The sequence below is a fragment of the Pleurodeles waltl genome, chromosome 2_1, assembly GCF_031143425.1.
Source record: "Pleurodeles waltl isolate 20211129_DDA chromosome 2_1, aPleWal1.hap1.20221129, whole genome shotgun sequence".
Classification (NCBI taxonomy): Eukaryota; Metazoa; Chordata; class Amphibia; order Caudata; family Salamandridae; genus Pleurodeles; species Pleurodeles waltl.
In genome coordinates, this window is record NC_090438.1 from 678,458,680 (window position 1) to 678,747,037 (window position 288,358).

Here is a 288,358-nt window from a genome sequence, read left to right on the forward strand (position 1 = left end):
CCCCAGATCTGCGCACTGTGCAGAATCTCTTTAAGATGCGCTTTCATTCCGGTAGACCTCATGTGCTCAAATTCTTTAGAATCAAAGTCTAGTCTGTAGCTTCTTTTCAAATGTTTAGTATTCTCAATGTCTATATTGTATTTATCTGCCAGGTTCGCCAACCACCGATGCACCTTGCCCACTTCTTTAGTGATTTTGGGGCACAGGTACCTCAATTCTGCTTCGGTGTATGGCTCTAATCGGTTTACCCCCATTGTCCCTTCCACTACTTCTGCAGCTTCTACTCCCAGTCACACAAAATGTAGGTATTCTTCCCTTTCTGGCTTCTCTGCAGTTACTGCAGTATTTTGTGAAGCATAGGTCTTTTTTAACCACTCTTTAAATTGTTGCACAGAAAAACCTTGCAGTGAAATATTCCCTGCATGCATCATTGGCGACTGTGATGAGTTCGTACTTATTGTCTGTGGGGTCAACACACCTAACCCTGCTTACCTCATTGCCTCCAAAGGTGCTTCGATCGAACTAAGGTCTAACAAGGACCTGGGTCCTTCAGCTGATTGCTCTCTTGGTGCCATTAATTGGGGAGTGCCTATGGACCCTCCTCTTATTGCCTCTTGGGTCATCACTCCCTGATCACACATACCAGGCTTACCCTGTGCATACAGTGGTACTTGGGGACCAACTGTAATTGGTAGTGATATGGCAGCTGGTGTCTGACCTGGTCCCAAACCCCATTGAGCAGTGACTCCCAGAGCTTGACTCACTGTAGCTGGTGCAGGTACAAACGGAGGTCCTGCCGCTGGACTATAACACGGAATCAGCGGTTGCTGCGGCTGGGGCAGCAACTGCGGAGTTGGCTCAATCTGCACTAACCTTGATTTTGTGTATATCGGGTCAGGCAGCACCATCAGACTCGTAGTAGTCTCTAGTACTGAGACTTCTGGATAAATCCTCTGTATCTGTGGTGGAGGTTGCAACTGTATCTGCATGTCTGGCGCAGTGGGTACACTGACACCATTCTGTATCAATCCCGTATCACTAGTCTGCCCTGTATTTGTAACTTCCTTACCCTGCCTCTGGTTCCCAGGACCCGCACTAGTGCTCGGGGCACTGTCATCTATTGCATAAGGTGGCGGGCGATCATGCAGCAACTGGTTAAGAAACTCTTCATCGTCCGAGTCATCTTCATCTATCCAAGACCTCTTAGTCTCCTTTGGCTTACTAGAACCCTTATCTGTTTTACAAGTGGCTTTCTTTCCCTGCGTCTCATCTTCCTGTGTTATTGCTGGAAACAATTTGAGTCCGTCAATTATTCCCCTTCTCCACATTTTGCCCTTGTTGTCCCATCTAGCCTCGGCTAAAGTCTTCTCTGCCTTTTTCATCCTCCTCTCAAATTTTTGCTGTCTTTGTCGTATGGCCATTAAATCCCAGAGTGCTAATGCCTCATACTGAGCTGGTCTCGGAGGTGGTTCCTGCACACTTCACATCCACCTCACATTTTCTAAAATTCTTGTATTGAACGTTCCGTGCTCTGGAAATGCCAAACATCCCTCCTTCTCTGTTAATTTGCGCCACTGCTTCATCCATAGGCAAGGCGCGACTCCCTTTTCCTCCATTACTATGTAAGCTGGAGTACCCTCAGGCGGTGTAGGCTCCCCCTCACTCACCAAAATGTATGCGTCTCCTTTCAGAGCGCTCCTCAAAGCTTTAAAAAATTCATTTTGACGTCTTTTACTTTTGTTTTGAATCTAATCAGAAAGTGACTTTAATTCCCAGGACACTCTTCACCCACCTTTCTCAACCTATTGCCTCTCACGGACGGCTGTCAATCCGTGCGCGGACCCTCTCGGCAACTGACCTATCCCAGCGCAGCACCACTGACGTCACACTCACACACTGCAGCTGACACAGTCTTGCGGCTTGTCCTCCTCACACTGGATTCACACCAAACTAATGCAATATATTGTGAGCACCTTTAACAACATCAACAACTCAAATTTGCTGATTTACTACAGGAAGGGTATACAACCGCTTCAGAACTTTACAGAGATTTCACCTGAAGCCTCGGCCGCTACTCTCTCCTCCTCAAGTTCCCGCATACACAAGCAGAATTCAACCCGCAAATCCTACTCTCGACTTGTCAATGGTTTGTTCTATTGCACTATAGAACTTGCCAAATCTCCATTGAAGGTTTCACACACACAATTTGACTCAAACTCGACTTGTCGACCACGCCCGATTGACCTATTAAACCACACAAATTACAACATAAACCCAAGTGTCTCCTACACTTGCCAATATACTCCGGAGTCTTAGACTACGCCGGGTCCGTACATTACCAACCAACCACGTGGATAATTTTCGAGCACAAAGCGCCACACTCATATGAAGTATGCCGACTTCCCTACTCTCATACTGTGGAGTACGCCCACTCCTACTAAAACAACATTACCTGGCCTAAACACGCACAACTTCACAAATCACCTGCAAAATGCATAAGCTGAGCAAGCGCAAATTCTATACCACACATGCTAAAACGCCGAGAACATTCCCAACTCACTTAGGCAGGCTCCGAGATCCCGGAAAAGTCATGGGGAATTTAGAAACGCACCATACCTCTAATTTGCATTATCTCAGAAAAAACAATTTAAACAATAATTCTCCGTCCTCAGGCCCTAAAGGGCCTAAACCGTAGCTCTGCTACCAGAACTGCTAATGCGTCCCCTTGTGATAAATTATTGCACATTGGGACTCGTTTTAGGCCAATGAATCTTATGACCCTGTTGAGAGACACCTTAGGACGAGACAGCTAACCAACATGTCAATTAATACGCCAATAATGTCATCAATATTTACCACAATAACGCATTTCACTTTAGTCAAAGACATTAATCAAACTCAAGACACCACCATGACCTTGCAGTCATGAATAACCACACCAATTTAGTATGAATTTAGTGATATTTATTCCCTATTGGTTACAATACTACTAGCAAATTTATTAGTCTCAAAACCAAGAAACATAATAACATAGTCACAATATGGCAACTCTGATAAGATTTCATCAAGGCAAGAATCACAAACATTAGAATATAGCAAGGCGTGAACATAAGCTATCCTTAGCAAGGTATATCAGCGCATTGTTCAACAAACCATAGATTCAGTCATTTGTCAGTTTGCGTCAGTTTTAGTGAACCCTTCACGTAAACCTAATTAGCATTATAATGTTGGGCTTCATGAAAAACAATTTTGTAACACCAATTTGGAAAACATCTAACTATGGCTAAAAAAAAAAGCAGTTGGTACCTAGAAAGGAAAAGCAAACAGACAATCACAATTTCATTGCTATATAGTTACCCTCCAAGTTTGGTGAGCAATCAAGCTCTGTCTTCATCTTCAGGACATCAGTTGAATCGCCATCAGGAATTCAGCTCACGGTAAGGGGGCACTTCCCTCATTAGGAGGTAAAGTGTAAACGGGTAATCTAAGGACAAGGATGGTTCTAAGTAAAATCGGCAAAGTCATTAGACAAAGTGACAAAGTCTCTGGATCATATCAAATCGCATCAGCATCTCCCTAACTAACTAACTCATTTCTGTGTGTCAAGGGGTTTTATCCCTTTTTCATTGTACGTTCCCCTAAAATCTAATTGGTCAAGGAGTTGCACCCCCTTATCTATAACCAATTAAAATCACATGAAGTCATTGATTTTGTCACCCCACAACATTTCCCACGTATTTTATTGGTGCTTATGATTGACGTCTTTAGCAGGTGGTGTGTCCGGTATGATTTCATCGTCTTGGGGTTCTTTGCACATCTTCGGTCAGTGGCTCCATTGTCCTTACCGGTTTAGGCGACCTTGTTAATCTACACTGTCGCAATTGGTTAGAAATGTTACTATAGGCAGGGTGAATTTCATGAGAACGGATCCACTACAGTTACATTCAGCTTCTAACTTTTGAAAAAACAAGAGTTCATGTACTTTAGCAAGTCAGCATACTGCACGATAGAAAAATACATTTAATATGAGAGCGAGGCAGCTAGGCCTCGACTCATGCTGACTAAGGCCTACTGCTTTATTAGCAACATCTAATACATTTAACCTTTCAACATTAATGTAAAATCACAATTTTAATAAACATTTCACTATTATTAGTCAGTTTCGTTAGCCCCCATATATATTGACGGCCACTCCCCTTGGTCACATTTCAAGTGCACGTGTTAGCAAAACATGTTAGTACAGTTTCTATGCGGCATCATTTACATTAGTTCATAAACATTTCATGTTAATTGTTGATTATATGAGCTACGCTCTCTCACTTTCAATGTAAACTAAAAAATATCAACTGCAAAAATATAGTGGACCAATATGACAACGCTAAATAGGGAAGTATTCTTAATTATTTACACTTAACATTATGGTCACTTTAAAAAATATGACATTTAAAAATATATATGTATCTATTAGAAAAACATAAAAATACATGTTATATTTTAAAGCATAAAATAAAAATATACACTCAACTAAATGTGAAAAATAAAGTTAATTGGAAATTAAATAAAGTAAATAAATAAACAAGACAAAAGGAAATTACTAATAGTAATTAGAAACCACTCACGTTCAAAAAGTATAAAAAATATTTTCAATAACAGTATTAAAATAAAAAATACCATTACTCTAAGAAATACTAATATACAAAGAGGAAGGCGTAGATAACAAAGAGAGTATAGTAGACCTACCCTGGCTAGAGCCTATTCCAGGGAAAGGGTTGCACAAATATATACCCCAAATGTATCTGGGCCCACCTATGTGCCTGCATATGACACACCACCAATAAAACAGTAATGTCAGAAAAGGGACTATACTATTCAAATGTTGGAACACAAACAGCTGGAGGCAACAACTACCCATGCAAAATACTTCTAAAAGTTGCAGAAAAAAACACAATAATCAACCTTCTCATACATACACAAAATTACACACAAAATGATGGTCAAGCACATGGGAAGTGAAGTAGCTGAAACAAATAAAAATGTATGGCTGCATGAGCCTGGACTCCTGGAGCTGAACCGACACCTGCCATCAACAGGCACATGCAGATAAAAAATAACCTACACTAATAAAAGCCCATCTTCAAGCCCTAAAATGATTTTTTTTAAATACCCATAGCACAGCGGGAGCCCAGATCTTAAAAACACATAAAAAATACATCCAAGGCCTATTGCAAACTTAGCCCTAAACAGTAGAACAACAATACAGTAAAAAGACAAATCTAGACAAAATTCACAAATAAGGAAATGGAGGAAATATATATAACAGCAGGCCTTCACATCCACGAAATGTGCATGATACCTTACTCCTACGTGGGCCCTTATTCAAAACTCGGGGACATCCAACTACAACAAGCAGACGAAATGAAAAAAACCCAAAAAGGAATAAAGGCGTGGTGCTTGCCCTCCTTTAAACAGCAAACATTTTGCAAGAACTTAGTTGAATTTTCCAAAAAAGTTAATATTCCACTGGTGTTGATGCTGCAGACATTGCACACAAAACGAAAGTGATATTTTCCTCTCCAAAATCCAAATCCAAAATAACAAAGGGCAGAACAAAGCAGAAAAGAGACTTCAGGGAAGGAAGAGAACGTTAATACTGTATGTACAGTAGCCTCCCAGTCTCTTCGGGAAATAATTCAGTGACAGCCGTTTAGAGTAAAAGGTCATTTATTAGGACAGGATTGCAATAAGCAACATAACCTTAACTTTTAATCAGAAACCGCAACTTTAATAACGCCCTCCCTTTAACATCTCCTCACTCATCCTTCCCCTCCAAACCCTTGTTTTGTTTCCATTCCCCTACACACTCCCCTTTTCCTTTCATGCCCCATTTGGTTCGTGCGTACCCCCACTCACAGCCTTCAACTGCTTGTTTATTCCCTGAAAGGGTGGCCAAGTCCGCATCTGACTCACCACCCTCCCCCATCTACTGCCCACTCATTCCTGCAACCTGCCCTAACTGACGATCCCCCCTTCCCCTCTAACGCTTAACTCTAACTTCCATCCTCTCCCATCTCTCTTCTTTTTGGCAGGTGGGTGGGAGGCCAAACCAAATGCGCGATGGGCTGCGCAGAAAGAGGCCGGTCCCTCCAACCACACCCCTTTTATCCCCACCCTCTAAGCCCACCCCCACTTACCTGGGGACCAATCCTGTCCGGTTCGCCGTCACTTCTCCTTCCCGAAAGAGCCCGTGGGGAGGCTAGAGCGGTGCTCTTACTCTCCACGGGCCCCTCCAATGGCAATCCATTGAAAAAAAATTAAAAACATTATTTGAGCGGTCTGTTCAGGTAAAACAATTAAATCAAAATGTTTTTTAGTTTTTCAGTGCTAGCGTTTAGGAGAAGTCCTGCTTGCCTTCAGGTCAATCACATTGCTCCTTTGCTCTAACATTAGGTTTGTTTCACATAAACACACTTCTGTCAATACATAATGTGGAGTTTGGTATTACGTGTAATATTAGTATCGCAAAATGCCAGGGATTATGCCAAATTATGCTGCTGTGATGAAAATTATGCCTTGTTCCCACTTAGTATCCAGGGCTGACAAGGGTGCATCGCTGCTCATTCTGCCAGGGCAACAAATAAGCCTAAATCCATCGATTTAGCTAGACTTTCTGGCTTACTCGCTCCACCACAGTCCCAATTTCTAACTGTTATATTTCTACTTCAGGTACAGCTGGTTCATATCTTTCAAAGTGTATGAATCCACCTGATACAAAGTGCCTGACAGCACCATCACCTGGGATGAATCGTCATAGACGGCAAATCCAGTCCTTGTTTTCCCATATCCCTTCAAGTTGGTTCCTATCATAGGTGCATGGTTTACCAGACACATCTGCGCAGGTATTTATGAATATCAGGGGTTCTCAGAAGGTCTGATCTTGATGATGAATTCACTTGAACCTAAGGAGAAGATAAACAATAAAAGGCTGCACATCTTGAACAATTAACAATGAAATGTATTTGGATGTATGAACTTTGATAGTAAACGTATGATATTTGTGTGCAAGATTGCACCAGTGGGGTTTGGTGATGGAAGTGGAGGAGCTGGGCAACTAATTACTTCTGACCCTGGCAGTTATTTGCCAAACCAAAGAAATGTCCCAACTAAGCAATCTCAAAACTTGTTAGCAATGACATTACTACCATTAAATCAAAATGGCTTCCAAAGCACTCTAATGGTTTGGAAGCAGTAATACTGCATTAAAAATGCAGAAATACCACATAATTACAAAGACAAAATGTAATCATATACCAATGGCTTAAAAAGCTGGCAGCAAAACACAGGTCGAAACATGTTAGAAAATTGTATTTCAGCTAATTAATAACCAGTTACATGTGTAAAATTATACCTTATAAAAACATGGTACAACTGCACTGCCAAACCAAGCATATGTAGTTATCATACCAGGGTATTTTAGTGGATTCAGCATGCCACTCCAAATAAGGACCAATGAACTAAGTCATAACCAAGGGCTTAACATTTCTGTACTGAGTTCTGAATTCTTCTCAGCAGTGCTACCTGCCATAGTCTGTACATCAACTGAGCTCCTTGTTGCAGTGGAGATTACAGGTTACCAGTTACCAATGATTTATGAACATCAGATAAAATAACATGGTGTATATTCCAGCTGATTATAACTGCATATTACAATTGCACTTTAGAACTGCTTATTGACATCAATTAAGTTTTTCTAGGATCCTTATTGAACCAGTAGGATGGATCCTGTCTGACCTGCCCCAGCTGAGCTTACCGCTGCTCCCTAGGCTCCAGGCCACCTTTTACCTACCATTTCCTTCACTGCCCTCCCCACAGACTGGGCAACAGACATGGGGTGGTGGTAAAAGTTTGTAGGTTATTAGCATTCTGCAATGTGATCAATTATGACAAAATGCATCATAATACTAGTTGGTCATCAAACAGACACAGATCATGCAATGCCTACATTCTTCAAACATTAGAAACATCACTCAATGCTGTTAATCAGCAAACAATAAGTCATAAAGCTATAAATTAGCATTTGATCATCTAGCTGTAAACTATCCTTTGACAGCACCATTGTTCTCCTTGTGACAGTTTGTTGTGTCGATACCACAGATCTAGGCTTTCCCTTGCTATCTATCTGCAGCATTGGCAGCTTCCTGTGGCCACGTATGGGCTGCAAGTACTGTATCTGCCCAGCCACTCTCCCATTGGTCACGCTGTTGAGGCTTGGTGTCCCTGCCATGAGAACTTCAAAGGATTACCTATCTGGAATCCTATCCTTATCCTCCACTAGCCTACCAGCCACCCTTCGTGGTTACTTGGTGTAAGCTAAATGGTGCTGACTGAACCACACTGCTGATGGTTTCCTGACCTTTGGTCAATCTCCTGCCTCCAAATTGATCCATCGCCCCCTTTATATGCATCTTACCAGCTTGAGGACCACTGCAATGTTGAGGAGGAACATATCCATACACACCCCTGAGAGGTGGACTCAGTTGTCTACGTAATAGCCCAGCATTTTCAAATTAATCAGTTGTTGTCTGACAAACCTCATGCCCCTGTGGGATTTGCTTATCACTGCATTAAATATCCTCCTTAAATGCTCAACCTCATCATGGTTCTCTGCCTCCTCTAATTCAAACTCTCAGTGATCTCTGACCACAGCACATCTGCAGGTCGCAACATTCTGGCCATTTCCCTCAGACCATTTTTCATTTCTGCCTGCAGCGTTCTTCGCCCTACTCTCCTAGTTCTGTGCCCGCAGCTTGCAATAACTGCATCCATTTCATTCTTAGTTTGCCCAGCCAGACCAAGTTTCTGTTCTTTGGCCATAGCCCTTTATATTGTTTCCTCCCTTTCACTCACTGCTGGGCTTTGAAATGTATGAGTGCCTGACCAGCCAAACTGTCCATTCTGCCAAACATGGCCCTGATAAACAAAGATCAACAACTGCTCCTTAGCAACTGTCTGGCCTAATACAAGTCCTAAAAGGTTTGGACATATTTTTTTTAATTGTAACCTCCCCCAATTCATAAGGCAGTGCAGACGTAGCCCCTGATTTAGAAAGAGTAAGTCCAGAAACACCTTGTGGGGTAACCTGCCTCAACCAGCTTTTTACCTATCACTGCTGTGAATTGTAGTCCTCTCAAAAAGGTTCACTCTAACTGAATGAATAGTGGTAGTTCCACTGGTGGCTTAATCATTACATAGTCCAGCATCAAGCAGACTGTGTAATGTACAGGTGCTGGTGTGCAGTCTATTCCTGACCAATTAGCCTTGGCTTCCTGATTAGTTTTGTATTACCGGAGATCCATATAACTTGTCCATATGTGGAAATTGTGCCTGTGCAGGCATGACTAGCCAACATCATGCTGACCTTGTATGCTCCTTAGCATGCTAAAGGCTGCTCAGACAAGGGTTACTTTGAAGGGGTCACTGCATATCGTTTAAAGTACTAGTTGCATTGCCTTTAGCTTGCCAAAATCAATTCGGAGCCTACTGTCCCTATGTCTGGTTTGTGTACACCCCCATGCCTTTAAAGCCACCCTGCATCTGAAGGTGTTGGTTGGGTCTCGCCCACCATTCAGCTTTGTGAAATATGCCTCAGCTGATAGGTGAAATTGAGACCAGGCTTTACTCTTCTTATTCTGGAAGGCCCATTGAATAAACCTTCCCACCACTATTGCTGATCATTCCCTGATAAGCACTTCTACAGCAGTGACCCACCAGAATACTTGCACGCTTTTACAGGTTCACCGCAGGACCGGCGGGCAGAAACAGCATTTCTGCTCGCTGGCCCTGCGGTGAGAATGGTCTTAAACATTGATTCTGAGCCGGCGGCAATCTGGCAAAGTGGCAGTGCAGCAATTCGGGCAGTGGAAAGCGCTAATGGGCTGTCCATGGGGGCCCCTGCACTGCCCATGCCAAGTGCATGGGCAGTGCAGGGGCTCCCATGGGGCCCCCAGCACCCCCTTTCCACCAGGCTTTGCATGGCAGGGCTACCGCCATGCAAAGGCTGGTGGAAAGGGGACTCGTAATCCCCAGGGCAGCGCTGCCCTGGTGGATTGAGACCACTGAGACCGCCAGGCTGTCAGCTGCTGGTAACCTGGCCATGGTGCCTGTCTGACCGAGGCAGCACTATGACTGCGGCCCAACCGCCACCGCGAGTCTTGTGGTCTTAAGACTGCCAGACTGGTAATGAGGGCCATGGTCGATTTGTCTAAACTGGAGTGGAGTAATTTTGTAGTGTTTTCACTATGTTTTGTTTGAAGTGTTGCACAAATATTTCACACATTGCCTCTTAGGTTAAGCCTGATCTGTGCCAAGCTACCAGAGGGTGAGCACAGGTTATTTATGTGGTGTGTATCTGACTTACCCTGACTAGGATTGTGGCTCCTGCGTGGACAGGGTGCATACCTCTGCCAACCAGAAACCCAATTTCTAACACATTGCATCGTCTATGGACACATATGCGACCGAACATTGGTCATGTGTTATGTCCTCATTGATCGAGGCCCCAACTTATGGTGGCTCAATCAGAAACTTCAGGCTTCTTTCTTTGGCACCACTCCCAGCAGGAAATTCTAAAATGCTTAATAGCGGGCCTGAAAAGGTCCAGAAGCTCGATCCACCTGAACTTTCTCTACCTTCTTTTACTCCACCTTCATATGCTCTGCCACCGATTTCAGATTTGTACTTGTATGTTGTCCTAGTGGTCCATCATATTGAATTATGAACCCTCCCCTCAAACCCTTAGAAAGCAGCTGTGCATCATCTTGATTTTGGTATTTATTGAGCAGCTGGTGAAGTTGGACAGTGTTTATAAGTGTGGGTGCTTTGAACAGGTCCATTTACCCCTCCCACACTGTCTTCCACATTGCTAAACTTACGCTGTTTTTTCTGTGCATAGTACCTGTCCACTGTGAGATTTCCTTTCTTGCATTTGCTTGCTGCTTGTTCGGCCCCACAGTTTTCACTTGCGTGCCTGAACTTACATAAGGGGCCCCATCTTCACACTCCCTTGTCAAACTTCCAGTGTATGCTGCCCCTCCTCTGGCAGGTTTAGCTCCCAAACAGGGTTTTGACTTCCACCCTTGATGGTAGTCCTTCTACTTCGCTTTACTTCCTGATACATGAAAAGGGTATTATTGTTTGTTCATGCCCTCACTTGCTGCTATCATTGTTTAGTGCATCCCATCACATCTTGACCCATTGAATGACAGGCCATGCTTGCGTCTCCTCTCTGAATCCCTCATCATATGTAAGCCAAGTATCTCTCTGATACTTGCTTTGCGGTTGTGAATTTTCTGCTCATGCAGTAATAACACAGGAGTCATTTGCAGTAAGTTCTCCACTACTACGCATGCCAAGTTCCTAAAAGTGTGCAGCCAGTTCTTTATGGTGCGCTCTACCCTAGGCTTGTTCCGTTCATTCCTATCCTCATCTTTTTTCTCATGGGCAACCAGGTCTAGGCCTCTGTACCTGATTTTCAATAGTGAGAACATATCTACAAACTCCTTTCTCCGTATCTTCTCTTTGTCATTGGGCCTAGGCTAGCCAGTTCTGTTTCTTTGGTAAATATATTGTGGGCCACCTGGAAATGCCCAGGCATATGCACAAGCTGGCTTACCAACGACCAGTTCCTGTGCTGCTCTGCCCCCTATGCTGGAGTGGAATCGGATGTTATTGTGTTCTCTGCCCCAGCACTTCCTTGATATGCCAGTGTCGGCTTCTTGCTGACCATTGGTGGTTGTCCCTCGACTGGACTAACCTCCTCTTCTGCTGCATTCCTCTTTCCTTTTTGCTGCTGGCTTTCTTCCCCTGATCACAAGCCCTCTCCCACTTGTGGATTTTTCTGTCTCTGCTCTATAGGTTGTTGCTTGTGCCCTGCCATGCTGGTGGTCTTTCCTACTCCCTGGCTCATGCTAGTGGCCTGTTTTTGTGCCTGTGGGTGTTGCATTTGCTATGGGGCTTGTCACTAATCTTGCATATGTGGCCAGTATATGTGCTGGGTGTGCCTGCTGTGTGTGTATGCCATTTGCCAGTGTGTTCTAGGTGGCACAAGCCAAGGCCCCGAATAATGAGGAACTATGCCATAATCTCTCACCCTAGCCATCAAGCCCTACATTCAGAAAAATTTAGCAATCGTCATTTTAAGACTTAGGCAAGTAGTCCTTCGAGTTCTGGCATTGTATCCCAGCCCTGCTGGTTCTGCACTTTATGTGTGTGTGCTACGACATCTGAACCATAGTTGAGGATATCCTGGGAATCTGCACCACCGTCAGGAGATGCACCATGCTTCATGACTAATTACCATATTTCAACCATTGCCGCTCAGCATTCCCATGCTATGTTGCTCATGTTGCTCACCAGACTCCTGTTGCAGGTTTGTCCGAAGCACACCAGCAGCCCTCCAGGAGGTTCTGCCATTTTGCTTTCAAGTGCTACTTCGGGTACTGGCTCCAGGTCCTCAAAGCCATCGTCTAAGCTGCTGCTGGTCTCGATGGGGGGACATTTTTTTCCCCCTGCATTGCCATCCTGGCTACAGGTGCTAAGGGAGTGAGCTGCAAGTCCGTCTGTGCTTTGGTGTAAAGTCCACTTGTGAAACAAGGTTTCTTGGGTCTCTTGTCCTTGTCCCTTTTGCCCTGCTTGTCACAGATGGTGTGATCTTCTTGCCATGTCCAAGCATTTGGTCCAGGAGCCAGTCTTCTCCATGATCCCCGGTGGCCTTCTGGGCTCTCAGAATGAGAAGCTGAAGCTCCTCATCCTCCTTTATCCCTGTGCAAAGGGCAAGCTCATCTCCTTGCCCACCTTCAGCCTCCTCGTCTTCTGATTCATACCGTGCCAGGTTCTGCTGCTGCCTTTACATAGTGACCTCACTGCTGCTTTTGATGTTGGGCATCATGCCTACTTTTTTTGGTTGTGCTGTTCACCTCCTTTCTGCAGCTTGATTGCCTTGCTTTCAGCTCCTGGCGCTATGTACCACTGGGCCCTCATCCTCCCAGTACTGTGCCTTTGCAATTTATGCTTTTGTTGAGAGCCAAGTCTTTGCTAATTCCCCACATGGTACTAAAGAACTTTAGCAACTGATGTGGCTGTTGTGGGCGGGAATGACTCAGCTGGGTCTGCATTCAGTGTTTCTCACCAGGTCTACATGCGCTGGTGGTGACTCTGCCCTCCCATGCCACCTCCATTCCCCCACCTCGCCTCCTTGGGATGGTCCAGCCAAATTCTAGTCATACAATCAGTCCGCTCAATGTGCAATAGAAGGGAACAGGGAAGAGGAACACAGTGCTTCTACTGCCTCAGCTGTTCCTCCGCTTTGGTTTGAAATGCAGAGGGATATGATGGCTCCACAGTGTACCAGACAGCAGCGACCACCATCGAGGTAAATGGAAACATGGATGCCACTCACCCATGTGTTGGCCCTAGAAGGCCCTGTCCCTCTCATGTTTGATTGGCCCATTCAAACAGGGTCTGATCAATGGCTATGTCACCAACTGCCACTGAGGGGGGAGAGCAGAAGTGGCTTCACACCTGCCCCTCTTCCCACCTCTGCCAATGGGAGCCACCTGCTCCGCAGCCTAGCCCAGCCCGTGGGACATGTTAGCCTTGGTTCCTCCATGGGCCAGCTATGCCTTCCAGCCACTAATTTTTCTCTGTAACGTTTATAGTGCAGTACACAAAAGAACATATGCTTAAACTCAATCTTCTCAAAACCATTAATCATGAACATTAACTGTTCAACTAAAATCTCCTCAAGGCATGCAAAATTTCATCAGCCTTCCCTACTTTAAATTCAGCATTGAAATAGACAGTGGCTGCAGATTCTAGTCCATGGAACTAAGTTGTGTCAGGGCAGCAGAGCTCCCAGAGAAACTGTTTTCAAAATGCCAACAATGGTGTTTCTAGAGCGGGAACACGAGGGGACCCATGACCTCATTTTATTTCTCTTGCAGCCTCCCCTGGGCCCTACCACCATAGCTGTTGAATGTGAACAGAGGTTGCACAGAAAAACAGACATTGCAACTTGCACACACATTAATTTATTCAAATACTTTCTACTGCAAAACACTGGTGTGTAAACCGTTTCAATCAAAGTCTGACTTTGTATTTGCATCTATATCAATATAGAAATTGAAACATTTGTGCAAAAAGGGAAGTTCCCACACCTCATGGATGTAACTATCTCCTAGCATTTCATATCTGCCTACTGGAATACATTTCAAGCAGGATGTAAATTGCAGTGTTGAAATAGGCAGTATAATAAACCTGTGTATTAACCATTCAGCAGATGGTATTACAGCCACAGTAAAAGGCAACTTTTTAATTTATCGATGTTTATCAAAACCTAAGTTACTTCATTCTTAGACATTACTTGTTGCTGTTTCATAAAATAAAATTTTAAAAATATGTCCTTTTCACTAACATGTTGCCTGGGAACGAGACTTGATTTCAATGTTTATAGTGTCCAACCCAACTACATAATAGATCTTAGCTGACTTTGTTCATGTTGTAAGAATGACATGTCGCTTTGCACAATGTCTATTGCAGAAGAAATGATGTTGTTTAAAGGGTATATGCGGTCCGACAAGTGTTGATCCCATTATCTACAATGGCTAATGCTTTCTGTAAATTTTCCTGATCCATTTGCCTTGACCCGGCTGCAACTTCTTGTTAGGAAGGTTTCCATATTTCATTAAAGACTGCATATAAGAAGCGCTTTTTACGCTGTCTTCTGGGGCCTAACAGGAAATCCTGCAAATCTGTGTTCTTAGACAGGAGATTGAGGTGTTTTTTAACAGGATATAGTGAGGAACTTTTTAACCATTGCTGGCATAATTTCCCTACACTGTATGTTGTTACTATACCGCAGTGTTCTGATGACACATAGCTAGGGACTGGTCTATTTGTTCTACAAAACCCTGTGGAGTTTATAAAACATTCATGACAATACTGGCCACAATAGCCACCCACCAGGACATGAAAGTGATGTGTTAAATGTTCCACTTTGGACCCTTTCTTTGAGCTGATCTTCAGTTGCATTAATGTATTTAAAAGGGGCAGGGATACTGGGAGCATTCAAGTCCTTAATTTTTGTCAAGCGTAAACAACTGTATAGTTTCAATTAAAAATATAATTAGGACAGGTATCAGGCATACTGTAAATATAGCTTCAGTTTCCCTTATTTGCCAATGTTATTTCCCCAAACACTTTTTAAGCCAATCGACTTCAGCCAGTATTCATATCCTTCTATAGCCATGCGGGCAACAAAGTAATCAGAAAAAATCATTTTGGTATCACTGCCAATTTAAAATCATGCAACTCCTGCATTTTTAACATTGTGCCCAGTAAAATATGCAAACTTTTCAGAATATGTTTTGGAACTCCCCACTGGCGGAGTTGGACAGTGTTCCCATTGTGTGTAATTAAAAATAGTATGTGGGGTACTTGCTCTATGAATATAATGATGTCCATAATAATTATTGCAGAACAAATCTCCATAATTTTCTTCCAATTGATAAACATCCTCACTTTCAAATACAGTAAAATATTCTAATTTGAACATCATAGCATCAACTGTTTTTACATCCCAATCATCAGAAACAACTCCAGGTATTATTACATTGTTCAAGACAGTTTAAATACATATGGAATTTGAGTAACCTCCGTCGGACCATTTATATCAAAGGGTTCTTTATCCCAAACAATCCCATCAAGAATTGGTATGGCTGAAATGTTCAGTAGGGGCATGTCTATGCATACCTTATGAGAGGAAAAATGTGGTTTTAGGACCTCATCTACCAGTTCAACTGTAGAGCGTTCAGGAAGGTAATGACCATGTATTAGTAAGAAAAAGATGATGACAAACCCAATCCAAAAAAGAAAGGCAAGTACAGTCAATAAGAGCTTAGAAGCTCTTGACAGTTCTGTTGCAGAAGGGGCAGATGATTCTATAAAAGTGTAATTGACGTTGAAAGTATTCAGAAGCAGTTCATGCAAAAACTGGAGCTATGTTTGGAAGAGGAGAGCTGGTTCAGAGTAGACTATTCCATCAGTTTGTGTAGAATTTGAGTACAATCGCTCAATATTGTTGTTTGTCACATAAGAACTTATTCGGACCAATGAGAGATCATTTTCCACCCTCCCCATGCTCGAAAAGTGTTGGTATTGCTGTAGAGGAAAATTCTGGTTTGTAGTGAGAGGGATTCGGGTACTACCCAGGAAGGAGTCCTCTAGGTCTGCTGTGCAGGATTGACCATATGGTGTAGCTTGAAATTGTCGATGGACACAATGTGACTTTCTTTAGAGGCAGATAGTGGTGGTAGAATACCAGTTATGGTACTGTGTTGTTAGAAAGTGGGTCTCTGGTTTGCAGTCAGTTTGCACTCTGTCCAAGCAGGGACCCTCACTCTAGTAAAGGTAAAAGAGTTACACTCCTAAGACAACCCCTGCTTATCCCCTTGGTAGCTTGGCACAAGCAGCCAGGCTTATCTTAAAGGCAATGTGTAAATCACTTGTACCAACACACAAAGTAATACAGTGAAAACATTACAGAATGAATATAACATCAGTTGAAATAGCCAATATTTATCTTATCTAAATCAAACAAGACCAAAACAACAAAAATCAAACATACACAAGCAAAGTTATGGCTAAAAGAGTCTTAATTCATAGAAATCAACGGAAGCGTTGTTTTTACCCACAGTACCTGTTTTGCATCAAAAAGTAAAGCTGCACGGGTGAGCGTGCTTTGGAAATGTCAGCGATGCATCAGTGCCTTACTCGCAAATGAGGCTGTGTGTTGTTTTTTCTCCAGTCGTTGTCTTTCTCTCCTGTAGAAGAGCGATGTGCAAGTTTTAGGACAGGCAACCTCAGGTCTCTGCTGGTTCATGATGATTTTGACTCATCGAAGAAGCGTGCAAAATTACGCTGCACAGTTGTGAAGAGCCGTGCTGCATAGGTGATGCGTTGATTTTGGCAGCCTCACACAAGTGTTGCGACAATTTCTCAGCCGCGATGCAGGAGGTGTGTCAATTTTTCAGCTGCTTAGCAGTTGCATCAATTTTTCTACTGCACTGCTTCTGTGCATGGATTTCAGTCTTGGCTCCACCAACATCTCCTTTCAAGGGCCCAGGGACTGGTTTGGCCACCACTTGGCAGGGTAGGAGTCTCAGCAAGAGGGTCCAGGTGCTGGCAAAGGAAGTCTTTGATGGCCCTGAGACTTCAGAACTGGGGGCATGCTCAGTCCAAGACCTTGGAGACATTTCACAAGCAGGAAAACACAGCAAAGTTCAACTTTGTACTATTTCCCCTAGGATGATATGGAGAAGAATAATACCTAAAAAAGCAATGATGTTCCTTAATGCCCTTGAGGAGAAAGCAGGGCCCTGGTCCGAGTGGAAAGCCGCAACTGCATATGTGCCGATAAAGACATGCAAATCTTTAATAACAGTTCGATCGTCAGCTGAGCGTTGTGGCCATACCCATTGAAATCGGGAGCATGAGTCAACAGGGACTAAGATTTATTTGTATGCACCATCAGGTGTATGATCCAGGTAAACACATTGTCGAGATGTTTTGAAAATTAGGAGGGTTGGCTGGTAATTGACATTTGATGGTGGACACTTTTATTTGCTGACAGATGTCACAGCAAAGGACATACTGCTTGGTCTGCTTGTATAGACCTGGCCACCCGTAGTGTGCTTGTAACAGTTAAATAGTATCCGCCACACCAGCATGGGCAGAATCAACTCCTTCATGCATTCCTTTGATCAACTCTGGTCTTTGATCTGGGTTGGGTATCACACGATCACCTACCCGCTGGTATTGTTACCAGGGCAGTATTGAGGCTAGATATGCAGTAGGAATATTTGGCAGGATATGTCTTTGGTATGGGCATGCCTTCAGCCAAAGCTTTCACTGGAGTCAGTGTTTCATCATCCAACTTCGTCCATGAATGAGTTACTGCAGCAACAGAAGCCATGGCTACTGCTGACTTGGCTGCTTAATCAGCCAAAGTATTGCCAATAACATGCATTCCAACACAATGATGTCCCAATGTATGTACTGCATGGACTTTGGGTAGCGTTTCCTTCAGATCCGCTACTTTCCCCCACAGAAGTCAGTGTTTGATAGTGTTGCCCTTTGAACCTGTGAGCCCATTCTGGCTCCAGTAATGCAGATATTCCTTAAATGACTGAACCCAATAGTATGAATCACAGATGATTAATTGTTCTGCATCTGTGAGTTCCATTGCCATCACTAGAGCCTTAAACTCTCTTAACTGTGCACAGCAGTCCTCTAAGGTTTGTGTGTAAGCGTGTTGTGGATGGAATTCATCATCTTTCATGTAGCCACCCATGACAGCACAAGCGGCGGAGTAGTGATGTTTAGTGCCTTCTGGCTGGGTTGAGCCATCAGTGTACATAATTATTTGATATTGTTCAATAGGCAATGTGTTTGCAGGAGCAAGGTATTCAAGTTCATACTGTAACGATTCTTGAGTATGTAATTTTGGGTCAAATTACATGGTCAACATCTGTGACCGTCCGAGACGTCGTCCATTAAATCCAACATGGATGTAGTGCCTTAGCATTAGGAATGCTGGCTTTGGTAACGCCCTCAAGGGCTGAGATAAGAGATATGACAATAATGCGTTTTCCCCTGGGCCAGGGTTCTCTCTTTAATGACAGCCATCTGAACAGCAGTCAGTACTGTGGGAGCAAACCGTTGTTCAAATGTGAAATACAGATGTGATTTGTATGCAATCATGAGGGTTTCACCCTCATTGAACATTATATTGATGAAACTAGTGGCACCAGCGATTACTCTGATGACCAAATGAGTTTTATTGTCCCTTGCATTTAAGTGTTTAGATGCAAGCATGTCTTATTGCAATGCTCTGAGATTGTATTTGTTCGACTGTCCAATATTTGCTTGAAAAGTCATATAATGGTTTGATGAGCTGTGCATTATCTGGAATTTATGTTCTGGCAAAGTTTAAAAAGCCCAACAGTGAGTGGAGCTTTTTGATAGTGTTGGTGGTTGTAGTTGTGCACATATTTCTAACAATTGGTGAGGTAGCCTCTTGTCTACCTCTGATAATTTTTATCCCAAACATAGGGCACTAAGGAAGGCTTTTTTTTTTTTTTTTTTAATTAAATTTGTAGCCTAATTCAGCAAATCCCACAGCAATGCAGGCCACTCGTCTTACATGTTGCACGAGATCATCATCCATAAGGTAGATGGCATCTACGTAGGACAATGCCTCAGGGTCAATGTTGTGTAAAATTGAAGTAAGATGAGCTGAAAACAATCCTGGACTGTTTTGTACCCTTCTGGGAGTCACCAACATTTTATGTGAGCCTGTAGAGTTGAAACTTGTTAAATCCCTACATTCAGGTGCTATCATTTTGCAGAAAAACCCATTGGAAATATCCAGGGTTGTTTGCTGTACTATGTGCATTTTGTATGGCAAATGTGCATGTATGACTATTTAAATGTCTATAGTCTAAGACTATTCAATATGAATGGTCTGGTTTGGCTACCGGGAACAATGAGTTGTTTGTTGGTGAGATACATGGTTCAATTACACCCTGGTACTCTAGCTGTGTGAGGATTACCCTCACAGGTGCTCTAACTTCATGCTTTATTGGGTTTTGGGGTTCAGTTTGGGGTTAGGATCTAATTGGTATCATATGGTAGGGGGAATTTTTATCCCACCCAACATGGTTGCAATTTAGCACGGGTACCTGTGCCTTCCCCCAATCAATGGCATAAGCTTCCCTGATTTCACTGGGAGCAAGGTGTGAGAAACAGGGTTCAATTACCCCCCCCCCCATATGGGAGATTATAGACAAATTTTGGTGGCCAATCCTTTTTGGCCAGTAAGATATCATAAACAGTAATGATTCAATCCCAAAAGATGGCGTCTACTGTAAGCTTCTAATTGTATTTTTAGTTTATACACCCTATCGGTTGTGGAGACGCGCATGTCTGCAGTTTCAACTTGTAAGAAGTCATCAGTTGCTTTCATCTCCATATGCTCTTGAAGATTCAGGAGAACTATTGTGACCTCTGCTGTGCTGTCTAGCTGTGACCACTTCCTGTTCTTCAGTAAAGCTCTCATCCTGAGTGGTATTTCGTATAGCAATCATTGCAAACATTTTCTATTGTAATTGTTTTTTTTGTTGGGGAAGCTTCTCTTCTTTCTTAACAGAAACTTCTGATGAGCGTTGTGAGTCCTTTCTCGGTTTCACATACTCATTTCGCTGCTCTGATCACCCATCTTTCTCACTGCGTGTATCCGGTGAGTCCTGAAAGGAACAAGATTGGCATGGATCAGTATATTTATATCTATCAGGCGTTTTTATGTTATCTCTTTTTCTAAGATTATAGCAATTTTGAGGTGTCTCTGAATGCAGAGATTCTCCCCTTTCTTTTTCAGGTGTTTATTTTTGTTTATCAAAGCATTTTTTAGAAGCCTCAGGTGCTTGCTTCGTGGAATCCTTACTGGATTTACCTTGTAATTGTGGTTTAATAGGTGTGGCCCCCAGACTATCTTGACCATTACTAGAGTAGGTCTCCGTGATAATCTTTGTCAGCTCGCTTTCTTGATCCTGTACAGGAACATCCCACAGCCCCATAAACAAAACTAGTACAACTGCTTCCCCTTTAAGATTAATTGAAGATTCTGTGGCAAAATTGCCCATTAATTGCATCCCCAGGTCCAGGGCTCAGGCATCACCATACTCTTCTTGAATTTATTTTAACACCTCCGGAAGATTGGCAAGTGTTGGTGTACCGTGTGCAGTAGTATGGAGTGTGGCAAATACTGTGTCCCATATATTGCAGTTATCTACTGTGGGAACTATCCCAAATGGCAAGCACATAGTGAGTATTCTATGTTTATCCTGAGGTCCTGTATGGGGAAAAACTGCTTCCAGCACATTTATTTTTTAAGCTAACCAAAATGGAGTCTCCTCCTGTTTGGCGGGTACATAACCCATGATCGAATGTACAGTCACAGGGTTAAGCTGTAGGCAAGTGCACTTGAATGCCAAACCCCTACTACTCATAGACAGCTCAGTGTGCAGTCTGTGCTTAGAGCCCACTCCCTGTCGAGATCCAAGCTACATTAGGTGAACAAACTCCTACTACACACAGTCAACACTCAGGCCTAGATTTATACTTTTTGACGACAAACTGCGCTAAAAAGTATAGCGTCAGATTGCGCCATTTCTCATTTTCACATACTCAGTTCTCTGCGCTGACCGCCCACCTTTCTGCAGGAGGAACACTATCTGGGGATCAGGGAGGAACTCAAGTCCATCAACACCACCCTGGTCACCATTGTAGGGGTGCTTCACGACCTTGTCAACACCAGGAGGGACACTGTGGCACACCAAGGGGTCCCTGACAATAGCCTGGATGATGAACAGCCCACCACCTCCACCGGCACTAGTGGATAGGAGGCGCCACCACAGGACCACGACACCAGCACCCCACCCCCTGCAGATGGAGAGCCACCCCGCAAACAGTCCCTGAGATCCAGGAACAAGACAGAGAATATTGCCAAGACCTCTGCCAGGAAATTAGACCCCCTTGAATGTCATCCTTCTGTCCCACTTTGTCACCCTGTCCATCCTTCAAATGCCCTTGCTCCACTTCCTATGCCCCTTTGGACAATGCACCTGTGAAACAAATAGACTGGACTCTGCCATGGACATTCCTCCACCATCACCCCTGACCATTTTACAACCCCCTACACTTATTTGCACAAAAATAAACACACATCAATCACGAAACATTCTGGAGTCAGTATGTGCTTTCACAAATGTGTAACTGCAATACCTATGGAATATAGCAATGTCAATTTAAATGTCAACATACCGATGTAACACAGCTCTAGTCAATGAGAAAATATAGCAGAGGTCACAAAGTGTGACCCACATCTCTTAAATGGAAAGGCAAAGTGACAAGTCAGGGTCCATGCCTTGGGTGAAAATGGCAGACTAATGATAGGTCAAACAATAGTATGAGATGTGGGAGGCAGTGATATCTTCTTACCTGTGTCTCACTGGAAGTATTGCTGGATAAAATTGTTTCTGTTGTCGATATCCTCTTCTTCTGCCTCCTCTTCTTCACTGTCCACAGGCTCCACAGCTGCCACAAGACCTCCAGCCGGTCCATCCTCCTGCAGAAAAGGCACCTGTTGTCGCAAAGCCAGGTTGTGCAGCATACAGCAGGCCACGATAATCTGGCACACCTTCTTTGATGAGTAGTAGAGAGAACCACCTGTCATATGGAGGCACCGGAACCTGGCCTTCAGGAGGCCGAAGGTTCTTTCTATAATCCTCCTAGTTCGCACATGTGCCTCATTGTAGCGTTCCTCTGCCCTTGTCCTGGGATTTCTCACTGGGGTCCGTAGCCATGACAGGTTTGGGTAACCAGAGTCACCTGAAAATATTGAGGGACAACCCCAGACCCAGACAACTATTCACAGGGTATAGGGTCCTTGTCCTCACCTATTAGCCACACACTGTGCCTCTGGAGTTGCCCCATCACATAAGGGATGTTGCTATCCCTCAGAATGTAAGCGTCATGCACTGAGCCAGGAAACTTGGCATTCACATGGGAGATGTACTGGTCGGCCAAACACACCATCTAAACATTCATTGAATGGTAGCTCTTCTGGTTTCTGTACACCTGTTCACTCCTGCAGGGGGGGGGGTACCAAGGCCACATGTGTTCCATCAATGGCACCTATGATGTTGGGGATATGTCCCAGGGCATAGAAGTCACCTTTTACTGTAGGCAAATCCTCCACCTGAGAGAAAACGATGTAGCTGCGCATGTGTTTCAGCAGGGCAGACAACACTCTGGACAACACATTCGAGAACATTGGCTGGGACATCCCTGTTGCAATGGCCTCTGTTGTTTGAAAAGACCCACTTGCCAGGAAATGGAGTCCTGACAGGACCTGCACTAGAGGAGGGATCCCTGTGGGATGGCAGATAGCTGACATCAGGTCTGGCTCCAACTGGGCACACAGTTCATGTATTGTAGCACAATCAAGTCTGTAGGTGACTCTTACGTGTCTCTCTTCCATTGTCGACAGGTCCACCAGGGGTCTGTACACCGGAGGATGCCGCCATCTCATCACCTGCCCCAGCGGATGTGCCCTGAGGACGAGAACAGCAAGCAGAGAGTCAGCCAAAACTGAGGTATTACAAAATGTCATTTGTACACATTTATTAATCCTCAATGTGCCTGTTACTGTGTGTATGCAAGGCCTAGAGAGGTGTGACGCAGTTATTATTAATGCCATGTGGCACTCTGAAATGGCGGCTGCCTGACCTGTACGGTACGACAAGGTGATATGAGGTAACTGGGCTGGCGTTCAACACCGTCGCGGTAGGCAGTCCAAGACCACTGCGCAATCCTGCATTGGTTAACATTGGACCCTATGGGTCCAAGGAGCCAATGACGATGTACGCCGGCGGTGATGGTACGCACCGCTGCGGACGTGACCACCATTTTCTATCTGTTCACTCACTTGATACCTCACCTTTGACAGAAGAGGACCTACACCGCAAGTGCTGCTGTGACCTGGGTCTGGAAGCGACGATGGCTCATGTGTCTGAGGAAAGGGCCCCTGCCTTCACTTCGGAGGAGTTGGAGAAGTTAGTGGATGGGGTACACCCCCAGTACACGCTACTCTACGGTCCTCCAGACTAACAGGTGAGTACACTGTGAGCATGCTGCATGGGCAATGCCTGTTTGGAGTGGTGTGGATGGAAGATACATGGGGTGTGGGGGACTGAGGCCTGCATGAGCGGACGGTGAGTGTATGTGCGTCAGGGCAAGGGTGGGAACGTGGGCCAATGAGTATGACGGTGCGGACGGGTGAAGATTATCCTTTTCCCCTGTACTATTCCTATAGGTCAGCACCCACCAGAAGAAGGATATTTGGCGTGCCATCGCCAAGGACGTCCGGACCCTGGGGGTCCACCACAGACCGAGCACCCACTGCCGGAAAAGATAGGAGGACATTCGCCGCTGGAGCAAGAAGACGGTGGAGGCCCAGCTGGGGATGGCCTCCCAACATGGGAGGGGTGCCTGTCGGACCATGACCCCCTTGATTTTCCAGATCCGGGCGGTGGCGTATCCGGAGTTGGATTGGCACTTGAGGGCATCACAGCAGCCACAAGGGGGTGAGTACAGTCACAATCATCTGACTCTGCACGCATTATGAGGTGTCTGGGTAGGGGAGGCGGCCAGTGGGTTCCCCTAGGCCAGGGCGAGCTTGGTAGGCAAGGTCCCTTATGAGGCATGCTCAGTGGCACCCCAACCCCACTAGTGGTTAGTGCCATCTACACCTAGTCAGGATCCTGTGACTTCCATGTGTGCATCAAGCGGGCATAGGCCTTGTACCCCATGGCCCTCTGAATAATCTAGGAACTATAAGTGCATGGTGTAGTGCTGAGGTCTGCTGTGTCTGTAGTGTCCGTCAACGGTAGTGGTGTTGCATGCACTGAACATGTCTTTCTTCTGTCTCCCCACCTTTTTTGTGGTCTCCCTGTTCTTGTGTGCAGTAGCATCATCAAGCGGAGGAGCATTGGCACCGGAGAAGGAGGGAGCTGCATCCCACTTAGCTGTGGAGTGCGAAACAACGGAGTCTGACGCCACCAGTGGGACGGAGGGCGAGGGGAGCTCCACGGCGGGGACAGGAGGTGACAGCAGTGACAGCGACTCGTCCTCTGATGGGAGCTCCCTTGCGGTGGCGGGCCCCTCTGTGCCCCCCGCATCAACAGGTACAGCTGCCAACCCCCCTACCAGCACTGCTCTCCCAGCAGCCCCACAGCATGTGTCCAGTGCCTGCTCACCCAGAAGGGTGGGCATCTTCACCCCAGTCACTTCAGGCCCTGCCCCAGTCAGCCCTGCTGCCCTCAGTGAGGAGGCTATTGACCTCCAGAGATCCCTCACTGTTGGGCAGTCTACCATTCTGAATGCCATCCAGGGTGTTGAGAGGTATTTGCAACAAACAAATGCATACCTGGAGGCCATTCATTCTGGGCAGGCAGCCCAACAGACAGCATTTCAGGCTCTGGCCTCAGCACTGATGGCAGCCATTGTCCCTGTGTCCAGCCTCCCCCTCCAACTTTCTCCGCCCAGACCCAATCCCCTGTACCTCAGCCTATCCCTAGCACACCATCAGACCAGCATGCACACACCTTAACACCAAGGGTGGCTCAGGCAAACATAAGCACCACACTCACACAAGCACTATGCCCATGCACACACTGCCTCCACTGTGTCCCCCTCCTCCACATCTCCCTCCTCCCTTCCAGTCTCGTCTCCACTCACACCTGCATGTACTACATCTTCAGCCACTACCTCCATCACCAGCACGCCCATCACCACACACCGCTCACGTGCACTTACCACCCTACTACCATTCGCACGTCCCCTGTGTCCTCTCCCAGTGTGTCTGTGAGCCTTCCTCCCAAAGTACACAAACGCAGGCACACACCCACCCAACAGCCATCCACCTCACAACAGCCTCCCGCCCATGCACCTTCACTCAAATTCAGCAGACGTACACCTCCTACAACCAGTACATCTTCCGCCACTCCCAAATCCCCTCCATTTTCCCATCCCAGTGTGTCTAAAAAACTTTTCATGGCTAATATTGACCTCTTCCCTACACCACCCCCCCGTTCATCTCCTAGGGCCAGGCTTTCCAGGACCCAACCCAGCACCTCAGCCACCACAACTCCAGGCACAGTGGTGCCAGCAACTGCGGGCTATTGGAGTGTGCCAACTATCAGGGCTGCCAGTGTGCCACGGAACGAGGGCAAGGACATTCCGCCACCTGCAAAATCGAAAAAGTTGCCCACATCCCGGAGGGAGAAGCAGAAAACATCTGCCACCAAGGGCTCAGGGAAAACGAAAGGCGATAGTGGCAAGACAGCTGCGCCACCATCCAGGGTGGGGAAGGGCCAGAAACTAAAGGGCAGGTCAGGAGAGGGCATGGTGGCACCGACTTAGGGACCAGTGTCACACCTTCTGTCCACGTCAACGCCAACCTGTACGGCGGAGAAGACCACCACCTGCACCTCCACCAGCACCGCCACCACAGAGCCCGCCGCCAGCACCACTGTCATTGAGCCCACAGCCAGCACCGCCGCCACAGAGTCCGCAGCCAGCACCGCTGCCACAGAGCACGCAGCCAGCACCGCTGCCACAGAGCCCGCAGCCAGCATCGCTGCCACAGAGCCTGCCACCAGCACTGCCGCCACAGAGCCCGCCGCCAGCACCACTGTTATTGAGCCCGCAGCCAGCACCGCCGCCACAGAGCCCACAGCCAGCACCACTGCCAAAGAGCCCGCAGCCAGCACCGCCGCCCCAGAGCCCGCAGCCAGCACTGCTGCCACAGAGCCCGCAGCCAGCACCACCGCCAAAGAGCCCGCAGCCAGCACCGCTGCCACAGACCCCGCAGCCAGCACCGCCACCACAGAGCCCGCAGCCATCACCGCCGTCACAGAGCTCGCAGCCAGCACCGCCGCCACAGAGCGTGACATCCTGACCTAGTGGCACCACCGCAGTGGTCATTCGTCCGATGTGGCACTCTGGGCACCACGTGCCCTCCAGAACCAGTGGAGAGATACATCCACTACCTCTGTTCTTGGCAGGATGAAGCACTCTGGGCACAAAGCCCCCTCCAGAACCAGTGGAGATACACATCCACTCCCTCTGTCCTTGGCAGGATGAAGCACTCTGGGCACAAAGCCCCCTCCAGAACCAGTGGAGAAACACATCCACTACCTCTGTCCTTGGCAGGAAGAAGCACTCTGGGCACAAAACCCCCTCCAGAACCAGTGGAGATGGAAATAGAAAAAGAGAGACAGCCTCCAGATTCAGTTCCAGCCTGTGTTTCCCAATTGAAGATAGGATATTCAGTGTGTGTCTCTGAAAACCTGCACCTTTCTTCTTAATGAGATTTCTTTAAAGGAAGGACCTGCAGTTGGGTGATAAGAGCAAAGATAAGTACATTCCTACTGCGCATTCAACTGTTCAGCCATTCACATTCACCCAATTCTATCGTTCCCCTAACCTGGATCTTTTGAGAGACTAGCCTTTCTCTAAGATAACAATGTTAGCTTAATATCTTCTTTTCTCCAGGACTCAGAGGTTTCCAAGGTTCTCTGGATAACAGTTTAAAAGGTCACAAATATACAAACTACTAATGTCTTTTACAGGAAATGAAAAACTTCTTCTCAAGGTTCAGTTTTCTCAATCACAGTCTCTAGGAATTAGAATGAACACTGAGGTTTGTCTCTAAGTAAAGCGAAGCAAAGAGTTCTTGAATATATATGTACATATATATATTGGTAAGTCTGGAAATCATACAAAAGGATTCCCTACTGCATTTGCTTGAAGTTCTGTTAAGCCAAAACAAATTCTCCTCAGAAATTCGAAAGCCAGTTGTTGGAAGAAGGAATAAATTCAGCTTCTTCAAAAGGGAAAAGTAGCTGGTGTGCACACCATAACAAGAAAAATAATTAATTACTCAAAACGGGAAGAATACTCTATGAAACAAAGCGCCTCAGGAACACTGCTCATTCTCCTCAGCATGACAGTTGAAGTGCATGTCCCCCAGAGAGAATCAGCTGGAGGGAAGCTTCAGCATGAGACTACGGTAGACACATTAGAGCGTTGAACTCACAAGGATTTGCGGCCACCATCTTGAGCAGCAGTTAAAACTGAAGAAACAAGTTCTAAGAACAGCCTCCGAAAGAGCCACCGGGAGGACACTGCTGCAACCAACGTGGGTACAAGGAAAAGGGGAATTGTTTTTGCTAAGGGAAGAACTTAACAACACTGGCAATAGCTTTCCTGACAAGGGGGGGACCATGTGCCCTCCCTCTTGGAGCCAGTTATGCCCCCTGGGACCAGCAACCCCTAGGGCCGGCTCCTGCCATGCTCTGGGGTACCCATCCCAGGGACATAGCTGCTTACTCTGACATGGCAGGAGCTTTGACAGCTCCCATCAAGTCAGAGCAAACAGGAACTCCACTCCAAGGAAGCGAGAGCTGTCAAACTGCTCTCGCTTGCTGGGTGTAGAGTTTTCATCTGTTTCCCTGCCTGCAGAGATGTGGGCAGGGAAACAGATGAAACCATTTCTCTCACCAACAGGGAGCTGCATGTTAACAGCTCCCCGTGTGTGAGAGCAATGCCAGCTCCCTCAGATGCACTCAGACACTCACTCGGATACTCATGCACCCACTTACAGACCCAATCACAGACTAATGTACTCACTCACAGACCCACTCAGACACTCATACACTCACTCACAGACCCACTTAGACACTTATGCTCTCACTCACAGACCCACTCAGATATTCATGCACCCACTCACAGACCCTCTGAGACATTCATGCACCCACTCACAGACCCACTAGGCACATGCACCCACTCACAGACCCAGTCAGAGATTCGTGCACTCACTCACAGACCACAGAGAAACTCATGCACTCACTCACAGATGTGCTCAGAGACTCATGTACCCACTCACAGACCTACTCAAACACTCATTCACCCACTCACAGACCCACCCAGACACTCACACACCCACTCTCAGAACCACAAAGACCCTCATGCACCAACTTACAGACCCCCCACTCAGACACTCATGCACCCATTCAGAGACCCACTCAGACACTCAAGCATCCATTCACAGACCCAGTCAGGCTCTCATGGACACAATCATAGACACACTCAGACAATCATATACCTACTCAGAGACCCATTCAGACAGTCATTCATCAGGGCCAGTCCCTGTGGCTAACCCCTGCCACACATGGTGCGGGGTTGGGTGGTTATAGGGGGTTGGCCACAGGACCTGGCTGCAGGCCATGCCATGTGTCTAGCCCACGCCATGCATGGCCAAAGACTGTGTGTGGCATGGGGATGGGTGGTTGGTTGCAGCCAACCCCCTCCGCAAACAAAGGCCAGGCTTGGTGCGGGGTTGGGTAGTTCTAACAGGTTGGCCACAAGGATTGACATACAGTAATTAAAATTACTATACTAACAAATAGGTATTAACATTGCTATTACCAAGGTCAAATTTACGTAAAAAAAAATCATAATTCACTGAAGAAACCAAAGGTTACAGGGACATTATAGTTAGGAATTAGAATTTTTTTAAAAACATAGTTAAAATCACTTTAAATACCAAAGAGTACAGATATATACTAGTTAGGATCTGAATTTACTTGCACAAAACCATAGAAATTTTGCAGTTTTAGTTATGGTTAGCTCAAGTAATTATAACTTGTGCCCTAAGGTAAATATAACTCATGCACTGTTAATTACCCACAAATTACATCACTCATGACATCTTTGATAACCTCATTGATAAATCAATATACTATTGCAGTAAAATTATTGAGAAGAAAACTGTGCATGGTGGAGGCATGAGTTATAGTTACCTTACGGCACGAGTTATAGTTACTTTTAGCTATCCATAACTATTACTGCTTAACTGCTATGATTTTGTGTATGTAAATTCAGATCCTAAACATAACATCCCTGTAACCTTTGTTTTTTAAGTGAATATCCCCAGTTATCTTTATTCATTCCACAGCAACCACCAATGCCTTTCAACTCTTACGAGTCTTGTTCATGGCTAGTGAGTCCTACAACTATTTCAATTTAAATAGACTCGATCCATACTGCCATCCATGAGGCATTCTGGATCTTGTAGTCAAGCACAAAAAAAAACAATTAAACATTTGCTCAGGAACTTTCTTAAAGAACATAAAAATGTAAACAAGAACTTTCTTAACAAAGAACATAAAAATGTAAACATATGTATAGTGAAGGTACGCCATATTGTGATGTTCATACGCAGTCCCTATACATACTCTCACCATTTAAATAACAGTGTCAGAATTGTTTTATATCATGTGGAGGGGTTGATGGAACATTCTGAAAAACATATTGTGTTGACATTATATTGCACTAGTACACAGTCACTGCAGACAACATACTAAATAGGATAACTGTGTGAGTCTAGATTTAACTACCTCATTGCTCTACATAATGTGGATTATGAGTCTAACACAATTGTACACTAGTCTAAGAATGCAGGGCAGCAACCCGATTGCCGTCATCTTGCAGTAATACATAGACCTCTTTATATTAGCACCTCCAACTCCCCACGCCACTAGTGACCAAACATTATGTTGCTCGAATAAGGAGTGCCAGTGTGCCATAATCCCATTAGTAATTTTGTAGTAGGCTAAGTGCTTGTTTGATCATGTAGGCTAATTATAAAAACCACTGCCCCAAGGGCTGTGAAACAGGGGAAATAGGAGTGTATGTTGAGTATACATATCATCTTCTTTCCACATTTGTTCCCAGAATCAAGATGTTTGCCTGTTATAAATAGGTTGAGTGCAGTGGTCATAATCATACCACCTTTACCCCATAAGGATACTATGCACACTGCAGCAATCTCATTTTATAGGCCCTCATTATGACATTGGCAGTAAATCCCACTTACAGCCACACTGATGGCTGCCAATTTACTGCGGCAGCAGCGGATATCCATTCACCATATTCTGACACACACACACCAATCTGACAGAATTCAGACACAAATCCGCCAGACCAAAGGTCAGTGATAAAGTGGCGGTCTCAAAACCCACACCGTTACGCCAACAGAACAACGCCCATCACATTATGACCCACGAATCACCACGGCGGATATTTTAATGGATGTAAACCATTGGCGGTACATCCCACCCCACTCACAATGGACACCCACATACAAAACAACACCACATTGGACAATTCAAACAACACACACCTGACATCCATACACACACCACACCCACACCACTATAAAACACACACCCACATTACCCACAGCCTTTATGACTACAAAGCATCGCCACCAGAGAGACACCAAGGCCACTAACACAACTAGAGCCACACACTACTCAGACCTATACACCACTCATGCCCTCCACATCACACACCCCAAAACATTACCCATCACACCCTCACCAGCACACCTCACATAACACCCATGGCACCACAAAGACACCCCAGTTTCACAGAGGAGGAGCTAAGGGTCATGGTGGAGGAAATTGTCTGGGTAGAGCCACAGCTATTTGGAGCACAGGTACAGCAGATATCAATAGCCAGGAAGATGGAGCTATGGTGGAGAATCGTGGACAGGGTCAACGCCGTGGGACAGCACCCCAGAACTAGGGATGACATCAGAAAGAGGTGGAACGACCTACGGGGGACCCAAGACACCAGCTCGCTATCCAGAGGACTGGCGGTGGACCCCCACCTCCTCCGCCACAACTCACAGCATGGGAGGAGCAAGTGTTGGCAATAATGCACCCTGAGGTCCTGGCCGGAGTCGGAGGAGGACTGGACTCTGGTAAGTCAACTCTCTACTAATATTACCCCCTACCTGCATGCCATCACAAACCCTCACCCTCACTCCCATCACTCCACTACATCCCACACACTCCAACATCACATCTCACTTATCCCAATGCCAAGCTCTGCATGCTGTACCAAAACATGGACACCCCTCACAGCCCTGCATGGACACTCATAACTAAAGCATGCACACCACAGAGAACTAACAATCCCACCATACACTAACATACACAAGTGAAAGCTGGCAGGGCAAATCCAACCATAGAGGGGAAGCCATGCATGTACAATATATCAGACACATTAACCATAACACATCATTTGCATCCCCACAGGTACCCCAGCCAATGTCACTGGAGAGGAAGTGTCAGCTCTATCCAGTCCCCCAACTGAAGAGGCCCACAGTGATGACAGTAACTCTGGTCTTCAGGATCTGGACGATCTACCTGGCCCATCAGGTACCACTGGACAGCCGGTTACCCAGGCCCAGTCACACACCACTACCGAGCCTCCCCCATCTGGAAACACCACCACAGCACCCACCCAGCATACCCACACCTCTGACCCCAGGACACATCAATCAGCAGTGCATCTACCTCTACAGGGATCCCAGGCCAGACCTCGCACACAAGATAATTAGGGACCTGGGGTCAGTGGCAGTGGGCACACAGTTCAGGGGACAGAGACACAGGCCAACAGGGAAACTGGGAGGACAGGCCCAGGGAACTGACTCTCCAGGAGGCACTCTCCAAGATCCTGGGAGCCTATCAACATTCCCACGACCTCATGGGCCAGATCCTGGACAATGTGCAGGAGAACAGGTGGCTGCAGGAAGACAGTACCAGGGGATCGGGAAGGACTTGCAGGCCATGAACAACATCCTGCTCTTCATTGCAGTGGTGCTGGCAGATACGGCCAGCAATATGAGGGAGGCAGTCTCACACCAGCAGGCCCCTGCCACTAGCCAGACATCTGAACAGCCTTCCACTTCCACTGCCGCTAGTGGCCAGTAGGCCCCGCCACAGGACTCACAGGACACCAGCACCCCTCCCCCTGCAGAAGGTGAACCACCCAGCGAATGTTCCCTGCGACCCAGACAGAAGCCAGGTACACTTGCCAAGACCCCTGCCAGGAAATTAGATTCTCCTGATTGTCACCCTTGTGTCTCACTCAGTCGCCCTGTCCATCTTGAACTGCCATTGCTCCCCTTCCTATGGCCCCTTGGACAATGCACCTGTGCTACAAATAGACTGGAACAATACACTGGACTTTCATCCATCATCACCCCATCCCATTTCACTTTCCCCCTATATGTTAGCACTGCAATAAACACCCTTTTAAATAAATCTATTTGGAGTATGTCATGTATATCAAATATGTATTAATTGAAACAGGTACCAACATTGCTAATTAACTGTACATACGATGAGCATAGATTAATGACCTGTAGTTGGCTGTAGTGATCACACCAGGATTATTTGTCACATCACCAACATCTGCAAAAATGAATTGCCAGAGGGAACAGTAAGTGGGCATAGACGTGGGGAATATCAGCATGCCATTGCCACACAGATTATAACCAAAGTCATTGAAATGTAAAGTTACACTGTCCTACCTGTGTGTCATTGGAAGTATTATTGTATAACAGATGTTCTGTTGTCCTCATCCTCACCCTCTGCCTCCTCAGCCTCACTGTCCACAGGGTCTACGGCTGCCACAGGGGCATCTCCAGTCTCCTCCTCCTGCAGAAAAGGGACATGGCGTCTGAGGGCAAGCTTGTGCAACATGCAGCATGCCACTACTATCTGGCAGACCTTCTTGGGTGAGTTGCACAGGGATCCACCTGTTAAATGGAGGCACCACAACCTGGCCTTCAGGAGGCCAAACGTCCTGTCAGTTGTTCTTCTAGTTCACCCATTTGCCTCATTATAACATTCTGTCCTTGTCCTGGCATTCCTCACAGGGGTCAGCAGCCATGATAGGTTTGGGTAACGAGAGTCACCTGCAAATATTGAGGGACAAGATTAAGCCACACTATCCTATATGGCCCACACCATACCCATACACCAACATCAACTGGGTGGGAACCAGGGCTCACCTATTAGCCACACCCTGTGCCTCTGTAGTTGTGCCATCACCTTTGGGGATGCTTCTATTCCTCAGGAAAAAGGCATCATGCACCGACCCAGGATACTTAGCATTGACGTGGGAGATGTACTGGTCCGCCAAGCACACTATAGGAACATTCATGTAGTGGGAACTCTTATGATTCCTGAACACCTGTTCATTCTGCCATGGCAAATGCAACGTGTGTGCCATCAATCGCACCAATTATGTTGGGGATATGTCCCATTGCATAAAACTCAGACTTCACAGTTGCCAAAACCTCAACCTAGGGGAAAACAATGCAGCTGCACATGTGTTTTATCAGGGCAGACAACACTCTTGTCAGCACTAGTGAGAACATTGTCTGTGACATTCCTGCTGCCAAGCCCACTGTCATTTGGAAAGAACCGGTTGCCAGGAAATGGAGCACAGATAGCACTTGCACAAGATGGGGATCCCATTCGGGTGATGGATAGCAGGTATCAGGTCAGGCTCCAATTGTGGCCCTGTCAAGTCTATAGGTGAGGATAATGTGCCTGTCCTTCAATGTAGCCAAGTCCACCAGGGGTCTGTACACGGGGGTATGTCTCCATCTCTTATTCATCTGCAGCAGTAGGTGTCTAAGAGTGAGGAGGCTATCACAAACTGAACATTGGAGCCACAACAGGAGTTAGCAATCTGTAAAGATGTAATGGGTCAGTGTTATTTGTCCAGTATGTGCCTATTTCTCCTGTGACACAGCATGATTCCATAGGGCTGGCCCCCCCCTGAAAAGGCATCCGCCTGTCCTGTGTGGATAGACAGGTGGAAGTTAGGTCATTCTGCTGATGTTGTGCACCGTGGCGGGTGGGGGGAGGTGGTCGGGAAGCGCCGTGAAACTCCTCATTGGTTAATATTCAGCCCTATGGGTTACAGTGGCCAGTGGTATGCACCGCCACAGACGTGACCGCCATGTTCTATTATATTCCTCACTTGCTACCTGACCTTCCATAGGAGAGGACCTACACTGCATGTGCTGCTGGGACCTGTCTTTGGAACCTACCATGGCCCGTGTGACCAGGGAAAAGGCCCCAGCCTTCACTTCGGAGGAGTTGGAGAGACTGGTTGATGCGGTCCTACCCCAGTACGAACTGCTGTATTGGCCTCCAGACCAACCGGTGAGTACACCGTGGGCACGATGCTTGTGGCATTAATGCATGGAGTTGTGTGTGTGAAGGCCTCATGTAAGGGGGGTGGGTGGATGTCCTCTTTGCGATGTACATGGGCTATGTGTGTGCCAATGGTGATGCAAACGGGTATGGTGGGCCATATGTGTAACTGGATGGACTGTTTGTCTAATGGTGTTTTCCGGTGTGTATTGCCTCTGCAGGCCAGCGGGCATCAAAAAAAGGTTATATGGCGTGCCATCGCTAAGGAGGTGCAGACCCTGGAGGTCTATGGCAGGCAGAGCACCCACTGTCGCTAAGGGTGGGAGGACCTCAGATGCTGGGCACAGAGGACTGTGGAGGCCCAGCTGGGAATGGCCACCCAATGAGGTAGGAGTGCCCGTCGAAGCCTGACCCCCCTGATGGCCTGCATTCTGGTGGTGGCCTATCCAGAGCTGGGTGGGTGCTTGAGGGCATCACAGTAGCCACAAGGGGGTGAGTACAGTGGCTATCATTACAACTTACGCCTTGTAGAGTGGTATCTGTGTGGTGGATGTGTGTCAATGGGTGCCCCTAGGCCAGGCCTGACATAGCAGTGTAGGTCCTCTGGTGGCTAGGGTTCTGAAGGAATAATCCTGCCTATCTGGCTTGTAAGCATCCACTACTGGTCGAGCTGCGTGGGTCCCAGGTGTGCTGCAGTTTGCGGTGTGTGCCCATCATGTTTTGGTGGCTAGCGATATCACTGGAAGTGCAATGCTTACTGCGTAGGCCTATTCCCTGTGTGTGAGGCTACAGTGTACGGAAACGGTGTGATGGTGCAGCCATTGACTCAGTGTATCCTTTGTCTCTCTCTCTCTCACTTTCTTGTTTTGTCATCCTGTCCTTATGTGCATTAGCTGGCGGAGGAGCAGAGGCACCAGCGATGGAGGGAGCTGTATCCCACAGGATCCAGGAGGCAGAATCCACCTATGCTGAGGGCACCAGAGGGACGGAGGGCGAGGGGAGCACCACGGTGGAGACTGGAGGGGGAAATTTAGACACAGATACCTCCTCCGATAGAAGCTCCCTGGTGGTGGCAGAAACTTCTGTGACCACCCCAGCTACTGGTACAGCCGCCTCCCCCGTACCAGCACCACCCTCCCAGTAGCCCCCATTGAGTTGCCCGTACTCGCTCACGCAGGAGGGTGAGCATCTCCTTCGCCCAAGGCACCTCAGGCCCTGCCCCAGTTAGGCCTGCTGCCCTGAGTGAAGAGGCTATTGACCTCCTGATATCCATCTCTGTAGGGCAGTCAACCATTGTTAATGCCATCCAGGGGCTGGCAGCCCAGATGCAACAATCTAATGCATTCCTCAGGGCATTCACACTGGATTGGCGGCCCAACAGAGATCGTGCCAGGCTCTGGCCTCCTCTCTGATGGCAGCTATTGTCCCTGCTTCTACCGTCAGCCTTCAAACTACTACTTCCCAGTCCCATTCTCCTCTACCCCTACCCATCCCAAGCACACAGCCAGATGAGCATGCACACAGGACAACACTCAAGAGTGTCACAGGCAAACACAAGCACCACACTTCATCCCACAAGCACTCATGCAAACACCATACAGTTGCAGACACTACAACATCCACTGCCTCCACTGTCTCCCTCTCCTCCCCCTCCACCACCTCCCTCCTAGTCAAGTCCAATCTCACACCTGCATGCACCACATCAGCATCCACTACCAGCATCACCACACCAAGCACAACACACACCTATCTCTGGCAGATACCTCCAAAACATCCATGCACACGTCCCCTGTGTCCTCCCCTACTGTGTCTATACCCCCTGCCTAAAGTACACAAACTCAAGCACTCAGACACCCAACAGCCATCCAGCTCACAACAGCATACAGCCCATGCACCTGCACCCAAAACCAGCAGACAGACACCTCCAACAACCCCTCCCTCATCCTCCACTCCCATTCCTTCTCCCTCTTCCTGGCCCAATGTCCCTAAGAATCTTTTCCAATCCACCATTGACCTCTTCCCTACCCAACACTTCCCCCTGCACGTCAGGCCAGGCAATCACGAATCCAGCCAATCACCTTAGCCACACAGTCCATGGGCCCAGTTCCATCCGCACCTACTCGTGGTGGAAAGGATTCCGGGCCACATATACTGAAGGGGAAGGAGCCTGCACCAGCAGGCAAGAAGGGCAAGGAGCCTGCACCTGCCACCCGAAAGGGGAAGGAGCCTGCACCAGCAGGCAAGAAGGGCAAGGAGCCTGCACCAGCAGGCAAGAAACACAAGGAGCCTGCACCTACCACCCGAAAGGGCTAGGAGCCTGCACCAGCAGGCAAAAAGGGCCAGTAGTCTGCACCAGCAGCTGTCATGGAGCCCCCACCATCAACCATGGTTGTGCATCCATTGAGGATGCAAGGAGTGTGCAGGAGCCTCCCACCACCACCACCAGCACCACCACAGTGCATCCATCCGAGGGTGCAGGGGATGTGCAGGAGCCTCCCACCACCACCATCACCAGCACCACCACAGTGCATCCATCTGAGGGTGCAGGGGATGTGCAGGAGCCTCCCACCGCCACCACCAGCACCACCACAGTGCATCCATCCAAGGGTGCAGGGGATGTGCAGGAGCCTCCCACCACCAGCACCACCACAGTGCAGTCGTCACTGCCAGCAGACGCAATGTGATCCTGCCTCCATGGGCTGCTGTGCATCATGTCCACTCCAGAACAAGTGGACAAGACACCCACTCGAGAAACTGAGGCCCATCACTCCCCAGGAACAAGCACAGGGCATGTTGCCACCTCCAGAACCAGTGGCAAGTCACCCACCTGAGAGACTGTGGCCCTGCACTCCCCAGAACCAAGCACAGGGCATGTTGCCCCCTCCAGAACCAGTGGGCAAGTCACCCACCTGAGAGACTGTGGCCTTGCACTCCCCAGGACCAAGCACAGGGCATGTTGCCCTCTCCAGAACCAGTGGAGAAGTCACCCACCTGAGAGACTGTGGCCCTGTATTCCCCAGAACCAATCACAGGGCAGGTTGCCCCCTCCAGAACCAATGGGCAAGTCCCCCACCTGAGAAAATGTGGCCTTGCACTCCCCAGGACCAAGGACAGGGCATGTTGCCCCCTCCAGAATCAGTGAGCAAGACACCCACTCAAGAGACTGTGGCCCATCACTCCCCAGGACAAAGCACAGGGCATGTTGCCCCCTCCAGAACCAGTGGTCTTGTTTCCACTCCCGGCTGAAGTGCCCCCCTCCCCCTGAGGTGCCTGCCTATTTGCCAACTGATGCCTCTGCAGTGTTCTCTCCGTATTGATGCAGGTGACAAGTGGGGCCTTGGAATTTGCCCTGTGGCCATGTGGCCCACGCAAACTGAGGACTGGGTATTGTCCCTTTTCTGTGCATTTGTAGATATCTGTAACATTGGCTAAGTTATTTTTATACTGTGTTCATATAATTACACTCACTCTAGTAAATTTGTTTTGTCCTTGCATTTTTCAGCTGATTTAGGGGGATTAACTTGTTTTCTTGTGCATCTGGTTGTGTGTACGGGGTATGTGTATGGGGTGTGTGTGGTGCGTGTGTCACTGTCATTTTCCTCCCTCCCTTCCTTGTGTGCTAGGTGGCTGTACTCACCATCGCCATCTTCGCTGGCGTTGGTGTTCGTGGTGGAGCAGAATGTAGAATATCATTGTAAATACATGCAGTTCTGGTTCCATGGCAGAGTGGTTCTTCCCTGTGTCTCCAATGGTGAGTCCTTTCACTTTTGAGCTCTGTTTCCGCCAGGCTTTTGATGTTGTTGGTACCGCCCCAGAAAAGGAGGTGGTTTGCAGGGTCTTAATATGGTGGGCGGAACTTTGACTTCCACCTGGCTGTAGGTGGCTACCACCCTGGTGGCTGTTGTTTGCGCCCTGGCAGTCGGTGTGGTACATTGGCTGTCTTTCAGAGATCTTTCCACCATGGTCATAATTTGGCTGTAATTACCGTCCGCCTGTTGGCGGTATTATCGCCACTTTATCACCGACCGCCAGGGTTGTAGTGAGGGCCATAGTCTGTTATGTTCAGCCATTTTAATACTTCTAATGTCCCACAGCATCTCCCCCCTATTTTCTTCTCTTTGAATTCACAATATAGTTCTTGTAAGCACTCTCTGTCCACTGTTTTTCTACATTTGTATTCCATTTAAATATTTCTGTTAAATACCATTCCAGCAATGCAGCAGTAAACCAAATCAAATACAAGGAAACTTCAAATAATGTAAACAGAAAACATCAGTAGCTATGAGTATGATTCACATTCTGATTACAGGTGGACATGGAGTTGCTCAACCGTGTTCAGTCCATGAGGTGACTTAGCACGTAGACAGATGCTCTCCAATTGTTGCAATTTGAGAGTTCTATTACACCCACATTCATCTTTAGGGACCTGGGCTATGCAAAGTATCTCATACTTCTCCAATCAGTATGTTTGTTGGTGCAATGTTTAGCAACGGCATAGCTATGATCTCGGTGTTGTATAGCTCTAATATGTTCAATTATTATTTTCTTCAAAGGGCTTTTAGTGCTGTCCACATACCTTAGGGCACCCTCACACTCTATTAGGTAGACAACATAGTAGCTACTACATGTAATCCTTTGCATGATGTTTAGCTCCCTACCTTTGTGGTCTCTGAAGGCCTTAACATTTTTTAGCCACCTTACATGCTTTGGAATTATTACATTTTAAAAATCCCATGTTTTCTTTAACAACCAATTCTGAGATAGTGGTGTTATGTAATGGCTCTTGACAAGCATATCCCTAAGTGACGGTATTATTCTATATGTCACTGGGGGTTTAGGGCCAATCAAATGCGAAATGTCTGCATCACTGTTCAGAATATCCCAGTGTTTGTTAAAAACTCTCACAATCTCTTTACTTTCTTTGTTGTATGTGAGAGCCAATAATGGGTTGTTGCACTCTTGTTGATTCTTGCTGATGAGTTTTCCACCAATGTCTGTTGCCAGGTTCTAGACATGAGCCTTTCTGCCCCTACCTCGATGTGGGCTCTCGGATAACCTCTACAATAGAACCTTCGTCCCACGTCTTCAAACTGTGCTGCCATATCTTTTTCAACCAAACAGTTGCACCTGGTCCGTAAAAATTCCCTAAAGGCAACACTTCTCATTGATGGTTTTGGATAGAAACTAGTTCCATGTATAATGCTGTTTGTTGAGGTTGGCTTCCTGAGCATTGTAGTTTGAATTTGATTGCACTCAATATACAACCGGATGTCCAGGAAATCAATCTGTGTGGCACTGATGTTATACGTGCACTGTAGCCCACAATCATTGTGATTCAAGACATTGAAATACATGATGAACTCAGTTTCATCCCAGATCACAAACAAGTCATCAATGTATTGTAGCCACAATACAGCCCTGGAGAGATGACCCCCATGATTGTCTTGCCAAGCAACCTTCCTCTTCTACCAGCCCGTGGTTAGGTTTCCATAGTTGAGGGAGAAGGAAACCCCCCATTGCAGTTCCATATATTTGTTGATAAATTTGGTGGTTAAACAAGAATATGTTATTTCGGAAGTAAAGTTCGATCATCTCAAAAAGCATTGCAGAATGTCTAGTTTCACTGATATTTCTTTGTCTTAAGATGTGCCCTACTTCCTGGAGGCCCACCTCATGATGAATAGATGTATAGAGTGATACTATGGCAATGGTTACTAAAAAACTGTTTGGTTGCCATCCAATATCAGCAATATCTCAAGAAATCCCTTGTGTCCTTTATGTAGAATGTTATGGTTGTCACAATTGGGCAATGTAAAAATCAACATATCTGGACACATTTTCAAATACTGATCCACAGCCAGAGACAATCAGCCTAACTGGTAGATTGGTGAGCATTTTGTAGATTTTAGGTAGCAAAATGAATGACAGGTATGGTTGGATGTTTATTGCATAAATATTGGTACTTCTCCTCAAAGATTAATGTTTCCTGGCACCAAAGGTTTAATTTAGTATTCAGAATTAGAATTATCTTCTTAATGGTGTTATTGTACAATTTTAGACAACTGCTCTTATCCTGTAGTTGTCTCATTGCTTCATTTAGATAGTCCTTCAGAAGCAGAATTTTCCCACCTTTGCCCACTGGCATGATAATTATGGTGTCCTTGGTAGTGAGTCGGAATGCTTTTCTTTCCATCTGAGTTAAGTTTTCGTTATAGTATGGTTGATGTTTTTGTTTAATTTCTCCAGATCAGCTGATACTAATTCTTACAATAAATACATTTTGGGGGTTATTCTAACTTTGGAGGAGTGTTAATCTGTCCCAAAAGTGACGGTAAAGTGACGGATATACCACCAGCCGTATTACGAGTTCCATAGGATATAATGGACTCGTAATACGGCTGGTGGTAAATCCGTCACTTTTCCGTCACTTTTGGGACGGATTAACACCTCCTCCAAAGTTAGAATAACCCCCTTTGTTGCCAGATGTCAAGATGGGACAGAATTTTGACTTAGGTTTGAAGTGACTTTATGCATGATTGTTAGTTGAAACAGCCAACTGTTCCATCACTTGTGTTGTTGTACACTCATCCTCATTTAAAGTATGCATTTGAGCAAAACATACTTTCACATCTGGAATTTGCTCCGTGGTAAGCTGAGTGTCAGCCGGTAGTCTTGGAGCATCCGTGGGCTTGGACACTTGCATAGCAAAATATTTAGCTGATTTGATTTTCCTGATAAATTTGTGAGTGTCTATTTTGGTTTCCACTCTGTCAAAATGATGTTCTTGGCAGAACGATTAGCCCCTATTCAGTACTGTATGCTCCTACTTTGTTAATATATAATCAGAGAGATTTACCACTAGGTTCTCTTCCATCATATCTGTTCCATTCACTTCCTTTGTCTATTTGTTAGGCTTGTCAGCTCTTGGTGTGATTTCCACTGCCTTTTTGCTTCTGAGCTCATGGTTTTGATCTGAATTTCATTTTTGCTTACTATAGGACTCTGGGCACTCTACCATTGCTGAGCAGTGCCAGAGTGCAAGTGCTTCCTGTGTAAATAGTATTGGTGATGTGTTTCTCCATGATTGGCATATTTGATTTACTAGTAAGTCCCCAGTATAGTGCACTATGTGTGTGTTACGATGCGCACATTATGCACTGTTTGCAATCCTAGCAATTCTCTGCTTTACCGTGAGTGACCCCCTAGGTCTCCCTTCCTTCCATATTGTTTGTGTATTGATCATATTTACAAATATGATCCTGCATGTACACACTTTAATTGGTTGAAGCACTTCTTCAGCTTCGTGCCTGCAACATGTGGGCACAGACTCAACTTCATGCCTCAGCATGTTACCAGGAAATTGACTTACCCCACCCTCTGGTGTCTGGCAATGCACGAGTGCTTCTACTTAAACTGCACTCATAGTTACTCGCATTGCTTGGCTTCAAGTTCCCAACCTACCTGCTCAGCTCCTGTGATCCAGGCTCCTGCTAAGGTCCTGACTCTGCTTCCTTCTTCTGGCTCCTTCAGGCGTTTTTATTTCCAAGTCACTGCCTCCTCTTCCCTCCATCTGCGTTCCAGCCCTCCAGCTTCAGAAACAGTGGCCCAGGTTTCCTGCCAAGAAAAAAAAGAAAGGTGAGTTTACCACCTGCGCCCACACGCTCCTGGAGAACACATGTTAGTGTACAAAGACGGTTTTAACTCCAATGGCATTTTATTCCAAAACTTCATCTGGTGACTTTTAGAATTGCAAATCTCTTGACCAAAATGCCTGAATTATCGTGACAATAGTGCTACTTTCTAATTATCATATTGCAGTCTGTCTATACAGTAATGGACTTGCAGTTACAGTGTCTGAACATTTGTTGACCTCACATGTGGTGAATAAAAGTACCTAATGATGCTGTGACCTATAATTAACAACACACAGACCAAAGTATTGAATACAATATCTGCATAAGGCTGATTATGTGAAATACTCTACTAAGGTTTTCTTATGGTTTCTCTGAGCTGTGCTGATTAACAGTTTAAGTTTACACAGATAACATCTTGGTAAGTGCAGTTGTTGATTATAGTCAGGCATAGTGATCTAACCGTGTTTGTCTTCTCTTTCTCAGGACCTCCAACACCAAAACCTAGATATCACTGCACCAAAATCTGTGCAAGCTGTAGAAGTGCATCAGTCCAGTGTTTATCTTCTCTTCCCACTTCCATCCCTATTCCCTACCCCTCCTCCCTTGGGACTATTCGCTCACACTCTGCGTCCTTCAGTTGTAGATTACTAGTCCATAGGGGTGTGGACTTAATTCTTCACTCCTAGGGAAGCCTGGATTTCAGGTGAGTGGTCCTGACCTTGTCAGTGTGCCCAGGGACTGTAAATCAATTGCTACTGGTGGGCCTGCAGCACTGATTGCGCCACCCAGATGAGTAACCCTGCAAACATGCCCCAAACCTGCCATTGCAGTGCCTGTGTGTGTAGTTTTAAACATCCCTGTCGACCCGACAAGAGCACTCAGTTAACACGGCCAAACCTTCCCTTTTCTTCATGTAACACCCCATAGGCAGGGTGCGGTGTAGGTAAAAGGTAGGACATGTACTGGTGTGTTTTACATGTCCTGATAGTGAAATACTGCTAAATTAATTTTTCACTATTTCAAGGACTATCTCTCCCATGGAGTAACATAGGGATCGCCTTGAAATATCTTTTAAGTATAATTTCCCATTGGGAGCAGATAGAGATGTAGAGTTTGAGGTCTCTGAACTCACAATTTAAAAATACATCTTTTGATGAAGTCAGTTTTTGAATTGTAGGGTTGAAAATGCCACTTTTAGAACATAGAAATATTCTTGTTTAATCATTCTGTGCCTCTGCCTGACTTTGGAGTACATGTTTGGGTGAGGATGACAGTTGGGTTGTTTGTGCATTCACTCTAAATAGTCATACAAAGGGAGTTGAAGTGTGCCCTGCATATCCTGATGGGCCATCACCAGGCTGATGGGTTTTCCTGAGCTAGAGTGGTGGGAGGAGCTGACACTTATACTTGAGTAGGTGTATGCCTGTCCTTACACAAAGCAGTCTCCAAACCCCTGGAGTGTGTCTGACCTTATTGGGCCAGGTCACAGCTCCCCAGCTGCTCTGCAGCCTCTCTGCCTGATCCACCTGCATCACAGATACTGCGCCTTCCTGACAGCCCATCCCCGGATCCTGATTTCTGCTGATATCCCCTTCTTTCCTGCCTGCCATGAGTAACCCACCCCCAGGACAATTAATTCAGGCCGCTGTGCGGCTGCGCAGTGGGCGCATGCAGTGGGCTTGTCACTGGCGCCCATCTGCGCCCATCCATGCCTGAAGCGCACCCAGCACAAGGACCCCTGATCCTCCCACCTTTCACCGCTACACCTCCAAGGAAAGCCAGGCTCTGAATAGAGGACCTTGCAGCAGCAGATGCTTCTCGGCCTCCCCATGTTTGATCAAATTACATTTCATCTGCCAACACTTCTGTTTCTCCTGCAACAAGGATCCTCTGTCACACACCAACCTCCACACCCCACGCGCACAGAAGACAACAACAAACTCTAACCCTCTCCTTTGCTTCCTGCTCAATGCCCACTCATTGGGCAAACATGCCATGGAAATCTGGGACACCATCACTACCCGTGACCCAGATATCCCATTCATCACTGAAACATGGATTAACCCTTTTGCATCCCCCTACAAGATGTTACACTGTGACCCTATCACAAAACTCGACAGGGACATGGCCGTCTTATTCAAGGAATCCATCCAATGCAGCATCTTAAACGATGACAAAATAACCCTCATGGAACACCTTAACTTCAGACTCCAGACCAGCACCGTCACCACAATGAGAGGCACCCTAGTGTGCAGACCCCCGGGCCCATGACCATCCTTCTATAGCTCTAACCTCATCCCCCCACCCTTGCCATCTACTTCCCTCAGAATATTGTACTCAGTGATCTCAACTTCCACCTAGAAGTCCCCAATGGCGTCAACTCCGCCTCCCTCCTAGAGAACCTCAGTGACATCGGCCTCTCACAGCTGGTCATCAAGCCCACTCACTGGGTCTGGCACACACTAGGCACTATCTTCACGTCCAGTGATAGAAATAAATTCACTCACATCCTGAATCTCACCTGGACCGACCACAACATCGTCCATTTCACTCTCCAACTCCCATCACACCCTCTCCAAACCCCTCAGCACCACTTACCAAAGCTGTGGCAAGATAACTGAAAACCTATTGTCACAGGCCCTAGGCATCTTGCAGCCCAAGCATGGAAGTCCTCAACCAGGTCAGACAGAACTTCTTCACCTGGATCACCTTATGTGCCAACAAATTTGCCTCGCTGTAACCAGTAAAAACCAATAATCTCTCCAAGCAAGCAAGATGGTATACTTCAGAGATCAGAAGCGCCCAACTGGGGAAATGATGGCACATAACCAAAGACCCATCCGACAAACCTGCCTACAAGTTAGCCCTCAACAACTACCACAACCACATCAAGGCCACCAAGAGAGCAGCCATCACCACTCATATCAACACTGAAGCCAAGCACACTAAAGAACTATTCAAAATCATCACAGGAATTCACCAACCCTTCAGCCACGGAAACCAACATCCACCCCTCTCAGGAATTCTGCTACTCTGTCTCAAACTACTTCCACAGCAAGATCACAACCATGTACAACAACTTCTACCCCAAACTTGCTAACTCCACACTAGACAACCTCCCTCAATCAGCTACCACAAGCCATGCACTGATCGCTTGGACCCCAGTCACCTTACAGACCACAGCCACCTTCATGGCATCAATACTCTCAGGGACATCTACCAATCCCTACCCCTACTGTCTCCTTAACCTCAGATCCAGCACAATCAGCTCTGCTCTATCAGCATCCTCAACACCTCCACTGCAATCTTCCTGGATAGATGGAAGCACACAGAGGTCAGACCCCTCCTAAACAAGCCCTCCGTCGACCCCAACAACCTCAAAAATCACAGACTAATCTCCCTGATACCTTTCATCACCAAAGTCATCAAAAAAGTCATCAACCAGCAGCTCTCCTAACACCTAGAACAAAACCACCTGCTTGACTACCTGCAATCAGGATTCTGAGCAAACTGCAGCATGGAGATCACACTGATCTCAGCCACAGATGACATCAGAGCCCTCCTCAAAGGAGGAGAAATGGCAGCACTGATCCTGCTGGATCTTCCTGGGCAAAATAGACACCATCTCCTACCTCACGCTCCTCAACAGACTCAATTACATTAGTATTCAACAAGATGCCCTCAAGTGGATAGCCTCTTTTCTCTCAGGCTGCACTCAAAACATCCACCTTCTGCCTTTCACATCTGCACCCAAGACCATCATCTGCGGCGTACCCACATTATCAAATCCCACAGTAATAACATACTTTCCTATGCTGACGACAGCCAATGGGTGCGAGTTCTCGCACAAACCAAAACCATTTTCCTGCTTCAAGCTCAACACCGACAAGACGGAGGACCTGGTCATCAGGCAGAACACCAAGATCTGGGACCACAGCTGGTGGCCGTCAGAACTTGGACCAACTCCAACCTATCGGACCATGCTCACAACCTCAGCATCATCCTAGACAACAAACTGTCCCTAAAGCAACAAGTGACTCAGTCACCTCCTCCTGATTCCACATACTCCGAATACTCCATTGAATGTTTAATTGGCCATGCAAGGAAAATGGCCACACATGCAATGGTCACCAGCCACCTCAACTACAGCAATAAATAGCATGCCTATGCCGGAATCCCTATCCAGCTACTCAATCGCCCACAGACCCTACAGAACACAGCTGCCAGACTAACTCTGAACATACCCAAAAACACCAACAGCACCCCTCACCTCAGGGAGCTCCACTGGCTTCCAGTCCAGGAGAGATGCCAGTTCAAGATCCTCACACTTGCGCACAAGGCACTACACAATCAAGGTCAGACTTAAATCAACCACAGACTGAAATTCCACATCCCCGCAAGACAGCTGAGTTCAACCACTCTCAACCTCGACATACTCCCTGCATCCAGTGCACCCACAGCAGCAGTCACTCCTTCTCCTACATCGCAGCGAAGTCATGGAAAAACCTGCCTCTGCACCTCCCAACAGCTCCCTCCCTGGCGGTATTCAAAGGCAGACTTAAGACATGGCTCTTCGATGAAGACACAACACCCTCATTGCCCAGAGACTCTTAGGGGTGACAGTGTTGTGATTTATAAATAAATGATTGATTTATTGATTTATTGAGTGTGGCTGGGACCAGGACAGGGAAAGGCACTGTCTTGTGTACTACAAAGACTTCTCTTTGAGGTTTGTGTACTTCAAAGATAGACATGTGTATAAATACTGAACCTCTGACACCACATTGTTAGAATTCTTCTGGATTGAGGACATTTGGCCACGAAGAAGAGCTGGATGCTGTAGGAGGGAATGCCGCTCTGCCTATTGCTTTGCTGTGCTGGTCTGCTGCTTCTGTCCTGGGAGGGAAAGGACCGGACTTGGCATTCTACTTCTTGCTTCCAAAGGTTCTCCAGGGGCTTGGAATGAGCTTTCCTCCTGTTAAGAAGTCTCAGGAACATCAAAGACTTCACCTGCCAGTGCCTGGGCTCTCTTGCTGAGAGTCCTGACTTACCAAGTGGTGACAAATCCCATTCCTGAGCCCCTGGAAATGAGCTCTGGTGCCACCAAGAAGTAACTAAGTATATCAACTCCAAAGTCCTGCCACAGCATGAGTCCCAAGTGCGTGACATACATGACACCCAGCTCCGACTCTGCCACAGCACCTGTGGCCATGTGGTGTGATTGTGACACCACAAAATCGATGCCTCACATCTTGACCTGCTGGACTCACCGAACCTGCCTTGTAGTAAGGAACTGATGCCATCAATGCAACATCGCCTCCCCTCCACCCATAAGGAACTGATGCCTCATCTCCACCGCCTAGCAATATGTAACAGATGCCTCACCTCCCCAGTAGCTGTAAGGCCCCAATGCTGCACCAGCTCCAGAGATGCCGCAGGTCCCCAACGTCATGCAATGTCTTTGTTTTCCAAGGTAGTTCACCCATGGTCCATGCCACTCCATGACCAGCCCACACTCCCTCACAAGTGGCGTTGGACTATTGGAAGTAACTCCATCAAGATACCGTGATAGGCCCAGTTGGAGCTATTGTGTTTCTAAGCGCTATACTCAGATTTAATCTTTGAAAATTCATATCTTTACCTGTGTATGTTGGATTTTTGTTGTTTAGTCCTGTTTTACTCAGATAGATATTGGCTATTTTTCTAAACCAGTGTGGAGTGCTTTTGCAGTATTTTCTCTATGCTACTGTGTGTGTACAAATACTTTACCCATTGCCTCTGAGATGTGCCTGGCTGCTCATGCCAAGCTACAAAGGGGGTAAACAGAGGTTATCTTAGCTATGTGGCTCCCTTACCCTGATTAGAATTAGGGCCCCTACTTGGACAGGGTGCAAACCACTGCCAACTAGAGACCCATTTCATAACATTGGTGATCAGCAGTAAGGATAGGACTTGTATTTGTACTTTACTAATTTTGTGATTGGTGTACACTACTTTCATATCGCAGGCCATTACAACCCAACATGCTGGTCTGATTTTTCTCTCTTTGCAACTTTTGAGTTTTATTTTCAATCATGTCTCAGTCTGGTGAGCCATCAGTTGGAGCTGCAGATTTCGTGCTTAAGCAGGAGAGGTTGGAGACCTATTTGGTACCTCAGGTCAAGAAGTTCCTCAAGGAGCTCAAATGTCCTCTCAAAGACTTTACTAAGATGGAGGAGCTACAAAAGGCAGTGAGGGCCTGGTTGGCAGGAAAGGAGGCTGGTGAGCACAAGGAGAAGGAGAATGCTATTGTGGATAGATAGGAGCAGAGCCTGCATAGGGAGTTTGTGAATCAGGATCTGCCTGGGAGGAAGGCACCTTCCAGAGCAAGCAGCAGTGTTTCCTCAACAGGTCTGGCCCCAGAGGAGCTGGGGGACAGGGAGGAGGCTAGAATGCTCCAAATGAAACTGGAGAGCTCATGCTGGGGAATGAAAGAAAGCTCTGGTTGAACTAGGCAGGCTCAAAAGAGAGACAGAGAAAGAGAAAATCACATGGAAGAGAAGAAAATGATTTTAGCTCGAGCTGAGCTTGAAGGAGCTGTACTTAAAAAGCAGGTCCATCAGAGTGCAGTCAGAGGGAAAGGTACATATATGAATGAACAGGGTCCCTGAGAGAGATTGTTGGTCGAGCCTGTGGAATCACTTCTTAGGGGAAGGACAGCTTGTTGGCATTAGATCCAGAAGAAGAGGTACCCAGCCATGAAAGAAGCCCTAACCAGGAGGTATTGTCTCACCCCAGAAAGTTACAGGATGAAGTTTAGGGAGGGGACTAAACTTGATTCTCAAACTTATGTGAAGAATGTTGATTCCTTTTGCAGAGCACTGGATGGTTGGGTGAAGGGCAGCGAGGTAACAGACTATAAGGAACTGTACAATTTGATTGCATGGGAGCACTTGTCTAGTCATTGTTTTCCAGAGCTGCGCCAGCACTTGATTGACAGCAAACTTACTGACCCCAGGAAGCTTGCCAAGGAGGCTCAGCACCAGAGTCCACAAGACGTTGTATGTGGGATACTCAGCCAAGGGTGGGCAGGGTCTCAAACAGAAGAAGGAGGTGGGGGGCAAGGATAAATGTAAGGTGTTCTAAAAAGGGCCCTGAAACTTACCCAGGAGAATCTGGAAGCCAACCAGGGACCTGAAACACTAGTATGACCAAAATAGCACTCTGGTTGAGTTTCAGCCTGGCCAGAAAGTGTGGGTGATGGGCCCGGTAGAGCCCTGTGGTCTCTAAGACATTTGGTCTGGGCCATTTGAGGTGAAAGAGCGCAAGAGTAATGTAACCTATCTGGTGTACATGCAGATCCCTAGGAACCCTTTAAGGGTCCTACATGTGAACGTTTCAAGCCACACTTTGAGAGGTCTGAGTTAACCATGCTGTTGGTCACGGATGATAGGGTCAAAGAGGAAAGTGAACCTCACCCCGACCTCTTGTCTTCCTAAGATCAGGAAGGGTCAGTGGAGGGTGTGAACCTCTCAACTACTCTGACTCTTGAACAGCATAGGGATTGTCACCAGTTACTAGGACAGTTTGCCTCTATATTCTCACTCATCCCTGGAGACACCCAATGGTGTACCCACAATATTGACACTGGGGCAGCCTGCCTGTTAAGCACAAGTGTTTAAAGTGTGGCTGGAAGAGTGAGTGACAGCATCAAAGAGTAAGTCTCTAAGGGGATGGAGTATTCCAACAGTCCTTGGTCCACCGGGTTTCCTCTGTCTTTTTGCTTCTGACCTGGTTTGTATCCTGTGCTGAATGTTGTTTTTTCTGGCTTTCAATCGATCAAATATTTTTAGAGTGTGCTACTCACCCATAGGGTCTCAAGGCGCTGAGGGGTATGCCCTCAAAATTCAGTTGAAGAGCCAGGCCTTGACGTCCTTCCTGAATTGAAGTTGCAATGGTGACTGTCTGAGGTAAAGTGGTAAGATCTTCCAACCTTTTGCTCCCAGGTAGGTGAAAGATCTTCCTCCAGCCGAGGACTTCTTTATGCGGGGTACTTTGGCGAGTGACTGCTGGGAGAAGCAGAGAGGTCTGGAAGGAAAGTACCAGTTGATGCAGTGTTAAGGTAGCTGGATCCCCCCTTGAGGGGTTGTCGGTCAGGGAGATGGTCAGAGGGGAGCTTTAGGACTCTGGGCACTCTACTACTGCTGACCAGTGCTAGAGTGCACGGGCTTCCTGTGTAAATAGTATTGCCGATTGGTTTCTCCATGATTAGCATATTTGATTTACTAGTAAGTCCCTAGTAAAATGCACTATATGTGCCCAGGGCCTGTAAATTAAACGATTCTGGGGGGCCTGCAGCACTGATTGTGCCATCCACATGAGTAGCCCTCCAAACATGTCTCAGGCCTACCATTGCAGTGCCTTTGTGTGCAGTTCTAAACTGCCCTGCCGACCTGGCAAGTGCACCCACTTACCAGGCCTGAACCTTCCCTTTTACTACATGTTTATCACCCCTAAAGTAAGCTCAAGGCAGCCCCTTGGGCAGGTTGTGGTGTACTGAAAAGGTAGGACATGTATCAGTGTGTTTTACATGTCCAGATAGTGAAATACTGCTAAATTTATATTTCACTATTGCAAGACCTATCTCTCCCATAGAATGACACAGGGATTGCGTTGAAATATCTTTTAAGTGTAATTTCCTATTGGGGTTAGATACAGACATGGTGTTTTGGTCTCTGAACTCACAATTTAAAAATACATATTTCGGTGAAGTTGTTTTTTGAATGTAGATTTAAAAATTACACTGAGAAAGTGGACATTTTCTTGCTTAACCAGCCTATGCCTCTGTCTGTCTGTGGAATACATGTCTGGATCAGGATGATAATTGGGCTGATTGTGTATTCACACTACACGGTCACACAAAGGGAGCTGTAGTGTGCCCTGACCATCCTCACGGCCCGTCACCAGGTTGATGGGTCTTCCTGAGCTAGAGTGGTTGGAGGTGTTTACACTTGCACCTGAACAGGGCTGCGCCTGTCCTTACACAAAGCAGTCTCCAACCCCATGGAGTGTGTCTGGGGCCAGGACAGGGAAAGGCAGGGTTTTGTGCACTACAAAGACTTCTCTTTGAAGTTTGCCTAAGTACTGGACCTCTGACACCACATAGTTAGAATCTTTCTGGACTGGGGAAATTCTGCCAGGAAGAAGAGGTGGATGCTGTAGGAGGGACTGCCTCTCTGCTTGTTGCTTTGTTGTGCTGGCCTTCTGCATGCTGCTTCTGTCCTGGGAGTGAAAGGAATGGACTTGGCTTTTCACATCCTGGTTCCAAAGTTTCCCCAAGGGTTTGGATTGAGCTTGTCTCCTGTTAAGAAGTCTCAGGGTCATCAACAACTTCACCTGCCATTGCCTGGGCTCTCTAGCTGAGAGTCCTGACCTGCCAAATCATGCCAAATCCAGGTCTTGGGCTGTTGGAAGTGAGCTCTGGTGCAGCCAGGAAGAAACTAAGCACATTGACTCTGAAGTCTCGCCACAGCGTGAGTTCCGAGCTCCATGTCACTGATGTCCTTGACACCTGACTCCTTCGCAACACCTGTATCCCTCTGGTGTGATACCGCAAAGTCAACACCTTGCATCTTGACTTGCAGGATTCATCGACCCTGTCTTGCTGTAAGAAACCTTCGCCTCACCCCCAGTGCCCCATCACCTCCACTGCGCCCTCAAGGAACCAACAAAACACCTTACCTGCCTAGCAGTAAGGAACCAATGCCTCACTTCCTCGGTAGCAGTAAGGAACCAACACTGCACCCACTCCAGCAATGCCCCAACTCCCTAACTGCATTCAACGTTTTTGTTTCCTCAACATTTTCCAATGTAATGTACCCAGGGACCATGTGACTCTGTGACCGGCTCGCACTCCCTCGCAAGTGGTGTCTGACTTTCGGAAGCGACTCCGTCAAGACGCCATGATAGCCCCAGTTGGAGATATTGTGTTTCTAAGTGCTATACTAAGATTTGATCTTTGAAAATTCATATCTTTACTTGTGTATTATGTATCTGTGTCATCTTGGTCTTGTTTTACTCACATAAATAATGGTTATGTTTATAAACTGGTGTGGAGTACTTTTGTGGTGTTACTGTGTGTGTGTGTATATAGAAATACTTTACCCATTGCCTCTGAGATAAGCCTGACTGCTCATGCCAATCTACAAAGTGGGTGAGCAGGTGTTATCTTAGCTGTGTGGCTCCCATACCCTGACCAGAGTGAGGGTCCCTAATTGGACAACGTGCAAATCACTGCAACTAGAGACCCCATTTCTAACACTGCTCCATAGAGGGTAGTTTATTTTTCCCACACCCTTCTTTGATCTTTCTGTGTTTTGTTCCTTGTTTTTTGGTTGGCCTCTGCCTTGGCTGAGTCCTTGGCCCCTGCCTTTTGAGGTTTGTTGATCCAGATACCTATATTGCATTTCCTCCCACAATGTTGTCTTATTTCTAGGTTCGACTGTCTCTTCGCTTTCACTCAGATCAACATCAGGCTCAATTACTGTCTCCGGTGTAGAAGGAAGATTGATTTTAGACTCTGAAGTATACTGTTTCTTGATGGCTTCAAACCATTATTTTCAAAAGTGTAAACAATACCATTCTTGTAATCCTGCTCATTTTACAGGGCACCTTCTTTCTTAATTTCATAATCTCTTCTTTATTATCCATCCTGTTTAATTTTTCTTCTATCTCTTGTACAGATTTAGTCACTTCCTCAACATCAATTTTTACATATTTAATGAGGATAAGCATCATGTTGCGTGAACATGTCATGTTGTTCTCACCCTGTGATTCCGCATTGTAAAGATGTGCAGCTTCCTTGGCACTATTCCTACCTCTATGTATTTCTTAAGTGTCCAGATTTCCCAACAAAATCTACAATATATACACATCACTTTTGTCAGTACCCCACTCAGAGGGTTATGGGGCAAGCTGGGGTTACTAAGCCCAGTCGTGGGGGTTGAGGCCTTTTACTTCTGATATCCCAGGACCCGACCTACTATTGCTCCTGAGAAATTGGGCCAAGTACCCCTTCAGCACTTGACTGTCAGGAATAGCATGATCTGAGTATTCCAAGACTCGCTTGGGGGGGTGCATACAGAGAAGTGAACACAGGGTCGCACCTCAACATGTGCAGCAGCAGCAATAAATGATTGTTCAACCAAATACTTATTTTTGTGATAAAAGAAGTATTTATGTTTCCTATAACAGCTCAAAGGGAAATATGACATTCACAAACAACTGCACAGTCCCCCTGAGGTCAGGGCTCTAGTGTTCCTTTAGGTGGTTCCTCAGGAACCACTCCATTCTCGCTTCTAGCGAGAGTGGTTATTCCCCATTCACTATAGGCAACACCTGGGGTAAACACCACTAGTAGTCCGAGTCCAATGAGCCCACTCTGACTCTATATTAAAGTCAACAGTGTTCCAGCACTACAGCGCTATCTAGCAAGCAAGTTCCCCTGCCCCAAATCAGTCTTAACCTCACCTGCAGGATAAGAGTGACCGGAGTTCCTGAACATGCCCTTTCCACCGGCACTGGAGCAGCAGCAGCTGATTCAGTTGACTTTCCTTCATTTAGCCTAGGCAGACTGTACTCAGGGGTTGTAGAGTTCCTCACACTTGTCACGCTACTGCAGCAACTGAAGGTTCTTTGCAGCTCCTCCTTGCAGGGTAAGAGCCTAATTATTTTCACACTAAAAGGGATGTGCTAAGATACTGATGCAAATCCTTCATGCCAGTGTAGGTGCACCAGGTATCAACTGCTGGCCTCACATGTTTTGCTGGTCCCAACAACCCCTCTGCAATACAATGTCACAGTATCCTCACTGCACATGGCAATCTTCTCACAGGGGCCTCTCCTGACATGTGTGATCGCCTGTTCCTCAGTGCACATGGGCTCCAGCCCAATCGGTGCATCGATGTATGTGGCTCACTTCATGGCAGCCCTCCTCTGGCATTCGAGGGTCACATACTTCGGCCTGCACATGGGCAATGGACTGATCAGTGCAGCAACAGTGTCCTCACACCTCGCAAAGGGAATCTATTCCACAGGGCTCCCCACTGGACCTTTCTCCTGCCAATGCTCTCCTCTTCCTCACAGTGCGCACTGGTTTTTGCAAACAGGCAGGCAATGATGCTCCAGGCTTCAGGGCAGTTGGACCTGGATCTCCTGGGTGATGACACCTCACCCATCTGGGAGGCTAGCAGGCCTTGACCCCCAGGCACGTCTTCCCTAATAGGGTTTCCAAGAGTATAAGAAGCTCCCCTTCTTAGAGACCATTGGGGGTCTCCCCACTCCTCTGTCCTCTCTTCCTCTTCAAAGCAGTCTGCCACAGCAGGAACAACTCCATATCTGATAGCCCCACACCACAGGCCATAGGAGTGATTAGAGTTCACAACTGGATATCAGTCATAGTGATACTTGTATCAAAAGGTTAGCTCAGAGCCCCCCCTACTTCCCTTTATTCTCATATCAGCCCCATCTTCTTCCTGAGATTAGCTTTTCTTTATCCCTCTCCAGTGTGTCCCACCCAGCTTACAGGAGTGCAGCAATACACAAATCTGTCTGGGGTGATTCCTCCTCCTCTCCTCATATTTCACCATGCATCCCTGGGTCTCCCAAAATGGAACCGAGGGTCCTTCATTCATTGCACCATTTACAGTCATCCATACACCTAGTGCATGCTTACAGCATACACACACACTGGACAGCACTACATCCTTCATGTATTGCACCACTCACAGGTACACATTCACACAGTACTTGCACATAACCAACACACTCTGCCTAGTGCTGCATTACCTCTGTATTGTACCACTCACAGACACACATACACCTAAGCAGATGTCTATACCATACACACACTGCACAACACTGCATCCTTCATGTATTGTACCACTCGCAGGCATACAATCACCCAGTACCTGCATAACATGCATGCACTGCACGGTACTGCATTATCCCTGTATGGTACCATCACTGGTGCATGCAAACCTAGCACATGTAAACCGCACATCTGCTGTGCAGCACAACAGACCAAACCGATGTAGGCCAAGGGTGAGTTAAGGAAACAGCAGTAGAACTTTAAATGGGAGAGCCTGTAGGCCTCACTTCAGTGTCAGGACCTGTTCACTCCCATTGATCACTACACGGTATGCTGCCACCACTACACTTGTGTTACTAAACTCCTGTTGAACCCATCACCATACAGTTTTTTATTCATTGAATTTTTTCCTGGTAGAACACTTTATTGATGTTTGCATCACCCTTGTTCTATAGATTACAGACTGCCCCATTTCTTGGTTAAATCCTGATGAGGGTCTGGTGGCTTAGTGGACTAATGTGTCCACCGTAGGGGTCTGTGTTTGACCTCATGGTCACAGTTTCAAATCCTGGCAGGTCAACTCAGCCTTTCATCCAAGTTCTGTGGTCGATAAAATAAGTACCATTGAGTTGGGTAACTATAAACATCTGTTATTCAGCGCCAAGAGGCCTAAGGGTGAACGTGCGCTTTACAAATACACGTTATGTTATGAAGGTAGTAGCCTTTCACTACTAAAAGGGCCCCTCCAGGCCCAAGAAGACTGCAGGCTGCAATATTTGAGACAGACCTATGTCATGGTGCACCCACATGATATGAATTCACCTATGACATCGGCATTAGGGGTCCAGACAGTGCATATGGGGCACTCAGGGCAAGGGTGCAGGTCTATTAACATGCAAAGGAATTTTCCCTTCCAGCAGCTTCAGCTTTGCACCGTTTAAAATGGTGTAGTGCAGTTTATTTAAACACTATCAGTTTGGAGGAATACTTGAAAAAAAGTAAGTTGCTATTAACATACTAAAGAAAATCACAATATTCAGACCAGCATGCAGAAAGCTAAAACAACTCTGTTTTTCAAAGAAAAGTACCTGATATAGCAATAAATGGACACGTAAACCACATTTTTTTAAAAAATACAGCACAAGTAATGGAGATGAGGGTATTTGCCTGCACAGCCTCTATATTTTGCGCTTGCATTGCTTTATTGGAGCACTTAACTAAAATTTCGGCAAGCCCTGTCATTGTGTGCGCCATCCTCTTTCTTAAAAGAGCAAATTCCTCCCCTATTCCTACCAGCACAATATTTTGTGTTTTTCACATTCCACTATTTGTGTCATCAGAGCTGCTAGCAGCCTGGGGCAGGAGCCGCATTAGCGAGCTGGTCTGACCAGCTCTGACTGGCCTCTTCAAAGGAAAGTGACACACATCTGCAACATTTCCCTGGGAGGGCGGCCATTTCACGACCTCACTGCCGGGCTCGGCTGCTGCGCTGTCAGCTTTGATCAGAGAGCTCCGGGTTCAGCTGGACAGGGCCCTAAACAGAGAAGCTCAGAAAAGAAGCTGGCTGGTGGCCCTAAACTCGCGGAGGAATTGAAAGCAAAAAACACATGCGTATTATTGCAACAATAAAAAAAGTGGATAGCTCCATTGTGAGGCTGTCAATCAAAATATTTGCAAATGAAAGAAAAGGTATGCATCAAATCAGGATTGGGTCACCTAGAGGTGAGAGGGAGAGGATAAATGCATCTTAAGCCCTATCCTCTTCCCTTGTCAATCAGTGCCCACATTGTTGCTCTAGCGGGGCAACAAACGAGCCAATAGAATTTAGTTTTCATAAAGGACTAACTTGAAACTTACATTTTTATCTAAAATTTGGCTTCAAACAGAATATGAAATGTTTCACGCTCCGAGCGTGCATACTCTCCTGTATAATGGCAGGACACAATTGTTGCACGTCGCAAAAACTAAGCAACACAGTTAAAGAGCTGTGTAAATCTGCGGCAACATTTTCAAAAGTTCTCAGGAAGGACGGGAAAAATCATGATGTGTTTCTTAGATTAATGCGAAAAATACAGAGAAGAGTGCATTCAACTGCGTGTACTGTAATTTAACCAATCCTGAATGTTTGGGAATCAGTCAACCAGATCTCTCTTCAATCATCCTTTGTGAATCTTGAGGTCTAATTAATCATCAAGCACACTGTCCTGGTGTGCACCTTGCTATGCCTTACTCAGAGCGCCCAACGCAGAAGGTAGCAGTTAGCCCAATCATGAAAAAATATGTTGTTCTAAGCACAGGCACAAATTTATCTATGCTAGGGAGATTGTTGAAGTAAAACAGGGACTGGTGATTTCATACCGCCAGTCCAACTGGGACTGCAGCATCAAAATAACTTGCTCTTCGGTATGACAGAATCCTACGCCATGGAAGTGTCATATGTACAATCCTGCTCTGCATGGTGTAAGGATCCAAGCTGCGTAAAAAAAAAATATGCATCCGTGTGCACTGTGTCGTAGGGAAATGTGATGCTTCGGCTGCAAAAGTGACGCAGGGTTGGCTAACGGTATGTAAAGTAACGGTAAATGGCCCTGAGTGACGTTCAAGTGCAGAATGCGTCAAAAAAGTATAAAAAGTGACAGATCGCTGGCAGAAAAATGACACACTTTACAGAATGCAGCCATGGAGCGAACAGCAGAAGCATGGAGAAAAACCTCAGTACCAGCCAGGATATCCAGTCAGACTCAAAGAGGAAGAAGAAGAGGAAGTCCTATTTCAGTGAGGAGGAGAATAGCATCTTGATCACTGAGGTGACAGAACACCATCATCAGCTCTTTGTCACCTCTAAATTGACACTATGAAGGAAAGAGGCCATTTGGCAGTCCATAGTGGAGAAAATCAACAGTGTGGGACAAGCGAAGAGGGCTGTCAGCAACTGCAGGAACCCTTGGCATGTTTATAAGCACCGGATGCAGGAGAAACTGGGCAACAACCTGAAGGCAGCAATGGAGACCGGAGGAGAGAGCCCCAGGAGGAGCTAGATGATTTGGAGGAGCAGATGGCAGCTGTCATTCCAGACGAGTTGGTGGCTGGAGTACCAGGACACAACAGTGCAGCACACGATGAACAAACACAGCAACGGGTAAATATTAACAAGGGGCAATGTGGGCCAAAAGGTCATGTTGTGCAGCTATGTCCCAGCGCTCCACTGTGATGTGTGCAGGGCAAATGGCTCAGAAATGTCAGTCACACTGCCCAGTTAGATGTTGAACAGCTCAGTCCTCCGTCATGTTTCTCCATTCCATGTGTGAAGTGCAGGCCCAGTCCAGGTCCACCTTTGTATGCTGGCACGTGTAGTAGAATGCAAGTCACCAGAATTACAAATCGCACAATACAAAGTAAAAAACATGGGGGCCTAATGGCAAGGTAAGTGGGTCAGGGCAGCGCAGCAAGTCACCTTGCTGCGCTACGCTGTGCCACATGGAAAGGGGAGGAATGGGCCATACCTACAAGATGACATGCATTTCTGTCCTCTCCCCCTGTGCTGGCGTACTGTGCTGATGCAAGCATCCTTGCACCATGTTGCAAAGATGCCTGCATCGTGGACAGAATTGCCTCTTTGCAGGAAGAGACACCTTCCTGCAGGAAAACAATCCGGTCAGGCTCTTTCCTTTTTTTCCTTTTTCTTTTGCAGAGTGCAGCACACATAGAAATAGGAAATGGCTAGGAGAAATAAAGTTATTTCTCCTTGTTACACCTTCCCTAGGGAGGCGCACAATTTAGACACATTTCCAGGTTTACAATTCATTCTAGATCTAGGAATGTGTCAAAACCCATTGGTGTTGCACAGGAAAACCCACCAGAAGGCCCATGGAACAGATCATTGATGCATTGACTTTATATCTATGAGGCCATACAAAGGCATGCAGGGTTCAGGGTTACTTTGCGTTGCCTCATAGATATGATTGAGAGACCTGCTCCACCAGAGTTTCATGGAAATTGATGCTGCAGCATTCTAGGCCTTTTGTACATGTTGCCCACAGTGGTTTAGCAGGTTTCAACATGTGTGACTTGGAGGGTTGAATTGCACATGTGCCATGTAGTATGGTACAAGTATGAGGCTAACACGTGCTATGTATGCACTGTCTCATTCACCCAACACAAATATGGCTATATTATCAAAAATATTTTACTGTCATGAGGTTGGTCATGAGATTCAGATGTACTCACCAATCAGTAGGCCATTCCTATATCTTACATTCTGGAAGCATTCATTTATGATGGAATGTCTGAAGGTGTATGCATCATGAGCACTGCCACAGTACTTTGCCAGCACATTGATGAACATCCCCAGAATGGTCCACTATTCCCTGTACGTTGATGGACTATCTGTGCTACAGGTGGGATGTAGCAGCAGGAGGCACCAGTTCACATGACTGCAGTCCAACACATGGAAATCCGGCAATGCCACAGAATCATGCTTGTTCTCAAGTTGTTTCTGCTGTGTTTTGGGGAGGATGAGTATGAGTGGCTCCATGGAGTAGTTGAGCTTGCCAAAGTGCTATGTGTATGTTCCAGTGCTAATGCATTATTTTTATGCCTGGGATGCCTAATCGCAAGAATTTTGATGCATTTTGGACTCTGCACATCATTTGTCAATGATGCGTCACTTTCTCATAAACTTGTAGATGTGGATGTGTCAGTTCTGCGTTGGATTTTAAGGGGGAATGCCTACTTGCATTTGTTTAACCTTACCTGACACAGCCGAATGTGGTGCAGGTAAAAAATGATGCAGGACAGAAATAAGTGACACATTATGTCTAATGTGTCACTTCTAATGTATCACTTTGTAAATATGGAGCACTGAATGAGCCACTGCTGCGTCAAAATAAATGAAGTGGTGCAGCGGCGGTGCAAGCTCCTTCTAAATATGCTCCTGTTTGTTTTTTCCCTCTCTTGCACTCAGTAAATATCTGATGTGTGAAATTAGTGCTGTTATCCAAAAATAAGTGTTGGTACGCCACTCCCACTCACATGAAGCACTGGATAAATACTGGCTTCTGGGGAATGTCAAATGAGCACTTCTTTCTAGGTAGTACAGTTAGTAAACCTCCCTAGACCCTGTTTGCCCCTGCACCCAAGTAGGTAATTAGACATGGACACAAAGACATGGCCACTCCCCCAGGCAAATGAGGGAGAACTCTGTTGAGATTACGCAGGTGCAAAATGTGCGACCTTACAATCAGTACTATGGAAAGAGATGTACAGGTATCTGCTCTCTATTCTGCAGTTAGGCAATGCTATGAGCATTCAAATTACAAAGCACTTCTGTAGTACAGTCTCCATTTCCCTTTCATATATGCACTCCTGTGCACCTCTCTCAGTAGTCCTAATGAGTCCTGCTGTCAGGATAGCTGCACCCTTACAAATCTTTCATCAGATCACCTTCTGCAGGTTGAAATAATGTTTATTACATTTGAGCGCTTAACTTTAACTTATGCGAGAATTACTTGCAACATTATTTGGGATAATCACCTTTGGATATTAAACCTAGTGATTTAACAAATTAACTCTATACAATCATTTTATCAAATATTTTCCTTTTTGTTTGTCGAGCGGAGAATTGCTAACGGTGTTTGAAATTACTCTATTAACTCCAGGAAAAACATATTATTGAGTTTTAATATTTTGAAATAAAAGAGTTTTGTGACTGGTACTCAGGTGAAAGAATATAATTACTATTTACATTAGGATATGAGGATTGCTAGGTAAAGAAAAAAACAGCATTAATTGTCTTGCTTGAAGTAACCCTCGATAATCTGCCATTTGTTTCTTAGGTGGTGTTGTATTATATGATGGGTTTCTAGCAATGACACTACAGGACTTAAGAGGTGGTATACCAATTGTTTTTAATGTTATAACAAGGGTCACTGGAATTATGCAATTATGCAGCTGTGGCTTTTTTGGAGTGTTATGGTTTTTCCACATTTGCCACATAATCCATCATCAACTACAAAACCGTATTTAACTTTTGTAAGGCCATAATATTGCAATAGCAAAACCTCAGAAAAGACATGCACACTGTATCCAATGACCCCTTCCTGCTCAACTGGATCAAAAGATACTAAAAACACAGCAGCAAGTATTGTCATGCGGTGGCGCACTCATCGCAACTGTTGACTGTTCACCTTCCTGTTGCTTATTGTTTTGTTTGGGTGTCTCAGTGGTACTAATCGGGTGAAACTTATGTCCAAAAATTGTTAGCATGTGAAAATGCGTAAATAATGAGGCAATACCACCATAAAATGTGTCGCATTGTGCATCATAATTTGCCTTTTCTTGCTGAATAATTTAGTCGACCCTGCCACATAAATTGGTCCTCCTATACGTTATAATTCCAGGCCCCTGGTTACCGCCTTCCTATTTAGAGAAGTTCTGCAAAACGTGTGCTGAGAAAACAGTAGTAGTGTTGAATGCACATCCTATCTGAACTGTGGAAGACATGGTGTCCCTTTTGACCTGTGACATCAGCTTTTGAAATGATAAAACCCTTTTAAAGTTGGGTTTGTTTGAGGCTGCAGTTGTGCGGTTTCGACAAGTAGGAGACTCTGAAAGGGCTCTGCACCTGGTTATATTACAACCCTATACATAATTTGCCCTCTTTTAGGCATATGAAGTCGAGTTATCGGTGATCAACCATTGATTGTGTCAATTAAATTTTTCCACACCATTTAAGTGATTTTTATAAATATATTGGACATAATTACTTAGTGAAAGGTTGCAGTTTCTTCTATTTTTTAAATGTCATCTTCTCCTTTCTTGATAACAGTGGTCTACAATGTAGTGTCATGAAAATTATTAATGACAGAACCCTTTGGCTCCTTATGCACTCCATAGAACTGTGATGTAAGTGTGAGAGCATGGTGAAGTGAATGCAGGTACAGAATGTGGAGTTTGCGGTTACACACAGATGAATAAATACACAGCTCTGTGTGTGGTGTAGTCATTGGCTGGTACCCAGGCTGGAAAAGTTTTTACAACTGGCGATGTAATAGAGGATTAGTATCCCAAAAGATTAACTGTGCTCTCCCAGAGAGTCTGCCGTGGTCCGAGCAAACTGCTTTTGTGTTCTATGTGTACCTTTGTTGAATTGCAGAATCTACGTTTGGCGTATGTGGAGTCAAAGAGCAACTCCAGCTGCTGTGAAGCATTGAAATAACAAAAGCTTCACTGAGAAGTCTATACATCATTGGCCAACAACCTGCTGAGAAGCGAGAGATAGCACACTACTATGCAACATAAAGCTGAACATAATATGGAGTGATAACTTTAAAGGTGGACACAAACATATACAGAAAAGAAGCACTGCCCTGTTGGATAAGGAACTCTGCCATCGTCAGGCTGCCTGGCGGCGGTAGCCTGGCGGTGGCGGAGTTCCACCTGTGGCGGTCTCCTGTGTGAACAATATATGGCGGTCCAGACCGCCAATCCTTGGTGGTAATTTCCGCTACTGCCAGCATGGCGGTTTGAACCGTGATGTTCATAATGACCCCCTGAGTCTGGATTCCTGATCTCGATGAGAGAGTTGAAAGAGAATTGAAGGCCTGTCATCTATCAACTGCCTGCCAGCGAAAACCACTCAACACATCTTAAGCATGTTAGAGTTGCCAAAGCATGTATGGGAAAGAACTGCTGTTGACTTTTTCAGTCCTCTTAACAATGGACATCGCCTGATGGTGATTGTTGATGAATGCTCCCATTTTCCATTGATAGAAGCTATTTCATCTATCACTTAATAGAGAGTCATTGAGAGATTAGACAGCATCTTTGTGACATGGTGTGTTCCTGCAATCTTAAACTCTGACAATGGCCCACCTTTTAACAATTTAGAATTCAGAGACTTGCTCAGTCATCTTAATGTGAAGCATCAGAAGCGTGCATCTGTTTGGTGATAAGCCAATGGCCTTGTCGAATGTTTCATGAGTACATTGAAAAAAGCTGTTCAGCATTCTGTAATGGAAAAGCTCAACCTTAAAACTGTCTTGAACTCTACCCTGTGAGCTTACCATTCAAGCCCCTCACTTGAACACAGGTGAAAAATGAAGGCCTATGCAGACAAGCAACAACATGCAAAAGATATTGTTTTCTCTAGAGGAAATCAAGGGCTTGTCCTTCAGTTGAGAAAAACATAAGTATGATGCTTCATTCAATGTTGAGCCATTCCATGTCGTAAGCAGCAAAGGATACATGGTGACTGCCTAAAGTCCTGGAAGTCCTTTACGTGAGATTCCTCGCAGTTCCAACATGTGGCTCACCACTCGTCAGATACTGGTGTTAAAGTGGAGACTGGTTCTGAAAGGATCATTGAAAAACCCCTGACTGCTGTTGCTCCTGCATCGTAAACACAGATCATGAACACTACTATTTTCTGTTCCCAGTTTCTGTAGACATGATCAGGACGTGTAATGTCAGAGTGGCAAATGTAGTATCATGTGAGTTACTAATGACGGAACCCTTTTGGCTCCAGATGGACTCTGTAGAACTATGACGTAAATGTTAGAACGTGGTGATGTGAATACTGGTTTGGAATGTGGAGTTTGCAGTTACACGCAGATGAATAAGCATGTGTAATACACAGCTCAATGTGTAGCATAGTCATTGATGGGTACTCAAGCTGGAGAAGACGCTACATACAAGTAACTTCATCTTTTTAACATTTCAGTCTCATGGTTAAATTCCTATCACCAGATGACTTGAGAGTCTGACAGATCACCCACAGCATACCAATCTGACCCATATTTCTCTGCAGAGTCATACTTTAAACATGCATTATTTGCCTTTGTTTTTTTTAAGCTACCAAGTAATAAATGTGTTACGACGTATTATGCCTATTTCACTTACACAGTTCAACGTGATTGATAATGACACTTTCATACATGTTAGAGGCCCAATAAATGGGAATAACTCTGTGCCTTCTGAATTGCAAGTTTGACATAGAAAGTAGTTGCAGTTTCAGTATAATATATATTACTTGAAAGCTGTGAATATTCATGAATGTGTCTAAGAAGTTCAAGGCATCGTACTGTAGATCTTCCCTAGACAATGCTATTGTTCTTTCCATCTAGTAGTCGGTGGCGGCGATAGGAGAAACCACTTATTGAGAGATAGTATAACATGCATGAGACCGCTTTTATTTGCAGACCTAGCTACAGAGGTGATCCAGCTCTGTTCCCGTTCATATGGCCAGGCAGCACATATACAATAAAAATTTTGCTGGGACAAAAACAACAATATTTCTGGTCCAGCTGGCTTGACAGAGTGAGAGGGTATTAGATAAAGGCATCCATTCCTCTTCCTTTATTAAGAATCTCCCCCGCAATTTTTTTATTCCAAGTTCCTTTTTGTTTTTTTGCTAAAGGCTCTCTTTTGTCCTCACCACATTTGTTAGCGCTTAATGTTTGACATCTTGGCACTTAATGGGTATGACTGATGCTTGAAGGAATCAAAACGCTTCACAATATTGATGTTTACTTTTTTGCCCTTAGATATGTGTCTTCAGTTGTTGGATAGGTTCACCAGGATATGAACGGCCACATACGCAAGAGAATTTATAAAACAAAGTCAGTATTGAAGGTGATTGTTTCCTGAATTTTTCATTTGTTAGTCTTCTTCTAAGTTGCCCAGCTTTGGATGCAATAATTTTCTCTCCTGACAAAATCTAACACTGAGGTCGAAATGTATCATGTGCACTAATTATCGCCTATACTGCCCCTTAAATGGGACATAACATGCGGATTTTAGTGCTTACTAAATCAGCATCAGCTTCGCCTGTTATTTACTGGGCGTATTTCCACCACCAGTGAAAGCAGGTTTGACCTGCCGAAATTTACATGGGGAAAATTGCAGGCGTGCGGTAATTGGGATTGTGGTATTTGGGGTAAAAGGATTTCTGCACACACCATAATTTAACAGGCCACTCATACTAAGTTCCTAATTGGTGATCTGGCTGCCAAAGGTGTTCCCTACCTACTGTTAGATTGTCACAACAGGTGCAATTGTATCACTTATACCAACTGATATTCTTGAGCCACTACCCATTGTTTAACATATTTGTCAGGGTTGTCACTTCCAGTTACCACGTCCCAAAGTGATGTACTTTTTTCATAGGGATGTAGAGAATTAAGGAAAGGTGGTAGGCAATGCTCCATCTCCTTTACTACATGCTAGACAACTGCTTGCGTGTAACTTTAGGAGTCATGCATTTTCTTTGAAGGTTAACACTATTTAGCACAATTTCCTTTTGGGATATCTCTCCAGTTCAAATAGTGTGCATAAGAGGAAAGAAAAATATGTCCAAGGTTTATATTGGAAGCTCATGCTCGTGGATCTGGGTGCTTCGTAAATAAATCCAATTAGTCAAGGAAGATTATTAGAGCACACTGCTTTTACACTCTATTGCCCAACCAAAAGTAAATATGCAAATTACTAAAAATATGTGATATATTTCAGCAGTGCCATGCATATTCACAGCCCTTTTCAGGCTAACCCTAACAGGTTTCGCAAATAATATAGGGGCATATTTCCTCTTGCAGCAAAACGTCTTGATGCATCTCGTCAGATGAAAGTGCGAACTTAATGGTGACAAAATCAGCAAATGTTTGAAGCTGTGCATCTGGATTTTCAGTAAAAAAAATCGTTATACAGCCACAGTAGATTGCTAGTCCAAAATGTTTTTACATTCTGCCCAAAATATGAGTACAGGTACTGGCGCGACCTGTCTGGCTTGTCCTGTGTAAAGGACACAATGCAATCCCATGCTGGCCCTGCGGTGCTAGGCGGACCCAACCCTCCAGGGGAACCCCAACCCTACAAGGGTGCCCCATATTCAGTCAAATGCCAGTTAATGTCCCCAAGATACAGGAGACTTTGGAGCACCTCATCACATTCTGCAGGGGAGGGGCATCACTTTCTACCATGCCACTGATCTATATGTAACAAAAAGGGATGAAGGCTATGATTAGGGACATGATCTGTTTTTGTATGCATTGGCTGAGCTACAGAATGTTGAGGATGGTTGCTGTGAGAATGTGATTATAAGAAAGTTGAGTATTAGTATCAAGTGTTAATCACAATCGTTGACAGGGTGAACCACTGAAAAGTTACTATATAAAGTTATGCTTAAACCGCTGGTAGCTTGGCAGAAAGCAAGAAAGCTTATAGGCAATGTGCAAAGTATTCATGGAGCACTCAAACAGTAATGACATGAAAACATTAAACAAGAAAACTCACACTTTAGAAAAGTAGAGTACAGTGAATTTTTTTAAATGACACCAAAATGGCAAAAAATCCCATAAGTAGAAGTGGAGATATTGCGTTCTAAAGACTGAATCAAAAATAGAGCCAAAAACCTCAACTCGCCAACTGCAGTTTTTTTGTCGAGCTAGACCACCTCAAAGTCAAAAGGCAAGGCAGACCTCAATGGAACATGGGTCGAACGCAAGGACCATGCTCAATTACAGTGGAAAATTAACCTCTTGACTTTGAAGCTTTCATGGAGGAAAGTGGTCGCCAACCAGTCATCGGCAGGACAAGCCACAAGCTGGATCCGAAGCGGGCTCGACAATGGTGGGTTGCTAAGTAACAGGTCTTGGTGTGGTCATTGACGAGTTGGAAAAGCTCCTTAATAAATTACCTCAGTGTTATACTATGGGAGAGACAGGCCTGGCAGCAGTGAAAAGCGAATGCAAGTGTTTTTCCCTATCAGGACATGTAAAAATCATGAGTGTATATCTAGGTTTTTAAATGCATTGCTCCCTACTCTACGATCTGCTTAAGTCCTACCCTATGTGTGCGTTATGTTTATTAAAGAGGAAGGTTTTGATCTGGCAAAAGGTTTATTTTGCCAGTCGAAATGACAGTTTAAACAGCACGTGAGCACATGTTCTTAGAGCAAGTGACCATGTAGAACCAAGAGGGTAGCTGCTCAGAATCTGTTTTATAATTGCACTGAGATCAGGAGCGACGCCAGAAAAGCGTACTTCTTACATCATTGTCCAACGGTTATACTGTTACTAACAAGAGAAGAGGGACTTTTGTTGTCATGGTTTTGTTAGGTGAAGCAAGCAAAAGACAATATGGACATCTTGCTTCACAAGTCTTGTTCAGGATAAAAATGGTCTTGCACAATTAGGGACAGCATTTTACTTCATAAGAAACTAGGAGGTTTGCATCTGACAACAATGATGACAAGAGTGCAGAGTACAGAGATAAATGGAACTTCGGGGTCCTCTTTATTTTCTATGGCTCTGTGATCAATGTTTTAAAAAAAGAGAGGTGATTATAAATGGTTATTCATTGTGAAGGGGCTGTTATTTGTAAATATTGAAATTGTGGTGGCATGCCACATGACAGCAAACTTTATTGTAGAGCGTCTGCTGCTGCTATGTTCGAGCTGAATATGTTCTGCGAAATGCATGAGTGCAGTTACCACATGTGATTTATGATATATATATATATATATATATATATATATATATATATATATATATATATATATATATACAGTGCACAATGTTAGTGTATTGAAGAAGAAACATTTTTCGTTTGTGTGATTGTTGAATACAGAAAGAATATGGGAGGTCTTTGAACATAAAAGAAAATGTGATGTTTAATTCTATTTGCTATCTGTGGATAAATATTGTGAGTACATAATCAATTTATTTTTATTGCATTTATTAAAGTTGTATGGAGATTGGTGGCCTGGTGATTATGTGAGTTCCTTGATTACAAAATAGTGTAACTGCAGTCAGTAGGGTGTGTTTTTTTGTTCTCTGATCGAGATGGCTAGGTGGGCAGATATACGACTGCATGCGCACAATGGTGTGTACTATTCACAAGAGGCTGTTGTTCTGGGATGAAGGAAAGTTACCCTGCTGAGTAAGTGGAAGAGCAGGGTCTCCGTTTTGCTGTTATGAATGTGGGAAACAGGAGAACCTTATCGAAGGACACAAAACTATAATGCACTTTTTTATGATGATGCATAGTTTGGGAAAGAGTAGTACATGACATATGAGGTTGCATATGCCCAGCGCCTTGAGACCCTCATCCAGCGTCTTGAGACCCTCACGGGTAAGTAGCAGCGCTTTACAAATACTGATTGATTGATTATATTCCGTGTTGTACAAAAGTGTGACAGAGTAGCACCTGTTGCTAAAGGTTAGGTGGGAAAGTTTAGTACCCAGTGTGATGCATCTTATTGAGTATGACCTGGGGCCTATTGGCACTGTGCATGAATGAAAGCTTTCAACAGGTGTGTTTTACCGGAGGCAGAGTACACTAGTGTGAGGTATCATGTATCAACCTTTTTTATTGTGTTGGTTTCACCTATAGGTGCTCTTGCCCAGCTATCACTTTGCACAAAATGGACGATTTGACTGGTGCGTTGTACTGCAGGTAGAGTACATTGGTCATTGTTTTGTGTTTGCATGTGATTGCATGTACTGGAATCTAACTGATGCTCTCACATGCTTAATAGTGCACCCTGACTTAGGGCTGTAAGGCCTGACAGAGGGGTGACATACCTATATTGCATGCAGTGTTAGTGGACATGGCATTCTTGGTGAGTGCCATGTTGAGTCCGCAACTTTGGATACACCTTGTCGTGTACTTGCAATGGCAGTCTGCATGAGCCTGGTGTGAGGCCTCGCTGAGTAGCACAATTGGTGCTGCAGCTCTGATTGGCCCTCTTCAGTACCCATGCCCTAGGGACCAAGGGTACAGTTTACGGGGGACTTATAAAAGTGGCTGAAGTGCCAAACATAGTACAGTCGTGGGGAAAGAGGTCTGGCCCTGGGAACCTGTTTACCAGGGGCACAGGGCCCTAACAGTTTGAAACCACATCAATTATAGGAAAAAAGTGGAGACTGGCCATGTCAAAAGGGCCCTTTCTCACACTCAGGAATAATATGTTGGAGATGGACCAGTAAAATAACCTTGTATTTAAGTAGTTTTGATAACCAAGTAGTCAAGATTTAGAGTTTGGTGGATGGGTACGCCATCAAAAATGAAGTACCCGTCAGGTGTGGTGATCGGAATGTTGGATAGCTACAATGGGAGTAGAATGTGGATATAGAATGGTCAGGCAAAGAGAATTCTGTGGGCAGCAGTTGCTGCTGGGCAGTTGCTGGAGGATGTCGAGTTGGTGTTGCTCCCTTACGACAAACCTTGTTTTTATTAAATTGAGTTGGAAACAAATTCGTCTTGGTGGCACGTTCTTTTCTTCACAATAGCGAGGAGCGGGAGAGGATCACTGCCACTTTAAAGTCACATAACTTTGTGTCTACTTTGCGTTTCTATTCTGCCGGCAAGCTACATGAACAAAAACTTTTTCGGGAAGGAGAGGAAGGATCGGAGGAGCCGGTTTGCCACGGTAGTGATCATACTTCAGAGAGTACGTTTTGGAAGTACAGGTACGATAAACTTGTGCGTGGAGCTGTGCGCGAGCATTTATTGACACATACAGTGAAGTGCACTTACCGCGTGGAACTGTGCACGAGGCCTCATTGACATGTACAGTGAAGTGCATTCTGGGTGAAAACAAGCCCCAATGCTTACGGACAAAGTGTAAGGTTATGTCTTGGTGGACATCGTTGTTGTTTAGGAGGATTCCTTTTTACAGCTTTGGTTGTACGGAAATCGATAAGGATATTCACTCTGACTTTCCCTTCTATGCTGCGCATTCGGTGATGTCCACACCTTTAATTACTAAAGAATCAGCAATCGTCAGTTGGGTTGTACGGCAATCGGTGCAACCATTTACTTTGACTCTGCGCGTTTGGTGACGTGCACACCCAAAACCCAGAAAATAATTATTTAAAGGGGTAACACGCACTGGCCACATGCACATACTTGGGGCAGTGGAAATTGTGGCTACACATTGAGTTTTATTGATTTACTTTTTATAGTGGGTTAGGTATGTCTAGCATTCAACCACCACCTTTCTTTTTAGCTGAGCATGGAGACCCACCTATTCCATGGGGATTGTGGTTGTATTTGTTTGAGGCATATGTAGAAGTATTAGAGGATGGGGAATGTACACCAGAAAGACATTTGTCCTTCCGAAAGCACAGACTAGGTGCAATAGGTCTTAGAGAATTAAAAAATCTGCTGAGGTTGGACAATTTTTATGAGGAAATGTGTATAAATGTGCTCTCAAACAGCTACAAGAAAAGTATGGTAGAAAAATTAACGTAGTCATGGAAAGATATAAGTTTTACTCAAAAGGGCAAAAAGAAGATTAATCAATTGACCAGTATATGACAGTGTTGAGGGGTCTTGCTGTAATGTGTGCGTTCGAAAACATCACATATGACCAAGTATTAAGGGACTAGCTATTGATGAGTACTAAATTTAAAAAAATGAAGAAAAACCATGGTCTTCCGTTGAATTCTCTTTAAAAAAATGCGATAGAAGTGGCAAGAGATATTGATATTACTGAGAGATATATACAGGCAGCAAGGAATGAAAATAAAGACAATGGTACTGTAACTGCTGTAGGGAGTGAGAAGAGTGGAAAGGAAAAAAAGAATCTTAGGGTTGGTAAAACTAGAGGGCTACTGTGTTTTCGATGCAGAGCTAATACACATTTGGCTAATTCTAAATTGTGCCCTGCCGTTGGAAAGACATGCAATGTGTGTAAGAAGAGAGGACATTTTTCACGTGTGAGTAAAAGTGTGGAAAAAAAAGTAAAATTGTATTGTGGAGGATCTTAATGATGAAGAGCTTGAGTATGGAATGTGTGATGAGGTACTAAGTGTGCAGGGCGAGAACAGCAAAGTGAAGAATGTCCAATTGCCTGAGTGTACATTAAGCATAGATGGAATACAGGTCGAAGCTATAGTGGACTCTTGTGCGTGGTACACCATAATGGGGAGAAGGTTGTTTGACAAACTATGGGCTGGTAGATTGTTAGAGAATACTAATTCAAGCCCATGTAGTTATTCTGGTCATAGAATTTCTATTGTGGGGTCCGTGCAAGCTGAAATTGAATTTGCCAGAAAAATATGTTTCGGAAATGTACTTATAGCAGAAAAAGGAGCTATGATTTTAGGTTGGCTACACATGACTGAACTCGAGTGAGAGTTGACCCTAAAGCTCACCCACTCATGTATGTAGTGAGTGAGGGTAATATTAAAAGTACAAATGGTACATATTCTGTCTTAAGTTTTTAGCAGCGAGTTAGGAACCTTGAACATTTTTAAACATAACATAATCTTAAAAAGAGTGCTATACCTGTGAGTCAAAAATAAGAAATGTTCAGTTGAATTACAGAGGGAAACTAAAAGTAATTTTGCATGATTTATGTGAAAGGGACATTATAGAACCAATTGAAAGTTCTGATTGGGTATCTCGAATTGTAATTTCCTTGAAATCCAATGGCGATCTAATACTTTGTGTGGACTTATGTTCTTTAAAGGATGCTATTTGGGTGGATACCTTCCCGTTACCCAATTCGCAAGAATTAATGTAGTCCATTGGTGATGCTAATGTTTTCTCGACAATTGATTTAGCTATCGCTTATCATCAAATTCTGCTGGATCCGACTCCTAAGCACTGCACAGCCTTCATAACACCTGAAGATGTGTTCCAGTAGATCCGCTGAGTTCCAAAGGGAATTATCTAGAGTATTATCAAATATAACTGGTGTTAAGTTTTTCAGGATGACATATTGATATTTGTGAAGGGTAAAAAGGAACAGAATTGCATATTTAGGGAAGTGCTACAAGCACCTATGGACAATAGATTAACTGTGAAAAAACACAAATGCAACAACATGTGGAATATTTGGGCCTCGTAATTTCAGAGGATGGCATTCGTCAAAAAATTAGCCATTTGAAAGCCACTTGCGATGCTCCAGAACCCAAGTGCAAGGAACAGTTGGTATCCTTCTTAGGGTTGACAGAATTTTACTCACATTTTATGGAAAATTACACATCCAAGGTTGAGAATCTTAGAGCTCTTTTAAGGAAAAATGCAACATTTTGCTGGGGACAGAGACCTACTGAAGAATTTGCAGCACTCAAAAAAGAAATTGTAAATGCCTCATACCTAAGATCATTTGATGAAGATGCAAATTGTATCATTTCTGTGGATGCGAGTGGGTATGGCATTGGTGCTGTCTTATCCCAAACAAGGAATGAGAATGAGTGGGCGGTCACATATCCATCCCGTACTCTAACACAAGCAGAGAGGAACTACTCTGTTATTGAAATGGAATTACTTGTTGCGACTTGGGCTGTGCAACGTTTTAGGATGTATGTGTGGGGTCGAAACCCTAAGATACCCTTGGTAACCATCTTGAGTCCTGGGGGTGGGTGAAATCTTACCCCCCGGTTAGCGATACTTGCCTCAAAACTGTAAATGTACAATTATGAAATGATACACTTGCCAGGGAAACAGAATGGGGTGGTGGATGGATTATCACGGTTGCCTTTGACAAATGAGAATTGTGAGGAAGTAGATGATAATGCGTGAGATGTGGCATTTACGTATGACAATGTGGTATTTTTTGGAAGATCAAGGATGAGTTATCCTGGTGCAATAACATTGTCTTGAGGGGGTGATAAAATAGTACCTCCTTATGGCATACGTGAACTTATTGTCAGGTTAGGACATGAAGGGCATGATGGTATAGCAAGACCCAGAAGGAAAATTAAGAAAAGCTTTTCGTGGCCAGGGGTGGAAAGTATGGGGGACCGTTGGGTGAGGGAATGCAATGCATGCAAGGCAAGTGACAAGTCTGTCAAGCCAATGGTAGTACCTCTGCAGAAGGTCAAATTCCCTGAAGGACTTTGGCAGAAGGTAGCGATTGATTTTATGTGCCCTTTCGCTGCCTTACCATCCAGAGAGGCGTATGCCATTGTCCTTATTATTTATTATTCTAAGTGGCCAGATGTTCGTATAGTTGGCAATGTGATCAGGGATTCCTGAGACTCTAGTAACAGAGAATGGTGTGCAGTTCACATCAAGTAAAATGAAATTGTTCTTGAACAATTACAGTGTGAATCACCTAAAGGTGTCATTATATCATCCAGAGGGAAATGGTCAAGTCGAAAGGTTCAATAGTGCAGTTAAGGAAGCTATACAGTTTGCTCTGATATTTAATCTGTCATGGAAGAAGACTTCTCAGAGTATGTTACTATCTTATAAAATTACGCCCCATTTGGTGAAAGGGAAAACCCCATTTGAGTTATTAAGGAGAAGGAAACAGTCTTCCAAATTAGTTCCATTGTGGTTAAAGAATAAAAAAGGAGCGGGGTTGACCAACAGTGATGATCTAATTAGGGAACGTGTGCTAAAACACAAAGGTCATGTGCTGAGTAGAGTCAATGGAAGGAAAACCATGCCTAAACTCGTTGCAGGGCAGTATGTGCGTGTAAGGAGCCCTGGGTTCATAGAAAAAGGGGCAGCCCATTGGTCAAGTCCTATTAAAATAATGAGGGTATTAGATGGAGCTGTCAAGCTTCAGGATGGTAAGATATATAATGAATGTCATTTGAGTCTGTGTGAAGGAGTCAACATGAGTGAAGACAACGATGAAATTGAGGGGTATTTGCTGGGAAGTGATTCCGAGTTGCAACTGGTTGTGGGTCCTGATATTCATGTTGATATATGTGCTGACTCTTGTCATATGATGCAAACAAGTGTGTTTCGACCACCAATGGGATACCTCTTCGACAAAGTCAAAGGGAAAAGAGATTACCTGGGCATCTCCAAGAATTTGTCATAGTATGTTGAGCAATAGTTATGTAATGTTAATATTATTAATCTGGTTAGATGAAGAAATGTAGCTCCTGCAAAGTGCAAATTGGTATATCGCTATGTAAGATGACATTAGTTTTTTTGTGTCAGTCAGTGTTTTTTTATTTGTTTTGTTTTGGGTGGGAAGATGTGTGATGATCGGAAGGTTGGATAGCTACAATGGCAGTAGAATGTGGGGATGGAATGGTCAGACAAGGAGAATGTTGTGGGTGGCAGTTTCTGGAAGATGTTGAGTTGCCGTTGCTCCCTCACAACGAACCTTATTTTTCCTAAAGTGAGTTGGAAACAAATTAGTCTTGGTGGCACGTTTTTTCTCCACATCAGGCCCTTAGTTTATGTTGAATTTGTCTGTGGGGGTGATATGCTTGGAGAAGTGTTTTCTGTGTACTGTGGTTTGTTTTATGAGTTTCACTTATCAGTTATTTACTTAACACTATTCCATTGTCTCTGGCTGGCAGTGGAGTTTCTGGAAAACATTCATTTTCCTGGAGAATGTTTTGGAAGTTTCTAACCATCCAGCATAGGATTTCTAGCTGTTAATTGTAGATGCATGATTGCCAATTCACCAAATTGCTTGGGTTAGCAGAAGTGACTTCACACGCCATTTGACCTTTACTTTCAATCGCAGAAACATGCTTACACATACAGACACATTCATACATACACACACTCTCACCCATAAGCATGCACACAACATACATTTAAAAGCGTTTTTTATTTACCTCAGGTGCCAGGGAGAGTCCTATTCCAGCTCCACTCTGTAATACACAAATAGTAAATAATATAATTTTATTCACTATTAGTGTAATACAAAATTGCCAGAAAACAAGGAAACTAGATCCTCAACCAATGTCCTTAAGGACGAGTTGCCCCTGTCTCTCTGACACTGATTCTGCCACTTTAAGGCCAGGTATTGCAAAGGCAGTGCCAGGGTTTGCAAGGGGCAAGCCAGAGGACACAGCTGCGACCCCGGTGACCCCTAAATGAAGTCCATATGTAGGAGACCACCACACAATCAAGCTCCTCTTTTTGATTGTTTTGTATGAGTTCATTTGGAGGTTTACATGTCATCATCCCAAATCTTGAGGTTGTAGCCATGATAGATCTCTCCTCAGGACGAGTTATTTGAACTCTTTCTGCTGTGGAAGATGATATCTTGTAGTGCCTTACTTTCCTAATGACATTGCTGTCTTTTGTGTGTTTAGTTTTGAAGAATGTAATGCTTGCATTTCTAGGACGGGCAATAGGCTTATAGCATATTAATGTCTGTATAATTATGTCAATTATGTTGAAAATGGGGGTGTAAAAATTGTCGTTCTTTCTAGTTCACACGTTTAAAGTAGTAGGTTGGATGCAGTAAATTAAAGAATTAATATATATTTTTATTGATCAGTTAATTAAAACTTTCATAATTAAAAACATGAAGATAGCCCCAGAGAGTTAGGTGCAACAATTGCTCTTGGTGAAACATAAAAAAGGATTCCTAGAAGTTTTAAAGTGCATTTTGTGCGAAAAGCAACAACACCAAATTGTATTTTTAAAAAATTGAAATGGTTGATTAAAACCTTTAAATTTAAAATCTGGGTGATTGCCCCCCCCCCTGAAACCTAAGTATATTGTTTCCATTTTTCAAACTTTAGGAGGATTCCTAGTACTTTTAAAATGCTATTCATGCACATAAGGTGACAAAACCATATTTTGTGAAGACAAATTGTAAATATACTTAAAATGATGATGCAATAAATATAACAATAGTATTGTTAATTACCAGTTTTTATTTTTCCAATGATCCACCATTAAGCCCCACCATTTCTGCAATTATACAACATGATGGTATAAATAAACTAAGAGTCATTTTTTAAAAGCTGGTATAAGTTAAATTCATCCACAACAGTAGTATGTTAATAGCACTGTCAATAGTAAAATACCGCTAATAACAGTCTTTGAGGTTTTACGTATTCCCTAGGTGAGGGTAAAAGTCCCCTGATTGCAAATGGAAGTTGCTTTACAAGCTATTCCACATCGTCAGGCCATACTGGGGGTTGTAACGTTGGTAGTTTATTCTCAGCAGAGATCATAAATGTCGTATATCTGATGCTTTAAATTGTATTGTCTCCTTGAAGACAGACTATTAGTGCCTGCCTTCAAGTGTATATACCTTTTCTTATGAAGGGAATCTTTAGTAACCATCTTCGTTCCTCCGCCAATTTTGGACATATGCATGCATTCTCTATAGCAGGCTTTTCTTGTGGGGGAAATTATGTTGGATGATGAAGTCGCCCAGTCTATACCCCACTGGCTCCCTTTTTTTACCCTTAGCTCCCTTGACCTTTTGGCCATTGGCCGCATCTCTCCGTTATACTACTTTTTTTTGGTGTGGTTGGGAGGATGTAAGACCGACCTCAGGAGTACTTACAGTTTTCTTCCTGAATATAATTGGGATGAAGCCGATAAAGGTATTATCTTCACTGATGCAGTCCTATCCTATTTACTGGTGGAGCCTCATGCAGTGTCAATGACTAATTGGAGGGACACGGGGTTCTTGAAGAAGTTAACTGCTACTGCATTGTGATGTAGTGCTCTTTAAAGAGGTGTGGCTTTAGCTCGTTCCTGAGTAGCGTTTGTGAGGCTACGATAGATACAGGATTGTTCTTTCAGATCTTGGGTGCATTGATTGAAAAGGTCTGCGTCTGTCGTCTAGTTTTTTTTTTTTTTTAACATTATTGCCTCCAGTATGATGGTACCAGGCAGTCCTTGTTTCCTTGCCAGTGTGGTCCTTGAGACTGGGGTTGGTGTCCAGGGTGAATCCAAGTAACTTGGTATCATCGCTGACTCAGGTGTGGGTCAGTTTTTGCTTGTTTTTCCTGGCAAAAAACAGCTCCTTGTGGAGCTGAGCTTCAGATCAGTGCTGAACATCCAATTCTGAATGAGGGGCAGGCACTGCTTGTGTAAAATGCCTGGAGCAGAGGACACTTTCAAGTAATATGGCCCTTCCCTAGCAGTGCCCTATGAGTACTAAGACTGTAGCAGTGACCTGTCTCTCTGCTGTACCCCATAGGACCCCAGGAATGTTATCTTCCTCGAGCAGCATATCTTTGATATAGGACTCAGCAGTGTGACCTTTCTACTAGCAGTGCCCTGTCAGTACTGTCACCATAGCACAGTGAGTCTAATGCTCTGCCCCTAGTGCTTCCTCCCAACTGGAAATGGGTAAGCCAGACAAGACTGGAAGCTGGCTCCAGTTAAATATCTAGTCTGGCCCTGCCATTGCCTATGGAACTAGTGACCCTAAATGGAGCTTGACCTATCAACCCAGACTGTGCCTCGATTGCTCGATTGTGCCTAATGTTGTTCTTAAAAGGCAAAAACCACTGAGTACAGGACAGCAAGTGGTAACTAGAATTTTAAGGAAGAATGTGTATTGGACACTCAATTTGTCCAGTTGAAGAGCTGTAACCTGAGCACTGCCTCTCTGGGGTATTCTGAACCTGCTATTAACAGAACAGGGAAATTTCAGGCAAATCACTTTACTTCACACTCTCATTTTCCTTGGCTAATTAACTAATTTGAAAGCGCCATGAAGTTTGTTCATGGGTGCACATTATACAGAAACCAAACTCTTATTTGGCTTAACTGAATTGTGCTTTGCATACATTAGTAGGGCTGGCCATATATACAGTGCTCATGACAAACAGACATTGCATGCTCACTTATGGCATTGTCATCAGGGTATACTGTATGATGTCAGGTAACCAGGCACAGACACTGGCCCTTGCCATGTATGTGCTTTGAATCCAATTTTCTAGCAAATTGTCCTAGGAAAAGCCCCAAACTGAGAATGAATACCACATAGGAATTGCCTGTTACAGTCAAGTTAAGCACCACATGAGCTAAGAGATAAACTGAGATTATTCAAGACAGAACTCTGAAGCTCTATGGGGAGACAGGTGGAAGACTGAAGGGTTTTAGAGCGTTGAGGGTTTAACAACCAAGAAATGACTATCATGATTGGTAGAGAAAATGTATGGGCTACTTTCATGTGAATTATTTCCTTGCATTTACTGTCAATCAAAAAGAAGACAGGTTAAAAAAATCTTGGGCTTACAGTGTTTTTCTTTCACCAGCAATGACGAACGGACTGATACAGCTTGTATGCAGCACTTGTTGCTGGTGGAAACAAAAACACACAAACTGTATCCAAGAGTCCCAGTGGGGTAAAGGAACCATCTGGGTCCTGTACAGGAAGTGGGAGACAGAGGAGGGTTCAGGGAAGTCAACAGCACTGCACTGGCAATCACATCAAGAAGGCAGAAACATTCGTATCACGGAGATTACAGTCCCAGCAGTGGAGTACAGCAGCCGTGATCCTGACTATTTTGGTGCCAGTCACCAATGAAAATGTAAGCGCTACAGAACTGCCAGAAAATGCTGTGGTGCCTGTTTCTAAACGTCAGGGGCACTTCAATAAAGCAATGTTTGAAGGGGTCTCATCCCAACAAACAAAAAATGAAGGACATCTACTATTGCCCACTCTATTTTGACATACATGATTAAAGGTCTTGGGCTGTGCCATGCTGATGATGGTTTTTTCACATATCACAGCACCACTTCTTACTTACCTTTGGGAGAAGCTCCATAAAAAGTGACCTTAACATCCCAAAGCAAATAGTCCACATGGGACTGAGACACTGCATGAAATTGTGTAACTACACGATATTGACTTCATGCATACTTACATCATTCATAATTACATTTTGAAACAGCTGTATCAAAATGTCATCATTATATGAAAAATATTTTTTTATAGAATACATCCATACAATTAGATGTGAAGCTGACCCATTGATTTGTGAGAGCTTCCTTATGTTGTAGCTTTTTAATAAGAATACATTTGCTTTGACATTTCTGGTTTGGCTTCTGCCGTTAAATGTATAGAGTTAAACTTCCAACCATGTTAACTATACTCAGTACAAAGCTCAAGATTGATTGCAAGTATCAGAACATGTAGCACAGTCCCAATTAAAATCGCCAAAACTTCTTAATGCATAGTGCACTCATCACTAAATCACACAAAATCAAGCACTACCCCAAGGTGCCTCACTCAGTGCTATCATGTTTCAAGTCAGCACACTGATGTAAAAAGGCTAACAAATTAAAAAATGCCACCCGCACGTAATTATATGCCTTTTTCCAGGGATGATGGGTGTGCAAGGCTGCATGCACCAGTAGCACTCTAAATAATCACTTATCAGAGGTTAGAGTAACGCAAACTGTTAACGGTTACCGTGTATCTGCACTTCAACTTTTGTTGCACTTTCCTGAACTTCTTCAAGCTCAGACGTTAAGTGTATGAGGTTTAAAAAAATCTGCCAACCATGTGCTGGAAACTCTCTGAGAGAGTGCATTACTGTTGCAGCCGGGCTAAATCTCTTGGGTTGGATATCGTGATCTTGAATACATACACTAGCACCTCGGAGAACCAGTGTCATAATTTACCCGAAGCAGCCTCAGTCAGTATGTCTCTCGAGCAGCATGATCGTCTGAATGACACTGCAGAGTCAAACGGATGGAAGACAGTTCATCGAGGCAACAAGCAGGCAAGAAAAAGTGTGCATGTCTTCTTTTGCCTCTGATTATTTTGCACTGTACCCTCTTGCTAATAATGCATGTTCACTGCTGCCCACGTAAGTAATATGGACTCAAAGTATGTCTATTGTGGGTGCTTTGTCTCTCTGTTTTCCAACCTAATAACCTGGTTCACTGCGATCGGCAGTCGCATTAACTTGATACCTGGTCCCATACTTTGACTCAGATGGCAGAATGCTGGATCCGCCTTTATTCTGTAAACCAGGTATCTTAAAACTAGGGCTGTGCCCTTGTTTCAAGCCATTGTGGAAAATTAAAAGACTCGATGAAAGGCCTGCCAAACGCCAGACACATCATGTGTTGTCATTAAACCATGGAAATATGCATGCCACACAAATTCACACAATGTCTACTAAATGAATGAAAACATTGCAATACAGGACTGAAAAGTATAAAACATTAGATTCTTGCTGCACCTTTCAAAATTATTTCTGACACTTCAGGAATGAAATATGATGTAATGTGGGCATATTCCAATGTATGCAGATTTGAGTTTCAAAGAGGTGCGTGCTTATTGTCATCATACAAATGCGCATGTCTTTGGTGTTGCAGCCCTCCTGGCTAGTTTTGATGGCACACCAGGGTGCCATATACCACAGATTGGGAATCGCTGCTATTTGCATTAGTTTCAGTTTCACTCTATATATCCATATGGTTCCCCCAAGTAACTTTGCAGTTTCAAGAACTTATAAATGTCAGTCTTCATCCATGCATTAAATCTTTTTGAAAACAGTGCCTTCATAACCAGCATGGAGATTTGTTTAACCACAGAGTTCACTGCTTTGTTAAAAGCACCCTGGCTGAAAGATAGCGACCATAGAGCCTTTGTATTGCTGAATTCAAATATCCTTTTGGTTGGCTCTTTTCTACACCAGATACACAGCTGTCCACAGAGGGTTGTTTAGAGTGCCTTCCTGTGCTTTTTTAATTTTATAGCACATTTTTAAACAAGCACCAAAGCTGGCCAAATCTTGTTTGTGCAGACCAAATTCTAGCCTTAATTGCGCTGGTGATATATGGAGCATCAACCAGAACAACTGCTGGTAAATGTTGACAATCAAGTTTTCACAGGTTCCATCTGTCTGCCCCGTAAGGGCTTCAGAACCTTATGCTAGGGTGGGAGCAAGTTTTTCCATGATAGCTTGTGCCAAATTTGAAGGGTTTGACCGTTTAGGATATTCCTTACTGTACTAAATGCAGCTAGCAAGGTATTGCTCTTTTTTATTATAGGCCATTTTTGCACACTAAAATGTGCCTCTTGTATCAAATATTACACACAACTGAACAGGAGTCAGAACCATAAATGCTGTAACCACGCATGCCTAAACAACGCGATCAGAACAACGATCGCGTTGTCACCTCGAATACCTTTACCACGAATGCCTTCCCAGTAAAGGCATGCGTGGTTCCAGAATGTGACTCCCCCACCCCTAAAACAATCGTACCCCCACCCCTAAAAATAATTCTACCACTACACCAACCCCGCCCCTAAAACTTAAACTAACCCCCAAAACTACTGAGACCCTCCACCCCCCTAAAACTTAAAAATACCCAACCCCCCACCCCTGTCTCTCAAACTATCCCGACTCCCCTAAACCCCACCCCTAAAAACAAAAAATACCCCAACCCCCTGCCCCACCCCTAAAAGTACTGCGACCCCCACCCCCTAAAATCTAAACTACCCGACCCCCAACCCCACCCCTAAAAACAAAAAATACCCCATCCCACCAACTCTGCCCCAAAACTACAGCGACCCTCCACCACCCCTAAAACCTAAACTACCCTGACCCCCTCCCCACCCTTAAAAACTAAAAATAACCCAAGCCCCCACCCCTAAAACTACAGTGACCCCCCACCCCTGCCCCTAAAACAGCCCCAGCCCCACTTATCTGATTGCGTCCTCTGACGAAGCCAACTCCCTTCTTCTGTGCCTTATCCACACATGTGCGTTGTTCAGCACATGCATGGTTAAGGCACAGAACAACGAAGTTGTGGTTGGGGATGTTTCCCCACACAAGTATTTGTAGTCCGCTACTGTTTCTAGCGTGTTGTTATTCAAGCTGAATGCTGGCACTGTGGACCTCCCTGTGCTGATAGATACTATTTTCGTTTTTGTAAGGTTGACTTACAGGGCTTATGTTTCTGAAAACTTTGCTCTTTATTAACCTCTGCAGACCTACCTTTGTGTGACTTGACAAAGCAATGTCATCAGCATGCATCATAATCGAAGCATGATGTAAAACTGTATATGGCCATTTTCGTTTGAAGTTGAAACCAGACAAATGTTTGGAGTGAGTAGGAGGGAATTACAAGTTTAATGTGACATGTTTTAAAGCAGTTGTGTTTCGCTTGTCCTAAAAAGGTTGCAGAGGCGCCATCTCATTTTTTTCTGCACTTTAGAGAGGGCAGATGCAAATTCTGCATCAGTAGTAGTTGAGGGTCATTTTAAAGTGTGTAGGTTTCGTTACTGCCTCTGTGGCTTCATCATGTAAGTTTATTAATTCTACCCTTAGGAGGAATTTTTGCATTGAAAGGTTCAGATCAAAATGGCCAAAGTCCAATCAGGAGCTGTAACAATACGGAAGTCTCATGGATGTCAGGAGAGATGAAAGTGATGGGAGCCTCCATTCCTGAGGAATACGATGGCGCTCAGCATCAATACTAAAGCAGCACCAGTGCCACAGGCAGCCCAAACACAGATCAGCAGACATCCAGGTGGTGCCTAAATTCGATGAATGTCTGTGGTTGAGTAAATCTGAGGTAATTTGTAGTCCAAGTATTCTTCTTTAATCCACCAACATATAACACGGGGTCAACACAGCTTTTGATTCAACAACAGTCAACTCTTAACTGCTGCCTCAATGTTCTTCCTTTACCATGGCGGAATCATAGTATCACATAGAATATATGCATAACAAGGTTCCATAATGACACAGGTCACAACACATTTGCCCCATAAACTAAAATGAACAGTGCTTGCTATCTTTACAACTAGGCAATTTGAAGAACAAGGCACAAAATCAAAGAGGATTAAATTGGAATAAAATAAATATTCAAGTTACAAAATGATATGAAAAGATTTAAAACATAGCCAGGAACACCATGGCATGAAATCAAAGGGTTCATAGTAATCAACCTTATAAAAGTAATACATTTCATTAGATTATATTACAAGCACTGAACATACTAAAATGTTCTGTCTCACTTGTGGCTTCCCATTTAAGACTGTACATAATCATTCATGCGCACAGGTCTCTTTATGAGTCAGTGACTGCGGCCAATTCCCCCACTTCTGAGTCCATTGTCTGGCACTGCTCCTCTTTCCTCAATCAGAATATTCTCCTCAAAAGATTCTCTTGAGTTCACATTCTCGTCAACATTCACACTTTTCGCTAAACGTAACATATTCCATACTTCCCCACTACTCAATACCACAATATTTTTCCTCACTTGTATTATACGTTTTAGACCCATGAAGTCGGTCTTACCTTTAGGTGACCAAACATGTTTCTTCACCTAAACCATGTCACCCTCTTTCCAATTGCGTTGCCACACACTATGTCATTATCAAATTGCCTTTTATACTCTTTTTGATACCGTCTGATGGCCTGAGAATCAACAGTATGTAGCTTTTCTTAAAATCCAACCAAGAAGGATTTAACTTGCTGCCAGTCAGTCTCCCCTTTAAACACTGAAAAGGAGAAACTTTGGTGATGGCATTTGGAGCATTGCGATGTGCCCAGAGTTTTTCCCAAAGCACCACCTTTAAAGATGTTTTGTTCTCCAAAGCCATTTGGGCACATGCTTTTACCAGATGGTTCTCGCTTTCCCCTAAGCCATTAGCTTGAGATGAGTATAGAGCAGTGTGATGGTGTGCTATATTAAGATCACATAAGAATTCTTTCATTTCTTCCAAGACAAATTGTACACTATTCTCTATCAAAATAACCTTTGGTATACCCTCACATGCAAAAACATCACAAAGAATTTCTAGTGCATTCTTAGTCGTCACAGAATTTACGCAACTCACTGTGACCCACTTCGATGTATAATCCACCAAAACCAAAACTAATCTTTCTGATGGAGGCAATATTTCAAAGGGACCTACAATATACAAAGCCAATTTTTTCCATGGCTCGGAGGGGATCTCAACAGGAGACATGAGAGCACTCTAACAGTTTTGGTCTTGTCACTTCCAGCATTCTGCAAGCAATCCTTAACCACACTATCAACTGCAAGCAATCCTTTGCCACACTCTCAACCTGTCTATCTACACCTAGCCACCTACAACACTCTCTTACTCTAGATGTTAATAAAGTATTTCACAGATGCCCTTTATGTGGAAGATTCACAATGTTGTTCCACAATCCAACAGGTGGAATCAAAATTCTCCATCCAGGATACACAGTTCCTCCCTGACAGTCCAAGAATGTTATTCTTCATCAAGCAACTTGTGGAAATCTGGCCATCCTGCAATAAGACATGTAATTTAATACTTGTTTCCTTATTTCAGCCTCAATTTCTCATTCAAGTTTATTTATGGTTGTTTCTCTACCCACATAATCTGATGATCTTCTTCCAATGTAGCTTTCCCTTCAACCGGCAACCTGGACAAACAATCAGCAGGTACATTCCTCGCTCCTGACAGGTATTCAACTTGATAATTATATTCAATCAGGCTCTCCATCCACCTCTTGATACGTGGGGTGGTGTTGTCAATGTATTGCACCCTAGTAGTTGGGAGGAGAGGTTTATGGCCTATTCTAGGAACAAACGGTAGGCCCCACAGAAAAAATGTAAATGTTGCACACCAAAGAGTCCCTCTCTATAACTGAGTATCTCTCCTCAGCACCTTTCAAAGAATGAGAGGCACACAGTATCACTCTTTCTTCACCATCCATAACTTGAGATAACACAGCACCCAAATCCTTCATACTTGCATCAGTGGTGAGAATAGTTTTCTGTATGACAACAAAGTGCCTAATGTAGGCATTTTGGCTATGCTTTCGTTGACAACTTTGAATGCTCCCACACAATCATCAGACCAATCAAAACCTGCCCCCTTTTTCAGAAGAAGTCTCTTAGGGTGGATTACACTGGCAAAGTTTGGAATAAACTTGGCATAGGACTCTGCCAGGCCCATAAACAATCTAACTTGGTCTTTGTTGGTGGGAGAGGGTGCATTTAATATGGATTTAACTAAGTCCAACTTGGGACGAATGCCATCCCCTGAAATGGTATGTCCCAAATGCAAGACTGAACTGACTCTAAATTTACACTTTTCATTTTTGAGTGTCAAACCACTTTTTCTTAGCCTTGTCACCACTTGTCTCAGCACAGTATTATAACTCTGTGTGTCCCTTCCGTAGACCAGGATATCGTCCTGAAAGAACATTACAGAGTCAATACCTTTTAACATCACACATATGAAACATGCTGCAGCAGAGGCCAAGCTAAAAGGCATTCTTACAAACGGATATGCCGCTAGTGGTGTCACAAAAGATGTTAAGGCTTTATGTAACTGCACTTGATGATACGCAGCAGATAAATCCATTATACTGAACATATGTGCATCTTTGAGAAGTGCTAACGCCTCAGATATATTGGGTAATGGTTGCAGATCTAGTCAGATACACTGATTGAGATCCCTAAGATCCACACACATTCTTGTCTTGTTACCATTGTCCTTTGGAGCCAAAAACAATAGGGGCTAGCCCCTCCAATGACTCAATCTCCTCAATGGCACCCAAGGACAATAGTTTGCAAGGGTTTTAACATTAACATTAAGGGGGTCATTCTGACCCTGGCGGTCATTGACCGCCAGGGCCAACGACCACGGAAGCACCGCCAACAGGCTGGCGGTGCTTCCAGGCCAATTCTGACCGCGGCGGTAAAGCCGCGGTCAGAAAAGGGAAACCGGTGGTTTCCCGCCGGTTTTCCCCCGGCCAAATGAATCCTCCATGGCGGCGCTGCAAGCAGCGCCGCAATGGGGATTCCGACCCCCTTCCCGCCAGCCTGTTTCACCGCCAGAACCAGGCTGGCGGGAACGGGTGTCATGGGGCCCCCTAACAGGGCCCCATAATGACACTGAAAAGACACTGAAAATCGCGACGGGTGCCACTGCACCCGTCGCACCCCAGCAACTCCGCCGGCTCCATTCGGAGCCGGCTTCATCGTTGCTGGGTCTTTCCCGCTGGGCGGGCGGGCGGCCTTTTGGCGGTCGCCCGCCCGCCCAGCGGGAAAGTCAGAATGACTGCCACGGTCATTTGACCGCGGTGCAGTCTTCTGGTGGCGGTACTTTGGCGGGCGGCCTCCGCCGCCCGCCGAAGTTGGAATGACCCCCTAAATTTGGTACTCTCCTCACCATGTGTACAACAGGCTTGGCTTTTGTTCTTTAAAATAATCTTATGTTGAAAATTCTTCAAGAGGCCCACTTTATTCCTTTTAAAAAAAAATCTGTTTATGAAATTTGTTATATGCAGTGCAGCTATTACAAGCATGATCGTATGAATGCATCAAGTTACAATGTTTTTATTGGGCGCTACTTGCACCCATCTGAGTGTACCAACAGATCAGTTGCATATTCAAACTCAAAATAATTATGAGTTAATATTTCACTATTGATTGTGTTAAGGAGAGGAGAGAGAGAGAAGAGAAAAAAAACAAAAAAAAAAAGTATAGGAAGAGGAAGTCACCTTGGGGAAGCATATGGAGTTTTATTAGCAGCTGGAGTGAGAGGCGGAGCAGGGGGAAGATCAGCCGGGGGGGTAAGAGACTTTAAGTCCTTGATCTTATATTATGGCAGGGGAGAGCAATGTGAAATATGAGAAATCTGTGTATCCCCGTATGTCGTAACTGGGTTGTTTATCCGAGTTTTTGCATGTCTTCAGTGTCTGGGTGAATCATCATGCAGGCATCGCAATGTTATTAGCCTTATTAGGAGATAGACGTGTGATCTGGTTCGATGCTCTGCATGCGGTTCAGGGTGGGCGGGTGTCATCTTTCTCTTTCAGCTGTTCTATGAGGGATTCCCATATTTCTATTCCTTTAATCACCACTCCCCTATCGCATAATGTGTGTAGTGCTTGCGTCTCCACTGTGGCCCATCGCAGTAAGTCTGATGTCCAGTGGCGCAAGCTAGGGGCGCTTGGTGATTTCCATTGTGTTGCAATAAGTCATTTAAATATAATGAACGCCAGGTCTGTGCATCTGTGTTTTTGTTTGCCTTTGCTGCGTCTTTTGCATAGTCCCAGAATGCAGGATTCAGGGGTGGGGGACCGAGGTAACCGGGTGTTAAGTATGTTTGGTGTAGATAATTGAGTTGCGTATACCGGAAGCGAGCATTGCTTGATATCTTGCGTGTGGTTGTGAGTGCCATGGACCATGCTTGTTCACTTATGGGTGTATGTAAGGCCTTTTCCCATTTGGCCTTAGCCTGTGGTTGTGCTACTTCTGGGTTGGGTTGTAAAATCTTATACAGCCAGGAAATACCTGATTGTGTTCCCGAGCCCTCAGTAGTTCATGTAAGACCGGTAACGTTTGTGGTTCTTTGTTACTGTTTCTCCATGCGTTCCATATCAAGCGCACCATATATAATGAATTCCCCACTGCCCAGACTATGGGGGTCGACGACCACGGAAGCACCGCCAACAGGCTGGCGGTGCTTCCTGTGCTATTCCGACCGCGGCTGTAAAGCCGCGGTCACCCAGCTGGGTCCGGCGGTTTCCCGCCGGATTTCCCCCGACTGGGAGAATCCTCCATGGGGATTCTGACCCCCTTCCCGCCAGCCTGTTTCTGGCGGTTTTCACCACCAGAAACAGGATGGCTGGAACGGGTGTCGTGGGGCCCCTGGGGGCCCCTGCACTGCCCATGCCACTGGCATGGGCAGTGGAGGGGCCCCCTAACAGGGCCCCACCATGATTTTCACTGTCTGCTTAGCAGACAGTGAAAATCGCGACGGGCGCACCCCTGCAACTCCGCCCGCTCCATTCGGAGCCGGCTTCATTGTTGCAGGGCCTTTCCCGCTGGGCCGGCGGGCGCTCTCTTGGCGGTCGCCCGCCGGCCCAGCGGGAAAGTCGGAATGGCCTCCGCGGTCTTCTGACCGCGGAGCGGCCAAATGGCGGGGGTCGCCGCCCGCCAAAGTTGGAATGAGGGGCTATGTGTTTCTGCCAGTGTCTCATATGAGAGGAGCTGTCCCTCTGAGAAGACGTCTCCCACTGTTTGGACCCCTTTTGTGATCCAGGTCGACAGGTCTAATCTTCTGCGTAGTTTGTCTGCTCTCGGTATGGCCTGTAGTGGTATTTTGGGTGAGTATAGTGGGGTACATGCTCTTGTATCTACACACCAGCCCCAAATACGTTCAGCTGTTTTTATCAATATGTTACAGTGTTGTGGGGTTATCTCGCAACTGAGAAGCCATTTCAGTACATCAGCGTGCCCTATGCTTGTGCTTAGGGTGCTGTTCTCCGGACCGAGGGGATCTTTCAGCCAGGTCATGACCCAGTGTATTTGCACTGCTGCATAGTATATTTCAAACTGTGGTGCACCCATCCCTCCCCTCTCCAGAGGAAGATAGGTTTTGGCCAAGGCCACTCGATGGAGTTTCCCTCCCCATATCAAGTCGGTCAATAGTCTTGTCAATTGTGCAATGAAAGATTTTGGTAGCACAAGTGGCAGTGCGGCAATATAATATAGCAGTCGAGGAAGGACTATCATCTTGGCCACTGCCACTATGCCCATAGGTGAGAGTGGCAAGGAGCACCAAAAGGGCAGTGAACTTTTTACGGATCTTATCGCCCGTTCTAGATTCCCTTCTTTTAAGTCTGCTTCGTCATGGTATATGTGTACACCCAGATATTTGAAAGTGGTGTTTCTCCACTGTAAGCCATGTGTGGAATTTGTGTTGTCTTTTGGGTCCAATGGCGGTCGCATTGGGAATAGGCATGATTTTGCCCAATTCACATGGAGCCTGGACAGCTCCCCAAAAGAGTTTAGTAATTGTAGTAGGTCTGGTAGGGATTCAGAGTGATTACAAAGAAATATTAATGCGTCGTCCGCGTATAGGGAGACGATGCGATGGCTTTCACCGTCGGGGATACCCCAGTGTGTTGCGTCACTACGCAATCTGGCTGCAAGAGGTTCTATCGCCAGTGCAAAAAGGAGTGGCGATAAGGGGCATCCCTGTCGGGTGCCTCGCCCTATTGTGAACTCCTCAGATATAGTCGCACCTGTCTTGGCTCGTGCCTTTGGGTCAGCATACAGGATGGATATCCAGCGCGTGAACACTTTGCCGAATCCCATTTCCTTTAGCGTGGCCATCAAAAATGGCCATCTCAGTGTGTCGAATGCTTTCTCGACATCTAGAGACGCCGCTGCACTGGAATTGTCCGTACTCGGAGTCTCATCTATTAAACGCAACAGGTTCCTGATATTAATAAAGGTATTGCGTCCTGGTATGAATCCGGATTGGTCTGGGTGAATTAAGGTAGATATTATTGGGAGGAGGTGATTCGCCAGTACCTTCCCTAATATTTTCCAGTCTATGTTCAATAATGATAACGGGCGATATGAGCGGACATCAAGAGGGTCCCTGTCCTTCTTGTGGAGGACAATGATTAATGCCTCGCCTAGAGAGTTAGGTAGTCGTCCTATGGTATATGCTTCCTGTATCATAGATAAATAAGGGGTCAGTGTGTGGGTCGGGAAGGTTTGGTAGTACTCGATTGGGAGTCCATCTCTCCCTGGAGCGTTATTGTGAGCTAGCTGATGCAGGGCTTGTTTTATTTCGTCTATATCTATGGGTTTGTCCAGATCTAATATTTGGTCTGTTGTTAAGCGAGTCACTGGAGAAAGCTTGAAAAAGTCTTTTAACTGTTCGGCCGGTGGGGGAGGACCTGCCTTGTACAAGTTATCGTAATAGTGTCTAAAGGTGTCATTGATCTCTGTCTGTGTATTGACTATTTTACCTGTATCGAGCCGAATGGCATTTATAGGAGCGTGTTTGTGTTCTCCTTTCACCAGCCAAGTTAGCATTCTGCTGGAGCGGTCCCCTTCCATGTGTAGGCGCTTCGTGTAGTGGCGGTAATCGAATTTTCTCAGGCGAGATTCAACTTTGTTCCATTGCTTTTGCAGATTAGATACGTCACTACTAGTATTGCCATGTAGTGCTGCATTGCGTTCTGCTGCGCTTTTGTTCCTCTATATGTCACGTAATTCTGAGGTCAGTGTGCGCTTAACTCTGCTTGCTATTGTCATGCACATGCCTCTCGTTACTATCTTATGTCCGTCCCACTCGGTAGCACGCGTTGACATTGACCCTGTGTTAATTTTAAAGTAGGATTCAATATTATCTGCTAGTTCTTTATGGAAGGAGGGGGTCTTGTAGCAGTATGGGCTGTAGTCGCCATGTGGGGATGCATGTGTGTTGTCTGCCCCATCTTAGTGTGGCTACCAGGGGGCAGTGATCTGATAGGGTCTTAGCCATATAGGAAGCGGATTAGGTGTGTGATCGTATCCGTACTTAGTATTAAATCAATGCGCATGTGTAGTAGATGTACCAGAGAATAGAATGAATACTCTCCAATTGTGGGTTGTAGGTCCCTCCACATATCGTGCAATCTCCTCTCTGAGATCCAGGATTTTAATGTCTGAGATAGTCTCTTGCTATGTGTGGATGGGATCTATCTAATGACACATCTGGAACACCATTGAAGTCTCCGCCCCATATTATGGGTGTTGACAGGTCATGTGATAGCAATTTAAATGTGGCCTTATAGAACTCGCCCTGCCCTGCGTTAGGTGCATAAATGCCGGCTATGGCTAATTGTCTGCCATCTAGTTCGCCGTTCAGGTAGACGTGTCTGCCGCCTGTGTCTATATGCGTATTATTAGCTAGGAATGGGACCCTGGGAGCAATCTAAATTAGAACCCCGTTTGCATAGGTAGACGTTTTGGTGCCATATGTTGTGCCTGACCATTTTTTGTTGATAATGTGCAGCTCGTGTGCGGATAAGTGTGTTTCTTGAAGTATGGCAATATGTATATTGTGCCTTTTGAGGTATGCATATATTCTGCCACTTTTATTTATGTTCGCCATTCCTCTTACGTTCCATGTTATTATGTTATAAGACGTCATTGTTTTTTGTTATTGTGTATTGATCGGGCGCCCTTTGATTAGAGTTCCAGCGTGTCCCAACATCCATCCCCCCGGGTCGCCCTCCGCTATTACCCAGCAGGTGCAGCAGAATCTGTGATGTGGTGGTGACAGAGTTGAGCAAAAAAAGAGAGAAAGAAAAGGAAAGAGAAAACAATTTGCTAATATTAGAATTAACCAGGCACAACTGGTGCCAATTTGAGTAGTATTCCAGTTGAGGTCCATGCGGTAACCCTTTTGGGTTAAGGGGAAGGGCTGGGGTGAAGGTGGAGGCGGCTCACAAGATTGGCCCATTCAGATGTGCGCATTTCCTTTACGCACATTCCTGTTTCTGGGGTAAAGTCACGCTGTCTGCAGTGTGTGATTTGCTATAGTATTGCCGTTCGAGCGTGCCATCAGGCAGAGCCGGTGAATGCATGTAGATCATCAAGTGTGTGCGATCACATTGATTATTGGTCCAGATGAGCTTAAAGTGGCATTCGTTGATGGTCTCGTAGTGTAGCATTCAGAGAGTTTGCGTTGTTTTAATGGTTGTCTTCGTTGTCTTTAGAGGTCATCAGCTGTGCGGGGCGTGAACGTCAGGCCTGGGATCATAGGTGATGAGGGGGGACTGCTGTGGCTTCTCGGTGAGTCTGAGCCTGTCATACTGGTTTTATTGTTAAGCGTTGAGCGTAGAGCCGAGAACATATTAGTGTCTTTTATGGCTTGTATTTGCTAAGCCGCTTGTAATTTAGACGAGCGTGATACAGATCCTAAGCCTGTTCTCCTCTTCCTGCGGGGGCGTTGGGTATGCCAGTCTTTTTGTTCAACCTGTTCTGTGACGGGAGCCACGAATCCTTTTGCATGTAGCCATGTCCACACATCTTCTGAGGTCGGGAAGATGTGGGTCCTATCGCCGTCTACTACACGTAGTCTGGCTGGAAACATGAGGGAGTAGGGTATGTTTTCATCTCGTAGTATTTGTTTGTCTTTGGTAAATGTGGTGCGTTTGCATTGTACTTCCACCATGTAGTCCGGGTAGGCTGTGATTTTCGCGTTCTCTATGTCTATAGGACCCGAGGTCCGGAATTCCCTTAGAATTTGGTCTCTGTCTCTGTAGTTGAGAAACCGTGCTATCAGTGTTCGAGGGGGATCTCCCAGTCGCGGCGGACCTTCCGGTTTCCGGTGAGCCCGCTCCACCGATAGCAGAGACGAAGCGTTTTGTGTTAGTACGGACTCTTTTAGCCAGCGCTCTAGAAATGTTTCTGCATCTGGTAATTCAATTTGTTCCGGGAACCCTGAGAATCTGATGTTGTTTCGGCGCGAGCGGCCCTCTCCATCCTCAGTCCGTTTTTGCAGCATTATTATCTCGGTTTCTTGACGCTGGAGTTGGGCTTTTAGGTCCTTGACGTCAGTGAATCATTTCGATAGTGGCCTCATTAGTGGTAACCCTTTCCACTAGCTTGCGGTGTTCTGCTCTGAGAATATTAACTTCCGTTGTCACCGAGTCTATTTTTGCTTCCAGTGAAGTTTTGGTTTCCAGTCGCGCTTGCAGGACTTTATCGGATTTTATGGAGTGGGTAGCCAGGGTTTCAGTTACTTTGCGTAGGGCAACAGCTCCAGCGTCCATATTCGTCTCTGGTGGTGGGGTCTTAGTGCCTGTCTCAGATTGTCCTCTCGGGGGCTTTGGTTTAACCATGTTTTACTTGTGCCCTTTTTTTTTCCTTTTTTTTTCCCTATTTGTATTTTTATTTGTTGTTTATTGCTTGTCCGCCTAGAAGAGCGGGTTATTTTGCTGTTCGCAGTGTGCAAAGTCTGTAGGTAGGTAGTGAGTGTCTTTCTACTCTCTTAGCCTAGCCGCTGTATGCTATCTTAGTTTATATATGCCTTAGTAGGGTTTCGTGTTACTCGCATACGGCTCCGCGCCCGGGGGCGTATAACAAGGGCCGTTCCAAAGTGTCCGCCAGGACTGAGCCCGTCCAGACTGGTGCTTATGATTAGATCGTTTTCAGGTTTCCATAGTTTGGTATTTCTGGGAGTGTTATTGTAAAATGGGGTGTTTCCTGGTTTTGTGTTCATTCAGACTTCAGCGTAAGTGTCTTTTGCTATGCACTGGGCGTTCGTACTCCCGGTCCGGTGTTTTTACATACTCTGCGTATGTATTGCGGTGCCCTAACTTCCTTCGTAACGGGGTATAGGCCCTCCTACCATGAGCTTGCGCCGTTGGGAACGGTGTGCATGCTCCAGGTGGTTCTTATTACGGGGGGGCCTCGCTGTGTCTCCACGGGACTGGGCTCGATAGTGCCCGCGATCTCCTGCTCCCCGTGGTGGCTGCTTCAAAGAGGGGACGCCCGCGGCCCACCACTTCTGCCGTGGCGATCCTCCTCACCTCTACTAGGTCGTGTGCTCTGTCTCCATGGGCCTCACCTCCGCAGGGCCGGGCCCGATAGCGCCCGCAATCTCTTTCTCCCCGTAGTGGCTATTTCATGGTGGGGTCACCCACCACTCCCTCCACGGCGATCCTCCTCACTTCTTCTGGGCCCGGTGCTCCGTCTCCCTGGGCTTCGCTGTGCTTCCGTGGAGTCGGGCCCGATAGCGCCCGCGATCTCCTTCTCCTTGCGGTGACTATTTCGTGGAGGGGACGCTCGCGGGCCACTACTCCCGCTGCGGCGCTCCTCCTCACCTTTTCTGGGCCTGGTGCTCAGGCTTCGTGAGCTCGCTAGGCCCGATGTCGGAGCGTGCTCTTCTCTGCGGAGCACTTGTGGAGGGGTCCTGACCTCGGGCGCGGCGGCGCAAGGGTCCGTGCAGGCCGTCAGACAGCTCCGTGATGCGGTCTTAGTCCCGCATCCACTCTGCTCCACGGTCGGATCGCTTAGTTGGTGGTCCGCGAGCGGTGGAGGTATTTTTGTTGCGGCTTTACAGGAACATCGGTGTTCCTTGCGTACGTAAGAGGGTGACTGTTCCAGATTTGTTTTTTTAGCGTAAGGAACCGGAGGAATGTAGGATAATTGCGGGCCGTGAGCAGAGCTCTTTTTTAGGCGTCCGCTCTTGCCGCCATCTTGGACACGCCCCGGCCCACTTCATTCCTAAACACATCTTGGAAATCTTGTATAATATCTGAACTTTCACCCACATTGACAATCAAAAGAAATTGTTCTTGAGTATTTGGATTAAGGATAATACCTAAATCTCTTTGGTGCTCCCACCTTAATAGATTGTCTCTATGTTTGGCTACATAAATATTTCCCACTGTCTCTCTCCCCTTAAAATTAATGGTCATAACAGTGTAACCAATTAGGTCGATGCTTATTTCCCCCATTTCCTTGGGGTTTAATATCAGGTGTTATATTTTCTTTGCCATACGTTTTTTCCCAATTCTTGCCAACCACTAGAGTGAAAGGAGATCCTGAATCAGCAAGAACCACAAGTTCTTTTCCTCTAATGTTCATTTTAAATTCAGGAATTTTGACCTGTCCAACATCAAGCTCCCCCTCAATGTTTTAGATATCTTCCAAAGAGGGTGTCACTTGTAGAATAACTTGCTGACTTTCATCCTGTACATTATATACTTCATGCACTTGTTGTTTTTACACATACGGCCATAGTGACCACTTTTTCCACAATTTCTACACACTGAATTTCAGGCAAAACAATTTGGACTATTTGACAAGTGATTAAGGCTTCCAGACTTGAAACATTTAAACTTTGAACCCTTACCCAGGGCATTACCTTTGGTCCATGTGGGTGTTTGATTAGACTTTTATATCAAGCTCCAATGCCTCCTTACCAACATTGGCATTGCTCACCCTCTCCACAATGTTTGGACGTGTAGACCACATTCTTTTGACCCACCCAGAAGTATGTTCCATTCCTTCCACAATGTCTACTGCCACCTTCAAGGTGGGGGTTTTAGCTAACAGATTTTCATGGTGGAATCATGGCATCACATAGAATATCTGCGTGCCATGGTTCCATGATGACATAGGTTACACCAGTTTTGTTACTGCCTCTGTGGATTCATCATGTAAGTTTATTAAGTCTCCCCTTAAGAACAATTTTGTTGTTGAAAGGTTCAGGCTGTTAGTTAGAATACAAAATTCACTTGGATGTCAAGAGAGATGAAAGTGGCGGGAGCCTCCATTCCAGAGGGATAGGATGGCACTCAGCATCAATTATAAAGCAGCACCAGTGCATCAGGCAAGCAAAACACAGATAAGCAGGCATCTAGGTGGGGCCTGGAATTGATGACAATTTGTGGTTATTTCTGCAACTCATTTTTTATGTTGGAGTCTACTGTACAGTTGAAGAATTTTCTTTCTGTTCAGAGCCAGTGACTAGAATGATTCAAGGAAATAAGGAAGTGTTCAGAAATAAAGCTGTTGCTGAAAATCTAATAGCACCATTTCTAGGATCTTGTGTGGTGTTCTGATGTTGTCATCTAGTGAGCCCTGTTTTATTATCTAAAAATACATCAAAACCCTCTCCTATCAGTTTGTTGCGTGGCTCATCATCAGGTCTGCCCCTGAGGGAGGAACTGACATTCACTTGAATCAGAATGTGTACAAGGGGGACCATCATTTGAAGTATATAGGTCATTCAAATAATGTGAAAGACTTTTCTATACTCATGTCATCCCGAGTATGCCTTTAAGTGTATGAACTTAAGATTCCAGGTAAAGCTACACAAGAACCATCTGAGGGAACCCCTTTATTTAAAATTGTGTGAACTATAAGTGTGGTATTAGGATGAAGAGAACATTTGCTCTCTAACAACAGATGTGATTACATATCTGACCCCTAGAGGCCTCCCACGTCCTTCTGCTAGCCTTGAAAATTACCAGACTAGAGTCCTTGCTTTGTTCTGGTGTACCCTGATAGTGCAGGACATAAAGGACAGGAGCACTAGTGCAGCCTAAATATAGTGCCCCACTGTTGTACTGAGTTTCAAATCAATCAGGACATTAATTCATGCCGTAAATTACAGTCCTATGTGCTAGTCCTGCATTACCAACACACACTTGTGCCTTTAGTTAGTAGGTGTGCAAAGGACAGCCAATCCAAATCTTCCAAAGATGTCTGGGACATTCAAACAAATATGTACAGACCATCAGGAGTTGGGTCCGTGCGAAAGCTGACTTAACTGACTTTTTTGTGTCTTTGTTGTGCAGGTGCAGAGATGTGTTGTCCATTTTGACTGACTACAGTTGTTTAGGAGATCAACCAGAACTCTGCCACTTACAAGGAGTCCACAAGGCAAGCATGACGAGGCTGCTTATGCATGGCTTATATATTGAGAAACTTTCCTAGAGACCTTGACGTCTTGTGAGTTTTGCAGTGCTCTGCCATTACTCTGGTGGTTCAGCTAATGAGACTGTATTGCATGCTGAGCTAAAAGAGTGTTTTTTCTCATCTCCTCTCAGCCCAATGGACCAATCTCCAGGCTAGGGGAGGCACAAGAAGGTCTTTGGGTCACACACTCCTCAAAGGAAAAAGCAGCAGGGTAGGGAGAGCACTACATATCAGGATCAGGGTCATGACACATAATGAGTCAGTAAGTGGGATGGAAGCTAAATTACTGTTACATCTGCAGCTGGAAAATGCATAATTTATGTGGTGAGGTAAAATGAAAGCCAATGCTGTAAGGTTTTAAGAATAAGAGAAGAGTACCTTGAAGTCAACTTGATCAGAGACCAGTGAGGGCAGAGTGGCCACGAAATCTGTCGTTCCTATGTTTCAGTCAAAGAGTGAGTAGGCTATGTACAGTTGGAATAACTGAAACATGGTTCAGGGAGGCCCTCACATATTGGGTAGCAGTAGTCCATGAAGGAAAATACAAATATGAAGATGAGGGTAATCTGTTGAAGCAAGGGTAGTATGAGCAATACTCTTTTGAGAAGCCACAGATGGTTGAACTTGGTTTTCATAATGCTGTAGAGCTGTGGGCAGTGAAAGGCAAAAGTCTGAGAAAAAATTCCAGTTGTCAGACTTCATTGATTACAGAAGCATCCACGCTTGGTGGGAATTATATGGCTCAATAGCAGGATCTCTCTCTTACGAGCAGTCAGACAAAATAAGGGCCTGATTTAAGGAAAGTGGAGCTGCCCCCTTTGCATACATTATGCCTGGCACAGGCATGCATTGTGTCACTATGTAAATCTGGTGCAGCACTTTTAGTCTCGGGCCACATTAGTGTAAAAAAAATGATGCTAGTGTGGCACAAGGAGGCAATAGAGGCACTTAAATCAGCCCCTAAATTCTACTGTGTCCTTATTCGAACATCGCCTATAAGTTTGAAATCAGACTGCATTCCCTCAACTTGTTGGAATTACAGAGAATTTTGCATACGTGTTATGTCAGATTAAAGTTGCAGAGGATGCGCACCAGAGGGATAATGTAGACAATGCATATGGACAGTGCGATCCCTTTGGAACTCTGCAAGCAGTGTAGGTTGGGTAAAGATTTAGAAATCTAGTTTGACTTGGAGAACTCTGTTGACCACAAAGGAGACAAACCAATGCAGGGTGGACAATCTTACATCACCGGTCATTCAGGAGGAATGGCAGTTATAGCATGGTCATTTATTTTGAAGGCCACCAAGAGACACATAGCTGGCCGTGACCTAAGTTTATTGTTGCTGTCCAATTAGATGTGGAATCCTCAGTGGGAGTCATTGAGGACGGAGATTGCTCCACTTGGGCCTAGAGCTGACTTTTGTGCACACATCCTGGGATCTTGCTGCATGATGGAGCATGGAGAGCTCTGTGGTTGCAATAAACCTCTAGCTCTGAACAGTGAATCTACAACATTGCAATGATCTTGGCATATTTGAATTGTTGTGGTACGTCCTCCAGTTTCAGAGAAACATTGATGAGTCAATAAATGCTGAGAATTGGTGTGGGGATCCCCATTTTGATTTCAGTTGTGTGAAAGATTTTGCTGAGTGTGGCTGTGTCCTGACAGTTCCTCCATATGAGTCTAAATGGACTTGAGTTACTGAGAGTACTTTTAGGTTGAGGAATGCTCTAATCAGCAGTTGTAAAGCAACACCAGAATACCTGCTGGTTTTCAAATGTGTTTGCTCCACTATCTTTAAATAATGAGCTGCAAGTTAATCTGCCTCTGTTCTTCATGAGCACGGGATCTGTGCATGTTCCATTGCGTATGCTGTGAGCAAGATTGAAAAGAATAGCTGCCGGCTTGATGCCATGACTACTTTTGCATATGCTTATTCCTAAACTTGTGAACAAAAACGTTAATTCATGGATGTGATTCCCACTATGGATCGGTGCTCAAGAACTAGTTGTTAACATGGGACATGTGTGTGTGTTTCACTGGGGGAGAGAAAGAGAACAAATATACTTTTGGTCACTGTATCTGATGTCAGTCGGAAAATTAAATTCCTTGTGGAGTACGCTGAGCTCCAAGATATTGGGTTAAGGTGACACTATGTTGTTTAACCCCCTGGGTCCCTGGGACGAGCTGGTCTCGTCCTGTCACATGGTTCCCATGTGCCTGGGACGAGACCAGCTCGTCCTGCACCCGGCCCATCGTGCTTCCAGTGCGATCTTGGAAGAGAAATGCAAAAGCATTTCTCTTCCGACCAGGAGGCGGGGCGGGAGGGACGTGAAAGGAAAGGAAAGACCTTTCCTTTCATGTCTCTCGAAGCATTTCTGCTGCCCGATCACAATGCGATCGGGCAGCAGAAATGCCTTCTAGACACCAGGGAGTTTGTTTTTTTAATTTCAATAAGGAGAGCGGCCCCTTGGGCAACGGTCGCTCCCTAGGTGGCCATATTATTTTTAGGCCATTTCTGCCCCCTTAGGGGCCGATCGACCTAATATAATTAGGCCATTATGCCCAGGGGGGGGGGGGGGCAGAAAACCCCTAGACACCAGGGATCATTTTTTTTTGTTTATTTTATTTTTTTTATGTGTGGGGAGCGACCCCATAGGCAAGGGTCGCTCCCGGGGGCCAAATTATTTTTAGGCCATTTCTGCCCCCGGGGGCGGGGGGAAGAAACCACTAGACACCAGGGAATACATTTTTTATCAATACTTGCACATCAGAGGAGCAGCCCATTGGGCAAGGGCCGCTCCCCAGGGGGCCAAATTATTTTTAGGCCATTTCTGCCCCCAGGGGTGGCAGAAACCACTAGACACCAGGGATTTTTTTATTTTTATCATACTTACGCATAAGGGGAGTGGCCCCTTGGGCAAGGGCCGCTCCTCAGGGGGCCAAATTATTTTTAGGACATTTCTGCCCCACCTTGGGGCAGATCGGTCTAATATAATTAGGCCGATCTGCCCCCGGGGAGGGCAGAAACCACTAGACACCAGGGAATTTTTATTGTTTTTATACTTACCCATGTGGGAAGCGACCCCTTAGGCAAGGGTCGCTCCCCGGTGGGCCAAATAATTGTTAGGCCATTTCTGTCCCCCCGGGAGGCAGATCAGACTAATATAATTAGGCCTATCTGCCCCCAGGGGGCAGAAACCTCTAGACACCAGGGACATATATATTTTGTTATTTACTTTATGTTTTTATGTATGGGGAGCGACCCTTTAGGCAAGGGTCGCTCCCCTGGGGGGCAAATTGTATTTAGGCCATTTCTGCCCCCGTTGGGAGCATATCGGCCTATTTTTGTTAGGCCAATCTGCCTCCAAGGGGGGCGGAAACCACTGGACAACAGGGATTGGTGTGTGTGTATGTGTGTGTTTTGTTTTGGGACGCTGCCATGTAGAAAAATCCACAAGACCTAAGCTCATCTGAATACTAAACATCTGGTTGATTCCAGAGTGGTGTGCTTCACATGCACCCCACACCATTTTCTTACCCACAATGCACTGAAAACCTACAACTTTGCTGGAAATCACACATGTTTCCCACCTTCCAGAATCTGCAGGAATCCACAAAATTCCTACCACCTAACATTGTCTCATCTATACTGATAAAAATTCTGCTGCACTTGTCAGCCTAAAAATGTTTTTTTTCCAAACTGCCCTTTTGGACCCGCTTTGGTTCCCCCTCAATTTCGACATGTTTTTGTCTCTTCCCTGTCACAGGCACTTGGCCCACCTACACAAGTGAGGTATCATTTTTACCGGGAGACTGAGGGGAATGTTGGGTGTTAGGAAATTTGTCCTGGTGCGATGATCACAGTGGGACAAATGTGATTTATTTAGCTAAATTTGAGGTTTGCTGAGGATTCTGGGTAAGAAAACATTGGGGGATCCACGCAAGTCACACCTCCCTGGACTCCCTCTGGTGTCTAGTTTTCAGAAATGTCTGGATTTGGTAGGTTTCCCTAGATGGCTGATGAGCCCAGGACCAAAAACGCAGGTGCCCCCACCCTGGCAAAAACAGGTAGTATTGTATTTGATAATTGTGATGTGTCCAGATAGTGTTTTGGGGCATTTCCTGTCACGAGCACTAGGCCTACCCACACAAGTGAGGTACCATTTGTATCGGGAGGTGTCAGAAAACGCTGGGTAGAAGGAAATTTGTGGCTCCTCTCAGATTCCAGAACTTTCTGTCACTGAAATGTGAGGAAAAAGTGTTTTTTTGGCCACGTTTTGAGGTTTGCAGAGGATTCTGGGTAACAGAACCTGGTGAGAGCCCCACAAGTCACCCCATCGTGGATTCCCCTAGGTGTCTAGTTTTAAAAAATGCACAGGTTTGCTAGGTTTCCCTTGGTGCCGGCTGAGCTAGAGGCCAAAATCCACAGCTAGGCACTTTGCAAAAAACAGGTTTGTTTTCGTTTGGAAAATTTGATGTGTCCATGTTGTGTTTTGGGCCATTTCCCGTCCCGGGCGCTAGGCCTACCCACACAAGTGAGGTACCATTTTTATTGGTAGACTTGGGGGAGCGCTGGATAGAAGGAAATTTGTGGCTCCTCACAGACTCCAGAGCTTTCTGACACCAAAATGTGAGGAAAAAGTGTTTTCTTGGCCAAATTTTGAGGTTTGCAAAGGATTCTTGGTAACAGAACCTGGTGAGAGCCCCACAAGTCACCCCATCTTGGATTCTCCTAGGTGTCTAGTTTAAAAAAATGTGCAGGCTTGCTAGATTTCCCTAGGTGCTGGCTGAGCTAGAGGCCAAAATCTACAGCTAGGCACTTTGCAAAAAACAGGTCTGTTTTCTTTGGGAAAATGTGATGTCTCCACGCTGTGTTTTGGGGCATTTCCTGTTGCGGGTGCTAGGCCTACCCACACAAGTGAGGTACCATTTTTATCAGGAGACTTGGGGAAACGCTGGGTGGAAAGAAATTTGTGGCTCCTCTCAGATTCCAGAGCTTTCTGGCACCAAAATGTGAGGAAAAGTGTTTTTTTGGCCACATTTTGAGGTTTGCAAAGGATTCTGGATAATAGAACCTGGTGAGAGCCCCACAAGTCACCCCATCTTGGGTTCCCCTAGGTGTTTAGTTTTAAAAAATGAGCAGGTTTGCTAGGTTTTCCTAGGTGCCGACTGAGCTAGAGGCCAAAATCCTCTGCTGGCCACTTTGCAAAAAACAGCTCTGTTTTCTTTGTGAAAATGTAATCTCCAAGGGGGGCGGAAACCACTGGACAACAGGGATTGGTGTGTGTGTATGTGTGTGTTTTGTTTTGGGACGCTGCCATGTAGAAAAATCCACAAGACCTAAGCTCATCTGAATACTAAACATCTGGTTGATTCCAGAGTGGTGTGCTTCACATGCACCCCACACCATTTTCTTACCCACAATGCACTGAAAACCTACAACTTTGCTGGAAATCACACATGTTTCCCACCTTCCAGAATCTGCAGGAATCCACAAAATTCCTACCACCTAACATTGTCTCATCTATACTGATAAAAAGTCTGCTGCACTTGTCAGCCTAAAAATGTTTTTTTTCCAAACTGCCCTTTTGGACCCGCTTTGGTTCCCCCTCAATTTCGACATGTTTTTGTCTCTTCCCTGTCACATTTGTGGCTCCTCTCAGATTTCAGAACTTTCTATAACCGATATGAGAGGAAAAAGTGTTTTTTTGGCCAGATTTTGAGGTTTGCAAACGATTCTGTGTAACAGAACTTGGTGAGAGCCCCACAAATCACCTCATCTTGGATTACCCTAGGTGTCTAGTTTTAAAAAATGCACAGGTTTGGTAGGTTTCCCTAGGTGCCGGCTGAGCTAGAGGCCAAAATCCACAGCTAGGCACTTTGCAAAAGACAGGTCTGTTTTCTTTGGGAAAATGTGATGTGTCCACGTTGTGTTTTGGGGCATTTCCTGTCGCGGTGCTAGGCCTACCCACACAAGTGATGTACCATTTTTATTGGGAGACTTGGGGGAACGCTGGGTGGAAGGAAATTTGTGTCTCCTCTCAGACTCCAGTGCTTTATGGCACCAAAATGTGAGGAAAAGTGTTTTTTGGCCACATTTTGAAGTTTGCAAAGGATTCTGGGTAATAGAACTTGGTGCGAGTTCCACAAGTCACCCCATCTTGGATTCCCCTAAGTGTTTAGTTTTAAAACATGTGCAGGTTTGCTAGGTTTTCCTTGGTGCCAGCTGAGCTAGAGGCCAATATCCTCAGCTGGGAACTTTGCAAAAAACAGGTCTGTTTTCTTTGGGAAATTGTGATGTGTCCACATTGTGCTTTGGGGCATTTCCTGTCACGGGTGCTACACAAACCCACACAAGTGAGGTATCATTTTTACTGAGAGACTTGGGGGAATGCTAGGTGGAAGGAAATTTGTGGCTCCTCTCAGATTCCAGAACTGTCTGTCACTGAAATGTGAGGAAAAAGTGTTTTTTGGCCACATTTTGAAGTTTGCAAAGGATTCTGGGTAATAGAACTTGGTGCGAGTTCCACAAGTCACCCCATCTTGGATTCCCCTAGGTGTCTAGTTTTAAAAAATGTGCAGACACTTTGCAAAAAACAGCTCTGTTTTCTTTGGGAAAATGTGATGTGTCCACTTTGTGTTTTGGGGCATTTCCTGTCACGGGCGCTAGGCCTACCCACACAAGTGAGGTACCATTTTTATCGGGAGACTTGGGTAAACACTGGGTGGAAGGAAATTTGTGGCTACTCTCAGATTCCAGGAATTTCTGTCACCGAAATGTGAGGAAAAGTGTTTTTTTGGCCAAATTTTGAGGTTTGCAGAGGTTTCTGGGTAACAGAACCTGGTGAGAGCCCCACAAGTCACCCCATATTAGATTCCTCTTGGTGTCTAGTTTGAAAAAATGCGCAGGTGTGGTAGGTTGCCATAGGTGCCGGCTGAGCTAGAGGCCAAAATCTACAGCTAGGCACTTTGCAAAAAACATGAGAGATTTCAATGTAAAAATGTGATGTGTCCATGTTGCGTTTCCTGTAGTGGACATTAGGCCTAGCTACGCAAGTGAGGTACCATTTTTATCGGGAGACTTGGGGGAACACAGCAGGCAAAACAAGTGTTATTGCCCCTTGTCTTTCTCTACATTTTTTCCTTTCAAATGTAAGACAGTGTGTAACAAAGACGTCTATTTGAGAAATGGCCTGTAATTCACATGCTAGTATGGGCACCCCGGAATTCAGAGATGTGCAAATAACCACTGCTTCTCAACACCTTATCTTGTGCCCATTTTGGAAATACAAAAGTTTTCTTGATACCTATTTTTCACTCTTCATATTTCAGCAAATGAATTGCTGTATACCCGGTACAGAATGAAAACCCATTGCAAGGTGCAGCTCATTTATTGGTTCTGGGTACCTAGGGTTCTTGATGAACCTACAAGCCCTATATATCCCTGCAACCAGAAGAGTCCAGCGAACGTAACAGTATATTGCTTTCAAAAATCTGACATCGCAGGAAAAAGTTACAGAGTAAAATGTGAAGAAAAATGGCTGTTTTTTTACCTCAATTTCAATATTGTTTCATTTCAGCTGTTATTTTCTGTAGGAAATCCTTGTAGGATCTACGCAAATGACCCCTTGCTGAATTCAGAATTCAGAATTTCATCTACTTTTCAGAAATGTTTAGCTTGCCGGGATTCATACCCATTTCTGTCACTAACTGGAAGGAGGCTGAAAGCACAAAAAATTGTGAAAATAGGGTTTGTCCCAGTAAAATGCCAAAATTATGTTGAAATGTTGCTGTATTTTGGCTAATTTCTTGGTATCCTGTAGGGGAACCCACACACTCTGGGTAGCTCTAGAATTCCTAGGATGCTGGAAAAAAAGGATGCAAATTTGGCATGGGTAGCCTATGTGGACAAAAAGTTATAAGGGCTTAAGCGCGAACTGCCCCAAATAGCTAAAAAAAAAGGCCAGGTACCTGCGGGGGAAAAGGCTTGGCAGCGAAGGGGGTTAAGGCTGCTATGTCTTTTGTGCAAATGTTCAAGATCGTTTTTTTTAAAACTTTCTATACTATAGGCATCTGTGTCTAAGGTATGAGATACTTTGTGTGTGGCATGTCGAGGTGTAAACAATAATGCACCATTAATGTCCATAGTAAAGACTTATGAGTTCCATCTACAGTTCACCAGAGGTGAAAACAGTGAGCATAGTGAGTCTACGTAAAAACCTAAATCTGCAGATGTTTCTCAGGCAACAAAAGGAGTGGAGCGAATATGTGAATGAATTATACTGCATGTCATCAACCCTCAAAATTCAGAACTCGTGGCTAAGAATGGTACTTGAATCAAGAAGACAAAAGACTTCAAAATCAATGAACAATACATTCATGAGATGCTTACCTGCACTCACTCATCGAAAACTAAATGAGTAACCCCATGATTAGAATATTTGTAAAAAAAGGTAGGGAGGCTTGTAAAAGGCAACACCCAAAACATTACCTATAATGTGTTAGACAGAAAAGCTGTCCATAGTTCACATTGAAGTTCAATGATTTCACATTTTCATTGTGAACATACTGGGTACACAATGGATCGTTGTTTCCACTATATCAATTTTAACTGGTTCTAGTCAGGGTCCATTATTTATAACACTGCTGAATTCAGTCTCTCTTACCTTATATTTGAGTACTTGTCACTCTGTCACTAAAATGAACTGTTGATGCGTTAGCATGTTTTTTTTACCGCACATCTAATACCGGTGTCTTGTTTTCTTTGTTGACTGGCTTTTTTGCCATTGCATCTGTAAATATTCATCTTCTAAAATGTGGAAGTCTTTTGCTTGTTTGCATTATTCTCCGCAGTCTTGCAAGATGTTAAAGATCCATAAAGCGTATCATAGTGGTGGTTCGCCAGTTGCGCCAGGCTTCACAAAGCATTATAGCAGATGCAGTTCACTCAGTACACTATAAACCTCATTGCACGTTCTATCAGTCAAGTTCTTGCTCAGCCAATGTGGAAAACTCTTGACTCAAGTGTGCACCCTGAAAATCGACCCCAGAATATCAATGGGGCACAGTATCTGGGACAAAAAAACAGAACTCTACTGGTAAGCCTAGACTTTTTTTTATACCTAGTTTCACATATTGGTCTATGTGGTACATATATGTTCAAGGTACATAGATGTGGAGTTAGGAACATACATTTATACTTCCTTATATGCAATTACCTTTAAATATTTTGTCCCTTGATGTTCTGTCCTCAGTATTCCTATGCCATGGTATTCTGGGGTTGGATATTCAGTAGTACAATCCTTGACACATAATTCATGGATGTTTCCACTCATCAGAAAATAATATTTCTTACTTTTGGGTGTGTTTATATGCTGTTTTAAGTAGCTACTGTGAAACACCCAACAAAACATAGGTGTGTCCATCTGCCTCAGACAACCCATTGAGTTCTGCCCTTCTCGGAGTTATCCCTTTGTCCATTTTGCAAATGTGGGTCATGCACTGAAGAGCTTGCACCACCTCTATTATGGTGTGATCAGTGTAATCAATTAATTTGACTCAAATTTCTATAGTTTCAGCATGCACTCCCTTGCTGAGCAACCGCAGGATTTGTCCTGACATATCTTTCATACCTCTGACGTTCACCAGAGAAGGGTAGTCCTTTATTTAGTGGTACTTACCTGCTACCTTAATTCCTGCAGTGAAACACCTGTGTAAGTGCAGGGCATCCGGCAGGCTCAGACAATCACACAGAGGTTAGGCAAGTCTTACTTTCGAAATTAACACACAGCTAGGCCTAAACTATGGACGGTTCCCATCTCTATTACACTTTCTTTGCACATTAAAATCGCTCACAAGTATGTTAATGATTCAATGTCTACACAGAACGCTCACATTAAAAATGCTAAACAACTGAACTTCTATTTGAACTACGAAGCGCTTTTTTTATCACACAGCCTAAAATATTGTAACTATTTGAACTATTGTAATCAGATGTTTGCACTAGCTCCATATAGCAGACGGATGATTCACAATTCCTTGTAGATAAATGCCCTCTCTACTGTTTTGGTAAAGCAGTCTGACCCTCCTCTGCTCTGCTACAGCACCCCCCCCCCCCAAGTACTGGAGGGAATGGATGGGTTGCCAATGGCTCAAGTTACTTTACCTGCTCTTTGGAACAGCCTCCGAATGAAAACAACTTTAGATTCAGAAATACCTTCATTTTTCTATAACAATGCTCCAATGTGTTGTGTTCTGGCTCACTGGGTGCCAAAAGGCTCCAGGGCAGTATTTATGGGCAAAGCAAGAGCAGATAATGTAGGGTATTAGATTTGATAGAGTGATCACCTCTTCATGTATGATGTTGGCTTGCATGGCATGACGGATTCAGTGGGTGAAGACGGGCACATGTAGTGATCAGCAGTGGGACGGTGCAGCTGATGGCACATTAACGTGCATGACAACCTTTCCTCAATGGCACACTAATAATTTCAGACGTTGACAGCAATAATAGAAATTGTTTAGCTTTTTGATCCAAGGCCACAGTCTTCATGGTGATGATATGGAGAGACCATTTGGTACATTAAAGACGGGGAAAAGTACATGTGATGTTTGATCATTATTGGAGAATAAAACCATTTTCACACTTTGTAGGTTTTACTCTGAATGGTGGGAAAAGTAGTGTTATAGGGAACAATTATACAAACAATGTCCCAAGGATACTCGCGGAGCCAAGGTAGGAATCTCAGGTAACCAAAGAGGAGATCTCAACAATACTGACCAGACAAACAAGAAAGCATGAACATGTATCAAATAAGAATACACAATTCTATATTTATTTAAATATTATAAATATACTCAAAATGCTACCAAACAGATAAATAGCCAAACAGATAAATAGCAATTTAATAGAAATCCACAGTGTAAACCCTGGAAAACCATACTACTTCACTCATACCATTTTAAAGAATGTGAATGACATGGACTAAACTAGATACATAGGACCAACAAATATTTAGTTAGGAAGATTACACATTGGAGCAATAGCTTGCGGGCCACTCGGTCTTGCCAGGGATAACACAAAAAAATGATTCTCCAGTAATGTTGTAATCTACCAACTTACACAAACCCAACAGAGGGGGTCTACACGGTCCGTTATACTCTCTTATTAGTCCAATTTTTTTGTTTGTATGTTCTTCTTTTTTTATATAAGGTGTATGTTTTGGTCTCTCCTTATGTTAGATAAATTAATTATACTTTGCAGAAAATGTCCATGTTGATCCCAGCAAATGTCCTTTTCGTTTGTATTAGTGCCGACGTACGTTTCGGTGCCCAGCGTCCCGTCTAGGGTCGCTCACCTTCTACAGGGCACAAAACCTTAATACATATACAGTAGTTCCAGGGAACAATTCATTAAATACATAATTCTCGCAATGTATCAAGAAAGAATGATACAGAAAATGGCAATAGTCTCCGCCCAACCAGATCACTCTTTTTGCGGATAAATTGCCTAGAAGTACCTTGTGTTCCTAACGATGCACGAACAGAGAGGCCATGTATTACCCACAAAGAGGGCCAATGCAGCCATATCAAAACGTTAAAGCGCTCGGAAGGCAGACTGGCACCACAGCCGGCTATGGAATACTCCCAAGGAGGGAGCTCACCGCGCTCCTCAATGTGGGCAATCCATGGACCGGCAAAGATCTCGTCCGTTCTGAAAACGCAAGCCCATGTTATAGGAGACTGCCAGGCATATCTCCAAACTGATCCTGTTTCAAAGCCAAGGCTGCAGCCTAATAACATCCATGTCTGTGCAGAAGTCCAGCAGAGTCAGTCAGGGGACAAATGAAGGTTGTCTGGCGTGTTTCCGACATACTAACAAACTAAATAGTTCATGTCTAACAAGTCTCACCGCGTGCTGTGTTCTTAATCCTCAATATTAGTTGAGGATGGTGGGATGACCGCCCTCTGCGCAGCCCAGATTACCACATAACATTTAGCAATCAATAACAGAAAGGTGGGCAATGAAAATCATGAAGGATCCTTACTGCCACGTCGCATCACTAGTCCACCTACAGAAGAAAACGTGGGGAAACCTGCGAGCAATTTATTGCACGGTCAATCTTTGACCTTGTTGTGACATCCACAGACAAGATATTGGCTGCAGTGAAAGGAATAACTAACGAGTGAAGACACAGGGTATATCAGAACAATCAAATGCCAATGAGTAGGTGGGAGGCGAGCAGGTTTATGCATACTCATACACAAAAACACACATATACACACACATACGCTCGATCTTTCAATTTTCTGCCACTTGAACAGGAAGGGATACTAGTCCTGCAGTATAGATTTAGCAAACCTGACATTCTGGGCCAGACACAGAATCAGGGTGCCATAGAAACTAAATTGGAAGTAATTCTGGGGTACTCCATCAGGGTCCAGTACTAATGCTTTGGCCATCCTTTAAAAAAGTGAGTACGAAGAAGCAGAAATGTAGTTTCAGGTATTTTTTGGGGTCTGACACCCCCCAGATAATGCATTCTTGGTTAAGTGGTTGGGTCTGGGGGTCCTAGGTCGGGTTTGCTCTCTCTCTCTTTCTATCTCTCTCTCTGTGTTTGTATTTCAGCTGTGTTTATGTAAAGAAGCTATTCATCTTCAACAGTGTAGTGTCATCTCAATTTCCCAATTAAAAGAGGTTTTAACTTGTTTATTTTTGGATCACTATTTTAAATATGTATGGAGACTGATTTACAAAATGAGTAGTAAACCTGCCTGCATAAAAGTACTATGTACGGCAGATTTGATGTTTTTTTATTAATTAACAAACACTGGCAGTAGCAGACTTGGAAAGCTGCACCAGTCAACGGTTTCCAGGCTTAATACTGGCAATGTCTTGTGACATTTGGTAATTTAACATTTTTTAATGTCACTATTTCCAAAATTATAATTGTAAACACAGTACATTTCCTCATTAAGATAGCCACCAAGTCCAGGTGGGAAAGGGTGAAAGAAGAGTTTAGAATGCCCACAAACTCCCAAATTGGCACACATTCACAAACACAAATAAACACTCCTTACATGGGGTTTACTACTTCATTATTGTACACGGTTTCAAATATTCATTAGCAAACTCTAGATGTCGTTTGATACTTAGCAGGCATACATTTTCGGATGTGCCTGTCTGAATTGGGCCCACAATGTAATATATTATGGGGTTGAGGAGAGCAACGTAAATATCCATGTTCCTGTTTCTGTGTTTGTTTTTTGGAATGGTCGAGTGAGTCATGCGAAGGAAGGACAAAAGACACAACAACCTCCTTGTATTTTTATACTTCATGTTGCAAAGCTAGTCTGGGAGTTAAAAGTACCCGTGGAAAACGTTTGAATCCTAAAGTTACTACACGTAGAGAGTGCAGCAAGAGAGATCACCCCTCTCCAGAAAGGTTTGTATTATCCCACCAACACAATTTCACACAAAGTTGGGGCTTAACAAATCATTTGAACATACAATTTTCCAAAAATGTTTTTTGGACAAATGGCAATGTGCCGGAATAAATTAAACAAAAGGTCAGACATCTTCTCTGGCGTTCTGACCATTCATTGGCGGAGTACCCCTTTTTCATCACACCCTTCCACCGTGCCACCAACCACTTAGTTAGTTGAGAAATTTCAGAGTCACACTACCCGAATTTCACACTAAAACACAATCAGAAGGTGTGTCTTCAAATGTTCGCACTCAGTAGCACTACATTGTCCTTAATTCAGGGAGCCATGTTTGATGCATGTACACTTAAATTTAAAAACAAAACACCATGATCTTTAATGCACAATTTCTTCTCGAACACAGTGGTTATTCATTAACTCTTTGCGCTTGCACTCGTGGCTTTACTTACCATTACAAAAACCTACAGGAACAGTGCAAAACAGCACTGAATGATCAACAGCACAACCCTTCCAAGATCAGTGTTTTTTTCACACCACCTATGAGCTTTACGAATGTAAGCTATTATTTATACAAGAACTTTACTGATGCCAGAGTTCATTCAAAGAATCTGACTGAAAAAAGTTTATGAGTCTGATCTAGATCTCGGCAGAGGGGTCACTCCATCGCAAAGTTGATGGATATCCCATCATCTAAATACCATAGAAATCAATGGTATTTAGATTTCGGTGGACGGGATATCCGTCATCATTGTGACGGACTATTTTATCCGCTGAGACCTAAATCAGACCTTTTATTTTTATTTAATATCTGAGTCTTGAGATTTAATTCCAATTAGATTTCTTGATCAGTGAAGTTTACCAACATTTTACTCTGCCCTGTAAATTAAGCTGCCCTCTCTGTCCCTAGCTTCCTTAGTGAGCTTTTGTGAGGTCAGGCACTCATGACAAGCCCCTGTTTTGAGTAACCATCCTTTTTCATCCTCCTCCTGAAACTGTGAGTAGGCTGGATGGAAATACTCGCGCACAAACATCATCCAATTCTGAGTCATGTATTTATGGAGCCTTGCAAATGTCAAGTGTATCTTTACTCTTGTCACAATCTCGTCTATATCCCGACTATCAAAGCATTTTCTCTAATCCATTAGCAATTGTTTCTTTGATATTTTGAAGATATATGCAATCCATCTCTCTTTTGAACTATGTGAATCCATATTAAGATTCCATATCACATTGAAGTAGTGCTCGTTCTGCCTCTTGCCATTAGGCAATTCTCTAAAAATCCCTGCTAAAGGTCACCCTTCCCGAATCCTAGGTCTGAGTGAATCTGAATTAATATGAAGTTCACTAGTCACTTGTACACAGGTGCATTCCAGGATGGGGCCACTAAAAACCTAAAAACCTTGTGTGTTTTGCCTTCTCCTAATATTAAAATACAGAGGGGGTCATTACGACCTCGGCGGTCTTTTCAAAAGACCGCTGAGGCCGCGGGAGACAGGATACCGCCATTGCCGGCGGTATTCCTGGCTCCCTATTATGACATTTCCGCTGAGCAAGCGGACGGTAACAGTGTTACCGTCCGCTGGCCCAGTGAAAATGTCACATCAACATTGCAGCCGGCTCGTAATAGAGCCGGCGGCAATGCTGATGTGCAGCGGGTGCAGTAGCACCCGTCGCGCATTTCGGGCAGTGAAATGTGTGACGGGGCTATGCCTGGGGGCCCCTGCACTGCCCATGCCAAGTGCATGGGCAGTGCAGCGGCCCCCAGGGGCACCCCAAGCCCCCTTACCGCCAGCCTTTCCATGGCGGTGTGTACCACCATGGACAGGCCAGCGGTCGGGGACTCATAATCCCCAGGGCAGCGGTGCTGGCACCGCTGCCCTGGGGATTATGACCGCCAGGTGGAATCCTGGCGGGAAAGTGGAGGGGCCGGCGGTATGACCGTGGCAATTCCGCCACAGTCATAATTGCTGGCGGAACACCGCCAGCCTGTTGGCGGTGTTACCGCCAACATACCGCCGGCCGCCAGGGTCGTAATGACCCCCTGAGTCCTAAGCAGAGCAACAATGCCCTTGGGAGACTCCATCCTCTGCCACAGAATGAACTTGATTTTGTTTCAACTATTCGAAACTTCCTCTTTTACCTCTGTTCCTTTACCAGAGGCCGTTTAATTTGTTGAAATAGACCCTTAGTTGTTATTCAAAACAATGTTACTTTATAGACCATCTCTATTTTTCTAAACTTTTTCGAACGTGGGAAGCAGTATTTCAAGAATACTCTTTTACATACTCGCACAACTTTGGAATTCTTCCTCAAATCGTCTAACTTTCTATATGTAAAATAAGTAAAATTTTAAAGACAGAGAAAAGTAATTTTTATTTGCACTGCTTCTGGATTTTCCCTAAAAAAACATTTTTCCCAGTTTAGATTTTTTCTTGCCTATTCAGCTAGGCAATCAAAAGTAGGTAAAAGAATACTGCAGTTGTACAAGTTTATGTACTCCAAAATGTCTTTATGACTTTCGTACTGAATACTATTGTCCAAGCAAAGGACATAAGTTGCAAAACGCAATAACACCCTGACCCCTCTCCCCTATAGTGCTGAGTGTGACATGTGACCTTGTCAGTGTCATCTTGTCACTAGCTGTGCCAATGCTTACTCCTGAGGGCGGCTTTCTCTGTGCCACCACATCGGTGGTGCAATCTCAAGCCACTTCTATTACAGTGTATTTAGAAGTTACAAACAGAGGTCAAGATAAATATCTTTAGTAGAAATCTAAGCCTCCAAGTTACCTGTCAACACCACCTGTAGTGAGTCACCAGCAAACTGGGCTGTTCGACCACAGGGCTCCCATTACACACTGGGCACGGCCACCCACACTGCTTCTGCTCGAGTATGGAGCAGTAAGGTGCCTGACCCCAGCTGACAGAAGATATCTAAGTATGCAATGCGTGGGAATGATCCTGTCAAACATCATGGTTAATTCTCTCTAACTGCCTTAAACGCACATCTTAAAGCCTTGAGCAGATTTCAATGACTGGCATGGAACACCCAAAGACACCAGGAAAAGTGAAATGTGACCTTAATTCTTCTTGGTGGAAATCGGGTGGATTACACCACACTGAAAGGAACATAGCGACCTATTTTCAGGAAACTGCAAATACATTACGTTTTAGTTTTCAAAAAATGGCGTTCAAGGCTATATACAACGTCAGATTTTCGATTTTAAAAGCAGGATTTACTCTGTAAAACTAGCGAAGAGCTGCTAAATGGCCGTTTTAACCACACTAAAATCGTGGAAACATTGTTCATTCTATTCGACTTTCTTTCACCTGAGAGAGCTTGTGTGCATCAACACAAATGTAGAAAAAGAAAATTGTTTCAGTGGGACTCTTTTAGTTTGTAGTAACTGCGGCTCTAACTCTTTATACCGATCCGCAATCAGCATTTACTTTCCAGAAATAGGTATAGTTCAACATATACAGTATATCAAAAAAGTGCAGACGGCGCAGTGCCCAAGTGTGTGATATTGTGCAATTTTTACAGTGATGCAGATATACAAGCGGGATGCCTATTCAATTTTATAAGTTCTAAAACAGTCCGTTGGTCTGTCACAGATTTCTGTTTCCAATTTCATTATGCACTCGACAATCCCATATACAATTGTTGACGTTTTGACCATGTTTACAATTGCACTAGACAATCCCTTATACAATTGTTGACGTTTTGACCATGTTTACAATTGCACTAGACAATCCCTTATACAATTGTTGACGTTTTGACCATGTTTACAATTGCACTAGACAATCCCTTATACAATTGTTGACGTTTTGACCATGTTTACAATTTACAAGGGCCTCCTCATGACAAGAAATGCTGGCATTTCATCTATCAGGACAAGAGTTTAAAGGTATAAAGAGAGGTCAATTTACAATCACTGACAGACTAACCTGCTCCAAAACAAGAGTCATAAATAAATCGGGATTGTACCTCCTAGCAGTACATCTTGTTTATATGCTGGTGAATCTGGATTCACACTAAAATTAGGCCATTAAAACAAATCAAAATATTTGCGTGCAACTCTCTAAGGTTGTATAATCTGAAGTACAGACTGCATAGGCCATGGTCACTCACATTAATCCACAACAAACCAGTTGGTATTGTTTCGGGCACCTCCACTGTGCTCAGTTTTTTCGTCAAACATTTTACTGCAAACATCACATTGATTAGCAATGATGTTATTCAAGAAGTCATGAGTACCGTATTTTGAGGGGCAACTAGCAGTGGATGGCGAGAGCGCGAGTTAAAGTTACCTTAGGGGATGAGTTAGAGTTACTTGAGACAAGTCTAACTGTAACAGATGAATTTCTATGGTTTTGCACGTTTCAAATATGAGCCTAACTATAACGTTCCTGTAACCTTTGTTTTTTTAAATGATTTCTATGGGTTTTTTAATTGTATTTCCTAACTATAACATACCTTTAACCTTTGGCTTTTTAGTGAATTTCTATGTTTTTTTAATGTAAAGTAATTTTCATTACTGAATGTTAATCCAACCACCACCACACAAGGCATTCGGTCATGTGCTGCGGCGATTGGCCACAGAGCTTGGCCTGTGGCCAGGCCCTGTGTCCTAACGCCATACTGTGTTGCCATATCCCCTTTGGCTGTGCACAGTAGGGGTTCGCCACAGGGCCTGGCCTGAGGCCAGGCTTTGCGGTCAACGCCTACAACCACCCCAAGCTTGCATTGCACAGGGCCTTTGGCTGTGGGCAGCATGTGTTGCCCGCGAGGCCAGGCCTGTGGCCAGATCCTGCAGCTAACCCCTATACCAACCAAACCCTACATGCCCTCCCCAGGCCAATCTCAGCCCTGTGGACCCCATTCCCTGGAGCCCGGCCTAAACATTTAAATTGTTTTAGGGAAAGGGGAGCCATGTGGCCACCCCCTCCCAGGCCGATCTCGGCCCCTTGGATCCCATCCCCTAGGGCGCGGCCTAATTATTTAATTTTTTTGGTGGGGATGGGGTCTGTGCTGCGCCCCTCCCCAGGCCGATATTGGCCCCGGGGACCACATCACCTGGGGCCCGGCCATGTGACCTGGGTTTTTACCCAGGGCACAGAGTCACAATGTTGAGGACTGGGAGTGGAGCCTGAAGGCCCCTATGGTCCCATCTGGCTCCCTACCTCCTATGGGAGCCAGCACTGCTGTCACAGAGAGGGAGCTGCTAAAGCTCCTACTCTGTGAGAGAAATTGTTTCCTCTGTCTCCCTGACTGCTTTTCCTATGGGAATTCACATGGGAAACACAACTTTTTTGACATCCCTTGTTTCTTTGCCCCGCTTGACGGATCACCCCGAAACTTTTCGTGCGCAACAAGAATCACGGGGCACTTAAAAAAAAAAATTGTGAAGATTCATCAAATAGTGCAAAAGATATAGGCATGTCAAAAAACGCTTTTTCAATGGAAACATGGTCGTAACTATAACTACCTACTGTGGACTGCCACAAGGAAATATACATATATATATATATATATATATATATATATATATATATATATATATATACAAACATATACATACACACACACACCACACACACACACACATAGAAAGCGTGATTGCAATGGTAATACCAACAGCTTCAATTTCTACAGGAAAGGACAGGAAAGAATGGAAAATGTAAAAATGGAGAGGGAGAAAGAATAGGGAGGTGGAACAGAGTGGGCGAGGGATTCAGAGAGCATGTTGAATAGGTGATGCTGTAATATGGTCCAATATTGACATCAAGGCGTTTGTAAATAGAATCGGAATTCTGGGATGGCAATTTAGGACCTTATTACACACTATGTATTTTTTTTATACAGTGTGTTTTATTTGGTGGCAGACAGCATAAAATGGTGTTTTTTAAACAGAAAACGTTTTATGAAAGCAGTTAAGTGTATTTTTGGACTACACTATTTGGCTCCCCGTAGGAAAAAATGAGAAACCATTATCTAGTTAAAATGTTTAAATACTCCTTGCTTTGTTGAAAACGCACCCTGTAGAAGGGGGAGCGATATTTGACGCTGCTCTTCAAGATGCAGTTAGCAATAGGCACTGATTGGAATTAAAATGTTCAGATATTTTTAACTTTCATTAATAGAATGTTGTTCTTGAAACCTTAATTCTTAAATGTATTACACCAGTGATCAGCAGACAAGACTAATTGCGTTTATGCCATTTAGATTGCCATACTCATGTGAAACTCCAATGTATGCTCATATCCACTATGGGCTCTCTGTAGTTGCAACCAGAATTCTGTGAAGTCATCCCACTGCTGATATCTCGACCTCAGCAGGGAGTTTTGTGTCTGCTGCAAAGGCATTGATTTTTTAAATTTCCTACTAATGTCTTGCACCTCAAAAGCATTTGTGTATAGAAACTCCATCACCTTCCTCGTCTTTCCATCAGTTTAATTTCCAGGTATGACTACACACATCATGATAAGGTTTGCACCCCTTAATTTTGCCCTATCAAGTCGTGCTGGTCAATCGTTGGATTATGGTAGCTATGTCACCTGTTCTACTGCTATTAAAGAGTCAGTAAACATCCATTGTTAGAGAGCACAGAAGAATACACTTCATGGCCATGTTGTTGTGTTATACAAACCCCGAGAGTTTGTTCCAGACCCTAGGCTATATTCACCATCTGAACTCTAAATTGGTCACTTTCAGGTTTGCCTACACTAATGAGGAGGAGGACTCTTGTGTAAGAAAGGTATGACAAACTAATTATTGAGGAAACCCTAGAAAGGTAGCAGGTAAAACATCACAAGGTAGGATGTCACCTCACACCCAGTCAAAATAAGTAGAGAGATGGCAATGACTGAACAACGGGAGCAGCAAAGAGCACTGATATCCATAAACAGCCTAATGCAAAAGTAAGCAATTAAATATACAACTCTAAACAGCTACCCAGCAGATTTTTACCACAACACACTCGTAGAGGTGAGAACTGAGCACCCTGAAAAGCATGGACAATGGATCAGCAATTACATAGAAAAGAGTGTAGAGCGTGAAAATGTGGATGATTTTTCAACATCTAGAACAATTGAAGACATCTTTTTTAAAGGACCAGTCTTCAACATGTATAAAACCGAGGGCGTTGTAGTTATTCTTATAAATCATATTTACAGTTTATATATAGATAGATAGATAGATAGATAGATAGATAGATAGATAGATAGATAGATAGACAGATAGACAGATAGATAGATAGATAGATAGATAGATAGATAGATAGATAAATAGATAGATTCAATTAAAGCATACAAAACAATCAAAATTCAGCAGTTATAGTTATACTTACAGTTATACTTATGTTAAGAAACTACAACTCATTGCCCAAAGTTATTTTCCGGCACGGGTTATAGTTTCTTCAGATAAGTAAAACTATAAGTATAACTATAACTGCTGAATATCTATTGTTAGTATGGGTAAAACGTCAACCTAACTATAACGTCCCTGTAACCTTTGTTGTTTTTCTATGAATTTTCAAGTTTTTTAATGCACACATTAATATTTCTGTCAGGTTAGGGCCATCCAATCAAGGCCTTACTTTTCTTCCAAGTCTGCGGACGATCCGAGGAAGAGCCGCATCCCTAGACATACAAATTTGGTTTTCATTTAGTAACTAGAAAACTAATGAACTGATTTACAGCAAATCACAAAAAGGGTGCTTTCTTGACCAAGAGCTAGCTTTCTACCAAATTTGGTGTAAATCCAATGAAATGAACATGGAGAAAACATGTTTTGGGACCATCCACTTTTTCTCAGCCACGCTTGACAGATTACCACAAACTTTCCTGGGCTTATATTAGCCCGGGGGACCACTGGGGTGATTTGTCAAAAACGTGTAGGGGGGGGGCTGCACTACCCCCCACACCCTGGGGACCACTACCTCCCCAGGGCAAAATCTTTATTTTAAATCGGGGAGGCCTGTACGGCCTCCCCTACATCCCCAGGGACCACCACATCACTGGGGCTAAATACAGACTTTGTGCAGGGGGCCCATAGGCCCCCCACAGCCCCAGGGACCACCACCTCCCTGGGGCAATTTGCTGTAATGAAGGGGTGGCACGTGCTCCCCATAGCCCCAAGGACCACCACCTCCCCGGGTCTGATAAACAATAATGAAGGGGGTCTGTTGTGGGCCCCGAGCCCCGGGGACCACCACCTCCCCAGGGCAAAGTTAAAGTTTGGGAGCGGTCATGCAGCCCCCTTTGTGGAGTCAATAATGGCCCTGAGGACCACCACCCCCAGGGTCAGCTCCTGTAATATCCTGGGGTCCCCCTCCACACCCCACTGGGACATGGCTGTTTGCTCTGCCTTGGCAGGAGCTTTGACAACTCTCACCAAGTCAAAGCAAACACTGTGCTTCCAGTGGGAAACAGCTGTCAAAGTGCTCTCACCCACTGGAAGCAGAGGCTTCGTCTTTTTCCATGCCCACAGAGATGCAGGCAGGCAAAGAGATTAAATTGTTGCTTTTGCAGACAGGGGGCTGCATGTTTACCAGCTACCTGTGTGCAAAAGCAATGCCGGCTCCAGCAGGAGGCGGGGAGGCGGCTGGGACTGGGGGGCCTTGAGGCTCCCCTGTGGTCCCATTGCACACTGCGTGCCCTGGGGGTGCACCAAGGACAGATTGCCAGGCCCCAGGGTGATACCATCCCTGGGGCCAAGATCTACCCAGGAGGGGGCCATGCCCTCCCATTTAATGACGATGGGCCCAGGAGGACAGGGTCACCAGGGCTGAAATTGGCTGGGGGAGTAAGGTCACAGGGCACCCCTCTTAAACACTGGCCATTTACCACACGAGGTAGCACTTAGTAACTAACCAGTAGAAAGTCCTGCAGTTGGATAGACATTTTGTGCAAAACTGTGGCTCATGTTGGATAAATGAGCAGGTGAGTTTCCGTTCCACTTCTGGAAAGGACAAATGATCCTAACTCCTGGGCTTGGCGAAAGCAAAGCAAGTGTGTTTACTCCACAATTCCATATTGAAAAACAATCTGAAATCCTTTGTGGAGGTGAATGCATCTTTCATCTATTGGAGCGCAATTTATATGTGTCTATGATGAGTGGGTCCTTTCTTGTCCTATCCTGGAGAGAGCAGAATCCATGGTTCTACCTTTAAATTGCTATGAGCATGCAAATGTGCAAATCACCTGGAAGCTCCATCCGCTTGGCCCTGCCCTGTCTACCTTAGTAGTATGCAAAGGTTTTGCCACCTTTTGCCAGTATGAAGGACATCTTACCAATGGGTCCCCCAATGGGTTTCCCGCTGATTTTGATGGTGCGTTCTTGATGCCAACGAATATGAGGATATGCCCATCAAACAAAGAAGCACTTACATCATATAGCTAAGAGGAAGGCTCTGGTTTGTCAGAGATTTACATATTTATAATCTCATTGGCCTCTCTATAGAAGGATTCATGTTATCACAGAATTCTGGAGAAAGACGCATGAGGAACAATCACATTGCCAAAGGCACACATGGTCACTGGAGACATTTTCTCATGGTCCTGAGAGAGCGTAGCTTATTTACGTAGAAATTAACATGAAATGCTTATGAACTAATGTATAATAATGCAGCATAGAAAATGTATTAATGTATTTTGCTAAACGTGCGCTTGAAATGTGCCCACGGGGAATGGCCGCGAATATATACAATGACTAATGAAACTGATTAATAATAATGAAATGTTATGTTAGAGTATGATTTTGCACTAATAATAAAAGGTTATATGTTAAAGTTTTGCTAATAAATCATTAGGCCTAAGTTAGCATGAGTCGAGGCCTAGCTGCCTGGTTTCATATTAAATGTGTTTTTCTAACGTGCAGTGTGCTGACTTGCTGAAGGACATGAGCTTGTATTTTTCCAAAGCTAGGAGATGAATGTAACTGTAGTAGATCCGTTCTCATGAAATTCGACTCGCTTAGTGAAACAATCTTGCTGAATGCAACAGTGTAGACTACTCGCAGGTACAAGGTCACCTAAACCGGTACAGACAATGGAACCACTGACTAAAAATGCGAAGAGGACCATGAGAGTATGAAGTCATAGCGGACATTCTACCCGCTGAAGACGTCAATCAGAAAGACCAATAAACTACGTGAGAACTGTTATGGGGTGACAAATTTAATGAAGTAATTGAAACCCTATTGGAGGGAGATAGTGGGGTACAAACCCCAGACCAATGGAAAAGTAGGGGACTATACAACGGAAAAGGGCTAAAAACCCTTGACACAAGGAAGTAAATCAGAATAGGAGACTAGGAGATAGAGAAGGGGGAGATGCTATTGTGACTTGCTATGACCCAGACACTTTGTCACTCTGCATAGAGACTTTGCTGTTTGGTTCTTAAAACCATCCTTGCCTTATATTGCCCATTTACACTTTACCTCCTTATGAGGGAAGTGCCCCCTTACCCGATTTGCTGAATTCCTGGCAGATGGTGAATCAACTGATGTCCTGAGGACGAAGACCGAACCTGTATGCTGACCCAATACGGAGGGTAACTATATGACAATGAAATTGAAATTGTCTGTTTGCTTTTCCTTTGTAGGTACCAAATGCTTCTTTTGACAGAGACCCTAGTTAGATGTTTTCTAAATTGATATTGCCAAATTGTTTTGCATGAACCCCCAACATGCCAGTGCGAATTCGAGGTTAGATGAGGGGTTCACTAAACAGACTATGCTGATGTGTTTTTTGGTTTTAAGATTAATAAACTTACTAGTAGAATTGTAATCAATAGGGAATAAACTTCATATAATACCACTAAACTTTTGCGGTTATTCATGACTGTAAGGTCATGGTGGTTTCTGAGTTTTATTAATGTCTTTGACTAATCTGAATTGTCTTATTATGGTAAATATTGATGACGTTATTGACCTATTGATTGACATGCTGATTAGTTATCTCGTCCTAAGGTGTCTTCAATCAGGGTCAAAAGATTCATTGGCCTAAAACAAGTCCCAAAGTGAGTAAATTAATCATAAAGGGACGTGTTATCAGTTCATTACACAGCTGTAGGGTAGAATACACAATGGACATTTACCCAACAAGTTAGCACTTACTAACTACCTAGTAGAAAGTACTTCAGTTGGGTAGACATTTTGTGCAAAACTGTGGACTCTTGTTGGATAAACAGTCAGGTGCAGTTCCTTTGTTGCCGAGTCACTCATGCAACTACTGACACACCCAAACAGACACTCACAAACCAACTCAAAGATGCACTCAGACACTCATTTAGACACTCATGCACCCACACACAGACCCACTCAGACACTCATGTACTCAAACACAGACCCTCTCACACACCCACTCAAAGATCCACTTACACACTCATGCACCCACTCACATACCTTCTCAAACATTCACACACCCACTCATAGACCCACTCAGGAACATGTGTCCACTCACAGACCTACTCAGAGACTCAAGCACACACTCACAGACTCACTCAGAAACCCATGCAGTCACTCACATATGCACTCAGGCTCACGCACCCACTCACAGACCGACTGAGAGACTCATGTACGCACTCACAGGCCCACTCAGACACTCATGTACTCAAACACAGACCCACTCACGCACCCACTCATAGATCCACTTAGACACTCATGCACCCACTAACATACCTTCTCAAACATTCACACACCCACTCACAGACCCACTCAGGAACATGCGTCAACTAACAGACCTACTCAGAGACTCAAGCACACACTCACAGACTCACTCAGAAACCCATGCAGTCACTCACGTATGCACTCAGGCTCACGCACCCACTCACAGACCGACTGAGAGACTCATGTACGCACTCACAGACCCACTCAGAAACTCATGCACTCACTCACAGATGCACTCAGAGACTCATGTACCCACTCAAAGATCTACTCAGACACTCATGCACCCACTCACAGACCCACTCAGAGACTGACGTTCTCACTTACATACCTACTGAAACACTTATGCACTCACTCACTGTCAAAGGATAGAAGTTACAGTTAGAAAATACAATTTCAAAAACCTTAGACATTCACTTAAAGAAACAAAGGTTACATGAACATTATAGTTAGGAAACAACATAAAAAACCTTAGAAATTCACTGAAAAAAACACCAGTGATGTCATAAGTGATGTCACTGACCATGCCATGAGTGATATAATATGTGAGGTCATAAGCAATACATTGTAGGGGTGTACATTATAGTTAGCTCAGGTAACTATAACTGATGAATTTTATCGCTTTTGTATGAGTGAAATGTGAGCCTAACTATAACTTCCTTGTAAACTTTGGTTTTTGTCAGTGAATTTTTTAAGATTCTTTTATTTCTATTTCCTAACTATATCGCCCCTGTAACCGTTATATGTATATACATATATATATATTATTTTTTTCTTCACATCAATGAAAATCCACTTCATCCACCAGCTCCAACCCCTTGCGCATATTCATGCAAATTTATTTAGGAGAGAATGACCATCTGCCAGGTGATTCTTTCAAGAATTCATTTATTTATTCAGTGCTGCTCTCCATAAGTGAAAAATAAACAGTGTTGTCATGTTTCGGCTGTCGCCTTCCACTGGACACTGATCCTATTCACATAACCGCTACATATAGATTTTGAGTATTTTGTTTGTTTTTACGACTACAGTGTTAGGAGTATGGTTGTGGCCATCTTTGAATGGAGAGTATAACATCAACAACATAAATCTCACCCACAACATTGTCTCATAGACATATTTCTGTTGCTTCTTTCATAATGTTTATCAAATCTTAAATATTACATATTTAAATTCATTCACAATTGAAAAAACCATGTCAACAGTTTGCATATCATTACCATGAGACCCATTTGGAAATACTAATGCACTGTGTGACGGCATAATATCAACTTAGACTGTGTCTACACATCCCTATGCATCTTTCTAGATCATATACACATGTAGACGTTATGGCACAGAGATACCCAATTCATCCACTCATTTAGGTGTCAATGCATCATGTGTTCCGTTTTGCTCAAAATTAGTGTATACATAGCATGTCATCTTTACTTCAACTATATTTACTCACACGGATGCATATTATGAATTGTATAACAGTTGTAACATTGTGGCACATATATATCCAATTTTTGTGCATATCACATTGTTGGTGCATCTCATGTCGTTCAGCTCAGTCTAACCCCCTTATCAATAAAGTGTAATGCAATATAATAAATGATCTCCAATACTGAAATATTGCCAAAATATACTTGTTTGTGCATAAAAATAATCATATGTGAGATCCAGTCTCCCCATGATCCGCCTCAGACTGCTTTTAAAACGTTAATAAAGTCACATGTGCCGTGCAAATTGCAATAAATATAAACAGACAATTTTTTTTTATATATTATTTCTCCATATTACTAAATATGTTCAAAAATGTAAAACATTGTTAAATAGGAATTATTTGCATTTTCTTCAAAATCACAATGTGTTATCCTTTAAAGGGCATGTAGTGAGTAAGGTGCTATATGTACACATCTGCTACCCATATGCTGTCCTCGTATTTTGCATATGTGTATCACATGAATGTCCTCCGGATATGTACTCAAATTGATGTTCTATAATCTTAGGACTCATCTCAAACATCTCCATTGATCTGTCCCACTGAAGTGCAATAACTTAATAAAACAACATAAATACACATTATTGTGCAATGTTTGCCATACATATCATATATATGTATATATATATATATATATATATATATATATATATATATATATATATATATATATATGTATATATATATTACCTAGTGATGGTCGCCACTAGGAAGTTATAGTGAGGACCTGGTTACTATAGAAAAGGTGTTTCTTTACTTAGCTATATCTTTGGCACTGGTTGACGAATCTTCATGAAATTTTCCAAAAACATTTGTCGCTCATGTGAGCTGCTGTCTGGAATATTTCCGGGTGAATCATCAAGCAGGGGCCGAGAAAAAGGAGGTGCCCCAAAATGGTTTTTCCCCATTCATTTTTCCATAGGGATTTTAAACAGTGATGACACCCAAACCATTGGACGGAATTACACCAAAATTGGCAGAAAGGTAGCTCTTGGTCCAGAAAGCGACATTTTGTTATTTGGTGTAAATCTGTTCAGTAGTTTTAGAGAAATCAAAGAAAGTTCAAATTTGTACATATAGGGATGCGAAGGATCCTCGTACGCTCCAGATTTGACTGAGATCTGATTGGTTGCCAACACTTCAACAAGGATTTGTCGGCAGCCATCTTGAGACTCGCTTCAGCCGAAACCTGAAGAAAAGATGTAAAAAAAAAAAAAAGGGGGCTAGGATAGGGACATTCTGACCCCTCCCTTAGCTCTGGCCCAGAGGGACCCCCACCCCAGAGCAACAAAAAAAATTTACAAAAAGTTTCAGCAAGAGCCATGGTGGATCAGCAGAGCCACTGAAAATCTTTTTAAAAAAACAAGTGTGGGCTCCTGCACTTCTTTTAGTGAAGCCATGGGTAAGCCATGGCCCGGGGACATTATAATTTTGATTGCGACCCCGCAGCCCCAGGGACCACCACGTCCAAAGGGCAAATTGTTTTTTCAGTGGATATATATATATATATATATATATATATATATATATATATTTACACACTTGTTCTGATTTGCTGGCCATCTCAGAAACATTTGTGTTGTAGATACCATTGTCCAACAGGGTGCACTGAGCACCATGGTGGTAAAAAGAAAACGGACCGAAGGGGGCAGGGTGAAATTTCTCTGACCTCCGGAATCATTTTGAAACTTTAAAAGCCACCAGGTTTTAAAATAAAAAATGAACAACTATTTTTAAAGTGGGACTTATGAATCCCATGCTGGATTTGTGGATCCCGGGTCTCTCCAAGATTTCACTTACCCTCCCGGGCTTCAGGATTTGCAACCCCAGGAAAGAATTTGCAAATTCTCAAAAAACTGAAAACATGAAGAGCACTAATACTGTGCTTGGCCAACGGCCACATGTGGCAGTTGGCGGCATGTGACTTGGTGGTCTCACAGCCTAGCTGCAGGCCAGAGGCCATGGCCAACCACTTGAAACACGTAGCCAAAGATCATGGGGCTTGAACACCAGTGGATTACTGGGTGCAAGACTCCCATTGCTCATAGCCCATGTGCTGGTGGTGTTGGCCACTTACGGAGATGTGAGAGCAGATGCAGGCTGAAAGCCTGGACCTGTGGCCAACCCACTGCACATGGCTGAAGGCCTGGTGAGCAGACTCTGTGAGCAACCCCACTACACACTGCCATGCGCAGCTGTGTTTGTCAACCTATGGACAGTTGAGCACAGGTCCTGGACAGAGACAGACTGCTGCAGCCACCCTCCTGCTATGAATGACCAAAGGTCATGTGCAGTGGAGGATGACTGGCCATGGTGCATCTCTGGCCAGGCCTTAGAGCCCATCCCACTGTCAGTGACTGAAGGTAATGCTCAGCAGTGGTTGGCCACCTGCAGGGGATGTAATGCAGAGTTTGGAGGCCCAGCCCAGTGGCCAACCCCATTACACATGATTTTAAGCCATGCACAGTGAGAGTTGGCCACCCAAGAAGAGTTGAATGTAGGGCTTAGCTAAAGGCCAGCCCTTTGACTATCCCCCTTTCGCATGGCTGAAGACTAAAGGCCCTGCAGTGCTGGAGTTAACAATCCACAGAGAATTGGGCACAGAGAACTCTTAATCCTTATGGGGTCAACAAAAAACAAAAATTCACTGAACGACCAAAGGTTAAAGTGAAGTTATCCTTAGTGTTGCTTATAACACCTCAATGCTTATTTGGAAGAAACCTGTGAAATTCACCTAAAAACTCAGGTAAAGTGCACTTATGGTTATGAATTAAAATTGAAAAACCACAGACATTAGCAAATTATAGTTAGGAGCACCATCCATAACTCATACAACAGTTATGTAAATCATAGCTCATAATAACAGATGGACAGCCTCACAAACCACTGTTGACAGGGATATGTACACCAGATGAATTAGAATACAACTGGAATAGGTTTCGCCAAACAAAACGTGATAGGCACCTTGTACTCAGAGTGCTTCAATGCCATGGGAATGAGAACATAAGAGCAGTACATGTTCTCTTACCTCACTAACATTGCACTGGGAACATCACCCATAGAGAGAAAGTATTTTTTTACATCTCATCTATTTCTGAAAAATGTTGCAATGTACAATTGTGATTCAAGAATACCTATGAGTGTTCTCAATTCACAGATCTCTATATTACAGGCGCCGCCTTGAAAATATATGCAACTCTGCAACGCAATTGTGTGTACAAAAATTGCAATCAAGAACTAACAAATGATTGAGAATAATTGTGCATTCAAACATCTTATGCACATACTTGAATGTGCATGCAGTTCCCTCCCTACTCACACATGTTTGGCATTCTATCCTCTAATGCTTGATAACCATTACAAAAATGAAGCTAAAATTGTAATAATTGTACTGCCAAGTAAATTGAAGAAATTGTATTTGTAGACTGTAGTGCATAGTTCACCATGAAAAATAAAAAACAGAAAAACTATGTAGAACTATGGTCTTTCAATGATTTTTCATAAGTCTGTGGATCGATGATGAACCTTCTGGGCACCCTTGTGGATATGTATTTCTAAATTTGAGGCATTTTTGGCTCCAAAATATATGCTGCTCATCCCCTTATAATGGGTTTTGCAGAAAAAAACAACTGTGGTCCAACTTATGATATCAGCAGTAATTTATTAAAGGTAATAGTGAAAAAACCAACCCCGATGCGTTTCAGAGACAAGGTCCCCTTGATCAAGAAACAGGAGATACATACAATCTTCGTGTTTGAAACCCACCTCAGTGTTTCAAAAAAGACAACAACAGTGAAAACAGACTTTAAACGATCCTAAAAATAAAACATAAAAAATCTTGTAACGGGGTCCTCAGCCAACAGACAGCCAGTGACCAGAGTGGAATGCACCTATTACACATCAAAAGGGAATGTAAAATATCCAAATAATAGTAGTATTCACAGAATTAAAACAATGAATCAAATAATCCTAAGAACATTTTAAAGACAATGTCATCAGCCACCGAATTGCCATTGGTCTGCTCTCTGTCTTTGTTCTTCAAGATATACACCCTTTAAATTAATTATAAGTCTATAATAGGAATAGTGTAGGTGGAAAACATATTGCACATATAATGAAAAGGGAATATTTCCAAAACCGGACCTTGAGAGAAACACATCATAGGGCACTAAAACTCTCACAGAAAAGTACCCTATAGTGAGTCACCAGGGATATTGGACAGAATGTCTCCAGGTATTCTTGTCAGAGAAACAATCAAGCCTAAGTGGGTCAGTGCACTATGCCCAACCTTACAGGCCCATTAGTGCACAAATCATGCATTTGGGACATGTTTGTCAAAGAAACATATATCAAGGCAAACAAATTATATAGATTCATAATTATAAGACAGTAAACTGTGAATGAAATCAATCAAGCCCAAGTGGGCAAATGCTAACTCCATTATAGCAAAGCCTGTAAACAAAACACATGCCCCTAAAGTTCATCAAAAAAGGAAACAATAGCTATTTTTCTTGGCTCCATTTTAACATCAACCCTCTAGGTTCAATCAATAAGTCAACATTGTGTACATTTCCAATCAAATAAGGCTGTCCATAATGTGTAAGCCCATATGAATAAATACAACGGATATGCTGCTAAAAACAGTTAAAACCATAGGTAACATTACTAATCTCAGCTACGGGATCCAAAAAAAGTTCTTAATGAAGAATCAGTATTGACAGACTATTAAAAGAAGGGGTCAGATGAACTTCCTAATAATAGCCCCCACGCACTACTTCATCATCCCAAGTCTAACAGCCTAAATGGCCTGTTAGATCTTCATCCAGATTTAGGCCAATTAGATGTTGAGTACCATAGCCAATAGTAAATCTAGATCTCTGAATGGTATTCTGTCAAGTGCAGCAAATTTAAAGAGATTTACATTCTTGTCATGCTCCTGTTTGAATTGCCAGGTGACAGGATATTGTTTATTCTCACTGACTATACCCTGCATGTGTTCCATGACCCTTTTCTTGGCTTTATGTAGAGGGTTGCTGATATAAAACCTATTACAGGGGCAGCACAATAGATGGATACAAAAGCCAGATTTATACATGAGATGTTTCCTGATCTGAAAAGGTTTAGGGGCTGATTGAACATTAATTGATTTTTTATGATCACTATGCTTGCAAGCCTTGCAATTGCAGCATGTGAAGAAACCTTGGATACTGTGACTGTCTCTGGAACTTGTGACCAAACTGTGTCTGAGAGAATCCTAAAGAGAAATAATTCTTCTGAATGGGATGATTTTCAAGCTGAAGGGCCAAGATAGCATGTGTCTGGAGAACATGCCAATATTTGGAAAATCTTCTGTTTCATTATGATATGTAGTGATGAATCTAAGGGACTTTGAGTCTATGTCTGACTTCTTTTTTGGTGCTAACAGGTTTTCCCTTCTGACCCTGACTATTCTCACCATACAGAAATATATATCTCAACTAAGTAACAAGCAAATTAATTTGAGTGAACCCCCAATACCGTGTAATAGATTTTCATAATAGTAAAACACTTAAATCCAATACACTCCACACCTCATTAGAAAATGAAGAGTCTACTAATTAAATCTAACTATATGCAGACTAAAATAACTAAACATTATGACTTAGTTTCTTTTAGAAACAAAGATAATTTCCAATTTTACTTTGAAAACACTTAAAAACACTGTCCAACTAACCCCAACACTTAAAACACTATTTAACTAATCCCCCTATGAACAACGAAACCCATGAGAAAATCTTTATAGAACATCTGAAAAAATATTAACCCGAATGTATTAAAAATGAGCACATAAATAATTTCTAAACGTTTTATTTAGAACGGGGAACTTTTTTGTAAAACTATAAGATAAAATTGTACATCAATATTATTTACAAAAAACTAAAAATATACTTTCCTTCAGTATTATGCCCCTCAATATCTTTGCAATCACAATATTTTGGAGTCAGTATTAATATACCATACCAATAGATAAAGATGGAGATAGAGGTAGTGGTAGAGAGAGAGACAGAGATAGAGCTGTTATGCTATGTTAGTAGGAAACATGGAGACAAAAATCTGTGAGTCACCTCACCAAAGACACAAACAGGTAATAAAAATACAAAGCACAAGTCAGAAATAAAAGTAGGTTTAGCCACCCACATGATAGATCAAGGATAGTAAGTCATTGATTGATTGGTTGGCAATTCAGCTGTGTAGCTGTGGTACAAATGGCCAACCATCTGCACCATCTCACATGATGAGGACAGGAAAGGCATATATATATATATATATATATATATATACCTATATATATATATATATATATATATATATATATATATATATATATATATATATATATAATATATATATATATATGTTTACATATATATATGTATATAGATATTGATGTAATACAGACATTTCTGATGAAGAAAAAGGGAGCTTGCACGGTCCAATTAAAGAGTCTTTTAATGAATATGAAAATAAGTAGTAATGAGGTATTCAAAATCACCTGTAAAAATATGGAAGCAATTTGTGAATAAAGTAACAGGAATTTGAAATGCTATTTTAAGAACAAAGCTTTAAAGAGAGTACAATGTGAAAATGGCAACATGAACATATAGTGAAGGTGATTCATTAGGTGAAATGCTGTGTTTAAAGATCAGATTAATGGACCATTAATTAAATCAATAAAGGAACAGAGTATGTAATATAAATGGAGCATTTCTGTAATGTGCATATCACATAGAATAAGGTATATACTACAAGGAAGGTGGGCTAGGGGATGGAATATGTAACAGATTTAGGGCCTGATAACGACCTTGGTGGATGGGATACACTGTCACAAACATGACGGAGTATCCCACCTGCCAAGGTCATAATCAGGCCCTTGGTGATTCCCTGTGCACGTGAGGTAACAGCATTAATTGGGTTATTCATTTATTTCTGCTGATATCCTAATACTGAATACTAAAGGTGATCATCCTGAAACCTGACTGCTGGATTACTGAGTGTTTTTGTTTTGGCGTGTTTTATAATTAATATAAATATTGAATAAAATTAGGAGAACAGAGTAAACAGAGAACAGAGTAAAAGTATGATTTTCTGTAAATTCCAAATGTAAAGAATATAACAGGCATCAAAGGTATTTGGATATTTGTTATTAGTAATCTAAATTACTTGCTAATATTTGTGAAGTATAAAACACGGCATACAGTAATGTATCATATGAGTAAACAAAATAACTAGGAGTGATGGGTTTACTTTAGGAGAGTGATAAGAAAACTATCACACACTGAAAGAGAAGCAAAAGCGATGATGAATTTGAAAAAAAGCCTCAAACACTTCAAGGAAATGAATGAAAATTTAAAAGGTTCCATTCCTGATAAAGACAAGTGCAGGAGCATGTAGAAGGAAGACATGTTCATGTGATTCTGAAAGATTGATTCAATGATTTTATAAATATATAATTGGTGATGTCACCAATGATGCTATTGTTCATATATTTTGTGATGTCATGTTTTTGTATGATGTGTAATGTCATGAGCTGTGCATTGGAGGATTAGTTATGGCTCTGTACAGAGCCACAGCTGGAAACTTTTCAGAGACCTGTATTGTCCCACTAGTTAAATTTATAAAAAATATTGTTGATTTGTAACCCAAATCATTTTGCCTCATAGCGAGGTACAATGATTTCTACTTAGGGAAACTTTAACAAGTAACTTTATTTACATATGTGTTGTTGTTTAAATAGGACAAACCTAGCTTCTAAGCTAGCAACAGAGTGAGGTAATTTACTTGGGGGAATGGGAGATGTTGTAGAAGAATGTGGGGAATACACAAATACAATTAAAAAATTAAGTTTCTAGGTACAACCAGTTTAGTGATATTTCCACAATCACAAAATTTTGAGTCAAGCACCGAGGCCGGGAATCAAATCCCATTCCGTAGGTCCAAAGTGAGCAGCTCTGAATGCTAGGTCACGTCTCCATGTTTATGTCATTGAACATGTCATGAGTGATGTAATATGTGAATTCATAAACAGTGGCAGTGCATGTTGAAATGGTCAGTTTACCGAACCATAACTCTGTGGGTCCGAACTCAAGCTAAGAACTGATAGGCTGCAACCAACTCAACCGGGAAGTGGTGACATCCATCTTAGGACTCGGGACTCAGTCCCAAGCCCTAGAGAAATTAAAACAAAGATATCAGGGGGCAGGGTAGGGCTCCTGTACTTCTTTTCTAAAACACCCTGGGGTGGGCCAGGGCAAAGGTGGACTACCCATGTTTATTTTTATTGGGGGGATGCATGGTCACCCTCCCCAGGCTGTTATTGGTCCCCAGGACCACACACCCCTTGGCCTGAAGTACTTTTAAGGGGAGGGGTCATGCAACACCCTTCCCAAGGCCACATTCAGCCCCAGTGGCCCCATTACCTGGGGACAACTGTATTTTTTAAGGGAAGGGTTGCTGTGCAGCCCCCTCCCTGGGCCTTTAAAAGGCCCTGGGGACCCTATCCTCCAAGGGCGCTATAATTAGAAAAAGGGAAGCCCTCCTCCCTGAGCCAATAATGGCAACAGGAATCCCATACCACTGGACAGACTCTCATACTTTGTCCCCGGGAGTCCACCCCAGGGACACAATAGTTTCCCTGCCCACACCAGCACAAGTAGGGAAACTTGCATTTGCTCCTGCCTGGCAGGCAAACAGATCAAGCTATTGCTCCAGCCTGGAGGAAACCGCATACATAGATGCTCTCTTCGGGCGGGAACAATGTCAGCTCCTTCAACATGCCGGAAGCCGGCTGGGTCCACGGGAGCTCTGGGATTTTTCCTGTGGCCTCCAACATTGAGCATGGTGGGTTGCCTGAGTGATGGGGACCCCTGGGGCCATAACAGACTCAGGGAGGGAATCTTGAATCACTAATAAAAAGACTCTACAAAGCCGGCATTGAGCGGACTGCTTTTAACTGGATCAAATCCTACCTTCAAAACAGAACTAATGTTATCCATACTGCCCTTTTTTCATCCAAGCCATACTTCACAAAAGCAGGGGCTCCCTCGAGGCTCTATCACCTCACCCATGCTTTTGATCATCCACATGAAGTAAGTACCGGCAATGAGCAATGAATTTCTGCACAGATACTATGAATATGCAGATGTCACACATATTCTCTTTAAACTGGAAATCCCTAAAGAAAGTGGAAACTCAAAACTCCTCTGTTGCTTTAGAGCCATTGATCAGTGGATGATATGGAGCCATCTCAAATCGAAAGCTTCCAAAATGGAAATACTCACATGTGGCGATTTGGAATAATTATGGCCCACTCTGTGCCTGATGATCTGGGACCACCTCCTAAAGTACCTAAGGAAGTGAGAAACCTGGTAATTACCATGGACGCCAAGTTCTCAATAAAAGCCCTAGTGAACAAATTAGCAACATCAAGTTTCATTACTATTAACACTCTGTGACACATCTTCCCCACCAGGGATTTCCACGCAAGGTCTAGGCTACTATTTCTCTTGTACCATCTAAACTTGATTACACCAAAGGCCTCTACCATGGATCATCTTTCTCAACTATGAAAAGACAACTAAGGATTCAGAAGTCTGCTGCCAGACTATTCCTACATATAAATCCACAAGCCCGCATCTCCCATGCCTTGAGGGCCATACATTGGTCACCAGTTGCTATCTCCACCTTCGAGCTGCTTTGTATCACCCACAAAGCAATGCATGGAGCAGGACCGCTTCTCATCGGGAACAAATCACCAAATATATTCAACAAAGGAACCTTCGCTCCACCTCAAAACCCTGCCATACAAGAAAAAAGCCATAGGTGGTACATCTTTCTCTGTTCAAGCAGCCAAACTATGGAATTCATTACCCCCAAAAGAGAGATCCACGGAAAACTATTTTACCTTCAGCTAACTACTTACATACCCACCATACTCAAACATGAACATACATCATATCCTTGTGCAGATAAACCTTCATAATTTTATTATATGTATGTTTCTATTTATCTGTATTTCATTGTACAACAATGTATAATACCTATGGCTCTTAAAATATATAGATATTCTTTAGGTCTCGCATCTTATGGCGCTTTTTGTTCAACAATCTTGGCGGCCTTGGCTTCTTCGGCAGGGCACGCTGATATAAACCAGAGAAATTGCAATCCTTCCTAACACTTTTCCAAAAAGAAGAAAAAAACACACTCCAGGGTCGCTACACAATTGTTGCTTATTTTCAAACAAGTGTGTCTGGCAGAAAAAAAAGCTTGACGTGTTTCAGGCTCCTGGACCATGTTCACAAGCATAAAAAGGTTGTTTCTGCCAGACACATTTGCTGAAGTGTAAGGAATGCTTGCAATTTCTCTAATATCTAAATCTATATGTATCTATCTATACTTATATTTATATATAAATCTATCTATATATATCTATATATATCTATCTGTCTATACATATATACTTTGGTGAGGTCAATTGCTGTCTTGGAAGTTTCGGGTGATCCGTCAAGCAGGAGTCAAGAAAAAGAGGGTGTCCCAAAACACATTTTGCCCATTCATTTTTCCATAAGGTCTTTAGACATGCCTACAGCCCAAACTGCTGAACGGAATTACACCAAATTTGGCAGGAAGTTAGATGATGTTCAGCAGATTGTGCTTTGTGTAGTGTGCTGTAAATCTGTTCAGAAGCATTGGAGTAATTCAAGTAAAAAAATATAGATGTCGGGACATGGATCCCCCACAGATCCACAGTGGATTCGTGCGTATCAGGAAAAATCTGATTGTCTGACCGCAACCTGAGAAGAATGTTGCAGCCACCATTTCATTTTTTCGGGAAATGGTCCCAAGGCTGAAATCTGGGGGGGCAGTGGAGATGATGGGGTCAGGGTAGAAGTTCCCTGTCCCCTTGTGGATAATATATTTGTGATAAAACGCTAAGTAATGGGTTTAAAATGCCTTAAAACATATTTTTTTACATTTTTTAAAATCTTCGAATCCATCATCTCAGCGTGGCCCTCGGAGTAAATTCGAGGCTTGATCCGGGGATCTTGTGAAATGTAAAAAAAATTAATATATATATATACACCCAGACAAACACCCTCACACCCAGACAGACGCTGTCACATCCTCTCACACCCACAGAGACATTCGGACGCTCACACTCAGAGAGGTACTCTCACACCCACACTCACATCCAGACACTGTCACATGCACTCTCAGACCCATACACTTTCACATCCACTCTCATACCCAGTGAGATGCTCTCATACCTAGACTCGCACTCAGAGACACTTTCTCACAATCACTCTGACACCCAGAGAGACACTCTCACAGCCACTCTTACACCCAGAGAGACACTCTAACGGGTACTCTCACACCCAGAGAGACACTCAGAGAGACTCTCACATACCCACTCAAACACCTAGACAAACACCCTCACACCCACTCTCACTCACAGAGAGGCGCTCTCACATCGTCTCTCACACCCACACAGACATTATCACGCTCACTCTTGCACTCAGAGCGGCAGTTTTACACCCACTCTCACACCCAGACACTTTCACAACCACTCTCATTCCCAGAGAGAGCTCTCACACCTAGACTCACACCCAGAGACACTTTCTCACACTCAGTCTCATACCCAGATAGTCCCTCTCACAGCCACTGTCACACCCAGATAGACACTCTAACCCTGACTCCCACAGCCCGAGAGACACACTAATAGCCATTTTGACACTCAGAGAGATTTTCACCTACCCATTCTCACACCCAAATAGACACACTTACACCCACTCTGACAGTCAGAGAGACACTCTCACACCCACTTTCACACCCAGACACTGTTGTACTCATTCTGACACTCAGAGAGACATTCACACACCCACTCTCATACTCGGAGAGACAATCCTACACTCACTGTCACAGCCATAGAGACACTTACACTCACTCTCACACAAAGAGAAACTCTTAGACCCAATTTCACACCCAGACAGACACTCTGACAGTGAGTCTTACACCCAGACAGACACGTTCACACCCACTCTGGGGCACAGAGACATACTCTCACACACACTATTAGAGCCACAGATACACTGTCACAATCACTTTCACATTCAGAGAGACACTCATGCACCCAATCGTACAACTAGACAGACTGTCACAGATACTTTAAAACCCAGACAGACACTCTCACACCCACTTACACACCCAGTGAGGCAGTCACATAACAACTTGCACACCCAAATATACTCTCCCACCCACTCTCATACTCAGGGATACAGTCGCACACCCACTCTCACACACAGATACACACATTCAAACCCACTGTCACTTCCACATACATTCTCTCACATATACTTTTACACCCAGACCAAGAGTTATACACTCATACAGATACTCATATAGCTTTGTATGTATAAGATCTGAGAGGGAACATTTTGGCTGCTTTTTTGTTGTAAGGGTCCCGGGGACAATATGTGAGCATTGATGCATACAAAGGGGTCAGGGAAGGAGGTTCTTGGCCACAGAGGTTTAAAGAAATATGGCATACTGAGAACCAATGTGTACAGAATGTCTGAAATTGTTTTGTTTTTGTGATTTTTAGATCCGTGGGTGGATCTGCAGATCCAAATAACATTTGACAAATTAAGCATTTAAAAATAAATAAATATGTGTATGCCTAAAGGATTGGTTCTGAAAAGAGCCTTTGGCCCGTATTTATACTTTTTTTAGCGCCGCATTTGCGCCGCTTTTTGACGCAAAACGGCGCAAACCTACAAAATACAATGGTATTTTGCAAGTTTGCGTCGTTTTTGCGTCAAGAAACGACGCAAATGCAGCGCAAAAAAAGTATAAATACGGGCCTTTGTGTTTACGATGTGTAGCTGCATTTACTACAAATGAAAGAGGATGCAGTCTCTCACGCTGTGTAGGAACACCATGTTGCCTTTATCTGTTAGGTGGACACCATCATTTCTGTATATACCATCCATATCAAATCCTGAGTTGTTGTGGTATATTGAGACCATGTTATGGTCTTTGAGGAATACAGAAACATTTTTATTAACATGTTTCCTGGATTTGTCTATTTAAGGACAGAATTCAGTTGACCAGTTCCACTTCTGCTGGTTACAAATGTTAGAAAAAACAAAGTCAGAGTGTGGGAAAAGTGTCATTAACTTTTTAAAGGTATCCTTAATTAGAATTTCCAAACCAACCCCTGCAATTTAGCATAGGGCATTTTCACCACAATGCACAATCATAATGTCTGGATGTTGGCAATCCTTAATAGATTCAACCAAACGGAGCAATTGATGCCACATTAAACCTCTCACCAACTCAAATAATATCCACATTAAATAAATCTAGGTCCCTGTCAATACCACTTTTTTTTTGCACTCTCTGGCCCAAAAGACAAAGCCGTGTCCCACAATCCACACCAAGCATTTTGAAGGGAATCTGGAGTAGCACACAGGAGAAGCTTGCAACTGAACGAGGCAGCTTTAAAATTAAATTCAGTAAAAAAGGAGGGTAGAATGTAGAATCAGAAAGAACACATTTGATTGGCTGTTATACATATGTTTGTTGATGAAGGTAGGTAGTGAGGTTATGTGAATAGTGAGTAAATGTTGGATTAGCTTTAGACAAATTGGAGAACAGTATTAGCACCTGTGACATGTTTATTATGTAAAAGCTTCAACCACACCTGCTAAAGTAGGTTTAAAAGTAAGCATGCTCTGCACAGAAGCTGTTATGAACTTGTGACCTGCTGCAGCAGAATGTTGCCGACGATGTTACCGTGGTAACAAAGCTACAGGAGCATGTGGGGTAAGGGAATAGAAAAAGACTAGACCGTGCGTTCGTAGTTGGAAAGGTAGAGGCAATAATTAATTTAAAAGATTTTTTGGAGTGGATATATCTTTTTGTCAAGAAAAAAACATGCATATGGGTTTTCTTTTTTTAACATGTTGGAAAAATCAATTTTGTACTTCCCAGTGGATCCGTGGATCCACCTGCAGATTTACATGGGGTCCATGCTGAGCGGCAATGATCTTTCCATGGATTTACACAGGTGCTGTGCGGAGCGACGAGGTGGATCCACAGATCCAAGAAAAACTCCTACCAAATTGGGCTATCTTTTGAGGAATGATGGAATGGGTTAACTATAGAAGCCAGTCATAAGTGGTAGAACATAAGTTTAACATTGAAGGGAGTTTGTGATTGGTTTTCTTACTCAGTAACCTTGAAAGCAAGGTTGAAAAGGTTGCCATTAATGGTTCCCTTCAGTGAGAGTGGATTACCATTCTTGTGGTTGGCTTTTGTGCATTTCTCAGTGAGAAGAAATTCTAACTGATACTGAAAGCCAAACATACACTCCAGCAAGCACACTTATCAGGTATGTCTACTGAAATGTTTTTTTTTTTAACAAAGTATTAATAAAGGAATGCATGAATATTAAGTGAATGAAACGGTAGCAGTTTGTTGATAAAATGTCATAACAAATATAAATAGTAGGTTTGTGATCCATGTAAAGAAATTATAGAAGCCATCCAATAAATGACTAAAGAATTTAGTTGGAATTAGAAAAATTTCCATTTTGTTTCAGTATACTAAACTGATCCCTGAGCTACATTGAAGTTAGTATACAGAATGCATTGATTAGTCATTAAATAAGTAAACATGTTGTGTTGAGATTTAAAAAGTTAAATGTGTATGCCTACACTAATATGGATATTTATAATTGCAATTTTGAACTCATAGAGTGAGTCAGATATGTATTTAAAAAGCGTAGAGATTGTTTCAGTATCACTTGGACAGAGACATGACTGAGCTGTACTACTTGAAAGTGTGAAGATTCACTATTAATTTCAGTTAGCACTAAAAACCTATTTAAGAAACCGTAAACTGTGTTTTCACTGTAGAAAGCGAAGCACTCAGATAGGGGGTATATAGGCCATAGAGGAGACTGTTGTGTGCATAAAAGATAAACATGTCCTATTATGTTTTACTTTCTTAAGTATGCACCTGCCATGTCAAGTTATATGCTGTCTCTGATCTATACTGTTAATCAAGTACATAGTTATGAAAGTATAAAGCCACACTCACAGTCACTTAGAAAGATAAACAGCCACTTATACATTCATGTACACATAGAAACAGTAGCTATATATGCTGCAGTACAAGACCTGTTTAGTAACTAATACAGTCAATGCAATATGTTTTCTACTCTCATAGTATAGTTCCTTATTTAGATAAGTTCTACTTTAAATAAGGTTTGGGCTACTAATGATGACCCTAGGTACACAGTTTTATTCCTACCTTGACTTGGTATTAGAAAATGTGTTTAACAAGCATTAAACACCTCGTTAACCACAGATAACTCAACCTTTAAGTGAGATGCAGATAGGTCATAGAAGGGAGTGCTTTCTTATTAAAACATGAAACATGTCCTTCTGAGTTTGACTGCGAAGGTGTTAGCTTCCAGATACCCATGGCCAGGTTCATATGAACTGTAGTAGAGATACAGTACTCATATAGCTAATAACAAAAGGATAGAGTCAGTCACATATCTAGTGAAACATTGGAGAGCCACTTTTAAATTCACTAATGCAGACACTAATGCACTTAGCCATACACCAATACATACATTGATAGATTCACTGACACATCCAGGCACTCACTGATGCATACACTGACATACTTAAGCACACACAGATGTGTACACTGATACACAGAGGCACACACTAGTACATACACTGACACACCCCAGCACACACTGATACATGCACTGACAGACCCAAGAATGCAATCATGCATGCACTAACACACTCAGGCACACATTGGTGCAGGCACTGAGACACCCAGATGCACACTGATAGATTCACAGGGACTCTCAGACATACACTTAAGTATATACTGAGACAAGCAGGCACAGATGGATATATACACTGACACACCTAGGGGCACACTGACGCATTTACTACCAGAGCCAGGCACACACCAGTGCATTCACTGACACACCCAGCCATACAGTGATATATACACTACAACACTCATGCACACACCGATGCATACATCTATACACCTAGGCATACACATTCATAAACTGACACACACAGGCACAGACTGACATATACACTGGCACACCCAGGCACACACTGATGCATTCACTGACACAGATAGACACACACTGATGAATACACTGACACACCCAGGCACACACTGATGCACACACCGACATACCCAAGCACACACTGATGCACACACTGACATACCCAAACACACACTAATGCATACTGTGACACATCCAGATGCACACTGATCTATACACTGAGACACCTATGCACACACAGCTGAATACTGTGACACATCTAGGGGCACACTGATACATATACTATCACACCCAGGCACACACTGGTGCATAACCTGCCACACCTTGGCACACACTAATGCACACACTGACACACCCAGAAATGCAATTATGCATGAACCAACATACCCCAGCATACACTGGTGCATGTACTGACACACACTGATGCAAACTGATGCATTCACAGACACACTCAGACATACACTGATGCATATATTTAGACACCCAGGCACAGACAAAGACATACACTGACACACCTAGTGTTAGACCTGGCATCCTTGGTGTGGTCTCCCCTAACTTTTTGCTTCTGCTTCCCAGGTTGCTGATGTGTGCTGGACTCTGTTTTTGCTGTTTTTGTTTGACCAGTGCTAAAGTGCAAGTGCTCCCTATGTGAGATTGTATGTGTAATTGGCTTTTCCATGTTTGGCATATTTGTTTACTAGTAAGTCCCTAGTAAAGCGCACTAGAGGTGCCCAGGCCCTGTAAATCAAATGCTACTAGTGGGCCTGCAGCACTGATTGTGCCACCAACATTAGTAGCCCTGTAAACATGGCTCAGACCTGCCACTGCAGTGTCTGTGTGTGCAGTCTTGCACTGCCAATTTGACTTGGAGAGTGTACACACTTGTGAAGCCTAAACCTTCCCTTTTTATACATGTAAGGCACCCCCAAGGTAGGCCCCAGGTAGCCCCATGTGCAGGGTGCAGAGTATGTTAAAGGTGGGGCACGTACTGATGTGTTTTACATGTCCTAACAGTGAAATACAGCCAAGTTCGGTGTTCACTGTTGCAAGGCCTATCTCTCTCATAGGTAAACATGGGGGCTGCCTTTAAAGATTCTTAAAGTAAAGTTTCCCTTTGAGAGCAGATAGAAGTCTGGAGTTTGTGGTCTCTGAACTCACAACTTAAAAATACATCTGTTAGTCAAGTTGGTTTTTAGATTGTTAGTTTGAAAATACCACTTTTAGAAAGTAGGCCTTTTCTTGCTTAAACCATTCTGTGACTCTGCCTGTTTTGGGATTCCCTGTCTGGGTCAGACTGACAGTTGGGCTGTTTGTGAATCTCCTCTAGATAGTGACACAAAGGAAGCTGGGGTGTAGCCTGCATATCCTGATGAGCTAGAGAGGAGGGAGGAGTGGTCACTTACACCTGAATGGGCTGTGCCTGCCCTCACACAATACAGTCTCCAACCCCCTGGTGTGTGTCTGGGGCCTGGCCTGGGCAAGGCAGGATCTTGTGAACAACAGAGACCTTCCTTTGAAATGTGCCTACTTCAAAGGCAGAAAGGGATATAAGTAGTGGACCCAAAACCCCAGACTTTAGATTTCTTCAAGATCACTTCTGGATTCAAGAGGAACGTCTGCCAAGGAGGAGAGCTGAAGAGCTGAGAATGCCCATGCCCATGCTTGTGACTGTGCTTTGTTTGGCTAACCTGCAGTTGCTGCTTCTGCCTGTGAAAGGGGACAAAGACTGGACTTTGTTGTGCATTCCTGCTTGAGAAGGTTCTCCAAATGCTTGGACTGAGCTTTCCTCCTGTTTTGAAGTCTCAGGGCCAGCACCTGGACTCTTTGCTGAGACTCCTGCCCTGCCAAGTGGTGCCCAATCCAGTCTTTGGGCCCTTGAAAGGTGAAGTTGGCAGAACCAAGACTGAAATCCACTCACAGAACACCATGCAGGGAAATTTTGACACACCACCTGCAACGCGGCTGAAAAGCGACACGCCACCCACTTCACAGTAAGAATCGATGCTCCACCTGCATTGCAGCTGGGAGATTTGACGCAGGCTGGAGAAACGACACAACACCCACTTGCAGCTGCTGATAACAATGCAAACCCCAACGCCACGCAGGTTTCTAACACCGTGCTACCGGATTCCTCTCGCATCATCGCTGGGTGTCAAAAATCAATGCAAGCCTGCGTGGATCCAAGGTGCCCGTCCAGAAATTGACACATCGCTCTATTGCGGGAGAGAAAAATGATGCGTCGTCAGCCCTACCGGAGAAGAAATGATGCACGGCTTCACTTGTGAGTAAGGAATCAACGCATCACTGACTTTTCCAATGCACGCTCGCCCGTGCAGCTTTATTTTTTACGCACACCAGGTACTTTGAGTAACAACAATGTTTCCATTGTTTTCTAATGGAGTAAGACTCTTCTTGTTTTGAAAATTCTTATTTTGACTTCTGTATGTTGGATTTGTGTTGTTTTGGTCTTGTTTGATTTAGATCAATATTCCCTATTTTTTTAAACTGGTGTGGTGTCCACTTTGCAGTGTTTCACTGTATTACTGTGTGTGTTGGTACAAATACTTTACACATTGCTTCTGAGTTATGCCTTTCTGCTCGTGTCAAGCTACCAAGGGGGTGAGAGGGTGTTAACCTGGTGTGTTTCTCCTTTGCCCTGACTAGATTGAGGGTCCTTGCTTGGACAGGGGGGGGAAGCTGGCTGCCAACCAAAGACCCCATTTCTAACACCTGGGGTCACAGTTATGCGTACAGTACCACAGCCACGGAACATACAGATGTATACAGTACACTGACACACCCAGCCATACAGTGCTATATACATTGACACACCCAGGCATACACTGCTGCATACACTGACAGACCTAGGCACATACTAATGTACACACTGATACACCCAGGCACACACTGATTCACACACTGTCACACCCAGATACACACTTGTGCACACAATGACATACACAGGCACACACTAATGCATACTCTGACAAAGCCAGATGCACAATTATGTATACTCTGAGACAACCAGGCACACGCAGATGCACACAGTGACACACCTAGGAGCACACTGATGCATACACTACCATACCAAGGCACACACTGATGCATACACTGACACACCCAGGCACACACTGATGCACACACATATACACCTAGGCACACACTGATGCCTACACTGACACATCCAGGCATACACTGATGATTACACTGATACACCCAGGCACACACTGATACAAACACAAATAGTAATGTGCGTATTTACTACTAACTCCAGTTTGCATTAGAAAATGTTCTTCTTAAGTTTTTTTCTGTAGAACTAAATGTATTGTTTATTTGTTTTCCACATATCTACTTCCAGCTAATTAAGAAGATTCACAATGCCTAACAAAACACAAAGAAGAAAAAAACAGAAACAACAGTACTACCTAGGTAAAACTGACAGTAAAAAACAAGATAAGGTGGAAAATGTCCAGAGGAAGAAAACAGTCACTGGTAAGAGTACCATGGATTTTTTGTAAAAACATCACGTAAAATGCAAAATAAGAGGGTGGCGTCAATAAAAATAGAAGCTTGAAATGTACTGCGAAAGAGGAACATATGCATATTATGAGAAATAGGGACTCTAATAACAAAACATAGTCTTTCAGACAGAAACAGTTCAAGGAATGAAGGAATGAATTTAAGAATTTACGAAAAGTGCCAATTTTCTTGCACCCCTTAGCGCCCCCCCTCTACGGCCACCATGCGTGCCCCATATTTAATACACGGTGCCCCATGGCACAGGGTAGGGGCAATAGCATCCGCATTTTTTACGCTATTGATGTACTGTGCCGGATTAGCGGCAACATTTTGGTGCTAATCCTGCAGAGTGCATAGGGTCCCATTGAAAACAATGGTATGCCCCCTTTTAACACCTGCTCTGTGCAGGCGTTAAAGATAGCTGTTAAAAATGGCGTAATCGAATCTTTTAGATTCCACTGCGCCATTTGTTAGGTTCCCTAGTGGGGGAACGCCCCCCTTGCATACATTATGCCTGGCACAGGCATAATATGGTGCAAGGGGTTACAAAGTGGCTCAATGCATGTATTGCACCACTTTATAAATATGGTTGTGCGATTTTGGCCTTGCTGGACCATATTAGTGTCATAAAAGAATATGCTAATGTGGTGCAAGGAGGCTCTAGACCCTCTTAAACCTGGGCCTAAGAGTAAAAATGTTTTGAAACAGAATAGTTGAAAATTTGTAGAACAAGATGAAGAAGTATAAGAGGAGACCTGCTGTCTAAAGCAAAAGCATCATATTGAGACTATATTTGACAAAGCATTTGTTGTGAAGAGGAAGCTTTTTATCTTAATATTGAACAGAATGAAGACACTAGATAAAACATTCATGTGCATGAGGAAAAAACACTAAGAAAGAGACTTAATAACAAAACACATTTTTGGGAAACTTTTTATTGAAGAGAGTTATTTGCATGAGAATACATTAGTGCATGTAGTTGACACAAATGGTCGCTGCTATGAAGTGAAAGACGGTACTCCTGTAGGAAAAGACGAGATAGTTCCTAGGAATGTAGAAGAAGTGATAGCTGAAGAAGTACAAGGAAAGTGTAAATAGGCTCCTGTGTACTTGTGGAAGTGTAGTAGTATGTGTAGCATCCATTAGTAATCAACTGATAAATTGAAAACTTTTTAAAGAGAATTTTCATGGAGAAGTCTGAAACAGAAATTTAAAATGCTTCACGAATTAGATACATGCAAAGTTAGAAAATACACTAATTTACAAGGCCATTCATTGGCGTGTCTTTCAAAGAAAGTGTGTAGAAGCACTTTTCATCACTTTAGAAGGTTGGCTGTGCATCATTCAAAAATGCAAAATTTGGTAAGACTTTATTATGTAAAAACTCCAGGTTTATGTTTAGGAGACTTGAACAGAGCTTTCTTACATGGGACTGTGGCAGAGGTTGAGAATGTTTGTGAAGACATTCAGTTCTGTTTCTTGGGGCTTGAAAAGGAGAATAGGGAGAATGAAGATTGGAGGTGTGGTGGAAATGGACACAGAGATTAGTATTAACAAATTTAGAAAAGAGATAGAGAAGTTCAATGCACTATCTTCTGCAAAACCTGACTATGTTTTGTGTCACCGCACTCATTAGAAAAAACCCAAACTCGTAATGTAGCTGTATTTTCTAAAACTGGAGAAGATAACTATGGCAAATAGCAGGAATTTGGTTAATATCTATATGTAGAAGAACGCTTTGATTTAGCCACAAAGCAAGTAACGTGTAAGCATTGTTATGACAAATTAGAAGAAAATAAAATACCAGCTAGAGCAATTCATAATCTATTAGAATTGCTACCAATGCCACATGAACTTAATGAATTAAGGCCCTGATTTATACTTTTTGACAGAAACCTGCGTTAGCGAAGGTTTGCGTCAAAAAGTTTACCGCCGGCTAGACCCATTCCTGGATGCCAGCCGGGCGCATCATATTTAAGGAATGCCGCTATCCGGGGGTAAGGCCCAGTTAGCATCAAAATAAATGATGCTAACCAGGTGGGGGAGGCGTAGGGGAAACAGGAGGTTGTGCTTCAAAGAATCGCGCTAGTCAGGTTAGAGTCAGACAAATGACACTAACCTGACTAGCATCATTTTTTGACTCACAACCCCATGGACATGACTCCTGTCTTACTACAGACAGGAGTCATGCCCCTCTGCCCAATGGCCATGCCCAGAGGACTCACATCCCCTGGATATTGGGCACAGTGACATGTAGGGGGGCCCGTACTTACCTGGACTTACCTGGGATGGTTCCCCCCATCCTTAGGTGTCCTCCAGGTGTGGGTAGGTGTGGGTGGGGGTGTCCCTGGGGTCAGGGAAGGGCACCTGTGGGCCAATTTCATGGTCTCTGGCCATGGAAAGGAGCCCACAGGTCCCCTAACGCCGGCCCTGACCCAGGCGTTAAATAATGGCGCTAAACGAGCTTAGCGCCATTATTTAAGGCCCTCCTCCTCCCCGCATGATTTTTGCATTGGAGAATAAATAAGGCACTAAGGCCTTAGAGTAATTTTTTCCCAAGAAATGCCGACCTTGCATCTCATTGATGCAAGGTAGCTTTTCACTATAAAAAATGACGTTAACTCCAATATTCTGACGCTAGACAGCTATAGCGTCAAAATATAAATATGGAGTTAAGTTTGCGCAGGATTTGCGTAAAATAAATTGACCAAATCCGGCGCAAACAGTGTAGAAATATGACGCTCAATGTGTATCAATTAATTTTAATACAAACTGTCCATCTGTTTCAATCAATCATTCAAATGGAGCCAAAAACAGGGAAACTGCCAGCAACAGAAATACAAAAAGGACTTAATGGAAGAGTTGTGTATTTACCTCTAGATTTAAAATAATGTTTTGATACTGTGAGTATTCAAAAAGATGTAAATGAACCATTGATTATTTTAGTGAATGGAGTTCCCACCAAAGTAAAAAAATCTGGCAAGGATTAGTGGATGTGAATAAAGTAAAAATAGCAACAATACATTTGAAAGAAAATAATGTTATTTTATAAAAAATGTTGATATTACTAGAGATGTAAGTTGCATTGAAGGTGAAGTACTACAATCTAAAGAACAAATAGAAAAAGTGGATAAGCAGAACTCAGAAGAAATATATAAACACTACACTATTTATCCACTTGATTAATTTGATGGCATGTCAATGCAGGACTAATGAATACTGGTACCCTCTGATAGAGAACTTAAATGTATGTTCTGCAACTTAGGTCCACCTACTTGGATTGTAATGCTTAGTTGTGCAGAGTATGCATGGGAGGATTTACTGGAATTTCTAAGAAAAGCAAACTCAAATGTTAAGGATATCCATTTGAAGACAGCAGGAGAACGTTGCTCTTTGGACTGCTAATGTATGTAGGTATTTCAATCACAAGTTTCAAGCAATGGTGAGTTTTATATGCAACAAAACAAATCCTCCTTTTGGAGAAGTTACAGATTTTTTGGGGAGAAAAGAATACCAGTCAAGAGGTGCACCTCATATACACATGCTCTTATGGATAAAGGATGCACCAAAATTTGGAACTGATACTGATGATTGTGTACTGTCTTTCATAGAACAGTATGTTACATACACCACCCCCAGATGACAATAATAACAAAACCCTAAAACTGCAAGTTCTACATTTCCAAACACGTTAATGTGGCAAGCATTGCCACCTAGGATATAGATGTAAAGGAAGGTTTTATACAAGAGGTTGTTTTGGCTTTCCAAGGCCTATCATCTCTAAAGGAACAGCGAGCAGTGTTTTATAATAATAGAAAAATCACCAAAAAATACATATAATCTGAAAAGATCAGAGGCCTCCAAATATATTAATGATAATAATACTGTCATCCTGAAATTATGGAACACAAACCTGGACATGCAGTTTGCTGCTGACAATTCCATTGCTGCTGATCACTGTCATGTCACTTCATAGATCACAAAGACAGAGAAAACATAGATGTAAGAAACATGGGAGGAGATTTCTGCAGAAAAATCCTATCAAAGAAATTATACAGTTTCAGTTTGAAAATGCTCTCACATAGAGAGATAAACTGTGATAGCTTGAGTTCAGCTAGCTTGTTTTCAAAGTCTGGAGGAACTATTGGGTTAGTCTAGACCTTGCCAACATGCAAAGCAGAATCTTAAAATCTTACCCAGAAGTTCAGTAATTAGCAGAATTTGATCCAAAGAGTACAGGTATAATAAAAACAAATATCCTGGATACTCACTATCGAAGAAGACGCCCACACCTCGAAAACATGTGTCTTTACGAAATTCCGCAACACTATAGGTACAGAAATAATATGTCGGAAAACACTGATGAAGGAAAATATGGTTGTGGTTCTGATGGTTGTTTAGTTTGGCATGCAAAACGTAACATAATCAACCATAGAAAACTTACTTGTCAAACTGCTGAGAAAAACAAAATTCTACTTGGCACTTCTCCAGCTATTGAACCTTAGCCATCTGAAACAGAGTTACTTGGACAATTTGATTGCTAGGAAGACTCTTTCAATGCTGTAAAAGACAGTATTCAGTGTTCAATATGTCAGAACTACCTAAAAATGTTAAATGAAGAAATTCAAGAAGAAGAAACAATTGCTACTGCGATAGTAAAGGAAAGTTCACAAACCAACCAGAGCTCTGCACCTCTCAGCCAAGATCCGCTTGGACAGCCAATATTAGAAAATAAAGCTGCCATAGCAATGAATGAAGTGGAGACAGCAATGCAACAAGCAAGAGAAGAAAACGTTAACTTGGAAGACTTAGTTGAGCAACTCAATAATGAGCAAAAAGATATATACATAGAAGTCAAAGAAAAAATAGAGCATGGATTCCTTAATCAAAACCAGAAATGTAAATTTTGAAGCTTCAAACCAACTCTTTTGTATGTCAGTCGACGAGCTGGAATTGGGAAAAGCATTTTAATGCGAGTTTTGACCACCTATTTACAGAAGACTACAGATTCAAATTTATCATGTGTAGTAACATCACCTACTGGATTAGCTGCACACAACATCAAAGGAATTACGTTTCATCGTCAACTTACTCTGCTTGTTCATCACAATAAACTAAAATACCAAAAGCTATCTCGAAAAGCCTGTCACAAAGTTTCCAGAGTTTTGAAGAAATTGAAAATTTTAATCTGCGAGGAGGCGAGCATAGTCTCAAACTTAATGCTCACCTTTGTACATTTAAGAATGCAACAGATATTGAAGACAGAGTATGATGTCCTTTTTGGTGGAAAACATGTAATTGTTTTTTGGTGATTTGTAACAACTTACCCCAGTGAAAGGACAGCCTGTATTCAAGACACTCTTACATGAAGAAAATTGTAATTCTTTAGGAAGTGTTGTAAATGTCAATATTTGGTTGAATTTCCACTACAAAGAACTAATTAGAAAAATGTGTCAAGCATCTGATATGCACTATAGAAATATTTTAAAGGATATCAGAGCAGGAATACTGTTAAAAGAAGGGAAACGTTTGTTGGAAACCTGACTTATAAAGAACATATTTCGTTCCAAAACATCTGCAGCACAGTTAATGTTTGAATTTGTTCAACAAGGAAAATCCATTGTGTGTCTAATGCCTGCTCTTAAAGAATGTACCTCTTTCAATGAAGAATTACTGCAATTGCAGAAAGAACAAGTATTGAAATTTATATCAATTGATAAAATCGAACACCAAGGAGTGACAATACTGTTGAGTGAAAAAATATAATCAAAACTCAACTAATTGAAAAAGTCTGTTTCCAAAACTGCAGGATTAGAAAAGTGTTTACATGTTTGTAAGAACTGTATGGTGATTTTGTGGCATAATGTAAACATTGAAGAAGAATTAGTTAATGAAGCCATGGGTAAAATAATTGATTTCATTTTGCATCCAAACAGAAATGTGGTTCAATATCTAGCAATTCAAGTTGATGATTTGAAGGCTTAAAACAGACAGCAAGGTCTGTTCTTGTTTCTTACTTGTAAAAGACTATGGCCCTCATTACAACCCGGGTGGTAAATTCCGCCGTGCAGAAGACCGCCAACATACCGCTGCGGCGGCGGAATTCCGCTACAGGCATTACGACCCACAGCCCGGAATCCGCCACAATACAGACACCCACACAAGTCCGCCACACCAAAGGTCACTGGCGATAACAAAACCGACACCGTCACGCCAACAGGAATACGCCCACACTATCACGACCCACGAATCAATGCGGAGGTCTTTCAACCGCGGTATTCCATTGGCGGTACACACCGCCGCGCTCAAAATGCACACACATATACAAAACACAACCACATTGGACAATTCGAAATATACACACCTGATACATATACACACACCACACCCACACACACAATCCAATATAAAGCACACACCCACAAACCCTTATTACCAGAATTTTGAAAGCACGCCAAAGAGATACACTACCAAAAACAACACCAGCGTCCACAGACACACGGCCACCATCACTTACACAACATCCACGCACCTCAAACAACACACACCAACACACCCCCTCACACATCACAGCAGCCACCACCTCACACATCACCCACACCACATCATGGCACCTCAACGACACCCCAGGTTCTCTGAGGAGGTGCTCAGGGTCATGGTGGAGGAAATCGTCCGGGTAAAGCCACAGCTATTTGGATCACAGTTGCAGCAGACATCCATTGCAAGGAAGATGGAGCTATGGAGCAGAATCGTCGACAGGGTCAACGTGGTGGGACAGCATCCAAGAACTAGGGATGACATCAGAAAGAGGTGGAACGACCTACGGGGGAAGGTGCGTTCTGTGTTCTCCATACACCAGATAGCTGTACAGAGGACTGGCGGTGGACCCCACCTCCTCCCCCACAACTAACAACATGGGAGGAGCAAGTCTTGGCTATACTGCATCCTGAGGGCCTCGCAGGAGTAGCAGGAGGACTGGACTCTGGTAAGGCAAATCTTTACTACTATATCCCCCCCACCCTACCTCCATGCCATCACATACTCCCACCCTTACTCTCACACTCATCACTCCAACAACCCACAGATACCCCACCAACACAACCCACACAGCCCAAAACCAAGCCCTGCATGTGACAACAATGCATGGACACCCATCACCCAAGCATGTCCACTACAGAGACTCACTCATGCCCCAAAATCACCAATCACACAAGGACCAAGCCAATAATGGAAGCACTGGAGTACAGGGTCAACCACCCATTGCACACAACGGCACACACACATACAATAATTATGCATTTACACCCCAACAGGACCCCTACCCAGTGTCACCGGACAGGAGGTGCCAGACATATCCAGTCCCCCCACAGAAGAGGCCCACAGTGATGACAGCAGCTCTGCACAACTGGATCAAGATGACCAGCCCGGCCCATGTGGGACCTCGGGACAGTCGGTTCCCCTGACACTGTCACAAGCCACCACAGAGCCTCCCCCCTCAGGAAACACCAGCACAGCACCCACCCAGCAGGCCCATCCCTCTGTCCTTAGGACACGTCAATCAGCAGTGTGTCCACCACTACAGGGAACCCAGGCAAACCCACCAACCCAAGAAAATCAGGGACCTGGGGGCAGTGGCAGTGGGCACACGGTTCAGGGGACAGAGGCACAGGATAACAAGGAAACTGGGAGGACTGCTGTGCGACAGGGGGAGGACAGGCCCAGGGAACCCACTCTCCACGAGGCACTCTCCAACATCATGGGTGCTTACCATCATTCCCAGGAGACGATGGCAACGGTACTGGCCAAGTTCCAGGAGACCCTAGTGGCTGCAGGAGGAACACTACCTTGGGATCAGGGAGGTCTTGAAGTCCATTAACACCACCCTGGTCACCATTGGAGGGGTGCTGGCAGACCTCACCAACACCAGGAGGGACACAGTGGCACAACAAGGGGCCCCTGACACTAGCCTGGACGATGAACAGCAGTCCAACTCCACCGGCGCTAGTGGACAGGAGGCACCACCACAGGAACAACAGGACACCAGCACCCCACCCCCTGCAGATGGCGAACCATCCCGCAAACGGTCCCTGAGATCCAGGAACAAGACAGAGAACATTGCCCAGGCCCCTGCCAGGAAATGAGACCCCCCTGAATGTCACCCTTCTGTCCCACTATGTCACCCTGTCCATCCTTAAACTGCCATTGCTCCACTTCCTACGCCCCTTTGGACAATGCACCTGTGAAACAAATAGACTGGAGTCTGCCATGGACTTTATTCCACCATCACCCCAGCCCATTTTACAACCCCCTCCACTTATTTGCACAGGAATAAACACACTTCAGTCACAAAACAATCTGGAGTCAGTCTGTGCTTTCACAAATGTGTATTTGCAATAACTGTGGAAAATAGCAATGTCAATTTACTTGTTCACATACCAATGTAACACAGCTCTAGGCCAGCAGTACACATAGCAGAGGGCACAAAGTGGGACCCAAATCTGTGAAATGGAAAGTCAAAGTGACAAGTCAGGGTCCATACACTAAATGAAAATGAGACGCTTCTGCTAGTTCCAACAATAGAATGAGATGTGGGAAGCAGTGGCATCTTCTTACCTGTGTCTCACTGGAAGTATTGCCCAATGATGTTGTTTCGGTTGTCGATATCCTCTTCTTCTCCCTCCTCTTCTTCACTGTCCACAGGCTCCACAGCTGCCACAAGACCACCATCTGGCCCGTCCTCCTGCAGAAAAGGCACCTGGTGTCGCAAAGCCAGGTTGTGCAGCATACAACAGGCCACGATTATCTGGCACACCTTCTTCGGTGCATAGTAGAGGGATCCACCTGTCAGATGGAGGCACCGGAATCTGGCCTTCAGGAGGCCGAAGGTGCGTTCGATCACCCTCCTAGTTCGCCCATGTGCCTCATTGTAGCGTTCCTCTGCCCTTGTCCTGGGATTCCTCACTGGGGCCAGTAGCCATGACAGGTTGGGGTAACCAGAGTCACCTGCAAATGTCGAGGGAGAACTGTTAGACACACACTAACTCTTAGGGACAACCCCATACCCAGACACCTATGTCTACTGTATTGGGACCTTGACCTCACCTATTAGCCACACACGGTGCCTCTGGAGTTGGCCCATCACATAAGGAATGCTGCTATTCTTCAAAATGCAAGCGTCATGCACAGAGCACAGGATACTTGGCATTGACATGGGAGATGTACTGGTCTGCCAAACACACAATCTGCACATTCATCAAATGGTAGCTCTTCCGGGTTCTGTACACCTGTTCATTTCTGTGGCGGGGGACAAATGCCACATGTGTCCCATCAATGGTACCAATGATGTTGGGGATATGTCCCAGGGCATAGAAGTCACCTTTCACTGTGGGCAAATCGTCCACCTGAGGGAAAACGATGTAGCTGTGCATGTGTTTCAGCAGGGCAGATAACACTCTGGACAACACGTTAGAGAACATTGGCTGGGACATCCCGGATGCCATGGCCACTGTTGTTTTAAAAGAACCACTGGCCAAGAAATGAAGTACAGACAGGACCTGCACTAGAGGGGGAATTCCTGTGGGATGGTGGATAGCTGACATCAGGTCCGGCTCCAACTGGGCACACAGTTCCTAGATTGTTGCACGATCAAGTCTGTGTGTGACCAGGATGTGTCTCTCTTCCATTGTCGACATGTCCACCAGGGGTCTGTACACCGGAGGATGCCGCCATCTCATCACCTGCCCCAGCGGACGTGCCCTATGGAGGAGAACAGCGAGCAGAGAGTCATCCAACACTGAGGTATCACAATGTTTTATTTTCAGAAACAATATTAATCTGCAATGTGCCGTTATCTGCCTATATTCCCGGCCTAGATAGGTGTGACACAGTTAACATCCATCCCATGTGGCCTCCTGAAATGGCGGCTGCCTGACCTGTAAGGTGGGACAAGGGAATATGAGGTAACTGCGCTGGCGTTCTACACCGTCGCAATGGGCGGTCGAATACCGCAGAGCAATTCAGCATTGGTTAACAATGGGCCCTATGGGTCCCAGGAGCCAATAACAATGTACGCTGGCAGTGACGGTACGCACCGCCGCGGACATGACCACCATTTTCTGTCTGTTCACTCACTTGATACCTGACCTTCAACAGGAGAGGACCTACACTGCAAGTGCTGTTGTGACCTCAGTCTGGAAGTGAGGATGGCTCATGTGTCTGGGGAAAGGACCCCTGCCTTCACTTCGGAGCAGTTGGAGAAACTAGTAGATGGGGTCCCCCCCAGTACACGCAACTGTACGGTCCTCCAGACAAACAGGTGAGTACACTGTGAGCATGCTGCATGGGCAATGCCTGTTTTGAGTGGTGTGGATGGAAGATACATGGGGGGGCTGAGGCCTGCATGTGTGGATGGAGAGTGTGTGTGCGTCAGGGCAAGGGTGGGAACTGGGGGGCCAGAGTATGACAGTCCGGAGGGGTAAGTAATTTCCTTTTTCTGCCTGTACCATTCCTCTAGGTCAGCGCCCACCAGAAGAAGGGTATTTGGCGTGCCATCGCCAAGGACGTCTGGACCCTGGGGGTCTACCACAGATGGAGCACCCACTGCTGTAAAAGATGGGCGGACCTGCGCCGCTGGAGCAAGAAGACGGCAGAGGCCCAGCTGGGGATGGCCTCCCAATGTGGGAAGGGGGCCGGTGGCACCATGACCCCCCTGATGTTCCACATCTGGGCGGTGGCGTATCCGGAGTTGGATGGGCACTTGAGGGCATCACAGCAGCCACAAGGGGGTGAGTACACTCTTATTCAGCTGACTCAGCGCGCATTAAAAGGTGTCTGGGTGGGGGAGGTGGGCCGTGGGTTCCCCTAGGCCAGGGTGAAGTTTGTAGGCAAGGTCCCTTGTGAGGCAGTCTATGTGGCACCCCAACCCCACCAGTGGTAAGAGCCACCTACATCTAGCCAGGCTCCCGTAACTTCCAGGTGTGCAGCAATTGGTCTTAGGCCTCGTATCCCATGGTCAGCTGAAATGTCTAAGACCTGTTAGCGCATGGCATAGTGCAGAGGGCTGCTCAATGGGTGTTGTGTCCACCAACGGTAGTGGTGTTGCATGCACTGAACATGTCTTTCTTGTGTCTTCCCCCCTCTTTTTGTGGTCTCCCTGTTCTCGTGTGTAATAGCATCATCAGGCAGAGGATCATTGGCACCAGAGCAGGAGGGAGATGCAACCCACTTGGCTCTGGAGGGTGAAACAACAGAGTCTGAAGCCACCAGTGGGATGGAGGGCGAGGGGAGCTCCACAGTGGGGACAGGGGCAGACAGCAGTGACAGCGACTCCTCCTCTGATGGGAGCTCCCTTGCGGTGGCGGGCACCTCTGTGCCCCGCGCATCAACAGGTGCAGCTGCCACCCCCCCTACCAGCACCGCCCTCCCAGCAGCCCCTCAGATTGCGTCCTGTGCCCGCTCACCCAGGAGGATGGGCATCTCCTTCGCCCCAGGCACCTCAGGCCCTGCCCCAATCAGCCCTGCTGCCCTCAGTGAGGAGGCAATTGACCTCCTGAAATCCCTCACTGTTGGGCAATCTACCATTGTAAATGCCATCCAGGGTGTCAAGGGGCATTTGCAACAAACAAAGGCATACCTGGAGGGCATTCATTCTGGGCAGGCAGCCGAACAGAGAGCATTTCAGGCTCTGGCCTCAGCACTGATGGCAGCCATTGTCCCGGTGTCCAGCCTCCCCCTCCAACTTCCTCCACCCAGACCCAATCCCCTGTACCTCAGCCTATCCCAAGCACACCATCAGACCAGCATGCACACTCATCACCACACAAGAGTGGCTCAGGCAACCATAAGCACCACACATCCCACAGGCACTCACACAAGCAACATCCACAGCCTCCACTGTGTCCCCCTCCTCCACGTTCTCCTCCTCCCTCCCAGTCTTTTCTCCACTCACACCTGCATGCACTACATCCTCAGCCTCTGCCACCATCACCAGCACGCCCATCACCACACACCGTTCACGTGCACTCACCACCCCCACTACCATGCACACATCCCCAGTGTCCTCTCCCAGCGTGTCAGTGAGTCCTCCTCCCAAAGTACACAAACGCAGGCACACACCCACCCAACAGCTATCCACCTCACAACAGCCTCCGGCCTATGCACCTTCACCCAAATTCAGCAGACGTACTCCTCCTACAACTACTACCTCTACCTCCACTCCCAAACCCCCTCCATCTTCTCGTCCCAGTGTGTCTAAGAAACTCTTCCTGGCTAACATTGACCTCTTCCCTACACCTCCCCCCGTCCTTCCCTTAGGGACAGGCTTTCCATGTCCCAGCCCAGCACCTCAGCCACCAAATCCCCAGGCACAGTGGTGCCAGCAACTGCCGGGTCATGGAGTGCGCCACCCATCAGGGTTGCCAGTGTGCCATGTAGCGAGGGCAAGGACATTCCGCCACCTGCCAAGGTGAAAATGGTGCCCACATCCCGGAGGGAGAAGCCGAAAGTACCAGCCACCAAGGGATCAGCAAAATCCAAAGGGGATAGTGGCAAGACAACTGCGGCACCATCAAAACTGGGGAAGGGCTAAAAGCTGAAGAGCAGGTCAGGAGAGGGGATGGCGGCGCCGACTGAGGGACCACTGTCACACTTTCTGTCCACGACCACGCCAACCTGTACGGCGGCGAACACCACTAGCTGCCCTCCACCACAACCGCCACCTGCACCGTTACCTGCACCGCCCCTGGCACGTCTACAGCCTCAGCGACAGTCCCCAGCATCTTGCCCAGTGTGCAGCCGTCCTAGGCTGCAGGAAACATCCTGCTGTGTCCCTCTGCAGGTGCTGACCCATGCACCGCCGCCAGCACCGCCGCCAGCACCGCTGCAACAGACACTGCTGCAAGCACCACCGCAAACACCGCTGCAACAGACACTGCCGCAAGCACCGCTGCAACAGACACTGCCACAAGCACCGACACCGGCCCCGCGGTGTCCTCGGACACAGGCACCACCGCTGACATGGCTACCATACCCAGTGGTCAGTCGTCTGAGGCTGGAGGAGAGTTCCTGGACCCTGGGCAGCTTCCATGAGGCATTTCTTCCATCACTGTTTACGCCTGCAGGTAGAAGGCGCAGCCGCAGCAGTTTGGGGTATGTCGCGGCCTCCATGGCGTATCATGCTACCTGAACATCGCCAATCACGTGGGACGCACACCCAGGTGAGGGACTTGTACCGGCCACACTGCACGAGGAGCACTCTGGGCACCAGGCCCCCTCCAGAACCAGTGGAGAGATACATCAACTAGCTCGGTCCCACCCACTGGAAAGACTTGTGAGACTGTGGCTTTGCACTCCCCAGGATGCAGCAGTGGGCAAACCACCCACTTGAGAGACTTGAGAGACTGTGGCTTTGCACCCCCCAGGATACATCAATGGGCATGGACCCTCTCATGCAGCAGTGGCATCGTGCGTTCATCAGGCTGAGGTGCCCCCGCCCCATGAGGTGCCTGTATATTTTCGATCCGATGCCCCAGTGTTCTCGAGTGAGGTATCGAAACAGAGAGAAAATGCCCATGCATGCCCATGCATTTTGGGTCCAGTGGTCCACAGACATTGATTAGTACAATATCCAGACTTGTGCAGTTGGTGTACATATTTGTATATACTGAATTTTGACTTTTGAATACTGGATATTTCTTGATTACAATGGTTACAATCATTTCCTTTTGTCATTGCGTTCTTCCAGCGGGTGGAGGGTGTACATGTAATGTTGCTGCATGTATTTGTGTGTCTGTTGTCGTGTGTGGTGGTGAGGGTGGGAGTGTTGTGTGTTTGTGTCACTTTGTTTCCTCCCCCCTCCCCTGTGTTGTAGGCGCAGTACTCACAGTGGTCGCCGCCGCCGCCGTTCGTACCCCTCGTAGAAGAGGAGGTAAACCAACATGGGTAACACATGAAGTTCGGGCTCCACATAGCGTCCTGGTTCCTCGTTGGGTGTTGTGAGGTGTTTTCCCTTATGTGTACTGTTTCCGCCGTGCTTTTGATAGCGTTGGTTCCACCCCGGAAAAGGTGGCAGATAGGCCTCTTGTAATAGGGTGGACGGTACTTTGTCTCCCACCTGTCTGTTAGCGGTGACCGCCGTGCTGTTTGTTTCTACTGCTGTGGCGGTCAGAGTGTTAAAGTGGCTGTCTATGTTGGCGGTTTCCGCCACGGTTGTAATCCCATTTTTTTCCTGCCAGCCTGCTTGCGGTATTACCGCCGCTTTAACACCAACCGTCAGGGTTGTAATGAGGGCCTATGTTCGCACAAAGCAGTTTCCAGTATCTCTAGCATATAGTGACAATAAAAAGTCTCAAGGTTGAAGTGTCAATGCAACATTTATTAATATTGGCAGCAGTATATACAAGGGAGGTATGTCATATGTACATTGTCTCAGGTTAGAACTTTGTCTGCTTTGTATCTGATAAAGTTTGATGAGAGTAAAGTAAATGCTGATTCCACTTGTGTACTTGAGTAGGATCAGGCTGAAGTTCCTGAGAAAAAGAGGAAAAAAGACAAGAAAGAAGTATTGGAGAAAAAGAATACCAAAAATGCTGGTGAAATTGTAGGTTACCAGTTCTCAAACATCTCTGGAGTCAACTGCTAAGCCAATGTAGTTATTAATTCACTATTCTCTTTACCTTCTCTGGTTCATGAAATTAAACAGAGAAGGGATAAAAAAATTGGGCTCTGTACTCTTTAGCCTGTTAGAACAGTTGTGTGGTGATAGAACAAAATTATTTTCTGCATCTTTTATTAGAGATCTTGCAGATCTGTGCACTTGATCAGTCCAGTGCATGTAAAATTCTCAAGAAGATGCACAAGAATTTTCGATGGCCCTACTAGGTATTTTTGAAAAAAAGATGGTACCTATTGAGGAGCTATTTGGACTGTTATTCATGGTAGCATGATTGTGAAAATTGTTCCTTTCCTTGAAAAATAGAAATAGATTCAGAACGATTTATCTACCGAACTCTGAAAGACTGTAAAATTATCACTTTTAAGAAACTGTTTAAAGTTCCATCACAGAATAATACCTGTACAAAGTATAAGCCTAACCTTCATTCAACTTAGCAAGCTGTTCATCTTAATGCTAAAATGATGCAAAACAGATGGAACTAAATTGGAAACTCAAATTGCTAATTTTAAAGCTGGACACATCTCTATTTCTGCAACAACGTATACTTGTACAGCCATTGTTTTTCCTGAAGGAGTAATTGCGACATCTGGACATTACGCCATCTACATAAAAAATACAACTGGATGGACAGAGTGCAATGATAGCAAACTTACATTTAAGCAGAGATTACCCTATAAATTACCAAATTCTTACCTTCTGTTCCTTGAACCAAAATTCTAAGGAGAATTAATACTGGAGAAATTGAATGGCACATGTCTGGGACTTTCAATAAAACAAAATAAGACATCATGCGGCCTAACATTACGTTTGGAAGAAAACACATACACACTGCTAAATGAGAAACAGAGATCAGAAAGTTTGAACTAGAACAAGCATCTTTAGAAGATAAAAAGAAAAACTTATGTCTCAAGAAGAGCTGGAAAACAATAAAAATAATACCACTACTGCTATACTATACACTTGTTCAATGGATTACCAAACTTTATGACATCATACGGTCTAGCAAGGGTGATGTCTTTATACACATTATTAACTACTACTATGATTCATACACATTAACTATATTGTGAGCTTATAATCTACTTTATATTATTTAACAAGCATAGCTAAAAGAATTTGGTGAATATTTGTAGTGAGTGTCATACATAGTAAAGTTAATTTAAAATAACGTGCTATGCGCTTATGGCGTTTTCCTACATTTCATATGACTGTTTTGTCCCTTCACTGTTCAAAGATGAGTACTTAAACGCGCTTCATTTATAGTCCATATAGAAGCTGAGAACAGTGAAGAATGGAATGTAACATGATTAAATAATGTTTGTGATTGCTATAGAAATGTGTTGTATCTTGTAATTAACAATAGAATTTTTATTATAGATTGTGAACTTCTAATAGATAACTTAGTAGTATAAAAGTTTAACTGTTACTAATGTTTGTCTCTTTTTACACAGATTGAAGGGCCTATTTATTGCAGTAATGTAGGTAACTAATCACATATTTCTTCATTGGGAGACCATCCGTAAACATACCCAACTATATATTTTTAGTTATATTGATGCATCAACACAGTACTATCAATACATCTATGTATACGAATAAGCATACACTAACACATTCAGGAAACACTGATTCATAAAATTATATACCAAAGCAAGACTGATGCATACACTACCACACACAGACATACACTGATGCAAACAGTGACACATTCATGCACTCACTGATGCACTAAGTCATACACCTAGGTACACAGAGATGCATACATTGACACACTCAGGCACACACTGATATATACACTGACACAGCCTGGGACACACTAATCCATACAGTAACACAGTCAGGCACACATAGATACACACAGTTACACGACCAAGCACAAACTGATACACACATTAACACACCCAGGCCCACACACATGCATACACTAACACACCCAGGCAAACACTGATGCATTCAGTGGCACACCTTGGCACACACGAAGGCATACAGTAACATACCCAGGTACACTCTGATGCATACACTGACACACCCAGGCACACACTGATGCATTCAGTGACACACCCAGTGACACACTGATGCACACACTAACACACCCAGACACACACTTATACATACACTGACACACCTAGGCACACACTAATGCACACAGTGACACACCCAAGCACACACTGATGCATGCAGCAACACATATGCGCACACGCGCACACACTAATGCATGCACTGACAAACTCAGGCACACACTGATGCATTCAGTTAAATACCCAGGCACACTCTAATGCATACACTGACACACCCAGGCACACAATGATAGATACATTGAGACACCCAGGCACACACTGATGCATACAGTAACATACCCAGGTAAACACTGATGCACACACTGAGAAACCCCCACCCCCCCACACACACACACTGACCCATTCAGTAAGAAATTCAGGCACACAGATGCATACAGTAACATACCCAAGTACACTCTGATGCATGCACTGAGACACCCACGCCCACACTGATGCACTCAGTCACACACCTAGGTACACAGAGATGCACACACTGATACACTCAGGCACACACTGATATATACACTGACACAGCCTGGGACACACTGATGTATACAGTAACACAGTCAGGCACACATCGATACACACAGTGACACAACCAAGCACACACTGATACACACAGTAACACACCCAGGCACACACACATGCATACACTAACACACCCAGGCACACACTGATGCATTCAGTGACACACCTAGGCTCACACAGAGGCATACAGTAACATACACAGGTACACTCTGATGCAGACACTGAGATGCTCAGGCATATACTGATGCATTCAGTGACACATCCAGTGACACACTGATGCACCCACTAACACACCCAGGCACACACTGATATATACATTGAGACACCCAGGCACACACTGATGCACACAGTAACATAGCCAGGCACGCACACATGCATATACTAACACACCCAGGCACACACTGATTCATACAGTAACATATCCAGGTACACCCTGATCCATACACTGGGAAACTCATGCACACTGACACATTCAGTGACAAATCCAGACACACACTGATGTATTCAGTGACACAACCAGGCACACACTGATGCACTCAGTGACACACCCAGGGATACACTGATGTATACAGTAACACACCCAGGCACATACTGATGCATTCAGTGACACACACAGTAACATCCCCAGGTACACTCTGATGCATACTCTGAGGCACCTAGGCACGCACTGATGCATTTAGTAACACGTCCAGTGACACATTGATGCATATAGTACCACAGTCAGGCACACACTGATGCACACAGTGACACAACCAAACACTCACTGGTACACACAGTATCACACCCAGGCACACACTGATGCATTCAGTGACACACACAGGCATACATGGATGCATACAGTAACATACCCAGGCACACTGTGATGCATTCACTGAGACATCCAGGCACACACTGATGCATTCAGTGACACACCCAGTGACACACTGATGTATTCAGTGGAACACCCAGGGACACACTGATGCGTACACTAACACACCCAGACACACGTTGATGCATACACTAATACACCCAAACACACACTGACATATACACTAACACACCTATGCACACACTGATGCACACAGTGGCACAACCAAGCACACACTGATGCACACAGTATCACACCAACACACACAATGATGCATACACTGACAAACCCAGGTGCACACTAATACATTCAGTTATATACTCAGGCACACTCTAATTCATACACTGACACACCCAAACACACACTGACAGATACACTGAGAAACCAGGCACACACTGATGAACACAATAACATACCCAGGCACACACACATGCATACACTAACACACCCAGGCACACACTGATGCATACAGTAACATACCCAGGTACACTCTGATGCATACACTGAGAAACTCATGCACACTGATGCATTCAGTGACAAATCCAGGCATACACTAATACATACAGTAACTTATCCAAGTACACTCTGATGCATATGCTAAGACACCCAGTCACGCACTGATGCATTCAGAGACACACCCAGGAGAGGACTTCCAGCATTTGTGAAAGGAGATGATGTGACAGCTATTGTGATTCCTAGCTCTCATTCATGGCAAATTCATCAATAAGTGACAATGGTTTAACACAAGTGTTTATGTTCGGTGGGGCCTCACACTGAAGGAAACAGATGGGGTAATTTGATTTTCCCTATCTTCTTTGTGAAACCGTGGACTGAAATTGTGAATGTACTCTTCCACTTTTTACTTCAATAGTGTTGCAGTATGTGCGGGCATTGACAAAGGCCAAACCCTCCGTGCAGGGATAACTTGGCATTGGAAAAGGTTGCGCCCTCCCAGGACACATCTCCCAGACATCAGAGAGAAAGAGGATTAGGTGGAGAGCATGTCCAAATAACCCTACTTTTACTTTTTCAGGGAAAAAGGTATCTCCGCCCAACTGGATTGTGTTGTTATCTACCAGTTGAGGTTCTGCAATCACCTTACACGGTCATGGTGTTAGATTGTATTTAGGGGGTTTATATTTTGGGTGTTAATAAGGGCAATCAACATAACTTTTCACATTTGATTCTACATATATAGGTTGAATTTACATGATTGCAGTTGAACCAAATTTTATATAAGGCTTAGAGGTGTGTCTATTAATGAGTTATAATTATGCAACATTTTCTGTTAAGTGCCATTTTGGACAAGATGCTTGCTACCTCTGTCATTCACTCCTGTTTTCCCCTCCTGCTTGCCACATCTCCTTTCAGGGTACTCAGAGCACAGTGCGACTTATGTGTAATGGTTTAATTCCACTGTTGTGATTAAATTGCTTTCAATTAACTTTCTGCTGCTCCCTATATTTGAAACATAATCACCAAAAGCTCCATTGTTTAAATATGGCATAGATGGTTCTGAATATGATTTTCTTTAAATGGGAAGGTGCTTATGTAATAAGGTAATAACATGTATGAATTCTGATTTGCCGAAGACGTGATGTTTTTCATTCAGACCATGATGAATTTGCAGTTTTACTAATTTGTTATGCAAGAATTTTGTATAAAAACCCCTGGATTTTGTGGGTGAGCCAGGAGACTTTCCTGTTCTACTAGGGATGCTGTCTGAATTATTTTTGATTTTGCTGTTCATTTAGGGCTTAGAAAAATTCTAATTGGCATACTTTGGATAACTCTGTATCTACGCGCCTTTATGGCATTATTTCTGTATCACTTACGTTTCAATTTTTTAACAACATCCTCTAACTTTATATCCATCTAGAACTCACTTATTGAGAGGGCCAATTACTTATTTGAATTGTTTAACTGTGCTAATCAAGGGGTGTCCTAATGCATGTCTCAAACTGTGAGAGATGAGGTAAAATTTGGGTTGTTAAAATGTCAAGGTGTTCAAATTTCCGGGAACGGTTTTGCTTCCTCAATGGTCACAGCATTTTTTCTCGCAAAGAGATTTTCAAATCACAAGCAGTTTAGCAAGCTGCAAAAAAATGCCTCAATGTATCTGCTTTTCGCAGTCAATCAGATTATGTCTTGAGATTCAAATCACCATTTTTTTGCATTTTTAATTCTTAAGAAACGCTGGATGGTTTTACACCAAAGTACAAAGCTCACACACAACTCAGTGGCCTCTATTTGCACATATTTTGAGGTCCCTCCATACACCATTTTTTGCATAATAAATCTGAAAGTGAAAATACAATTCTGAGATTAGTCTCTGTGTATGTTTTTCCATATCCACTTTTTATTCACAGAAACATTTACAGGATAAATCATGCATGCCTCTATAGTATTTTTGTAAAACAGTTTCTTCTACATTAATACTCTTAAACACAAGTGCTGAGTCGCTATCACTCCCTGTAATGACTATATTGTCTAAATCCAGTAAACTAATTTCTATGGTAATATATACCCGACTGGGGAGTTTACCAGCTTCTTCATTCATAAATGCTAGGATATATTGCAAAGTACAGTAGCACAGTGAACACTAACTTGATAACGGGTTATGTACTATGGTACGGGATTTGTGTTGGTGTGCGCGGTCAGTCTTTGGTTATATAAAGGGACTAGTGATGTTTTTGGTTATGTCATAAATTTATAACAAAAGCAGTCAGGACACTTGACCTTCCTTTAGAAAAATAACACACTGTGTAGGTTAGTGTTTGGTTATTGTGTTAGTTAAGGAATGTTATAGAGTCGGGAAAACACATTAAAATGTAAATCACAGCTAATCTAATCCAGTAGTCGATAAATGTTGTTTGCAGAGAACATAATATTCGTAACCCCTTCAGATACTACAGAGACTTGACGCTTCCCACCAGTTACTATTTGTTTTTCATCAGTAGTGGTGCAACTGGCATTGTTCAGCTGGGACAGGGTTATTTGAGCTTATTGAAAATTGATTCACGTAGGTGGAAGCAGTTAGTTCTTACCTCAGTGTTGTCCCTGGTTGATGGCTCAAGTAAAATAGTGCATTTGTTTACGTTTAGAAGCACTGCTTGCATGTCATCCTTGTGTGCGTGTTTTTGAGGTTTTTTATAAGAGTGTTCATAACCCCAGCAATACATACCTTTTACTACCAAGCTGCCAAAGAGGTTTTTACCTGCTGAAGATTTTTGAAATAATGGTAACGAGGATTTCCTCTTTCTATGATACCAAATACATTATTTCTTTCGGATACATTTATTGATGTGCTTCGTTTGGCAGGGATGAGCCGTAGATCGGCCTTGCTGTTACTCGTACAGTGATTTTGACCCTATGAAAAGTCATTAGACTTTTCTGTACTGATCTGAATGCATGCCAGATGTGACAAGTTTGCCTTTTGCCTTGTCAGGTTTATGTCATATCCATTGTAGAACTACTTGTTCATCTTTGTCTGAACGTTGTGGGTGGCAGAAATCGTACCTCATGCAGGAGATTTTGTAGCAACAGAGAACAACATAGGTGATCTAAAAGATCTGTAAACATAATAAAAGGATGAAGAATGGAGTGCTGTTTAGGAGAAAAACAAAACTCTGGTCAATTAATCCATATGGTATTGTGTTACAAAGTAACTTGGGCCAAGTTACAGCCCCTCATACTACAATGGCAACTCCCACACCGCATCTGAAAACATATTAGAATGTCACTTTTACTGTTAGTGAAATGTGCGCCAGCTTTGCGCATTTTAGTTAAAAAATTAATGAAGCCTATTTTACATGCTTTTTTAAATTCAAGTTGGAAAACAATGTTTCCTAAGGTTTGCGTTGGCAACGAAAAGAAGGATTGTATTTAAAAAGGAAAATTCCACAACTCTGTTAAAGGAGAGGCTGTTTCAAGCAGGAAGATTGTACCTTTCAACTCAATAAGTTTAATATCAATCCTTCCGGCTCACAAAACAGTTTTCTGTTCAAAGCCAGGCACAGTATGGAAAGTATGCCAGGTTGCAAGATAATACACTTATCACTGTACAACATGTTTCCCCGGTGGTCTGGCAGGGACCAAACGCAATGAACTACCAGTGATAACCAGAGCCTTTCATGTTGTTTTAGGGCTGTGGGAGTACATGTCCAGGATGCTCTCGGGAAATAAAATAAAAGCAATTGCTGTGAATGCCTCAGATCACCAATTCCCTGCCCACTTACTGAATGAAATAATTAACAGGAACAACCAAGATAAAGCATATTTTTTTAAAATTATTTATCCACAGATAATAAGCTGCAACTCAGAAGGTTTTTTTTACCTATTCAAATCTTGCCTAATATTATCTTGACGTGCATATTTTCACCAAAAATGTGTTAATGTAATGTTCGTTTGGTTGTACCTTTTGTTTGCTCTGCAAGAAAGGTACCTCAATCAGAGTTCAGGCTTTCAACGAAGGTCACACCTATATTCTTTCCAAGTTTACCAATTTTAATATAAAATTGTTCAGCCAATATCAATGTTTTATACAATCTGGAGACACTTTAAACTCAGACAGTAAGACTTTTGAACATGATTATCAACAGCCTCTCATCATGTTTAAAGCTCTTTGCAGAAGCAACTTTCCTCCTTCAATTCTATCTTACATACAATTTATAATCTATTAATTTATTTAGTTATTTAGTTAATGAATTAGTTAGTTGGTTAGTTATAGGAATTGTAGAACACATCCATCTATGGCAGGCTGTATCTGAGAGCAAAAGTTATGGTGGCATTGAGATCGAGGAGGAAAGGAAACAAATGTATCTGTCAGCAAGCCCATTAGGCAGTGAGGTGGGGTCAGTAGATATCTGGAGGGTTAATCACTCCTCTGAATTTTATGTGGTCTGGACCCAATTAGTAAAAGGGCTAAAGGAAGCTCCAGAGAGTAGAACCTTTGATGTACAGGAATCCTTTCCCACACTGTACTGCATTGTATGACGCGCACAATTACATATGTATAGATCTTGTTATCCCTTGTCCCTGATGAGTCTGACTACTCTTCCCATCCCCCACTCCAACAGGTTTCCAAAAGCAAACCAGTTGCTGCATGTAGAAGGGTGTAGAGTGAAAATCTTCACACTGATGCCTTCCCCAGTCTGCATGTTGGCATCAGCCTCGAGCTACTCGTCTGGTACAGTGGAGAGGCAGAGGGACAGAAACGGCTGTGTGGTGCCGTGCCCAGAAGTGACAGCTACCCATGGAATAGCCATCGAGCTGTAGCAGTAGCCCTCTTGTTCCCAGTCCAGTGACTACCGCCAGTATTTGGAACAGAGAACGTTAGTCTTTGTTAAAGCCATGTTGCAGTGAATGAATTCATCCCAACTTTGCGGCTCCGAGTGTCACTAACTCGCATTTGTTGAAGACACATTATTGACTTTGAAGGAAAGATGATTAATTCAAAATGTTTTTTAGTGAAGAGATGGATGGTTTGGTTTTTATTTTTGAAGGGTTTGCTCGTCAGCCACCTTACTCAGTCACAGTAAGAGTGTATTCGAGATTCCCTTGAATGCACTTCAAGGTTTTGTGCTCTAATGTTCTAGTGTTTTTTTGAGTGCTAGCTGGGGACACTTGAAGGGATGAGTTGGACATCTGTGCTTCGGACAACCCCAAATTGCTAGCAATTTACCTATAATTCGCAAAGGTATTTCTGGCATACTTAAGCCCATTCGCGTGTGAGGAAACATCTTCTACAAGTATGGATTTTCCATAAATCCCACTCAAGTGGTGGGAATATGGGCATTTCGAGGCATTCCTAGGTGTGGATAGCCTTGGAAGTGTGGGACTGTTCACAAACAACTACATCTGTGGGCATTTACAACATCCTCACATTACCCTTCTAGCATAGAAAGAATTTGATTTTTACTCCATCACAGTGCTTGTGCGCAAATCCCTTTCCAGGGTGAGAAAAGGAATGAATCAGCCCCAGATCTAGTGGGAGCATAGGGAAAGGGCTTTCTCCATGGGGGAAAATATTGGCTTCACAGAGGAAACATAAGTGTGCATTTGCGCAAGTGACCCTATTTCCCCTGTCGTGACAGCTTCACTATAGAGAATGCACACACTGCAAATGGGATCCGAATTTGACAATCACATATCACATAAATATCACAGGCCATCCCAGGAATCTTCAGGGGATCCAAAGTCTAGTTAACTTTCAGTGATAATTACGGGGTAAATTCCAGAAAGTCGTGAATCTACCTTCAAAGGAATATACCTTTGTTTATCACCCTTTTATTGGTCTCCTTTTTCTAGGCCTAGCAATGAAACATTATTTGTCTGAAGTGGGACAATAGTTTTTTTTTCATGTTTGAAGCTTCATTTTGGTTATAGTAGTGGGAATTGAAGGGCAGGTAGTTGTCGTGCAGCCCAAGTCTTCCTGTCAGCTTCAAAGCAAGTAGTCTGCTCCATGGGGAAGGTATTACTTGCATTTAGATATAGACTATAGTCATCTAATGAAACGCAGTAAAGTATAAGGCTGGAAAGGAATTATATTCTTGCCAGAAGAACATTTTTAAGAAGTTATTCTGGCATGAGTCAGGCACCAGGTGGTATTCCTTTAAAAACAAAACTTATAAATGTCGTGCCTTAGTGATTCATCCATGAACTGGTAAATATTGTTTTAGTATTTGTATACTGATATTGAATAACCTTAATTATGAAGTGAAAAGCATCTTTTAATAACAGGGTTGCTCTTCAATTGTACATATTCAAAGTTGGCACGAAGTGAATGCATAGTGCAAGGTTGCTTGGATGAATGTTTCATTATTTTGTTTGTTCCAAAGTGTAAGTTTGGGGACTTAACTATTTGAGAAAAATTGACAATATTTACAGATTGTAATTTCAGTTCTGTATGTCATTACTGCATAGTCAGTATGCTCAGTATTCTCACGTGTAACGAGAGAGCAGGTAGTGTCAGTGTCTGTGCAGTTAATGTATACAAACGTGAATGGTGTACTGCACGTCAGAGAACAAAATATTTGCTGTCAGGTGTGGAAAGCAGTGGTGAAGCAGACCATGGAGCCTACAAAGAGGGTCCAAGGTGCAAGCTGTATGTGTTTCTGTATATGATTGCACCACACCTAATAGATGACTTAGTGATAGTGTCCAGAATGCTAGGTCTGTCTTCTTATTTACATGTTGCACAGTGTTTCAATACAGGATTGAGAGAGTTGGTCCAGTGTCTTCAGGTTGTCTTTGGTCCAGTGTCTTCAGGTTGACTTTGATATATGTTTACCAGCAGTATTTTTGTTTTGTGACAAGTGGGTTCTATGTGTACACATTTACACCTGAATGATGTGGTTGCACAAGCTTGTAATATGTCTTGTGCTACAGAGTAGTAACCTCAATGAGGAAAGTTTGGTGCCTGGGGTGGTGAGGATTACTGTCTTAAACACTCAAGGCCACATTTATGAAGCCTTTGCATTGTCCTTAAATCATGCAAGGCAAAGGCTTCAGTAATATTTGTAGAGTCCTCCCCAGCTGAGGTACCCCCCAATGAATCATTACATGTGGAGCTATTTATTACACAGCTTTATTCATCTGTGCGTAACTGCAAACTCAACATTCTAAACAGGCATTCACTTCACCACGTTCAACATTTACAACACAGCTCTATGGAGTCCTTCAGGAGCCAATAGGGTTTCATCATTCATACTTACACAACACTACATCTCTCCCTCTGTTAAATAACAAAAACATTTTTTTTTACAAACATCTACATAATCATAGCTTTTCGATAAGCCTTCTTTACACTTTGAATACTCATCCCGATCGTGTCTTCGGAATCTGGGACTCAGCAACAGGATTGTTCATGTCGGTGATGTAGGAGCAACCACAGTCGGAGGTTTTCTAATTGTCCTTTCTGAACCAATCTCTACGTTGACATCAGTATCTGATAAGTGATGTGCTACATGTCTGAAATGCGAGGATTGTTCTAGAATGGATTTCACAGGATGTCCCTTGCTGGTTAGAACATGGAATTGCTTGGCATCAAATGGAGTATCAGACTTACATTTTCTTGGCTGAGGGATGAACACTCGATCTCCCCTTGTGAAAAAAAAGTATTTTTGTATGCTGACTCTTGTCTGCATAGGCCTTCATTTCCTTTTTACGGTCCAAGTCTTTTGTACGGGTTTCTTCTTCAGCTCACAATCTTGTGTTGGTCCATTGAAATAACTTGGTCATCATTGCTTTCCCAAACATCAACGCTGCAGGGCTTTCACTTGTGATCAAGTGAGGAGTTGAATGGTAAGCTCATACAGTAGAATTGAAGACAGTCTTGAGGTCAAGCTTTTCTAACGCAGCTCGCTGAACAGCTTTCTTTAATGTACTCATGAAATGTTCAACAAGGCCATTAGCCTATGGCTAAATAAGTGTGCTCTTCTGATGCTTCCCATTAGGCTGATTGAGAAAGTCTCTAAATTCCTGACTATTGAAAGGTGTGCCATTGTTAGATTTTAAAATTGCAAGAATGCCCCATGTTGAAAATATGCCATGCAATCTTCCAATGACTCTTTCCTGACTGATAGATAAGAGATTTTCAACTAATGTAAAACTGGAGTATTCGTCCACAATCCCCATCAGGTGATGTCCAAACTCAAGTGGACCAAAAAAGTCAAAAGCAATACTTTCCCACTTATACTTTGGCAACTCTGACCTGCTTAAGGGGTGTTGAGTGGTTATCAGTGACAGGCAGTTGCACAGGTGACAGGTCTTTAATTCTCTTTCAACTCTTTTATTGAGATGAGGAAACCAAACTCGATCTCGGAGAGCTCGTTTTGTGGCAACGATTCCACAATGTCCTTCATGGGCCACTTCAATTATCTGGTGTTGCAAACTCTCCAGACTGACAATTTTTAAACCCCTCAGGATAATGCCTTCTTTTGTCACGAATAGTTAATCTTTGACATTTTTAAACTTTCTGGTATTCACTGTCACTGATAAGAGGTTGAGTATGTTGGTTTCATGACTGATGGGTAACAATTTCTTTCAGTTTTAACATGTGACTATCTTGACTCATGGAAGTTCCAATTTGTTTGAACCAAATGGTTGGTTTGAATTCACAAGGAAATTTGAGTAAGCTTCAGCTTTCTTAGAAGGGTTACCTTGACACTGTATAGGCACACTGGAGAAGTAGTCGTCATGGTTTTGATCTTTCCCTGAACAATGCACTGTTGTGTAGTTTACTCTTGTAATCATAGACCCCCAACATTCAATGTGTGGATGCATCTTGGCCTTTGGATTGCCAAATATGGTCAGCAATGCTTGATGATCTATCACAAGTTTAAAAGGATTTGTGTATAGGAGCATGTGGACATGTTCACAAGCCCACACTACTGCTAAACTCTCTTTTTCAGGTTGTGAATAAGTGCATTCAGTCTGGGACAAGCTCTTGCTTGCATATGTCACAATATGTCTTTGAGCATTTGGGTATCCGTTGTGCTGTGAAAGGAGTGCACAGAACCCAATGGGTCTAGCATCAGCAACAACTTCTGTATGTAGCTTTGGATCAACATACGCCATTTCAATATCATTTTCGATAACTTGTTTGATTCTCTTAAAACTTTGCTTGCATTCATGTGACCAGTGAAATGAAACATTCTTTTCATCAACTCTCTCAATGGAGCACTCACATTGGTAAGCCAAGCAATGAGCATTACTTGAAAACATCTTGTGGGGAACTGGCAGTTGACAGCATTTGCACTTTAGCAGGGTCTGGTGTTATGCCCCACATCAGAAAAGATATAGCCAAAGACTTTAAGCTTTGTCTTATTGAATTCACATTTCCCAGCAGAATTAAACCTGCATCAACATTTGCCTGATAGCTTTATCGTGTTCCTTCTGTGAAACTCCAAAAACGATTATGATGTCACTATAGTTTAAAGTATTCATGACAAGCTGTATGATACACCGAATGACATCTTGAAAAATCTCGACATCTAATTACACACCAAAACTGAGTCTTTTTTATTGAAACAGACCAAAATGTGTAGAAAAGGTTGTAATTTACCTGCAATTCTCATCGAGGTCCAACTCATGATATCCTTTATTTAGATCAAGGCGAGAGAAGACTTTTGCACCACTCAATTGTGTTATTTCAGCAATGTGCAGACCTGTATGTTGTTCTCTTTCAATTGCTTGTTCACTTGACGCATTTCCATGCAGATGAGTACAGCTCCTTCAGTGTCCTTGTAGGGCAGTAACATGATGGGAGAAACCCATGGCGTTGGACCAGCAGAAGGCTCAATGATATGCTGAACTAATGTGTTGAGTTCCTTTTCTACAGCTTATGTAAATGAAATGCAATTCTTCTATGTCTTTGTGCAACAGGACGGACATCCTCATTGATATGCAATGGTACTTTCAAAGTCTTAAGTTTTCCTAAACCATGAAACAATGAAGGGAACTGACTATTTTGTGATGAGTATTCATTTTTGAGTTCAGTGAGATCAGTCCCATTTCAGCAGCTGTGCTGAAGCTGAGTAAACAGGCACTTGATGTTGTACCTCGTAGTATATGGATGGGTGCTTGCACTTTTGTTTTCTTGTGTTTCATAGTCGCTATGAATGAGCCGTTACTTTTCAAGTGTGTCGATGTGGCCCAGGTGTACGCTTTAGTTTTTGATGGCATCAGTTATGGCAATGGAGATAGTTCATTATATTTATCCTCAGGCATAATATTTATCGGCTCACCAATGTCAATGACAAAAGATATGGAACAACCGTTTAACTTCAGTGCAATCTTTGGACAATGATTGAATGACTTTGGTGCTTTTTCACGGCGACTTTTCTTTGATTGGTAATTTCCTTCACATGCAACCAGTCCAACTTGTGCACATTTTTCTGAGGTAAACATTGATATTGCACAATCATCTTCTTCACTTTCACTGGATACTGATGCTGCTGGACTTTTTGATGATGAGTTAGATGATTATTGATCATAATGAAGGTGGAGCCACGGGAGGCAGAGCAATGCACTGACCAGGTCAGTGGTATTGCTCAGCCTACCATGCAGCAGCTGCCATTAAGTAAGGAGGTGGGGGGAGGAGAGGACAGCTGGAAGGCGGGAGGAGGACGGAAAACAGCATGAAAAAAGGGGGCAGAGCCAAAAAAGGGGGTGTGCCCATAAAAAGGGATGGGCCACGGGGGCAGCAGCAGCAAGGGAGAGAGAGAGGGGGAGAGTGAAAGTGAGAGAGAGAGAGAGAGAGAGAGAGCATAGTGAGAGAGAAACGAGGAAAAGGAGCACTAAGGGACAGTAGTGAGCAGAGAGCAAAGCAAAGCAAAAGGAGGAGAGAGGCAGAAGGTAGCCTAGTAGGAAAGCAGAGCTCTCCCACTAGACACCAGGGATGAGGTGCAGGCAGAAGCCCGCAGGTGGAGAAGGTCCTCGAACTCCTGATAGGGGTCAGGAGTTCAGAGGAGCCAGGGAAAGGGCTCTACTTAGAGGGTTGAGCCACCAGAGGCAGAGCAAGAAGAGCTCAAATCATGTCTTCTTGTTAAAGTTAAACAATATCAATATATTTTTCTTCAGGTTAGTTTCTTCTTGAGTTAATATTTTTCTTTTTTAATTGTTTTGTCTTTTTTCTTAGTCTTTTAGTGTCTGTTAATGATAATATCTTCGCATAGACAATCCTTAACTCTAGTCTGTGTTCTTCTAAAATGTTATACCTACTCTTCAGCTGCTCACTCAGACCTGGGTACCCTTCCTATCTTCTTTTCAACCCATTTTTATTAGTCTTTTTGTTTCATAAATAGTTCATAAAATTTCTCAGTCTCTATTTCTCAATCCTCACAATCATGTCAATAGTTCTTTGTAATCAAGTGCTTTCTCTTTTTGATTTTCTCAAGAAGGTTCTGGAACTTTTTTGCTCCGATCAAGCATGTCAGAAATTGGAATATTCAAAACTTGACTGACATAATATGTTTATTCAGGTGACAAATATCTTCAACAAGGTACTCTATGTCGCCTTGATCTCCTGAGTGCTGTTTGTTATTCTTCTGTATCACTTATACCACTTGCTTCTTGTTTGATTGTCGATGGTATAGATTCAGCTGGTACACTCAGTCTTAATTTCTTTCTACTGGAAGCTTTTGCCTGTTTTGTGCTCTATGGATCACTTTTTATCTCTATTCCAAAACTTGTTCCTTCTCCTGGATCCTCAAGATATTCTGCTTGTTCTGAAATGGGCCCAGAAGTTACTACGTTAACTTGAGTTATTGGTTCTTCTACAGTGCCAAGAGCTATGATGCCACTCTGTGAGATGTCTGGCAGTTGGACTTCTTCATCTGTCAGATATTCTTTACCCCTTACTCCCTCTTGCTGACTCTGTTCACATACAATTTGTGGTGGTATGTACACCAGTGTTCTCGGTTCTGGTTCATACAACACTATGGGGGTCATTACAACATTGGCGGTATAAGGCGCTTACCGCCGTGCAGAAGACCGCCAATACACCGCTGCCGCGGCGGTAGACCGCCACAGCTATTATGACACACATCACGGAATCTGCCGAAATTCAGACACCCACACAATACCGCCACACCAAAGGTCAGCAATAAACATGCGGAAACAAATCCTCCACGCCAACAGAAACACGCCCATGCCATTACGACCCACGAATCCACGCAGCGGTCTTTCAACCGCGGTATTCCATTGGCGGTACACACCGCCGCACTCAAAATACACACACATCTACAAAACACCGCCACATTGGACAATTACAAATACACACACCTGATACACATACAAACACCACACCCACACATCCAATACAATATAAAACACACACACACATCACCCACAAACCCCTACGATCCGAAATTCTGAGACAAGGCGAGAGAGAGAGCACAGAATAGACAACCCCATCACACAGAGGCACACAACACCATCACCCACACAACATCCAAGCACAAAACACCTCATACCACTACACTCACCACACTCATCACCACATACACCACCCCACACATCACCCACACCACCCCATGGCACGCCAAAGACATCCCGCTTCTCCGAGGAGGAGCTCAGGGTCATGGTGGAGGAAATTCTACGGGTAGAGCCACAGCTATTTGGCTCATAGGTACAGCACACATCAATAGCCAGGAAGATGGAGCTATGGCAAAGAATAGTGGACAGGGTGAACGCAGTGGGACAGCACCCAAGAAATAGGGAGGACATCAGGAAGAGGTGGAATGACCTACGGGGGAAGGTGCGTTCAATGGTCTCCAGGCACCCCATCGCGGTACAGCGGACTGGCGGGGAACCCCATACCGCCTCCCCCACAACTAACAACATGGGAGGAGCAAGTCTTGACCATCTTGCATCCTGAGGGCCTCGGAGGAGTCGTTGGAGGAACGGACACAGGTAAGTCAAATCTTAACTATCACATCCCCCACCCTACCTGCATGCTATCACACACCCCCACCCTCACACCCTCCCCTATCACCCAAACTCCTCACTAATGTACTAATGACACAAACTACACATCCCAACCCCAAGACCTGCATGACACAACTAAGCATAGACACCCATCACTAAAGCATGCCCACTGCACATACCCAGAACACCCCCCCAACCATCACCACACAAGCCCCCACACATGAATGCCTGCACTGGGGTTCACGCACACCCAACCATTGCACACCATGAAACACGCACATGCAATAATCATGTACTTATACCCCCGCAGGAACTCGAAGGAACGTCACCACACCAGAGGGTCCAGACAACACCACTCCACCCACAGAAGAGGCCCACAGTGACGATAGCAGCTCTGCCCTACTGGATCTTGATGACCAGCCCGGACCATCGTGGGCCTCAGAACAGTCGGTTCCCCTTGCCCAGCCACAGCCCAACACTGACCTTCCACCCTCTGGTAACACCAGCACAGCACCCACCCAGCGGGCCCAAACCTCCCTACCCAGGACAGGTCAATCAGCGGTGTGTCCACCACTACAGGGCACCCAGGGTAACCCACCACCCCAACAACAACAGGGACCTGGGGGCAGTGGTAGTGGGCACACGGTCCAGGGGACGGAGACACAGGAACATAGGGGAACTGGGAGGGCTGCTATGCGACAGAGGGAGGACAGGCCAAGGGAACCAACTCTCCACGAGGCCCTCTCCTCCATCATGGGAGCATACCACCACTCACAGGAGATGATGGCGACGGTCCTGGACAAGTTGCAGGAGACCCTGCGTCTGCAGGAGGAGCAGTATTTGGGGTTCAGGGAGGAGCTCAGGACCATCGACTCCGCCCTGGGCACCATCGTAGGGGTGCTGACGGACATTCAAAAGACCTTGAGGGACACCGTGGCACTCCAAGGGGCCCCTGACACTAGCCACGACGATGAACTGCCCACCACCTCCGCAGGCGCTAGTGGACAGGACGCCCCGCCACAGGACCACCACACCAGCACCCCAACCCCTGCAGACGGACAACAACCACGCAAGCGGTCCCTGAGATCCAGGAACAGGACAGAGCAAGATGGCAAGACCCCCGCAGGGAAATAAGACCACCCTGATTGTCCCCCCACTGTCCCACTTTGTTACCCTGCCCAAATCGGAACTGCCCCAGCTCCACTTCCAATGGGCAGATGTGCAATGTACCTGTGAGACTAACAGACTGGACTCTGCCATGGACATTCCTCCACCATCACCATTTTACAACCCCCCTTCATTTTTTGAGCACTTAAATAAACACCCTTGAAACACAAAAAAAACTGGAGTCAGTCTATGATCTGTAATTTTGTATTATCAATTACAGTGTCATAATGGGTTACCCATTGGAAGGCTAACATACCAATGTCACACATCACAAGCCCTTCAAGGATGCAAGCAGTTGACACGTAGGTTACCACATTTGTGAAACTGAAATGGAAGGGGACAACTCAGTTAATAAATAGTGAGTGAAATGTCGGTACAGGATAGAGGTAGACGTGCGAAAGTTAATGTAATGTTAAACCAGAAAATGTACTCACCTGTGTCTCACTGGAAATATTGCTGTATGACAGACTCCCTTCTTCCTCAGCTTCATCCTCATCACTGTCCACAGGCTCCACAGGCTCCACAGCTGCTACAACACCGTCATCTGGATCATCCTCCTGCAGAAAAGGCACCTGGCGTCGCAATGACAAATTATGGAGCATGGAGCATGCGATGATGATGTCGCACACCTTCTTCGGTGAGTAGAATAGGGACCCACCTGTCATATGGAGGCCACTGAACCTGGCCTTAAGGAGGCCGAAGGTGCGTTCGATTACCCTCCTAGTATGCCCATGGGCCTCATTGTAGCGTTCCTCTGCCCTGGTCCTGGGATTCCTCTCTGGGGTCAATAGCCACGAAAGGTTGGGGTAACCAGAGTCCCCCAATAGCCATACACGGTGCCTCTGGAGTTGAGCCATCATATCAGGGATGCTGTTATTCCGCAGGATGTAGGCGTCATGCACTGAGCCAGGGAACATAGCATTTACCTGGGAGATGTACTGGTCTGCCAAACATACCATCTGGACATTCATCGAATGATAACTCTTCTGGTTCCTGTACACCTGTTCACTCCTGCGGGGGGGACCAGAGCTACATGGGTCCCATCAATGGCACCTATGACGTTGGGGATATGTCCAAGGGCATAGAAGTCACCTTTCACTGTATGCAAATCCTCCACCTCAGGGAAAACAATGTATCTCCTTACGTGTTTCAGCAGGACCCACTTGCAAGGAAATGGAGCACTGACAGCACCTGCACGTCAGGGGGGATTGCAGTCGAATGGCGTATTGGTGACATCAGGTCTGGCTCCAACTGGGTACATAGTTCCTGGATTGTGGCACGGTCAAACCTGTAGGTGACGATTAAATGTCTCTCTTCCATTGTCAACAGGTCCACCAGCGGTCGGTACACCAGAGGATTCCGCCATCTTCTCATATGTCCCAGCTGACGGTGCCTCAGAATGACAAAAGCGAAGAAACAGTCACTATTCCTCCAGGTATGTACCCACAGTCACACACAAGACTACACCAGACAATAAACCCTTCCTGTATGTGTGTTGAGTATAGGCCTAGCTATGTGTGACGCAGTAGTAAATGAAGCCATGTGGGCCCATGAAATGGCGGCTGCCTGACCTCTAAACTGGGACAATGGGATTGTGGGGTAACTGCGCTGGCGTTGCACACCGTCGCAGTAGCCGGTCGTAGACCGCGGCGCAATGCTGCATTGGTTAACATTGGACCCTATGGGTCCCAGGAGCCAATGAACAGGTGCGCCGGCGGTGATGATGCGCCCCGCTGCGGACGTCACCGCCTGCAGAAGTCACTGCCATTTTCTATCTGTTCAATCACTAGATACCTGACCTTCGACAGGAGAGGACCTACACTGCTAGTGCTGCTGTGACCTCGGTCTGGAAGCGACTTGGGCTGCTGCATCTGGGGAGAGGGCCCATGCCTTCACTGCACAGGAGCTGGAGAAACTTGTGGATGGGGTCCTCCCCCAGTACAAGCTACTCTACGGTTCTCCAGACCAACAGGTTAGTACACAGGGAGCACGTTGTATGGGCTAGGCCTGGGTGGACAGGGCTGGGTGGAAGAGGGAAGGGGGCAGAGTTCATACTACAGTAAAGCATGGGAATAAATGGGCCACATGATCAGAGTAGGGAGGGGGCCACTCACATTGATGGTGCAGTTGGTAATGACTGTTCCTCTTCCCTTGTGCATGTCATGTAGGTCAGCGCCCACCAGAAGAGGGACATTTGGCGTGCCATCGCCAAGGAGGTCCGGACCCTGGGGGCCCACCAGAGACGGGGCACCCACTGCCAGAAGAGATGGGAGGACATTCGCCGCTGCAGCAAGAAGACGGCGGAGGCTCAGCTGGGGATGGCCTCCCAACGTGGGAGGGGTGCCCGTTGCACCATGACCCCCCTGATGTTCCAGATCCTTGCGGTGGCCTACCCGCAGTTGGATGAGCGCTTAAGGACATCACAGCAGAAACAAGGGGGTGAGTACAACCTCATTCTGCGGACTTTGCGTGCAGTGGAGGGGTCTGGGTGGGGGAGGTGGGCTGTGGGTGTCCCTAGGCCAGGGCGATTTAGGTAGGCAAGGCCCCTCCATAATGTAGGCCATGTGGCACTCTACCCCACCTCAGAAGAGTGACAAGTTGAGGTATAGTTGCCCCTGTGGCATCCATGTGCGCAGATTTCCACCATTGCCATGTAGGCCATATCCCAGAAATTGCATGTGCAGAGGCCAGGAGCATGGCGTTATGCATGGGGCTGCTGCGTCTGTCTTGTCCGCCAACGGTAGCGGTATGCCATGCACTAAAACTCTCTTTCTTCTGTCTCCCCCCCTTTTTGTGCTCTCCCTGTTCTTTTGTACATCAGCATCATCAGGTGGAGGTACAGTGGCACCGGAGCACGAGGGAGCTGCATCCCACATGGCCATGGAGGGCCACACCACAGACTCTGAATGCACCAGTGGGACGGAGGGCCAGGGGAGCTTCACGTCGGCTACCGGATCACCAACCAGCGACACAGACTCGTCCACCGATAGGAGCTCCCCTTTGGTGGCGGCACCATCTGTGCGCCCCACTTCTACAGGTACAGCCGCCACCTCCCCTACCAGCACCGCCCTCCCAGCAGCCCCTCAGCATACGTCCCGTGCCCGCTCACCCAGGACGGTGGGCATCACCTTCGCCCCAGGCACCTCAGGCCCTGCCCCAGTCACCCCTGCTGCCCTCAGAGAGGAGGCCATTGACCTCCTCAGGTCACTCACTGTTGGGCAGTCTACCATTGTGAATGCCATCCAGGGTGTAGAACGAGAGTTGCAACACGGTAATGCATTCCTGGAGGGCATTCATTCTGGTCAGGCTGCCCTTCAGCGAACCCTGCACTCTCTGGCCTCTGCACTGATGGCAGCCATTGTCCCTGTGTCTAGCCTCCCCCCTCCAACTTCCTCCACCCAGACCCAATCCCCTGTACCCCAGCCCATCCCAAGCACACCTACAGACCAGCATGCACACAAGTCAACACACACAAGTAGCTCAAGCAAACATAGGCACCACACACACCACAGGCACTCACACAAGCATTACACCCATACAGACACAGCAACATCCACTGTCTCCACTGTGCCCCCCTCCTCCTCTTCTCCCTCCTCCCTCCCAGTCTCGTCTACACACACACCTGCATGCACCACATCTACAGGCACTAGGACTCGCACCAGGACACCCAGCATCACAAGCTGCTCACCTGCACTCACCACCTCCACTGCCATTTACACGTCCCCTGTGTCCTCTCCCAGTGTGTCTGTGACGCCCCCTACCAAAGTACCCAAACGCCGGCAATCACTCACCCAACATCCATCCACCTCACGACAGCCTCCAGTACCTGCACCTGCACCCAAAACAGCTAAAGTGACACATCCTACAACCACCTCCTCTTCCTCCACTCCCAGACCCCCTCCAGCTACCCATCCCAGTGTCCGTCAGAAACTGTCCCTATGTCAAATTGACCTTTTTGCCCCCACCCTCCCCCTCCAATTCATCAGTCCCGTCGTAGCGCCTCAGCCAAAAAGCCTACAGTACCAGTGGTGCGTGCTCCAGGTTTTTGGAGTGCACCATCCACCAGGGCAGGCAGTAGGACCCGGAGCCAAGGCACTGGTAGCCCAACCCCTGTAATGGCTCTGAAATTGGAGAGTGGACGACGGGACCGTGTCAAGACTCGTGGTGGGACAACAAGTGAAATGGGATCGAAGGCGATTGGTGAGTCAGCTGTAACTCCAAAAAAGGTGGGGTAGGTCCACAGGAAGTCTCCCCAGCCTGTTGTGAGTGTCACGGCGGGGAAGTGCGCCATCATTTCCGGCTGTCCAGACACAACCGCCAGCACCGTTGTCACTGGTCCAGAGACCACCGCCAGAGTCACAGCCCAGGAGGGCCCAAGTATCGTTACTGGTCCAGAGACCACCGCCAGAGTCACAGCCCAGGAGGGCCCAAGTATCGTCACTGGTCCGGAGACCACCGCCAGAGTCACAGCCCAGGAGGGCCCAAGTATCGTCACTGGTCCGAAGACCACCGCCAGAGTCACAGCCCAGGAGGGCCCAAGTATCGTCACTGGTCCGGAGACCACCGCCGGAGTCACAGCCCAGGAGGGCCCAAGTATCGTTACTGGTCAGGAGACCACAGCCTGAGTCACAGCCCAGGAGGGCCCAAGTATCGTTACTGGTCAGGAGACCACCGCCAGAGTCATAGCCCAGGAGGGGACAGGATGCCACAGCCCCGCTGGGCAATGATGGAACGTCATGCCACACACTAATGTTCAGTGTGGAGATCGTCATGCCACACACCAATGTCCAGTGTGGAGATCGTCATGCCACACACCAATGTCCAGTGTGGAGATCGTCATGCCACACACCAATGTCAGTATCGGAACCCCCATGTCAAAGCACCGCTGAACAATCCAGAGACCGCCATGGCAAAGCACCGCTGAACAGGGTAAAGACCGCCATGGCAAAGCACCGCTGAACAGGGCAAAGAGTGCCATGTCAAAGCACCGCTGAACAGGGCAAAGACCGCCATGACAAAGCACCGCTGAACAGTCCTCAACCGCCATGGCAAAGCACTGCTGAACAGGGCAAAGACCGCCATGTCAAAGCACCGCTGAACAGGGCAAAGACCGCCATGTCAAAGCACCGCTGAACAGGGCAAAGACCGCCATGGCAAAGCACCGCTGAACAGGGCAAAGACCGTGTAGGAATGAATGGACCGCCACATCAGGCATCCTTATCCCATGTGCAGCTGGGACAGTGACAGGACAGGAACTTTCACGGGGAGACTCATCCAGTCTGGGCACCAGTCCCCCTCCAGAACCAGTGGAGAGCTGCATCTACTTGAGAGATTGTGGCTTTGCACTCCCCAGGATGGCACAGTGGGCAAACCACCCACTGTAAAGACTTGAGAGACTGTGGCTTTGCACTCCCCAGGATGTAACAGTGGGCAACCCACCCACTGTAAAGACTTGAGAGACTGTGGCTTTGCACTCCCCAGGATGGCACAGTGGGCAAACCACCCACTGAAAAAGACTTGTGAGACTGTGGCTTTGCACTCCCCAGGATACATCAATGGGCATGGAGCCCTGTCGTGGATCTGGCTCCGCATTCATGTGGCTGAGGTGCCCCCCCTTCCCTTCCCCCTGAGGTGCCTGTAGTGTTTCGATCTGACGCCCCGGCAGTGTTCTCTCGGATTTTGGTCAGGTATCTATTGTGGGCCTCGCCCATGCATTTTTGGACTGTTGGTGCACGGACATTGTTGTGTACATAGCTGCACTACTTCTTGTATTGTATATATAATTATGAGTGATTTAGAGATATATATCAGTATATTTTTGTATGACATGTATATTGGCACATTACAATGTTTGACCAAAATTCGCTTTGTCTTTGCATTCTTCCGGGGGGATTGTGGGTTGTTAATGTGTTATTTTTTATTGCATTGGTGTGTATGTTGTGATATGCGAGGGTGGGGGTGTTTGGTGGGTGTCCCCCTAACTTTTGCCTCCCCCCGTGTCGTAGATGCAGTACTCACCAGTATCTTCTGCGCCTACGTCGCTGTTGGTCGTAAAGGAGCAGAAAGACAAGGGCAGGGAGTATTTGGAGTTCCGGGTCCATGGAGTCGTCGTTCCTCGTGGGATGTTTTAAGGTGAGCGTTTTCCCATAGCAAAAGCTGTTTCCGCCGTGTTTTTATCCACGGTGAATCCGCCCCGGAAAAGGTGGCGGATTGGCGGGTTGTAATGGTGTGGGCGGTACATTGTCTTCCGCCTGTCTATTGGCGGTAACCGCTGCGCTGCTTGTCTGTACCGCCGTGGCAGGCGGTGTGTTAAAGTGGCTGTCTTTGTTGGCGGTTTCCGCCAGGGTCATAATTCCCTTTTTTTGTCCGTCGGCCTGTTTGCGGTATTACCGCACCTTTTACACCGTCTGCCAGGGTTGTAATGACCACCTATTTCTTCTTAAGGATCTCCCATTGTCTGGGTATGTGAAGTATGTACCCAGATTGGGATTCGAGTACACTTAACTGCTGTATTCATGATCATAATTACTTGATGGGGCTTTTCCAATGTGACTCAAGACAGAACCGTCTCATGTGCTTCTTAACTAAGATTCAGTTACCAGGACGAAGGTCATGACTTTACTGCTGATATAGTTTTACGGTAACAGCTTTAACCTTTTGAGAGACAGAATGTACCCCGTCAGCCAATCCCTGTCAGTGAATCAGTGTCAAGTCATTTGAAATATTCACAAGCGCATCTGCTGGAATCACAGGTAATCTCATTGCTGTGCCCATTAAGATCTTATGCAGCGACAAACCAGTTTTTCTTTTAGGTGTACTTCTTAGACTCATCAACACTAGAAGCAAAGCATCAGGTAATTTCAGTGAAGTGGAAGCACCAACTTTCATCAATCTTGATTTAATTGCCACATTAAGTTTCTCCACTATGCTGGAAGCATCCGGACGGTAACTGCAATGCAGCTTCTGTTGAACTTGTAATGCTGCACATAACATTTTTATAATCTCACTGTTGAAGTGAGTTCCTTGATCTGACTCTAGAGAAACTGGCATGCCATACCCCGGTACTATATCTCTCAACAGTAACTTTGTAAAAGTGAGACTATCATTTCTCTTGTTTGGGTAAGCTTCCATTCACCTCGAAAAGATGCAGACAATCAACAGGACATATCTCAACCCATTACAAACAACACCAAGACAGCCCTTATCGCCTGCACCAACGACATCAGGACCAGGCTTGACAAAGGTGAAACCGCTGTCCTCATCCTTCTCAACCTTTCCGCAGCCTTTGTCACCATATGCCACCAAACCCTTTGTCTTCAAAGTCCTAATCCACGTTCACAAAGCACTCCACGACACCGGACTGGCCTACCTCAATAATCGCCTTAACTTCCACATACCAACACGCCAGCTCCGCTCCGCCGACCTCGCAACAGTCCTTCGCATTCACCGCACCACATCTGGCGGCAGGTCCATCTCCCACCTCGCCGCCAAAACCTGGAACTCCCTCCCCACCAACCTATGCAAGACCCAGGACCTCCTGTCCTTCAGAAAGCACCTCAAGAACTGGCTCTTCAAGCAGTAGCACCCCCCCACCACAGCGCCTTGAGACCCTACCGGGTGAGTAGCGTGCTCAACAAATTTATTGATTGATTGATTACAAATGGGCATTTCCATGAAGTTTATCTGCATCCTACTGAATGTGCCTCCAGATCTCCCAATGTGGCTCATTCTGACGTGTGCTCATCTGCCTACATTCGTCTGTTGACATGTTACACATCAGTGACACAATTCTTCTGCTTAGGCTCTGAATCGGCGATTAAATCAATACTGTTTAAAGGTTCTTATCATTGTGTCTCTTCCCAAACGAGTCGGTCCATGGACATGTCTTGTCATTGGAGATAGCAGACTGTCTGGCATCCACTGGTCTCCCATCCATTGAAACGCAAACACTGTACTCATCTATCCCACATCCTGCTTTAATCCAACCCTGTTTCTCTGTGTCTGGTGCATTTTCTTGGATTTATGTCACTTAATCACAATATCAACAACTCTCATCATTATGGATAAGACATTTTCTTCCTGATTTTCATTACTAAAGGATGCATTAAATGTGCAGGCCACAATTTCACAATAGTGTGCCACTTCTTCAGCATGCCTGTTGCCAACTATGACATAACTAATGTCGCTCCTGTGTGCTGCATATTTTACAACTTCAATTTCATTGGGGAGTTTATGAGCTTCCAACAAAGTTTTAATATGCTCCCTATTTCTAATTGCTGAACCAGATGAGGTCATGAAACCTTGCTGTGACCACAACTGGCAACAATCATGAACAACACCAAATCCATAGTGACTATCTGTAAATATAGTCACTCTCATTTGATCTATCAAGCTGCAAGCTTTGGTAAGGGCAATTAATTCTGCAACTCGTGCTATGTTTTCACACGTCTCAAGACTAAGACCTACTGCAGCTACTGCTTTGAGGCAACCTGGCAAAGGAGTGACTACAGATGAAGGGTCACAGCAAAATAAGCCACAGACTTTTTGGCACACCCATGTAAATGAGTTAGCACTCTCTCTGCAAAACAGTTTAAAATTATTTGAATAATCTGGTATTCCCAGTGCAGGGGCACGACAGAAACTTTCTCTCAGCTCTAGGAACACCTTTATGCATTTGTTGTCTCATGGAATTGGATCTGGTACATCTTTGTGTGTTAATCTCGGTAAAGGCTTTGCTACCAAGGAAAAGTTGGTTATCCACTGTCTACAATAGCCAATTATTCCCATAAACATCCTGACTTCTCTGTGTTTTAGGAAGACTCATTCTCAGAATATCTTTAACTCTCTTGACACTTTACTTGTTCCTTTTTCAATGATGTGCCCCAACTATTGTACCTCTTTTTGACAATATTGCAGTTTGTTTAGGGTCACTTTATGTGCATTCTCTGCCAAATGAATTAACAATGCAATGGTGTCAACTTTGCAAGATTCTTTTGTCTTTGATGCTACAAGTGAGTCTTCCATATACTGCACCAGGACAGAACTTCAAGGCACGGTCAATGATTCCAGATTCTTTTTCAAGGTCTGATTAAAAATGGATGATCACTCAGAGTAGCCCTGTGGGACACAACACCATGCTAATACTTTCTCTCTGAACATGAAGGAGAACAAGTACATACTGTCTTCGCTCATTAGAGTCGAGAAGAAAGTATGGTGGCTGAATTTGGTACAGCAGGACAATGTGAGATTACAATATCATTCACCTTCCTTAAATCTTGAAGTATCCTGAATCCTGTTTTTGCAATCCCATAATTTGTGAGTTGCATGGGCTCCCAATTATTTACTTCAAGATGCCCTTCTCTGGCATATCATTGATAATTGATGTTATTCCCAATATCACTTCAGGTGTCATGTGATAAGGTGGTGTTCTACGAAAAAACGCATTCGGTTTTATGTTTATTCTGACTGGTTGTACTATTTTGAATAATCTAATATCCTTGTCTGCAAAATTCCACACTTCTGGATTTACTGTCTCTTTTAAATCTACAGGTAAATCTTTTGTCATGAGCATTGTATAGATTTCTATTGTCTCCTGCTGGGCAATTTAAAAATCCACATGTTCATCATGCATTTGAAACTCAACTCCATGCAGCGTGCAATAGTTGGTGTAGTTTAGCCTGCACAGTAAATCTCTCCCTAGAAGATTAACAGGACTAGAATTGCACATCACAAATGGACGTTCTTCAAATGATCCTATTTTTAAATCAACGTCTTTTGAAATAGGGTTAGCAATCTGTCTATTTAGAACTCCCACAACTTGGATCCCTTTTCCGGAGAGGGGTAGGTCTGGTACTTCCACTGTTCTCATAGTGGAATGGGTAGCATCAGTGTCAATAAGAAATGACATTTGGTGACCATTCACCTCACCTTCCACAATGGTCCATTCTGGTCTACCTCTAAAACTGCGCAACGTACACAATCTGCCTCCTCTCTCAGGCACCATCATTGTGACATGTTGTGTCTAACACCTCAATGTTGTCAAAAATGGGTAACTGCTGGACTGCATTTTGATTTTGCATATCCATCATGTTTCGATTCATTTTTGGCTACTGATTCTGATTTAATCTTGCATTGTTTACATTAGATTTACCCACAGCTGCTTGTGGCATGGGTAAAATATGAGTCTGATTTTGCATCAGTACTTGCATCTGTTGCGTAGGAACATTTGTCATCTGCATTTAGTTAACTCCCTGCATCTGATTACTGATAATTCTATCTCACTTGAGCCTATAATCGCGCTTCCAATGCCCCACTATGTTACACAGTGACATGGTGTCATTTTCTTCAGCGCCACAACATCCACACCTGCACTCAGACCAATCAGAGCACCTCTTCCTCTTTCCTGAGGAACCATCATTCCTCCCTGAACACCTTGCATTCCTGTTTGAAAACCACCCTGTGCCGGGCCGATCATTGGAGATACAGGCCAGCAATACCCTGGGGGCACTTCCGGATCGGGAACAGGTGATCCGGAAGAGGAATGCCCGGCAACCATGCGGACGCACGTTCAGCCGGAGGAGGGGTTTTTAAACCCATTGCGACCCCGACTGAGGGTGGACAGGATTCTCCTGATGCCATGGACAGCGGCGCGCCGCCGATCGCAACGGATCAGAGGAGATAAGACGCCGCCGGAACCAGGATGCCTAAGTAGGCAGCCGTGAGAAGATTTTCCCGACGCCCGGTGGGACGAACAGGAGGCAGTGAAGCACACAGCCTGGCCATGCTCTGGGAAGAGCGTGGTCTAGTCAGGTACGATCCCACAACAAAAAGGGGGAAAAGGGAGGGAGTTAGCAAAAAAAAGGGAATATTTATGTTCTTCCGTTTTTGTTTTGTTTTATTTTTCTTTGCTTTGGTTGGTATTATTTTGGCTGGTGATTCCATTTTCGACTAGAGTGTGTCACATTACTCATTAGTCCAGGGCTACTACGAGTGGACACAAGCAGCACAAGTACATCACTGGTGGGGGGGGGGGAAGGAAGAAAGGAGAAATATAATACGAAGACAACAAAAAGAGAGAGAGGAGAGAGAGACAACCAAGCCAGAAAGAAAGAAAAGAGAAGAGAGGGCACAAGAGAGAGAAAAGGAAAACCTTAGCAAGAGACAGAAGAAGATCACGAGATAGAAAGGAAGAAAAGTCGAAAGGAAGAAATAACACAGGAATAGGCAAAGGAAAGACAGCTCGAAAAAAGAAAAAGACTTAAAATACAAGAGAGAAGAGCCAGACAGAACAGGAAAGAAAGGAAGAAAAGGAAAATAGTAGTTGTACTACGTACCTACCAACCAACGTTCTTGTATTCATCTTTCTTTCCATGCGCCTCTGAGTCACCATCTAGGAAAAGAAGAATACAGAGAGAGAGAGAGTGAAGACCACGTGGGAACGCAAAGGAAAAGACAAGAACAAAAAAAGAATAAGAAATAGAATTACAAGACTGTAATATCCTCAAAAATTAAATAAACCTCAAACATTATACTATCTATTGTGAGCCTCCATTACTGTGACCCTGTTACACACCCCTTTGCACTCCACTCGCATTCTGAACTGCACCACCATTTCCAACAAATGACCGATTTTGACATCCACTTTGGGCAAACTTAGAGCCTGATTTAGATCTTGGGGGAAGGGATTACTCCCTCACAATTGTGACAGAAATCCAGTCGGCCGGATTACGATCCCATTATATCCTATTGAGATCATGATTCAGCAGACAAGATATCTATCATGTTTGTGACGGAGTCTTCCATCCGCCAAGATCTAAATCAGGCCCTTGACTAACATAAACTCCTTAATTTTATGCTGTTTCATATCCTTCTCATCAATGCAATACTGTGCATACTTCACAATCTCACCCGAGGACAACATCTTGCAACAAATCAGTTTCTGCTGTATGTTCTGATAAATCTCAGGTCTCAAACTAAGCACAAACTGTGACTGTGTAATGAAAAATCCTATATCTGCCTGGTCAAGATGCTTCTGTCCTCAATGCTGTTGAAATTATTTAATCAACCTCTCATAGAATTCATACACAATTTCCTTAACATCCTGCTGTATTTGATTCGATTTCAAATAATCCAAATTCTTAAGTAGAACTCTGCCCTTCGAGAATGTTATTGCTTCATTATGCTGGTGCTGAATCTGGCCGTTGAACAGAAATCTTACATTCTGCCCATAAATCACTCAGAACCACAGTATTGAAAAATGTATTTAAATGAACCCAGAACACCTCTGAAATATTAACAATCTTTTGAGTTGTGTATACCACTGCATTGGACTTTCTCTCAAATTTGGAAAAATGTTTGTAATTAATGTAAGTCTCCCCTACTCTAAAGTACATGTACATACCCTCCACCTGGTATCTCTCTTAAAAGATAGTCAGTAGTTGCCTCTTTCTTTCCTCAATGTGCAGTTTGTTTTCTTTTCTCCCCAGCCTCTTCTGCCAATTTCCTTTTCTTTTCATGTTTTTGTGACCATTCCCTTTCAATTTTGTCAAATTCACTCCATTTGGATCCACATTTTATTAATTCAGTGACATGAATTTACATTCCTGAAGAACGCATACTTTCAATTGATTCATCATCTAATTGCACCCTGAAACTTTTCTGTATAGTACACTTTTAGAAACAGCAACCTCATATATGCTTGACAATTCATTTAATTTGTTATGAACAGTTGCAGCCTTCTTTGTAATTTCTTTGCACAAATAAATGCATTATTTTTCTTGATAAAGGGTGTGTGATCAAGATCTAAACATCTTCTAGTAATTTCTTCTAATTCAGTTTTTAATTTACGGCACATTTAATGGTCTCTCCTTTTCTGAAACTGGACTAGTATTCAAACGTTAAGTAGTAATCGGTCTTTCTGCATCCTCAAAGTTCACACAATTTCTAGTAGCCTCTTCAACCCAATGAGGAAATAAACCACCTTCTAAATTACATTCACCTGCACAGTGTATATTGTGAAGACAAATCGTCTTCCTTCTCCTAATGATTGAATGGTCTATGAAGGTGTCCACACTGCAAACTGTGAATTTTTTGATGTTGGAATAAACCCATTTACTGGTATACATCCAGTTGTTTCGTAGTCCAATGTAGCTGGCTTACGAACAACCAGTGTAGGCACTGTCTGTGTTGTAATCAGTTCAGTAATTTGTGCTGGAGTGATAATTACAGAAATTGCAACATCTGTTTGTGTTACCATCTGAGCTGTGCTCATTGGTGCTGGAGCACTTGCATCTGCGTGTTGAGTTACAGGCTGTGTAGTAAAAGGCTGTACAACAATTGGTTGAGTTATTACTGGCTGTGGCACAATCGGCTAAGTCAATAAGGGTTGTGCATTTGCAGGCTGTACTGCTTACATTGGACTAGTAACTTGTGAAAAACTGGGATCTATAGGAGCTGTGGCTACAGTGACATCACTTATCAATTGGGCATCATCATTTGGAATATGACCCACATCTGGTGGTGGATGTGTAGCCAAACTTTCATGTAAAATGTCATCACCGGAATCAGTATCCATATCGGATTTTATTTCACCTTTCACTTCTTATTACCCTTTATGTTTTTTCAGATTCTCTAGTCTTTGTGTTCTCCTCTTTAGTAAATAAGAGATATAGGGGGTTATTCCAACTTTGGAGGAGGTGTTAATCCGTCCCAAAAGTGACGGAAAAGTGACGGATTTACCACCAGCCGTATTACGAGTCCATTATATCCTATGGAACTCGTAATACGGCTGGTGGTATATCCGTCACTTTACCGTCACTTTTGGGACGGATTAACACTCCTCCAAAGTTGGAATAACCCCCATAATCTAGCACCTTCCACTACACTTGAACATCACAAACTGCATCTGCATAGTTTCTCATTGCTCTCTTACTTACTTTTTTGCGTTATGGTTACTTCTCTGCAATCCAAATGTCCATAAAAATAATCCTTTAGGGAGCAAGGGGGCTTGACAAAGGAAATCCGAGCTCCAAGTAGCGAGGCCTAGGTTGCAGCAACGTTGTAGCAGCATTGCCAAGCAAAGGACGCTGAAAACCATGAGGGAGTTCTGTTCAAAGATCTAAATGGCCAAAATATCTCTAGACACGCAAGAGTTCTTGGCTGCACGGAATTGTAGTTCACTGCCAGCATACTGCCAGGCAGCTGATCCTTTTAGAGCACGTAGCCTGAATTCAGTCAGCACCAGCATTCTGAAATTACCTCCTGCCTTTCCATTGCTGACAGACACTCAGTAGGAGTGAGTTTAAATTATTGCTTTTCCGCACACAAATCACATCAGACAGCACCTCTGGCCTACTTCCTGACACAAATTTTAAGCTTGGTTAATCAGCACTGTGTGGTTTATAGAAAGGAATATCCTTTCTGTCACTGTTTATTTCTCTGAGGTTGGCCTCTAGATCTTCATTCCTGTTGTACCTCTTTTGAAAAAACTCTTTCCATGATATACACATCTCTTATAGTGTTGTGATCACAATAAAGAGATGGGAGACAATCTATGGGATAATGTTCCTTAATTACTGTTAATTCTTAATAGCATGATTCCACCCCAGAGCTTTTAGCTCATGCTTTAATTCAAGCATTTCCATCTATCACTTGTCTGCTCTCTTTTAGACACCCTAGATGGGAAGGACATGCCTTGATTAGGCTTCTGAGCATGCTATGACTGGAACAGATTGTGAACCTCTCTGATGAGGCTCAATAGGGCGAAAGAGTTTCTGGGGCTACTTGTGCTCCTGTGTGGCACAAAATGAACCTGCAAGATTTGATAACATGTCTAGCTGCTATTTTGGAGTTCAAGCTGCTGTTTTTAGGGTGCATCCAATATTGACAAGATATTTCTGTAATGATAAAGACAAACAGATAAGTGTTGGAATAGAATGCTACCTAAGGGCCAGATGTAGGAAGAAAACATTTTGCGAGGTTCAAATTGCGAGTACTAGCGACTCACAATTTGCACCTCGCAAAATGTTATGCAGAAAGGTGTCTCAGACACCTTCTGCGACTCGCTATGGGGTCGCAAAGACCCACCTCATGAATATTCATGAGGTGGGTCGCAGTTTACGACCCCATAGCGAGTCTAGGCACTCACGGGGATGGTGGCCTGCTGGAGACAGCAGACCACCATGTCCGTGACTGCTTTTGAATAAAGCCGTTTTTTTTTTTCTCTTTGCAGACCGTTTTCCTTAAAGGAAAACGAGCTGCAAATAGAAAAAATACCGAAACCTTTTTTTTTTTTTTTTTTTTCAGAGTAGGCAGTGGTCCATAGGACCACTGCCTACTCTGAAAAAATATTTTTTTTTGCATTCACAAAGGGGAAGGGGTGCCATGGGGACCCCTTCCCGTTTGCGAATGAGTTACCATCCACTTCAAGTGGATGGTAACTGCGAGTTGATTTGCGACCGCTTTTGCGGTCACAAATCAACTCTACATCGCGATGCGGTCGCAAATAGGAAGGGCACACCCTTTCCTATTTGTGAGTCGGAAACACATTTTGCGAGTCGGTACCGAATTGCAAAATGTGTTTCTGCATCGCGTGAGGCCTTTTGCGCCTCGCAAACTGCGTTTTTCGCCATTTGCGAGGCGCAAAAGGCTACCTACATCTGGCCCTAAGTGAATTACGGGGAAAGAATTGAACATTTCCTTCCAGCAACTTTCTAATTCTCTTCAGTGACTCATCATCTATATACACCTTATCCATTTTACATTTTTAAATGGCTAACTTTCCAAACCAGGTGGAGGTGAATAATGATTTCAACTATAACCATCTTAACCCGGGGATTACATGTGGAAGTGGTAAAGCGAGCATGCATCAATGGGGAAAAAGACTTATGGGAGAAGTATGACTCCCCACATTTTTCTTTTCTGTGAAGCTCATATCACAGATGTGACTTCCGATCTTGACTTTCCAGGAAAGCTGAATGAGGGCACATTGGAACGGGGCCTGATGGGGACTGATGGTTTAAATCCATGTTTCCAGATGCAGCCTTCTTGGTATTTTGTGTTCTTTTTGTATATTCAGCGTATAGGTCAATGTAGGGAGCAAAGATAAGGGCAAAACCCCAAATCTTGGTTCTCTGGTGGAATAGTTTTAATATGTGGATACATCAGAAACAGAAAAGTGACAATCTTGGGGCTGTCATTAAAGTGTCATTTTTTGTTTAGTTTTTTTGCCTTGATGGTCTGAGGTAGAAGGTGAGTCAAAAAATAGAACAAATGACTGACTCACTGCATTCTTAGCTGTGATCCCTCTAAGTGAATGGGCATATCTCTGGGTTTGCCAACAAATAGGGTCCAAACTGTTGTTCCATTTTTCTACTTTCCTTGGTGTAGCAGGAACTGCTCACCAGGTGGCAGATGTAAGCTTAGTTTTAAAGTGCATTTCTCTCTTTCTACTCGTGTGGTCACAAATTAATCTCCACTGATGAAAATAGACTATGGTAATATACTTGATCTGGGCTTCACAGGTAAGGTAATTGTGGACTGGTGTGTAGTTGAATAAGGTTATGTATTGAGCAACCCTCGTTCTTGTATGGCTGCCTCCAAAAGTGCCCTTTCACTGATAGCCAAGTGTGCATTCCTGCTGAGAAGGTTAGTATCAGACCACATGAACCCATATTTTAAGGATAATGAAGGCACAGCATGCAAACACTGGCATAGAGTGGGACACAATTAAAACTGTCTTCTACAGGCATCCAATTAAGATGATGCACAGCACGAAACTAGCCCTGCGCAGTGAACTTACCACATTAGAGACAGAAATTCGGAAGTGTGAGCGGATGTTACCCATAGACCGTACAGCTGCTGCTCTGCTGACGCAAGTGAGACTTGAACCCCATCTGACACTTGAGGCATTGGCCAAAATGGATTACAGAGAGCACCTGATGAGAAAGCATGTGGAAGGCGATAAGGCGGGCAGACTCTTGGTCTGGTTCCTTCATGCCACTTCTCCTTGTATCCCAATTACAGCCATCTGCGATGAGATGTGTCATCTGCACAATGCCCAAGATGCTATTAATGATACCTCCCATTCCTACCATGCCAAGCTGTATGCCACCCTGCGGCTGGCAGATCCAGTTTTGATCGAGTCTTTCTGGGACGGAATACACTTTCTGCAGTTGCTGGCCTCCCAGTGGGCAGATCTGGAAGCACCCTTATCTGTGGAAAAAATTCCAAAGGCGGTTAAACAGACGGTATGGAGCAATACCCCAGGTGCGGAAGCCTACTCGGTCAAGTTCTATTCCATTTTTAACTCACAACTCGCTCCACAACAGTTAAAGGTCTTCAACTCAGCCTATGAAGTAGACACTCTTCTTTCTTCCCTCCGGGCGGGAAGTACTGGTGGTCCTGCCCAAACCAGATAGGGACACTTTACAACCGGGATCGTATCGCCCCCCTCTCCTTATTAAACTCAGACTATAAGATCCTTGGAAAAGTGTTGGTGAATCAATTGATACCTATAGCTCAGCATGTAGTACATCAAGACCAGAACGGGTTTATACCTGGCAGGAACAGGTTTTTGAACCTGCGCTATTGATTTATGCTGATGGATTGGGCATGGTCTTCAGGAATGGGCCCCTGGGTGGCACTGCTTGACACAGAGAAGGTGTTTGGCACCCTGGGGTGGGAGCACCTTAAGGAGGTCCTTGCAAGATTTGGGGTAGGCCCCAAGTTTCTCCAATGGATAGATATATTATATAATGCCCCACTCACCTCGGAGAAAACTGGACATGTTGTATCAGACCCCTTCAATATTGAATGTGGCACACGCCAGGGCTGCCTTTTCTCCCCAATAATTTTTGTACTAGCTACGGAACACCTCACATGTACACTCTGGATGTGAATGCCCAAATAGGGGAGCCAAGCAGACACCAGCTGCCACATAATCTCCCTGTATGCTAACGAGACTTTAGTGTACCTTAGGGATGACACTACAGTACTCCCTAGACTCATGGAGCTCCTGCGCCAGTTTTGTGAAGAATCTGGGCTGAGGGTGAACTGGGACATGTCTAATTTATTCCCCTTGATGACCCTGTCTGAGTCACAGCAGAGAGAACTACTGAGTACTCTGCAGCCTTGATCTACTAAATATGTGGGGATTCCTTATTTATCACTCAGACAAGGACCTGGTGGATAGCAATGTGGGCAGGGCCCTGACTGAGGTCAGGTCTTCCCTCCCATTTTGGACGTCCCTACTGCTCTCACCGGCAGGCTGGACCACCATCTCCAAGATGTTGATATTGCCTTGATTGCTATATTTTTTCTCTGCCCTCCCTGTCTTGTTGCCTTGTAGATTCTCGGAGCTATGTTCTCTCTTGACTGCACTGACATGGGGCAACAGCAGGAGACGAGTGGCACCTGCTAAAGTTGTACCCTGTCCTAGACAAAGGCAGCCTAGGTTCCCCACATTATGAATACTATTATGCCACAGATCAATTGCAATGGCCCACTTGATGGTTGGCAGGGCAGAATATGACTAAATTGGGGCATTGGTTTGAGGGGACCACGCCATCCCAAGTGCTTTGATGGCTGCTGGGCTTGGACGAGTAGGCATCAAAAAGGGGTGGGAACATACTTATGCACATGGCAAAGACATGTTGGAACACATATACGACCAAACATTGGCCCTCATTATGACATTGGCGGTAAATCCCACTTACCACCATGCTGACTGCGCCAACATACCGCCACCGCAGTGGATATCCGTTCACCATATTATGACACGCACACACTAATCAATCACTATTCAACCACACACACAAATCCGCCAGCCCACAGGTCAGTGATAAACTGGTAGTATCAAAACCCACACTGTTACGCCAACAGGACAACGCCCATCACATTATGACCCACGAATCACCACAGCGGACATTCAACGGCGGTAAACCATTGGCAGTACATACCACCGCACTCAAAATACACACACTCAAACAAAACAACACCACTTTGGACAATTCAAACAACACACACCTGACACCCATACACACTCCCACACCACTATGAAACACACACACACACATTACCCACAACCCTTTACAAATACAATTCATTGCAACCAGAGAGAGATAGCAAGACCACTCACACAACCTGAGCCACATACCACCATCACCTATACACCACCCACGCAACTCACAACACACACCCCAACACATCACCCTACACACCCTCGTCCACAATACTCATGCAACACCATGGCACCACAATGACACCCCAGATTCTCTGAGGAGGAGCTAAGGGTCATGGTGGAGGAAATCATCCGGGTAGAGCCACAGCTATTTGGAGCACAGGTGCAGCAAATATCCATTGGAAGGAAGATGGAGCTATGTCAAAGGATCGTGGACATGGTCAACGCCGTGGGACAGTACCCCAGAACAAGGGACGACATCAGGAAGAGGTGGAACGACCTACAGGGGAAGGTGCATTCCATTGCAGCAAGACACCAACTAGCTGTACAGAGGACTGGCGTTGGACCCCCACCTCCTCCCCCACAACTAACAACATGGGAGGAACAAGTCTTGGCAATCATGCATCCTGAGGGCCTGGCAGGAGTAGCAGGAGGACTGGACTCTGGTAAGACAACTCTCTATTTCTATCACCCCCCTTACTGCATGCCATCACATACCCCCACCTTCACCCTCACTCACATTACATCACCATGTCCCCCACCCCCCACCATCACATCTCACTCATCCCAATGCTAAGCCCTGTATGCACCACTAATGCATGGGCACCACTCACAGACCTGCATGGACACCTATCACTAAAGCATGCACACTAGAGAGAACTAATCATCCCACCATACACTAACATACACAAGTGTAATCTGCCAGGGCAAAAACAACCATAGAGGGCAACCCATCCATGCACAATATGTCACACTCAGAAACAATAACACTGCATTTACATCCTCACAGGTATCCCAGCCAATGTCACTGGAGAAGAGGTACCAGCAACATCCAGTGCCCCCACAGAAGAGGCCCACAGTGATGACAGTGACAATGCTCGCCTGGATCTGGATGTCCAACCTGGCTCATCAGGGACCTCTGGACAGTCGGTTACTGTAGGAGGCTGGACTGGCTTGTAGTGAGTACCAAGGGGTACTTGCACCTTGCACCAGGCCCAGTTATCCCTTATTAGTGTATAGGGTGTCTAGCAGCATAGGCTGATAGATAATGGTAGCTTAGCAGAGCAGCTTAGGCTGAACTAGGAGACGTGTGAAGCTACTACAGTACCACAAGTGTCACTTGCACAATATCATAAGAAAACACAATACACAGTTATACTAAAAATAAAGGTACTTTATTTTTATGACAATATGCCAAAGTATCTCAGAGTGTACCCTCAGTGAGAGGATAGGAAATATACACAAGATATATGTACACAATACCAAAAATATGCAGTATAGTCTTAGAAAACAGTGCAAACAATGTATAGTTACAATAGGATGCAATGGGGACACATAGGGATAGGGGCAACACAAACCATATACTCCAAAAGTGGAATGCGAACCACGAATGGACCCCAAACCTATGTGACCTTGTAGAGGGTCGCTGGGACTATTAGAAAATAGTGAGAGTTAGAAAAATAACCCTCCCCAAGACCCTGAAAAGTGAGTGCAAAGTGCACTGAAGTTCCCCAAAGGACAAAGAAGTCGTGATAGGGGAATAATGCAGGAAAGACACAAACCAACAATGCAACAACAATGGATTTCCAATCTAGGGTACCTGTGGAACAAGGGGACCAAGTCCAAAAGTCACAAGCAAGTCGGAGATGGGCAGATGCCCAGGAAATGCCAGCTGTGGGTGCAAAGAAGCTTCTACTGGACAGAAGAAGCTGAGGTTTCTGCAGGAACGAAAAGGGCTAGATACTTCCCCTTTGATGGACGGTGCCTTCTCACCGTGGAGAGTCGTGCAGAAGTGTTTTCCCGCCAAAAGACCGCCAACAAGCCTTGCTAGCTGCAAATCGTGCGGTAAGCGTTTTTGGATGATGCTATGGCCCAGGAGGGACCAGAATGTTGCAAATTGCGTCAGGAGAGAGAGGGGACGTCGAGCAAGACAAAGAGCCCTCTCAGCAGCAGGTAGCACCCAGAGACGTGCCAGAAACAGGCACTACAAGGATGCATGAAACAGTGCTCACCCGAAGTTACACAAAGGAGTCCCACGTCGCCGGAGACCAACTTAGAAAGTCGTGCAATGCAGGTTAGAGTGCTGTGGACCCAGGCTTGGCTGTGCACAAAGGATTTCCGCCGGAAGTGCACAGGGGCCGGAGTAGCTGCAAAAGTTGCGGTTCCCAGCAATGCAGTCTAGCGAGGTGAGGCAAGGACTTACCTCCACCAAACTTGGACTGAAGAGTCACTGGACTGTGGGAGTCACTTGGACAGAGTTGCTGGATTCGAGGGACCTCGCTCGTCGTGCTGAGAGGAGACCCAAGGGACCGGTAATGCAGCTTTTTGGTGCCTGCGGTTGCAGGGGGAAGATTCCGTCGACCCACTGGAGATTTCTTCGGAGCTTCTAGTGCAGAGAGGAGGCAGACTACCCCCACAGCATGCACCACCAGGAAAACAGTCGAGAAGGCGGCAGGATCAGCGTTACAGAGTTGCAGTAGTCGTCTTTGCTACTATGTTGCAGGTTTGCAGGCTTCCAGCGCGGTCAGCAGTCGATTCCTTGGCAGAAGGTGAAGAGAGAGATGCAGAGGAACTCGGATGAGCTCTTGCATTCGTTATCTAAAGTTTCCCCAGAGACAGAGACCCTAAATAGCCAGAAAAGAGGATTTGGCTACCTAGGAGAGAGGATAGGCTGGCAACACCTGAAGGAGCCTATCAGAAGGAGTCTCTGACGTCACCTGGTGGCACTGGCCACTCAGAGCAGTCCAGTGTGCCAGCAGCACCTCTGTTTCCAAGATGGCAGAAGTCTGGAGCACACTGGAGGAGCTCTGGACACCTCCCAGGGGAGGTGCAGGTCAGGGGAGTGGTCACTCCCCTTTCCTTTGTCCAGTTTCGCGCCAGAGCAGGGCTAAGGGGTCCCTGAACCGGTGTAGACTGGCTTATGCAGAATTGGGCACATCTGTGCCCAAGAAAGCATTTCCAGAGGCTGGGGGAGGCTACTCCTCCCCTGCCTTCACACCATTTTCCAAAGGGAGAGGGTGTAACACCCTCTCTCAGAGGAAGTCCTTTGTTCTGCCATCCTGGGACAATCCTGGCTTGACCCCAGGAGGGCAGAAACCTGTCTGAGGAGTTGGCAGCAGCAGCAGCTGCAGTGAAACCCCAGGAAAGGCAGTTTGGCAGTACCAGGGTCTGTGCTACAGACCACTGGGATCATGGGATTGTTCCAACTATGCCAGGATGGCATAGAGGGGGCAATTCCATGATCATAGACATGTTACATGGCCATATTCGGAGTTACCATTGTGAAGCTACATATAGGTAGTGACCTATATGTAGTGCACGCGTGTAATGGTGTCCCCGCACTCACAAAGTCCGGGGAATTGGCCCTGAACAATGTGGGGGCACCTTGGCTAGTGCCAGGGTGCCCTCACACTAAGTAACTGTGCACCTAACCTTTACCAGGTAAAGGTTAGACATATAGGTGACTTATAAGTTACTTAAGTGCAGTGTAAAATGGCTGTGAAATAACGTGGACGTTATTTCACTCAGGCTGCAGTGGCAGGCCTGTGTAAGAATTGTCAGAGCTCCCTATGGGTGGCAAAAGAAATGCTGCAGCCCATAGGGATCTCCTGGAACCCCAATACCCTGGGTACCTCAGTACCATATACTAGGGAATTATAAGGGTGTTCCAGTAAGCCAATGTAAATTGGTAAAATTGGTCACTAGCCTGTCAGTGACAATTTGAAAGAAATGAGAGAGCATAACCACTGAGGTTCTGATTAGCAGAGCCTCAGTGAGACAGTTAGGCACTACACAGGGAACACATACATATAGGCCACAAACTTATGAGCACTGGGGTCCTGGCTAGCAGGGTCCCAGTGACACATAACAAACATACTGAAAACATAGTGTTTTCACTATGAGCACTGGGCCCTGGCTAGCAGGATCCCAGTGAGACAGTGAAAACACCCTGACATACACTCACAACCAGGCCAAAAGTGGGGGTAACAAGGCTAGAAAGAGGCTACTTTCTCACACAACCCCCCCCCCCAAACGAAGGACAATAAGGCTAACCTTGGCCAGTTGAGACTTTATTGTCTAAGTGGTGATAAGTAGAGAGTAGCTCTGCAATAGACTGGTTACTCCCTTTATCATCCACTATATGGTTACTTCCCTGTGGGGATGTAAACCACCCTGTTTGAAGTTTTTTAGCTAATCAACAATGTGAAGATGTATTTTCAGAGTTTCTATCAGTAAGTTTTAGTTTAGAGCAGTGGGAATTGTCCACTGAACCTATTTGTAGTGATGGAAATGCCAGACAGGGATGCTGTCTCAGAAAAGCCATAGCTGGGCAAAAACTTTGTCCATATGGCTGGAAGAGAGAACAGGGATGCTGTTTCTCTTGAGTTGGAGCAGGGCAGGGATGCTGTCCTATGAGCTCCACACTAGGGCAGGGATGCTGTCCTAAGTGTTGTGAGGCAGTGCAGGGTTTCTGCACTAAAGTTTCTCTGGGAGGGTTGGAGGGATGCTCCATGTTAACTAAAATGGTGCTCTTTTTGTCACCAATGTTAGTTATCCCACAGAGAGATACTTCCACCTCAGGGAGTACAGCTATGCCAGCTGATGATTCCCTTGGAACAGGTGCCACCCCAGGAGAGGTTTCTCCCACCACAGGAATGGTATCCTGAATGGTAGGGTGGTTAGGGGATACTGTGATACCCTTTTTACCTGTTGATGGAGAGGGATCCTGAGTTTTCAGGCCTTCTCTCCTTTGCTTTTTCATTTCAGTAGAAATGAGAGGGAACAATTCCTCAGGGATGCCCAGCATGGCTGCATGGGCATAAAACTCTACATCAGCCCAACCTGAGGCCTCTAGGTCATTACCTAAGAGACAGTCTACAGGTAAGCTAGGTGATACCACCACCTGCTTAGGGCCAGTAACTCCACCCCAACTAAACTGAATTATAGCTAAGGGAAGAAACTTAGTGGAGTTATGGACATCAATAATCTTATACTGTTGTCCAATGATGTGTTGATCAGGATGCACTAGGTTTTCAGTCACCAAAGTGATACTGGCACCTGTGTCCCTGTAGGCCAAGGCCTCAACACCATTTATTGAAACTGTCTGCCTGTACTTATCCATTGTAAGGGGACAAGCAGCCAGTGTGGCAAGGCCAATGCCACTAGGTGTGACAGAAACTGTCTTGGGACTGACTACCCCAGTTTCTACTATGGACCCATAAGTGCACCCAACTACACCCTTAACTTGACTGTTGCCAGCAGTCCCACCACTAGTACCACTACTGCTAGGGGCACTAGAGCTTGATGTATTAGTGGTGGTAGGCTCAGGGGGTTTACCTGGACAGGACTTATCCCCTGGCCTATGGCCTCTGTTTTTACACACAAAGCACCAAGGCTTTTTAAATTGTGTAGGTTGAGAAGAAGAGGAAGAATTTGTTTTGTCCCCACCCCCTGAAGAGTGTTTAAGATTTGAAGTGGGATCTTTGGTTTTAACCTTATCCCCATGCTTATCTTGATATTCTTCACCATCTTTCTTCTTATTGTTCTCTTTGTCACCCCCTGTATGAACTTTTCTGTTCACCCTTGTTCTGACCCATTTGTCTGCCTTCTTTCCCAATTCTTGGGGAGAGGTCAGATCAGAGTCCACCAAGTACTGGTGCAACAAATCAGACACACAATTATTAAGAATATGCTCCCTCAGGATCAAGTTATACAGGCTGTCATAATCAGTAACTTTACTGCCATGTAACCACCCCTCCAAGGCCTTCACTGAATGGTCAATGAAATCAACCCAGTCTTGTGAAGACTCCTTTTTGGTCTCTCTGAACTTTATCCTGTATTGTTCAGTGGTTAAGCCATAACCATCCAGGAGTGCATTCTTAAGAACTGTAAAATTATTGGCATCACTTTCTTTCACAGTAAGGAGCCTATCCCTACCTTTTCCACTAAATGATAGCCATAGGATAGCAGCCCACTGCCTTTGAGGGACATCCTGTACAACACAGGCCCTCTCAAGTGCAGCAAACAACTTGTTAATGTCATCCCCCTCCTTATAAGGGGGAACTATCTTGTGCAGATTCCTGGAATCATGCTCTTCTGCAGGATGACTATGGGGAATACTGCTGCTGCCACCATGGGTTTCTAAACCCAACTTCTGTCTTTCCTTTTCTAGTTCTAAAGACTGTCTATCCAAATCCAGCTGTTGCTTTTTAAGCTTCAGTCTGGTTTGTTCCACCCTCAATTTATTGAGTTCCCTTTCTAACAATCTGTCATCAGGGTTGGTGGGAGGGACATTCCTAGACACAGAAGTATGATGAGAATGAACAGAAGGAGACCTGTCCCTTACAGAGGGCACCCTAACAGCTTGGCTAACAGAGTAATGTGAGAGCACACCATCTGTATGATGTGACTCCACCTCAGTACCAACTATGCTAGACTGTCTAGTAATGGGCAGGCTAGGAAGTTTCTTTCCTGAATCTTTTCCTGGGGGAGTCCCTGGATCAGATTGGGAACCATTAGCTACTTTTTCAACAGATGGGGCACTTTTTGCCTTATCTTGTTCTCTAAGCATGTTAAGTAACAATTCCAAGGAAGGATTCTTCCCTACACTCAAACCTCTCTCTACACAGAGACTCCTTGCTCCTTTCCAGGTAAGGTGGTCATATGCAAGTTTGGACAGATCAACATTTTGGCCTGTGCCCGACATTTTTAGAGAGAGTTAAAGTGATAGAAAAAGAAAAAAAAGTTTTCAGAACTTTTTAGAAAGACAGAAAAAAAACTTTTTAAACTTTTAAGAACTTTTTGAAAGTTTTGAAGTACTTTTCAGCACTTTAGAAAAGAGTGAAAAGAGGAAATGCAAAACTTTTTAGCTATGTGTACACACACTGAACTTGTTTTGTATATTTTTCTCTTATGAAAAGTACAATGACAAGAGTGGTAAGTAGTCTCAAAGCACTTATCCCACTGCTGCACAACCAATGTAGGAGCCTGGACTGGCTTGTAGTGAGTACCAAGGGGTACTTGCACCTTGCACCAGGCCCAGTTATCCCTTATTAGTGTATAGGGTGTCTAGCAGCATAGGCTGATAGATAATGGTAGCTTAGCAGAGCAGCTTAGGCTGAACTAGGAGACGTGTGAAGCTACTACAGTACCACAAGTGTCACTTGCACAATATCATAAGAAAACACAATACACAGTTATACTAAAAATAAAGGTACTTTATTTTTATGACAATATGTCAAAGTATCTCAGAGTGTACCCTCAGTGAGAGGATAGGAAATATACACAAGATATATGTACACAATACCAAAAATATGCAGTATAGTCTTAGAAAACAGTGCAAACAATGTATAGTTACAATAGGATGCAATGGGGACACATAGGGATAGGGGCAACACAAACCATATACTCCAAAAGTGGAATGCGAACCACGAATGGACCCCAAACCTATGTGACCTTGTAGAGGGTCGCTGGGACTATTAGAAAATAGTGAGAGTTAGAAAAATAACCCTCCCCAAGACCCTGAAAAGTGAGTGCAAAGTGCACTGAAGTTCCCCAAAGGACAAAGAAGTCGTGATAGGGGAATAATGCAGGAAAGACACAAACCAACAATGCAACAATGATGGATTTCCAATCTAGGGTACCTGTGGAACAAGGGGACCAAGTCCAAAAGTCACAAGCAAGTCGGAGATGGGCAGATGCCCAGGAAATGCCAGCTGTGGGTGCAAAGAAGCTTCTACTGGACAGATGAAGCTGAGGTTTCTGCAAGAACGAAAAGGGCTAGAGACTTCCCCTTTGATGGACGGATCCCTCTCGCCGTGGATAGTTGTGCAGAAGTATTTTCCCGCCGAAAGACCGCCAACAAGCCTTGCTAGCTGCAAATCGTGCGGTAAGCGTTTTTGGATGCTGCTATCGCCCAAGAGGGACCAGGATGTCGCAAATTGCGTCAGGAGAGAGAAGGGACGTCGAGCAAGACAAAGAGCCCTCTCAGCAGCAGGTAGCTTCCGGAGAAGTGCCAGAAACAGGCATTACAAGGATGCGTGAAATGGTGCTCACCCGAAGTTACACAAAGGAGTCCCACGTCGCCGGAGACCAACTTAGAAAGTCGTGCAATGCAGGTTAGAGTGCCGTGGACCCAGGCTTGGCTGTGCACAAAGGATTTCCGCCGGAAGTGCACAGGGGCCGGAGTAGCTGCAAAAGTTGCGGTTCCCAGCAATGCAGTCTAGCGAGGTGAGGCAAGGACTTACCTCCACCAAACTTGGACTGAAGAGTCACTGGACTGTGGGAGTCACTTGGACAGAGTTGCTGGATTTGAGGGACCTCGCTCGTTGTGCTGAGAGGAGACCCAAGGGACCGGTAATGCAGCTTTTTGGTGCCTGCGGTTGCAGGGGGAAGATTCCGTCGACCCACGGGAGATTTCTTCGGAGCTTCTAGTGCAGAGAGGAGGCAGACTACCCCCACAGCATACACCACCAGGAAAACAGTCGAGAAGGCGGCAGGATCAGCGCTACAGAGTTGCAGTAGTCGTCTTTGCTACTATGTTGCAGGTTTGCAGGCTTCCAGCGCGGTCAGCAGTCGATTCCTTGGCAGAAGGTGAAGAGAGAGATGCAGAGGAACTCGGATGAGCTCTTGCATTCGTTATCTAAAGTTTCCCCAGAGACAGAGACCCTAAATAGCCAGAAAAGAGGGTTTGGCTACCTAGGAGAGAGGATAGGCTAGCAACACCTGAAGGAGCCTATCAGAAGGAGTCTCTGACGTCACCTGGTGGCACTGGCCACTCAGAGCAGTCCAGTGTGCCAGCAGCACCTCTGTTTCCAAGATGGCAGAGGTCTGGAGCACACTGGAGGAGCTCTGGACACCTCCCAGGGGAGGTGCAGGTCAGGGAGGTGGTCACTCCCCTTTCCTTTGTCCAGTTTCGCGCCAGAGCAGGGCTAAGGGGTCCCTGAACCGGTGTAGACTGGCTTATGCAGAATTGGGCACATCTGTGCCCAAGAAAGCATTTCCAGAGGCTGGGGGAGGCTACTCCTCCCCTGCCTTCACACCATTTTCCAAAGGGAGAGGGTGTAACACCCTCTCTCAGAGGAAGTCCTTTGTTCTGCCATCCTGGGACAATCCTGGCTTGACCCCAGGAGGGCAGAAACCTGTCTGAGGGGTTGGCAGCAGCAGCAGCTGCAGTGAAACCCCAGGAAAGGCAGTTTGGCAGTACCAGGGTCTGTGCTACAGACCACTGGGATCATGGGATTGTGCCAACTATGCCTGGATGGCATAGAGGGGGCAATTCCATGATCATAGACATGTTACATGGCCATATTCGGAGTTACCATTGTGAAGCTACATATAGGTAGTGACCTATATGTAGTGCACGCGTGTAATGGTGTCCCCGCACTCACAAAGTCCGGGGAATTGGCCCTGAACAATGTGGGGGCACCTTGGCTAGTGCCAGGGTGCCCTCACACTAAGTAACTTTGCACCTAACCTTTACCAGGTAAAGGTTAGACATATAGGTGACTTATAAGTTACTTAAGTGCAGTGTAAAATGGCTGTGAAATAACGTGGACGTTATTTCACTCAGGCTGCAGTGGCAGGCCTGTGTAAGAATTGTCAGAGCTCCCTATGGGTGGCAAAAGAAATGCTGCAGCCCATAGGGATCTCCTGGAACCCCAATACCCTGGGTACCTCAGTACCATATACTAGGGAATTATAAGGGTGTTCCAGTAAGCCAATGTAAATTGGTAAAATTGGTCACTAGCCTGTCAGTGACAATTTGAAAGAAATGAGAGAGCATAACCACTGAGGTTCTGATTAGCAGAGCCTCAGTGAGACAGTTAGGCACTACACAGGGAACACATACATATAGGCCACAAACTTATGAGCACTGGGGTCCTGGCTAGCAGGGTCCCAGTGACACATAACAAACATACTGAAAACATAGTGTTTTCACTATGAGCACTGGGCCCTGGCTAGCAGGATCCCAGTGAGACAGTGAAAACACCCTGACATACACTCACAACCAGGCCAAAAGTGGGGGTAACAAGGCTAGAAAGAGGCTACTTTCTCACAGTTACCCAGCCACAGTCACACACCACCACAGAGCCTCCCCCTCAGGAAACACCACCACAGCACCCACCCAGCGTACCCATACCTCTGTCCCCATGACACGTCAATCAGCATTGTGTCCACCACTACAGGGCCCCCAGGGCACACCAGAAACCCAAGACAATCAGGGACCTGGGGTCAGTGGGCACACAGTTCAGGGGACAGAGGCATTGGATAACTGGGAAGCTGGGAGGACTGGCCCAGGGAACCAACTCTCCAGGAGGCATTCACCGAGATGCTGGGACCATACCAACATTCCCAGGATATGCTGGGCCAGATCCTGGACAACGTGCAGGAGAGCAGGCAGCTGCAGGAAGGAAGGTACCATGGAATCAGGGAGGACTTGAAGGCCATTAACACCACCCTGGTCACCATTGCAGGGGTGCTGGCAGACATGGCCAACATTATGAGGGAGGCAGTGTCACACCATCAGGCCCCTGCCACTAGCCAGACTACTGAACAGCCCTCCACCTCCGCCTCCGCTATTGGACAGGAGGCCCCACCACATGACCAATAGGCCACCAGCACCCCTCCCCTGCAAAAGGAGAACTACCCAGCAAACGTTCCCTGCAATCCAGGAAGAAGCCAGAGACTATTGCCAAGACCTCCGCCAGGAAATGAGACTCTCCTGATTGTCACCCTTGTGTCCCACTCTGTCACCCTGTCCACCTCAAACTGCCATTGCTCCCCTTCCTATTCCCCCTTGGACAATGCACCTGTACTACAAATAGACTAGAACAATACCCTGGACTTTTCTCCATCATCACCCCAGCCCATTCCTCTTCTTCCTTTTCTTCATAGCACTGCACTAAAAAAACTTTGCAAAAATACAAGTATGGAGTATGTCAAATGATTGAAGTATATATTAGTTTAACAAGGTTTAAACATTGCAATTCAACTGTACAGTAATGTTAACATAGGAAAGACCTGCAGTTGGCTGCAGTGACAACACCAGGAGTGATAGTAGGGCACCAACATCTGCAAAAAGAGTTGCCAAGGGGTACAGTGAGTGGCCATAGAAGTGGGAAATCACAGCCTGCCAGTGACAATGTGAAACAAAAAACTGGCAATGAAATGTGAAGTAACACTGTCTTACCTGTGTGTCATTGAAAGTATTGTTTAATCACTGCAGATCTGTTGTCCTCATCCTCATTCTCTGACTCCTCATCTTCACTGTCCACAGGGTCCACTGCTGCCACATGGCCATTTACAGCCTCCTCCTCCTACAGAAAAGGCACATGGCATCTCAAGGGAGGGTAATGCAACATGTAGCATGCCACAATTATCTGGCAGACCTTCTTGGGTGAGAAGCACAGGGATCTACCAGTCAGATGGAGGCACCAGACCCTGGCCTTCAGGAGGCCAAATGTATGTTTGATTATCCTTCTTGTTCCCCCATGTGCCTCATTGTAACATTCCTCAGCCCTTGTCCTGGGATTCCTCACAGGGGTCAGTAGCCATGATAGGTTGGGGTAACCTGAGTCACCTGCAAATATCATTGGAAACTGTTAGCCACACACTATCCCTTATGGCCCACACCATACCCATATACCAACATACACTGGGTTGGAACCAGGGCTCACCTACTAGCCACACACGGTGCCTCTGTAGTTGGGCCATCACATTTGGGATGCTGCTATTCCTCAGGATAAAGGCATCATGAACCGACCCAGGAAACTTAGCATTGATGTGGGAGATGTACTGGTCCACCAAACAAACCGCCTGCACATTCATCGAATGAAAACGTTTTTGATTTCTGAAGACCTGTTCATTTTGCCAGGTGGGGGACAAATGCAATATGTGTTCCATCAATCACCCCAATTATGTTGGGGATATGTCCCATTGCATAGAAGTCAGCCTTCATCATGGGCAAATCCTCCACCTGGGGGAAAACAATGTAGCTACACATGTGTTTAATCAGGGCACCCAACACTCTTGTCAGCACAATTGACAACATTGGCTGTGACATTCCTGCTGCCAAGCCCGCTGTCACTTGGAAAGAACCAGTTGCCAAGACATGGAGCACAGATAGCACTTGCACAAGAGGGGGGATCCCAGTGGGGTAATGGATAGCAGAAATCAGGACAGGCTCAAATTGGGCACACAGCTCTGTGATTGTGGCCCTGTCAAGTCTGAAGGTGAGGATAATGTGCCTCCACGGTTGCCAAGTCCACCAGGGGTCTGTACACAAGGGATGTCCCCATCTCCTATTCATCCGCAGCAGTTGCAATCTGTAGGGTAAAAAAGTGAGGAGCCGGTCATAAAATGTACATTGTAGCCACTACAGTTCAATGCATGATGTGAATTTTAAATGTTTTGGTGGCATATGTCCTGTATGTACAATTGTGATCTGTGACACAGTTATGTTCCAAGCACTGCCCCCCCTGAATTGGCGCCCGCCTGTCCTGTATGGAGGGACAGGTGGAAGTAAGGTAATTCCGCTGACATTGCGGGAGGTGGTCAGGATCTGCCGTGCAATGCCTCATTGGATAAAATTGGGCCCTAGGGGGTACAATGGCCAATGGTGATGTACGCTGGCAGTGACAGTATGCACCGCTGTGGACGTCACCGCCATTTTCTATTTCTTCACTCACTTGCTACCTGACCTTCAACAGGAGAGAGCCTACACTCCATGTGCTGCTGTGACCTGTGTCTGGAACCTACCATGGCCTGTGTAACTGGGGAAAGGTCCCCTGCCTTCACCTCGGCAGAGTTGGAGAGACTAGTGGATAGGGTCCTACCCCAGTATGGACTGCTGTATGGGCCTCCAGACCAACAGGTGAGTACACTGTGAGCACGATGCATGGGGCATGAATGCATGGAGTGCTGTGTGTGAAGGCCTCATGTAGGGGGTGTTTGCGGATGGGCCCTGGGCAGCGTGCAGCATTTATGCTGAGCCATGTCTGTGCAAAAGGGGATGGGGAGGGCTATGGTGGGCCATGAGTGTAACAGGCAGGACGGCCTAACTAATACCTTTCCCTGTGTATATTTTCTCTGCAGGTCAGCGCCCATCAAAAGAAGGGTATATGGCATGCCATCGCCAAGGACGTGCGGACCCTGGGGGTCTATGGCAGGCAGAGCACCCACTGTCGGAAATGGTGGGAGGACCTGAGACGGTGGCCATGGAAGATGACGGAGGCCCAGCTGGGGATGGCCTCCCAATGAGGAAGGGGTGCCCGTCAAACCCTGACCCCCATGATGGCCCGCATTCTGGCGGTGGCCTATCCGTAGCTGGATGGGTGCTTGAGGGCATCACAGCAGCCATAAGGGGGTGAGTACAGTGCCCATCATTACAACTTACACCTGGTACGGTGGCATCTGGGTGGGGGATTTGTGTCTGTGGGTGCCCCTATGACAGACCTGACATTGCAGAGTAGGTCCCATGTTGGACATGGATCTGATGGGAAATTCCTCCAACCTAGCTAGTAGGCATCCACTAATGGGCAGGGCTGTGTGGGTCCCAGGTATGCTGCAGTTGGCGGAATGTGTCCCTCCCCATGCCCTGGTGACTAGCATTGTTACTGGTAGTGCATTGCATAGTGCGTATGTCTGTTCCCTGTGTGAGGGTGGTATGTATGCCAAAGGTGGTGTTGGTGTAGCCATTGACCAAGAGTTTCCTTTGTCTCTTCCCCCCCTTTTGTTTTGTCACCCTGTCCTTATGTTCATTAGCATCATCTGGCGGGGAGCAGAGGCACCGGCAACGGGGGGAGCTGCATCCCACAGGACCCAGGAGGCAGAGTCCACTGACGCTGACGGCACCAGTAAGACTGAGGGCGAGGGGAGCACCACAGTGGCAACTGGAGGGGACAGTTCGGACATGGATACCTCCTCTGATGGAAGCTCCCTGGTGGTGGCGGACACCTCTGTGACCACCCCAGCTACAGGTACAGCCGCCACTCCCCGTACCAGCACCGCCCTCCCTGAGGTGCCTGCCTATTTTCCAACTGATGTCCCTGCAGTGTTCTCTCCGTGTTATTGCAGGAGTCAAGTGGGGCCTTGGACTTTGTAATGTGGCCCTGTGGCCCATGAACATTGATGACTGGGCAGGGTCCCTTGTTTGTACATATGTATATACTTTTAAATTGAATTTTCGTATTTCTACTGTTTAATATTATTACACTCACTTTAATCTGTTCGTGTTGTCCTTGCATTATTCCTGAGGGGTACGGGGTAAGTTTGTTATGGTACTGCATCTGCTTGTGTGTATGGTGTTGGGGTGTTGCGTGTGTGTGTGTCACTCTCTTTTTCCTCCCTCCCTCCCCAGTGTGCTGGGCTGCTGTACTCACTGTGGTCGTCTTCGCTGTTGTTGGTGTTCGTGGTGGAGCAGGACATAGAAAAGCATTGGGAAGATCTGCAGTTCGGGCTCCATGGTGGCGAGGTTCTTCCCTGAGTCTCCAATGGTGACTCGTTTCCCCTCTGTGTTCTGTTTCCGCCAGTCTTTTGATGTGGTTGGTACTGTCCTGGAAAAGGTCGCGGATTGGCCTGTCATAATACACTGGGAGGAACAATGTCTTCCTCCTGGCTGTTGCCGGCTACCGCCATGGTGCCTGTGATTCCGCCCTGGCTGTCGGTGTGGTAAAGTGGCTGTCTGTCTGGGCTCTTTCCGCCATGGTCATAATTTGACGGTATTTATCGCCAGCCTGTTGGCGATATTACTGCCGCTTTATCACCGACCGCTAGGGTTGTAATGAGGGCCATTGTCCCCCATCTCTCATATGCAATGGAATTACCCTTATGGCCACTGCCGGATTGCTCCAAACTACGGTTGTGTCCGGATGTGGCTTCTTGGGCAGAGGCCGGCCTCACTACCTGTGGTGATCTTTTCACAGACAAAATATTTAGACCCTCATTTTAACCTTGGTGGTCTTTTTCCAAGACCTCTGAGGTTCCTCCGGGCCAAAGACCGCTAGTGGTGGCGGTCTTCCGCCAACCATATCATGACTGCTGGCAGCCCTCCGCCCTTTTTCAGACGGAGAGCCGCCAGCAGCCATACTGGTGGTCGGTGGCGAAGTGGAGGCTGCTCCACCGTCACCGCCACGTCATCAGAACACCGCCCACCGAATAACGTCCCAGTATTTGGCGTAGCGGTGTTCTGGTGACGAGGTGCTGGCAGCTGAGCAACCCCCATGGATCCCGTTCCCTCCCGGAGGATCACCGGAACAGGTAAGGTGATCATCCGTTAGGGTAGGGGGTGGGGGGTGTAGTGTGGAGTGTGCGTGCATGGGGGTGTGCGTGTGTGTGTGTAGAGGGGGGTGTGAGTGTGTGTATGCATGCGGGGGGTGTAATGTGTGTATGGGAAATGTGACATGTATGTATGTGTGCATGTATGTGTGCGTGTATGTGTGTGAGTGGTGTGAGTGTGCATGTAGGAGGGTGTGGGGGGGTGATGGGGGTTTCTGTGGGTGTGGGGGGCAGGGGGCGGGGTGGGGAGGGGGTCCTACCACCTTTGGGGGGTGGTAGTGGGGTCGTTGGTGTTGGGGGAGGACTCAGGGGAGGGGGAGGGTGGAGGAGGAGACCCCAATCAGTGCCAAGGAACTAATTCCGTGTCACTGATAGTGCCTACCGCCATGGATTTTGTGGCAATACAAAACCCCACAAAATCCATGGCGGTATGCGGCGTCCTGATATCGCTGGCGGTATAGTGACGGCCGTCGGGCTGGAGACAGCAGTCGTTACCACCCTGGCGGTTGGTGTGTGAAAGTGGCGGTTTGGCATGGCAGTAACCGCCATGCTCATAATCCCATTTTTTTTTCCGCTGGCCTGTTGGCGGTATTACTGCCGTTACAGCACCAACCACCAGTGTTGTAATGAGGGCCTTAGTATGTTTGAGTGCTTGGGGGAAGACTACAGTATACCGCTGCGCTCCCTCCTCATCTATGCTCCGTTCATGCAACAATTACACAGGATTTGGTGTAAAACACATGATGAGGGAGAGATCTCATTATTCCTCCAGGTATTACTGACACAGGAATGGTCATCTGGCTGTCATGCACCTTTATAGCTCCCTGGACACTGTTAGGGTGCCAAACTTCCACTCTCTCTGGGTCTACTGAGATGCCGTACTTGGCACTACACTCACAGATAAACAATGTTCACAGCGCTTAGAGGTACCCAAGCTTATCGCCACAAACTGTACGCTAAAGTACACACGATTCAGCTATCTTCATCATACCTACCTCACTACGCAGCAGTTGGCACGTATATACCCAGGGGTGCCTGACACCTTCCCACACTACCAAACCTCTGCTGCTGAATTCATACACATGGTCTGGACATGCCCACAATTAGATGCCTACTGGGGCGAGATACTGGGGTTTCTCTCCAAGGCTTCGGGCTCTTTGCTCCAAAGGGATGGCCTATAATGTCTACTGGACATCACCTCCTGCTCTCCAGCTAATAAGCCTATTAATAAATTCATTGATTTGGCTTTGGCTCTGGCTAAACGCAGGATCTCCATGAGCTGGAAATCAGCACACTCCTCCTCTGCTAGACTGTGGCTGACAAAGCTACAGTCTGGCATATTACCTAAGCAGCAGGCACTGAGTAATGGTAGGTATGGGTACTCGGTGGCGGCCTCCTCTCCGATTGGCAAAAGTACTTGCAGAGGGTGGAGACCAAGTCCGATGACAGACCACCCGGAGGACTTGAAATGCTATACCCGACTTAGGGACACTAGACTTAAGACCACTACATTCCAATAGATAGGGATAGACACAATCCTGGCTGCAGACCTGGTGATAATAAAGACCTACCCATATGTCAACATCTCCACACCAGCAGACAAATAACCATCCTTCTCTTCCACCTCCCTCCTTCTCTGCCCCCTCCCCCCGGGTATGGGCGATAGCTTACCTTGGATATGTTGTTTGAATGAACATAGTTGAGTTCATGACTCTTTTTGTATGTAATATATAGACTGGGTGTTATTTTACCTATGTATAGTCATTATGAACGTTTACATATTAATGCTTGCAGTACTCCTGATTTTTACAGTACCTGTGAGTACATCTGTATTAACGCTCTAGACCGTACTTAAACATATACTGCTTGATTTTGCTACTGTTCTTATAATTCAAACTGATAAATATATATATATTTTTTTTAAATACCAGTTACAGACCCTTGGAGGCCATATTTTTTTTAATAGCCACCAATCGGAGTGAATCACAATTGGCAGCCTACGTCATGAGTATTAATGAAGTAGGTCAGATTGTGGCCTACTCTGTTTGAGACTTTTGGAAACCGACCTACTGGTACGTAGGTCACTTTGCAAAATTCTACTCTGGCCATAAAAATACTGGTGGCAAACTGCAGACAGATTTTGCTACCGGTGTATTAGTACATCTGGCCCGTAGTCACAAAATGGTGCCAGCAAGACGTTTGCCTGCTGCTTTACTGCAGCAGGGGGCACGCAGAATCTTTTCTGCACTCCTAAAATCTCTTCATGACTCATGGAAACAATGCTGCAGTTGACATCTTTGATTTGACATCCCTCCTCTCCCTATATAAACAACCAACGATTCCACTCGCTTGTATTTTAAAAGTGTCATGTCAAATGTAACCTGCGGCTTTCCAGTCTATAAAAGAACTCCTCAGTCAGAAATGTTACTAAAATAACAAACCTTTTTGGGAGGCATTTGACTTTAACAGTCTCACACAGAAGTAGTAAAGACCTTCTTTTCTTGTGCACTTGCAAGCAATAAAGGCCTGATTACTTAAAGGCATTCACTATTGCTTGTAAGAACAGCAGTACGAGTTGCTTGGTAAAATGATTCTGCGATAATGAATGGGGAATTACCGATTTTGCAGGATTTGGTTTTTTGTGGTCACAAAATGATATCATCATTAAGACGTGAGCCCTTCAAATATTGGATAACCATAGCTATTAGTGATTGGTCATCCATTTCTTCATTTTAAGCACTTTCCCCTGGAGACATTTTGCAGGTTTTCACTTGCAAGGTGAATTTGAGGAAAATCTTGGCGGTGGAGGTGATGGTATTCTTGCAAAACCTGTAATCCTAATTCGCCACAACCTCTTGTGCACAGCAATATCAGGTTTTTGAGAAAACTTTTAGGGTTCTGTCCGTGATCACATTCATGGGTATGAGATGTTGTACTATAGGAAGTCTTTTTTTACATGCCTTTGTAAATCAGTCCTTTTGGAATGGTTACTCCCTCCCCCACTTTTTTGCCTGATATTGATGCTGACTTGACTGAGAGTGTGATGGGATCCTTCTAACCAGGCTCCAGCACCAGTGTTCTTTCCCCAAAAATGTACCCTTGTTCTCACAATTGGCACACCTCTGGCACAGAGTTAAGTCCCTTGTAAAGGGTGCCCATGGTACAAGGGCCCTGTGGGCAGGGAAGGTCCCCAAGGGCTGCAGCATTTATTATGCCACCCTGGAGGAACCCTCACCAAGCCCATGCACACTGCCTTTGCAGCGTATGTGTGCAGATGGGGAGAAAAAGACAAAGTCAGCATGGCACACATCTCAGGGTGCTTATACCCACAAACCACTGCCTGTGGCATAGGTAAGCCACCACTCTAGCACGCCTTACAGCCCTACGGCAGGGTGCATTATACCAAAGGTGAGGGTATAGCTGCATGAGCAATATGCCCCTACAGTGTCTATGTCCATTCTTAGACATTGTAAGTGCGGTGTGGCCATATAAAGTATATGGTCTGGGAGTTTGTCATTACGAAATCCACAGCTCCATAATGGCTTCCCTAATGTCTGGGAAGTTTGGTATTAAACTTCTCAGCACAATAAACCCACAATGATGCCTGTGTTGGATTTATTGAAAAATGCACCCAGAGGGCATTTTAGCGATGACCCCTGTATTTAAGGCAAACTTCTAATGCAGGACTGACTGGTCTGTGCCAGCCTACCACTTACGGATGAGTTTCTGACCGCATGGGGTGACAACCTATGTGCTGTATGTGGCCAGAAACAATGCTTGCACTCAGTGGAGGTGCTTCACACCTTCGCCTTTCAGGAACTGTAACACCCAGAGGGGAGCCTCAAAGGCTCACACCTCTTCTTACATTGCCCAAGGGCACTCCAGCTAGTGGAGCTGCCAGCCCCTCGGACAAAGCCCCACTTTTGGTGACAAGTCCGGTGGGAAAATTAGGGAAAACAAGGAGGAGTGACCATTCAACTGGGACCACCACTAAGGTGTCCAGAGCTGAAGTGACCCCCTCCTTGCAAAATCCATCTTGGTTTGGAGGACAGGGACAAATAGGGTTAGGTCTGTGTCCCCCTCCCCAACGGGAGTGGAGACCAGAAGGGTATAGTCACCCTCAGGGAAAGTTGCCACTGGCTGCTGCCCTCTGACCCATGTAACGCCCCTAAATCCTGGATTTAATGGTTCCCCTGAACATAGCTTGTCAGATTCCTGGTGGCTTCAAGTAGAAGAAAGAAGAAGGACTGTTAAGTTGTCCCCCATCAGAGAAGACTGAAGACACCAACTGACTTGTCCTCAGCCCTACAGGCCTATCTCCAGCTTCTGAAGCCCTGCTACAAGAAGGCGACACATCCTGCAGGGCCAGCGACTTCTTAAAACCCTCAAAAGGACTGCCTGCACCCCAGAGGACCAAGATCTCCTGTGGACAGCGGTCCTGTCCAGAAAAGAACTCCAACAGAGGACTCCTCAACCGCCCCAGATCCACAAGTCTTGCCCACTTTGCACCCGATGGCCACAGCCTGTGTCCAGGTGGGCCAACTGACTAGAGCTGGTACCCAGCAATTCTGACCTAGTGTCCACCTTGGGTTGACCCCTCCTGTCCAACACAACGAAGCCTGCAGCCTAAATGCGGAGGACCCCCCCTGACCGCGAGAGAACAGGACGAAGATTCCCGACGGCTAAAGGTACCCCTGCAACCACATCCCCCTGGCCTTGGGGAATCCAACCTCCAGTGCAGAAACGTTCAGCAGGCAGCCTTCCTTCTTGTTCAGCCTGTGATTTTCCAGAACTGACCCCCTGGACCCAGCCTGCCGCATTTTTGTGACCCCGTGGTCCACCTATTGAGAAGCATTGAGAGCCCGACGCGGTATTTGCACCCTGCACCTGGCCGCCACTTTGGTGATGGCCTGTGCCCCCCCCCCGGTGCTCCTCTATACCCCCCAGGTCTGCCCTCTGAAGACACAGGAACTTACCTGCAAGCCGCCTGATTCCGAGTGCCCCTAGTCTTCATAGGAGCTCCTGTTAAATCAACCTCAACTTTGACCTCTGCACCCGGCTGGCCCTGTGTTGCTGGTAGTGGGTGTTTGGGGTTAACTTGAACCTCAACCGGTGGACATCCTAACCCCTGGAGATTAGAACTGTAAGTCTTGTACTTACCTTGAAACTGTGCTAACTTTTCTTCCACCCGGAACTGTTTCTGAAAATTGCACACTGTCAGCTTTTAAAACAGATTATTGCTATTTATTTGAAAACCGTTTATCTTACCAAATTGAAACACAGTGGTATTGATACATATGTTGGATGCTTACTTGCACATGTACTTACCTGCAAACTGAATCTTGTGGTTCTAGAAATAAAGTAACAAAATATATTTTTGCAGTGGAAACATGGCATAATTTTTAAATGGCTGTGACTAAGTTGCTACTCAAATTAAAGTATCTGTTGCTGGAAACCTAACCTTCCAATTTTTACTTTCTCAGTGGAAGACAGCATTTAAGTGACAGAACTGAGACTGAAGAGCACAAGGGAGAGCTTGAACTACTCACTATGGAAACCAAACTAACATTCTCACATCTATTTTCTCTCTCAGTTAGTTAAATTATCTTCCTTTCTGTCACTGTTTTTGGCTCCATTGGCAGTCCCCAGTATCTATCAAAGTTGAGGGAACTGATAAAAAGAAAGTCAAAGGTTTGGTGTTTAGCCCCCTTTCACAGATGAGCACAGATCCCCCACAGATAAATGCCATCTATACCCACTTAAAGTGGGTTCTTACAGATGATCCCTGGGATGTTGGTGTTCCGTCTCAATGGGTGTCCTTGAAGGGGGGCTCCAGCAATGTATACCTTCGTAAGTGATGCAAAGTCAATATGCCTCCTGGCTGCCTGTTTGCATCTGCAATGTCATTGGGAATGTGGTGCAAGTAAAGAGGCTTAGGTTTTACCTCATATACATGGGTTTCATGCCCAATGCGAATAAAGGAATGCCTTAATCTGACACTGCAGGAGTAAAATGTGTCCTAGCATGATCGTTATTACAAAAGGGTCTGTACAAGCAGGAGCAGACTCTTCTGTAATACAGAATTACCTATTGATTGGGGTGTAAAGAGCAGGCACAAGTAACACTCAAAGGGCATACCTAAGGCAGTACTAAGACACTTCAACAGGGTCACATGTGGTTTTCAACCTATCATATAACCATTGGCAGGATATTTCATGAAGATGGGCAGAAACAGGAAAAAAATCTTCTTCTAAGCTGAACCCTTCTGTAGCAAAGGAAACACAGAAGATGTTCAGAGGGGCAGGTCCAAAACATAAGCACAGATCATATTCATTCAGAAAATGGCAGGGTCATGCGATGCACAAACCTATAAACAATAAATAAGATATTTAATTGTATTCTTTGTTGTACCAGGACCAAATCAAAAAATCAGCAAACCTGTGAAATGTGATAACACATTCTAAACCACTGGTCAGCTGAACAGCAATCTTAAGGACCTGGATACTCCACATCTGGGAATCCGCAATGTCCAAATAGATGGCATTACAATAACTCATGGGTACATAATTATAACTTTCTGAGTCCTAAAAGGAAGTGGAATAAAATGAAGTATCTTTCTCTGTTGTCTTTAAATTGATCTGAGTCTTCCTAGAAAGCTTTTGATCAAATCAGAATCCAAGATGGTGTACCATTTGCATTGGAGATTGGGGCCTCTAAGAGAGGTTGACATTTTGGAGGCCTCCCAAAAGTCTTCTTTGCAACTAATTACCCTGATGTAAGTGCTATCAGAGTTTAGTTTTAAACAACTTGCACTAATCAATCATAAGTTGCCCATAAACAGGCACAAAATTGACAATCATGAGCAAAAGAGTATTTTAGCTCAGTCAAATACACCAAGAAAGAATAGCCCCTTCAACATCTGCTGATATATACTGGGCAATTAGTATTCTACGATCCACAGATTCAAAGGCTTTATAGAGCTTCAAATGTCTAATACTGCCTCCTCTTCTACAACAGGTACTATCAGTGTTTCAGGGCCTCTAACATATCTATCCCCAGTGTGAGCTTGGTAGAAAAACATTGCTTTACTTAATATCATTGCTAAACTAACCTGTAGCCACTTATCTGCTAAATTTGTTTCATCAGGTAAGCAAGAGTAACCCGATATTGTCTAGATCCAAGTATGTGCTTCAGCAAAACTAGGTGGGACAACTAATTTCAAAATAGTTGCTTGACAAAGATACATATGAGAGACAGATTTCAGTTCAGTACAAAGTGCAAGTTACCTACAACCACAGTAGGCCAAGAAATTGAGATACAAAGATGGTGTTAAGCGGATCAAGAAACATATTCTGTTATATAATCCATCACCTCAAAAATTAGGAAACTAATGGCCCTCTCTGAAGGGTCACCCAAAACTTTTTTTCTGGCCTCTGACTTTGCTGGAAGGACTCTGCCTTCCCCAAAAGTGCTCTCCAAGGGCTTGGTTTGAGCTTGCCTCCTGTCCTGAAGTCTCAGGGCCAACAAAGACTCCACCTACTAGCTTCTAGCTAGTTCATCGACTTCAGTGACTCCAGTACTGACTTCAGCGACTCAAGTACTGATGTTGCTACCCGACACAACAGCGCCGCCTGCTCCAGCTCCGTGGTCCTTGCTGTAAGCAACGACCGTGGCCTGCAACACAAGTCTAACGTCGCTGCGAAGCGACTGACATCCTGCAGTGTGATTGTGACACTGTGAAGTCAACACATCACGTCTGGATCCACCGACCCTGCCGAGTCAGAAGGAACTGACACCTCACCACCGATGCTGTACCAGCTCACCCAGCAATGGATGGAACCGGTGCCTTGCCTACCCTGCGTCAAAGTGCGGAACTGACGCCTCACCTCCCGGATGCCGTAAAGGGACTTAAGCTCCACCGGCTCCATTGATGCATCACCTCCACGACTCCATACAACCTCTTTGTTTCTTCATTTTCAAAAGGTACTGTGCCTGGGGGTCCTAGCGACTCTGTGACCAGCACTTGTGGCGTCGGCCTACTGTGATGTTGTAATATCCCAAGTTGGAGCTATAGTGTTTCTAAGCACTTTAGTGGGATTTAATCTTTAAAAATTCTGAACTTTGCTTCTGTACATCAAACCTTCGTCTTTTTTACCTTATTTTCTGCAGATACATATTATCTATTGTTCTAAACCTGTGTGGTGTATTTTTGTGGTGTTTTCATTGTTTTACTGTATGAGTTATTGCACAAATACTTTACACATTGTCTTCTAACTTTTGCCTGCCTGCTCTGTGCCAAGCTACCAGAGGGTGAGCAGAGGATAATTTGGGTTGTGTTGTGACTTACGCTGAGTAGGATTGTGGTCCCCATTGGGACAAGGGTGTATAACTCTGCCAACTAGAGACACAATTTTTAACAATATGGTAACTACTTGTTGGTACCTCACCCTCACTAGACTGCATGCCATAGGCACAGCAAAACAAATGGCTGTTAGAAGGACCTTGGAGGCAGGGGAGCAACAGCACATATCTACTGTGGGGTGAGAAGATTAGACCTTTCTGAGATCATATCCGTAAAAATATTACAGAGGCCTTGAGAGTACTGATACCTGCCGACCCTGTAACCATGGGCCAGATTTCAAATTTGAGGGAAAGGGTCTTATGTTGCAAATGTGACTGAGTACTGCTAGCGCAGGTGTATTAACAAAAATTATTAATGAGTGTTCATGTATTCTGAATAAGGGGTTTGTGTAGAAAAAATAATAACGTAGAAAAATAATGCAAGCATTTGAAAATGTGATTACGAAGAGTGGCTGCCAATGTTCACAAAGTGTACTTACTAGTGAATTAATAGGGTGAAATGTTGAATATATGTTTGACTGATGTAGTAATATGTCATATTAAAGGTATTGCATTATGCTTTAGTTTTATTAATTGTAGACACTAACTAAGCGAGTGTCTTGGTCTACTTGCCAGGCCTCACATAAAAGCTGTATTTCTTAACGTTTAGTAAATGGCTGTCGTAGAGCGTTAAACTGTGATTCCATTTGCAATGTCACAATGTGCTCATAGCTGAAATCCTTTCTCATGAGAACCGACTGCTAGAAGATGCTGTTCTTGCTAACGTGACATTTTGTGTGTAATGTGTGTGAGACCGACTTTCTCAGGAGAAGAACAATGGAGATACTGACTGGAGTGGTAGCTGCAACAATATTGTTACCTGACAAGCCGGATGATGAGGACATTGCAGGACAACAAATCAACGACATGTGAATGGAGTAATAGTAGAATTCATAGATTTGGAGATTTAGTTTTATTGGACAAAGTGTGAAATGCGATTAACTGAACAATGGGGATTTGGGAAGTAGTTTTACTAGTTTTCATTTAATGAGACTGCACTGAGGAGAGACAGATTAATTGCTCATTTTCTTGCTGGCCGAAAGGTCAATATTTCCTGTGTGTCTTGACAAGAGATGTGCTTAACTTTAATGCTTAAAGACTTTGCATTTTCTGAACTTTGATGCTGAATCCTGGTTGCCTTGCTGATCGACTGATGTCCTGACGACGAAGACTGACTCTGCTTGCTGATCCACACTGAGGATAGGTATTATGAATTAGACTGTTGATTATTATGTATATTTGCTTTTCCTTTCTATGTACCAACTGCACTGTTTTGATAGAGCCATAGTTAGATGTTTTTCCAAATTTGTGTTACTAAATTGTTTTGCATAAAGCCCAACATGCTGATGCAAATCTCATATTAGTTAAGAATCCTCTCTAATGAAATTAGGCTAAGTGGGAATAATGCTTGATGATTTTTTCTGCTGAACTTAACTGTATGTAATCACTTTGACACAGTTAAATTTGTTACTGATTTGCACGGTACCCTTAGAATGTTTTGTAGTTCAAGCTTTGATTAGATTACGTTTCTTCCGCCGCTTTGTACAGCAAGTGTTGTTTCTGTATGTGTTTCATTTGATTTTTAGATTAATCTACATGACCTTAGCATTGTTAATATAGGGAAATAAATATTCAAACTTTTATTAAAAGGTGTTGTTATCATTGACTGAAAGGTCATGGTGCATGACAAGTACTGATTCCATTGGTTATTGATGTTATTGATCATTGACGATTATTGCTATTGTCCATTGGTTATTGATTATGTACTGGAGCTATGGCAAGAACATCTTAATTGCAAGTCAAAAGATTCATCAACCTATTTGCGTCCACTTGTAAGTTTACTTATTAAGGTCAGACGCTGTAACAGTACCCTGTAAGCCAAACTCTTGGTCCATCTACCTTATTCAGAATTGGGGGGATTGTAAGTATTCTGTTAAAGAAGCCCCCACTGCCTCAGTTGATGGAATACTTTGTGTGATGACAGGATGGAGAAGGGGCCACTGGAGGAAGGACTTTACACCACCTACCTCATTTAAGGTCACTAGTCTGCCGGCGGTATCATGACCCCGCATACCGCCATGGGTTTCGTGGAGTTTTGAACCGCCACAAAATCTATGGTTGTAGGCACTATCAGTGCCAGGGAATTTGTTCCCTGGCACTGATTGGGGTCTCCCCCCTCCTCTAAGTCCCCCCAAAACCCACAACCCCCCTACCACCTCCGAAAACAGTTTTTTTACTGTTAGAACCCTCTGCCATCTTGGAGGGATTACAGGTTAGCGGTCTAGCTGCTAACCTGAGGTCACAGGGCTTTCGAACCGGCAGCTTTATAGTATGCAGAGATGTGGCCGCGCAGCAGACATGCGCAGCAGGCGTGCAGATTGCGTGCTGAAGGCACACCTAAGGCAAGCCCGTCTGCGCCATCCGCATCTGTTCAGATCCGGGGGCCGGAGGCTATGTCTCATCCCAGCCCTTAAAGGACCATATTTCCGATTCCTCTCACGCCCTTCTTACATTAGAAGGAAAGGACGGGTGCAAGCACAAGGCCAAGGTTGCTCCAGAAAACTTAGAAGGATGTAGGTGTGAACATTGTCAGGGGTCAACTAGGTTATTACTCAACACCACCTCCTCCCACTGTTCGCCTCAGGGGATACAAGAAAATCATAAAGAGACAGAGTCTGCAGATATTAACGCTGTGACTTGTGCTCTGATCAATGTGCGCTCCTTGATTAAACACAAGATTGAAGTATTAAATTTAATTTATCAGCATAATTTGGATTGTCTTTTTATTACGGAAACGTGGGCTAAAGAAGATTCAAGCCCTGATTTTATTGCGGTGACCCCCCTGGATATTCATTTTTAAAACTAGATAGAACTACTGGTAGGGGAGGCTGACTGGCGATGATTTTCAGGTCCACTTTTAGTTGTTGTTGGGAAACTATAAATGCGGTATCAGAGATTTGTGAGGACGCATGTTTTAAAATCCATCAGAGGAACGTCACACTGTTTGAGGGGTTGTTGATTTATCAACTTCCAGGTTCCTACTCTACTTTTATACAACATTGGCCATCTAAAATTGAGCCAATAACTATGACCTCTAGATCTACAGTACTAGGTGATTTTAACATTAATTTGTATGATAGTCAGGACCCCCATGTTAATGAGTTTCTTGATTTCATGGTAGATTTTGATTGGAATCTAAAAGTTACATCAGCTACTCATAGGGCAGGCCATGCACTTGATGGAATATTTGCTCGGAATAATGACTTTGCTTTGATAGACGATAGGGTGTTGGATTCGACTGATCAGCATCTCCTTACTTTTAGGCTGACAAATTTCTCTGCCACTCAGGCAGCTAGCCCCCCGTAAGCCAGTCAGGCACTGGAATAATATTAAGGACTCACAATTAGGGCCTGCCCTGGTCTCAGGTTGGAAAGCTGCAGAGGAGCTTCCTCTATTGGCTCCAGATAGATTTAATCAGGAGATCAGAATAGCTCTGGACCAGCTGGCCCCGTGTAAACCACCTCAGCTCTCTAGGGGGAAAAAGGCTAGCTGCCCGTGGTTTACCAATGATCTTAAAAATTGGCAGAGGAAATATAGTCAACAAGAACGGAAATGGAGGTTAGACCCTAATCCCACGGAAAAGGCAAAGCTTAGAGCTATCCGTAGTCTTCATAAACATGCAATTAACAATGCTAAAACCGAATATTATTCATGTGAAATTAAGGAAGCTATTAATACTCCAAGATAACTTTTTAGAGTAGTACGCTCTATCACAACTTCTGATATGCCCACAGATATTGAGAATTCTCAAGATTTTTGCAATAAGGTGGTGACCTTTTTTGAAAGCAAAATTTTGCATATTGAGGTGGATTTTCCACAATCCGCAAAAACATGTGATTTATATGAATCCTTGAACAGTGTTATAAAGGAGATAGTCCTATACTGATGAATTTCCAGCCACTATGTTTAGAGAAGATCAAAAATCTTATGACAACTATTAAATCTGGCTTTCCCAGCGATCCTTGTCCACCTCATATTCTACAGCTTGTCCCTGATTTAGTTTCTACAGCCCTCGCTTCTATATTTCAAGAGGTCCTGGCTACGGGTGTGTTTCCTTCCTTATGGAAGGAAGCAATGGTGATCCCCTTGAAAAATAAATTAGATGGCAAATCAAATGATTTTAAGAATCTACGTTCTATTGCTCTGCTGCTTTTCCAATCTAAGATCTTTAAAAAGCATATTAATAAAGAATTGGCCAAGTTTCTCCAAGACTCGGATAGTCTAGATCCTACTCAACATGGTTTCAGAAAGAACCATAGTACTGAATCTGCCCTTATTACTACTTTGGATCCTATCCGAAAACTAGCTGATGAGGACGTTGGTGCCATTCTACTGCTTTTAGACCTGTCATCAGCTTTTGACATCATCTCTCCCCAAATTATGACGCACCGCCTGCATCAGGCAGGTGTCAGAGGCACAGCTTTATGCATATTGAAGTCTTTTTTAGAAGATAGATCTACTATAATAACTTGTCGAGATTTTAAGGCACTCTCATATCGGTTACCATGCACGGTACCTCAGGGTCCCTCGCTTAGCCCCACCTTTTTTAATTTGTACATAGCACCATTGGCCAGACTTATTCATTCTTTTGGCTTCTTGGTCACCTCTTATGCATTTGATACTCAATTAATTTTCCCTGTACATAAAAATTGGGAAGAAACCACTGACCGCTGCCATCAATGTATGCATAAGCTTAATAGATGGATGGGCCTAAATTGGCTCAAAATGAACGGCGATAAAACTGAAATTCTTCTCTTTGGTTCTAGCAGGAATGTATGGAGCTCTCAATGGTGGATATCTGCGTGTGGAGATTTACCTGTCCCTATTAGCTGTACTAAGAATTTGGGGGTCATTTTTGACACTGCTTTATCCTTTAAGCCACAAGTTAATTATATTACTAAAACTTGTTTCTGGATATTGAAAACACTGAAAAAATATGGGCTTATTTACAAGAGAAGCTTAGAATTATGATGTCTCTTGCCTTGGTAATCTCCAAAATAGATTACTTTAACGCTTTATTGCATAATATTGATAAGCTTTCACTTAGTAAACTTCAACTTATCCAGAATACTGCTGCTCGTCTAATACTTAATCTTCCTCGTACAGCTTCAGCCAGCACCAGTTTGAGGCAACTACACTGGTTACCGGGAAAGAAACGTATTGTCCTTAAGACAATATGCTTAACACATAAAGCTTTATATATGAGTAGCCCTGAATACTTGACATCAGGGCTTCACTGGTATGCCCCAAGCCGTCAGCTTAGATCTACAGGCTCCAATTTGGTTTCTGTGCCACGGACCCATAGGGCTAGATGGGGTGACAAGGCATTAACAGTGGCCGCGGCTAAACATTGGAATATGCTTCCTCTTATGATGAGGCATAAACACAATTTTCTGGCCTTCAGAAAGAAGTTAAAAACGTGCCTTTTCCCACAGTAGCTGTGGCTAATTCCTTTTTCTCCTTTTCTGCTTTTCTTGGTCCTCTCACTCCTGTTACTTAGCGCTTCGATGCCTTGGCCGGAATGCACTTTGTAAATATGAAATACATACATACCTACGTCATGTAAACGGGCAATATAAAAGAAAAGTTTGTTGGCAAGGATTGGGCATTACTTTTAGCTTTCTTTGTAAAGAATTGCAGAGAACTCAGATGCCCAGATCATTTGTCCCCCTGCAAACTCTTCTTTCAGTTAATCAGTTTCCCGAAGAGCACTCAAATTAATGTGGCTGTTTTAGCAACACATAGGATAGAGGGAATGTAATTGTAAGTGGGTATACCCACCTAAAAGTTATTTGTTTTTACTGTTGAAGTTAAATAAGACTCATAACAACTGACTGAAACCTGAATTGTCATAACTTTAGTCACAGAAAAATAGCAATATCAACACATTATGAAGACACCGCTAGCAAATACCAAAGTTATAATACAGTATGCGATAAATATCAAATCTTAACTATAGTTTAGCAAAATATTGCTAATAATAGAAAATAAACAATCTACACCCAAAGGGATGATATGTTTGTGATCAATATTTAGGGCAGGATATTTATATCAGATTATATTTCTCACTACAATATTCCGACACACAATCATTCTCCTTAAAAAGGCTACATGGGATTTTTCTTTTATCTTGTTGCATAAAACATTCAAACATTTTTAAATGTTAAACTCTAAAGAAAGTAAGAGCCATGCACTTGGTATTACTTCTCCATTTTATGTCCCTGGTTATTCTGATGGAAGGGGGAATAATAGATATTCAAAGAGAATGCTATTAGATGTTTTCGATTACATTTTTCAAGGTAGGTAGCTAATGTGTCCTCTGTGAACCCCCTTAAGCCCTTTGGCATCATTGCTTTTATTGGCCACTGGATTTTGGAATTTCATGGGCAGCACTAGTAACAGAAGACGGACGGAGCTACTATAGCCATGTTGGATCTGTACAGTTTGCTCTGCTCTCTCATCCCTTCACATTTCCCTTAGCCGCCTACTATCCATTGAGCCTGGGGATGTGATGTAGTGAAAACAAGTATGTGGCCTAAATCTAACAGCTTGCCCTTGTATGCTTAGAGGATCCACAATACCACCTTTGGTATCCCAAAAGGTATGTATAGGGGACACACTGTTACGTGCTAAGGAAACGAGACAGGATTTCCGCAACTTCCCTGCTCAATCTCTGACAATAAGGAAAACTGGGACAGCGGGAGGACTATGAAGCTCTGTGGAAGCCTATGAGTTCTTATTGTCTGCACTGGACATTGGTGGCTTATTTTATCCACTTCCTTTTTCTTGGACTAGGACATATGCTCGAGAACTCAGTCATTCATGCCAATAGACCTGATTCAGGTCGGAGACTCCGATTGTTTCAGTCACAAATGGCTTTAATTTAGTTGTCTGCCACCTGAAATTACCTCTGCCTCAAGAGAAGTCCATGGGGGGACATACAGTCCCCCAATTGTTTTTCAAAATCTCTCACTTTCCTGTTCTGAAATGTTGGCATGCAAGTAACTGGCGCTTTTGCGCATCAGTTGTGGTTCCAATTTCACAAAGTACCGTTCACTTACATGACTCCTGGGGTTTTTGGTCCCTCTTTCATTTCCTTGTATGACGTGGAGACGCCTGGCTTCACTTCACATGTTTTGCCTTCTGGATACTGCAATGAATATTCTTTATTTTAATGTCATTTTTATTTTTTAAGGTTCTCATTTTTATGTAAACTTTTTTTTTGTTTCCTACTTTGTGGGCTCTAGTTCATAACTTTATTTTATCTAATTCTTTTTACCGTAGTAGGATCCACAATCCAGCCTTTCTTGTGCTACATCCCTTTCCTCATACAGCACTCTACTTATCTGGAGTTGCTATGTGTCCACACAGTGGGTATACCCGCTCTCCCTGCACAGTAGTGTAACGAAATTTGAGGAGCCCCCCTGCAAAGTACACGGAGGGCCCCGCACCAAAATCACTCATGAGCTCTCAGGCATGGGTACTGTGCTGAGGAGGTCCCCTGGAGCTCGGGCCCCCTACACCGTGGGGGCTGTGGGGGCCTTTGTTATGGCACTGGCCTGTACCCAGGTGTGTCTAGCCCAAGGATCCCTGGCCAAGTCCCCAACCTTGGAAGGCAGGTACTTTTTTACTCTGCTGAATTCCCCTAAGATCTCAGTGCACACACTCAGACTCACACACTTGTCCCGCTGTCTTTTCACTCCTTAATGAGCTTTTTCTCTTTTCGCTTTTTCTCCCTTAATGCCCCCTTGCTAGACCTTTATGATGAATCTGGACTCACCCATGCTCCACCCCCGAAAGCCACTGTTTCCTCTACTGACCTATGCAGCTTCTCTATCAATTTCCGTACACTCCACAAACATAATCTTGATATTGGGACTTATTACCTGATGCACCTTTTTTCAATGAAATCTGGCTGCTCCCTGCATCTGCCCCTGATATCTCTACATCCATTCTGGTAGGATACATTATCCATTGTGAACACCCCATAGACCAGGAGGTGAACTGGCAACTATTTATAGCTCCACCTTTAACCACCTAACGTTTTTGGCGGGGAGAGTGCATGATCTTTAAACTTCACATCAATTACCTTGTAGCTTTCTCTAGTGCCTTGATTTATCAGCCATGCTCCCTTTTGATTGCTAACCGTAATGATTATATCGAACCCCACATTATGAAAGCTTCATCTTTACAGTATTTGGTGATTTAAATGCCCAGATAGAGATTTTAGTCTAACATATCAAAGTGTGCAGTCCTTTTGCCTCAACTCGGTATCCCAGACGGGAGTGGTCACATGGAGTGCCCTCTTTTAGGAGCAGGGGCCTTCCCCCACCAAAGGGTGGCATGCTTCATCATTGGGCTATGTTCATCGTTGGCCAGCACTGCAATGCCCAACAGATCCCCAAGGGTGCTCCTTGCCAGAGATCTTTTAGATTCTGTATGGCACAGACCTCAGAGTACCAAATGTCCCCCGATTTGTCTATGAGAAAGATTTTCTCCTGCGAAGGGTAGACTGTCTATTAGGAAATAAAAATTAACTAAGGGGCCCCACTCCAATGAATTTATTAAAGGAGCATCTGTTAAAAATGAAAAACACAAGGGAATGTCTAGAAAAGAATACTCCTGATATTCTAACAATAAGTCAACGTGCTGCTTGCCTATCAACGTTCATCCAGAATCAGTGGCAATTCATCAGGACCATAATTAAGACCCAATCTACTAAAAGTGGGTGTTCGATTCAGGTAATAGTATGAACCCAATTTAAAATAATAAAATGACCAATGTGTTATCACCAATATCAGGAATTCAGACATACAACCTGACTTTAGTTGCTGCATTTAAGAACACTTGAATGACCGGAGACAAAGCATATGGACATCAAGTTAAAAATGCCTCTTTTAACTCGGATTGACCATGCAAGTACCATTTTGTGTAGTAGTGTTCAAAGCAATTTCTGATGTGACTACCTCTGTCATATTTTAAATGAAGACCGCATGCTCAGTGCCCAGTCATGAAACATGAGTAATACTTAAAAATGAGCTAGAAAATGCCAATTATGTAAACATCAAAGAGTATATGCATACTTCCAAAAGAAGCCCAGTGTGATATAAAACTGAACTTTTGTCTTACTATATACAGCCAACCAAGCACCCATTGTATTACATCAAATCCCATCCAAAATAGTGATATTTGTCGATTCAGTATTTTGTGATGACTTTCTTATAAGGACGATTCACTCAGACATATGGCCTAATGTGTCATAAACACAGCACTCATTCATGTCCTGTTAGAATCGGGCCCCTTAGGACAAGTGGGATCTTTGGCCACCCAGTGGTTATCAATGCAGGGAGAAGAATCCATACTTAGTTACCTGGTAATTTCAAGGATGTTCCTGCTATACAGGCCCATGATATCAAAAATGCTCACTAGCCCCTTCCGTGGTCACTGACGTAATCCTACCCGTCTCCAGAGTCTCGGAGATAACAAGGGATTGGCCATAGCAGCTATAAACTGAGGTTGGAGCATCACATGATGGCGTGAATCACGCAATGACCTGACAGATGTCAACATCAGTTAAAGAGAGTCGTGATATGTGCTGGTGCAGGCTTGAAGTGGAGTGGCACATTATTAGCCACCATCTTGGGAGTAGTGATTCTTCTTAACTACAGAAAGCCCTTCATATAACAGTAGAAGAACCGTTTGTGTCAACTATGGTGTGATTGATACTTATTCAAGTATCTCACAGTATATTTAACATAATTGGCCACAATATTGTTAATGTTATTTCTTGTGAACCCTCAGTACTAGAGGGGAGAATATAATATATGTGACACACACATTACCTACTCTGCAGGCTCAAAGTATAAAGGCAAAATAGTTTACCGCCATATTGGGAACCTTGATTTTATCAGTTATTTTCCACTTAAATTTCTAGGGTGAGGACATTCTGAATGCAGAGCATGAATTATCCAATTGGTGTACTTTTGTCCACTTCTCGCATTTCAGCTAAATTTGTAAGGCCATCCCCTCGGAACTTTGCTCCGATAGTTCCTTATGTTTTTCTAAGAAGATTGAGAAAATTCAGAGAAATATTGATACTCTGAACGTGTTTGATTACACGTCTTTTGCTCTTAACAGTGCTATATTAATAGCCTTTAAACCTTTAACAGAAGACCACACCTTAGTAATTCCCTCCACAATTCGGCTGAGTTCCCATCTTGACCTTTGCCTGTCTAATTTTTTCCTGCTAGCTTCTTATATTTTGGATCCTGCCCTTATGACCCCATGTAATAATTCTATTTCCCGCATCTGTACCTGACGTTTTGAGGATCTACCTTTTCTATATAAAAAAAAAGCCTTATGCAGACCCCAAAGATCCGTACAACTATCGCCCTATCTCCCTTTCATCTCTGTCTGCCAAACCTAGAGAGAATAAACTTAACAGACATATTTCTAACTACCTCAAACCCAACACCTTCTTAGATTCTTCCCAGTTTGGCTTCCATTCTTTTCACAGTACCAAAATTGCTTTGATCTCTGCCACTGGTAATCTCAGGATGACTCTAAAACGAGGTGACTCAGATGCCCTAGTTCTACTAGACTTCTTTGCAGCTTTGAATATTGTTTCTCATTCCATTCTTCTCTCGAAATGAGCCCTCAAATATGTGTGCTTCATTTGTCTTCCAGATTCCAAGTTATATGTCTATCTCCTTTTCACTCCTCTGATATTCCTATTTCTTGGCAGTCCCACAGGGTTCCTCGTTAAGTTCCACACTATGTAATAATTTACTTCTCGACTCTGGCAGAGCATTCTTTCGGTTTTCAGATTGTCTCCTATGCAGTCGATACTCAAATCATTGTCTCTGTATTGAATAACGTCTCGGACACCTGGGCCAAATTTTGGTCATGCACGTCAACCTAATAAGTCAAACTGCCTGATGTTCTGCTAAACATCTAGGTGCTCTTACTGATCGGGACCTATCAATGACTCAGCAAGTTACCCAAGCTGTTGCCACATGCTTTGCCATGGTTCGAATGCTGAGAAAAATGTTTGGCATCTTACCACTCTGCAGATGGAAGACTGTTAGTCATACACTGATCACCTCATGCCTTGATTATGGCATGTACTTAGTTAGGCATTCCAGAGTTCTTTTTGCATCAGCTGCAGGTTGTACAAAGCTCCCAGGCCAGCCTCATTCTGAATTTATCAAAACTTGCTCACATCTCTACTCATCCTCATGACCTCCATTGGATTCCATTCCACAAATGTGCTGTTTTTAAAGTGCTCTGTTTTGTTCATAATATCTTACATGACAGTGGTGCAGTTCACTCTAGAGAGAAACTTTTGGTGTGCTGTCCTACCCATGTACTTCACTCTCCTACTGCTTTTGCAGTGGTGGTCGATCCTTTTCCTACTCAGCAGCCAGAAACTGGAACCATTTGCCAGCCTCTCTGCATCAGTTTCCAAATCCTTCTCATTTAAAGAAAACTAAAAATAGCTATTCAGGCAGTCATTAGTTCGCTCCTCAGCAGTAGGATGCCCTTTTCTGAGCAACAGTCATGCTTTATAAACTTCATATCATAACACCGGCAGGGCTTAAGATGACTGAGGTTCCCATTCTGCATGACCCATCATATAGAAATGACCCAGGTACATAGCATACTGGAACTGAGTGAGGCAAAATCCAGGTTAGACTGTTGAGTGTGTACATAGAAATAACATTTTTACTAAGGTATGTTAGACGTAGAAAGGAACCCTATATATCAGTGTCTTACTTTTAATATTAAGGGCCTGATTACAACCTTGGAGGACGGAATACTCCATCACAAACGTGGCAGATATCCCGCCCGCCATATTCCAAGTTCCATTATATCCTAAGGAACTTAAAAAATTAGGGGTAAGAGATATGTCATGGTTGTGACAGAGTATCCTATGCGCCAAGGTTGTAATCAGACCCTAAGTCTGGAAAACAAATGTTAGCTTACCTCCAAGTGCCTTGTCTACTTTTTCACAAAGTTTGCCAACACATGAAAATGCATAGGCTGCTGTTTAGCATGTCCTTTAGCCTCTAACATTTCTGCTGGTAGTGGCAACCATGTACACCATGACCTAACTGTATAAAAATCCATCTCATGCAAGGAAACCGATTTGATTGTTGTTATGTGTTACATATGCCTATTTATGTGTCAGAATGACTGATGGAAGAAAAAAAGATGTCATGTCCTGAAGAAGGTGGACAATAGGAATTCATCAAAAACCAAAACCAGGAAATAATTTTCGACTCAGAATCTGCATGCCTTGAACGACTGTACATGATGAATCAGTTCATATCTATACAGTAATGGAATACGCTAGATGTGGATGTTTTTGATGACTAATAAATTTGTCTGTCATTTTTATTATTCTTCTGAGGTTATGTCTAGTATGCTTTGCCATGTTTATGCCCACTATGTTTTGTGATGTTTAATGTGTATGCTCGTTTTTTTTTTATTAATGATACATACAAATTTGTATTTCAATGTAAAAAATAGATACAGTGTCCATATATGTGGTATCAATAATGATTTTTGTGCATGGTTCATGCAGTTGTTTTATTAATTGAATGAATGTGTAGTCTTGGAATGGATTTAAAACTATGTGTGATGTTGAGTAGTACCAGGGGTAGCGTTTTTGGTTATTTAGTTCTTTCACCCTTTTCCCTTGGTTTGAGGAGTTGCTCTCTTTTGTCCATCTGGCAGATGTGGCCCAACCATCACTGGTGGCAGCTGTCATGACAACCCTCATTCCCAACCACCCCCATTCTGTGCACTCATGGCCATTTTGAGGGTCTTGTGGAATATAAAAAGCAGATGTACCCCAAAGCCACTCTGCCAACTACATCTAAAGAACACATCTTTAGGGGATCTTGATAGGGTGTGTGACAGGACTAGACTGAGTACACTTAAGGGAAATGGCAGCTTAAGTCCAAGGGCCAACCGTGGTGGCTGGGGGGAGCACTGGAGAACTATAGCTTGTCCTCAACAGTCTGTGCTGAATTGTGTACAAACTGTCTGACAGAGGGCTTTGAAGATTAGATTATTTATTCTTTTGACTGTATAAGTTTGTGGGTTGTTTAATTCCTAAACCACTATAGCACTTCAGCGTGTTTTTAGAACCTTAAACCAACTCAACAAAGCAACAATGTTCATTTAAAGTTCTTTGGTTGTGTCCGTAGATGTTTCAGACCTGCATGTTGTGGAAGTTTGTCAAAAAGTCTCAAGCCACTCTTCCACCTGAAATGTGTAAGAATTGCAATTATCCCTCAGTAGACTTTATGGCAGCCTTTGATACTATTGATTATATGATTTTAATCAAGTGTTTGGCAGATACGGTTTTAGGTGGTAGAGTTCTCAGATATTTACCCACTTTTCTAACGTACTGCTCTGAACAGTCTGTTCCTTCATCCTTGCCTGTCTCTTGTCATGCTGTCATCTGTGGGGCCCCTCGGAACTTTCCCTCGAGCTGAGTCCATTTCAGTACTCGTGTTACTTCGCTGGCCACCTTAATTAATAAACTATTGAAGAGATCATGAAATATCTCTGCACAGCTGGTGAAGGCCTGGGAACCATGAGCATATGACTCCTGTTTTATCAGCGTTGCGCTGGCTTCCGTTTAATTGACAAACTGAGTTATTGTTATTGTGCATTGTGTACAAATTCTTCCAATGTGTTGGTTCATCCTCGCATTTCTGCTAAATGAAATAACCGAAGGCGTATTAGTGAGTTCTCGTTTTTGGAAGGTCATGTGATTTATTTATTTTTTTTTCAAATGAAAGGTAGGTGTATAGAGGGAGTAAGGATCTACTATTCACATCTATATACCTTGATGATACATATAGCACTAAGGTTAATATAATTGAAGTTAGGTATCGAAAAAGTATGTAAACTTACTTTTTGATATTTTGTCCCTCAATATTGTTGTAACAATATTATTTCTCTGCGAGATTCGGGACGATATTCCCAACCTACACTTCTGATGATGTGATGCTAGGGACTGTGATCTTGCTTTGGCATGTGAGGCTGTATCTGCACTGTGTGGTATCACCTACCATGTCGCAGCATTGCGTTCACACGAGAGGCTGCATTTGTCATCCAATGTGGGGGCACAGAAGGCTTTGCTGGGCATTGATAGATTGTATCTGAGCATATTCGAATGTGCTGCGCATATGAACTGGAAAATGATGGTATTTGAACAGGAGACGCGGTATCTGGAATATGAGGTATGCAGGTGGATATAAAGAGGTGCATGCAGCATATGATTCAACCGGCACCTTTCGATCCGCATTTCTGATGACTTGACGATACCTACCCCCTTCAGTTCTTCCTTCTTCCCCTTCCCCGCATGCTCGACTGCAGACTCAGTCAACTGAAACTTGTGTGTACCCCTTATTTAACCCACTCAGACTCCTCCCTCTTCTTTAATTGGGATTCTTGGGTTAGGCTCCTTGTCGGGTTATATATAGGCCATCTTATTTTTATCAGTTTGTTGCATATATTTAACTTCGTTGAACGTGTTCCTAGCCTTCTCTTTCTCGTCTATCGTCTTTTTGTTCAAGAAATATTTTACTTGACATTGTAAAGCCCTTTAAAGTCTTTGGAATACATTCACATGCTTTAAAAAATGCGTGCATAAATAAATCAATCAACACCTATATCTGGCAACCATATGCTGTATTTGAGACATCATGACTTCTTTTGCTTCATTATTGTTGTGCTGGTAGCATATCAAATCCACATGACTGGCATATGATCTCACCGTTAAATGTAAAATACAGGGGCATATTTATACTCTGTTTGCGACGAATTTGCGTCGTTTTTTTCGACGCAAATTCAACGCAAAACTAACTCCATATTTATACTTTGGCGTTAGACGCGTCTAGCGCCAAAGTTCATGGAGTTAGCGACATTTTTTTGCGTGAACACCTTCCTTGCGTTAATGATATGCAAGGTAGGCGTTCCCGTCTTAAAAAATGACTCCGATGCATATGCGTCGTATTTATACTCCCGGGCAAAAATGACGCCCGGGAGTGGGCGGGTCTAAAAAACCAGCATTAGCGCCGGATTTTTGTGCCTGGGTCAGGGCAGGCGTTAAGGGACCTGTGGGCTCAGAATGAGCCCAGAGGTGCCCTCCCCTGCCCCCAGGGACACCCCCTGCCACCCTTGCCCACCCCAGGAGGACACCCAAGGATGGAGGGACCCACCCCAGGGACATTAAGGTAAGTTCAGGTAAGTATTTTTTTTCAATTTTTTTTGTGGCATAGGGGGGCCTAATTTGTGCCCCCCTACATGCCACTATGCCCAATGACCATGCCCAGGGGACATAAGTCCCCTGGGCATGGCCATTGGGCAAGGGGGCATGACTCCTGTCTTTGCTAAGACAGGAGTCATTTCAATGGGGGTTGGGAGTCGTAAAAAAATGGCGCAAATCGGGTTGAGGCGATTTTTTTGCCTCAGCCTGACTTGCACCATTAATGGACGCCCATACTCCATTTTCCCCCTACGCCGGCGCAGCCTGGTGTACGTCGTTTTTTTTAACGCACACCAGACAGCGCCGGCGGCTAACGCCGGCTAACGTCATTCAATAAATACGGCGCCCGCATGGTGCTTCAGAATGGCGTTAGCCGGCGCTAATTTTTTGGGCGCAAAACTGCGTTGGCGCAGTTTTGCGTCAAAAAGTATAAATATGGCCCACAGTTTTTTAATTAAATAGCCTTTTATTTGCTTAGCGAGATTTTTTTTCGAATTTCATTACATTTAAACTCGCTTAATTAACTTTAACTATATTACTTAGTGGCTTTCTGCGATGTAATTTCAGGTCAGTTGCCATGTGATAACACTTCCTGTGGCGGTGATGATAATGATTATATTAACAATAGTGATAATAATAATAATAACAATAATAAAGCATTTGCATGTTTAATAGTACTCATTTTACTGTTCTCTGAAGGATAGGAGATTGTGTGGACATGTCTGCAGTGAAACCTGTGGCCTTTAGGTTAGAAACATCAACCATTAGTTCATGCAATGCAGAGAAGCGAGAGAAATTGCTGTGCTGTGTCGTTTAAAGGGGAAATAGCAAAAAGGCTCCATATTTACAAAGATATGGAGCATTCCTGCCTCCTTCTAGTGCTGGTGCACTGTGTGTTGCCTAGTGCCAATGCAGGCATCTTTGTACCATAGCTCAAGGGTGCCTGTGCCACAGGTGGCATTGTTTTTGTTCTGGAAGGGACAACTTCCTGCACAAAAACAGTCTTTAGAGACATGTTCCTCTTTCTATTTGTGCTGCAGAATGAAATAATAATGAGGACAAATAAAGACATTTCTCATTGTTGCATATCTGTCAGGTAGGCGAGTAGATTTGGGTTTGCAATCAATCAATCAAACAGGATTTATAGAGCAAGGCTGATCATCCATGTGGGTATCAAGGGTGCTGAGAACATAGCTGCTAAGGGGTTCAGTTCAGCCTTGAGTGAGGTCGTGAGTTCTTTCCTGAAATCCAGAAAAGAAGAAGAGGTCCGTAAGTGAAGGGGAAGGTCCTTCCAGGTTTCGCCGTGAGGTAGGAGAAGGAGCATTCTCCACTGTTGCTTCGGTGGATGCAAGGAAGTGGTGCACAGGTGTCTGGAGGTATGGTGGAAGTTCAGGCGGTGGTTGATGTATGCTGGTCCTTGATTGTGAAGGGTCTTGTAGGTGTGGCTCAGCATCTTAAATTGACATCTCCTCTGAATGGGGAGCTAGTGGAGCTTTTTGAGTTGGGGGGTGGTGTGGGTCCATTTAAGGATGGGTGAGGATGAGCTTAGCCGCTGAATTCTGTATGGTCTGTAGTCTCTTCAAGTGGTGCATGGTAATTCCTACATAGAGTGTGTTGCTGTAGTCCAACTGGCTGGTGACTAGGGCTTGAGTTAAAGGTTCATTTGGTGATGACGGGGAGCCTTTTGAAGATCTTACAGAGCATGTGAAGGGTGAGGAAGCAGGTGGAAGAGAATGTGTTGATCTGGTTTCTCCTGGAGACCTTGATGTCCAGGATGATGCCAAGGTTGCAAATGTAGTCTGTCGGTGTGGTACTGGTCCCAAAACGGTAGGCCATAAGGAATTGCTCCATGGGGAGGTGTTGTTCCCGAAGATCAGCACTTCCGTTTTGTCTGTGTTGAGTTTTAGGCAGCTGCTATTCATCCAGTCAGCAATGCCCATTATGCACAGAAGTTGGTCTTTGTGGTAGAAGGGATCCTCTGATAGTGAGAGGTGTGCATCAAAGTACTTGGATTGAGGCCTGGGAACACCTAAGCTCTACCCATGTAACATCTACTTCACGCAAAGTAATGTAAGACAGCTCTATAAACTGAATTGCATTACTTTGCCTCCACTAGATCCTACAAAGCCATGCAAAGTTACTTTGCGTGGCTTAGCAAATGTCAAAAAGGATTTTGTGTCAGGTGAAAAGTGATGCAACCCCAATTCAAAATCTTAGTAAATGTGGGCCATAGATATTGTGGTAGTCAAAATTCATTTATCCGCCTACATATTAGCAGGTGCATAAGGGCTCTGGACCATATCACTGCCTTATATATTCAGCGTCAAAGGTTATGTGGCACCACTTTTTGTGCCATCACCACGGTTTAAAGTGGGTGAGGGTAGCGATGTCAATAGTACCATAGTGGTTTCAGTCAATAAGCCTCACTGAAATATACAGGTCTGCCAAATATGTGTTTTGTAGCTCTCAGCAATTTTAAGGCAATGTCACCATCCAACATCAAAAGGAGCAGGTCCACTGATGCACGCCCTTGTTATGATTTGGCATTCATTCTACACATGATGAAATTGAAATAGACCACTGTGCTTTCTTCCATTGAGATGTTTCCCAATGGACTGGGAAACTCCGCAGTTGATTTTTCTTGACAATACTGTGAACACATATGGCTAGCAATGAACATGAAAAGACATGAAATCATATTTGCTGACTAAATCGTTTGCGTGGCTGGTCGTACTGCCCATCAAGGTGTTAAGCACCCTTCAGAATGAGTAAGGATTCAGTAGGGCACAACCGGAAGTATTCAGAGGAGCATTCAGCATCAGTCTCCTGCAGATTAATAAATGCAACTGCATCACAGGCCTGATTTTGTTTTTGATTTTTAACTGCCTGGAAAGACCACAAGTCACTCTTCGGTCATTTGCGGGTATCAGATGAAACACAAGCCAGAGGCAGTCAGTCTGTTGGACCCTTTACCTAACGCTGGGCAAAGCTTCTAAAGTGAACACGACGGAGAGATGGAGTATACTGTTGCAGAAGAGACCTCTCGAGAATTCAAACATTTGTCTATTTATGTCTTTGCTATTTTGTATGATTATTTTTATGATTGCTGTTTAGATTCATTCTTTTGCTTTTATTCCAAACGAGAACCATGTCCAATGTGGATTAGCAAGGCGTTTTTTTGTAGATTTCTGCACAGAATGTGTGCAAGCATTATGTATTTTTTCCACATGAATACGGTTTATCAATGCGCGGGCAGCAAATGTTTACGACTTAGCTCACGAGAGGTCTGGAACTGTTTACTAGGGTGATGGTGTGGCTGGCTAGCAGATGTGTGCAGAGCAGCGAGGTCGAATGTAGCTGTAAAGCATTTGTTTGGAGCTGGAGGCCTTATGCAAGGCCTAATTGTGTTGAGGGAAAGGTTCCAGATGACACGAACTGATCTTAATGATGTCGCGTCAGTCAGTGCTAGAAAAGAGGAGAATCCAGACAGGTCCGGGGTCCAGCCAGACCCAGTGAAATACGTTGACTTTGTCTAGGTGTGATTTGCCCACTCGGGCACATTCAGCACCCCCCGCACGTTGTCTGTCCACTTTCAGTTAGGAGAAGCTACCTGCAAGTAGTGAGGAGGCTTTCTTATTTTTACGTACAGATGGGCTAAAAAAAAAGGACAGTTTGACAGAGCCATCAGCCGCCCTTTGGTTTGCCTCCTTGCTTGGAGTTATCTGGAGTCTTAGACCTAGATGCCAATGCAATGAAGGGATACTAAAGCCCACAATTTATCACTACACAGGTACCTAATTGAAGTTAGAGGTGGGCTAGCCACTGAAAGTGTGAGGAAGGCTCGAGCGTGAAGCCAGGCTCTGGGTCAGCTCCAGGCCCTGTTGGAACCTCAATCTCATGACGTGTCAATCTTTTATGTGCCTTGTGCCTACCTCGCATTATGTGCTTGGGTGTTGCTTTATTGCCAGAGCTGTTGGCTTTGGAATGGGGGGCCCAGGATTAAGACTCAGAGTCGGCTAAATATCCTGTGATTCTGGGCAAACCACTTAACCTCCTCATCCCTATAAACAATGGATGGTGGTCTTGTGTAATGTAAGTGGTGCTTATGGAAAGCTCTCCAATAACAGTGGGTCAGGTCTTGATAAATGGAAACTACAAAAAAATGAATGGAGATGAAATCAAAGCCTCAGCACAAGGGAAGACATATAGATAGCCATTTGGTGGCTGTTTGGTACAAAGTGAAACCAGCAAACGTGGATATATCACAGCTTCCCCTCCTAAATTGTGTGATCTTAGGCAATTATTATATTCAACCAAAACTCTTTTTCCTTCATTATCGTATGAAAACACTTTCAAACATATACATTCCGAATTGCATTTATATAAAAAGCTATTGTGTTTGATTTAATACACTATAGGCCCCCACTTGCAATGAAGGTGGGACCGCCGCCAAAGTGGCGGTCCGACCTTCACATTACGAGCGTGGTGAATGCGCCATGGTCAGACCGCCGGCACTGCCACTTTTAGGCCAGCAGACAGCAAGCAGTGCTGCCCGAGGATTACGACTCCCGTGTCTGCCAGCTTTTGCATGAATTTCCTTCTTCCTTCCATCAGTACTGTATTGTCTGATAATAAGAGCTAACACCAATCCTTGCCAGTGTAATTCTTTTGAACTATAGTCTTCCAGTTATGCCTTGTGTCATGTTCAACATGTTTAGAATACAGAGAGTTTATGATGGTATTATATAGAACCAGTCCTTTGTGCATGCCCCACGTGTTCACAAATTGTCAGATTGGTGATGGTATCTGATAATAGGGAAAGGGCCTAGTATTCTCTACATATAACTATGAAGTTGCCTGTTGAGGCTTTGGTGTCTCTTCCAATATCCCTCCTTTTCTGTTGAGGCCCTACAATGTCTAAATTGAACACTGGAAAACAACTGTTCTAGGTTAGACCATCTTTTGAGAACCACTCTGGCTGTAATAGTAAATTATGATCAATCACCAGGTTAGTATTGTTCCACAACGGTGCACTAGTGTGTATATATGGATCAATTTCAACTGCTTGTGGAAATCCTTCCATATACAAAGCATACCTTTTATGACTGGGTTATCACAGGTAGAGTTATACATAGTTCAGAAGCAGACTGGAGTGGGGCATCTGTATATTGCAGAATTTAACATTCTGTTGTGACCTGTATGGGCCTCTGAAATGCTTGTAGGGAAAAAAGCTATCTGTGATAGATGCTCTGCATAATAATTCATTGTGATACATGGTAGACATTGACCTCTCAATACAGTGTGTGCCTACAATGATTGAAGTTTAAACCTGGTTCTGGCATTGGACCATATAGTGCTTTTAACATTGTCATATACACTTTTGAGAATTTCTGTAAGTAGGGGCCTAGGGGCTACAGACCCATTCCTTTGACTTAATTTTATCTGGGGCTACCACCATTTTCACCGTCTGCACTCTGCCTCAGAGGGTTAAGTTATGGTTCGTCCACCTCAGAAAGTAGTTATGTGTTTGTGTTATGAGGGTCGTAATGTTATACCCAACCAAGTCTTTGAGGTTTCAATTCACCTGTATTCCCAAGTATTAAAGTCCTTAGGGACCTATTTATGGGCCAATGGAGGCTAGCCTGGGCCATGGTTCTGGTCATTAGAACTACTTCACATTTCTTCCAGTAGATGCAAAACCCTGATAATTTTTAGAGGTCCATTATCAATGATATCATTGCTGGGATGGATTTTTCTGAATCTGTTAAAATAAGCAATATATAATTCGCGGAAAGCAATGTCTTAATCTGATCTGCTGGGGTTTCAATGCTGTGTATGTCCTTTGAATTTCTTAATGTGATGGATAAAAGTCTAGTGCCAAGAAAGTGACTATAGCGGAAACAGCTGTCAGATGCCCCTACATCTCTGGATAGGTCTCAAATAGAAGCACCATAGTTTATCCTAGCTGTAGGACAGTTGAAAGCTCGTTTACTTTGGATATAAAATTTAGTGCCAAGAAAGTGACTATAGCGGAAACAGCTGTCAGATGCCCCTACATCTCTGGATAGGTCTCAAATAGAAGCACCATAGTTTATCCTAGCTGTAGGACAGTTGAAAGCTCGTTTACTTTGGATATAAAATTTTGTTTTAAGTCTGACCTTCCAAGAATGCAAAAAAGACAACCCTATTTGACGGGAAATAGCCCAGACTTTTGATTGCTGATTCATATTAATAATCCAAATGAGGGTTGAGAGGATTCTTAAATGATTTGTAAATGATCTTGCAGGTACAAAAACTACTTCTGGAATCATAGATGAGAGGAGAAGAATTCTGCATATTTGCTGCTGGTATAAGGGGTATTAAAAGGGATGAATCTATGTTATAAAACTCATCCAGTAAACCATCTTTCTTGGGTGATTTACATGTGGAAAGGTTAGCTGTAGACCCACCTACTTCTTTGAGTAAAATATCATCATCTAGAAGGACTCTACCCTCATCTGTCAGGGAAGGTAAAAGAATCTGTCAGAGGGCGTCTTCTTCTTGCTAGCTGTTTGGAGAGTCTGCGACATGAGGGTCATCTGTCAGAGTCACCAGATCCTCGGGGTCTGCGCACGTTCCCAACATGTCCACCACAAGACAGCTCCAATACTCTGATTAGAATGTCACAGAGTCTAAGAGAGTCCAAGTGGAGAAAAGGGGATTAGGTAGGGAACAGCTGGGAAGGAGACCTGTAGGAAGTAAAAGGTTAAAACACACAATATCAAGATTATATCATATTATTCTTTACTAGACTATGATTCTAAGCATTGTCATACTGTAACCATAGATAACTTAAGCATGGACTAAATAACTAGGCCTCAAGACGTCTGGTCACCTGGGAAGGAATTAAGAATGATTAATACAACTTCTCAATGAATCTCTTAATGAAATGTTCCACATTGACTAGAAACATAAGAACCCTCTAGAATTATGTTTTCAAAATCAAGCATAGTCTTTTTGCATGAGGACAAATAAATAATCTGATCTTTTTCTGGAACACCATAGGAGTTGGATTAAGGGACTTATTATGCACATATAATGTAACATCTAGAATTCTAACACTTAGTTTTTAAATGCAGAAACATGAATTGGGCACATTGCTGATTTCAACAAGAATATGCAAATGCCATGAAATGATTGCGCACACTGCAAACGATCTGAAACATCAAGTTCAATTGCGGGAAATGAATCACGCGTCTTGCCGATTCGAATGTCACCTTGTAAGTGCCAAGAAATGGTTGCACACAATAAGCATCAAGAGTTACACACAAAGAATGAATCGGGCGTCTTGCTGATTCGAATGCCACAGTGTAAATGCCATGAAATGGTTGTGCACAATGAATATCATGAGTTAAGCACAAGAAATGAATCGCGCGTTTTGCCGATTCAAATGCCACCTTGTAATTACCATGAAATGGTAGCGCACAATAAATATCATGAGTTAAGCACAAGAAATGAATCGCGCGTCTTGCCGATACGAAAGCCACCATGTAAATGCCATGAAATGGTAGCGCACACTGAATACCACGAGTTCAACACAAGAAATGAATTGCACGTCTTGCCGATTCTAAGGCCACCATGTAAATACCATGAAATGGTAGCGCACAATGACTATCATGAGTTAAGCACAAGAAATGAATCGCGCATCTTGCCGATTCGAAAACCACCATATAAATGCCATGAAATGGTAGCACAGACTGAATATCACAAATTTAACACAAGAAATGAATCACGCGTCTTGCCGATTCGAATGCCACCATGTGAATGCCAAGAAATGGTAGCGCACAATGAATATCACGAGTTAAACACAAGAAATTAATCACGTTCCTTGCAGATTTGAATGCCACCATGTGAATGCCAAGAAATGGTAGCGTACAATATATATCATGAGTTAAGCACAAGAAAACGAATCGCGCATCTTGCCGATTCGAATGCCACTATGTGAATGCCAAGAAATGGTAGCGCACACTGAATACCACGAGTTAAACACAGGAAATTAATAGCACATCTTGCTGATCCGAATATCAGCATGCAAATGCCAGAAAAAGCCAAGCGTACATTCATACGCACAAGTTAAAATCTTTTATCATGAAAATTAGGCCCAAGAACTCGAAAGCCTTCAAGAACGGGATCGGGGGCCCAGCCCTACCTCCGTCTTACCGCCCTGCTCAAGGATCACCAACACAGTGAAGGGCAAGGCCTGGAAGATCAAAGTAGGCCTCCGAAACTGGAGATTAGGAAGTTGTTGCTGCTCTGCACCGGGACCTCTGAATAGTGAGCATGTGGAGCTGGGCTGGCTCCCTTATATAGAGTCTTGGCCCAGCCAACAAACCACACCCAGTCATGTTGCAGAGGAAGCTTCTAGGAGGCCCTGGCAAGGGACCACACCCTGACACACTTTGAAAGCCTGCAGCAATACATTGCAAATGAACAGTATTTATAAGCACCTTGAATATAAGTCTTGAGGATTAAACTCTGCAATGCAAAAGGTTAAACAACAGCACATCAGCATAATGCATGAATTACGTTATCTTGGAAGTGCTGGGTTTTTGCATTCCAGTCGCCCCTAGAGCGCGCACTGCCCTGATGTTGACATCATCACAGTACTTTGCAAACATTTCAGTGATCTCTACAGGGTGTGTATGAAACATGCCCAAGTTATCTCCAATATCAGGAATGGTACCTTGAGCTTACCTCTGGCGTGAGTAGGCAACTAAAAAGCAGCCATCCTTTCCCCTCCTTTGTAATGTTACCACTTAAGTTTGATTAGTGTTTGATCTGCCTTTTGGGAAAACAAGTAGCTATGAGTCAGTTTGGTAAATTCAAGTTCAGGGTTGCGTGCATTATAAAATTGTATTTTTAAGTCCTTAACCCATTGTTCCACTCTAGAGTGTCCTTTCATATTTTTCTGAGATATTCATTAGTCTCTCCTGATCATACCTTGCCAATGGCTCTCACTGCTGCCCATATCATTTGGGCAGTTGTGACTGAGTCTGTATTTTGTTCTATATATTAATTGACATGGTGCTTTAATTATGCTTTCTCTTCCGGTGTTCTGCATTGGGTGGCTTTTATTCACTTATACATGGAAGGGGGACTAATGATTCCCAGGTGAAGTGTGAGGAGTATTTGGGGCGTGGTCAGAAATTCCCTCTTCCAATATATTGCAGCCCACAACATCCTACAGCACTATACACTGACCCAGAAAGAAATTTTTCCACGAAGAGGATCCATTTTCACAAGACATGAAAGTGAAGCCTCTCTGCATGATAGAGAAGTCACCATAAATTTAAAACATTGTGGCCTGACAAAAATGCCCTAGCATCCCCATCACACTTATCCACAGTGCTTACTTTATCCACAAGCGGCACTCACAAAACATTCCAGTCTCCTCCCAAAATCAGCTAACAATCTGGCCTTCAGCATAATGAAATGGTGTCTATTTATATTGGGTGCAGACATAGAACCTACCACAATCAAACAATTTATTTTGTGAAGTTTTGAAAATACATAAAGACTCTCTGTCATGTCTTCAATATTTTATGCGATATGGTATGTTTGATAAATACCACTACTCCAAATTTCTTATAACATGAATGAGGTGTTGTTGAGTCGTATGTGATGAAACAAGCATCAAAAAGTAGGAAGTGAATTATAACTTCTGATTATTACTATACCTATTACTACAATTCTTTTATACATTTGAGGGGAGGGTCACTCTAGTCAAACATAAATGTGCCTGGTGAGTATAAAGGCATAGCATGGGAAGATATTGCAAGAGAAGTCCAGCCCGCATTGGGTCTTTAACATATAAAATGTGTGAGTCTTAAAATAATTAATTACAGCGGGTTGCAGTGCATACCCAGGGCCACTGGAATTATGCAACAGGGGAGGACCTAATTGTGCAACACACCTGACTAAATTTTGCAGCAAAATATGCGGCATGATGTGTCACATTTAGCGATAGTATTTCTTCATTATTCTGTCATTTTTACTCATGATCACAATGTCTGGGCAAAGATTTCACCTCATCAGTACCAGTTTCACAGCCAAAGACAGTGAAAAGCAACTGAATGATGAGCAGTCAACTGTTGCAAAGGGCCTTCCATTGCATAGGAACACAACGCCCCGTTTTTAGTAACTTTTGATCCATTTGAGCTACACTCAATTTGTTTAAAAATTTGCAGATTATGCAGCAGACGATGGATTATGTGGCGAATCCATGGTTATGCGGAAAATGCAGCAGCCGCAGAATTGCAAAAATCCAGTAACCCTGTGTGTACCCATGGAAATAAGTAAGAAACCACTACACAGAATTATTGTCACCTAAAAAGCATGGTTTATGGTAGATGATCTCATGTCCATTCAGAGTAGTAAACAGAGTATATTCATGCTAAAAGAACATCAAATAAACCCAACGTATTGCAGTTAGACTATTCTTTATCTAAGAGTCAAAATTTGCAACAAATACTTTTCTCCACATCAACAACATATGCAGGATTTTCTAAAAGAATACAAGTAGAAAAAAAGAAAACATTCTGCATTCCAAACATTGCGGACATATGCTATAATAACAAAACTAAATATAGCAGTGGGTGCCTATCTTGAAGTGGTGTTGTACACAGTCTAGAGATGTTTTAAAGTTCCAGCATGGCTGACAAGTTTAGAATTGAGGGTCTCATTTTGAGTATGGCAGGCGGGATTGCCCGTCTGTCAAACTCCTGACAGGGTGGCTGCCACCATAGTGGCGACCACCCCGCTGGATTTATTAGGTGTTTCCCTCTAGGCGGACAGGTGGAAAATGAGGTTTCTACCCATCAGCCTAGAGGGAAACAGGAGGCAGCATTGTCTCTGGCTCGAAATCAAGCCGGCGGCAATGCTGTCATCTGCAGGGTGCACCGACACCCTCGCAATGTTCACTGTTTGCACAGCAGACAGTTAACATTGTGAGGGTGTTGGAGACCCCTGCACTCCCCATGCCAAGTGCATGGGCAATGCAGGGGCCCACCTATGGCCCCCTGCACCTGTTCTACACCAGCCAGTAAAACCGCCATGAAAAGGCTGGCGGAGAGCAAGGTCGTAATCCGCAGGGCTGCACTGCATGCAGTGCTGACATGGCGGCTTGCGACCTTCACCCGCTGTCAACCCATCAGGATCACCGATCCTAGCGAAAATGGCGCCACCCTGGTGATCTGACCACCAGGGTCTTAAAGTGGCAGTTGGACCACCACAGCAGTGGCGGTCCTGACCGCCACCGCAAGGCTGACGGTCTGAACATTGCTAGCCTCGTAATGAGGCCCTAAGTGTTGACTATCTTGGGATAGTCAAACAATGAAATGCTATCTGCAAAAGCATTCCATAATGTCTGCCCGGTTTAGAAGAAGTGCCCACTTAGGGTGCAGGGCACGGCAGGTGAAATGGGTGGCAAGCAAGCCGCCCTTTTGCACTGCCTGGGGAGCCTGGTCATCCTTTTATGCAAACATTTTAAAAAAGAGAAGAAACAAATTATTTATAGGGGAACAATAAAATGAGAACATTCAAAACTAAAGGACTGTCCAACCAGCCATGACAATGAAGCACACTCATTTTCATGTGGGTGTGCACGTGATCAGAAAATACTGTCATTCACAAGAAAGCCAATGACTGATGTGGACTAAACCTTTATCTCACGCAGTTCACTGTCATGGATGTAAGCAAAGTATAAATGAAACTCAGATAAACCAATGGCAGAAAAGGGTGACCTCTAGGCCCTCTATGCATCTATTTTTAAATGTATTTATATAGAAGGATGCATGTATTATTTATTTGTTTTTTTATTCAAAGATCCGTGCAGACAGCTTAGCCTGTCAGACCTTCCAAATAGATTCTGGCAAGAATTATTATAGTGCAAATCTTCTAAACCTAAGTCTGGTCAAAGGGAATTACCAACTTCAAAATCCTTCCCTACATTTTCATGTAAAAAGATACCTGACTGCAGGCTGTAACACCAATTCACTCTTACAGGCCTATTGACGTTAATTTATGTGTTACATAGGAAAATAAATGATGCAACTTTTCATAATAAAAAGATCATGCACAGGGCATTTGGAATACATTTTCCTAGTGAATCAACAAGGCCTACTGTATTGACTTTAAGTGTTCCCATAAGGCAACCATTGGGCAAACAGTCTCCTGGGAAAGTCTAACAATTATTTGCACAGTGCAAATCTTTTTCTACTATGGTAATCTGTGAGATTCAATGCAACAAAATACTTATCTGTATGCTTCATACCAGTGTACTAACAATTCATCCTTAAAAGTATTTTGCCTTTGACACATGCTTTTTACAATACATACATCAGGTTTGTTGCCTTTATTGTATCTTTTCATGACAAACAATCTGATCCACAATCTTTACCACTAGCTTGTCACCATAACCAAATGAGACCTTGGGCATAGGCTTTCCCACAAGGCAACCATAAAGTATATCATAATACATGAACACATATGTTCAAAATTGCTGTCAAAATAATATAAAAACCCTTCTAAAAGAGTCTAACAAAGATTATCTCAGTGCAGGTCTATCCTTCTTCTATCCTTTGTTCTAGCGAGTCACCAACATCAAATATGATAACAATACTTTTAAAAGACTATTATCTTTAACACATGCTTTTCACCATAAGTAATGAAGGCCTAGTAGCTTTATCATAACATTCCATAATAAACCGATCAAACATATGAAATCTGGAATACCTTTTCCCACTAAACTGATAAAGCCTATAGCTTTTACCATTTCCCTGACTTCACAACAAACAGTGGCCTATTCAAGTGCACATTAAATAGCAACCATCATGCCTTCCTAGGGGAGGCGCAACAAGGAAAATAGCTTTATTTCTCTTTACTGTTTCTCGAAGGATTGCTTTTGCGCAGGAAGGTGCCCCTTCCTGCACAAAAACAATCCTGCCTGCAACACTGATACCCTTGCACCATGGCACAATGATGCCTGCGTTGTTGCTAGACAGCAGATTGTGCACTAGAGCCAGCAGACAGCATGAATGCACCATGTATTGGTAAATGAGGCACATTCCTGCACTCTCTCTTTCATGCAGCGCAGCAAACAGTCTTGCTGCGTTGTGCTGCATGTAATATTGATAAGTCTGGCACTAAACAATTACTTGGTACCATAAAAAGCAAATTCAAAAGGGTGAAGAAAGGTAGGGCAGATGAGTAGAACAGGTGGAGAGAGTTTACCATTGTAGTTGGGTTGAGAAACATGTTAAAAGAGCCGAAACATAGGGCAGAGGTTACAGAGGTCGGGTGGATAGAGGTAAATTATTAGAAGAACCAAGTAGCGATAGACGTAAATCATAGAGCAGGAACAAAGATGATATGAAATGATAAGAGATGGTTGAACAGGTACCAAGTGGGTGAGACAATATAGACCAACCCTTTGGTTTTTTCAGTGGGGGGCACTTTCTTTTGATTCATGGTCGTCTCACTACATATTTGCCATGTGTGCTTCTGTGATAGCCTCATTTTAGTGTGCCTCAAAGGATTCTATTAGGATCTCCTGTTAAGTCACAGATTAGGAGCTGCCTATTTCAATAAGTATACAGCTGAGTTCACCTTCTTAGTTTAGGGTCCACCTGCCGTTTTCTTCTTTTCCCTGGCTTCATTTGTGGATACGCTACACATTTTACATCTGGGAATTAGATCAAGTACAAACAATGAATGCCGAACTATGACTAGGAACTGCCACAGCCCAAGAAGAATGCGGCATACTTTGGCACTTGGCAAGCTGCTCCTGAAAGACATGTCACAACACTAACTGTTCCATTAACATGGCTGTTTCATTGCCATTTTCTAGAATGGAAGATCCTTAGTCACAGCTGGAATGGGATCGATAAATGACTAATATCACAATTTACAGCAACAATGCCATAACTACTTATCTATTTGGATACATAGCAAACCAAAGTAACTGCTGGTGCTAGTTGCAACAAGTTTTGTCATCAACCGTTCACTCCATATTATTCCCTCTGTACGCAAAGTTTCAAAACTCTTTTACTGCATAATGCTCACAAAATTCAATGTCTAAAATATTTAGTTGTCTATGTAACTCAGCAAATGTTAGGTGTAAGCAGGTCATCTATTTAGTCCCTGCCTTTGTTCAAACTGCGCTCTCATACCTCTTATCAGCAGAGGAGGGATGTGATAGGACTGGCCAGACCCACCACTTACTGAGTGCAGACTGGTCATACCCATGGCTCAGCCACCTCATTCTTTTCCTCAATGTTAACAGCCTGTTGTGCTCTGCCTCCTGTACCAGTCAATAATTGTTGTGGCTCTTTATAGCCTTCTAAGAACTGAAGAGTTTAGAGAGGGCTTTCCTGCAGAATTGACTCTTAAAGCTGAAATCTTATGATGGTAGATGGAGGACACTCGGATAGAAGACTTTCAGCAAGAATTTTGCACCCTGCAAAAGGAAGAAAGTTGAAATTTTACTAACTTTGTTTAGAACATTGCTGCTTTTCTATAGAATGTCTTGAATTTTATTTATTAACCAGTCCAACCATAAGTCTGCAGTAAGGGACTACCTGTCCTAGGAATCCAGAGAAGCTTGCCGAGGGGTGGGAGGCGAAGCCCTGCCACGTCACCACCAGCATTATATAGCGCACTTCAAGCCCCATGGTGTGGGATGCCACGGATGTGCAGTAAGGGACTACTTGTCCCAGGAATCCAGAGGAGCTTGCCAAGGGGCGGAAGGAGAAGATCCATCACATTACTACAAGCCCGATATAGCACACTCCAAGCCCAAGCAGTGCCAGAACCAGGGCCATGCCCTGGCAAGCCCGGGCCGAGGGCAAGACCATCCTGCACCCATCAGCGCCAAGAAGAAGCAGCCCCCCTCCTTCGCTCTCTTCATGGACATCTTCATCTGTAAGAGCTGTTCTACTACCGGACAGAACAGAAGCTCCCTTATCCCCTTATCTCGGTACAGTTTTGCCTGACTGATTAACGCTGCAAGGGAAATTAAGAAGGGGCTAGCAAAGGAGTAGGTAATAAGGAAATAGGTTTGATTTTGCTCATTTGATTTAGGATTGTGCCCCGGTACTCACTACATATTTGCATCAGGATCATCACCTCATAGAGGCACGAGGGCTTGGTGCTAAGGTATTGATGGCCTGGAAAGCCTTTTATTCGACCTTTTTCTTGGATCTCAGCTTTGTTATTCTTGTTCTACCTGCTTCCTTCAAGCAGTGTACTATTTTACAGGGCCTCCTAAACTGTTATAGTATTATGGGAAAGTGAAAAGGGGAGGTACAGAACACAACGGACAAACGACAGAGAACAAGTAATTCTATATTATCCTTTTTAAACAATGCAGTGGTGGTATTAACAGAAGAAATCACCATCGTGGAAGAGCAGCTCACCAAACTCAACAGGTGTTGGACACCTTGACAGATGTATCCTCTACTCACTCCAAAGGATTCTGCCTGTATTGCATCTACTTAACCATGCTTCCCTCCAGTGTACAGACTTTCCCCACCTCAAATGAGGTGTAGGAGACTTCCTCTACCCCCATTCCGGAAGAACGTGGAGGAGCTTGCAAAGTAAATAAAGTAGGGCGTGTGGAGAAGGGGACGAGGCCAAAAAGCAAAAGGAGGGCCATTTTCTTGTGACCATAACCTGTTCCCAGTTACCAATAAAACTAAGGGGAGTAAAAAGATGTTATTTTCAAATACATCAGATTTAAATAATACACAGGAATTTTTTTCAGAAAATGGAAAGCACAATCTTAACCACTTTTGACGCCCTCAATTTGCACGTAGAAAACCGGGAGGTCAAGGTGGGTACTTTAGGGAAAACAGTGAGGAACTTGCAAGAGCAGCTGCAAGTGTCAGGATGTCCCCTCCCCCCCCAGTAATTCCACACCCGGGCTCAAGCTCTCTTCCCAGCCCAAGTAAATAATGACCAGATTTAAGAAAAGTGGTGCTTCATTACATATAGCACCACTTTCTTGTGGTCCCTTGAGCCCTCTACCGCCACAATGTGTGCGCTGTATTTAAAATACAGTGGACCATGGTACAGGGTAGGGGGCAATAGCATCAGAATTTATGATGTTATTGATGTACTGTTCAGGGTTAGTGCCAAATGTTTGGTGGTAACCCTGAACAGTACATAGGGGCTGTTTGAAAACAATTACATGTCCCCTTTTAATGCCTGCTATGAGTGGGCGTTAAAAATGCTGGAAAAAATTATGCAAAGAAAGCTCTTAGATTTCTTTGTGACGTTTTTTCGGCCCACCTAACAGGGGATTGTCCCCCTTGCATACATTATGATTGGCACAGGCATAATGTGGCGCAAGGAGTTACAAAGTGGCGCAATAGTAAATTCAGCTTGGCGATTTTGGCCTTGTTGGGCCACATTAGTATAAAAAATTATGCTAATCTGGCACAAGTAGGCACTAGGGGCTCTTAAATATGCCCCTAAGTGTATTAACTCTCTGTACATTTTAGAACAGTTGGGAGGAAATAGGCTGATGGGTTATGGTACACCTGACCTGGGCCAGCAAGCATTGGCCCCATTGGTCCCTCAGGTGATAGCTGATAGAAGCCCAGGCACAAAGGAAGGGGGCACTTCCAATTTGAATCCTGGGCATTCAAAGGGAGGCGGGGCAGGAATTAGCCCGCAACAACCACCTGGAACCACCCCCGTCCCCATCTCCAGTCATCATTCAACTTCCTCCTGCTTGTACACCATATGTTTTGGTTTTGGCAAATGTACCCCCTGTACAACATCTACATTCTGAATCCTATGAACAACTTACAACTAAGGTGGTACACTGGTTAGCAGGAAGGTTTACAAACCAGATCAATCAACAATTGGTTGAGGAAGTCATTATGATTAGATGGGTGAGCTGGATTGGGTACACTCCAAAAGTGTACAAAGGGGATTGTATAGTGGTCAATGTTTCCAATGTTACAGGGTGGGTTTCATTCTGAATGAGTCCCTGCTCAGTCTGGGCCCCAACATTAATATCACTCCATTACATTGGGCTTTTTTATAAGCCAAAGAAGGCGGGGGAGTTCCAAAAGAAGGAACTCAATCCAGCCTTTAGGCAGGTCCCAATTTTATCACAGCCCAAACCCACAGACCCCTTATACCTCTGAGCAGATTGGGTGAGCAGGACTGGGTGGGCACCCATATTGACCAAATCTCCCCTGTTCATACTAACAACTCAATGATGAAGTTAAAGGTTTTGAGCTGGAATATTGCAGGAATCGAGGGAAAACTGAAGGACCCGAATTGGCTTAAGGTACTCACTTCCCAGGGTATTATTAGTCTGCAGGAAACGTGGGACCTAAAGATGAGCTTACCTATATGGATAAAAGGGTATCCTGTCTTTGAGTGGGCACGTAAGAGGGGGCCTGGTCACCCTTGTCCAATTAAATTTAGACTGTAACCCTAAGGTGATCCCAACTAAATCCCCTTTTTTTACCCAGTGTTTTAACTGTTGTACAAAATCTTTGTATTCTCTCCATCAATATATACAACGCGGTACATGGGAGAGAGACCACAGATGGTGTGAAGGAACTTGAGGAGTTTTTGTATGCTTTTGTTACCCCCCATTCCCATCAACAAACAGTGTTATTGATAACAGGAGATTTTAATTTTCACCCGTGTACTGATTGTCACTTGCATGACTCTAGGGATCTTGCAGGGATCAACACTGATCAAGTGAATATTAAGCACACTTTCCAAGGGGACTTTTTGAAGACCTGGCCGCAGATCATAATTTATTTAATTTACTTAGTGTAAGTTCAACAGGCTGATGTTGTGCCAACATATAAAGGCAAGTGGTTACCTGGGGGAGCTCCATTATTGATTACTTCAATGTCTCTAAACGTTTTTTCTCTTCTCTGAATAGCTCTGCCACAGAATGGAACCTTCAAAGTGATCATAATCCCCTGTTTGCACCATTTACATGGGAGAAAAGGCAGGCAGACAAATGTGTCTTATATAAGACTGTGGCTCTTACCAAAGACAGGGGGCATAGACTCAAATGGGACAAGATCATCCCAGAGTCCTTTAATGTTGACATGATATGGGTGTGCCAGAGTGAATTTAACATCTGTTTAGACATAGAGTACCTGGATGAGAGTATTTGTAAGGCCTTTGATACCATTTGTAAGTTTATAAATTTAGCTTTTACTAAACTATGGGCAGTTGGTCCGCCTAAGCCCTGTACATGGTTTGATATGCACTACACAAAGACCAGGAAGGAGGTTTTGCTGTCATTACAAGAAAATCCAATTGATGGGGAGGAGGTTAGAAGGTGTAGGCATGGCTAAAAAAATGCACGTAGGCACAGGATAAAAATAACTTAAAGTCCAGATTATGGGAGGATCTGGTGGCTGCAAGTAACTAGAAGATAGTTCCCGGTTTTGGCAAATCCTGATTCATCCTTTTTTTAAGAAGGAGCGGCTCTCTGAAAAGGCAGCCACCATCCCTGCTCAGGCATGGGTAGATCATTTTTCAGCCCCTTATATTGCGTGAGCCCTGACCCTACGTCTCATTGTATTAATTGGGATGATAGGGTTTCAATCACTTTGGAAGAAGTAAGAACTGCAATTTTATCCCTACCTTCAGGCAAGGCGCTGGGCACGAGTGGGGTCCCAGGAAACCTATTGAAATCTTTATCTGAACTATCAGCCCCTATTCTCACCATACATATCAAAGCTGCCATCTAGGGATCTTTGCCAGAAGCCTGGCAACAGTCGGTAATAAGCCCAGCATGTTAAAAAAGAAATAGAAGTGATCTGGCCTGTTACAGGCCAATCTCTCTCATGGATCTAGAAGTTAAAGTAATAGGGAGTGTTATCTTGACAAGACAGACTAATTGGGCCAATGGGAATGACATCTTGCCTGACCTTCAATATGGCTTTAGACCCGGAAGGGACACTGTGGAGCAAAATTTAAATCTATATCTTTTGATCTCCAAATACACTGTGGCTAGAAAGGGTTTGGTACATTTGCCTTTATGGACCTCAGCTCAGTCTTTGATAAGGTTAACCGTGATAATCTTTGGGTGGAGCTCGGGTCCATGGGGGTTGAACCATACTGTTATTCACTTTTTAAGAGACTTCCAGACAGACTTCACAGACTTCACAGGGGTGGACAGATACAGAACCAATGGAGAGTACACCCAGCCTTTTATTGTAAAAAGGTGTTCAACAGGGCTGTATCCTTGTTCCAATTTTTAGGTTTTGCCTGCACGTGTGCTTGTGCCTGGCAAATCTTTTGTTGGTAAAAAAAAGGTAAAAGGGGCTTGGAACCAGCCCGTTACTTACCTGAACTTACCATTGGTTTACTCCAATGTTGCTCTTATTTACCTACTTTGGATTGGCCAGCACGTTGTCTTCATGTCGCTTCCAGTCACTGTCTTTGTCTTCTTCGCTGATCCTGCCTGTGGACCTAGTACTCCTTCCGGTCACTTCCTATTGGAAACTGGCCAATGTCCTTCTTGTCTGCGATGTTGAAGGTACTTCTTTTTTCTACTTGTGTGCCGTCTTCTTTCTTTGCTGATGTCTTCTTTCTTCGCTGCAGTCTTCTCTATCTTCTTTCTTTGTTGCTGTCATAATTTAATCTTTCTGCATGTCATCTTCTTACTTCCCTGAGTCTTCTTTCTTCGATGCCTTCTTCTCTTACGTCTTTTTTCGTTGCCATCCGTCTTCTTTTTTCTTTATGCATACCGTCTTCTTTCTTTGCTGTCTTCTTTACCGCATGCTGTCTTCTGTCTTCTCATACCTGCACTCTTCTCACATCTTCTGTCTTCTCCCATATTTTCTCTTTTTCCATCTTCTGTCTTTTTCCATCTTCTGTGTTCTCACTCCTTCTCTCTTCTTCCATCTCCCATCTTCTCCCATATTCTCTCTTCTTCCATCTTCTCTCTTTTCCATAATCTCTCTTTTTGCGTCTTCCCGCTTCTTCAGTCTTCCGTCTTCTGTCTTCTTCTGTCTTTTCTCTTCTGCTGTCTTCTGTATTCCTCTGTTTTCTGCCGTTTTCTGTCTTCCTCTGTGTTCTGCCGTCTTCTGTCTTCCTTTGTTTTCTGCCGTCTTCTGTTTTCCTCTGTGTTCTGCCATCGTCTTCTGTCTTTCCAGCATCCCAATACGTTTCGCCTTTGTCTTTTTTTCAATGTAACTTGCTTACAAATATTAGAAAAATGTTATAATAATGTTTGTTTTTAATTTAATAAAACAAATATTATTTTAACATTTTTCAAATATTTGTAAGCCAGTTACATAGAAAAAAAGACAAAGGCGAAACCTATTGGCTTTGCCAGCGCTTGTTATTTATCATGTATATTTTAAAATGTGCTTTGTTTTAGCCATGTGTGGATTTTTAGGGTCGAGCCTGCGTGTTGCATGTTGTGCTTATTTGTCCTAGATTTACCACTCTCCGATATACATATATTAGATCCCTCTTATTGCCCATGGGTTTAAGACAGATCAGACCAGCGTTTTTATATTTACAACTTTTATCCACACCAAAATTGTGTTTTACATGTCATCATTTCTGTTTGGTGCTTTTAGGGTAGGTTTTTAGTTTTCCAGCCTTTTTTCTTTCTCTATAGGCTGCGTTTTTACCAGAAGCTCTGTCTCGTAGACCATTTCTGCACTTAGCACTTTATCTCAGGTTAATATGAGTTATTGATGTTCTCTAATTTTAAATTATTTTAAAATGTGCTTTGTTTTAGCCATGTGTGGATTTTTAGGGTCGAGCCTGCGTCGCATGCGCATGCGTTTCGCCTGTGAGACGCTTTAGGAATTAAAAGGGCTCGGAGCCCTGTCCACGTCACGTCAGTGTCTTTCATTGGTTCGTGGGCTTGCCTGTTAGAATCTGCTTGATTTCATTAGTGGAAGGCACGCATTCGTCATGCATTTTCCAGTGGTTAGCCCTCCTCGAGCGCATCGACCAAGTACAGAAAACATACAAGGCTCGCTGTTTTCCGCCCGGTTCGTGGACTACTTTTTCTCTATTTTTGCAGCGTGATCTCGCATGGCAGAAGTCAAGCACTTTGCATAATATCGACCATGTTACACAGTTAATTGCACTTTTTGCAGTTAAGTACATAATTACACTTTTCCGGATAGGTTACATTACGAGTGAAAAGTCCGGTTAGGAGTTTACAACGCTATTAGCTCTAACACGAGCAAACACGAGACCCGTTGCATTGCAAATGCTTGTTATTATTTGTATTCAATGTACCTTGGTATATTACTTGTATTGCACACATAAAATAAAGTTTTGTTGATATCTGATTTCAGTTTAACCAAATGATGAACCAAAGAATGAATGTCATTCGGGGCATGGACAAGCTACATATAGAAAATCTACATCATGTTCTAAATTCATTTCAGGCATTCTATACATTGGAACTGGTGCAACATTAAAAAAGAAACTATCACATTAATTTAATCCACATGAGTTAGGATATGAGAATAGATTGCTTCTAGAATTTGATGGCATGCAACGAGACAGTTTAGTTGTTTACCATGTGATCTTTTCCCTTCTATGTAAGACTGGCAAGGAAGAATAACGCACTCTTCAGTAGGACTTTATATTATAAATCTGCAGTGATCATGTATAAGTATATGCCTTTTCTGGGGGGCTTGATGAGGCACTGTGTTAATGCCAATTGCTGAGCAAGTTCTCTGCTTGTGTCATTGTGATAAATAAGTGGTGTTCTAGTGCCCAAAAGAATGATAACTGTTCGGAAAGTTGTAATACAGATTTACATGTGGTCATCAAACAGTATACATCTACTCCAAAGTCGTGCTTACAAGGTTATACACCTGCTTAGGTTGTATTGTTTCATTTTTTTCTTATGTATGATTAATGGTACAAAAAAGTGTTTTCTAAAAAAAAGGATATACCTTTGGTTGTAACCCTTTAAAATGAATTATAAACTTCGTTTTACAAAAAAAAAAACATCAGTAACAAAACCAACTTAACAATCAAATTCACAATGAAGTAAACTATTGCGTAACAAAGTAACGGAAACCAAATCTTCTTAAGTAATTAAATGGCACATAACAACACAACACATCCTAATAAGAAAAGTGAAGTAACATTTTTAATTAAATCAAATGCCAAACATGATTGTACCGTGATGCGGTAGCCACAAGCTAAATAATGACAAACCACAGCAAAGTGAACGAATGGGGATTAGGAAGGGGACACTGGGGAGTGGATCCTGCAAACGCTGAGATGTGGTTAGACTCTGGACTTTGAATCTTGCATACAGAATGTTACATTTGCTCGAAAATATTAACATTCTCCTACCTTTTGGGATGTGAAGTCTATGCCTACCAGTACGAAAAGAAGGTTGAAAGATTCCCTGGAACTGGAAGGGAAGGGAAACGCAAAAGAGAACATAGGGAGCTGAGACCTTGTCATAGAAAAAGAGGGTGCATATATTGTATCCAAACACCCTCCACTGCCTTCAATACATGTAGTTTAAAAAATGAGAACAAGGCAATTGCTTCACCTTAAAGCACTTCACACAAGGTTCTTATCAGTACATTTGACACTAAGGGCCTGATTACAACTTTGGCGTAGGGGGTTAATCCATCCCAAATGTGACGGATATCTCACCCACTGTATTACGAGTTCCATAGGATATAATGGACTCGTAATACAGCGGGGGGATATCCGTCACATTTGGGGCGGATTAACCCCCTCCGCCAAAGTTGTAATCAGGCCCTAAGTATCTACCCGCAAAAAACAGTTTCTTCACTGCTAATGAAGTATCACCAAAGATCGAAGATGATCTCTCGTCAGGCCCTGAGTTTTGCTGGAAGCACAGAATATGCAGTCCCAACAATCAACAAAAATCCATATTGCACTGCTGTTTATGACTCTTCTTTAGTCTTTCACTTGTTCCCAATCCATCCCATCTAGATATAAGTGGAAACCAGTGCAATTTAGTGGCACAGATGATGAAGCATTCTGAAAAACCGCCAGTCGTCCATTTTGAACCAGCATACTCCATTTGAATGTACTCTACCAAAGCAAACCTCACAACAATATATCAAGTAGATGGATATGTTAAAATGATCGTTACTTTTGGGCGTCTGCTATTCAGTGTTGAACTAAAACCTAGGTGCCACAGAGTGGGTCCGGACTGCTCCCATCAGCATAAGAGCTAGACAAGCCAGAGGAGGCCTTATGCTATGCTCTTGTGTTCTGCAGAACTGTTTACAATTGGCAATTGGAAGGACTCGAAGGTGCCACAAGGGACTCTCTTCTGGTATGGCAATGCTGAATTTGTATGTGGAGGCGGTAAGATCAGGGACATACATGGTTGTATAGAGGAAACTGTATTTTGGTGTGTGAATGTGTACCACGTGTGCTGTTTTGTGAGAGTAGTTTGCTTGGTATTATGTGCACCTCTTTGTGGGGATGCGAGAAAGTAGGTGTGTGTGTGTGTGTGTGTGCGCATATTCATTTTTGCATTAGATCATTTTGAGACCAATGTGGCTGACAAAGTCCTTTACAGCTGTAAACCTACATACATGACTGAAAATGACTCAATTTGTGCCTGTCAAGTGTTCACAAAATTATACCTACCTGGCATATATAGTTATACTGCTGCACAATTATATGACAAAGCTGTGTACAATTACACAACAGTAAACCACACATAAGGGGTGGGAAGAGTAGAATAAGGCAAGATTTAAATCGTCAGTTTGTGAACACCCACGAATTTGTGAGTTTGATCGCATTCACCATCTGCTCTCTGACCACTTCTCACGCTGGCAATTGTCATAGGTGTACTTCAGCATAGTGCTAGTAACACCCCTGCAGGCATGCAAATGGAAATTGAACATCTCTAAACTTCATGGAAGTGTGGAGGAACCGATTTCTCTACTGAGAAAGTGTTTCCCTATGAAGATAAAAAGAAACTGGAAAAAATGTGCATTCACATAAATGATTGTCTTTCCCACAATTTCCAATGACATTCCCAGTGCCACGTCAGGAATCCTGACCCTTCCATAACTTTCCTGACGCACTAATTGGAATATTTATGAATTCCCAAATGTCATATGTCTACACTGTGATCAAGAGTGTGTTTACTGGCGTAATTGTGCAAGCTTTTCTTTGTGGTTTGGACTCTACTTTGTGAGGCATTTTGCTAAACTAATTGAAGAAAAATAGTTGCTTTTGTGGGGCATTGTAGCAACAATGCTTCATGGGGTAAAGTGGAAACTTGCAAGATAATGGTGATTTACAGGTGGCATGTGAATCTTTAATTGTTTCTACATGTGTTTTACATCAGGAATGCAATCCTGGCAAAGTGCACTTTACTTTTGCAGTGCGAAAATGCCATCATGGTGATCTGTGATACACGGGACAAAGGGAAACTTTCATTCATACAATATGCCAGTAAGATCTGGAACATGAGGGTAATGCGTACGTGCACTAGCCCTAGCAGAGTGAACAGTCAGAGAACCAGTCCACGTGTATTCTGAGGTATAATTGCAGAATTAAAAAGATTCACAAGAATTGAGGAACACACCTGAAATTGTGGTGTATATATAAGTTGAACACGTGTTGATCTAAGCATCAGCGATGGCAGAATGGCACATAGAATTGCGGTATGGGAGGTATTCACGCAATTTAGAACAATATGTAATGGCATCTCTCTACCACTTAAAGAAACGTGGAAAACATCAATAAAAAATGTGTATATCTCTTAATTTGTGGTACCGGAATTATGGTGGAACTGGCACAGTAACAGAGAGGGACATTATGTCGTCTGGCAACATGTTTTAAGTAGTCACAAGGCAAAATGGTAGATCTCTAAAAATACCGAATTAAATTAAAACAAATATATATATACATTTTACTTCGGCCTAATGCGCTGGATATTCATGCATTTCCCAATTGGGAAAAAAATAAAAGGTTTACTTAGAACTACTACCCTGATACCTAAGTTATCTTGATCTACCTTTTAAGTAAATTAGTCTTGGTGACTCTAAGAGTTTGTAGGTCGTGGATCCGTTACAATAATTATATTAAAGGGTAACTGCAGCAGTAAAAAATCTGGACCTGTGGATGCCCTTAAATGTATGTATCCAAGACCCAGCTAACATTTTCCAAAATGGCCAACACGGTTCTTATTTAAGAATGCAAAAACACAAATTTTAATTGAAAATTTGCATTGAGTAACGTGGTTTGAGAAGAGAATCGAAATGTTTGTGTGCGGATCGAGTACATTTGATGACCTTTATCATGTTACTCAAATGTCCCCCGCAGACACAAACTCACCTACACTCATGTGCACTCCCTCACTTTCTTACTCATTCCATCACTCTCCCTTAACAGTGTTAGATCATTTAATTCGAGTACAAACAAATTATAAGGAACTGCATGTGTAAATCCATAGTGCCCCTATAGTGCACCAGGTATTTGCTCCTTTCCTAAACACTTCCAAGGTACCGTGTATTACAGGAGTGGTTGAAGAGGCGTGTGTGCCTCTTCTCTGATATCCATTGTGCAGGTACACATTTGTAAACATTTAATATGAAGTAGACGCCTCCTCACTGGCATTGGTTATATGGGCACCTGCTCGTGGGAGTACACTGTGACTGTCTTATATAACAAACTTGGACAACGATGCCTATGAGAAAGTGTTTGCCGCCAAGGAGAAGGCTGGATGCTAGTATGCTCCTAGGTATGCCTGTTCAGAAAGGGCACTAAGGGTTTCATGGACCCACCAGGTACTGTTCCACAGGTAATGTAGTCACAGATTCCACCCATCTGTGGATAACTAACCCAAGTTCCATTGGAGGGACCAGGCTACACCTGCTGAAACACTTTCAGTGTCTTTCCATTTATAATTTGCACTCCAGCTTCTATAGTGGACTGTGAAGTCCTGCATGGGTGGGTGCAGTCTGTGACTGCACACGCTCAGGTATGGCAATCAGGGATACCATTAAGGCTGAGAGAGACTGTGTGATATAATACACAGGGTGGTTGTATGAACCGCTATTCTTTGTTTCCTTGCTGTGCTCTCACTAGTGCATGCACTAACTCCAGAGTTTAGCATATGTATTTTATGCTACCCTGAGGTCCCAGATGCTCAGTCATACTCATAAGACCTTCAATGGGAATCTTAAGCAGCAAATGCAACCTGGGATGAGATCTTAGAATACACAGAGCTCAGAGATTCTGGCCACCCTCATTTGAGAGTGTTCATATTCCAACCAGTGAACCTTTCTGCAGAACACAGGCATTTGGCACAGGGCACTGGTATGTCTTGAGTGCCAGTATGTGAGAATGGATAGGGCTCAGCCCCGCCTTCTTTTCACCAACCAAAACAGGCTGAATCTTATTGGAATGCTTGTGTGAGGTATCCAACGTGTGTTGTCTGTAAGCCCGACTGATCTCTTCGGAGGAGGTTATCAGTCATATAGTTTTAACCAGAATGTAACCAAAAGGTCAAAATACGAAACACACCATTATACAGATCTAACAATCTCATGATCCGCTATTCTACTATTAAGACACATTTTAGAGACTCATGCAGCAGGTCTAACACACTGAATACAGAGGTCTTGAAAGATCAGACATGTCCTTTATATAACAACAAACCTTCAGGATCAAGCTCTACAGCAGGTACAAGGTGAAATGATTAGATAAAAGGATATCTCTCAATTAAGTTACTTAAATGTGTCCATTCATGTCAATAATGATATTTCCTCTGATACTTTCACTCAAAGGCTGTAAATGTCACATGCCCTCTTTAGCATACTTACTTTTACTATCTTGCTCAGAGAAGCAACCAAAAAATACACATTTTGGGCCCCACTCAAAAAGAATTTGCAATGAGTACATGTCCCTTTGCAACTCAAACTTGTAACCTTTCTGCCTTCTTACTGAAATTCAGTAGTAAGATAGGAGTCTTGCAGGAGTATGTCCCATCACAATCTTTGTAAATCTAGGTCACAGATTGATAATACTATTCTACATTTTAGACTTACAACCAACATCGAAAAAAGATTAGCTTATTTCACAATTCAAAATGTGATTAATCCGAGGTAACCATGAGCGAGGTTTGAAAAACATGAGACATTATTTTTAGGTATCAAGACAATCCTCCAAACTTCACTACCTACTTCTAATTGCTTATTCTACGGAAAAGCAAGAGTTGTCCTTTAAACAAATCTGGTTAGCGATGTCATTACGACAAACTATCAATAAGTTGGGTTTTCCAGATTGTGACACTTGCAGAGTGGGTAAGTGCAGAGTACCCAATGGCACCATCCTGACTTGCACACTGTTTAAAATTGATGTGGGTTCGATGAAAGACATGGTCTACATCCATAAGTGTGTTGATCACAAACAGGTTACACTGCAGATGTTTTTTGTTGCTGGCGTCCACTGCCTGTGTCTTTGATGTCAAGGACTGGATGTCCTGACACCCTTGAAAATTCAATCCACCCAAATTAGAGACCTGTCTGTTCCCTTTGTCACACTCTACTTTTGCTTCCCACTGCAGCATTTTGAACTTCAATCAATTTTTCTTTCAAACACTTGGAGCTGTTGTGCCTTCTGTTGTTTTATTTTTAGGCTTGCCTTTTCTTTTCAAAGGCACATTTTTAGACTTGAGCGGGCTTGCTCTTACCAGCTTGCTTTACTTTGGAGAATCAAGTCTTTTCTCTAAATAGCAGATTATCATTCCACTATTTAGTCACTTGTAATTTTCAGGCTGGATGGCTAAAATGCTCTGTTGTTGGACTTACATGGTGCATTCCTGCTTTGCTGAAAGATGACTTTCAGCTGACACCACAGTGGTGGTTGATGGTACCTGAAAATCTGACCATTCCCCAGCCATTTCTCTTATACTGCAATAGTTGTCCCTGCCCTTTTTTAGGTGTGGGAGAGAGATGTTCCATCTGGATAGTTGGTTTATGGACCCCCAAGACTGTGTGCCCATTATATTTCCTCGGTATAGCCACTGACCTCAAAAACACTATCTTTAGGGAGGTTTAGTAAAGTGAAGTACCGTTCTTATTGCTTTTAGATTTTTTAATTGAACAAATATACCCTGACTAAACTAGTGTTTCTTATGAACTGGTCAGATTTATTCAACCGCTTAATCACCCTTATTATTTGCAAAATATATTAATATAACACTGACCAGCATACACAGAAGCCAAAACTACAAGTCCATCAGAGAGACACAATTTATCTGACAATCGATCCCTGCAGACAGGATATAATAACCCCTCAGTATAAACACACTGCATTAGTTCAACAAGGTAGAGAGGATCCTATTTGCAGTGCCTTAAACCTTTAGCAAAGTTTGGTTAGTCATCTGGGAACAGAGCACCATTGTAATATTTTGCTAGATTTATGCAGATTTTATCAGCATCTCAACTTGCACCCTTACCTAAGTTGCTTCCATGTGTTGCCTGTAAGTGCAACACACTCAACCAAAAGCCACCAAGTGCATCAATATGGCACATTATCCAGTGGGGTTTCCTGGACGATAGGTGCTTTGTTGTTTCCACAGGTACTGTGGCTTACCATCGATCTGGCTCTGATTTACTGATGAGAAAATGTGGATTTTAACATATGTACAAATTACAGGCGAATAGTGTATAGACCATGAATTTTCTTCCTAAAGTAATTTTTTTATCTCTTTTTACACGTATGAAATCAATATTTACTGCAGGTGTTTGTTTCCTGTAGGGTTTTCCTCCACTGATTTTACCTGCAATAAGTAATTTGATAGTTGTGAGATCCCCATGTGGTTTTGCACTATGCTGTATCATGACAGACCTCAAGAACTATCGGCCCATCTCCCTGCTCCCCTTTCCGGCCAAAGTAATTGAGAAGGCAGTCAACAAACAACTCACCGCCTTCCTGGAAGCCAACAACATCCTGGATCCCATCAGTCAGGATTTAGAAGCAACCATAGCACCGATATCACCCCTCTCGCTGCCACAGACGACATCCGCACCCTCCTTGACCAAAGTGAGACCTCATCCTCCTGGACTTTTCTGCCACCTTTGACACAGTCTCACATGACATGCTACGCACCCGCTTCCACGACGCCGGCATCCGAGACTCAGCACTGCAATGGCTCTCTTTGTCCCTCAACGGAAGAACACAGAAGGTCTAATTCCCCCCTTTCTCTCTGAAGCCACCAACATCAGCTGTGGCATCCCCCAAGGATCCTTGCTGAGTCCCACCCTCTTCAACCTTTACATGACCCCACTGGCTGCCATCGTCAGAAGCCATACACTCAACACCGTTCCCTATGCCGAATACACCCAACTGTTAGTCTCCCTCACCAACAACCCGACCACCGCCAAGAACAATTTCCACGAAGGAATGAAGGCGGTAGCCACCTGGATGAAAGATAGCTGCCTCAAACTGAACTCAGACAAAACAGAAGTCCTCATCCTCTCCACACCCTCCACCTGGAACGAGTCCTGGTGGCCCACCGCCCTCGGAAATGCCCCCATGCCCAACGACCATGCCCGCAACCTCGGCGTCATCTTAGACTGATCGCTCTCAATGGACCGACAGGTGAGCTCAGTCTCATCAGTTTGCTTCCACACCCTGTGCATGCTTCAAATAATCTACAAGTGGATCCCCACCTAAGCCAGAAGGACAGTCACCCAGGCCCTTGTCAGCAGCCGCCCCCACTACAGCAATGCTCTCTGCACTGGAACTTTGGCCAAGACCCAGAAAAGACCACAACACATCCAGAAAGCCTCTTCTTGTCTCATCAAGAATGCCCCACAACACAGCCACACCTCCGCCCTTCTAAAACACCTACTCTGGATGCCTATCGACAAGAGAATCACCTTCAAGCTCCTCACCCACGCCTACAAGGTCCTACACGATGCCCGACCAGCCTACCTCAACCACAGACTTTCCTTCTACACTCCCGCCAGACAACTCCATTCCACCGACCAAGCCCTCGCCAACATCCCCCGCATCCAGAAAACCACAGCCGGATGACGATCCTTCTTCCACATTGCCGCCAAGACATGGAACACCCTCCCCATCCACCTCAGGCAATCTCCCACCCTGTCACAGTTCAGGAAGGACCTCAAGACCTGGCTCGTCGACTGATACCCAACACCCCCCCCCACCTCCCCCAGCACCTTGAGATCCTCACGAGTGAGTGGCCGCGCTTTACAAATCCCTGATTGATTGATTGATTGAACAATATTGACCCGAAAAGAGCGACAGTTGGAAGTCAGCTGGTGTGGAGGAGGTTGGTTACCTGCAGCCTTCATGACCGTCCAGTTTAGATGTCATCTTATGAATAAATCTCAGTTTACAGCACCGTTCTTCTTGTTCTGGTGAAGATTATAACAGTTTTGCAAATCGCTGCCATGAAGTTAAGTTTCATTGAGTATCCTTCTCACCGTGAGGAACATGGTAACCTGCCCTAGGGTAAGTGTAGCCAGCCGTTCCCTCATTCAGCCCTACTTCCTCCACCCCTCAATTAGGACACACTGTTACCTGCATCCCGCTCTAACAAAAATAGTGGGAAATCACTGTCCTCTCTAGATAACATACCCAGCGAAAAGCCACTTGTTACAAGTTCGCCCTCTACATATATTTCTTTAGACCTGCCTTTCCTAATCATCCGACCTAGGTAGGTATTTTTTTGTTTGGACTATCAAGTATCTTTCTTCACTTGCATGCTGATTTCTGTTTCGTTTAATCTGTACTGCATTTCTATTTATTTTGTTGGTTTTACTATTGTTTGGTGGTTTTATGGACTGTGGTACAGTGACCCATTGGATACTGGGGCGAGTGCTGCTATTTATAAATGTTAAAATAAGAAAATAAAACCCTGAATAAGCAAATGCCCTGTATGACCAGCTCAGTTTTGCCTGCTTATAATCCCTCATTATAAGATAAATAGACAACGAGAAAAGTTGTTTTCCAGATCCTTTCCACCCAACACAGCAAATGGAAAGAACAATAATAAAGCCTTATAACTTAGCTGGCGTTCGGCCCCTTCATAAGAGTACCTATTACCCCCTGTTATAAAAAAAATACTACATTGGATCAATGTGGAAGAGAGGATCTCATACAAAGTCTCAACAGCACCCTCTCACCATCACCACGCATAAAGTTAAATTTGATCACAAGTCATAAATCTGTAACTTCCGATGATACAATGCCTCAAATTTACCTATGGGGCATCAAGGTTATTTCACGCATCTCATGTAGTAATTCTCCGTAAATGCAGGATCCAATTCTCAACAATAAGAGGGAGGGGATGATTACTTCCTATATGAACTTTGTTTGGTGTATGTTTAGCACCTATGGTGTTATCACCTTATACCAGGTCCAGGTATCTCCTATTAGAAAGGTTTAGGCAGTGTCTAGGAGGCCAGGGCACTCTAGAGGTAGCTGTGGATGAGCAGCCAAAGCTGATCTAGGAGACATGCAAAGCTTATGAAATACCACTGTAGTCACAACACTTACACACATGAAAGAACCACACAGTGTTACAAAAATAACAAAAATAAAGGTAATTTATTAGGGTAACACAAATACTAAAATACTGTATAGGCAATAATCCACTAGCAGGTGAGTAAACACACTATTATATACACATTAGTAGTCAGGAGTGGACATAGAAAGCAATAGAAAACAGTGAAATAACAGAACATAATGGAGGCCCTCGAGGGGAGACCAAACCATATACTAAGTAAATGGAATCTGAAAGGCAGGCCCCCGCCCAAGGAAGTGGAATCTGTAGAGGGGAGCTGGAGGAACTAGGAACCCCAAAAGGTAAGTACCAGAGAGCTCCTCAGCGACCAGGAGAGATGAGATAACTACCTGGTTTTTGCCAAAACCCACAGGTTAACTTTGTAAAAGGACTGTGTAAGACCCAAGCAAGACCGGAAGAAACAGAAGATGGATCCTGACAGAAGAGGACCTGCAAGTGAAGGGGGCCAAGTCCAGTTCCAGTTCTGGTGGTGCAGGACCAGGTTGAGGGTGAAGACCAGGAGTCGGCTATGCAGCACGGGAGCAGAAGAAGAGCTCCAGAAGTGACGCAGTCAATATCCCACATCATAGGAAGAGTTGCAGTCAGTCAGTGGTGTGGAAAAAACACCAGCAAGTCTTGGCAAAGGCAAGAGTTGCAGAAGAAGAGCTACAGAGCTGCTGGGGGCCAGGAAGGTGCAGGGGGACTCAACCCAAGGAGGTGAGTCCCAGGCAACACTCAGCAGTGAGGAGAGCCAGAAGTCAAGGATGCAGCCCTCACAGGCAACTTACAGGCAACAGGCACAGGAATGGCAGTGAGGCCCACTCAGCACACCTGGAGAGAAGTCCCACGGCGCTGGAGCAGAAGGCAGGAGACTGTGCTTTGCAAGGCTGTGTGCTGGAGGCCAGGGCTACATGGAGCCTGGAGATCCTTTGGAAGACAAGCCAAACAATCTTGGTAGCTACAAGAGTCACAGTGCACAGGAATACTATCCTGCAAGGAGTGGCAAGGGCTCACCATCTCCCAAGTTGGACAGCTAGTAGAGAGGACCAAGTGGACCACTCCAAGCCACAACATGTGATGCAGGATCCATGCAGTTCTGGAGGAGAGAGGATCCATGCAACTGGTCATTGTTGCAGTTGGTGCCTGCAGATGCAGGGGAGTGACTCCTTCACTCCAAGGGAGATTCCTTCCTGCTTTTTGTGCAAGCTGAAGACTCGTCATCCTCAGAGGATGCACAGCCAGGCAAATGTTGCAGTTTTTGGAAGGAGCTGGAGAAACAATGTTGCAAAGAGGAGGCTTTGCTGTAGTTTGCAGATAGTCTGTTCCTGGAGCATCCAGTTGCAGTCCCAGTAGCCAGAAGATTAAGTAAATGATGCAGAGGGGTTCTGCTGGAATCTTGCAAGTTGAAACTGAGGACCCATCCAAGAGGAAGACCCTAAATATCCCAGTAAGGGGGATTGCTCACCTTGCAAGATGACCACCTATCAAGAGGGGGCTGTGAAGCCATTTACCTGACTTGAGCACTCAGATGCTCCCATGGGCCTCTGCCCACCTTGGATTCAAGATGGAGGAATCAAGTGGCCACCTGGAGGAGCTCTGGACACCACCCCTGGGGTGGTGATGGACAGGGGAGTAGTCACTCCCCTTTCCATTGTCAAGTTTCAAACCAGAGCAGGGACTTGGGGTCCTCAGACTTGTGCAAAACAGTTTATGCAAAGAGGGTACCAAGGCCATGATTTATACTTTTTTTGCGCTGCATTACCGTCATTTTGACAATTGTATTTTGTAAGTTTGTGCCGCTTTTGAGTCAAAAAATTACGGTAATGCAGCGCAAAAAAAGTATAAATCAGGGCCCAATAGTGCTCTTCAATGCATACAGGTGGCTTGTGGAGGCTATCCCTCCCAAGCCATGTAACACCTATTTCCAAATGGAGAGGGTGCTGCCTCCCACTCCCAAAGGAAATCCTTTGTTCTACCTTCCTGGGCTTCAGCTGGTCAAGCAGCAGGAGTGCAGAAACTGTCTGTAGGATGGCAGCAGCCCCGGCTGCCCGGAAATCTCTGCAAACTGGTATGAGCAAAGCTGGGGGGTCCTCTAAGGAGCCCCTAGAGTGCATGGAATTATACAATCAATACTGGCAACAGTAATAGGCTATGTTTCCAAACATGCTCAGGTTCGGAGTTACCATTATGTAGCTGTGTCCAGTACACAGCTAAAATGGCTTCCCTGCACTTACAAAGTGCAGGAAAATGGAGTTTGAGTTCGTAGGGGCACCTTTGCTCATTCAGGGGTGCCCTCACACACAGGTACTTGCACCATGCCCTCTGGGCTAGGAGGGCCTGCCAGAGGGGTGACTTACAGTGACCTGGTGCAGTGACCTGTAGTGTAGAGTGCATGCACCTTTTCCCACAGGCTGCAATGGCAGGCTTGCAGACAAATTTTGAATGGGCTCCCATGGGTGGCATAATACATGCTGCAGCCCATGGGGAACCCCTGGTGCCTCAATGCCCTGGGTACCTAGGTACCATATACTGGGACTTACATGGGGGCACCAGTATGCCAATTGCGGGGTATACAAAGTCAGGAACACCCACATTTAGAGGGAGAGAGCACAGTCACTAGGGTCCTAGTTAGCAGGATCCTAGTGAACACAGTCAAACACACACTGACAGCAGGCACAAAGTGAGGTAACCATACCAAAAAGAGGGTACTTTCCTACACTGGCTGCGTCATTTTGTTTTTTTTCATCTGTCTGCTGGGGAAGTAAGAAGAAACAGGGATGATGATGAAACAGGGACTGGGAGGGTGAAGGGTAGAAGAGACAGGGACCGTTGTAAAAGAAACGGGAACGGGGTGTGTGGGAAAAGAAGATGAAATAGGGACAAGGCGGGGACAGGATAAGAAGAAATAGAGGTGGGAGTGAAAAGAAGCAACATGTAGAAGGAGCAGGTGAGAGATAAGAGAAGCAACATGGAAATTGGGGGGGGGAAGGAAAAGAGAGAACCAGGATTCAATGGGTGGGAGGCAAAAGAAGCAAGAAGGACAGGGGGTGTGGGACATGGGAAAGAAGTAACATGGATGGCAATGGCAGCTGCTGCCAAGAATGGGTGGAGGGGCAGCATGTGGAGCGGGGTGGGGATGGTGGGGGGGAATAATAAAGAAAGAAACACTTACCTGCTGCTGCCGAATGATGCCTCGGTGCTCCTTTGCTCCCACTACCTTGGTGCTTCTCTGCTCCCCTCCCCACCCAATCCAGACACTTCTCTCATGCTGTTACACAGCATGAGAAAAGCACCAGGATTGGCCTGAGTGGACTGAAATGCCCCTCAATAGGGGCCACTCCCCTATGCTTGTGCTTGAACTCCACCCATCTGTGAAATACAACTTGGGTGGAGATTTCTAAGTGCACATGTCAGTTTGTCCGGCCTCAGACACCTGGCCAAACTGACATGTGCACTTATACTGCACCTAACACTACTCCTCCCTACTTGCATGGAGGATGCTGCCCCCCCCCCCACCTACAGTCCACGGAAAAATAAAATGTTAACAAATACTTTTATTATCATTTTATTGGTCTGCTTTTTGCTGCCTTTCAGCGGTGGGGCGATGCTCCTCTGCCATAACGGAGGGGTCGCTCTCATGGACGGTAAACAAAGCGACATGTTTGAGGGAAAGGGACAAGAAGCAACATGGATGGACGTGTGGGAGGGAGAGAAAAAAGAAACAGAAAAAAATAGTACCTCAATCACAGCGCCAGTAGCAAAAGTACCTAACTTAATTTGAAGCAATCGGCACTTAGTTTCTGCTCCTGCAGAAAGAAGAGGAGTGAAGATGGCTTCCCATGCCCAGTTAGAAGGCAGCTAGTGAGAGTGACAGTGAAGCCCACGGGCGGTAAGCAATGGGCGAGCTTCAAGCCCTTTATTCAAGATGATACCCCTCCCAAGGCCCCTGCACTTCACACTTTTCAGAAAATAAGCACCCTGCAGCTCCGATCCTTGCAATTGGGTGACCTTGCTTCCTCTGGAAACCGAAAGAAAGTCTGTATTCAGTATACAGTAAATACAAACATCTAAATCCCTTCTCCAGCTCGCCATGCAAACAGATAAAAAGAGATTATTTTGGGAAGGGAGGGACGTCCGTCCGAGGCTCTCTAGACTCTCTAGTTCCCAATCCCTGACAGCCTGGAAGAGGACAGGTTATGTGGGGATCTATTGTTAGGGTCAGGGCCCTGAAGGCCGGAATCCGACTGTTTATGAATTAGAGGTGGATGCTTGCTCACAATGGTTTCATTTCATGTTATACAGTGTATACCTACACTGGCAATCTAGTGCCCTTATCAGTTATCGAACTCAAATGTTCAATTAATAATTTATTTCACTTCCTTGACTACCCGTGCACACGAAAAACACACTTTCTTTTCACTGGTTTCAAGTTACGGGGCCTATGAAATGGAGACATTGCTCCAGTATGTTCAACCTTTTTACGAGTTTGTTATGCAATGCCTCCTACGTTCCCCTATGCAAGATATATCTTCTAACCTTGCCAACTTTCCACTAAAACCAGTTTGGCATTCACTGGAACTAATGCTCTTTACTTCAGTGGCATACATGCATGCAAGCTTGCTTTTAGAGGAACAGCTTGCTGCAGGTCCCAGAAACAACAGACCGAGCAAATGTCCTTCTAGATTCTGGCATGCCAATGCTTTGGGAAGAACAAATTTAGTGAGAATAAAAGAGCTGATTTGTTCACTTAAGTTAATGAATGAGTGTCTCATTTTGCAGGTATTCTTAAAATCATAGCCCATATTCACATTGTTGTGACTTACTTTTATAGTGCCCTCATTTACTCCTGAATTCCAGGCTAACAATGGAGTAAGCCTGTGGTGCTACACAAAACAGACATGACAATGAGGCATAACCACAAAGGCAATTTGGAGAATGCAAAGAAATACTTCTTTTCTTGTCTTTCACATAGTCGGATACATCTTTGTGAGCTGGCCTCAAAACAAGTGAAATAGAACTAAAATGCAAATATTCATGGAATGTCGTATGCAATTGCTACAAAGAAGAAGGACTGTGTACTCTTCGCACTTTAATAATAGGAAGATTGAAGTTTTAGGGACAATACACAAAGGCATGTAACGTCATTTAAAAGAGTTATTTTGTAGTAGTAGTACTCAGTGACATAAAGCACAATGATGATCCCCCCTGCTGAATGTGACTAGGGTGTCCTTCAAATCTCCAGCATCTTACAAATTGCCATATGTTTTCAACTGAATTGGAGTAACTGAGAGGTTGGGACACCCCCGTAGGCTTGCCCCTCCTCCCCACATCGTAGAGTTTGTGTTATGCACCTGTTATTGCTACTTCCACTATTCATGACTGCTTGGTGAATCAGACCTAAAATCTTCATGAATCAGGCCCATGGGGAAGGCACCCCTGAACATTCAGGTCCCAGTTCACAACAATTGTTTTTATAAGTAGGTGTAGCTTGATTTTGTAATATACCCAGCTGGCTTATGCATTACAGGAGTATGCTAGGAGTACAACAAGAATGCAACATACCTACTAATATGTGCATTTTATTCTTATAATACTCTTCACAGAGTACTACACAACATGTAGATGTGTGTGTACGACTTACTCTTGTAGTACTCCTGGCTTTCTCCTGAATTACAGGAGGAAGCAAGGAGTACTACAAGAGCACACCACCACTACACATGACAATTGTTTTGGGAATCAAGCCTTAAGTGTCCATTAAACAGACTTATGGTTAGAAATGCTGATGTGGCCAGCATCCAAATGATTACAAAAGAAATACACTTTTATATTATGACCTATGGACCTTATATACATCCTCTGTGCACTGTGCCTGAGTCACATAGATATCAGTCATGACTCGTGTGAGGGAGAAGGGGTGGGGTGGTGCAGCGTGGGGTGGAATGGGGGAGAGCACGACCAAAAAATAAATTAAAAAATAATTTATCTGACATGAAAGCAGCAGTAGGCTTGGACGGAGTGCCCTGGCTGGGCGCTCTGAAGCAGAGTGGGAGTCTCTGCCTGCTCTCTCCAATCCAGCACTGCATTAACGGGTTGGACAGAGCCTACTGCATTATTTGGCCGGCCCGAGACAATCGGCCAAACATACATGCGCACTGATGGGGAGTGATATGCACTCCCCCTCAGTCTCTGCCACGCCCGTGGACCTGCCCCTTTCGCAGTAAAAATATAATAAACATAGTAAAAGCTTTGCAGCTGCTGTTGGCGGGGGGGGGCAGTCCTCTGCCATAGCGGAGGAGCTGCCCCTCATAGATATATGTGTTAATTGGCAAATTAAGTAACATATGCACAAGTTTAACATACTTTTTGCAAAATTACACCTTTCGTATTTCACACTCATAAATCAGCCTCAGCAATATTTGCTGATTCATCTTTCCGTCTCAGAAAACGTGGGCCTGCAGACAAAATGCATGCCTTCCCACTTCGATTGTGGCAATTTTGCAAACACTTAATGGCCTATTTTCCTAAAACGTATTGTAATCATTCAAAATCAAATTTGCTTAAGGCTCATACTGAGCAGTATATTTATTTGAACTAAACCTGTAAACATGAACAAATAACAATTTGCATTTATGTATAAATGTCCAACAGATATTAAATATGAAGAATAGAATTTACTTTACTATCTACAGTGTGCACATCTTTGCAGCATCTGTTTACTCATAGTAAAAACCTTATTATGAACATGCCCAACGATACGCGTAGTTATCCATGCCAACATATATGCACTGATACACACACATTAACAGCAAATAAAGACTGTCAGTCACATATACATTTAGTTTTTCATATTATTTTACTACAACAAATTCTGGTAAGCACAGATATGTGACTTTGTGTTTACAATACTGCTAGTCCTGGAGTACACCAAGAAAGCTGCATTCAGGTTGTACAGGAGTTTGAGAGTGTCCTCAAACTCACAGGTTTGCTTCTGCATATCAGAAGTAAGGCCAGAATAAGACTGGAGTAAGCCAGCAATTCTAATACAATAAGCCACCCGTCCCATAGCAAATTCTTGGGGCCTCAAGTACAAAGGATTTGTTATGTGTTCATGTGACTTACTCATGTAGCACTCATGCTCATGAGCTCTGGACTCATTAATGAATTGCAGCAATAAGCCAGAAGCAATGCAAGAGTAGATTGCAGAAAAATCTTAGTGAATTTGGCCCTATGTCTTTGATTGTCCATAAATAATGGCTCTTTACCATACCAGTAGGTTTATCAAGAGGCACAATTTACAAAGCTTTTTCTTTAAGTAGTTGGTGGTGGTTCCAACCAGGGCACCCAAAAACTATACCAAATATTGGGGACCACAGGAGGAGGCCCCAGCTTCCTGCTCACCTGCAAACAGGAGAAAGCCACAGTTTTGATTCTTCATGAGTGCCTCAGTCCCACCTGGGGGAAAAAACAGCTTTATAATGTTGGGGACAACAGTGGAAGGTCCATCATCCCCACAGCCCCTCCAGTTCACCAGCTAGCAGCCATTCAGGGTGCCGATGGGAGCCGTCTGTATTGGTTTGATCCTGTTGGGTGGGTGAAACTTTTGCATCTGCTCCTGCTCACACTTGGCAGGAGCAAACCTTTGCTCCCGGCCTAGGCGAGTATTAGCTCGGAGTGAGATATCTGTTTCTTGGCAGTACTTTCCATGTCAGGGATCAACCCAATGTTCCATGGGATGTGGTCCCTGGCACACTGACTGTATTTGGGCTTGAAGAGGAGGGCACCACAACCCCTCACCTGATAATTAAGATGTCAGTCCAGAGGGGATGTGGTCTCTGGGGAAATTATATTGCTCAACCTCCCCAAATAAATATTTCTTCAGGCCCGAGAGGTGAGGTCCTTGGGGACATTAAATCACTCAGGCGGTGCACATGCCATCTCTCCTTAAAATAATTAATTATGAAGGGCCGCACAGTGGGGGCCCCATGGCCATTATAAGCCCAGGGAGAGGGATCACACACCCCATCTCTTTATTTTGTTGATACAGAAATGAAGAGACCCCCCCCCCAAGCCCCACAACAGGGCTCACTCCAGGAAGATACACTTTAAACAGGCAGCCTTTTTAGACACATATTTACCATGATGCTGCAGTACTTTCAGAGTATCATTAAAAAAATTGTTATTGGACCAGGGGGGTCAGGGTGTCCCTACCCTGCCCCCTATATTTGAAAAAAAATCAGGACACAGGGACTGAGTGTCAGAGTCCTAAAAGAGTTACCAAGCATCTTTGTTAACAGGATGCAGTCAACACAGATAGCTGGCAGGGACGCTAGGGCCCTGTGTTTTCCCCACAGGTCCCAACATAAATTTAGTGGATGCCCCAGGTGGGCACCGGGGCGCCCACTCGAGAGGACATGAGGCCTCGGGTATGGGTCCCAGTAACAATTATAGGCTTGGGGAGAGGGGCTGCATGGCCCCTTACCTCTAAATGTATGTTTTTGCCCTGGTGGATGGGGTCACCTGAAGCACTATAGGCTCAGGTGGGAGGCTGCATCCTCCCTATCCCTTTTTAAAAAGAATGCCCCAGGGAATGGGGTCCCGGATGCACCAAGTGGGTCAGAGAGGAGGGTCACATGCCGACCTCCTCTTAAAAAAACTAAAGGCTGTGGTGTATGGGTCCCGGGGAGTGTAAAGACTTTGGTAGGGTGGGCTGAATGGCCCCATTCCACTTTAAAAAAAGAAAGGCCCTAGGGATTGGCTTGCTGAGGCCCTTAAGGCTTGGGAAGAGGGTTTTGTACCCCCTCCCCTATTAAAAAAATGCAGCCAAGGGGATAAGTTTCCCATGGCCTGTAGCAGATTGGGGAGAGGGATGGCATCCCTTCCCCTTAATTGAAAAACATATGGCCCTGTGGATGGGCTCCCCAGTGCCTTCAAAAACTTGGTGAGGGGGGTTTCAAGCTCCCCTCCCTTTTTTTGACAAATTGGCCCCAGGGAAACGGGCCAGACCCTGCAGGGAAACTCACACTGCGCACAACTGAAGCCCTGCATGACGAGGGGTTGACAGCCCAGGGGATTGGCCAAAGCAGCCAACACCACGCAGCACACATCCAAAGATGGGGGGGTTGTTTACCTGTAAGTAGTTTGGTAACTGTGACTCACGTCCTCACCATGCACAGCTAATTATCTCACATATTTCATGACACCATGATAACATCACAGTAACATTTAAAATGAAATCATCGATGACAACACTGTGCATGGCAGGGGCACACACGATGATCCTTTTTGCTATTGCAAGTAATGTTATGAAATGGTTATGAAGTTATAAGGGCCAAAAACATAGTGATATCTGTAGCACAGTGCTACTAGAAGTAGCAAGGAAGCCCTAAAAAGAAACTAGATTGCATAAGTAAAGTTTCAGATTTTCTAAATGAACAACTGGAATACCCATTTATGTTCACATGCAAATGAAAACCAGTTTACAAATACATAGCAAATAGAACACATTTTAATCTACATAAGTTGTCTTTGTATGCTCTGTGACCCACAAAATAAAACTGTGCCCAATAAGCCAAACAAAAGTGATCTTCCTTATGTACATCTGTGCAACAAAATGGAAAAGTGACCTAGCAGTGAGCTACTCAAACTACTATGTGGAGAACATGATAATTGGCCACTACGAAAAAAATAATAATCTAAATTTTGTAACAACAACAATGGTTGACTTTTATTCACTTTAGGCTTCATATGTAATGCAATACTACTAAAAGTAACAAGGAAGCCATAAAGATAAACTAGTCTGGATATGTACATTTTCAAAATAGCAACATGAACAACTAAAAGACACATTAATGGTCACATGGTAATGTAAACCAATAAACAAATGTATAACAAAAACAGTAGATCAGTGGTTCCCAACCTGTGGTCCGGGGACCCCTGGTTGTCCGAGAAGACTCCTCAGAGGGGTCAGCGACTGCTTAGAAAATTAAATAATTTTGACAGATTAGGTCCCCAGCTTTCATTAATGACTAAGGGGTGGGGGGGCTCGGATTCCAATAATGATTCTGTGGGGGTCCTCGGGTTCCAGTAATGATAAAGTAGGGGTCCACAGAATTCAAAACTTTGGGAACCACTGCCTCAGACTTTCGGTACCCTCCTGTTTTTTGGTGCACGCTTTCATGGATCTGCATAAAACTAACCATGAGGAACCCCACTTGAATGTATTTTCTTTACAGCAGTGGTTCCCAACCTGTGGTCTGGGTACCCCTGGGGGTCTGTGAAGCCTCCTCAAGGGGTCAGCGACTGCTTAGAAAATTAAATATTATTAAGAGATTATGTCCCCAGCTTTCAGTAATGACTCCGTGAGGGGTCTACGGATTCCAATAATGATTCTGTGGGGGTCCCTGGGTTCCAGTAATAATAAAGTGGGGATCTCCAGAAGACAAAAGTTTGGGAAGCACTGCTCTACATCACTCTACTTCATGACACTCCACTGGACACTGCTCAACTATATGCTAGTTCACTCTATGCCATTTCACCATACCCCACTCCACTCTTTGTTATTCCACTGTGTGCCTCTCCACTCTACAATACACAACCCTATGCTATTCCACTCTATGCCACTCCACTGTGCGCTATTCCAATCTACGCCATTCCCGTGTGTGGCACTTCACTCCATGCCACTAAATTTTATGCTATTCCATAGGACCTCATTCCAAGGTACACCACTCCACTGTATGCTAGTACCTTCTAGCCCACTGTATGATCTTTCACTATATGCCACTATACTATAAGCAACTCCATTCTATGCCTCTCCAGTAAATGCCACTCCACTCTAAGATACTCCATTCTACGCTATTCCATTGGATGCTACTCCACTGTACACCACTCCACTGTATGCTATTACAATGTACCCCACTCCAGTGTAGGCCGCTCTAGTCTACACCACTCCCCTGTCCATCACTTCACTGCATACTACTCCACTATATGCTATTCCTTTCTGCACCACTCCACTGTATGCCACTCTTTTCATGCTATTCCACTGTACTCCACTCCACTATATGCTACTCCACTCCATTCCACTCCATTCTACACTAGTCCATTGGATGCCACTCCACTCTAAGCCACTCCACTGTATGCTATTCCACTCTACCTGACTCAACTGCATGCCACTCCAGTCTACACCACTTTACTGTACAACACTCCACTATAGGCTATTCCACCCTATACTATTCCAATCTGTGCCACTGTGTTGCTGTCCACTCTGTGCTATTCCACTGTACGCAACTCCACTCTATGCTATTACACTGTATGCTACTTCAATCTTCTCCACTCTACTGTATGGTATTTCACTCTACCCCACCCTCATGTACACTACTCCACTCTATGCTCTTCCATTGGATGACACTCCACTGTTCGCCATTCCAGTGTATATTATTACACTCCAGCCCCTCCATTGTACGCCACTCCAGTCTCCTTCACTACACCGTATGCCACTCTACTGTACGCCACTACACTATAGGCTATTACTATCTATGCCTCTTCACTGTTCAACACTCAGCTCTAAGCCACTCTGCTTTATATCACTCCAGTCTATGCTACTCCACTATATAACACCCCTCTCTACATAACTCCACTATATACTATTCCACTCTACGTCACTCCACTCTACGGAATTCCACTGCATGATGCTCCATTGCAAAACATTCCAGAATATGCTATTCTACTGTTTATACTCCAGTGTACGCTAATACACTTTACACCACTCCAGTGTACTTTCCTCCACTCTATAAAACTCCACTCCCGTACACTGGACTTTCCACATTTGTACTTGACTCTTTGCCTGTGCACTCTGCAACACTCTATGACAGTTTCTAACACTGTACTACACAGCATTCCACTCTAATGTATGAGACGCCACACCAATTTATAACAGTTTACTAAACATCACTTTATACCCATACGCACCACTGTTCAACTCTGCTCCCCACTCTATTTCCGTATAGTCCATTGTACAACACTTTATTCCACTATACTACACTTATCTATACTCTATGACACGGCACTCCAATATTTTGTACAATACTCCACTCTAATTTACTACCTTACTACCTTACTACCTACGCTATGCCACTCCCCTCCATGCCACACTACTCTATGACACGCCAATACATTCAATTATATTTTGCTCCACACTACTTTACACCACTCAACTCGACTCCACTCTATGAGACTCAACTCCACTCTACACTACTATACAACAATCAGCTCTATGCAACTCCACTGTTTGACACACTACTGTACTCTGTAAAGCTCCATTCTACAATACTGTACTGTACTGTATGCCACTTGCTGACACTTTACTCCAGGCTATACACCAACACTCCACTGTACAACACTACAATCCATTGTACAGCACTGTACTATACTGCATGCAATACTCTACTCTGCTCTCGGCCGGTCTATGATACACCAGGCCACTACACAACACTGTACACAACTCTTTTTATGCTGCAGCACCCCACTGTACCCCACTCTACTCTTTGACACAGTACTGCACTCTACTATACTATTCCACTCCACACCACCCTATGCCATTGTGTGTCAGCCCACTCTTACCACACTTTACAGCACTCTACTGTACTGTACACCACTCCACTTTACAAACGTCTACTACACTGTATGCCACTCTGCTGTACTGTCATCTATCGCACTCTCTAGCATTGTACGACATGCCACTACATTCTATGTACAACACAGTACTACAGTTCTGACACTTTACTTGATTGCATACAATGCCACTCCAATCTACTGCACTCCACGCCACTATAGCCTATGACATACCACTCCACTCTATGACAATTCAGTCCACTCTACTTAGTCCCACTCCATTGTACTCCACTCCACTATACTACACTCTACTACACTTTATCCCACTTTACACCACTGTACCATACTCTGCTCTCTGCCGCTTCACTGTCTGACACTCTACTCTACTGTATGTAACTCTACTCTACAACACTGTACTACACTCTATGCCACTCTACTCCACTCAATACCCATCCACTCTACGCCACTGTACAACACTGTATGACACTCAATGACATGCAACTCCACTCCTCTCTGTGACACAGCACTTCACTCTACGACACTATACCCTATGACACTCTACTCAATGATACTCCACTTTACAACACTCCACTTCACCCTACTTCCCTTTAAAACAGTCTACTCCACTCTATGACAGTGTACAACACCCTGCTCCACTATCTGACATGCAAGTCCACAGCTCATTGCTGTACTCTACAATACTTGACTCCACTATTTGAGACACCAAGGCCCATATTTATACTTTTTTTGCGCCGCATTTGCGTTACTTTTTGATGCAAAAGTGACGCAAACTTGCAAAATACAATTGTATTTTGTAACTTTGCGCCGTTTTTGCGTTAAAAAGTGGCGCAAATGCGGCGCAAAAAAAAGTATAAATATGGGCCCAAGCCACTACACTATATGACACTTTGCTAGACTGCATGCTATGCCACTCCACTCTACCCTGCTCCACTCTATTTCATTCCACAATACTCCACTCTATGACAATAGACTTTACAACACTCTCCTCCATACTGTTCAACAATCCACATCACAATACTCCACTTGATGACACTGGACTGTGCGATTTGAAAATTGAAAAACACATTGAAATTCAGCGAAAGAAAGCTTAGTTATAGTTAAAAAAGCTTTTTCCCTATACAAAGAAACTTAAACACAAACTTTAGGAATTCTAAAGTTATAGTTAAAACTTTAATTTACAATTTATCCAACACCTAATTTATCACCTTCAAATTAGTATAAGTAGTACACCTCCAAACACACTCTTTTCTGTTCACTAACCAGACAACACTAAATATAACTTGCCACTCTTCCATGCACTGTGTTGTGACAAATGATGTAATTTGAGATGTAATAAGTTTTGTTATGAATGCTGTAATTTCACATGCTATTTCTGACGCAGTAGGTAGCGGGGTAAAGTCACATAACCACATCATATAATAAACCACTTTTCTTACATTAATTTCATATGAAGCTTCTTAATAAAGTTCACCTCTCCTGTATGTGGGATGGGACCCCATTAAACACTAATCATTCTCAAAATGAGCTTCATCACATATAAAGTCATCAACAAGACTCCAGCCCACTTGGCACACAAACTAGCCATAGCTGGGGGACAATAATAAACTATAAGCCTAGATATTGTCTGACAGGAGAGGAAATATTGCAGCACAAACTCTCCTACTACTCAGAAAAAAGATCACACGTCTTGAAGGAGCACTACCCAGGATGACCCCGCAGTCTACATTTGACCTTCTCCCAATAAGCGTTTCTTCATGGGAGCCATGCTTCCTGTTCAGTCCTCCATTTCTCTTGCGCTGGGTCACATTCTACAAAAATAAACTCATGAATACAGCAGTAACTAGGATGCATAGTAATAATAGCACAAAATTTCCATTGATGGTCACTTGAGGATTGAAATTTGACCACACTTGATTTGTTTTAATGGACTATCATCTCATGATAATCAGCTGAATAGAGACATTTCCTTTAAAAATCCACATATCACACAACCTCCCTCCATCCACATACAGCTCCTATTGTGTTTAGCCCAAATTTAAGGATTTATTCCACTATTAAGGTTTAGCCCATACTGGAGGAGTTTGTCCATATTAGGGTGCAGGCAAAAACAGCTGATCTGCAGTTTCACACTGAAAATCATTCATTTGTTAGCATTTTCTTTAAATATTATCACGCTCATATCTTTCACTTAGGTTTTGCTTTTAGGACAGAATCCCCTAAGAAAGCAACTTCCCTTTGAGTACTACAAGGTTATTTCTATGTTTCCACTTGCCATAGCCCTAAGGTGTAGATAACTCCAAGTTCCATAGGAACAGTCTTCATGTGCTGATAAAAAAAAGAAAGTTAGAAAATATAGCAGTTTGAAGAGACTGATGAAGTCAAATGTAAATCTTTTCAAATGGACAGTAATTAGCAAATGTGTTTTCTTCATTTCAGTGCAACCTTATGAAAAGGAGAAAGATCTTACAGATTTAAACGCTACTGTACTTGGTTTGTACCTGTATAAACTTAATATGTGATTAGGTCGGAGGAGCCTCAGTAGTGAGATCATAAATGAGATTGACCTAATTGCTCGGCAGCTCAGAATCATGCTCTCAACATTACCACGCCAAGGAAACATTACCACAGCAAGGAGGAAACTCCCTTTTAATTCAATGACCTACATGAGAATAGGTCACTGGCATAATATTGTGAATGTTAATATTGAGAGACAAACATTTTTTGTCACAAATATCCTGATTCTAAGGGGGTGACAGAGGGCCTGGCTCCAGGATGGTTGCACTCTAGTGAGGCTCCTTGTGCCAGCTAATTCATTCATTGTCATACTTCAATCAATCAATCAGAGCATTTGTAAAGCGCACTACTCACCCATGAGGGTCTCAAGGCGCTGATGGGGGGGGGTGCTACTGATTGAACAGCCAAGTCTTGAGGTCTTTTCTGAAGGTAAGTAGGTCCTGTGACTGTCATAGGTGGGTGGAAAGAGTGTTCCACATCTGGAAGTGAAGTGGGAGAACAATATGCTGTCAGCAATTATTGCCCTAACAAGGGGCTCTGTTGCTCCCAGGTGCAGCAACACTCCATTTTACCCCAACTGTTGCCATTTCCCGGCTCTGATGTTTGAGGGGAGCTAAGTGGTATCCCCTGATGCCACACATCAGCCTGCAACAACATGCTGGTGCTCGCAGGCTGGGAAGACCCACGGACCTGCTGCCCATCTCCCTTGATGTTTCTGGATGCCGGATTTAGAGGCAGTGGGGCTGGGAGAGTGACATCAATGACACACTCACTCCCCTTGAAGATTTGGAGCCATGGGTGTCAGGGGCTACGAAAAGGTGGTGGCACTTGACGTAGGCCGGCAGACAGGAGAAGCTGACTTGCGGGGGCCTGCTTGTGCCCTCGGTGCCTACACCTATGAGGTCCCATGGGGGGGATCCTGCAGCCCTTGTGCTTGATGTGTGCCAGTGAGCGATGGCCATGGTGTAGCACCCAACCTTTAAGGGTCCAGAGCGGCATCTGTGCCCTGAGTTGCTATTTTGGGCAAATCTGTTCAGTGAGGTGGTCTGGAACTGTAGCTCCCACTCTCAACTCTTTCATGGATTGAATTCATTGGATTGTGGCTATTGAGGCCTGCCCGGAGACACCATGGAGGTAAATGGGGCTGCGATGAGAGAGGGGTAGAAACTGCGCCTGTAACCCCTTGCGATCACTGATGTGCTCAGAACAGACATCTGAGATGCAGCACCCACCCTCTGGGGGGGGGGGTCATGCGGGATTATTGAGACACAGAGCTCTGCTGCAGTGGGCATGGGCAACAAGGCAGCTGATGGGCCCTTGTGAGATGGCTGTTGTCTATGAGATTACCAGTGCCTGAGAGCAGGTCAAGGTGATAACCTCAACACCTGGGTTGAAAAACTAACGAGCACCATTGACAAACATGAAAAGCACATTGTCACAGCGGAGAACTGCCTTTCACAGCTGGAATATGACACAACTGGCCATACTGACAAACTCCTGGACATAGGGCAGGTGCTCAGCATCATTAAAGGGAAAAATGAAGATTTAGAGTGCAGGTCCTGCTGAGACAGCCCGCGCATAGCAGGCCTCCTCAAGTTCACTGCCACAAGCAATATGGCAGACTATATTGAGTCTTTGCTCAAAATACTCTTGGGAACAAACCATTTATCACCTTTTTCTGTGGTAGAAAGGGGGCACTGGTCCCTGGGCCCCAGACCCCCATACTATTGCCAGTAATCACATGGCTGTTTGACTATCAGGAAGTTGCCCTGAGACTTGCTCAAGGAAAGCAGGATCTCAATTACAAGGGTTCCAAAATTTAGATTTTTCCTGACTTCTCCCTTACGGTGCAGGAGGCATTCAGTGAGTATGCTCCCTTCACACGTAAACTACATTTTGCTGGAGTGCAATACGATATGCTGTACCAGCTTCCTTGAAAATTACGCATGGTGGGAAATCTCACCACCTGAATATGCCACAAAATACTAAGCCATTTGTCATAAATATCTCAAATACCAACATGTAATAGGGGTGTTGCCATGCCAGCGACCATGATGGCCACCTGGCTGTGAAGGTCCAGCAGCAATGGCCCCTAATTTACAGGTTCACCTGCTCCTGGGCTATCTGACCCCACACAGAGGGTGGGATTGGCTGCACTGAAAATCACCACATGTGCTGATGGCATTCTTGCTGTCATGGCAGCCTTGTTGACTTCTTGAGTGGGAATTTCTGCTGTCGGCCTCGTCTTCATCTTAAAGGCCACGTAGTGAAAGGGGCTGTGGGCGTGCCAGAAGCTGGGGCTTCCATGAATCGTGTAGACCGTGTGGCTTTCCCTGCTACACACATTTCACATCCTCCTCTCTGCCCCAGCCAGAGTCGCCAACACTGCTGCCACCATTGCGGCCCCAGGAATGATGGGGACCATGTGTGCTGCCTTGGTTCCTCCGCACTTGACTCTGTGGTGTAACGGTGAGTGAACTGCCTCTCTTGCACCGGGACATTGTAGCTGTTCCTCACCTATGGGCTGTACCATTTGGCCAGCCCAGGAGCCTCCTATTATTCATCACTCCCTAATGGCACTTATGACGAAGCACTCCACTATGAATGGTGGTGCTCAGCCATGGTAATCACGTACTCCTAACAATCAGCGGGTCACATTGGCCCTCATTATGACATTGGTGGTAAATCCCGCTTACCGTCATGCTGACTGCTGCCAACATAACGTTGCAGCAGCAGATACCCGCCAAGCATATTATGACACACACATACCAATCCGTCACTATACAGCCACACACACAAGTCCGCCAGCCCAAAGGTCAGTGATTAACTGGCGGTAGCAAAGCCCACACCGTTATGCCAACAGAACTATGCCCACAGCATTATGAACCATGAATCACTGCGGCAGACATTCAATGGCTGTAAACCATTGGAGGTGCATAGCACTGCGGTCAAAATACACCCACTCAAACAAAACTACACCACATTGGACAATTTAAACTACACACACCTGACACCCATACACACACCACACCCGCACCACTATAAAACACACACCCACACTACCCACATCCCTTTATGACTAGAAAGAATTTCCAGAAGAGAGAGATACAGCAAGAGCACTCACACAACCAGAGCCACATAATATCCTCACCTATACACCATCCAGGCACCTTACATGACACACCCCAACACATCACTCCACACACCCTCACCCACACCACTCACACTACAGCCATGGCACCACAACGATACCCCAGATTCTCTGAGAAGGAGCTAAGGGTGAGGGTGGAGGAAATCATCAGGGTAGAGCCACAGCTATTTCGATCACAGGTGCAGCAGACATCCATTGCTAGAAAGATGGAGCTATGGCGGAGAATTGTGGACAGGGTCAACGCCGTGGGACAGCACCCAAGAACAAGGGATGACATCACAAAGACCTACGGGGGAAGGTGCATTCCACAGGAGCAAGACACCAACTAGCTGTACAGAGGACTGGCGGTGGACCTCAACCTCCTCCCCCACAACTAACAACATGGGACGAGCAAGTCTTGGCAATCATGCATTCTGAGGGCCTGGAAGGAGTAGTATTATTACTATTACTATTACTACCACCCCTCTACCTGCATGCCATCACCAACCCCCACCCTTACCCTCACTCCCATCACTTCACCACCTCCCACATACCCCACCATCACAACTCACTCATCCCAATACCAAGCCCTGCATGTAACACCAATGCATGGACACCCCTCATAGACCTGCATGGACACATATCACCACTGCATGCACACTGGAGAGACTCACCTAGCCCACCAAATAACAACTCACACAAAGGCAAACCTGCCAGGGCAACAACAACCATAGAGGGCAACACACCCATGCACATGATGTCACAAGCTGAAACAATAACACTGCATTTACATCCCCACAGGTCCCCCAGCCAATGTCACCGGAGAAGAGGTGCCAGCAACATCCAGCCCCCCCCAAGAAGAGGCCCACAGTGATGACAGCAGCTCTGCTCACCTGGATCAGGATGACCAACCTGGCCCACCAGGGCTCTCCGGACAGTCAGTTACCCAGGCACACTCTCACACCACCACATAGCCTCCCCCTTCAGGAAACACCACCACAGCACCCACCCAGTGGGCCCATACCTCTGTCCCCAGGACATGTCAATCAGCAGTGTGTCCACCACTACAGGCCACCCCACAAACACAGGACGATCAGGGACCTGGGTTCAGTGGTAGTGGGCACACGGTTCAGGGGACAGAGGCACAGGACAACAGGGAAGCTGGGAAGACTGCTGTGCGACTTGTTCTTTTTGCATGTGCTACAGGGGGAGGACAGGCTCAGGGAACCGACTCTCCAGGAGGCACTCACCGTGGTCCTGGGAGCATACCAACATTCCCAGGATATGCTGGGCCAGATACTGGACAAGTTGCAGGATAACATCCGGCTGCAGGAGGGACAGTACATGGGGATCAGGGAGGACTTGAAGGACATCAGCACCACCCTGGTATCCATTGCACGGGTGCTGGCAGACATGGCCAACACTATGAGGGAGGCAGTGGCACCCCACCGGGCCTCTGCCACTAGCCAAACCTATGAACAGCCCTCCACCTCCACTGCCGCTAGTGGACAGGGGGCCCCGCCACAGGACCAACAGGCAATCAGCACCCCTTCCCCTGCAGAAGGAGAACACCCCACAAATGTTCCCTGCGATCCAGGCAGAAGCCAGAGACTATTGCCAAGACCCCCACCAGGAAATAAGACTCTCCTGATTGTCACCCTTGTGTCCCACTCTGTCACCCTGTCCACCTTGAACTGCCATTGCTCCCCTTCCTATGCCCCCTTGGACAATGCACCTTTGATACAAATAGACTGGACTCTATCCTGGACTTTCCTCCACCATCACCTCAGTCCATTGAACATACCCCTTTACATCTTAGCACTTAAATAAACACCCTTTGAAAAAATACAAGTATGGAGTATTTCAAATGATTGAAGTATGTATTTGTTTAACAAGGTTTAAACATTGAAAATCAACTGTACAGTAATGTACACATGGGAATTACCTGTAGTTGGCTGCAGTCAACACACCAGGAGCAATAGTGGGGCACAAGTATCTGCAAATAGAGATACCAAAGGGTACAGTGAGTGGCCATAGAAGTGGGAAAATCAGCCTGCCAGTGACAATGTCAAACACAAAACAGTCATTTAAATGTGAAGTTACACTGTCTTACCTGTGTGTCATTGGAAGTATTGTCTAATTGTTGCACTTCTGTTGTACTCATCCTCATCCTCTGCCTCCTCATCTTCACTGTCCACAAGGTCCACTGCTGCCACACGGCGATCTCCAGCCTCATCCTCCTGCAGTAAAGGCACCTGGTGACGTAAGGCAAGTTGTGCAACATACAGCATGCCACGATGATCTGGCACACCTTCTTGGGTGATTAGTACAGGGATTCACCTGTTAGATGGAGGCAACGAAACCTGGCCTTCAGGATGCCAAAGTTCCTCTCTATAATTCTTCTTATTCGCCCATGTGCCTCATTGTAACATTCCTCTGCCCTTGTCCTGGGATTCTTCACAGAGGTCAGTAGCCATGAGAGGTTGGGGTAACCAGAGCCACCTGCAAATATTGAGGGACAACTGTGAGCCACACACCAACCCTGAGGGCCCATACCATACCCATACACCAACAAATACTGGGTTGGAACCAGGGCTCACCTATAAGCCACACCCTGTGCCTCTGGAGTCGAGCCATCACATATGGGATGCTGCTATTCCTCAGGATAAAGGCCTTATGCACAGGCCCAGGATATTTTTCATTGACATGGGAGATTTACTGGTCCACCAGCACACCATCTGCACATTCATGAATGAACACCTGTTGATTTCACTGGGGGGGGAGCGAGGGCACAAGGTGTGTACCATCAATTGCCCCAATAATGTTGGGGACATGTCCCATTACATAGAAATCAGCTTTTACTGTGGCCAAATCCTCCACCTGGGGGAAAACGATGTAGCTGCGCATGTGTTTAATCAGGACAGACAACACTCTGGTCAGCACTATTGAGAACACTGGCTGAGACATTCCTGCTGCAAAGCTCACTGTCACTTGGAAGGAGCCAGTTGCCATGAAATGGAGCACTGATAGCACTTGCAAAAGAGGGGGGATCACGGTGGGGTGACGGATAGCAGGCTCCAATCGGGCCCACAGCTCTGTGATTGTGGCCCTGTCCAGTCTATAGGTGAGGATAATGTGCCTGGCCTCCATTGTTACCAAGTCCACCAGGGGTCTGTACATGGGGGGATGTCTCCATCTCCTATTCATGCACAGTGGTTGCAATCTACGGGGCAAAATGGTGAGCAACTGGTCAGTTTCTCTTGTTTCCAACCACTACACTTCAATGCATGTCGTGATTGTAACAGTATTTTGTTGGAGAGGTCCAAATGGTGCATATGTGTACTGTGATGCAGTTAGGGGTCATGGCCTGCACCCCCCTGAAATGGCATCCACCTGTCTTGTTTGGTAGGACAGGTGGAAATGAGGTAATTCCGCTGATGTCGTGAGCCATTGTGTGAGGCGGTCGAAAACCGCTGTGCAACTCCTCTTTGGTTAACATTGGGCACTATGGAGTACAGTGACCAATGGTGATGTACGGCGGCAGTGACGGTATGCACCGCCGCGGACGTCACCGCCATTTCCTATCTGTTCACTCACTTGCTACCCGACCTTCAACAGGAGAGGAACTACACTGTGTGTGCTGCTGTGACCTGTGTCTGGAACTGACCATGGCTCGTGTCACTGGGGAAAGGGTCCCTGCCTTCACCTCAGTGGAGTTGGAGAGACTGGTGGATGGGATCCTACCCAGTACCGAATGCTGTATGGGCCCCCAGACCAACAAGTGAGTACACTGTGAGTACGATGCATGGGGCGTGAATGCATGGAGTGCTGTGTGTTAAGGCCTCATGTAGGGGGTGTGTGGTGGATGGGCCCTGGGCAGTGAGCAGCATGCATGGTGGGCCATGTCTGTGCTAATGGGGATGGGAAGGAGCATGGCGGGCCATGAGTGTAACAGGAAGGATGGTCGGACTAATACCTTTCCCTGTGTCCATTTCTCTGCAGGTCAGCGCCCATCAGAAAAAGGGTATATGCCGTGCTATCACCAAGGACGTGCGGACCTTGGAGGTCTATGGCAGGTGGATCTCCCACTGTCGCAAACAGTGGGAGGACCTGAGACGCTAGGCACAGAAGATGGTGGAGGCCCAGCTGGGGATGGCCTCCCAACGAGGAAGGGGTGCCCATCGAACCCTGACCCCCCTGATGGCCCGCATACTGGCAGTGGCCTATCCGGAGCTGGATGGGCACTTGGGGGCATCACAGCAGTCACAAGGGGGTGAGTACAGTGTCCCAATATACAACTTGCGCCTGTTGGGGTGGTATCTGGGTGGGGGATGTGGGCTGTGGGTGCCCTTAGGCCAGGCCCTACATTGCAGAGTAGGTCCCATGTTGGGCAGGGTTCTGATGTAAAATACCTCCAAACAAGCTAGTAGGCATCCACTACTGGGCAGGGGTCTGTGGATCTCAGGTATACTGCAATTGGCGTTAGGTGTCCCCATCCATGGCCTGGTGACTAGCATTGTGACTGGTAGTGCATTGCCTAGTGCGTAGAGCTGTTCCCTGTGTGTGTTGTGTACGTCAACGGTGGTGTGGTTTCTGCAATTGACCAAGTGTATCCCTTGTCTCTTCCCCCCCTTTTGTTTTGCCACCCTGTCCTTATGTGCATTAGCATCATCTGGTGGAGGAGCAGAGGCACCGGAGGGAGCTGCATCCCACAGGACCCAGGAGGCCAAATCCACTGATGGTGAGGGCACCAGTGGGACGGAGGGCGAGGGGAGCACCATGGCAGAGACATGAGGGGACAGTTCGGGCACGGTTTCCTCCTCTGATGGAACCTCCCTAGTGGTGGCAGACACCTCTGTGCCCATCCCAGCTACAGGTTATAGCCGCCACCCCTGTACCAGCACCGCCCTCCCAGCAGCCCCTCAGTGAGTTGCCCGTGCCCACTCATTCCGGAGGGTGTGCATCTCCATCGCCCCAGGCACCTCAGGCCCTGCCACAGTTAGCCCTGCTGCCCTGAGTGAGGAGGCTATTGACCTCCTGAGATCCATCTCTGTTAGGCAGTCAACCATTGTGAATGCCATCCAGGGGCTGGCAGCCCAAATGCAACAGATAAATGCATTCCTGGAGGGCATTCACACTAGCATGGCGGCCCAACATAGATCCATCCAGGCTCTGGCCTCCTCTCTGTTGGTAGCCATTGTCCCTGTTTCTAGCCTCCCCCCTCCAACTTCCTCTA

General features: G+C 44.5%; 1 pseudogene; it reads right to left on the reverse strand.

Annotated features, from left to right (window-relative positions):
• Positions 1–190,378: 190,378 nt before the first annotated feature.
• LOC138270483 (small nucleolar RNA SNORA35) lies at positions 190,379–190,501 on the reverse strand (annotated as a pseudogene).
• Between the last annotated feature and the right edge of the window lie 97,857 nt (positions 190,502–288,358).